The sequence below is a fragment of the Pelobates fuscus genome, chromosome 2 (assembly GCF_036172605.1).
Source record: "Pelobates fuscus isolate aPelFus1 chromosome 2, aPelFus1.pri, whole genome shotgun sequence".
In the NCBI taxonomy this organism is placed as follows: Eukaryota; Metazoa; Chordata; class Amphibia; order Anura; family Pelobatidae; genus Pelobates; species Pelobates fuscus.
Genome location: NC_086318.1, coordinates 413,536,976 through 413,799,794, shown reverse-complemented (window position 1 = coordinate 413,799,794; position 262,819 = coordinate 413,536,976). Strand labels below are relative to the sequence as shown.

At 41.9% G+C, this 262,819-nt stretch overlaps 2 protein-coding genes across 3 annotated transcripts in view; both read right to left on the bottom strand.

The window, feature by feature from the left end:
• Window positions 1–19,640: 19,640 nt before the first annotated feature.
• On the bottom strand, window positions 19,641–160,331 carry SPTBN1 (spectrin beta, non-erythrocytic 1). Of its 2 annotated transcripts, XM_063443971.1 has the most exons (36): window positions 160,151–160,331; window positions 127,728–127,914; window positions 75,991–76,142; window positions 71,624–71,797; window positions 70,760–70,851; window positions 69,703–69,783; window positions 68,355–68,470; window positions 67,033–67,145; window positions 58,461–58,648; window positions 57,110–57,227; window positions 56,095–56,253; window positions 55,094–55,396; window positions 54,059–54,212; window positions 52,489–53,359; window positions 52,260–52,397; window positions 51,299–52,055; window positions 49,743–49,945; window positions 49,419–49,509; window positions 48,075–48,221; window positions 46,274–46,537; window positions 43,325–43,549; window positions 41,947–42,036; window positions 38,899–39,177; window positions 38,598–38,728; window positions 37,824–38,028; window positions 36,232–36,606; window positions 35,462–35,706; window positions 33,855–33,993; window positions 32,582–32,666; window positions 31,286–31,482; window positions 30,663–30,775; window positions 30,507–30,573; window positions 23,730–23,968; window positions 22,671–22,844; window positions 21,433–21,475; window positions 19,641–20,968 (listed from the first exon to the last, which is right to left on the bottom strand). In XM_063443971.1, exons 2-36 carry the CDS (start codon window positions 127,867–127,869, stop codon window positions 20,753–20,755), a joined length of 7,086 nt encoding a protein of 2,361 aa, XP_063300041.1. In that variant the 5' UTR covers window positions 127,870–127,914; window positions 160,151–160,331; the 3' UTR covers window positions 19,641–20,752. The 2 variants fall into 2 exon arrangements, with proteins under 2 accessions (XP_063300041.1, XP_063300042.1); XM_063443972.1 differs by lacking the exons at window positions 127,728–127,914; window positions 160,151–160,331 and adding an exon at window positions 99,420–99,946.
• A 95,911-nt stretch (window positions 160,332–256,242) lies between these two features.
• The window catches only part of C2H2orf73 (chromosome 2 C2orf73 homolog), a 25,746-nt gene continuing 19,169 nt past the window's right edge, over window positions 256,243–262,819 (bottom strand). The window contains exons 4-5 of the mRNA XM_063441484.1: window positions 259,081–259,196; window positions 256,243–257,026 (exon numbers count right to left, since the gene is read on the bottom strand). Of these exons, the coding sequence (XP_063297554.1) occupies window positions 256,658–257,026; window positions 259,081–259,196 (485 nt within the window). The 3' untranslated portion in view covers window positions 256,243–256,657. The remainder of the gene's footprint in view (window positions 257,027–259,080; window positions 259,197–262,819) is intronic.

Genomic DNA, 262,819 nt, shown 5'->3' with positions numbered 1-262,819 from the left:
ACGCACAGCCCCCTAATACACAGCACAGACAGCCCCAATATACAGCACAGACCGCCCCATACTGCACATACCCCCCCATACTGTCCAGTCCCCCCAATACTGTCCAGACCCCCCAATACAGCACAGCCCCCCCCAATACTGTCCAGACCCCCCCAATACAGCACAGCCCCCCCAATACTGTACAGTCCCCCCCAATACAGCAAAGTTCCCCCCAATACTGCACAGTCCCCCCCATACTGTCCAGACCCCCCAATACTGTCCAGTCCCCCCCAATACAGCACAGCCCCCCCAATACAGCAAAGTTCCCCCCAATACTGTCCAGACCCCCCCAATACTGCACAGTCCCCCCCAATACTGTCCAGACCCCCCCAATACTGCACAGTCCCCCCCAATACTGTCCAGACCCCCCCAATACTGCACAGTCCCCCCCATACTGTCCAGACCCCCCCAATACTGTCCAGTCCCCCCCAATACAGCACAGGCCCCCCAATACAGCAAAGTTCCCCCCAATACTGTCCAGACCCCCCCAATACTGCACAGTCCCCCCCCATACTGTCCAGACCCCCCCAATACTGTCCAGACCCCCCCAATACTGCACAGTCCCCCCCAATACTGTCCAGACCCCCCCAATACTGTCCAGTCCCCCCCCAATACAGCACAGCCCCCCCAATACTGTACAGACCCCCCCAATACTGCACAGTCCCCCCCCAATACTGCCCAGACCCCCCCAATACTGTCCAGACCCCCCCAATACTGTCCAGTCCCCCCCAATACAGCACAGCCCCCCCAATACTGTACAGTCCCCCCCAATACAGCAAAGTTCTCCCCAATACTGTCCAGACCCCCCCAATACTGCACAGTCCCCCCATACTGTCCAGACCCCCCCCCAATACTGTCCAGTCCCCCCAATACAGCACAGCCCCCCCCCCCAATACTGTACAGTCCCCCCCAATACAGCAAAGTTCCCCCCAATACTGTCCAGAACCCCCCCCCCCCATACTGCAAGTTACCCCCAATACAGCACAGTCCCCCCTGATGGCTGAGAGTGTTGGGAGCGAGGCTTACCTGAGAGTTGTCAGAATGCAGACACCGCGCATGCGCACTCGGGGGTAGGAGATTTCTTAGCAGAAGATATGGCCATCAGATTTCTATACCCCCTCAGTGCGCATGCGCGGTGTCCGAGGCTGTCCTGGCTGGGTGGCGCGTGCGCAGTGTGGGGCAGGGAGATCGAATGAATATTCGGCAGAATCGATCTCCCTGCCCGCTGGTGCGCACGCGCGCTGTCCCATTAGATGCCCTACCTCCCCCCCTTGTGGCTCCAAGCGCAGGCGCAGTGTGTTCTTCGCGCATGCGCAGTACGCATCCTCATCTCTGTACCGTGATAAAAAAATAATCCTACCTGTTCTTCTGCGCCTGCGCGGCGCTCTGCTCCTCCTTCTCCTGCTCCGAAACGTCAGGTCCGGTGCGGCTCCGTCACATCCGGTGCGGCCGCGTCACTTCCGGTATAGAAATCTGACGAGGTATAGTATTCTGACAGAACACCGGTCCTAAAAGAATTTCGGGCGGCCTGGGGGGCAATTGCCTCCCTGCCCCCCGGCCCAGCCCGCCCCTGACTGGGGTTGTATGCTTGGCCCTTTCACCACCCCCACCATTTGCAAACTAGCATACTAATCCTATTGGCATTGCAACAAGTAAATTCACAAATAAAAAGAGAATGATAATTGACCTTTCTGGTCCACATTCTGTCATTCCCAGCATTAACTCACTCATTCCTTCACATGAATTTTCTCTTCATTATGCCTCGGTAGACAACGCCATTCTAGCCATAATGCGGATGGGCAATGCAGCATGGCTTAGTAAGACGGATATGAAAAATGCTTTTAAATTGCTACCCATCATTCCATCACTGTGGCATTTACATGTCATAAAAGGGAGAGAAAATTTGTATTTTGCTACCAGGTTGACCTTTGGGGCCAAAAGCAGCCCGATGCTCTTTGATGTCTTCGTGGGCACTCTATTTTAGCTCCTCCTCAATGTAGTCAAATGCCCTGTTGTGATTCATTGCCTGGATGACTGAGGATGGGTCCATTGTTCGGCAAAGACTGAACAAAGCACATGCTCTGTTTTCATGCTTAGGGGTCCCTCTCTCACGGGACAAGACTGCTGGAACTACCACTTGCCTGGTCTTTCTAGGTATGCAATTGGACTCCTTTTAGAGGCCAGCCTCCCTGTGGACAAACTCCTGAGAATCAAGGATGACGTACATGAATTTATGAGGATCGGAGCTTGTTTGCGGAAAGACTTACAATCATTATTAGGCACACTTAACTTTGCTGTGCGGATCATCCTGCAGGGCCGGTCATTTATTTTCAGGCTGTTATGCCTTCTGCCTCGTGCCTCAATAGCCACAGCAGGATTACTCTGGATCAAAACGCCAGAGCAGACTTAATTATGTGGCAACAGTTCTTTGATAATTGGATCGGTAGGTTGTACCCCCATTGTCCGATGATTCACCAGTCATTTGTACCGATGTGGCTGCACACACAAGCTTCACTGCCATTAATGGTGATAGGTGGTTTAGGAATGTTTGGCCAATGGAAGCTATTAACCTACCTTCCACTCTCTTTGAAGTCTACCCTATTGACGCAGCCGCATTCACTTGGGGGGCTTTGTGGCAGGGTCAGTCTGTCAAATGCTTTTCAGATAATGTGGCGTCATGTGACATTATCAAGAAAGGCCGCTCCTCTTAACTCATCATCATGAAGCTGATCAGATGTTTGACTTGGTTGGCTGCCACAAAACAGTTCTTCCTGGTGTGTGTGCACATACCGGAATGTCATATCCAGCTCTCAATTGCAGGCTTTCTTCAACCTCCTCCCAACAGCCAGGCCTCTTCCTTGCAATACTCCGGCATACTCAGATCTCATTCTGGACTAGGACGCATTGTGGAGCACAGCAGGTGGCTGGCACAGGCTGTGCTGTCCCTTAACAGTGAAAAAATTCATGACAGAGCCATGACACTGTTTACTCAATTCATAACGTCATATCAGATTCCAATTTCATTCTCCGTCCATACCATGGTGGCCTTTTCTGCCTTTTGCCATCTTTCCCTTAAACTTTCATACAATACCATAAATCTATACCGAGCAGGAATACAACACAAATATCTTATCCTTTACTCCGACTACGAGCCATTCATGTCCACGTATCCCATTGAAAATTTACTTAAAGGTATTCAACGAGTAGACCTCATTCATACACCTAAACGACAACCTATTGATGGTCTTAGGTTTAGAGCACTCTCCGGCATTCTGGACAGCAAGCCATTTGACTCACAGGTTAATTTGTTATCAACGCAGCCATTTACATTTCTTTTTATGGTTTCCTATGCCCCCGTGAGTTTACTATAAGTTCCTCAGCGGAAGCACCGCAATGCTTGAAATTCATAGATCTTATCAAAACAGATGATCATTACAAGATTATCATCAAACGTAACAAAACCAACCAAACAGGTCCAGCAGTTGAAATCCCATCCTACCCCCAGGAAGCAAATGGTGCCCGGTCTCCGCATTAGATAAATTCAGTCAGACGTTTACTTCTTTTTTTAAAATTCTTTATTATTTTCCACTCAATAGCAAGTACAAGTGCGCATCAGCTTATGGGCTTACGCAGAAGCCAACTTTATCGACATTGTGGCATAATACAGCGTGACAATCACAATATTATGAGCCTCAGCTCTCTTATCGAAACCGATGGCGCCTGCCGGCCATTGAGGTATTTTGTAAATTTTAACTTCTCAGTACCCCTTGCTAGTATTTACATCATTTTTCATTCGACTCGACAATTAAACAATCGCTGTTAGGCTAAGAAGGAGGCCAAGTAAATGACAACCCCTCATATTTGGCGCTATATAAATAATAAAATAATAATAATAATAATAATAAGGAGACCTTAGTCCTCGTTAACAGTGTAAACGTGGGTCAGAACCTAGATTTGGCGCTCGCCGTTTGTTGGGGAATATCCAATATCCACGGATCTAATCTCAGAGGTTAGGTCTTCTACCGACTTCCAGAATCCTGCATTAGGTCTTCTACCGACTTCCAGAATCCGTGTATCTTAGCGCATTCCCACCACATGTGTATATACGTACCTTGGGTTCCGCATCCCCTCCAGCAATCGTCGTTCTCCAGTTTGTGCATCCTATGTAATTGGATCAGGGTAGTATACCAACGGAACATAGTTTTCCAAGCCTGCTCCTGTAAAGTGACGCACATTGAGACCTTAGAATTAGCCTCCCATATCTCCCGCCACTCTATCCCCTCTAGTGTCTCCCCGAGGTCACTCTCCCATTGAGCAGTATATGTCAATCCCCCCATTCTCTATTTTCTTCACTGAGATGGGCGTACAATAGCGTGATCAACCCCTTGGGGGCTACTCCGTCAGAACATATCCTCTCGTAGAAGGTGCGTGTCTCCAAGGCAGCCTTTTTAATATGTGGCTTTTGAGCGAAGTCCCTCAATTGGATATACCGGAAGAAATCCGCCGGCGTTAGGTGGTTACCCGACTGAAGATCCGCAAATTGGACGACCTCACCATTATGAAACAACTGATGCAACCGTTGCAATCCAGTTCGTTCGATGTTGCGGAAGTCCCTGGGGGTCATACCAGGCGGGAATTCTTTGTTTCCATAAAGTGGAGACAAGGGGGATGGGGACGATGCCAGCTTATATTTGGTGTTATACAAGTCCCATATCCTAATCGAATTGAGAATCGCTGGGCTTGCACTCCGTATCTCCGGTCTGTGTTCCCTAGGGACCCACATCGTAAACTGGGGGATGACGCCTTCCACCATCAAGGATTCTATGTCCACCCAACGCCTCTCCTCAGGGGCAGAGTGCCACATGGCTATCTGCGACAATTGCGCCGCTAGGTAATAGAAGAAGAGGTTTGGCAAGCCCAGGCCCCCCCTATCTTTACGTCTCTATAAAATCTGTCTGGAAGTTCTGTGCCTCTTGTTCTGCCATACAAAATTCCCTATTGACCTTTGCAAGGGGAGCAATTGCGTCTTCGTGACTCTGATGGGTAACGCCTGGAAAAGGAACAATAGGCGCGGGAGGATATTCATTTTTACCGAGTGTATCCTCCCGATCCAGGAGATGGGAATATCTGTCCATTTGTCCAGATCCCTCATCAGCACTCTAAGCATAGGGGCGTAGTTAGCGTCATATAAGCGCTCTGGGACAGCCGTTATATTAATCCCTAGGTAATTCAGGGAGTCTGTTTCCATGCGAATGTGGTATACCGCGCGCAACCTAGCCGCGTCATCTTGTGACATGCAGATCGGGAGCGCAGTGGACTTTTGAGTGTTCTCTTTATATCCCGATAACCCGCCGTATTCTAAGATGACTTCTTGAAGTGCCGACATCGATGCTAGCGGAGTCGTGATGGTTAAGAGAACGTCATCTGCGTAGGCCGATACCTTAAAGTTTTTGTCTCCCACTCTGACTCCCGCAATAGTCGGATGTTGACGTATCGCGTGAAGCAGGGGTTCCAATGCCAAGACGAACAACAGGGGCGAGAGCGGGCAGCCCTGTCTCGTTCCATTATACAGCTGGAAAGGGTGTAATGGGGCACCCGATATCCGTATCTGCGCACGGACGTTGTTATACATTGCTTTCGTTGTAGTTATGTATTCTTCAGGGAAGCCCATGCACTTGAGAACTGTAAAAAGAAATTGCCACCGAACTCTATTGAAAGCTTTTTCAGCGTCTAAGGATACCACTAACGTTGGCATCTTTGATGTCACCTGTTTCCATATTAGATCCACATTCCTCCTTGTATTTTTAAACAATTGTCTAGTAGGGATAAACCCAACTTGATCTGCATGGATGAGAGAAACCAGCAGTGGGTTGAGTCTGTCGGCCTGTATTTTCGCCAAGATCTTCAGGTCGTGGTTGATCAGCGAGATAGGCCTGTAGTTTTCCGGGTAAAGAGGGTCTTTTCCGGGTTTAGGTAAGAGTACTATAGTCGCCAGTGACATGTCAGGTTCCAGCTGTCCACCCTGCTGTAAGCTGTCAAATAGTCGGACCAGTTGTGGTGTGAGCTCCTCCCAGAATGCTTTGTAATAAGAGCCGTCGAAACCATCCGGTCCCGGTGCCTTGTTGCTGTGTAGATATAGCCCTGTCCACTTCCTCTTCCGAGATGTTGGCCGCCAGGGTACGTGCTGCCTCTCCACTCAGTTTAGCCAACCCTAGCCCATCCAGGTATCGTAGGATATGGTTCTCGTCGTGCACGCCGTGCGGACTTCCCTCCGGAGTGTGATTGTATAGCCTCTCGTAGAACTCTTCAAAGATCTTTGCAATCTCTGCAGGTCCCGTTCTCGTCGTGCCGTCAGTATGTTTTAATGCTGTTATATGGGTCCTTCCTTGCCTCGGCCTAAGCGTCCTCGCTAAGAGGGTGTCCATTTTGTTCGCCTTTTTGAAAAAGGTCCGTTTTGACCAGGTCATGGCTTTAGCCGCATCATCCAGCATTAAAGTGCGGATGTCCCTTCTTACTGCTTCCAATTGTGCAAAGACGCTAGCCGATGGCGCCATTTGATGTTTGTGTTTGAGGGTTCTAAGTTGACCCATCAGAGATTCAAGTGCCAGGTGTTTCATTTTCTTTTTTCTGGTGGCCAATTTAATTAAGGTCCCCCTAATGACCACTTTATGTGCCGCCCAAACTGTACTTGCGCTCACATCTGGGGTGGTGTTCAATGCAAAGTATTCAACGATTCCTTGCCTAGTCTTTTCCAAAATCTCCGGGTCCTGAAGCAGGGACGTGTTTAGTTTCCACGTCCACGGTGAAGCAACGCATAGGTTTACCAGTGTGATGGAAACGTCCGCATGGTCTGACCAGGAGATGTTGCCCACCTGCGATCTGGCTGTTCGGGACATGCCTGCTGCATTAGTCAGGAAAAGGTCTATCCTAGAGTACGTCCCATGGGGAGCCGAGTAAAAAGTGTAGTCCTTAACCCCTGGGTGCTGAGCTCTCCATATGTCCACTAGACCCGTGTCAGCCATGAAGTCCGAAGCAGACAGTCCTGACCGCCCCTACCCTGCGACCTAGGAATACCTGTCCGCGAACTCCTATCTACGGCAGGGCACGGTGCTGCGTTAAAGTCACCATAAATACCATTCCGTGGGGTAGCGCTGATATTTTCTCCTTGATCCCTCTCCAGAACTCTTTATCCGGCTGATTAGGAGCGTAGATGTTTATCCAATGTATGTTATGGGAATGTAGGACGCCAGAGACAATAACGAACCGTCCTTCCATGTCTGCCTCGTAATGCGTTTCGCGGAAGGGGCAACTACTTCTAAGTATCGCCACCCCATTACATTTGCGAAGGGTCCTAGCTTCATAGGAATCGGCAAAGGCGTGGTCTTTCAACCTGAACTTGGCCTGTTTGGGCAAATGAGTTTCCTGTATAAATGCAATGTCCGATTTCGTTCGTCTCAGTTCTTTGAATAGGAGTCTGCGCTTCCTTGGGGCATTCAAGCCCTTAACGTTCAGAGAGAGTATCTAAATCTCCATCATGCCGTCTGGTTAGGGCCATATGAAAACCCCCGATGCCTCTCGTCGTGGCACGTCCCCCGTCAGGGCTCCGTGAGAGACCTTGTGGTAGACCCCCGCCCTCGCCGCCCCCCCCCCCCGGAGAAGAAGAAAAGGAATGGAAAGAGGGGTAAAGAGAAGGTAAAGTATAGGAAGAAGACTGCATCTGGACACAGTCCGATGCACAGAGATTCTGGTCTTATCAAATGCCAGAACGAAATGGGGAACGTCGTCCCATTTCCCTGCCACCATCAACGTTGGGAGGAACAATGGATTCCCGAGCTCCACCACCTAGGCACCGCTTACGTGATATTTGGACCTCTATATCAGCAGGAAATGCAATTGTATTAATCGGTCTGTAAGTATCCCCTTCTCCCCTTCCACCATTTTTAGCTCTGTGCTGGTGCCTCAGCGCCATCCCGCCACCTCCTCTGGGACTAAAAATGGGTCAATAGATGTCTACCCCCACTGCCCTTCGGTATTACATTACCGCCCTCCTAGACATACCCTTCTCCCCTCCGCAACCTCGTGTGGAAAACCTTGAACAATTCACATGTCTCAAACAGGTAATTGCTAAATGGCGGTAGGACATTGCTCCCAAAACATTCGGTACGGAACTCTCAGCAAAAGAAAAGCAACATTTTGTCAAAGATGGTTGCATCTGTATGCTTTAAACAGTACATTTACAAATGCAGACGTTCTACAGCAGCAGTCGAGTCATTTTAAACGTATAACCATTAGAAAACTGAGGTGGGTCATGGGAGGTCCCATTCAGTAGCCCTATCCCCTTATTCGTGCTTTATTGGATTTGGACTTTGTTTTTCTTTTTTGTCCGTTTTTGTTTTTTCTGTTTTTTTTTTTGTATTTTGTTGTTTGTTTTTGTGTTTCTTAATCATGATTTTTGTTATTTCCCTGTATTTTGTATTTTTTTTTTCACATTCCCTTGTTTTTTGACATCGAAATACGTTTATTGCAAATTTCTAAACCCTTAAACGTGCAATGATAAATTACTGGTTTGATTTCAACAATCTTCCACGCCATCTGGGGTATATACAGCCCCGTCCACGTCCCCAATCCACCTCCACATCTACCCTTCAGTTAAATCCTATCCGGATCTCAGGACGGCTCATCATTCCCAGCAGGGGCAGTCTAACTACATGGAGCATGTGGCCTTCTCTGCCCACTACCTGCCATCGTAGGTTTTGTAAGGGGGGGGGGGGGGGGTAGGCTGACATGTTTGCGGGAAGAGATTCGCCAAACCCACCCATATCCTCTATCGTATAACCCGGGAGATAGAAAAGAGACTATGCAAAACACAAATATATATAAATAATCGCGCCACTCACTCTCGGCTGTGCCTCCCAGGTACACCCCAGCCCTCCCTCCGCCGCAAGGGCCGCCCACCCGGGTGGACAGTCACCCCCACCGCCCGGCCCATAGTAGGATATACCCCGGACCGTCCGGCGGGGGTAAGCAACCGCACAGGAAGCGACTCCGCGGACATCGAGTCACCCGGGGTAAGCCCCACCCGCGGCACTCAAATTACACAGGGTCAACAGCGTTCCATTCTAGATGCTATCGCTTAGTGGGTTACATCGGCTCAAAATCTGCAAACGACATGCATCCCTTCTCAAACTAACCACAATGGTGTGGGTTATTCAACAGGAGTAGTTTAGTAGCAGTATCTATCGTGGGTTGTACATGACTTCCTCGCCCATTACCCCTGCGTCCCCAGCCTACCATCCCCCCTATGAAAGCAATAACAAACTGTCCCACCACCCACTCATTACCACGGCACACTACAAGGCTCTTAATTAGAGTTGTTAATTCAACATTTTACAGTTTACGTTGTTTTTATGTTTCGTTTTCGGTTTGTTTAACGTTTTTGTCGTATGTTAGATTAGTTGTTTTTTTTTTTTTGTCAATCTTTCTTTTATTGAGGCACGAGTTAAATGGGGTACAGAATAAAGAAGAGGGGATGCACAGTATTTGTACGGAGTGGGATCGCTTTAACACAGTAGTACATCTCCATCGAATGACAGCCTCATTTTATATTTTATATTAAGCAAGCTTCTCAATATGATAATGGCACGCATAAAGTAACAATTATAAAGGTAGCTTCAACTAAACGATTGTTTCATCAAGAATTAAGCTCACAATTTAAGGCATCACAGGATTTAAAATAGATGCAGGCATAAGACAGGTTACGATAATGACCTCGCTAGATAAGTGTCAGCCTGTCAACGAGATTAATAGGCAAGCTTGAAGTTATTAAGGCAGATCTGAGTCTATGTAACGTGAGGTGCAAGCTATACTATGTGCGAACAGACAAGAAACACATAATGCCCGGGAGGGCTGGGTTAGCACAGTCATAACCTTACAACCATTTGCAAACTAGCTAAATCCCTGCAGTATTTACTCATATGGTAGTTAAACTATTGTACGATAGGTTCAACTCAGCTGGTCTAGCAGTATGATATCTATAAGGTTGAGAACACATGAACATATTTAACATATTTAATGCGCTTGAAACATATCTGCAGTGTTCCGTGGCGGGGGCCTGCTCAAACTGCGCTTAATTTAAAACGTGTGTGTGTTGCGACAAGTAAGGTGTACAAAGGTGTAATACCACTTGGCCCACTGGTGAGGTTCATGAGTGTATGGGAAGAAATGTCCTGGTGTACACTTCATGTAGAGTCGTTTTGCTAGTGAGGAACACTCTATATTGTCCACCAAGATTCCATGACCGGTAGTGGGGTTGTGGGCATGCAGGCCATCTATCAGCCGATACCCCTGCTGGGCAGATCGGATCCATGAGCCGGGCGGGCTAGCGAGAGACCGGTGAGCCGTTGGTGCAAGGAGGGGGCGATCCAGCCCCAGGCCGGAATGAAGGCAAGCACCTGCTGTCCACAGACTCGTGCTCTCATAAACGAGGCCGGGTCTACCCTCTGTTGGGCGCCATGGGGAGCTCGGGTGTTCTGCCGTCGCCTGCGACGGTCGGGCTTCCGGCGGTGTGGTCGGTGCCGTGGAGGTATTCTCCGGGGGGCCTTCAACCCAGGAAGGATTGCAGGGCGGGCTGTGGTTTTAGCCGTGCGTGGTTTGCCCGGTGTGGGTCTGGTCCAGCTCCGCTCCTCGTCCCTCCTTACCGTTCCCACCGGAACAGGTGATTCCCATCTGCAGCATAGCGTCAGTCGCTTCCAGAGCCTCCGAAAGAGCCTGTCCAGTCTTTCAGCGTATTGCTCCTCCGTGTAGTGTCTTTGGCTGCTTTGATGGTCTGGCCCGGGCTGCTGCCACTGAGTCGCGGCCGCCATCTTGAGTGGCCCACTTGCCGCGTTGTTCAGGCTGCGGGGTAAAGCAGAGGCTTGTGATATCATCTGCCCTGATTTGGTGGGGACCGGGATGACCCCCGCCGGTCCAAAGGGGGGGAAACGGGGGCCTAAGTCGAAGTCGTAGCTTAAGATAGCCGCAGGAGAGCGGCCGTCTCCCCTGCGGTCCGTTTGTCCCAGAAATTGGTAGGCCTTGCTGCTCAGCTCCGGTTTCCGCGGTCGGAGCTGCATGCCTCGCATACCGTTAGGTGCCGCTTTAGGTGCTGGTTAACCTCCGCCGTCCGGTATGCTGTTCCAGGCTCAGCGGGTCGCCGTGAGGGCTCCGATTATGCCCCTTGCCACCGGAGCGTTCAGCATGTGCGTCCGGCCATCTTGACGGTCAGGCCCCGCCCGTTAGATTAGTTTTAATTACTTTTTGTGGTATCTCGATTTTGTCAATACATTTACTACAGTACCTTGCATTCCAGTATTGCTAAGTAGTTGTTTATATGTTTGAGTCTTATTTTGGGGGGGGGGGGGGTTGTTATTTTTGGGTGTGTTTTGCTATTTTTATAATGATTCTTTTTATTTTTCTTGTTTTTTTTGTAACAAAGATTAACCCTTAGGGAATGGGCAAACGTGTGACTTGCCCTGTGATCCCCAGATATTAACAAAAAACATGCGGTACAAATACCATAACGAAATGTCAGTGTCCGTGAACAGCGGAGGATGTCCCGGGCCTCCCACGTTCCGCAGGCCGACCCCCAAATCATTCCCCATCTGGAGTAAACCCCAAACGCCAGAGGCCCAGCTCCGGGTGTAGGAGCCTCGACTCCTGTAGGTAGTAGCTGCTAACCATCAGGGCAGTCTGGCTGGGGGAGACGGGGGCCTCCAGGGGGCCTGTTCGTGGGCCACCATCTCGTGGCGAAAGCCAGAAAATAGAGGCAAAGGGAACAATCGAATGTGGGGGCACAGTTCACAAAGGGGAGCTCACAGAGTGACTGATTATAAAAGGAGGCTCAGTGTCAAACCCTGCGATCCCGGACCCCCGCCCAAACAAAACCACTGCTCCTGTAGCCCCTAACAAAAAGGGTCCCACTCCGAATGCTCGAGGGCAGAAGGCCTTCAAAGCGGATGATAAAAAATTAAAGAAAAATCTCTGGTGTAGCATAACCTTTAAAAAAACCCAGGCCCGTGCCCCCCGCCCAACAAACCGCAGGATCTTCTACCAGCCAAGGAGAGGAAAAAAAGGGGGACGGAGAGACAGGAAGGTATACGATACCACAGGAAATCATCGCTGGCTCCTGGTTCCCGCACCATGCCATTCCGCCTGAAGGTGTGGAAGCTCCACCGGTCCCATCGCCAGGTCTGGTAGGTCTGGGGGTGGTGGTATTCCCAGTCCCTGGAACAGGCGCTTCGGGTCACCTCCCGGTGTCAAGATGTGGGTTCTGCCGTCGCGGAAGACCATAAGTTTAAATGGGAAGCCCCAGGCATATTTCAGGCCTGCACCTCGCAGAGCCCCAGTGATGGGCCACCAGTCCCTCCTCCTCTGAAGCGTTGAGGGTGCCAGGTCCTGATATAGAGAAATCAGGGCTCCATCGTGCCGGATAGGCCCATCTCTGCCCTTCTTCATCAAGGCTTCTTTCGTCCTGAAATAGAGGAAGTTTATTATAACATCCCTCAGGGTGTTGGCGTCGGTCCTTTGCGTTTTCATCGCCCTATGAGCCCTCTCGATGTGCCACTGTTCTTCCGGGATATCTGGAAGGAGAGGCTTAAGGATCGAAAGTGGGAGCTCGAGCAGGTTTTCGTCCGGGCCTTCAGGTAAGCCCCTCAGACGGAGGTTGTTCCTCCTAGAGCAGTTGGTGATGTCCTCCAGGGCCAGGTCCATGTCGACCACGTGGGTAGTCAGGCGGTTAACTCGGTCAGTTACCCCATTGAGTGGTCGCCTCCATGCGGTCTTCTAGTTTGGCCGTGCGCTCTCCCAGGGCGCTTATGTCGGCCTGCAATACGGCTGTGGATCTGGCGATTTGCCCCGCGAGGAAGGTTTTCACCTCCGCCAGCTTGGCCAGGACAGTGTGCTGGTCTGCAGATGAGGGTACCCTGTCAGCACCGGGTGAAGAATGCGTGGATCCCCCGTCGCCATCTTGGCAGAACGGAGCCCCCAGATTCCGTAACCCTCTTGGCCTGTTTCTTGGGGGGTCTTCACTCCATAATTCAGTGTTAGGGGAGAGGGAATTAGCTGAAAAAAGGTCGCTTTAGTAGTTTAAGGTGCCGGTGGAGCGGAGCTCTAGTGAAGCACGACCGGTCTCATCGGCTGTCAGGCCACGCCCCCCCCAGAAGTTTACTTCTAATACAATCAATACACCATTATTATCTATACATGGACATCCCCGAACCACAACCAAATTCATGTTGTACGTCAGAACCCTATTCCTGAAACTAGGTTTTGACCCAACAAACTTTACAGGGCATTCTTTTAGGATAGGAGCAACTTCAGCTGCCTCAAGCAAAAATGTTCCAGTTAACATTATTAAAAAAAACTAGGAAGATGGAAATCTTCTGTATGTGTAAGATATATACCACAACCTGAACTAGAATTAAGGCAGAGCCGTCTTCAATTAATTGCACCCCACCCACCGACAAAATTAGCTAATTGATGAGCCCTCTTTATTTATACAGGCTAACCCGAACGTCGGTTTTGGCATGACACAACCGACTAGCTTTATTTATTCTGGCCTTTGTACCCGACTACAATTATATATATATATATAACCAATTATATATTTATTTCTATGTATATTATTTATGTTGACATATTGCCACATTACCATGACATTACCCATACCATCCTCACGTTGCAGCTATGTTGTCACTTTGGACATACACTCACATGCATATATACATGCACAAACACACTGATGTAGAGAAACGCAATGATGCAGACACAAACACATACTTTGACATATTGACAGTCACATGAACAGTGTGTAAGTACCTGATAGTGTGTCAGTGTGTATCCTTGTGTATCTGTGAGTTTATATCTGTGTTTGTATGTGGAGGGAGATGCTTGTAGCATGCTGTGTGGGGGGGGGGGGGCTGCTTGTGGTCTTGCTGTGTGCGTTGTGTTTACAGTGGGTCTGCGTTGTCTGTTTGTGAGGGGTGATTTAATGAGTTTAAGGGTTACTGCCTGTGCCTAAGGGTGGAAGTGTGTTTATGAGGTGACTGTGGCATGGAGATTGTGACAGGATGACTGTGTGTGAAGGATAAGTGTGAGGAGTGACTGTGACATGATGATTGTGTGTGAGGAAGTAGTGTATGGAATGACTATGACATGATGACTTTCTTTTTATGGCAAATGGGGGTAACTATGGACAGGGACACTATAGCATTAGGAATACAGGTGCTGGCTCACAGGAACTTCTGTGATCAGGAGATAAAGACGCTATGCTTTAGTGTATGGAGACTACATTATATATCGACAAAAGGTTAAATGGCGCAAAAGGAGGAAAATATATATGTATAGCGAGCATACACAATATAAATAGAAACAATTAGCTGCAACTCACTGGGAGTCCTGGTGAGATCTCCTAAGTGCTAAATAGGTAATAAGGAATGGTGAGTGCGCTTACAATAAATAAAATACAGTGTTTATCACACTTAAAAAAATCTGAAGGGCATATAACACGTTTGATTAAAATGCAATAATACCAAAGTGCTATAGTGCTTTAAGAGATTTACAAAATATGTGAAGTGCCAAAGTGCATATATGTGCAGACAAGGGATATCCAATATAAATAAAAAAAGGACTGATATACTTGCAGAGCTTCTGGAACAAAAAATACACGGCTCTGTAATACAAATAATACAACACCTAGTGCAATATGTTTGTACAGTGCAGAATTAACAATAAATAAATAAGTATCTCACTCACAATGGTGGAAACTATCAGGCTCCAGGGAGGATCAGCCAGCATCTGAAAATTCTGGATCTGTTACTTGATGAAAGGGTTTCACAGATTCAATTTCTAATCGCCCGGATACCTATACTAATTGATCCAGAAGTGCTCCCCAGTCTCCAGACTGCTTCTGTACCAAAATAATAGAACCCTACAGGTCTAGAAACCTCCCTTATAGGAGCTGTAATAACGATTGCTGTCTGCAGACTGGAAATTAAGACCTTTTACTTCTCATTGATTGAAAGATATATATTGTGAGGCTGAAATTCCATGGGTGTTTATTGTTCATTGACTGTTTACCAGGGCCGGACTGGCCCACCGGCGTTTACCTTTGTGCATTTATTAATAAATTATTTTGAGTAATTTAAAGGGGAACGGTCACTTCTCGAGATGTAATTTTATTTCAATTATTCCAATACCAGCCCAGGCTTGGAATTAAGAAGATTTCAAGTTTCTTTTATGCACTTTGTCTTTTTCATCTTGGACTTTAGTTCCATTTAATTATACTTTGTTAGAAGCTACCCACTGTCTTTATAAATAATCCATGGATTTAGAATTCTACAAAAAGAATTACATAATGAAATGTCTTCTTGGCAAACGAGCCATCAGATGTTTAATAGAAATATGTGATCTAGCACGTTTACATGAATACCCCTGTATTACTAAACATGGTTTACCAACAGCCACACAGGGATACTCTGTGCCAGTGGTTCCCAAACCAATCCTCGTGTCCCACCAACAGTCCACGATTTATGTATTTCTCTGTTTTATTCCAGTGGAGATACTAACAAAACTTGGACTGTTGGTGGGTCTTGAGGACTGGTTTGGGAAATGCTGCTCTGGGCACTAGCAGAACACACGTACTGATTAAAGTAAAACTCTGGGCCCCAAGACAACTTCATCTCAATGCAGTGCCTGGCAGTTCTGGGGGCTGTCTTTTATATTAAACGGTTAAACCGGTTAACCCCAAAGCTGTCCAAACGGCACCCATCAGCTCTGCCTCTCTTTCCCCGCCTCAATACCTAGCTCCAATAAGGTAGCCAATCACTTTCGCCCGGTCTATGGCTAAGAGTGTCAGGTAAACGTTGATAAAACTGCATGAAGAAGGTACGCCCATGACCTCAAAACACCTTCATTGAGAGGTTATGGCGTCAAGAGTGCACCTGTAAGTTCATATTCATGCTATATTCTTTTTCACATTCAAATCTCTGTAGTTTTAAACAAACAATAAATATATATATATATATATATATATATATATATATATATATGTATAAATGCCCTCTTCGCATACATTCTTTTTACAAGATGTCAATGAGTGTGAACCAAGTGGCTGACATGACTCCTCCCACTGTCAATCACAGTCATCAGTGTTCAAAAGCCACCGGTATATCTGTTTACATATAGCATCTAACTAGATTTCCTGCCAGAGAGAGAGAACCATTTTCCTCTGGCACAGGAAAAACCTTCACATCAGTGATTTAAACCCCTTAAGGACACATGACGTGTCTGACATGTCATGATTCCCTTTTATTCCAGAAGTTTGGTCCTTAAGGGGTTAAACCCTCTCCTCCCAGAGCTCTATTAACTAGGAAATTCCTAATCCCTTTCATACCAGAAACAGACCCACTTTATCCCAATTCCCTGCTGGAATCGGACAGATATCTCCACTAATGGTAGAATGAGGCTCATGCTGGAATCAGACAGATATCTCCACTAATGGTAGAATGAGGCTCATGCTGGAATCAGACAGATATCTCCACTAATGGTAGAATGAGGCTCATTAAGTTGTTTTCTGTTCTTCAGCTCCACTTCCTCAAAAGGGGAACGGTCGCTTTCAATGAATAAAACAGTTAAAATAATAATTAAATTTAACCCGTAACTAGTGTTTTCATGCAATGTCCCTTTTTTCCTTTAACTTTATATTAAAGATTTATTAAAATACATCACAATCGAGTTCGTCCTGGCACAGCCAGGGCACACAATGTAAATAGGGAGAATAGAAATATTGTTTAATTTGTCCTCATCTCAGTGCAGACTATCTGCAAAGGGCAGAGTTTATGGCAGTGATTGACCGGAAGCTACGATGGAATGCATTAGAAAGAAGTGTTATTCTATCGAAGGACAGTGCGGATGCAAAGTGAAATAGCCAAAATAGAAATCTGATCTCAAACTACATCCAGCCGTACTTCCTAGTTCTGCTCGCCAGTGGCGGATCCAGAGCCTGATCTCGGGAGGGGCACTTGTAGATTATTTAAAAAAAATAATCCTAGCACAATAACCACTACAGCTCAGTGTAGTAGTTATGGTGCCAGTAGTGCCAGGATCCCACCCCGGAGTAAGTAGTCATACCGTTTAAGAACAGTTTGACAACTTACCTGGGGTCTGCTGGGATATAGGGCATAGGAGAAGTGGTGTGTGTTAGGGGTGAAGTGTGTGTGAAAGGTGCAGTGTGTGTGTGAGCGGTGAAGTGAGTGTGAGTGCGTAAGGGTGGCAGTGTGTGTGTTAGGGGGCAGTGTGTGTATGGGGGCACTGTATGTCTGTGTGGGGCAGTGTGTGTATGGGGGGCACTGTATGTATGTGTGGGGCAGTGTGTGTATGGGGGGCACTGTGTGTATGGGGGGGTCGTGTGTGCGTGTTTGGGGCAATGTGTGTATGGGGGGGCAGCAGGGTGTGTAGGGCACTGTGTGTGTATAGGTGTGCAGTGTGTGCGGGGCAGTATGTGTGTGGGGCAGTGTGTATGGGGACAGTGTTTGTGGGACAGTGTTGTATGGGGACAGTGTTTGTGGGACAGTGTTGTATGGGGACAGTGTTTGTGGGGCAGTGTGTGTATGGAGGCAGTGTTTGTGGGGCAGTGTGTGTATGGGGACAGTGTGTGTATGGGGACAGTGTGTATATGGGGACAGTGTGTATATGGGGACAGTGTGTATATGGGGACAGTGTGTATATGGGGGCAGTGTGTATATGGGGGCAGTGTGTATATGGGGGCAGTGTTTGTGTGTATGGGGGCAGTGTTTGTGTGTATGGGGGCAGTGTTTGTGTGTATGGGGGCAGTGTTTGTGTGTATGGGGGCAGTGTGTGTGTGTGTGGGGTCAGTGTGTGTGTGTGTGGGGTCAGTGTGTGTATGGGGTCAGTGTGTGTATGGGGTCAGTGTGTGTAGTGTGTGTATGGGGTCAGTGTGTGTAGTGTGTGTATGGGGTCAGTGTGTGTAGTGTGTGTATGGGGTCAGTGTGTGTAGTGTGTGTATGGGGTCAGTGTGTGTAGTGTGTGTATGGGGTCAGTGTGTGCATGGGGTCAGTGTGTGCATGGGGTCAGTGTGTGTAGTGTGTGTATGGGGTCAGTGTGTGCATGGGGTCAGTGTGTGTAGTGTGTGTATGGGGTCAGTGTGTGTATGGGGTCAGTGTGTGCATGGGGTCAGTGTGTGCATGGGGTCAGTGTGTATGGGGGGAGGGGAGGAGGGAAGGGAGGCTTTTTAATTAAAAAAATAAAATAAAATAAAAAAAATGTATTTAATAAAATATATTATGTCCCCCCTCCCTTCTTACCTTTATTGAGGAGGAGGGGGGACATTTCTGGATCCCTGGTGGTCCCAGTGGGGAATCCCTGGTGGTCCAGTGAACTCTAGCCCGCGCTCCAGGGCTAGAGTTCACTCTCGCGAGATTTGGAGCGTTGCCGTGGTAACCGCGGCAACGCTCCAAATCTCGCGAGAGGAGGACCCGGAGGAGCTGCTGGTAACAGCTCCCGGGTCCTCTCTCCCTCCCCTTCCGGTCGGCTGTCAGTAATGTGCCTGCGGACTCCCTCCCGGTCCGCAGGCACATTGCAGGGCTGGCGCTTGGGCAATGCCAGCCCTGCACTAGCCGGCAGGGGAGAATCTCGGGGGGGGGCAATTGCCCCGTTGCCCCCCCCCTGGATCCGCCAATGCTGCTCGCACAACTTTTGAGAATTGCCAAAAATAATATAAATCACAACACTCAAGGGTTTGTTTTGTTTCATAACGTAATACTGACAATGAATGTTTGGTGTGAAGTCTGGCTTCTAGGGCAGTCAAACTTGTGTGTACCACGGTTTGATAATCACATTGAATTTCCATATAGGTACACATGGGGGACATCACAGGTTTTAAAGGAGAATGGTCATGATTTTTTTTTTTTTGTATTATAGCCTCTGTGTATTTTAAGGTCTTCTTCAGGCCGAAGCACCTCTTTGACTATGTAGGTAATTAAGTTCAAGTGTATGCCTTTAAATCCTGATAAAACGTGCCAAGAGTTAAGCACCACAAAAAGTGTTCTAAACTTGCCATAGCAGTTTAGATAGTCTGCAGATGGGCAAGCGGTGCTTCAGGTCACAAAGGAATTAATATGGCTGCCCCCACAGACTACGGGTTAGCCAGGAGATGCACTGAAACAATATATTTAAGGTATATATATGCATTATAAAATAATACACAAAGAGGTTATATATTCCATTTAATATTTTATTTTCAATAATAAAAAATTATGACAGTTTCCTTCAAAACCCACTTTCTCCTCCTTAATACATTTGCCTTCAATTCTCCACAACGCATAGATTTTAGTCCTCTACTTACACCCAAATTTGTGATTTTGCCCTTTTAAGTAAAGTTGTGTATATCAAATGTTTACACTATAAGGACCAGCCAGGCCTTTAACATTTGTAAATTGTATGTTTGTTACAATGTTCTCAGGAGAACTGCTATTTGAACACATTTTCACATACTGTTCCATCCTTCGATACATCGATCAATGAAAAAACCCAAAGCCTTCAGGTAGCTGTCATTTTTAAAAGCATTTAATGACGTAGCATATATTTAACAGATAAGGTAAAGGTCTAGAGGTACAGATCCGTTTAACTGAAAGCCAGGGCAGAATTCTGACTACAGGCCCAGTTTTTCGAGAGGATATCATCATTCCTAATAAATGTTGCTTTGATTGTGCAGTAAAATGTAAATTTTCATTACAATAGTTACAGTGACAGAGAAATGCACACTATGTATCAAATAGCAAAGAAATGTAGCAAAAAATTATAACACATAGTGCTGCAGCTGACAAGCAAGTAATCAATTGAGTAACATTACTTTTGTTCCAGTAAATGCTTCATCTCCACTTGTACATTTAACATCAATGAATTTAAAGTTTTGTTTGTTTATACATCTAGTCTTGTTATAGTTTGTACTAGAATTAATTCAGAAACGTACAATATAGTGTATTTCAGCAAAAAAAACAACAAAAAAAAAAACCTTTTAAAATTACAGATTTAAAACTTCTAATCTTTCTCAAACGCCAACATTTTGGAGTCTTCACATGTGATGCCTTTGAAAGCTAGGTGGGTGGGTGTAAATAAGTGCCGGGGACAATTTGTCTATCAGCAATATAATGTGTCTGCACTCTTTTACAGGGTCGGAGATTGGTGTACGACATCATTTTAAGAATGATTTGTAAACTCAAGGCTCAGCATAACCAACTTTTAGTGAATGGTAGTGAAGATGTGTTTGAAACTTTTTACATCTGTCTTTGATGTGAACGGTCATTCTGTCACAGCACCGCTGCCTTGCATGCCTGTGTTTCTAAATGTGGGTTGTTTCCAAGACAGCCTCACAAAATTGAGGAAATGTTTAAATATTCAGGTTTATTCTACAATAATTTTTTTTTTAAGAAAAGAAAAAAAACAAAAAACAACGAAAACCCAACATAGCCTGGTCCTCACACCCATGAAGAAAATGCCCAATGCTCCTCAAACCTTTTGACCCAGCATTCTTCCACTCTATAAATAAAAGGTTTTTTTATTCACGTTGGGAACATTAGGCACAAAGTAATGTATTGGATCTGAGCTTGCATGCTGACAATGTAATAGAAGTGCAGTGTTTTATTTAATTTAAAGATGTCGTTCACTTCTTCTTCCCGAACAGGCTAAATCGCTTTTCTTTGTCTTTTTCCTTGTCCTTCTCGCGCTTGCCAGGGCTGGATTCGGTGGTCACCGTTACACTGGCGGGCAGAGTTTGGGCACGGCTGGATGCCGGAGTGCTTTGAGTGCTCAGAGACACCTCAGTTTTGTCCAAAGAGATTGCATTTGTAATGGCCTGAATCCATGTGTTCATCTCCTCCTGCGAAGAAACAAGCCATCGATTACCTGGTTGGCTTAACTAGAACAGAGCAGTGCTCATTTTGTCGACTAAGAATTTTAGTCGAATAAAATTTTTTGAGATCTAGTCGACTAAATCTAGAGTAAAACAATTCAGATTACTAAAATACGACTAAAACTAAATCTGCTTTTTAGTCAAACGACCATGACTAAAACTAACTCGAAATTTGCCGCCAAAATTAACACTTGGACTGAGGGACCAAAACTCTGTTAACCATTCTCTGACTATTCTCAAAGTATTAAAAGCACAATGTTTTGCTTTCAGGATTTAAAATAAATAAAAATAAATAAAAATAAAGTGTACAATGGAGACATCTATCAATTAATTTAATTCATTACTTTATAGGTAGAAAACGGTGGATTCCCATGGCAGCACAAACAATTAATAGCAATATAGAGTATTTTATAGAAATAAATACAACTTACATCATCTTTGGCTTGGAAGAGGTACTCATTACCATTATTTAACCTATAAGAAAAGTTGAGAAGTTTACAGCATTCATATTACATGGTACGTGTGTTAATACAATGTAGTGTCGATTTCAGCCATAGATTCCATAAGTTATTAAATTCATATTAAATTCAGTGGACACATACATTGATATGACTTTTTTTAATGAAAGATGTAGATGTAGGCTACAGTTAATAACACACCAAGTACAAGAAGATTTACTATGGAATTTGCACTAAAAATGTACATAAATCAGATTACAGCTATACTAACACCAAGGTGACATTATTTGATGTAAATAATTTATCACGTGTATTATCTCTTAGTCTTCCTACTTCTACCACCACTCCTCGTACAACAAAAAGATTGCAGTTGTATTAAAAAGCATATGTATAAAGGTTCCAGCACTGGCAGTGTTGCAGAGAGGTAAGTGGGTTTTATGCTCGAATTGACTGGACCGCTCATCCCATTAAGTCCAAAGAAACTATTGAGCTTTGGGAGCAAGGAACTGTTACCATCAAAATGTAACCGCAGATCTTTAGGACTGGGCACAGACCATGATACATCAATGCACACTGAAGAAATTCAAGGATCTTCAAACTCAAGTTAGGGGCCTGGGTGCAGTTGTCCTCTGATATTAACCCTGCAATGTAAAACATTGACGCTTACTTGCAACTCCAATGTTTACATTGCAGGTTTAAATATACCTCTAATGGCTATCTTCCCAACAGCCAAAAGAGGTACTTCCTCCTTCAGAACGAAGGTGCTTTGATTGGAAGAGAGCAGTGCTTGGCCGCGCATGCATAGTTCCACTCTATGGCTTCTATTTGTAAATCTGCCAGGCATGCACAATGCACTTTTCCAGGGTTCTTAAGGATAGAACACGGATTGGTTAGATCAGTGCTCTCCCTTGAGTGGGCGTGGAAAGCATAAGAAAGAAGAAACCGGTAATAAATATGAAAATAAATAGTATTAACTGCTTTTTATTTCAGTCTGCAGTGTGAGGTAACGGTCTTATTTAAAGCTTTTGTAGGAGACAGTTGTCTCAAAATTATGCATGTCCTTTTAACATGTCAATGCCATAGGGGGGTGGACAGAAGGGAAACCTATAGACCTGAATTAACTATTGTTATTTGCAGAACTATAGGTTCCCTTTACTTTAAATCACAGGTTGTGAAATGATGGATAAGTAGCGTTAAAACGTGTCACTTACTTTAATTTGAACACATGCTTTTTCTTTTTGTAGTCCGTTGCCACTTCACAGACTGCTTCCTTTAACACCACCGGGACCTCGTTGTGATACGTAATGCCGGATTGGGCATTTTTGGAATCTTTGTAAAATCCAATTTCTTGGTTGCTTATCACACAGTACACATTATGCCAGGACCTGGAATATAAGAAGTTTGTTAACCAATGGTCAACCTGTGTTCTAATACTCTATATCAGGGGTAGGCAACCTGCGGCACTCCCGATGTTGTGGATTACATCTCCCCTGTTGCTTTGTATATGTTAACTGTTGTACTCTATGCTCACACATTTGTGCCTCGTCAGTGATTTACAAAGCTCTACCTGTCCTGCCAAATACAGATATACTATGGTATATTATCACTTTTAAAAACGGTTTCCTGGTGGAAATTTATGATGAGCAGGCTTGTTCTTATAGGTTCTCCTTTAGTAATCTCGATTATTGTCAGAACAACAAAGCATATTAAGCCAGTTCAATAGTTAGTATACGACTGACTGACTTTCTGGAATTTAACATCTCAAGAAAAGACTTTAACCAAATCTTAACCTAAACATAACCGAATCATATCATTAAAAATGAATAATAATTTCCTAGCTCTGCATCAAAATATATTTTTTTTTTGTGTACTAAGAGTCCCTGTAAACAAAGACACCAGGGGAAAAAAAACTCCCATCATCCCTAGGCAGAGGCGCCGACTATGGATGGGGACAAACCAAACAACGTGTGCAAGTTGTTTAACAATTGTGAGCTCCTTCCAATAGACCTCGTTTCAGTTCACCTTAACTTGCTCAACGTAGTCTTTTCCTTTTTACTGCTACCTGTACCACACTGTAGAATTTGTGGGCGCTATATAAGTTACAATAATAATGTAACATCCCCTTGCAGAGCAATCTATAGGTTTCTTAGAACAGGATTTTCAGTGCACAGACTATAAATGTTTTTTGTTGTTTTTTTTTTTTTTTTAGTTATTACGAACTTTTCTACCATTTCTAATTACAGATAATTGAGGCGTGTGGGCCGGTTTACCTGCTTGACGCTTTCTTATTGTGTGCTTCCCATTCATGCTTACGATGCAGGAAACCTTCCAACTGGGCAGAAGGAATATCCTGCGTCTTGGCCGGGAGTGTGGCCGCAGTCTGCGGCTGCATGCCAGCTTTTGATTTGCGATCAGCAGTTGGTGAAGGTATCGGGCTTGATTCCTTGGAACTTGACCTCTGCTCCGTGGACCCATTAACCATTTCATTGGTTTCAGCATTTTCCATCATCTATAAATACCAGAGAAGAACATTAAATAAATGACACAATGGGGGAGAAATAATGTAATTCTTTGACCACCAGTAGGACAAGGGGAAAACTCTGTATATCGTTTGTCCTGCCGGAGTTCAAAGTGATAATATGGCTGTGTACAGATGGCTAAAAGAAAGGACCCAGGTACAGCAAGTTTGCGTTAAAACCCCAGTAAGTTAAAAAGGGGGCAATTTGGATGTTAAGATTAGTAAACATTTGTCAAATAGGAAAAATAAAAGCAAGATATTACTGCACCGTGATTTTTTTTTCTTCGATTAAATAGACATTGTACAAAAACACCAAGCCATCATTAAACATGTTTACAGGTAATGGAGTGACTTCTGTCAACTACATCAGAGAACTGCAACATGTCACCATCTGACAGGCGGGATCATAGAAGATCAACAGATTATATCGTTTTTTATTAAGCATTGTCAGAAACTATAAAGTACTGTCACAGCACGTTTCTGAAAATGCCAACATTCCATTTTGGCAAAACAATTAAGACATGCAGAGATTAAAGAAATTACATCATGCATTTGAACTAGCACCATTCCAGTTAGCTTGGATTTTTAAGAAGACAGAAATGAGGGGGAAATAGGGAAATCAGACAAGTTTACCAAAGCCGTTTTAGAATTATCATTACAGTGAATCAGAGAGTCATGGTTAAAGGATCGGAGAGAACCACCACAGTCACTCAACACCACACAGCTATTTACCCCCAAACAGACAGAACCAAAGCCTTGCCCATCACTTGCTTTGAGGATCATGTTGCTTGAGGCACGCTGTGACCTTGACAGTCTAGAGCTCAGTTTCCAGCAGCCCTCTGGTCAACTGGTCAAGCTGGAGACGTCTTCAGGAGCCATTCAAATTTCAAGTACTTTGGAGACCTAATAACTTTTTTTTCTCATTTTGGAAATAGATCTTAGTCCCTGTTAAGTATTTGTAGCATTATTTTGCCATTTTAGTATCATTGTAGCAGCCTGAATTGTGGTATTAGAGTGTTACAGAAGCTCAGTGCTACGTACTAATCTTTAGTGGATTACAAACGTTATGCGCCCAGTTTTATGCCAACAAATACAAAGCAGGAAGAGTAATGGCTTGAATAAACGCTGCTGGAATTACTACTTGCGGGCAGCCAAAAAATAAAAACAAAATAAAAAAGCCCCAAACCAACATAGGCTTTTGTAGGTGCTGCGGTTCAAAAGCTCGTCCCTGACATCTCATTGTCCTCTGGCTCATGTGTTTAGAACACACTGCTTTCTGGAGACGCGTTGGTGTAAATAATTATATGGCAAGGGTTGGTTGACTGCCTTGAAATAGATTGTGTGATCTGGAAACATTGAGCCACGATACAAAAACAGTTGGGATTTAAGACTGTTAATTAGACTCATCAAATGAGATGTTTAGGCAATATTAGGAAGTCTACAACATTCTATCCTTTTAAGATTTTTTTTAATCATAAAAGAAAAATTTGAAAGAAAATTAAAAAAAATGTGCATTTTTTTTTTTTTAAGGTCACTTAATACGAATGTGTGTTGCTAAAGTCTTGTGATATATTGTCAAAATAGGCATGATCATGCACACATCCACATGTCTTGCATAAACAAAAACCTGAAAAATATCACTATGCAATAAAAGTCTGGGTTGGACTTTAATTGCTTGAAGGCTTGGGTTCGAAAATGTGTCTTGTTGGTGCTATACTGGTAGATTAGGAGCCATGATACATATCTGAGTGTAAGAGGGTATGTTCTGGAGGACATTATGATACAGAGTTATGAATATGCGTTATGGATTATTACAAAGTCTGGCGAGCCATCCTGTGAATTCTACAGGCTTGGGAATTACTCCTGGAGCAAGAAATGTCTAAACGGAACTCAGCTTATTTTATTTATAAGCCTACAATTTAAATTCTCTCCCAAACATCCAATCACTAGGAAAGGTATGCAATGATGATTGGTGATGCAAAGATACAAACATCCTTACATCACCATAAATCAATAAACACTACGGTTTACTCATTGTACAGTGAGCTGAAAACACAATTTGGTCAAATAAGATGGTAATACAGCAACATTTGAAGATATTTCCCAGTTTCATTGTTTCGATCTTATTGTTGCGTACACAGCTTTCTATCGTCCACTATTTGGATGAGTAAACCTTGCTATACGTTTATTTAGGAATGGTCTCTCTGTAAAGGGTACGTGAAACAGATTAAATCGATCTACATAAATTGATTTAAAATACAGGACTTGGCAGGGGGATTGTAGAGTGAAACTAATGGCACCATTTATCATTCCATCTGCATTCTTCAATCAAAAAGAGGCAATGGATGTGGATGGGAGGTTAATATGGGCAGAATAAGTGCTAATTAAGGTATGTATATATGAAATGGTATAGAGAGTGAAGTAACTGGTGCCCCCTGTTCTCTGAATAGAAATCAATAGAATCATTTTCTAGAGTAATTACTAAATTGCAATAAAGCCAACTGAATTGTTATGCTGACAATGGGGGTCATAGAAAATATATCATCTTTAAAATCAGGGATTCCAGTTATGTTAATTGATCTTAAAATATATGTATTTTTAAAGTTAATGTATCCTTAACAAAACTGAGGATGACAAATTAACCTTCAGGTAGGTACAGATTTAATCTATACATTGTGCTGGCAGCATTATGGCTTAAAAGGTATACTTACAGAAAATCCACTTCAGGCATCTTCAACGTAGTGTCCAAAAAAGACACATGCTCACAACCTCTCGCCCCCAAAGAAACGTGTGATCATTTACGTCTTGTGTCAGAGATAGGAGTTATGGGAGGTTGCCACGTCAGTTCGGAGGGGGGGACGGGGGGCAATACTTTTGACTGTGCAACTAGGTATTGGTAACTTTTATGTTTTAAGAAAGTATTGCAAAGACCAGTAGAAAAAAAAAATATCTGTTAAATAAGTAAAAACCCTACAAAACAGCCAATAACATGTCACTCATGCATGTGTTTGTAATTCGGCTCTCACAGGGTATAGATGAAGTCCCTGGCACAATATTAAGGAATGGAATACTCTGCAAAGCATTGCTCTCCGTTCTGTCACTATAACGAAGGGATAGGCGCACAGAAAACCTACAGACTTTATTACTAAAACCTAACCTGCAGGTGTCGGATGACAGGAGCAGTTTTCCCTGTGCATTGTCACAAACAAAAAAAGCACAGACATGTAGTACAACTAAAAAATAAAATACACAAATGTGCTAAAACATGTAAAAATGTACAAGCAAAAATAAACTTTAATGGGAACATGCTTTGAGCATGCAAACAAACAATGTAAGACAAACAATAAATCAGAAAATGACTTTGAACAAGGCGGCTGTAACAAACGGATTAACGCATCATTCCTGCTGTATGGGGGTTAGTGGCATATGCTTGATCAGTGACTTGCCATCGCAAATTTATGACATGCAGTTCGTACAAAGGGTAGGCCACCCTCTGGTACTCGTGCTGCTATTCACTACAACTCACATGGGGCTCAGCCATCCACGAGCATTGTAGTCTGACCCAGCTAGAGTACTAGGGGTGGCTTATCCCAGATTTTTCATAGCCTATGACGATTGGTTTACTGTGCACAGATTTATGGTTACATATCACTGATTGGAGACTCTGACCCAATTACTGCTCAAATATTAATTGTAGCATTACGGTAGTCTGCATTATTTTGATAGTAAAAACATTAAATACAGTATTATAGTTTAAATAAATAACTGATATAGCTTCATAATAGTGACAAGCCAATCTTTTATTATATATTATTTATTTTTTTATTTATTATTTGTATAGTCACGCATAAGAAATGCTTATTATATCAATCTAAATATATATATTTTAGATCTAAAAATGGATTAGAAAAGGCAGAGAGCCCCAATCATTGTGCACAGTTTATTATTGGCTAAAGAAAGAAAATAAAAACAAACAAAATATATATATATATATCTGAACAAGAAAAAAAAAATTAAAAAGCTACAGGTTGTTGTCCTAATGAAAGGGGAAAAAAAATGACATGCATTGTGAAAAAAATGATTGGGAAAAGAATACATGATAAAATCGCTTGAAATGGTTACACATATATAGATATGAGCTAGAAAAGAAAAGAAACAACTACTTGCAAAATAAACATAAATCAACAGCAGTAAACAACAATCCATCCGAAAAAAAACTCAAGTTGGATCAAGTTCACCTGTCCAAACATAACAGCCGGGCAAAGCGTCTATTTGTTGGACTACATTTCCCAGAATCCTTCTCTACTATGGCCAGAATTCTGGGTATTGCGGTCCTTCAACCCCTAGAGGGCCTATATTACAAACACCGTGAGGATTCTGGGAATTAAGTATTTTTGTAAAAAAAAAAAAAAAGATAAAACAGGTTTTTATATGCGTGGGACTTATTCACTAAACTATGTGCGGTAACTTGAAGACTTCACCAAAACCAGTCAAGGTGAAGATATTCTTCATTGTCAATTCACCATGTCACTGTTTACTGAATAAACCCAATGTTAATTATTCTTTAGATACATTCAAATAATGTTATTAATTAGATTAAGTATTAGATCATTTTTGTCCCTTTTGGTACTCCGATGCGTTTGAGATACATTAACGCAAAGCTATGAATTAGTTCACACTCCGTACTCTTCACCGTAACAGAAAATAAAGTTTGCTGTCCATGTCATCACAGGAGCAGGAGGGAATGAACCCGATTCATGCACACCCCCTAAAATCTCAACAGTTCACGTCTGAATACCGCCACCAGGCGCTGATAAAGCCCTTTTAATCCCAAAGCAAGATCAATGATGACATTCAAACAATACTTAACTGTTGCAATTCTCCAATTAACACTGTGTTACCTGGGTTGGAATGCAACCCAACAAGGAAAAAAAATAATGAAAGATATCTATCCAAATCTCCTATTTATGATTAATAGGTACAATTTGTTTCTAACTACATAAATAAGTAGAACAATTAAAACGTTAGACTAATGTCTGTTAAACTGACCTAAGAAACTTTACTTCCACATTAAACTGGTTCCCAATCCAACAGCGCACATCCGTTCCGTCAAACACCTGACCCTGTACCACACAACTCCATAACAACGGACCATCTATATTCTTGAAAGCAAAGAGGTGGTTGACTCCCACTGGTGCGGGAGGTATTGTTCTGGAACGGCCTCCTATAGATTGTGGACCACCCCACAATTCTCACACCAGCACTGACCTTTGAGTTTTCAGTCTTTATCGTTCCTGCGGTTTGTCGCAATATTTTGTTTCTCTTTACACATTCCTAGCTTATAGAAGCAGAGCTTATATCGTTTATGCGATCGATCTGTCAATCGGTATAAATCCTATGTCTAACTTGTGGTTCACTTTCTACTGAACAAACAATTCTTAATGTCCTAAGACAAACTATACATCCAAATGCTTAATACACCCATATTACAGGTAGAGAACAAGCTACATAGATGGAGTACAACTCCCATCAGTCTCTCTTCACTAACTGTGTTTTGTTCTATACTCCACGAGCAGCAGGGGGCAGCAAGTTACTAGGCTCCAAGCTACAACCTGGTGGTTAACCCTTGACCCTCTGTGTGCTGTACACTGTTTATTACATTTTTCTCATCCAGTCTTAATTCGCTATAGAAAAAGGGAATCTTTGGGAGCTAGTGATGAAAAGCAGAATTAAAAAAAGTGGAGTGTTCTGCAGGTTACTAGACATGCGTATTCATCTATTCGTTTGACAGTTTAAAAATGTAACAAAGGGGGTTCTTTGATGGAAGAATTAGGTGTCAAACAAATTGACAAATGCACACTCCTGCTGATTACTACACTATCTGAACTTTGTAACTACTACTACAGTGTACAACAGCTCAAGTCCATAGAGGGGCTATCGGTAGACTGAGTGTATGCCCTTGATGTAAACAGAGCCGTTGGCCTCCAATAAACGCAAAGGTTTCAAGAAGACAAATAACCACAGCCCAATTGTAACATGACTAATCTTACAGACCTACTAAAGCACACATACTGTGACAGTCTGTCCCTTTTAATTTAACACTTTAATAGCAGGACACAATAGTTAACTACTTCCTAGACAGAAAACGGTGCAATATATGAAATCTGGCTTGGCTAGAATTGACAGACTTGATTTCCCGACGTATTGACCATTAGGAAGAACACATTTCTAAGGCCCTGCAAGGAACGGTTATGTACACAACATACAAAAATCATCAACACCAAGAACCCAATTAATATCAGTGTAGTTCCTGGAAGCACAAAATCGATCATATAAAGATTGATACAAGCATATCTCGGGGTGCCTGGCTGGGGGAGAGGGTTGGAGAACAGGAGGATGTAACAGCATCAAAGCAAGTCTACTAGCAAAATGGCGTTTGAGGTCACAGTCCAGACCACTGCCGGTCACTGGCTGCTCTTCGGCTAGTAAAGTTTTTGTAGTTTTGGTAGGTTTGTGATCGGTAACTAACCCGTGGCGACTCCTGGTCAGATGGCAATCCGTTTTGAGAAATTTGCTCTCCTTCTTTTGTCCCATCCCTGAAAATAATGCATGAAGACAATGTGTTACGTAGACGGTATTCAAAGAGAACATTCCGCGTTTGACACAATCGGGCCGTTGCTCTTACCATTGTTGTGGAGACTCTCCTTCTTCTGACACCTTCGGGCTTAGCTCAGGGGAAGGAGGCTGCCTTTTCCTTTCTTCCTCTTCTTGCAGTCGACGTACTTCCAACAATTCCAACTGAAGTAAGAAAGTACAAGGGAGAAAAGAAATTAAATAAAACAAAAACTTTTACAGCAACATTTACTTAGAACATCGAGGGTTAAACGCAGCTCGAGCTTATTAACCCTTACATAGTTTACCAAGAATATCATGTATTAAAACCGCTATAGCTTATTAAGCTTATTAACTCTTAAACTATTTACACAGATCATCAAGGATTATCATTGCTTCAGTTTCTTAACCCTTACAAATGGCTGCCTTAATACATCAAGGTTATTAATGCTACCATGAACGCTTACATTGTTAACTTCTAGAACCAAGGGTTACAAGTGCTATAGGGTATTACCTTTTACAGTTATTATTATTATTTTATTTTTTTATATAGCGCCAGATTCCGTAGCGCTGTACAATGGGTACCAAGTACATACATTGTTAACACTGCATTGCTGGTTATTACTGTGGTTTCAATATTTGTACACTGTTCACCGTGCACTATGTAGGAAATTATACTAAATACTAAGTAAATACCGTAGTGAGTCTTTCCAAAGCAGAGAACCTCTCGTCCCAAGTAGCTGCAGATTTCTCAAACGCCTCGTGCCTTTTGATGAGTTTTTCCACTTCGTCTACGCTCTGGCCAATTTCACGACTTGACAGGTATGGCTCCTGTCCAAAAAGCCAGGCTTCGGCAACACTTGCATCTCTGGAAAACTGGTGCACCTCCAAAACTGTAACACACAAACAATGTCAGCAGCCTGACTAATGGACGAATAAAATATTATGGAACTGGGTCGGAGTGACAATACCAAATCCCTCTCAATATGCATCTAAATCATAATGAATCACGTCTGTAAAGCACTGCAAAAACGTAGCAGCTGAACTGAAAGCAAAGGGGACTTCAGAATTATTCTAACTCAACTATTGTAGCCCAAATCCTGAACTACACTTTTAATTTCAGACAATTCACACTTTAGTAATAACCCTTTCTATCTGAATAGTTTATATACTCCAAAAATACAAAATGTGAAAAGAATATATGTTCCTAAACAATTTGTGAGATGTCTGAATTTTTACAGAAAAAGTAGCAAAATGCGTTGGCCAGTCACAGTTTTCAAGTCCAACAGCACAATATGCAAATAAGGAGCATACCATTTGTATACAATGTCTTAGACGTGTGGGCTTAGGCTGTTTAAAAGAAGAACCGATTTTCTTTATTCAGCCTCTCCTTCGGTGTTCTGTTGTCAATAACGACAGTGACATATTTAATGAAGCTGAGAGGACAGAGTTACGACTCCATGCACATACAGAGCACGTCCTTGTGTAATCTTACTGAGAACATGCCCTGCTTACATGCCAATAAAACCATAACCCAGTGCCCTTAGAGGCCTGCAAACGCATCTCTGCCCTTGTCAAGCCAATAGCAGAGATTATAGAAAATACCAGTTTAATACAAATCCTTCCTGAATGATCTTCAACTCATAACTAACCTGCTTACTCAGTAAGGAGAAGGGTCAGAGTAGGACCCGTCTAGGGGGGTCTGCCTTGATGTTGGCAGGCGGGCATTCCCTCCAGTGGCCATTGGAGTAACTAAATGACCTCCATTTGTTTAAATATACATAGGGATTAAGGAGAGAGCGCAGGTAACTTTTTTCTTTGGTTCTTACTATATGTATTAGCTGATGTGTACTGTGGTCATTGCTGCCGCCCAGGAGTGATGGGATTGAGCGCAGGACTTCTCTTTTTGTATTTGCTCAGTTATTCATTTATTTACACTGGCTCCATAATAATGATCTGAAACACCCTACAAGAAGTATGACATTTACTTACTCAGTCTCAGCCATTCCCATCTGTCCTCCCACTTGTCAATCATTTCTTTTCTCTTCTCCGTTAACTGCAGTAATTTCTCTTTTATCTGTGAGTCATGATGAAAAGGATGCACATCAGTTATTAGTCAAACTAGACACACATACAGAAGTGACATTCCCCTGTATGATTCCAATAATATAGTTTGTGTGTGTAAATATATATATATTAACACTTCCATTCTCCTGGTTTAGGGAATGGCAGGATTCCAAACAGACTCCCTCAGTGGTCAATGGTTTTGGGATTTCAAACTTCTCACATATCCCATATCTCCCACTATTCCCATATTCAGCAGTCCTGTCCCCCCAGATTTGTTCCCTGGAGTCTTACACCTGGACACACCATTAAAGTGTCCTCAATCAGCGCAATGCACTTCTACTGCGCAGGGTAACTTCCTTATTGTACCCATCGTTTGCAAACAAGAAGATGGCAAAGTTTGCTCCAGGAATCTAAGCAGGGCTCTACGGTCTCTAAATAATACTATTGGCGTCCCACACAATTGTTAGCTAGTGGGTACATACTAGACATTGCAGGATGCTTGCACAGTCACTCTGCATCCCAGTCTACACGCCCCAAGTATAATTCAATAACCTTTCTGCTGTACGTTGGCAGCCAATAGACCAAAAAGGTTTTATTTTAATGTGACACTCCCACAATGCTGAGCACCATGTCTCGATTTCCATGGTGCACCACTAGGTGTTTTGGGGAGGTTTAAGATAAGATTGTAAAGCATGTTGACCAGAAGACAGAACTACAACTATCATGTTGCTTTATCAGCTGTAACAATGGCAAAGCATCATGGGATTTGTAGTTTCGCAACAGCTGCTGATCTAATCCTGGCCAACGCTGTCTTAGCAAACTGCTAATAAATGTGTGAATGGTACATGTTACTCTAACACAATACAAAGCTGAAATGTTCTACTGTGATGGCGATCCTTTTTGCTTGTGAGCTACATTTGCCATGAAGCTCAGCCAGCCTTTATCCATTAAGGATAGACAAGTTATAGAACAACAAGGCCAAATTCTGCTAATGCTGGTAGAATCTGGGTGACTGGGATATAGTGTTACAACCCAAGCAGGGTGAAAATTTATATGTAGCAGCAACAGGAAGGACATGAAATGCTTAGCAAAGAGGAAACGGGAGCCAGCCCCTCTGTGCTACAGCGCTCTGCCTTTGCAGTAGTGGAATGCATGCGGCTCTGCAATGCAGCGGATCTGCACACTGAACACGTTTTACCTCTTCGGAGGAGTAGTGTTGTCTTGCCAAGAGAGATTTTCCGAGCTCAATACATGCAGTAAAGCTGTCATTACGGGCATCAATCTCTGCTTTAACTCCCTGGTGGTTATTCATTAATAATTCTACAGATGACACATCCCTTAAAAATAAGAAATAAAACACCGAGCGTTAGATACAATATATGTGGATACCATCCAACCTTCATCAACCTTCTAACACATTTACCAAGAACAAATTGCCCAAGTGTGTTTTCAACTAGCAGGCACTGCACGTCCTTAATCCAGTTATGCCAGTAACCCGATTCTGGGGATGTACGATGAATGCACAATGTTAAAATGTTTCCAGATTTTAGGGACCTCTCAAAAATCATTGGGAAACAATAATAACAGAATTGAGGGCAGGTGGTTTAACCCCATTAAGGACCAAACTTCTGGAATAAAAGGGAATCATGACGTGTCACACACGTCATGTGTCCTTAAGGGGTTAAAGGCAGCCATTACTAGATCATTAATGACAACTCTTTTGGCAGGTGGCATAAGCTTTAAGCTTGTAAAACCAATGCAAAGTGTGAGCTTTTGGATGAATGATCAGTTGGTTTTCCAAAATTATACAGCTTATTTTTCTTTATATTAAATAGATCATAAGCTATACGCTCTGCACAGTGAGTTACGGGGAAAAAAAACGACGTCCTTTTAACTGCATGGCCATATAGGACACTTAGAAATTCAGAAACACAAAATGAGCCTATTAAACCGGTGTAACACACACAGGCGTATTCACGAAAATGAGAATTCAAAGTGAATGTCAAAGTCAAGGTAAAAACTGGTGAAATGGGAACTACTAGTGACCTACGCTTCCAGTGTGATTACATTGGCGTTAAATTTAAAATTCACTTGGAACTCTCACTTTGGGGGATAACTCCGAAAGCGTTAAGTCTGTGTGTGGATATTCTAAAGGGATTTTAACATTTTCACCTAAAACAGTTAAATTGGAAAAGTACCCAGAACTCAGCTATGTTTGGTTTGGTTATTTTAAGGCAAAATCTGAAACTTTCTGGTGAATTTCCAACCAACTGGTTTAGTGAATAACTCAAAAACTAAACAGATAAGCTGTGGAGAATAGGCAAAACAATGTAAATTGTAGTCCCAAATAAATAGAAAATAAATATTTTAGAAACACAGAATGTGACGGCAGATAAGAACCATTCGGCCCATCTAGTCTGCCCAATTTCCTAAATACTTTCATTAGTCCCTGGCCTTATCTTATAGTGAGGATAGCCTAATGCCTATCCCACACATGCTTAAACTCCTTTACTGTGTTAACCTGTACCACTTCAGCTGGAAGGCTATTCCATGCATCCACTACCCTCTCAGTAAAGTAATACTTCCTGATATTTTTAAACCTTTGCCAGACCAGTATTTTAAAAAAAAACTGTAAAGAAAGAAAGGCCTAAAATTTGCAAATCTTCAAACGTTCTAGTGAAGATATGATGGGTTTACATCACATTAAGATAAAGCTCAGCTCAGATGAGAATTTTGAGACCTCAAATGCATTGAGCCAAAAAGTTGTAGACAAGGATACTTAGTTACATAAGGGAAATAGCACACCTTGGTTTCTCCTGGGCTTCGATATGTCGGATAACTTCTTCCATCCAAAGCATGAGATCTCGCACCATGCTGAAAAACCGGAATTTGTCACCTGTGTCCACCAGTCTGATCCTTCGGCCCTCACAGGCATCAAGCAATGCTTTCCAGGCCTCCAGAACCTCCCCCTCTCTCTTCTGTATATCATCTGCTTTATCACCAGCGTACGCTGCCTGCAACCGGGCTGCATCTTCCTGAAGCTGCCGAACCTGGACAATCAGACACCAATTATACATACCTAACTGGTAGTAGGTAACTGCAACCAACTGCCTGCCTACGTACATTTCTACATACAAATACCCCTAGCTGATCATAAGGGTCATCAACTGGATCCCCTGTCTGTGTATAATTCTATATAAAATACAGCAGTACCTGGGAGTGAGTTAACTGTCAGTCACCGGTTCTCCTGTCTCTGTACACCTCTATATAAACACAGCAGTACCTGGAAGTGAGTTTACGGTAAGTCCACGGTTCTTCTGTCTGTGTACATATGCATGTAAACACATTATAAGCTGACAGTAAATTAGTATCACCAAATGGTGCCTCTGTCTGATTTGCTATCATTTGGAAGCATACAGGATTCAAGTGGAGAAAATGATATTAAAGTACATGATGTTTTATGAAAATTCTGAAACTACATTTTAAAGAACCATTTCGTAAAATCGAAGTTATTTGGACAGCGGAGTTTCAGTTCAGGGGCTATTTAGTAGTGATAATGCTATGTGACTTCATACCTGGGTACCAAGTGCCTGAATGTCATGCTCAAATGTGGTATGCATTCTTTGTAGTGTTTCAACTGTGTTCTGATCTCTGCCCAATTCTTCCGGAAGCTTCTTGTGTTTATCCTGAATGCGGCCAAAGATCTCCTTTGCATCGTGGTAGAATTTGTGCAGTTCATAAGAAGCTGCTAGAATCTGTGTTCTTGTATCAATCAATTCCAGGAGGTCGGCCCAAGCCTCATTGAGACCATCCTTCCATTCCGCAATGGTAGCTGCGTCAGAATGTCCGGAATTGATGAGGTCATCCGCCATGTGGTTCACTGTATCCACTCGTTCCTGTCCGATGTGGCCAGTGTCGCGTGCAAACTCTCGGAACCTTTCTTGTAACATCTGTGAAAGAGGTTTAGAAAGCCATTAGAGAAAACATTCCAGAATAGATGGATATAGGTAAAAGAAATACAAGTACACAATCAATAAATAAATCATAAGGTTGTGTAACTGGATAGTTCTAGAGAAAATGAGCCCTTAGATGGAAAACTAGTCCACAGATGTAAAGCCTAGATGTAAACTAAGCTCTCTTGACTTCCAAGAGTAATGCAAATGACATCTCCATGACTGTGAAGGACATAAGGTTCCTCCCAGTGCCCTCCAGTATAAAGACTACCTTAACCTATTGATGGCTGTATGTATGCATTAAATTACCTGGAACTAGTCGGGTCTAATGGTATAATGTCAGTTCTGATATAGTATCAAGAAATCCAAATGAGTATGTGGGGGTGGAGAAGAAAGATTAGAGAACTGTTGGGCCATTATTGTACAGAATAATTCCTTTAACTACTCCTGTCATACACTGTATTCCATTGTATGATATTAATACAAATTTTACAGTGTATACATTTTTTATTTTGTGTACTCCTGCAATACCTACAATAATAAATGTATGGATGTAATCAAAAGGTTTTAAAGGGACACTATAGTCACCAGAACAGCTACAGCTTAATGTAGTTGTTCTGGTGAGTATAGCTCCCTTCAGGCATTTTCATGTAAACACTGCCTTTTCCGAGAAAAGGCAGTGTTTACATTGTCCCTAGGGACACCTCCAAGTGGCCACTCATCATATGGCCACTGGAGGGGCTTCCTGGCTCAGGGCAGCACAGTAAGCAGCCCTGTCATTCAGCGTCCCCACGCTCTGCATGGAGACGCTGAATTTTCCTCATAGAGATGCATTGATAGAATGCATCTCTATGAGGAGGTCCTGATTGGCCAGATCCGGCCGACCCATGGGGAGCTGAAAATAAGGTGAGTTTTAACCCATTCTGAGGGGGCAAGCCACCTAAATGGTGGGTTTTCACTATAGGGTCAGGAATACACGTTTGTAGCCTATATTTTATTGCATTTAATTAGTATGCGTCTCCCTTTATTCACAAATACAGCTAACCAAGCTTTGGCTTAATCTGGATGAATGCTTTAAATGGCTGTAGAGTATATTGCTTAGCAGTCTATATCTGGACTGTACAATTACAGCTTGTCTGGACCATGCAGGTTAACACAGAAAGCAGGTCTGCTAGAACAGGCTAGTAAAGTGCATGTTTTTTTGCGGTACATACCGTAACATGTTCATAATCCTGGCCGAGCTCGTGTGAACCTGCAACTACTTCTCTTTCGGCAATCCATTGTTCTAAATCGTCAACCTCGCGGTTCAGCTGGAATAGCCGATGGCGTTCATCCAGTTTTCCCCTGCGCTCTTCAGACAGGTCTTTAAGGCCAGCGTATAATTTGTCAACTTTGGACTGACGCATGCTGATACGCTCACTGAAGAAACAACATTCAGATATAACAATGCAAGGTATGGCATATATGCTATAATATAGTTATCACTCGGTAGAGCATCTACAATGGGCAAGTATCCCCAGGACCAGTTCCCCTAACCCCTGTTCCAATGCATAGAAGTTCAAAATAGCAAAAGTCTATTGGAACGCCTATTACCCAAGAACCTATGTGGGTACTCCGCATTGTTACAATGTATTTGATTGTGTTAATGTTGTGACAAGTTAGGCACACTATGCATGCATATAATCTGTAGACTGTTTCACCTACACCATTATCATACAATATTAAATGTTATAAATGCGAACTTATTTTGTGTAAACAGAATGAGAAATACACACAAATAACCTTTAAAGGTCACTTCCACTGTGTACTAGTGGACAGACTATTTCTCATACAGGAATAATACATTGTTTAGTATAATACACCGTCCTCTCTATTCAATAATATCGTGGAAAATGTTTGAACAATATTCTAATTACAAATAAACTGCTCCAATTCCCACTGTGCGCCCCACACACAGCGTTTTAGTAAATCTGACAGATTACACGTACCTTTCTGGATGCCCTTCTGCCACCAATGCCCTGCTGGTCTTGGAGAGCTGGTGCACTGTCTCTGCGTAGTCCTCCACCGCCTGCTCTAGAATCTGGTGCTTTTTCAACATAGACACTGCGCTCTGTTCATCCTACAAGTATTGCAGATACAGTGTGAAATCAGCATGTGCTCTAAATGGGAACTCAGCGGAAATGTAACAACTTCACTTTGCAGATACATTCTTACAGTTCAAAACGCACACACATTATTACACGACAAAATACAATGTCACCAATCTGATACTGAAAACGTTCAAGTCACCTTTGCCTTCTCCTCTGACATCATGTACAGCTCTTGCTCACTCATCCAGGCTTCCGCCTCGGCAGCGTCAAAGTAATATTGCTGCGCGCGATGAGCCTCCTCTAATCGCTTATGCCTCTTCTCTGTCTCTTCAATTAGAAGGTTCCACAACGCCTGGAGATCTGCCAGTCTCTGATTGATGGCTTCTGCGTTAAGGCTGCCATCTTCCAGAATCTTCTGGCTTCTCTCAAAGATGTCATCATTGCGGTGCTGGTGGCCCTGGATTTCCTTCTGAAGAGTCTGAGGTGGGAAAATATAAATATATATTATGTATATACATACACATACTTTTATTACAGGTTAGCACCATACTAGGTCATGTGTCACAGCATGTCCACTCTGACATGTATAGGACACTGTAGAGAGGATATGACTCCAGGAAGACCTATACAGCAGTTTCTTTGGGGGTACAACATTAAATTGGTATTTACTTGGCATAAAAAAAAGGGGGGGGGGGGGGTGTCTCAGTAAATAAATATATACAATTCACAAACTAAACACTAGTTATTCAGACCTAAGACTTTCAGGAAGGTATGGAGGTATTTGTAATCTACAAGTCATGAATATTTTCCTTCATTATATTCTGTGAAGTTTTTCCATCACCCAAACACTGCATGGCTTATTCATGAAGACCGCTATTATAAAAAAATGGCCAGTCAATTTTCACATTTTAAGCCAAATGAATAAAGGCGACTGGCTATATTTCCCAATCTAATTAAAGCCCAACATTTTAAATTTATAGTCCGTTCCAATATAGTAAATAACCATGTAGTTATTTAGCTTACGGTAATTATTTATTTTTTTATTTTTTTTTAACCTTAAATGGTACAATCGCTCTAGAATTGTGTGGCCTCACCATAACACCCAATGACAATTGTGACTTGGTGGCACGTTTGCACAAAATAAATGTAGCCAAATGCTATTCACAGTATTAACAAATGTGTTGCTGTAATATTTTTACACTGAATTCAGTTGATATCCAACGCTGCAGCATGCCGCTGAATCTGACATGGTTGGATATGCAATTTGGCTTTGCAACACCAAGAAACTCGCAATACCGAAAAAAGCAAAAAAAACAAACAGACCGGGCATTGTAGAACACGGAAATTGAAATGCTATCCACACTTGTAGTAGATGGACTGCACACTAACGGCGCCACCAGGAAAAAAGCATCACGAGAAAGTTAAATGCACTTTAAGGATGCTACAAAAACATTGGAACTGCCAAACAATGGATCACAGAGTATTTGTCTGTTTTACACTGTGTGTGAAGAGGACACAAGGAATTCAGAAAAGAAAAAGGTTTATTGTTTTCATTAAACAAATAAACATTGAAGAAGAAAAAAAAACAAAAAACAAACAAAAAAAACAGTTTGAAAGGATTCTAGATTATCCAGCAAATTACTGAACAAACACAAAAACCCCACAGGATGTCTGCTGGGAGAGGAAACTGGGCTCCTCTTCAGAATGGATAAGAAAAACACAGTCGGATCTAGTGCGATCTTACTACTGTTTACAGCTGGGTGGAACGGTTATTAGTGGTTAGGAAGGAAACTACGCAAATCACATTCCAATGCTGTAATGCAGTCCTAGCCCGGAAAGTGCAGCAATCACAAGACTATCGGGTTAGAGCAGTTCTGTTTGAGTCATGATTAGAATGTTTTACGTTAGATGTGCCATTAAAGCAGTAGAATTATACCAGAATCTAGAATCTATTGTAACATTAATAGAGAAGTGTCACTTCTTCGGAAGTTAAGCCATCTAGAACTTGTGTTTAACTTGTTTCATGTGATGCTTTTTATTTTTCCTTTATACAAAGTGCTAAAAGTGGGCAATCACTATGGAAACCAGCAGACATTTCATTGGTTACTATGCTACGTTTACATTTTTGTTAACAGAACACTGAAAAGGTCCACTCAATGTTTGCACATGTTACTCAGCACACAGAGAACATCGAGAGAGGAGAATCAAAGACAGGACGCCAAGATGGAGGCAACCAGCTTCAGAATACAGGTGAATATAGCAGCTCATATTTGTAGATTTCATTTTATTTCTCAGGCCTCGCAAAAATATATTTCTTAAATATAGCAAATGGGTACAATGCACAATATTAAAAATATTAGGAAAAAAACTGGTCCCTCGAAAACATTAACGAGGGATTGCGGCCTTTGATACGACCCAATATTAAATTAACTTTGAATTGCTGACAATTCACAATTTAGAGAAAAAAATCTGCAATTAACAAAAAAATATATAGTTGTCTTTGAGGTGTTAAGTTAAGAGCAGATGTTTCATGCAACTCTTACTGACTACACACCACCTCAATTCACCCTCTACTGCCGTCTGCAGCTTAAATCAGCCTGCACTGTAATATGATTACACAATACAAACAGGTGCACAACTAAACACAGTCATTCAGAAAACCGCACGGCAGTGCGTCCAGTCTCACACATTCTATTCCCTAAATCTGCCACTTTTATTCCAACAGCAACATATAGTTAAAACAAATATAACATACCAGTGCAGAGAGTTGGGTGTAAAATGTTAAAAAATTCAACACTGGATGATTTTGAGAACCTATGTATTCACCCAGAGACTGACGATAAATACCGGAGACTCGGAATCACAGTAAAATATAAAAAAATAAAATTAAAACTCTACAGGATAAAAACTTCTGTATACAAAATACTTACTTAAAATTTACACTTTGGAATTATTTTCTAAAAAAACAGTGAACCAAATTTCAAACTTTAGGGAACAATATCAATAAGCCGTTTGGCAAATTGTTTCAGTTTTCCTCCATTTACGGTTTAGTAAATAAAATGTCAATTCTAACACCTGCTAATTTCCTCAACAGATATATTTATCCTACCGCAATTCACTGTTTAGTGAATGTTGCACTCTCTGCCTTTTCCCATGATGCAGTTTGCCTTCAGGAAAGAGACAGACTGAGAACAAGCCTTGCTATGTGAGTTAGTCTCGCTGTTACACTGAGAAACAGTCGGCGTACCTGGTTTTTCTTTATCAATAGCTGCACAGTTTGGAGGTTGTGTCCATGATCAGTCGACGTGGCAATAGGCATTCTCTCTTCAACCCAGAGCTGTGAAAGTAGACAGCGACAATTATAAAATAGTGCAGCTTTGGATTTTACAGCAAACATACACAAAGAATAAAAACTGTGCACTGGAGATAATAAACTACACGTAGAGTTATTATTTTATCATGTATATAGCGCCAGCAAATTCCGTAGCATTTTACAATGGGGTGAATCATGCGAGTTATCATGCTACACAGGAATGAAGAGGGTTAAATTGCGCTTCCAGTGACACCTAGCAATTTTATATTATCTCATATCCCGCGCAGAGATTATATCTCCCAGGATGCACCTCACCATCCTCCAATCAATAACTGGATGCTCACTAGTTATTTTAAAGAGGACCGATTTCCATGAATTGTGGAGATAGACAGTTTACTTTCAGGTATATGAGCGATTTAATCTATGCAAAGTACTGCTGAAATTGGGTGCAGATACATTTAAAAAGAAAAAAATGTCACTTGGTGGCCATGGTGCCTCAAAACTGTATGCGCAGCGTTTCCCCAATAAGCGCTAAACATACATATATATATATAAACCAGTTAGCTGCTTCGCCATTAGTAGCGTCAATAGCCATAGTAACAAAGTTCCAGGATGGGTAATCTAAATTCCGTGCAAAATTAGACTGATGCCAGCACGCACAGCTTGAATTGACCCTCTGTGTAGCCAGTCTTCCCTGACCTGACTCTCTGGCAAGAGGAAGTGTCGTCTGCAAGTAGAATTATTATTGGTTTGGAGTTTGTGGTGGATTGAATGCGGACCCCCACAGAAAGGGTTACAATGACCAAAACCAGTGTTTTATGAAAACATTGATTTTAGGTTGAAGTAAGCCTTTAACCAAAAATTGCTTCCTACACACCAAGTATGGCGTCCTTAGAGGGACAGAGTAGGTTCATGTATGGCCATTCTGTTCCTAAAGAATGTGAGCTGTAGTATACAGATGCAGCTTTGGAGTTGGGAGATGCCACCACATTTCTTGGCGGTAATACAAATACTCATACATTTTACACGTGCCTTTAATACAGACATTTACACTTTTGCTTGCTATTTAAGAAAAGAAAAGAAAAAAAAAAACACAGAATATAATATAAAAACCAAAAACACAGAATATAATATAAAAAAAACAAACAAAAAAACTATCCATAGTGTTTACTACAACAGATACAATTATCCAATAATAAATAGAAATAGGGCAGTCTGTAGCAGATTTTAATCCACTGTCTAATAAGCAAGTTTTGTGCATTATATACAGTTATGGAACACATGATAAATTTAATATATTGCGTGATCTTACAATCTCATCCTCCACATCCCGGTTGAATTGATGAATCTCTTTGGAGGCCAACAGGTACTTTTTCCTTTCATTCAGAGGTGCAAGCAATTCCACAAACCTCTTCTCTACCACAATACGCTGGCTGTCCACTTCGTCAGTGCTCTGTCCTTCCTGACTTAGCACCTGAGACTGGCTCTGCAGTTCTTCTACTTCCTTCTTGCGTACATCCATCTGGTTTTCCAGAATCTACAAAGGAAGAAATTGAGGTGTTTACAATTAACGCAAAATCTGGCTTGAATAAAATGACTTCTGTTCCACTCCGAGTGTTTCAGTTGGTTGGACACAATGCTTGTCTTGTTTACACGGAAATTCATCAGATGTCCCTGATCGAGAGCTGGCACCCACTGATCTAAATAGATATTCATGGCAGATGGGTTCATACAACCATGCCATATCTAAGACGGACACATGCTGACCTTAAACTAAGGTTTTACCATAATGCAGTGATATTTTCAGCTCTGCTGTGTCAAATTCGCCCATTAGTCAGGTAAATACAGATCACAGGTATGTAACTGTGTATGCAATAATCTGTTCCTTAGATGGAGTATTCTGGTCTATAGGAATGATTAGGTTTCTACTAAAACTACAGAACAGGATATTCCATTTTAGAACAAGCAGAAGACTGTAGACATTTTGACAACATTCCACACAGCATACTAACCCACCATTCTAGTGACACAGAGATAACACACACGTTGCCAGGCAGGAATGCAAAATGTGCTATATTATAAGGCGATAAGTAGGAAAAATAGCACAGGAAGAGGAACAGCAAGGGAGATATGGGCCCCAGAAACTGAATTTTAGGGGTTAATCTACTCCAAAAGAAAACCCGAAATAAAATACACAGTACTATTCCTATGAAAAACCACAATCAAAAAAATGACTGCAAATCAAACGATATTTTGGAGAGCTATAAATTATTGCCTATCGTGACGATTCCATGTTAATGTGATTATTAATGTGTGATACTGCCGTCTTATAAGAGAGCATCTGTCACTCAAGAAAGCACTGATCGAACAACAAAACCAGAATTTATTAAACGTGGGTAATTACACATGTTTGCATTAAATCCGAACACGCATTCTAGTTTCTCGCTGGTTCTAGCAGAGGAATCAGCTGCTGGCACAGTGCGATGCTTATCTACAATAGTAAAACCCTTCCACCGACTTGCTAGTCAGCTTACAATGTCAAATAGAGCCTTTGTCCCCGTGAGGACATATGACTCCAGAAGCCTTTTCACTGCGGCACAAATCTGGCTCAAGTCTGAGCTAAATTGAACGTTCCGCTCTCAGAGAGAAATGTCTTTCGCAATTGTGTTTTCCAACAGGCTTATTTCCAGATTTCAGAATACAGTAACTGCTCAGTGTCCCTATTTATGCCTTTTATATCTGACATTTCAAAAGATCACATTCCACAAATCTGTCTGGGCTACAACACAATGAATGTGCGAATAGACACTTTCACAGATTAAAGGGAGAGGCCAAGGGATATGGGGGCACAGCGATGTTTACAGGTTTTTTGTCGTGTCTTACTCTTTCAATTTGCTTATTAGTTAATATTAGATTTTGCGTTCCATCCTACACTTTTTTTTATAGGACTTAAAGAAATAGAGGACAATTCACAAACTGGTAGAGCCGTAATATGTGTGAGAGTAGAGGGAACTGAACGGAAAATGAAATATTTATCTACAACGATAGCACACATTCGTTTATATCTAAACTCTTAAGGTAGATAATTTAGGACTAACAGACAATCCATAATTTGAACAATGGTACATGTGTAATGGTACATGTGTAATGGTTTTCTTTAGAAGTCGTTTTTGCATTAACGTTACTTGCCCGTAAAGATCTATTCTCTTGAACCCATACACACAATGGCTCAGCGAAGCACTTCAAGATAAGTAAAGTTAGGGTTACAGTGGAGTTTAGCGTTAGAAGGTGCGATTAAGAACTGGCAGTTAGGAAATGTAGACTTAAGGTTAGGGTTGGACCAATAGGGCTGGAGATTAACTTACAATTGAGGTTAGAATAACAATTCAGTTTAAAGGGTAACTCCAAGCACCATGCAATGATTTTAAATCATCATGGTGCCTGGAGTCTATGTACAGCGTTTCACTATGAAACGCCACCTCAGGCAGAGACATTGGGGCATCATTAGCTAGAGTTCGGGACAGGCCAAGGTAAATTCTGAGCAAATTTTAATGTACATCGGGTCATTTATTGGCCAAGAGCATACAGCTGCCCCCCTCATCCAATGAATGGCAACTGGATTGGCTTCTATAGCTCTGCAGAAACCGGAAGCGTGTCACCAAAAATGCTAGGAACCTCCAAGCTCAGTGACCCAGGAGAGGGGGCAAACTGGTTAGCATTACTGATGAACTGGGCCAGGGTACTCCCCACATCGTAACCACTACATCGGGATGCAATACCTTAAAGGTTTACTTCAAGCATCATCATCACTACAGTGGCTATAATGGTTATGATACCTGGAGTAATACTTCAAGGTATTGAATTTAGGATTAGATAAGATTTGGATATATTCTATATTAATCACCAACTTCTAATTGGTAACCGACTTTGGCATAATTCCAGAAATCGTCTACACCAAAGCGTCTCATATCCCTATAACCAAATCAGAAATCAGAGTTTACATGGGCAAATGAATGAATTACGCCATTACGCAACACAGTGAGATAGGGGAGATCAGCCTTAACAGGTACATTTGGAATTCTTCCACTATTACAATCTAAGATTAAAATGACATACACTTGCTAGTCTTCGGTCTCTGGATAGACCTGCAAATAATACATGGAGGGTTGAGGTTTTAAAGTATTTAGGAAAGAAGTACTAAACTCCATATATCAATGAACAATTAACATTGTACCATGCCTCGCTCTTATTCATATATTACCTGTTGCTTCTTCAGAAGAATGTTTACACTGGTGAGATCCTTTCCATAGTCATCAGACTGAATCTGGCTCTCCAATCCATGGAGCCACTTATCCAAATCTGCACAGCTCTGGGTGAAAAGTTCAGCTTTATTGGCATCAAACAGTCTCTGGGCTTTCGTCTGGGTGGTAGACTCCAGTTCTTCCCACATCTTGTGCAATGCAGTCATCTTCTCCTTCACTATAGCCTCGGTTTCAGGTTTCTCGGCAATGAGCTGGCTTCCTTCCTGCAAAACCGGCAATGAAGAGCCAATCAAAAATCAATACATTCCTTTGTTTTACAACCAGAAAGAACATTGAAGAAAGCACAGATGTAGATGAATGGCCGAATGTCCCTCTAGAAAGAGGTGGGATAAAGGAATAAAGAACATCTGTTATTTTACAAAGGTAGCCTTTTGGAGGGTCCCCTTAAACTTGCAAAGGGAAAAAAATAAAATAAACCCCCAATACAGTAGCTCCTGAGAGCGGGAGGGGTCCTGTAATTCTTTACTTGTCATAGATATAGGCCAAACTCTGATAAATCTGTTAAACGAAGTCTGTTTTCAGGATTCCATGCATCAGGTAGCCTAGATAATTGTAACAGAAGACAAGCCCACTATAAATTTCAGACTTCTGTTTCAGGGAAGACTTCATCCTAAACATTCATCAACTGCTTTACCACTTCCCATGGAAGGCTGTTTCAGGTATACACATCCTATTTGACGGGAAGTATTTCAATACGACTCTGTATAATATCCTCCAGCTTCAACTAAAAACAAGCCCTGCTCTTCCAGTACCAACAATGTCTAGTGTCCTCCTTCAGCTATATAGACATAATATAGCCTTGGAGAATACGCTTGTGGCTATAGTATTTATGAGGTCCCAAGGTACCATGAATATAAAATGTAGCAATTTAAGCACTGCAACACGTAGTTGACCTATTCATTTTACTTATTTATTGTACAATCTCTGGCTGTTTCGTGAAATTGAAGCCAAGCAAAGGTTCTTACAGAAACATTGATCTACTTTCAGGGATTCCAAGTTAAAACAAATCTTATTTACTTTAATAATACTAGACTGGAGTAAAATATTAAGCAAAGATTAAGTGGGGCAGGATGAGCGGAATATGAAGAAATTTGGGTCAACATTGCCTTCGTTCTTAATGAATTACATTATTACATCCAGATTCTTCGGAGTTTGGTTTTTAATGGTACATGGCAGAGGTATGAAAATAATTTATTGTGGAGTGACCAATCTTTCAGTAGAAATGGAAAGCCAAGTGTCATATTATAGCCCTCAATGAACCTTATGAGAGCAGCAGAGGGGGTACAGATAGTGTATGACTTCTGAAAATCCAGCTTCTCCCCGGTGCAAAATTCAGAAAGTGGGAGAAATAAGGCCATGATTTCCAGCCTATCAAGATTACGAATACCACCATGGCCAGACAGGGAGAAGAGAAGCCGTGTCCAACAGTTTAGCACTATACAAGGTGGAATGCATCACCTTAATACACCAACAGTAACTGCTAATAAAATCAAGATCAATAAAAATAAATTGATTACATTCAGGGCTAGGGTTGTATATATGACCAGGTTGAATCTCGTCTGCATCTCAGATATTCCGGCTATTCAGCCTTCATCATTAGAAAGTTGGATAACTCCTGCGTAGACACCATTTTAAACTATATAGACCGATTCTTTTCCTGGGTAATTTTCGCTACAATGGGCCATTTTTCTTTCCTTTGTCTTACAACAAAAGTGGAACCTACATTGATCACGCCAGTACCTTTTCTATTTTGTCAAGCCATTCCTTGTTGGAAGCAAGTTCTGCCATGAAAGCTTGGTGTTTCAGCCATTTACTGTGTAGATTCCTGGCTTCATCGTAGGACATGTCTCGGGCTGTAAGCATCTTCTCATTGATCCACAGGGACAGCTGGGGGAGAGGGAGAGAACCAAAAACACCTTAATATTGAACCACCACCATAGCAAATAGATTCACTGAAACATCTGGAACACATTAATAATTTAACAGCATATGGAAAATATTAGATATGCCTGATCTTGCCACAGATTAATCTAGCAATATATTTTCCATCCAGATAGGCTCATGGACCGCAATAAAAGCATATATATTTTGCAGAGTCAGTGATGGCTACAAAGATACCATTATTTTATAAGAACAGAGCTTAATTTTTTTCCCCCTACGATTAACTTTACTTTCTCTACCTGGAGAATAAGTAAGTAAGCAAGTGAGGATTGCCAGAAAAAAATCAGTCTACTCCTCCACTTTCCGATTCTTCTAGGGGTTTATAGGAATAATAAGCGCCAATCAATCTAACACTAGCCTTGTGCTGCCTATATCAGACTGCGAGACACATGTAGAATGTATACAGAAATGAAAAATACAGATTGGCATAGCTCAAAGCTTGCTGTTGCCGGAGGAAAATGCACCCGCAACTTGTAATGCCAAGCACAGCATCCTGCCATCTGCAATTTGCATTGCAGACAGCAGGCACCATAGCTGTACTTCATAGATGGTTTTGCCAGCATAGAGAGAAAATTAGGTGCTGCAAAACAAAAACAAAAATACACAGAGCAGTAGATCATGGATTACAAGTACGTTTTCGTAGTATTTCTTTACTAGATGTTGTTCATACTTTGCCCATTCTAGTACGCCCAACAATAACTACTTACTTAATAATTACTAACTTACAAAGAAAAAAAAAAATCAAAAAAAAAAATCAACACTTGACATTAAAATTATACTGAAGTCCTTGTTGACTCTATATGAAGCCCCACTTCTAGGTATCATTGTGCAGAGAAGTTCGTCACGTGGATGCCTTCCCCTTCTTAATTACTGTAGGGCAATGAAAGAATTGAGACTGTAATTTTTACTTTGAGTTTATGTAATCACCCAAAAAAATGACCTGGCAATAATCAGAAAGGTCTTCATCAAGTTTAACAAGTTTGACCTTCCAGGTCAAAATGCAGTCAGGTAATTTTATCGTGACTAAAATAAAAATGTCTTGAAATGATTTAATACATCACTTTAAATGGCTGGGTAAAAGGGCTGGTGTCCGGACACACATTGTAAAAACTAACCTACTGATGAACAGGGTCATTATCCTACCTCTTGACAATCCTGAAGAAACTTCTGCATTTCACGGTTGTCCTTTAGACGTGTCAAGAGGTCATTTGCTGCTTCTCGGTTTCTCTTATGTCTGTGAAATAAATAAATAAATGTTGTACAATCTTTTGTAGGCAATATTGGCAACTTTAGAACTGCATATAATATTTACAAGACCGTATTTATTAAAGGAAGTTCACTTCACTTTAGAAGATCAAACCCGTAGAAAAATGCACAATTTCAAAATGGTACTTTGGAGAATATAAATGCAATATAAAACTGCACAAAATAGACAGAATGTACAATGTGCTTAAGAGTAACACTTACCTATCATCAATTGAATCAACTTTTTCTTGAATCTTATCAGAGTTGATGTTTTCATCATTGACCAATCGCCTTCCGGTTTCAATCACCGCATTGATCTTCTCCTCGCTGGCATCCATTGTCGTCATGAAATCTTCCTGCTTCTTGATGGCTGCTTCTGCAGCTTCCAAAGTGTTGGGCATTTCGGTGTGTGCCAAGACATATTCCTGCATGAAGACAATAAATTAGGCAGATCTCTGTGAAGAAACGGATAATACATTGCCAAACTTTACCAAGGCTTCTGAGTTCCTTGTGTATGGCTATCTGAAGAGCATCATGCCTTCCATTTGTAAATTAGAGCAGAACCTACCAATACTGGGGTACTCAATATCGTGTTGCCATAAGGTGTGGCTAAATCCCATCATTTTTACATTTTTAAAATGGGCAATTTTAAGTAGCTCTGTAACATTTCAAAAAGTGCAATTTTCCTCATATGCATGTAATTGTGAAAGCTTTTATAAGATTCTACATGCATGAAGGCACAGCCGACAAGCAAAAAAAAATCCAGATACAAAAAAATGGTCTCTAAAAAATAAAATAAAATAGCCATTCCTTAAATGGACACTGTAGACACTATAAATATTTCATCTCATTGAATTGCTATAGTGCCTGCTTCCCACTAGCACGGTCCCTCCATTCAGTGTTAAACCATTTTCCATAAGGCTTTCTGGCCGCCCACCGTCCAGCACTCAACTGAGATATGGTTAAAACAGGTTACACACCCTCCCTTGTAGCCATACCGATTTATTCCAGCAATGGTCACTGTAACACGCTCAGCCAATCACAATGTATCATTTAGCATTGGAACGTTATAAATGGTTTAACTTGAATGGAAGGAAGGTGCCATGGGTCTCCAGACATTCTAACCACTTCAATCACGAGAAGCGGTTACAGTGCCTACAGTTCCAGTTCCCTTTAATGTCATGATAAAGTTCCTCTAATGGGAATGATCACTTATCTGCAATTAAAAATCACTAAATAAAATGTAAAATCATATAGAACGGATTAACATTTTTTCATATGAAACCATTTTCTTTTAAAATTTATATTAATGATTTAGCAAATTACATCACAATCTAGTTCAAAGGCTCATGTTGAAAATGAGAAGAAAATGGAAAGATTGTATAATTTCTCCTCTTGTCTGTATCATTTCTCTGTGCCAACGATCAGGTTTTAAGGACTGAGCATATAACAAGGTCTGACTAGAAGAGACACACAGTCTCCCTACGTGACAAGATATGGATTTCTGACATTTGATAATCAAACTTCACAAACAGATATCTGTTCAATATAGAGGATAAATGAACATAATATTAAAAATGATGAGAAATTCTCCTTTAAGACAACCAAAAGTTGTCTTGAGCTCTATAGATATATAAAATAAAATTACTTAGATCTGGTTGTAAGATATTAATACTATCCAGATTATAAGGTACTTTCTGTTACCAATTTAAATCATGAAATAAAGATTTAATAAAATTGATATTGACCTCAGAGATTTTCTTTAAAATACACGGTACCTGGTTATTGAGAAAAGCTTCTGCTTGCTTGGTATCTCTAAGGAAGAGCTGATAAGCATGGGACTGTGACAGGAGGTTTTGCCGGTTCTCCCACATTTTGTGAAGCTCGTTCCATCCGGTGTCAAGAGCCTGGAGACGCTGACGCAAGAACATATATTGTGCATCTGTTTGTCCCTGTGTCACCATCTCACCCATGTCCCGCATTTTCTGGTAATCCTCTTCATAGTTGTTAATTTCATTTTTAATGCCTTCGTGTTGAGTAAGCAGCTTTTCGGCCTCAGCTAATGTGTTTGGCATATCTTCTGAGGCAATAACAGTCTGAGTTCTAGATAGCCAGGACTGGAAATCATCCAAGTCTCGAAGGAACTGCTGCAGCTTGCTGGCTTCTCCCAAAGACTCTTCTCGGTTCTTAAGAGTGGTTTTCATCTCTTCCCAAACATCGTTGATTTCAGCAAGTCTATCCATGATGGCCTGAGCCTGGTCAGGGTGTTCTGCTTCCAATTTTTCTGCCTCTTTCTGTAAATCAGTTAATTTAGCCTCTATGGCAGCCAGGTCTCGTTCCATACCAGTTAACTTCCTCTGGAGAGCCATGACTCCTGCAAGGTCATTGCCCAGTTCCTGCGTGGATTCAATCACTTTGGTCTTTTCTCGAATCCAAGACTTTGTCTCATTGCACTCAAGATGATAATTCTGAATACTGAGGGCTGAGCTTAGTGAATCTTTTGTTCTGTCAACCAGTTCTCTAAATTGACTCCACCTGGCAAAACAAATTGTTTACACAAATTAGCAATTTTATTATTATTCTAATTTAGCTGTGCATTTGTGAAGAAAGTCATGCTCAAACTTACAATCTATGAGAATATAGAGACAACTAGAATTATTAACTGAAATGAACTTCACACAAAATCAATTGGGAAAAACAAGTTGGTCTTTGGTTTCTATACAGAGCTTCCAAACTAACCTGGTGTTCAGCTTGTCTTGCTGTGCTTTGATTTCGCGTTCACTTGGATGTCCGCTGTGAATCAGCTGACGAGCAATTTGGTTTACAACAGCCACGCGTGAAGCTTGATTGTTCATTTCTGGCTCCAAACTTTCAAATCTAAAATTAGAAAAGATTGAAATTACAAATAAATTACTTTAAAAACTGCCCCAAGTTAACGTAGGTGAATAGGTCGTTAAAGGATTGTCACCTGTGTTGGATGACCTCCAAGTCTTCCAGTTTCTCTGGGATTTGCATATTGTTTAGCCACTGCTCCTTCTCATCAATCCATAGTTCACATGCATCTGCCTCACTGAACATCTTGTACAACGTGAGGGCATCTTGAAGGGCCTGTTTCCGAAGCCGCGACAGTTCCGCCAACTCTTTGTAACGTTCCTCAATTCCTGACAACCTACCCTGTACTTCCGAAGAATCAATTTGGTCCTCCGGAAGAGCAGCAGCCTGCTCGTGAAGGGCATCGATAGTTGACCTGTAATTTGCAATTTCTTCGGCAACATCCTTGTGCTTTTTTACTAAGGATTGAGTGGAATATTCATCATGGCCAACATCATTGCTGGACACAATTCTCAAAACATCTAACATCCAAGCATCAATGTCATCAGCATCTGCCTGGAACTGATGGAAACTGGATGTTTCTTCCAGACGTTTCTTCCTTATAGAAGACAACTGTGCAAGGTGAGCCCACTGTTGCTGAATATCATCAATTCTTTCACGTATTTTCTCAGAGCCGAAATGATCTTCTGCAATCATCTCCTCTCCTTCCTTTATGGTTTGCAGGAGATGACCACTGCGTCCACTCATTTCATCCTCAAATGCTTTATGCTTGCTTAGCAGGCGGACAACACTTGTCAAATCCTTTCCGTAGTCATCTGAAGACAATATCTGTTCCTTCTCCCTAATCCATCCTTCCTCTTCTGCCATCTCCCAGAAAAACTTCCATAAACGCCTAGACTCTTCCAGACGTGACCTTCTTTCTGAAGCAAGCTGGCATAACTCTTGGTAGCAAAATTCCATATGGGCCACCCGATCCCGAATAACCTGAGGGTCACATGGCGTATAACCTATAATGAGACAAAACAACACATGGCATGTATGTATATCAGAGCATGTATGTATATCAGAGCATTGTCTGCACACTAAACGTAGCAAGATGAATTTTTGTCAAATGCATTCTTTTTAGTCAGGTTGTCCAATAATTAGGGAAACTGGATAAAATATTTTTACTTAACACCTTTGCCTTTTTCAAGCATCAAAGCTTGAATTAGACTTTTTTCTTTTTCTGTACAGTGGAAAACTGAGCTACTCCGCAAAGAGCCCATCCTGATTGGCCATTGAATTTCAAGATGGCCACCTTCACACTGTAAAATGGTCAGGCAATTATACTAAACATAGTATGTCTTAGATAGAGGAACATATTAGTAATACGTTGGGGATTGTTGTTTTAAACTGCTTTAAATAATTTTGTGGGATAAATGGCACAAGTTCATTATATTTCACAAGTCTTAACTTGGTCTGAAAACCACAAAGAGAAATGTTGTAAGTTGTGCTTACTAGTATCGAGGAAGCAACAGAAAAAAGAAAAAAGGCAACGTCCTGTGCTGAAATATTGACGAGAAAAGTTCCCTGTATAGTAGATTTGATGCACTACTGAACACCCACAAATATGACATAAGTATAAAAAAAATAAGTAAATTAATAGGGAGAATACAAATGAAACAAAAGAATGTTGTGGATAAGAGTAACCGGCCACTGTATTTTACCTTCTCCACCTGCTGCGAATCTCTGGGCAGAGGCGTTGACTGCTCTTACTCTCTCCGCTTGAATGGAGATGTCTGCTTCTACCAAGGTGTGTTTCTGCAACAAGTCCTCAACCCCCAACAAATGCTTCCCATAATCTTGAGACAACAAAAGCACCTAGAAGATTATACAAAAATAATAAATACATTTGTCAAGTTGTTCATCCAAGAAATCCGATTGTCATTATGGAGTCATGAAGGAATGGTTTCCCTTGTTGGGGCATAATTGGAAATGGCTACAATTGTTTTTTTTTCTTTTGGATCCACAGCATAAAAGAATGGGTATCAAGGTTGAACTCTATGGACTGTAGTCTTTTTTCCAACCTAGACTACTACGTAATTATGATATTCTAAAACATTGATATAGTGTCTGGGATAAGCTTTAACTAATAAAAAAAACCTCAACTACGAAAATATAGAATAGTACAAGCTGCCACCTTCTGACCGTTTTGGAGTGGTGCTTAACCTATATTGTGTTTTAAAAAAAAAAAAAAAAAAAAAGTGTTGAAATACCCAGGAAATAAATTACGGCATGAATTAGAATTCCAAGTAATATTGCACGCACTATTAATATTGGTGTGAGTGCTCCTGTGCATGCCTTAATGCTATTTGTAGGAAAGCAGAGATCTTCCAAAAACAATATTAGCATTACAGTCATTGCACACATGTGAACTAACTGATGTAATTAGCACATGATATATTGAGAGGTGTGTGTGTGTGTGTCATGAAAACCCATGACTGGGGCTACTGAAGTTACCGTCGGCTGGCTACTTCCTTGTTGCTCTCAAGTGAGCATGTGAAACTTTGCTAGCTAAAATTCATTTAAATGTAAAAATTATTTTTGCATATTTAACACACTGTCACTACATCAAGCTGCAGTGGTTATGGGGGTTTGGAATGTTCCCGAAATAATGTTCACAAACTGGTACTGAACACAATGGCTGTTAATTTTACTAAACGTTTCCTTGGATACGCAAGATTTAAGATTCAACGACCCACCTTCATTTCATCCATCCAGTCCATAATGTACAGCATTTCCTGGAAGACCTTCTGCAATCCAAGGTTCATCTCAAGGCGCTGTCGCCGAGCTCGAAGCAGCTCAAGGAGATACTCCCACAGCCGGATGACATTATCTTTGCGAGCCGTGATGCGCTTGATGTCGTGGTAATTTTCAGCTTCCAGTTCTCTTGCCACAGCTACCACAGCTTGTACACGTTCTTCATATGCCGCAATGTCTGTTTCAATAGCTTCATGCTTCTTCGTTGCTGCCTCAACAGCTGGCAGGTCAAAACCAAAGTTATCCTGCAACAAAAAGTGACATTTAGGGTCTTATTCACAGTTTGAAGTGATTTAAGTCTTCCAGTCACATGGGGTCTATACACATTCCTGCATAAAACAAACTTCATTCCTGGATGTTTTGCAATCTCACTAGCCTTTACGGTTATGCATGCATCAACACACAATGAATCTTGATGCAGAAAGCGGTCCATTTCTAGCGGCCATTTTGAATAGGGAGAAAAAGTTAATTATATCAAACCTCCCCTTGCCGGCACCTAATGCACACGCGCAACAAGCGCCATGAGCAGTAGGCCTTCCCCTATAGAAAATAGGGGATTTGATGACTCTGGACATCCTCAATGTCACATTCAGACAGTCAAACAGCAGGAATTGCCTCCTGAGGGCTGTCTGGTAGACTGCCACTAGAGGCCGTATTAACCCTGCAATATATATATATATATATATTGCAAGGTTAAGGGGACAGACACTGCACCCAGACCACTTGAATGAGATGAAGTGTCCCTTTTAATAATAATAATAATAAAAAAACTAAATGCAATCTTTAAAATACATTATGACAAGTTTCATCAAAATCTAACATTTTGAAAGATTTACATTTCAGAACAGAATTCAATGTATCAACTACATTACACCCAAGTCACGTTACAGGATTCATGACCAATGTCTACCAGTCTCCTAAGAATATATCAATCTTTTCGTACCTGGGAGACCAGTCGTTGGTTTTCACTGAGCCAGGTTTCCCTCATAGCTGCCTTGCGATCAAACCTGCGAGCAAGTTGCTCCAGTTTCTCCTGTCGGATTAGCTCGTTTCGGAGCGCCAGTTCTCTCTCGTGTTCAGCTTTTTCCAGTCTTTCCCAGGCCTAACAATCGTGACGACACACATACATTGCGATTATTTACTTATTTAAATCATTAGCAGTACGAAACTAAAAAAAAAAAAAAATTATAAATAAAATAATGCATAAATGGAAAACACTGGCCCATTCTTGAAACCTTAAAGCTCAAATACTCTAAAAAAATACAATCTGTCACATGTTCCTCTTAATATATTATTTTAAAAAAAAGAAATCACTTTAAATCTGCACAGCAATAGGAGCTTCATATCTGAAGTTGCATGTTAAGGCAGATATTATACATAAAAACAAAAAAGAAAACAGACAAAAAAAACGTAGAGAGAGAATCCTCATTGTGAATGAAAGGAACAAGATTCTTGCAGTTACTACATATTTTAGTAGGTGCCTGTGGCAGCTAGGAATCGGGCCTGTGAGGGTTGGCAAGACTTGGCAGTAGGACAAAATGTAGCAGAGAAACCAAAATCTCCGAAGGGAATGGCTTGTAACATTTCACAATTCCCTGCTAAGAATCTTCTGTGTAGTTTCGTAGAAGGGAGAGCACTTCTTGGCATTTCTACTAATGTGCATTTCTACTAATGTGCACTAAAACGTTTTTTTCTGGGCATGTATCAAACTAATTTTTTTATTTATTTGCATTCCTTTTACTTTCATTTTTATATTGCGAATTCAACTGTGTGATATTTGTAGGAAAAGCGTTCCTTCTGTGTCTATCACGTAAACAAATAATATATTACTCAATTCCCATAAATGTTTTCAGCATCACGCAGCTGTGTAAAAAATTAAAGGGGTTAAATCTCTCATCGTTCCAAGGTTTAAGTGATTTCCTTATCAGCACTGAGACCAGGAATGATTTATTCCTTACCTTGTTAATGTCGGAGATGAGTTTGCCTTCCCTCGGCATGTACACTTTCTGATTATTGGCCCTCATTTTACTCTGAATGGTGAAAAGAAGAACCTCCAAATTCCCTTTCTCTGTAAACCTAAAAAAGAAAAATAGTGGGAAACGCATATTAGCACACCACTGGGGAAGTGTGTATAGATATATAGTCTCTGCATAATATTGCTAATATATCTGTATTAGAACCCATTAGAATTTACTATGGGACCGATCTACTAAGCGCTTATACTTTCGATTCACTATATAATAAATAAGTCAGTGCTCAAAGCACTCATACAGGATTTAGGTGTATACTAATTCAGGTCTGATGGGAAAACTGGCAAAACCTGGACTACGGTTGTGCCTTGAGGACTGGGTTGTGAATTACTGATCTAATATAATTCATGTTATTAAGGCCAGGTAATGTAAATAACTGGCTGCTTAATGGATATTGTTTGTCATGTTGTAGAAATTTATTCCAAATCAGACACATAGAAACATAGAATGTGACGGCAGATAAGAACCATTCGGCCCATCTAGTCTGCCCAATTTTCTAAATACTTTCATTAGTCCCTGGCCTTATCTTATAGTTAGGATAGCCTTATGCCTATCCCACGCATGCTTAAACTCCTTTACTGTGTTAACCTCTACCACTTCAGATGGAAGGCTATTCCATTATCACCAAACATGAAAACAAAACACATACATATAATTGTAAAACCGGTACACAGCACATCTATTTTTAATGAAATTTCATGCAGGAATAACGATACTGTGCAAGTAAATAGACTACTCCCTATTGAGTAGCTTTATTCATTGTCATGAAGGAAATTACTAGTTTTCGAGTTTCCCTTGTTCTATATAGATTTACTTAAAACAGGGTTGCCCAAAGGGCAGATCTAGTGAGGTTTTAAAACAAACTCACATGATGCTTTGTCATTCTAAAGACATTCTCGATGATGCACGCAAAGCATCATTGGAGTTGTACTTGTAGGACATCGGGAAATCGACCTATTGAACACCCCTGACATAAAACAATGAAACAAACTACATGTCCCTCAAGCTCTTCTTACACAGAGGTTTTAATGGGATGTGATGTGGGAACAATGAATACATCAGAAACAAGCCTTAGACACTTACGGCACACATTTCTACAAGTTGGTTAGTTTTTTGTAAATTTATATAACTTCTTTTTACAAGAAATATTTTACTTGAAATACTTTGACAAATATACATATAAAGTTACTCCCATGACAGATTTATCCTTATGTTGTATTCTCCTCTTTTTAACGCATATGGCCCTACCCAAGGACTAGAATTTATTACGGGGTCTTACTTTGGTGGCTTTTCCACTGTTCGGTACGTGTTGAACGCCTGGAGTTGCTGTTGAACACCCACCAACGAGTTGGCAAATTTCCGGTTATTTAAGATGATTATAGTTTGTTCAATCCACTCCAGGAGGTCAGAAGCCAATGATTCATATTTCTCAATCATTTTCTCAGTTTCAATAGCATTGTCCAGTACCTAAAGAACAAAAGCCACAAACCCACATTGTTATGCGTTATAATTTGGTTAGGGAACGTAAAGTCTTTTCAGAAGCTAGATATAAAAACAGTAGGCATAGGACCTCGAAGGAAGATGGACGCTTGATCCCTGAGCTCTCTCTCCCCCCATTACTATAAACCGCTACCATCGGCATCCCTTCCAGCCACAACCCTCCCCAAACAACACTGCACTGCCCCGCACGACCTGCCTGACACCCGGCAACATGGGAGGAGGGAAAAAAAAGAAAGAGCAGACGCCATCGGTCGCATCGCTCTTCCGCACGCCAAACCCCTCGCAGAGGCCTACCTACTCCCAACAAATGGAGGAGGAAGACTCCGACCCTGAAGAAATCGCCCCCTCATCGAACCCGACGGCCCCACTCACCATAGCTGTACTCCGTGGCATGCTCAGAGAGGCTACCGCAGACATCAAATCCCACGTGGCAACGGAGATCTCGAAACAGCTAGAGGGCCTCAAAACCGAAGTGGCCACCCTTGCCTCCAAAACAGATAAAGCTGAGACCCACATCACCAAACTCCAGACTACCACGGCGGAACACGCTCAAGACATCGCCTATTTTCACGGCAAAATTGCGGCCCTGGAAGACGGCTTGGAAGACCTCAATAATAGGTCGCGGAGAAACAACATCCGGATCCGCGGCCTCCCCGAAACGGTAACTTTAGACCAACTACTGCCCACGCTGAGGTCCATATTTAAAGATGTAGCCCCTGATCTCACCCCCAGAGACCTAGAAATGGATAGGGCCCACCGGGCCTTGAAACCTCCTAACCTCAATCAGGCCACTCCCAGGGATGTCATCACTCGCCTCCACTACTTCCCAGCAAAGGAGAAATTAATTCAAATGGCCAGACAGATGCAGCCCAAATACAAAGATGTCCCCCTTACTTTCTTCCAAGACCTCGCCCCGTCTACACTGAAGAAACGGAGGGATCTTAAACCCCTCACTGTGGCCCTCCAACAGCAGGGGCTGAAATATATGTGGGGCCATCCCTTTAAACTAGTTGTCAGGAAAGATGATCAAACCCACATACTCCTTCACCCGGCGGAGATGGTCCCCTTCGCGGAATCCCTAGGGATTCAATTAATCAAACAGGTCCCTTTCCTCCACCGGGACACAGGGAACCGCCCGGATGGCAGGCCCAGATCTCCGCGCCCCACAAAAAAACAAAAGCAGCAAAGGATGGACATGGGGGCTGACCGACCCTCTCAAGACTGGTAACCACTTCACTTACCCGTCCCCTGCAACACCCGCACCGGAACACCACACCCTGCGAAGCCCCACACCGGAGTATGCACTCACTCCTGACCGCACACCAACTACGACTCCATGACCACCTCCAACGGAGATCTAGACATCGTCCGTCCCCCGGACTCTGACAGTACGGACACACTATGGCTAAAGCCTAACTGCCTCCCACAAACCCCCACGAATGCACATATCAGAAGCACCCCACCTTCCACCTGGACCATCACCGCCGCAGACCTGGAGAAGCTCTCAGTCCTTAACAGACCTGGACACCCCGGCTCCCAAAGCTCCCTCGCCAAGCTCGGATCACTGGGCACAGGACATATCCCTCCATACCCTCTGGAGCACAGCAAGTATTGATCAGGACTTCTTGGGGAGGGGACCGGGGGGAATGAGGGCGAGCCACGAGGCTTGGGGTTCTAAATTTAGCTACCCTTGTGAGACACTTGGTCATCCAGCTATTGCCCCTCGACACCTGGACAATATGGACACACACCCGGGGATACACCCCCTCTCTGGCCCCTATCTATGGGAATCCTGCTAGGCCTCCTGGAAATGGGGACAGGGGGGGGGGAAAGAGAGAAAAAGAGTGAGGGGTTGTAAAAACTCTCTCTTATTTTTGTGTTTGTTTTGTTTTGCTTTGCTTTGCTTATTTATATATTTATTTATTTGTTTATTTATTTATTTTTTTATTTATTTTTTTTAATTTTATTTATTTATTTAAATTTTTTTTATTTTTTTTTTATTTTCTTTCTTCATTCCTGTTTTTCCAAGGTAAAACAACAAGAAGGGCTCTTAGATGAGCTGCGTGGACAATACCTGCAGATCACCTGTACTCTTCACCTGATTTTCCTGGTATCGTTGATATTTTTGTTCGCATCTCAATGTTTAATGACTAAACTATTTGCTTTCCTAGAACACACCCCTAATACACCCTACTGCACCGCAAACTTCAAGAGACATTGCACCGCACTGACTAACTATAGCCCCAGGTTCATAGACTATCATCGAGATACCACATGTCTAAACCGATGGACCCCATCCCTACTGCACCAGAAACCCCTCGACCCACCCAGGACACATTGACCTGCCCCTTATACAGCGCCCCACGCGCAACATTGACGTGAAACTCCACTATACCACAGATAGGAGACAGGGGGGACACCCCCCCCAAAAAAAAAAAAAAAAAAAAAAAAAAAAGCACCGACACTCCCCACTCCAGAGATGGGGCCCCAAGAAAGACTCCGGGCGACTCACGAGTCGGTCTCCATCGGACCGGACTTACCCCACTCATACATACAGGGCCCAGAGACTACATATATACACCGGTGCGGGTTGACTCAAGCTATAATTCCTAAGAGTTCACTGTTGTTTACTCATGTTCAACTTTACCTATGTTTCTAGTTATTTACATGTTTGTATTTGCATGGAAAGGCACCTCCTCTCTAGAAGACGACGGACCTGCTCCTATTAACGGACCGTACAACACACGACCGACACTCCTCGTATAACAAGAAATCCTTCACCTCACCTCCCGAACCAGAAATCAGCTGACCCCCACCTCCCACCTGTGGCGACAAGAAGGGACCACTCACGTCTCAGCTAAGTACCGCCACCTCTGAGAACCTGAAACCGTGAGTGAACCATCCCAATACGTGCTGGGGGGAGAGACGAAGGGAGCATGAAAACCTTCCTCCTCTCTCCCCCAGGTACGCGCACACGCCCACATCAGGGCACAATTCACACCTACCCCCCCTCAGGCTCTACTAACACCCCCTAATTTGCCTGGCTGACATTCAGTAAGACCAGGGACCCTACACACACACACACACCCACCTCTCTCCCCGCCCAACCCAACGACCAACCTAGCCTCACCCTCCCCCCACCTCCCCCCCCCCACATTGTTATTTCACGGTACATCTTAGGAACCTCCTCAAACTAATACACTTCCGCCACATTTAAACCACCAGAGATGCCTAGAACAATCTCGTGCATATCCCTTAACTGCAAGGGCCTTAATAATCCAACTAAACGGCACCAACTTTTGAGATGGGCAACCCGCTCGAGGGCAGAACTGATCCTCCTCCAAGAAACACATTATGATGACTCCAGACCCTTCCCTCTACGCAACAAGCACTACACAACTTGCCACCTCGCAAACTCCCCTAATGGGAAAAGAAATGGAGTGGCCATTCTAGTACATAAATCCTGCCCGATACACTTCACGCGCACCGTCCCAGACCCCCAGGGCCGTTACCTCACAATAGAGGGCCACTTAGGGAACCATAAATATGCAATTACCTCCCTATACGCACCTAACACCCTCGACGCATCTTTCTGGTCGACCCTCAAAGCACACCTCAAACTGTTCAACTCCCACCACTTGATTATAGGAGGGGATTTTAATGCAACCATTGCCCCTGAGTTGGACCGCAAACGACCCGCTCCCCACAAACGAGGGTTCACTCCCCGCCCCACGAGACTAGACAGGACCCTCGCAAACTTCACACTCCACACGGGCCTCCATGACGTGTGGCGGCTACACCACCCCAATACCCTAGATTTCACATTCTTTTCTCATCCCCACTCCTCGTACTCCAGAATAGATATGTTTCTGATTTCTCCCTCCCTTCTACCCCAGGCCACGAAATCGACAATAGGTACTATCGCGTGGTCAGACCATGCGGAGATCTCCCTCGACATAGAACTCCCCTTAGCAGCCAGGACCTGGACTTGGAGGCTGAACCCCACTCTGCTGCAAAACCCAGAAATTCGACGTAATACACACACTGCTATAAAACACTACTTCACCGAAAATATACACTCTGTCACCTCACCCAGTTCACTTTGGGCAGCTCACAAAACGGTTATCCGAGGCACCCTGATTGAACAAGCCACGAGACTCAAGAGACAGAAACTCAAAGATCTAGAACACCACATACACTCCCTAAGAGCTATCTCTGCTCGACACAAACAGGACCCCTCCCCGGACAAGCTAGCCCAAATACAGATACACCAACAAGCTATCAAGACCTTTATGTCCAAAGACTCCCAAAAAGCGCTTCTCTGGACTAAACAACTTTTCTATGACAAATCCAATAAAGCAGACTCGCTCTTGGCCCACAAACTGCGCCATAAAACTCGAACCAAAAACATAGACCACATTAACTCCCCCGGAGGTACCACACACACCACCCCTGACCAAATCGCCTCCGTCTTCGCCGCGTACTTCGCAAACCTTTACGACCACCAATCACAATCGGGACATGACCACCCAATTGACCCTCAAGCTATAGAATCTTACCTCGAGCGCATCCCTCTCCCTGCGCTCTCAGACGACACGAGAGAACGACTCGCTATGCCCATCACAGAGGAAGAAATAGCGCTAGTCATTAAATCTCTTAAACCTCACAAATGCCCAGGCCCAGACGGATTCACGGGCCAATATTACAAATCATTCCCGGACGCCCTCCTACCCCACTTAACCACACTGTTTAACTCGCTACTTCAGGGCGACGCACTACCAGAGGATATGCTGAGATCAAACATCACCCTAATCCCGAAACCGAACAAATCACTCTCTGACCCAGGCCACTACAGACCAATATCCCTCCTTAATGTGGATATCAAAATCTTTACCAAACTCCTAGCAAACCGCATCCAATACTCCCTACCCAAACTAATCCATCCCGACCAAGTAGGTTTCATCCCCTCAAGACAGGCCAGTGATAATACCAGGCGCATATTAGACCTCATTTGGGTGGCAACACATAAAAAGACCCCGACCCTCCTTCTCTCCATGGATGCCGAGAAGGCTTTTGATCGCCTCCTTTGGCCCTTCCTCTTTGCCACCCTCAGGAAATTCAGAATCCCCGACCCCATCATAGCGGCCCTTAAATCCCTTTACAATAACCCTACGGCCACCCTTCTCGTACCCAATTCCGGACCTACCTCATTTAAAATTCATAATGGCACTAGGCAGGGCTGCCCTCTCTCTCCGCTCCTCTTCGCCCTTTCCTTAGAACCCCTTCTACAAAAGATACGAGACACCCCGCAAATCACCGGTCTCAAGGTGAGACACACCGAATATAAGATTGCGGCTTATGCCGACGATATCCTCCTCACACTCGCGAACCCAACCCAATCCATCCCTCCCCTACTGTCCCTCTTGAACGAATACGCGGCACTCTCAGGATATAAACTGAACCTAGATAAAACGGAGACACTCCCACTGGGGATCCCTGAACGCGACCTAAGAAGCCTCCGCCACTCACACCCATTTAAATATAACACGACTAGTATCCCGTACCTTGGCATCCTCCTACCGGCCAACCCAGAATCCACATACACACTCAACTACCCCTCCCTGATTCGACAGGCCCATACAGACCTACTCACCTGGACCACCATGCCAATCTCATGGATGGGCAGGATTGCCTCCATTAAAATGAATTTACTTCCCAGATTCTTGTATCTATTCCAAACCTTACCCATCCCGATATCCCGGAGCGACTTCAAGACTCTCCAAACCAAAATAGACAACTTCATTTGGTCTAACAAGCGACCCAGGATAAAAAGAACCACGATGTATAAAACCACGAAAACTGGGGGTCTGGGACTCCCCAATTTCTTAACTTACTTCCAAGCTGCACAAATATCACAAATACAACAACTACACGCACCCCCAGGTCTTAAACTGTGGGTAGACCTCGAGCACGACCTCATGGGAGGTGATCACCCCTCACTCCTCTTTTGGGTACCCAAACACTCCAGACCCGCCACTCCACAAACACCCCCAGCCCTACGCACCTCATTCCAGATATGGGACAAAATTATACAGCACTCCAGCCTTGTCAACTCCCCCTCCCCCTTGACCCCACTCCTAAGAAACAAACAGTTCCCTCCAGGAATGACCCCTCGAGATTTTGCACATTTTGAAGACAATGAACTCTACCGCTTCTTCCACTTCTTCCGATCCAACCAGATGCTCCACTTCCCGGACCTACCCAGAAACACACCGCTAAACACCTCAGACCACTTCAGATTTCTCCAGATCCGTAGCTTCCTACAGAATCCCCAACACTCCGCCACGGCAACCGCTACCCTGACCCTATTCGAACGAGAATGCATACGCACCCCGATACGCAAAGGGCAAATCTCCTCTATTTACACCCAACTTAACTCCTCCTCCTCAGCAGATGCACTAGCTTACACCAAAACATGGGAAAGGGACATTGGCCCCCCCAGCGACCCTTCGGACTGGTCTGATATCTGGGAAGCGACAGCATCCCTTACCATTTGCGTCAACCATAGGGAACAGGCCTACAAAACACTCCTCCGTTGGTACCTGACACCCCTGCGGATGAAGCAAATGAAATGCTCGACTACAGACGAATGTTGGAAGGGATGCGGAGCACAGGGTACCTATATCCATGCTTGGTGGCACTGCCCACGCATAGCGCAGATCTGGGTGGGGGTAGCGGACCTGGCATCAGCCCTCCTACATACAAAGATCCCTCTCGACCCGTGGATCTGGTTATTATCTAAACCCCACGCCCCCCTATTTAGGTCACAGAATAAACTGCTTGCCAAAATAGCTCTGGCCACGAGGCGCACTATAGCCGAACAATGGGGCAACAAAAACATACCCACCCTAGACACTGCACTCAAAAAAATAGAGGAAGCCAGGGAAATGGACAAGCTCTCAGCCTTACTCCATGACACAACCCACCACCACAACAAAGTTTGGGACCCCTGGGTCATATATAGGCTGACTCATCCCTGCCCATAAAGGCCGGCCACTCCAACACCCCACTCCCACTACCTGCTTCGAAGACCACTGCCCGGACCTACCCTAATTCCCAAACCTCTCACCACCCCGCACACACCCACTAGATCACCTCAGACCACTTCCCAGAGGTCTCCACCCACTTTGCCACCCTAACTTGGACTATCCCTCAACCCCGAATCACTCAACTAGGGTGGGCCCATGACACGGAACCTACCCGGGGAATAGATAAAATGACCTTGAATACACCTCAGTCCTCTACCCGCACAATCGCACTTAACCACACTACAACAACGCGACCCCGACAACTTCACCCACCCACCAAGGGGACCCCACAGGGAACCCACACCCCCATACCCCCTCCCCCCGGCTCTAATCATCAGGCCCACATCCTCCAAAATACATCCCTGGACCACTAACCACCAATGGCGCACACTAGCACGTGCGACCCACTCCCCGCTCGACATGGCCTAACTCCTAACAACGACGCACGAGCATAGTTCCTATAAGAACACTAAGATCTCATTTGAATCATAGAGATGTACCTCACCCCCCCCCCCCCCTCCACAAACCTAACCCATCTCAGTACCCCCCTGGAAATACACACCACAAGGCCGCATAGGGCTGTCAAAACTGAAACTCTACTACCTGGAACACCTACCGACCCATATCTGTGGGAACGGGTATGACGACTGACCGCAACAATTAGCATTTAAAGTAACGATAAACCAGCCTATGTGACCTCATTCCTGAGAAATATTGATTGATTCATTGTATTGAAAGACTCATATCTGTACCCCACCCCTCTTTTACATTCTGTATCCCTCACATACGTCTGAAAGACTTAAAACTCTGAAAATAAAGAATTTATAAAAAAAAAAAAAAAAAACAGTAGGCATAAGCTGTGTACGGATTGGTATTGTCAATGAAAGTTTACTTTTTTTTTCTTCATTTAGTTGTAAGTTATTTTCTGGAAGGCAAATGGGTTGTTACGCCTCACTTTAGGCCATATTGCTTTCTTGTAAATAAAATTGTATTAAAACATACAAAAGGTAATCATAATAACAACAAACATGTTCAACAAAAGTGCACTGCAAAGATCTAACGCTTTATCGTCTTTGATAACCCTCGACCAATCATGAATAAACCATACTGATTCTATCTTTGCATTGTTCATCCACTCCTGTGCCCCTGGCTGTTTAGAAGAATTTGTTATGATCAAACGGCGCAGAATATCTAAGACAGCAGCCGGTACACACATATTTATACATGTTCAGTAAAGGATTGACTGTTTGGTTGATTACTTACTTTTCCTATACGTTTGCCCTCAACAGCCAGTGCTTTCATCTTAGAGAAGTAATGGTAGTATGTTACAACGTATGTAATGATGGACTTCTCATCAGGATGGTCCACGCTAATATCTACAACGTAGAACGAGGACAAGCGTTAAAGGATTTACCGGTAAAACTCTGCCGATAAGTATTTCTTTATAAAACAAAGACCTGGATGTATTCAGGTGTCTTGCAAAGTCTACTCTCTAAAGAAAGAAAAAGGTCACATTTGCCCCCTATGCTCTCTGCTTTTCACTATCGTTCTTTTATTTCTTTCCCTGGTTTTATCTTCTATGTCTCCTCTTATGGCAGGGTCCCCTTGCAGTAATGTGCAACAGAATGAACCAGATGGCCAAGGTAGGATGCAACTTCGACATCTATACACCATGCTAGGGTGCAATGAAGTGCTGAAAGCCACCTGACAGCATTGTCAACTTTGCTGCTCTTAACATCGCGAGCTGCATGACAGAGTAACTTACATTTCTCAATCTGCCCATGACATGGAATGGTGACCTGGAAGGGTTTTGGCCCCCTCAAGCTTCCATCTTTTAAAAGGACATAGACGTCAAGGTCCAAACCATTGTGCTGCTTAAAGTTTTATTCCAACCACCATGACTACTTCTGTGATTCAGTGATTTGAAGGGGTCCTGGTCGTGGTAAGGGTCTGGTTGTGCATTGTTTCTGCTTGAAACCCAGCACATCCAGAGATATAATTACTTTTGTGCCTAGAGCTAGTTACACAGCCTGAAACTCTTTTCTTGGATGCCCAATATCAAACTTGTAAAAAATAAAATAAAATAAATGGCTCTCTCCACACTCCAGCCATAACTAGCTTACATTTAATGTATTAAACTTCTCGGTTCAGAGCATGCTTTGAGCCGGTAAAACTGTCAATCAAATGCTTCTTTACGAGAAGAATTTGTCTGAACCGTGATGACCGTGGTGATTTCTGAAGCAGTGTTGAGAGGATCACCGGGAGCTCCACGGCGCTGCATTTCAGGTACGTTTTAAAGTATTATTTCCCGTTTTAACGAGTGGAGGTGAGGGGGGGAGCTAGCTAGGATTGACCAATAGGGCATAATAATTTAAAATATAAATTAATAAAACATTTTATATACATTGCATGAATATTATTCTCATCCATTACTAAAAAAAAAAAATATATATATATATATATATATATATATATATATATATATATATATATATATTTATTTATATATTTATTTTTAAAACCACCCCAAAAAAAGAACCCTATGTATTTTCACCACTTGTGGGTTGTCGGAGCTATGTACTTACCTTCAGGGTCAAGAAGCTTAGTAAGGCCGAGATGCTGCTCTGCAAGGTTGAAGGCATTCTGCAGGTTGTAGTGTGCATTAGATTTCTTTAATTTATCAAAATCAATTAAGTCCGGCCTGTGTGAAAAGACAAAATGACAATGAGATGCGTCCATGTAGAGTGCGTTACACATTGCAGTACCAATTCCAGATCGTCACAAATATGGGAACTCATGGAACCCCTATTAATAAAGGAATCGATTGCACCTCGTGCAATATGGCTGCTGCAACGAATGAGACTAGGGCATGTCGGGGATTATGGGATACAGTGTACATTGCAGGAAAGATACTAAACTCCTATTTCATTTACCTCTAAGCCAATTGTATACAAGAACATTATAATTGGTAGAATCGATTAGTTAGTGAATTTAAATGTATGAAATACTAGCAATCTCTGAATCACAGAATGTGTATTCTGTAAAAAGTGCTACTGTGACGATTTTGCACTAGAGGTGCACGTTAATCAGTCTAGGGCTAGGCGAATAGGCCCATAGATCGAACGTTTCTAAACACTAGTTACATACCAGTTTAAGGCAGGTATATTTATATGCTAAGGATTTCCACAACCTATAGTCACCGTGATTACGAGGATTGAAATCTCTTTGGCAATAATATTGTAAATATTTAAAAATAATAAAATTATTCAGTCTAGTTTTAAAGATTTACAGTCTTATTCCCTAAAAACGCGAACTATGGTGAGTTCAAAGTCTCTTTCATGTTTTCGACTAAAATAGTGAATTGAATTCTCAGCCTGTTTGATTTTCAGCTTGGTTAATCTGGCCTAAACTTTGAAATTCACTCTGAATTCATGGTAATTCACATTTACGGAGTAACCGGGGTAATTTCAACAGTAAGATGTCAATATGACCTGGAACAGCAAACAGGATTCACACACACAGGTTTAAAAAACAAAAAAACAAAAACAAAGGAAGATCCTACTCCTGCAAAACGTATTTTTGGGATTCAAACTTAAATGGTCATATCAAAAATCTAAGGGAAAAAAAACTAAAAAAAAAAAAATGTATAGGCCCATTATCTCATCACGGGATGCACCTCATGAAAATAAATTGCATTTATCATTAATGGACAAATCAACCCAAGCTATACTGTGTTCATCATCAGACTGGTTGTATGCTACTCCTGTTAAAACCTGACTCACCCAGCAGCGGAATCGCCATATCCCTAATTAACTGCGTACTGTAAAATGGCAGCCTAAATCTCAGGCTCCCGTGTTATCCACAGACAATCAGACTTACTCTGCGGTTAATAAAAACTACAGAGATGAAACCAGCAAAATGAGGTCAACATACCTGTGTTTATGGATGAGTGCATTGAACGCCATACCGTCCCTCCAACTTGTGGTAAAGTTGTGGATATTCACATTGGGATAACTAGAGTAATACAAAAGAGAAACGTTAACACATTACAACGAACGTAATGATTGATACATTCAGTGACAAGGCTGACTCAGCGTATTCTTTTCACAGATTTAAACACGGTGAGACAGCTCCGTGTTTAGTGCTCCAGGGACACACATTCTATTCATTCTAATGTTGATAAAAGTAGCATTGAAATACAAATGAATAGTAAAAGCTATGTTTACCCTTCTAATATAAATTGGTCACATTATATATTGGGCATTCTTTTACGTAGAAGAAAAAAAAAAAATATATATATATATATATATATATATGTACCGTATTTACAAATTTTCAAGTATCCCTGAACGTCAATTAATATAAAAAGGTAATGTTTTGTCCTACAGGTATAGGACTCTTTTCCAAATTTTATTTTTAAACTGTAGCTTAATTTTTTTTGAATTTTTTTTTTTATACATATCAGTGCAAACCAGGAAAGTACCTAAAAACCTCCACAATCCATTAATAAAGTTGACATTTACGGAATTTTCCTATTTCTACGAGAGTCGGCGTGCAACATTGGATCAATCAATCTTAGCAGGCACTCAAAGGGTTACCGGAGGTGCAACCGCTTAAGGTATTTTTCACCACAGATGCCATTCCTCAGCCTTCCTGCAAATGCTTATGGTTCTGACTCACATTGTAAAAAGAATGAAGCAATATTTGCAGCGATTTATCCTATAGAGGATTAATGATTAAGACAACGCAAACGCAACATGATTTAGGTTTAAATAAAGGAACAGAATGTTACATGGCAGATTGGCCAAATCTTGTTTTATTCCCAGCATTTCACACGCTCCTAGTTCAATTAGCCAGGAATACCGTCATTTATATGCTGTGCACTAATCCAGTTAAGGAGGGACATGTTTGTAGACAGTACAATTGTTTTAGTGAAAATTGTGAACTCCGTAAGAAGATCTATTGCTTTAATCTTTTAATCCGTACTCACCCAGCTGTCTTCATCTGGCACCATAAAAGGAGGGCATCCTTTGCAGACTTCTTCTCTTTGTTGTCCTCCGTTTCAACACTAATATCTTGGATCTAAGGCAAAGAAATCCCATTCAGTCAAATGTAACCCCGGCGCGTATCCAGTCAAATACATATTTTATTTTTTTTCCCCCCTAAAGCTACTCAACTACTGAATGTAGGAAAGAACAAAATCCCAGGAAATACCGACAACTGGGAAAGTAAATATTCGGTATAGACTTGTGAGATAATCTTGGAAGTCCAGATGTTTGTGAATTAAATTTCCCATGACACTCAGATGGGAATTTCTGACCACGTGAAACACAAAATATACCGTAGCGAGATTAAAGATGGTCATTGCTACCTAGAACATGAAGGAGTATAACATGGAATGTGCATAGTAAGCATTGTGAGAAAGTTATCTCCCCAACATTTGAGGTTACAAAGTTAGCAATGTGGTATAAAGACTGTGTGGTAAGCCATGTATCTATGAGGGGGATGCTACAAGTACACCTGGTATCATAGTCAATAAAAAGCAATTCTATATATCAACATGGCTGTTCGGATTCCATGACTTCAGATTTTATTGATGGCAACAGACATGCTAGAAGTCAACTTTTGAAGAGGATATAATGTTGGAGAGTAAACATTCATAAATGCAAAGGCATCCAAAGGCTGTGGTTGGCCAATAAAGGAAAACCACAGAATGAGTAATGGAAAAAAAAAAAAAAAAAACACACTACAATCAGAAAAACTTGGATTGATTTTTTTTTATATATCTCCATTATTACCCAATGACAACATTCCATTAGAAATTAAATCTTGGTTATTTGACGTGAGACATTACCTGGAAGCGGAGGATGATCGTCCAGATAAGACCCAGGGTCAATCTGTGGTTTCCATCAACAATATCATGAGACCCCATGTTCTCCAGATGAACCCTCTGCTCTTTCAGGAACTGCAGGGCTTTGTCCACATTCTCTAAACAATGTATACGCATTCTTCCCTTGGTGGGTTTGGGCTGAAGTCAGAAGACACAAGGAAATGTTACTTATAGTAGGTGGAAAGAACAATGGACTTGACATCCTATAACAAACATCTTGAAAAATACCAAGCATAATTTATAGTCCACATGTGAAAAATAAAAACCTCAAACAAAAGAAATCATATATAACCCCCCCCCACCCCCCAAAAAAAAATGCATGTTAGGTTTTTGTTTTTTTAAACTTTACGGTTGTACATACATGAAAAAAGTTTACAAGTCACAGAACTAAGGAAGAGTGTTTTGGTCACAACAATTCCCAGAAATCAGGTTTCCCCAATTCTCCCATAATGCCATGAGAGGCATTCTTGGTTAAGTTATATAACAGAAGCCAGAAAGGAAGCATTTTAGAGTTGTAATAAATAAGCCTTAGTCTAGGATGAATGCCAGGCCTATTGCACAGGATACAAAGCCTTCTGTCAAACCAGATGACCCTGGTCTCATGACAAAGTCCCATGAACTGTGTCTCACTTTTCTAAAATATGTTAAAAAAAAAAAAAAAAATTATATAATTAAAAAAAAATAAAAAAGGAAGAAGAACAAGCCAAGACTTTTGATGCATTTCTCAGAAACTGTGTGGGGCACAATGTGGGGTACACCAAAAGGAGGTGAAGGGGGTGATAAAAGCCAGTGCTTTAAAATGCCCTCATTTAAATCTATATTTAGTCTGAGAATATAAACAACAACAAGTTAACTTCTTCATGGACTTAACGGACTGCACGGAATCTGATAATTGTAAGCGAGACAGCCAGGCTGGAAAAATAGCTAAATTTGATATTTTTGTCTCTCCAATTTGGCTATTTTTCAGCCCTAAATGTGAAATTTCTCAGTCAATTCCTGGTTTGTGAATAGCCGTATATGGGGTAATAATAGTGAAATGCTGATTTAAAATGACAAATGACAAATTTCCTTGTAGCAATAAAGTGCTTATTAAACAAATACCACAACTTTTTAACATGCATATCTGGACTTGTTATGAGAAAAAAAAAAAAAAGTTATAAAGAATGCATTGCATCATAGCGCTAAGAGGGAATTAAACCCTTTAGCATTTATTCACGAAGCAGGGAGCTGTGATGAATTCCAAAATTCAGGATCAAACATATCAAGCTTTAGATATATTTTTCCATGTCAGTTATTTTGGCCCACATTCTGAAATTCTCTACATTTGGACATTGAATGAATAAACCCCTTTGTTGTGTAAACACGTGAAATAAACTTGTTTATTACTTTTATAGTGCGTGGAGCTGCCAAAATAGAATGAAAGCAGTTTTTCAATAACTTTTTAGTTCACATATTTGTTGCTCCCAATAAAGATTATTTTTTTATGACAACATTTTCTGCAACTGACAGAGTGGCAGACAAGCCAGCTTTCATTTGTTAATGAAATCAAGAGAATTCCTTCAGATTGCCAAACGCGACTTTTTTCCCTAGTGATATTGATATTTGACTTGGTTTCTGCCAAAAAAAAAAAAAAATATCCAACCCCTTTCTAAAAATCATCTATAGAATCTGATAAAACAACCTATTTAGGCAGAGAATTCCACACTATTGTTCTTACTATGAAGAACCCTTTCCTCTGCTGTAAGGAAAAATGCCTTTTTTCCAATCTCTGTGGGTGACCCCTTGTCTGATGTATATTCCTGCTAATGAACAGGTTAGCACATAGCGGTGTGTACGGGCCCTGTATAGATTTGTATAGTGCTATCATATCCCCTCTGAGGTGCCTTTTTTCCCCTAAAGGAAACAACTCCAGTTTTTCTAGCCTTTCCTCATAACTAATGTTTTCCATCCCCCTTACTAGTTTTGTAGCTCGCCTCTGCACTTTTTCTAATTCTGCAATATCCTCCTTTAAAACTGCTCTAAACTGCACCATGCATTCAAGGTGGGAAAATTATATTACAAGACGTATTATTTTGTCACAGAACAGAAAAGGCGGAGGTGGGGTAGCCATTCTATACATAGGAAAATTGCGCGTTCGCACAAAACAGGCACAGGAAAGCAAATGCGTACATTTTTATGCATTAAACCCAATGTTTCTAAGCAGGTTACTATGGCAACAAAGGATTTGCACTCAAAGCAGTTGACCTGAAGATGTGCAAGCAAAGGCACGCAATACATTTATGCTCTCCAAACTGAAAAGAAGCTTGTGGGTTTGGAACCATTCGGGAGATTGAGGGTTCAGGAAAGCTGGAGTCAGGGAATCACATATTGCTGCATTGGAAGGGACCTGGATAAAAATCAAGAACAAAACAAACACAAAAAACACACACACAGGCCAGAAGGAAAACCCATAAAACTCTGTAAATCTCAAAGGAGTCGTACCCCAACTAGCCAAAAGTCCCCGTTAAGGAATGAAGCTTTTCTGTGGTATCACATAAACCGAGAACAGACACTGGACACCACATTAGATTTGATAACATTCGTGTAATGCTATAGTTGTAGGAGAAGAGAAACATGAGCTACTGCTTTAAAGATATACTGTACCAAAGGAGTAATGGATCCACTCACATTATGCTCCTTATTTCAGGGATAGCAACACACTAATATCAATTAGATTGCACAAGATGGTGGATTTGGTGTGTTTGGAGGTCAGAATTTCTATGCTTCATAAACAATCCTATTTATTTTTTTTAAATCTATTTCACATAAGCCTTTATTGCATTCTGGGATTGTAGGAGAGCATTTTAGAATACATTCTAAAATTATACTGTGTAAGAAACAAAGTTTAGGAAGTGTGAGTGTTGCTGGGGGTGCGGAGAGATGACTTGGTTGGAGCACCCATTAGGGTCTTTAAAAAAATCCAGGTGTGATTTTGACACGCTCACATTGTTAGCCCAGAGCTAGTATTGGCAGATATAACCCTTCCACTTACTTTTTTTTGTAACAGTGCCACATGAATAAACCATATTTGGAGTTAAATATACAGAATAGTTTCTGGGTTTGGGTGCAGGTTTAATGCCGCAAATAAAGGGTTAATTCAGCTTGGTGTGGGGTAAATACCGCAAGTGTAGGGTTTATGAATATAACTTTATATACCGTAATACTCGGAATTCACTAAAAAAAAAATTGCGTTACTCATAGAACATGTTAGGGGGTTGAGCATAGGGCAGGCTTTTGGGAAGGGCTTAGATTATTATAGGTCATTGGGGGAGAGTTATGAAAGTGTTTTGTTAAAAAAAAAAAAGGGGGGGGGACTTTAAGTACTAAATCACCATTGAGTTCTAGATTAGCCATCCCCAACCTTAAAAATACTAAATTAATATAGACCCCTATAGGACATATTGTTTCCACCATACTTGGCCTCATCGTTAAATAACGAACACAGCACTCTTCCAGAGAACAAAAATATCTGCAAAAAACATGCATCGAGCCTCAAAATCCTGCTGGTCCGTGTGTAATTACAGTTTATTTTCCAAATGTGTGTTCTAGTTACAAAGCGCTTAATATCCCCTGTAATCTTTTATATAAGCTGCAATTAATGTAAAGATAATTGCACGTGTACTTTTCTCATCTTTCTGTATAATGATGTTCATGTAGACTCCTGTTTAATTACGATCTTGTAATGAACCTTCAAACAGTTTCTTAGTCAGCAGCACATGTCTGAAGTAGTAATAGATGTAGGTAAGAGGGTGAAAGTGCCTCTATAGGTATGAGGAAATAGACTGATAAGAATCAAGTCTTTCACAATCTCTTTATGGCTTATGGTGATGAACCCATGGCAACCTATAAACAAATAAGTAGCTGTGCAATTCTCAGAAAGAGAAAAAATAAATTAGACCAATAGAATGTATTTTTTCCACTCCATAGACCAAGCTAAACAAAGCGTAAGACCGATACCCTGATTTTGGCTAAACGTTTCAGGGGATATTCTAAGCACCATAACCACTACCACTCAGGGCACTGGTTATGGTGCAAAGAGACTGTGCCTTTCCAACGTTTTGTCAAATTGCTTGGGAGTGCAAAAAGTCTCCCCCTATCACTAAGAGACCTTCTTCAACTTTGCCGCACGGATTCGTAGAATTTACACTGACTTTACCAATAAAAGTTATGTCCAACTTGTAAGGCAGAGATTGGCTAAGAATGTCGATTGTATCATAGTAAAGCCAAGGGTTCCTTCCTATTCATTGCTTTCCAATGACACATACATTTTATTGTATGGTTTTTATACTTACAAGTCTTTCCCCTGAAAGTACTTCCAGTAGTTTGATAAGCATTCGTCCATCTCGAAGGTCCATGTAGAGATCGGTAATTCTGCAGGACACACGGGCCAAATGTGAATTCACCCATTTTGTAAAGGTCTTCTTCTGCACAGCCTCACGCTCGTCTGTGAAGAAACAGATCGAAAAACTGATTAACTGCTTCACAACATCTGGACAACGTGCTTTAACATATTGAACTTTAATCACACAGAATTTGTATGGGGCCATGTTGACATGTATGGAGATGACACAGAAAAATATGATATAACTTCAGAGGTTAAACAATGGATCTCCAAAAACAAACATAGTATGGACAACACTGTCTCAGTGGTTTAGTACACAACAAAAAATTAATCGATTTCCTTTCTATTTCTAACAACTCGAATAGTGTGGTAGGGGGCTAGACCCATATCGCTCATTTGGACTACATATGGTTGCCCAAACGATATCCCAAGACAGGTTCGCTGGCAGAAACAAAGTCTGTTTGCATTGTGTGGTTTAGAAACCAACTGTTCAACAATTGTCTATCACAGCACCTATCATAGCATGTAGCCTCTGAAATATAATCACGTTTCACAACATTTCTGTAACACTTTCACAGTATTGGAGTATGTGCACTCCAGAAAATCCTTGGTTCACTGTTTAGGGTTACAACTAGGAAGAAAATCAAAGACTTACACTAAAAAGATTCACTATTGAACAATATGCCAGAAAGTACAATTTTAATTAAACCAGTTTTAAATCTCTAAAAGGTCTGCCATATAGGAACAATAGCATTCACACAATATATGGACGACTTAGACAACCTTGGATAGATATAGGCATTCTGTAGCACTGATTAACATATCCCACAAACCACACTTTATGAGCACACCGTGGGTTAATGTGAGTTTTAATTCAGTTGTCATGTCCACTGTCTACTTAGAAAGTAAAAGCTTAACTACAAGAAACAACAAAAACAGAATCCACCAATATCACCTACCATGTTAGCTTGCCTTTACCCAGGGACACTCCAGACCCTAAAGCACTTTAGCTTTCTGAAAAGCTGCGAAGTGTGCGAAGAGAGTGTGTCCTCTTTCGTTATATTGCAAAACATGCAAATTTCAACAGTAATTGACACCTTTATAAATTAACCTTATTACACTCACCCAGCTATTTAAGCAGACCACATGTCCTATTACTTCCTGGTTTGGTTCGCTTAGCAGAGCTAAACTCTAGAGACCGCAATTGCCCAGAGCACCTGTCTTGCAAAGACTTCTAATTGAGCTACATTAAAAAGTCTGATTGGACAGCCACAGAAAGCCTGGGCGGGGTTAGAAGGGGAGGGTTTGCAAAGGCCGCAGTCAAGAGCACTGCAGGTATTGCAAGCTGCTTTTAAATAAACCCCAATTGAAAAAGGAAAAAAACAAAAGCAGAATTAAATGCAGACAAGTTCATTTGCGGTATATCTACTAAACAGTGATTTTAGTTTGTATTTGGGCAGTGGAGTGTCCCTTTAACCCCTTAAGGACACATGACGTGTGTGACACGTCATGATTCCCTTTTATTCCAGATGTTTGGTCCTTAAGGGGTTAAGAGGAGCCTGGTATTTCATGCATCTGCAGGTTTGATAAAATTAATGAACTCTTTAGCATTCACGTCCTTTCACCAATGGTCTCATAATTGCAGATATTTGAAAATGAATTTCAAATTACTGACCAAATGTAAAAAGAATAATATTATTAAAGCGTCCACTGCTCACAGCACAGCAAGAGACACTGTTACCAGACCTAACTGCCTTGGAAATTTAACACACAGCTTATTCAGCACTTCTTGGAGGCTTTGAAGGTCCCACGGCAATTTTTGTTTACTTACACTAGAAACGTTCTATTCCTTGTGTTAGCATATGCATAGAACGTAGGATGGGAGCTGCCAATAGCTGGCTCCATTTCCATTCCTTGCCTTAAGCCTAAAAGATTCATTGAAGATATATCTTTGACATCAAGTTTCCGACAGGTAAAAATCAGAAGCGAGGATGGTTTTACGCTTTCTAAAAATATTTTCCCTGGGGGTAAGAATTGTAGACAATGGAGCAAAGCAAGTTTAGCAGGAAGCCGGAAGTAGCCCCACTGGCTACAGTGACAGTATGCACCGACATGCTACCCTGAAACAATTTTAGGAAGAGCGTTTTTCCTTGATGCAAGACAATGCAGTAGGTATGCATTCAGTCTGTAGTACAATTAACACTACAGACTAGACTGACAGCCAGACTTGACCCTTTAAGTACTGGAGGTGTGATACATATATTGCACAACAATGCATGGAACTCGAAGTGTTAAACCAGCTATTGGACGAACATTCATTTAAGGCATATTTGTGACATTCACTGCAACTACTTGTCTACGTAAAGGCTTATCTAATGCCTTAAAAAACATAACCATAAGGACGAATTGCTGCCAAATCTTAGCGCTTCTGCCAAATTCTAAATTTTTGAGCTTTATTATGGATTTTCTTACACTGCTTCTAAAAAAAAAAAAAAAAGACAACTTTCTATGCCAGTAAAACGGATTTCCAGCATAGATTTTATATTGATATGGCCACATATTTTTATATTGATATGGGTACATAATAAACAATAGATCACGCTTTCGCTCAGACTAACGCTGCCAGACTGTGTATATTGGTCATAACGCTGACGTTTACAAAAGAACAAGTTATGTTGTTGAGAACAGAACTGCGTGGGCAGGAGTGCTTCTCTTGGCTCTCAAAGTACAAAGATACGACTTGACATCATTGTCAACAATATAAGTAGAGGAGCTGGCTTATTTGTTGACATTCTCATAAGGAAGAATTAACGAGTTCTTCTGATGACAGATTTGAACACCAAAAAAAAAAAAAATACAAAAATTTTAAAAGCTAACCATTCATCTACAAAACAAGATCACACTAATAGACATGGAGACTTTCTGCCTAGCTCAGCAATATTAGGCCAACATTTTGTAAGTCTGTTGTCAAATCATCACACAAATTACACAAGATGTATTCGTACTAAGGCACACACGGATTGTTTGGGTAAGGTACAGACTGATGCATTATGGGATGTTGGGAAGAAGAGCAAAGATTATTTGAAAGTTACATGAAGACTTCTAAGGCAGCAGTGCTCCATGCTAACAAACATCTCCATCCAACAATATTTACTGCACGCTTTGAAAAATTCCAGCGGAGTCAGGAAAGGTTTGCTCAAGTAGTATTCTGCGACCATGCCCAGTTTCATTTTCATATTGCAGTGTCAGCGTAGGTGATTAACTGCACGGCTGATTTAGAACACAGGTGCACAAATCCGTTACGACTTCCTTTGAGAGACCTCCCCGGCAGAGAAACAGAAATGAAACTAGGAATTCACTTAAAGGGACAGAAACGGGCAAAAATAGTGACGGTGAACCATTGAGATAATTTGTGCCAATTTTGAACACTTCAAATGACATTAATTTACAAAGCGGAGAACCAAGGCTTGTATAAATTAATTGCAACGGTAGCATAGTTCAGATCAGTTAATAGAGCCAAGTTTGCTTGTCCAACCTGATAAATTACTTGCCCCATAAACAACTGCAGGACACAGGCTTATGGGATTGGATCAGAACCTCTAGAGCCAAATTAAAGGCTCCTGAATGGTGAAGGTGGTCATGGCAGCTTCTAGATCTATTCAAGTAGACATGTTTTGCCTACATAATGCGTTACACTATAGGGGGGCATTTTACAGCACTGTTTCCCTTTAACTAAAGCCAACTGTATCCTCCCAGCACTGGAGGATGTCTATCCCATCAGAGATATAAACCAAGTTTAAAATGCAACTATTGTTTTTCAGAGATGTTTGAAGGAAGCAATTACGCTTCGCATTCTTCATTTCCTGCCGACTTACAGGAGTTTCCGTCTCAGGAAGCACGAGTTCAAAAGGAAAATCTCCCCTTTTCCTGAGAAAGCAACATGCTTTCATATAGGATAAACTCGGTAATTTCCTCTAAAAGAAATATCCAGAAGGTAATAGCCGCTGTTAATACGAAGACGCAAGTCAGGATGGTTTGATCAAGTGGAGTGCTTCAAGATATTTCACTCTAAAATTTTAAAGCATTTTAGGGAATCGTTGAGCGTGGTTTCCACGGTGATTGCATCTCTGAAAAGGACACCTCAGCCCGTCCATAGCAATATTAACCATTTGGTCCCTAGGGATTTATTATAGCACAAACATTTTCAACAGCATTTTACAATTATAGAATAAGGATATTTGGCAATAGGCTTGTAACATGTGACATTCTATGTCAGGGCTGCCCAACAGGTGGATCCCCAGATGTAGAACTTCAACTCAAATGATGTTTTGTCATTCTAAATGCAGTCTAAAGGCATGCAAAGCATCATTGGAGCTGTAGTTCTACAACATCTGGAGATCTACATCTTCCACACACTGAATGAACCTCTTCCACACACTGCAAAAATATATCTTTTTTTTGTAAAGTTGACATTGATTAAAGGGTTACTCCAATCATCATAACCCCTTCAGCGATTTAATGTGGTCATGGTGCCTGGAGTCTATACGTGCAGCATTTTTCTTCGACGTGTTGTCAAACTACAAGCAAGCAGTGATTTAAACAACTATTCAGCCAGCACATTTTACTAAACCTTTTCACTACAATTTGTGAAGACTGAAAGAAAACGAAAAAACAAACAAACAGAGGAATATAAAAACAATAGATGATAGATATTCACCAGCTCTCACTAAATATGGCTGAAAGCACTCTATCAATTAACATTTACTTTGCGTGATGCAAGAATACGCCTATCTTAAACGTGACAGATCTGTTTTAACAACCTATAAATGATTGCAATATAAACGGAAGCTATAATAAATTTATCAGATACAACCAATGGCATTAGAACACGGGGTCTTCTTTATCAAAAATCAAGAAGTTATCATAGAATAAATATTTGAATATCATAAAACACGTTGGTTAACTGGCTAAGAAAGTGAACGCTTGGTGACCCCGAGCAGCTGCTGCAAGTCGTTTCCTCTAAAATTTGGCAGATGAGAAAAAACAAAACAAAAAACAAGGTTTATTTATACACTTATACACAAACAAATCACACAGCAGAAATGTATATATATATATTTTTAAAGTGTGCTTGCAAAGAGCAACAAACAAACTTTGTATTTTTTATTTGGTCAAGCAAATATTTGGTCATCTGCTAAAGGCAGCGCTCAGAAAGAGATCAAATGGTAAAATATCACTACTAGAAAGCAATGTCACACGCAGGAATTATAATAAAAATCCACTGCAGTCTTTATGGGTTTTGGTTTTTCTTTCTCCCAAAGATTCTTTCATTTAGGAGATTTAAATTTAAAGGGTTATTCCAAGCACCATGACCACTCCACTTAACTGAAGTGGTCATGGTCAAACGCGGTGTATATAAGGATTTTCACCCCTCTACAACCGGAGTTGTAACTCTACGTCCGTCCGCATCATTACTCAGCACAGAACCATAGTCTCAGGCTGGCTAATGTCACTTTAGTTTATACTCTTGAACAGAGTTGCAGTGTCATGTATCAAGCAATCACTGCCACTTGATAACCCCTTTTAAAAGCCTCTACATTGGGGGTTTATATACTAAACAATGAACTGATACCCAAACTGAAAAATTCAGGTTAAAATACTGAATCAACGGCTTAAGCTAAAACTGAGAATTTTTCTAACTCCGCCATTTTGGCCCAAGTTCCAATTCGCTGCGGTAATCCATAGTGTGATGGTAAACTTGCCTAGTGTGGTTATGGTCACAGAGTTAATTAGTTTGGAGCAGTACTGGCACTGTTCATCTGGACAGCTTCATGGAAACAGGCAAGTCCGATAAAAACTGAATTTATTACTCAAATCACTGTATGAGTCACCCGAAAAAACATGATCGGCCTAATAAGTTGACAGGAGCTAAGCTGCTTACAGACGCTGACTGTAATTTACATCCTCTGTATACGGTATACAAAGTAAACATCACGTCGTGCAATCACTGAAGCAGCTGTATGACTTCTGGAACGACATGGGGGGAGGGGGGAAAGAATTCCAGTACGGTGCCGTCACGGATGTGCGTGGTGTCCAATGAGATATTACATCCAAGGTATTACTAATGCTCTTCAACACCCAACTGGTGGATTTTTTTAATGAAGGATGGGGTAGGATTACACTGTGAAAGCTCGCTCTCTGAAACAGATGTAGAAGCAGGGGATGGAGGAGATGTCAAATGTGTTACAATGTGTTAGTCAATGGGTTAGACAAAAGGTTTGGAAAGGGAATGGATAAGCAGGTGTGATATTTAAAGCACTGTCATGAAGCAATTAGTGTGTGACAAGGTTTATTCAGGTCAACCCCCAAACTTTCCATTCATGTTACAATATATAAATCCCTGTGTTGTACTAGCGAATCATTTTACAGTTCTAGTGAGCTGAAATCAGTTGTAAGCCTATGTGAGCTCCCAAAATGCCAAGGGAAGAGCCTTCAGCGACTGCCACATTTCTCCTTTATACTTCCATGGCCGTGTCGCAGAGGAATCGTGTAAAGTTTTCATGTTTATACATGTGCATTCCTCTGAACTTAATTGTACTGGAGCTCGCTGTTTAACTGCGCATGCACCCAGACACCTTTTCATTTACCACTACATAGTGTACCAATGTATACTAACCAGGAACCCACAACACTGGGCTTCTTTCCTACTTTTTTCTGATCAATTATTTAATTTATTGCCTATAAATTCAAATAGTGTGTTTGTACAAAAATGCAGCCCTCTGTAGTGGTTATGGTGCACTTAGTCGGGTCCCCTCCACGCTTCGATGCTCCCAGAGTAAAGAAGCTTCTGCCATTCATTGGGTGGGGGTTGGCTGACTGCTTGCAGCAGATGCAGGCAATTCTGTGCTATGAAAGTTGTGCATGATTGCAATAAGCCATCCCAGAGTTCTAGATCCGGGCTGAGTGACTACACCCCAATGACTCTGCTAGAGGTGGAGTTACATCTCCGGCAACAGAAGAGATAACCTCCGCACATGCAGCAATTAATAAAGAAAGCACCATGACCGCTTCAAATCACTATAATGGTCATGGAGCTTGGAGTTACCCTTTAAACAAGATATACACGAACGCATGCACCAAACGTGAAACATCTTGTGTAGCCAATGAAAACGACAATGAGCAATGTCGTTCGTGTACACCTGGGTTGGTCTACAGATAGATCTGCACCTATTGCAGAACTAAACAATCCGTAAAGCATCAAAGGAAGTGCAGCTTTAGAACAGCTAGAGAGCTGCTCGTGGTGAATATATAACCTGTAGACAGTAATATGTCTAGAACAGACTCTATATAAGAATAATTAACACGTAGAGCCCAGCCCTTCTAAACACGGCCAAAGGTCACTATGTGAAAGTGAATCCTTTCCTGGCAGTTCTCCGTCACTGTGTGGTTTGTGTGCTGATTCATTCGGTTTTATTAAAAAGATACTTATTTTTGCTACGAACATTTTTTTTTATGCTTCCTCTGGGCTGTTGTATATGAGTATTTTTCTAGTCAAGTGAATTTTATTAATAATTACTTACTTTAAATATTTGTTTTCTAAATGGAGTTAATGTCAAACTTCTAATTTCTCAACTAGAATTTCATTCCCTCTGTGATCTAAAAAAAATGCATTTGTCCCTATGAAGTATAAACAGAACAAATGATAAAACAATGTCCATACAATAACTTAATTTTGCCTCCTTATACAGCAATAAAAAAAAAAAGGTAGTCATGTTAAAGATATAGAAATAAAGGGAAATTCTATTTTGATGAGGTGCTCCGAATAGTTTCTTGGTGCTTTGAGACAAATGGAAAAGACGAGAATTCTAACGATGGCTAGTGAACACAGTAAGTTCACTCAAAAAACAAACAATTATTACAAGGCGATATCTTGGAGTAATCATGAATATGCTTAGTTTAAAGCTTCCAAATCTGGTTACGGTGAATGTAATGACCAGATTTGTTTGTTTTAGGATGTTACGTGTAACATAAAGCATAATGCTTTATCGATGTCCCCAATACAAACCATTACCCTTTCATGTGGATGTATCTCCCGTGTGTAAATGGCAAAAGTCCAACCACATCTTTCTTAACATCTACGTAAAGAGACAGACAGCATAGATTTTTCCAACATTCTAACTGTTGGAAAGTCTGACCCACCCAACATCTGTTACAAGAGGCCAAGTGCAGAAATTTTAATAAAAGATTTGACTCAATAGCATGTGGTCTAGACTAATGATCGTTTGCATAGCATGTTTCGAATGAATGGCAGAGCAAAGTAGATCTATTGCAGACAATGGGTGCCAAACTCATTTGTAATGGAAGGTCGAATTGTACATTGAAGTAGGGATTGATGGCCAAACAATAGGCTGCACAAAACGTGATAAAAGCCATTTATTTATTTTACAATAACAAGAGGAAAAACTCATTATGTGGGAATATGGTGTTGTTGCATGTGTGCAATATCAGTATGAGTGTTAAGTGTTCCTCTGTGTATGCAATGTCAGTATGTGTGTGTGTGTGTGTTGACTTTCCTCCTTATGCACCCCTATTGTCTCTTCACAATTCTCTCCCCTGTAGCCCAGCAGCTCAGCCACACTTCACTGGTTGGTTGCGGCGTTGTTTGAGCGACCCAGCCGGCCAATCAGCATCCATTTAGTCAGAGGCAAAATTTATATGCTAAGCCGGTATGTCTGACCGACCTGGCATAGACGCTCACTGTGGGCTGTAGTTCTGGCCCATCCAACATCCCATAAACTCCAAATCACTAAAAACTTCAATACACTATAGCAGCAAGATTATTGCATGCTTGATAAATGTTTAAACTTCATTTGATCATTTCCAGCCTGTATATTTTCTGCTTTAAGAGCAAGTGCCAAATAAAAGCTGAAGAAATACAGCAGTGGAATTCAAAGTATCCATTCCACTGAGATGGGGAAACGTTCACATATATATATCGATGAGCGCTCCAAAATGTACTTTTGCATAAGAGGCACTGATAAGGCAGCTGTCTGGACTTCGCTCAATACTTAGTGAAGCAATATATACGATGACTGCTAAGGGAGTGAACCATGGATTGAAAACACACTGCAAAAGAATTCATGATGTTTATTTTACCTTTTTTTTTATTTTATTCCCCTGTGCTGGTATAGTAGAGAGTTTTGCTTAGCCCCAATCTGATCAGTTAATGAATAAAAAGTTACCGACTACCTGATGCCAAAAACTCTACCTCTCTTACAAGCCACCTCTCCTGTATTTTCCTTTTCACAATTACATCACTAAATTTAATTGCACAATATAGAGAAAATGTGAGCACACGGACTGGCCTCAATATATTCTATAAAATCTGTTCATAACAGACTGATTTCGAATGCAAAATCTGAACACAAGCCAGCTGCGGCTTTCAGCATTCTGCAACGCCAAGAAATGTAACGCCTCCACGCTAGATTAAGCGTTGCATTGAACAAACTGGATTTGATGAAGCCGTTTCGCACAGTTGTCAAGAACTAATTAAGAACCAGCACTTCTACAGGGAGAGAAAAGTTGATCAACGTTTTAAAAGGTCACAAAATAACTGGCACACTTCTCTCCGTATTTAAACGGCCCCTACTGTACTATGATTTCCTTTATCGTTCTTACTGATATATGTTTAATGGCCAGTTCTTGATTGTGATTATTTCCTTTACTGAATGCGAGTTTTAATAAAAATGTATCCTGCAAACAATATCTATTCTTTGAACACATCACTTGAAGCCCAGTGGAATTAAAACAAACACGTTTTTTATTTAGAATGGGCAATGTTTTAAGAACCAACCAGACTTTAGGGGGAACTCTGACTGTGATTGTATAGAAGATCTACAACATTCAATATTTAAAGCCTTTTGGGTCATAGTTTACCTGGTAAGTTAGGCAAGGGTAGCTTCATGTAAAGGTCAAGAGTGTGTATGTTTAAAAGATTGTTTTAGGAATAAAGCGAAAGTATTTTGTCAGATGCTTTACCAAATGCTAATTGGTGTTAAAAAGCATTTATTGAGAATAATGGCGTTTTTAATATTTGCAGCAGTAATGCAGGCCACTCACCACCCCAACCTTCACTAATACTAATCAATGGCAGCCGGATTTTAACCTTATCCAAACGGAGATGCCACTAACTGACCAATAGCTGTATTTCACCTAAATTGGAACATTGCTGATCGATAAAACAAAGGCAGACAGATACCAGTGGTGTTTAGGAATAAAGCTAGCCTATGTAGCAGGTCTACAGAGATAACTGTATCAAACATGAACATGTATGATGCCAATAGGAATACTGTTATATCTGAAATGTACATGGTAACTCCAAGAAATGTTAACCTGTGAAATATAAATTGTTTCCTGGTGCACGAATTCTTTTTTCTAAGTTATTATGTTAGCATGGGTAGAATGAACGATCGTCTCTGCATCTCCAAATATATCAGTGTTCCCATCGCACTTGATTTAAGCATGTTTTGCAGGCACACCCCTGTAACAATACGTACACTGCCTCTTTGGTGTGCAGTTATGCTGTAATTAGGGTAGTTTTCAAAAAAATGGCTTAAGGGTTTGGCAGCGGAAACCATTAGATGTAGGCAGAAAAAAAGGATTAATTCTACAACAAAGCAGCATTCGTGATGTCAATAGCTAGAGACTAAGTGAATAAAAATACGAAATGATTTACTCCAGAAGCTTCGTGTTTTTGATCTTTTTGTAGATGTTGGAATGTTTGTATCCAACTTAATAAGTACTTTGTTTATTGACAGTAGAAGAGATAAATACCTTGGTTTGCATTGTCACCTGCTCCTATCACAAGAACTGGAAGCAAAATACTGAAGTATGAAATTGCCGTTTCTTGTATTACCGTACATTGTTATTGGACTAACAGAAATTTGTAGTGGCAAGCTTTCAGGAGTTCCTCTTTTATCACATCTAAAGCATTTACTAAAAGGTAGTCCAAAAAGGTGGATCCCCAAATATTGAGGAACTACAACTTCCACGATGCTTTGCTAGTATAAATGAATACTATAGCGTTAGTAATATAAACCTGTATTCCCCACACTATAATTTCCCCGTCCTTAATTATATTAAAGAGAGTGTGTGTCCAGTGTGCATTAAAATAAACGTTTTACACACCCTTTTCCAGTTCCAAGTCACCCTCAGTGCTGCTGACCTCACCACATTCCGTGATATCATAGGCGACATGGTTCAGTCCCATGCATTGTGGACCTGACGTGCATGCGCATCCAGTGCCATAAGCACCTTAATAAACTTTTTCATAGGAAAGCATTGATAGGCCACCCTGTTGGAGCTTCTGCACCATATTTTACTCAGTGTAGCAGAAATGCCACTGGGAATTGTCACACTGGCAGCCACTAGAGGTGGACTTAACCCTGCAGGGGAAAACTTTGCAGTTTCTATAAAAAAACAAAAAACTGCTAAGTTTTACATTGCAGAGTTAAAGGGACAGGGCCACGGCACCCAGACCACTTTAATTAGATAATGTAGTCTGCGTGGCGTGGCACGTCCTTTTAACTCGGCTATGTAGAACTGTGGCAAAACAGCATAGTTTTAAATCATCTGGGTATCAACCTTTATCCATATCTGGTCTATGAGGAACACCACTTAGAGAGCTATTTACAAAAATGTAAAAAGGGTTGGGGTGAACTTTTCCTTATTTTGGTCTGCAGTTCGCCCTCTCACCCACACTTTTATTTGTTGGTCTGATGATCCCAGCTTCACGCTATCTGCTTGTTAACTTTGAATGGACTTCCTTGTTTAACTTCTATTAATGAATGTTATCTGTGCACTAGATCAGAGTTACCTTTTTCTTTTTTATTGTTAAAATACCTCTATAAAAGGACATCGGAAAGTGGAAGAAAAATCAATGGGCAAACTGTACAACCGTTTTTCTTTAAACTCATTTTACTTTCAAATAGAAAAACTCTTGACTGATAATTTTAGAAAGTCTTTGAAAACTGGAATCATCCTGGGAGGAACCTATATTTTTCCTTTATCTGTAATTATTGCCATTACGAGAACAGTACGCCATTCAGAATATCTGTGAGAACCGCTAACACGATGATAGCTGAAGTATTTATTTCATTTATTTATTTCCCAACAAAGGATCCACTCATCTCCAAACAGCACGGACTCCGTCGTTCAAGTACAGCGCTCTGTGTTGTCATGGATTTTAGAGCAAGCATGACTGAACACGTGAGAACGTATTAATGCACATGTCTGCAGAGCAGTCTAATCCATTGTAAAGGAAACATCATTTGACTAACCCATTTGAATTTGTCCAAACAGAACACACTTACTGAATCTGTTTTAGGTCATTCGATAATGAGGGCAGGACTCTGAAGCCTCACTTAGCTTCACCAGAAACACCCAATATCAATATTCCGTTTGTGTAAGAGCAAGCTTGGTAATTTCTGTTACTCTTATCCATAGATCTCCCAATATGGCAACAGAAAGTTTCTACCTAGACCAGGGGTAGGCAACCTTCAGCACTCCAGAAGTTGTGGACTACATCTCCCAGAATGCTCTTAGAGCCATATTGCTATCAAAGCATCATGGGAGATGTAGTCCACAACAAATGGAGTGCCGAAGATTGCCTGCCCCATGACCTAGACCAGGGGTAGGCAACCTTTTAGCAGCACTGTGCCGATATAGGATTCTGATGTCCCGTAGCGTGCCGGTCCTATTTTTTAAAATTTAGGTGTGTATGCTGCCGTATTCTGCTTGTGTTGTTTTTACTGCAGTTGCTTTGCATCATTGTATTTGTGCGTTTATGAGCTATTATATTGTATATGTTCATTAATAGTTTATGGTATTGTGTATGATACATATGAATGTGGGCTGTGTATGAGGGCTGCTTGTGGAATTGTGTGTGGATGGATATGTCACATTGTGTGTTTGGTAGTGTGTGTGGGCTGTTTGGGGCATTGCATGTGAAAGGCTGCATGTGGGGTTTGTGTGCATGTATGTGGATTGTTAGCGGGTTACGTTTGTGCAGATTGTGTGTATGTTTGTGTGTGGGCTGTTCGTATTATTTGTATAAGGGGAGGGTTATTCTTCATTTCTGTGTTATGAATGTAAATTAGTGATAGTAAAAATTTCTATTTACTGTGTATACCTGTATTCAATATCTACTCAAAATGGCTGCTAGAGCACCCGCTCCCACCGACTAACTACCTCGTGTAACAAGATGGCGCCTACATCCGGAGTAAAATCCCGGGATGATGGTGACATCACGCCTCGTAGGATGTGCATTAGATAAGACACTTAACACCTAACCAATTAGAGATGTGTTCTCTCTGTCATCTACATTTTTGCATATGATGTATTTTTGCCTTTATAAGGGGCTTGCCGCCCCCTGAGTAAACATTCCAAAGTTTTTTATTAACCTGATACCTGTGTCTCAGTGTAATTTACTTCAAAACGTGCACGCATTTATTTTAACAATTTGGAAAGGAGCAGATACTCAGATAAACACTTGGTTTGATCCACAATATCTGTGTATATCTAGCAGTATGGTTGGCTTCCCTGGGTTCGAGTGGGGACCAGGCTTGCTTGGTACAGGTCAAAGACAGGAGCTGCAACAGCAGCTGCAGGCTGCTCTACTACGTTGTGGATTCCCATTCACAAGTGCTTGGAGGAAGTGATCTGAGATCATTTCCTCTATGTGCTGCAATGCTTAAATTGAGGATTGTCCTTCACCATCTTTTCGTATTAGCAGATATTTGAAGTTTTACTGGGACTCCTGATAGGCCAGAGCCTGTTTGGCTCTAGCAGCCTTGAGTGCCGTGCAAAGACACCTCGAGTGCCGTGCACGGCACTAGTGCCCTAGGTTGCCTACCTCTGACCTAGACCAATAGTTCTTAAAGGAGCACGGTAGTGCCAGGAAAACAAACTAGTTTTCCTGGCAATATAGGTCCCACCCACCCTCAGTGTCCCCCTTCAGCTGGGCTGAAGTGTTTAAAACCCCTTAAGCCACTTAACTTTCTCCAGCGCCGGGCTCCCTCTGTGCTGTGGATCTCTCCACCCCCTGCCGACATCAGATCCGAATGCGCATGCGCGGCAAGAGCCGTGCACGCATTCAAACCGCCCATAGGAAAGCATTACTCAATGCTTTCCTATGGACGTCAGCGTCTTCTCCTCACTGTGATTTTCACAGTGAGAATCGCGGAAGCGCCTCTAGCAGCTGTCAGTGAGACAGCTACTAGAGGCTGGATTAACCCTCAGTGAAACATAGCAGTTTCTCTGAAACTGCTATGTTTTCAGCTGCAGGGTTAAAACTAGGGGGACCTGGCACCCAGACCACTTCATTGAGCTGAAGTGGTCTGGGTGCCTATAGTGGTCCTTTAAACTCTGGGTTAAGATCCAAAACTGAACCCCCTTTTCTATTTTAGTAGTTCTCCAGTAGTTGAAACAGGTACATCACATTCAGCAAACTCCCGTCCGTAGGAAATTGGTTAGTGGAATGGACACCCATTTACTGCTGGAAGAATGCTGGAAGAAGTTTATTATAATGAAATAATAGTTTACTGAGTCAATATTAAAAATGAAGAATGGATTGCCAATTTAATGACATGAACGTCATTTGGGATCCTGTCCATAAAATATTGAGAACCATTGTACCGGATATCCATCTTGGAGAAGGAAGATGCAGGCTTCAGTTAATAACATTTTTTAAACTATACATTTGGTTGTGATTTCACCAGCAGAATGAATAGGTGATATTTTAAGGGTTTCTAAAATGGACCTGCTCACACATGTTGAAGATGGCAGATTCGGGTTAATACATGGTGATCCATGTTACAAAAACCCAGAAGAACAAACAATTCAGATGATTATCCTAAAATTTAATAAGAAAATTCTCCATTTTATATGTAACGTAGGGCATTGCTAAATAAGTAATAATGGCTTTATCTGCATGTAGGCTCATTGAGCAGGGCCCTCAACCCCTCTGTTCCTGTGTGTCCATTTGTCTGGTTACAACTACATGTCTGTTAGTCCACCCATTGTACAGCGCTATGGAATTTGCTGGCGCTATACAACTAATAATAATCTGTAGGCAGAGGACTAGCTGTGATATGGTTATAATCTTAAACAACTGGAATCTTGTAGAATGCTGAAGAATTGAGGGCCTCCTCCTGTGAACTTTTAACACTGGTGAAAACAGAGGCACACCCACATGTATTCGGTGCGTTAATTTGTCTTCTGAAAACCTATTGACCTTGCACATTTTTGGAGAGTAAGGCAATCTAGTTTCTTTTAACATATTAATGCCGTGTATTACATTTATCTGCAGAGGCCTCCTGAGAAATCATACAGTCTGTGTTTGCAAGGACTGAGGTTTCTCGCAGATCCCAGAAAAACGTAAGAATCCACACTCTGCACAATGTCCAGCCCTTGATAAAACACCCACTTCTTGGATGTATCGTTTGCTTTTATTCTGCATATTATTCGAAAAAGATAGCATGCTGGGCTGCATAACCCAATCCAGATGTAAAAAAATAAAATAAAATACAAAATATAGAATTTTAGATAACATGTCTCTTAATTACACAAAAGAATATTTAAAAGGCATGGTGTCTCATTTCCTAGAATGCAAGATGATCTAATAGTCCGGGTTGAAACCTGATCTAAAATCTTATATCTCTACAGCAGAGGCATCTAGTCCACAGATACATACAAACACCAGCTTACTCAAGCACCACAGCCCATGGCAGTTCTAGAACATCTAGAATTATAGATGTTCTAGATCGAGGCTGTGCGACATTAATGCCCAATATCGCCATTATATAGTCGCTGGCTGTTTGATAATCATCTTGGCCAGAATTCAATAAAAACTGGCCCACACCTAGATGAACGTATTTAAAGGAGAGATAAGGCGATATGAATTGTAGAACCGCTGGACAAATGAGAATTATCCTAGTAAAATATCTATATGGGAAAAACGGGGAGAGAATAGTATTGAAATACATGGTGATATGAATAGTGTACTCAGTGCTGGTTTAGCGGTGTACAATAAAAAAAATATATATATAATTCTTGTTAATTTTACTGCTTGCTAAGTGAGCAATCCTTGGGTGACCATCACCTGCATAAAATACTGTTAAAGATTTTTCCTCTTGTCTATTGCATAAAGAGTATATGCACCTCAAAACCTCATCCTTTCAAAAATATTTATGGTTCCAAAAATACAATAATAATCTGCTACCGCAATTCATGAAAATCCATGCAACAAAGGAAAAATCTAAACAAAACAGTCACCATCACGTTTGTAAAAGTGTCAATAAATGTTATCAGAAATCATATAATAAATGATTGCTGTTAACTTTACAGCACTTTCTTTCTGACAAAACTAAGCTCCCTTAACAGAACGTATCACAATTGCCAGCCTTCTACCTTCCTCTGGTGCCCCAGCTTTCTAGGACACAGCCCATGACCCAGTAAAACATCACCCAAAATTTCAAACAAGTCTGCTTGCTTGTGAAATAAAAAAGAAAAAAAACAAACCTAAATATCATTGGTGAAAATGATATCACACAGTGATTTAGCTCAACATGTACACTGCACACATGTGCCTGGACTGGTGATCCAATATTGCAGCAATCTCATTACCTTGGAGACTCTTGATAAGTGGGTTGACACATATTTACACAGTTTCAATTATTCCACACAACGTTCACCAACAAGGTACATAGTTACAACCATTAGGAGCTAGTTTAATACTTCTGCCCACTTTTCTTCAAAAGACACAACAGTACAGGATTTAAAGGGACACTATAGGCAACAGGCCACGTTTCATTTCATTGGAGTGGTGTGGGTGCAGTGTCCCTGTCTCCTTAACCCTGCAATGTAAAGCATTGCCATTTTTTAGAAACTGCAATGTTTACATTTCAGAGTTAAGGCTGTCTCTATTAGCCGTCTCTCAGGCAGCCATTAGAAGCACAACAGTTTGACTCTGAAATAATGCTGACATCCTCACGCGATATTCAGTGCCATCAAATTCCCCCAAAGGAGAGCATTGATTTAATGCTTTCTTATTTGGAAGGCCTAATGTGGGCACAGCGTTTGCCATGTTTGCGCATTGGGTTTCCAGATCGCTGTGACGCCAGCAGAGAAGGACCCCGATCATGCGAAGAGGACGGAATCATTTACGTGAATAAAAAAATAAAAAAAAGGAAAAAGATTTTTAACACTTTATTTTCCAGTACTGAGGGGTGGGGGAGCCCGGCAGAGGGGCACTTGTGTGTTAGAAATACAGCTTTGTATTCCTTTAAGAATCCAATTAAAGGGACACTGTAGGCACCCAGATAACTTAAGCCCATTGAAGTGATCTGGGTGCCAACTCCCATCACCCTGCAAGTATAATTATTGCAGTTTTTATAAACTGCAATAATTACCTTGTAGGGTTAAATCCTCCGCTAGTGGCCGTCTACCAGACAGCCACTAGAGGAACTTCCGGGTTCTTTGACAACTTTTGGTTGTCTAAACAACGCTGTACGTCCTCCTCACGCTATGCATGAGGACCTCCAGTGTTGCCGATATGCCTATAGGAAAGCATTTCCTATGGGGAGGTCTAAAGCTGCGCATGCAAATTATGTCTCCTCCTCCAGCGGACGTCGGTGGTAAGTGTCTGAAGGGGTTTTAATTTCTCAAGCGATGTGGGATGGGGGTGCGGGAGGGGGGCACTGCAGGATTCTCTAGTGCCAGGAAAACTGGTTTGTTTTCCTGACACTAGAGAATCCCTTTGCTAAAGCTAATGAATACAGTTTGAGATCCACAAAAATAGATGCTGCTTATTACTTTTTCCAACTGATAAACTATACATTACTCTATACAGGGCTTAGTAAATAGTTAGCAGAATGACTGAAATGGAGTACAGAGTTAGGTTTCACTGTTACAAATACACACACACAAAAAATCTAGCTTAAAAATATCATAAGGCGACACTTCATCTACAGAGGTTTCAATTGGAGTATTATTGATCAGTCAGCAAAGAGCCCAAAGGATGCACGGTTCCATGGTTTTTGAATGATCCAAGCACTTCCTATGAAGCTCATAACTTTTACTGTATTTATAGAATTTATTTAATTGCATCCTGTCCCATCGTCCTATTAACTATGATAATTGTTCAAATGCTGCCATCTATATTAAAATGGTGGACTTTACGGATTTACAATATATTGTAGGACTTAAAATGTGTAAAAAATAAAAAATAAAATAGACAACGCCATATTCTCATCTTCAAATTATGCCAATTTGGATTTGATTGACCCCCCCCCCACATCTGGGTATTTGCCTTTTCACCAGGAACTGGTCCTCACAGTCACAGCGAAGGTAGCAAGCAGTCCATGACCGCTTTTAAATCATAAATTTGTATGTAATAGCCAGTGTTGTAACGCATTTCCTTATGACTTGTTCTTGTTGGGTCATTTAAAAGTTTGCCACCTTGCCTAGTGTATACTGCGCTCAACCCAATGTGTATCCTATTAAGGGTTAATAAGCGTATAGAAGTTTAGGAAATACTCCTTTCTGTCTCAGGAGATTGTGTCTTTTTTCTTTTGCTAAAAGAAGCAAGGTAAATTGTTAGTGAAGGACTCACCAAAGAGGTTTTGCCCTCACACTTTAACAGACATTGGAGTGATTCTAAAAACCTTTCATTATTCAAATGTGCATAAGGATTTTAGATAGCGTGCAGGTAACTTTTCTTTTTGTAAAAAAGTCTATTGAAACATGTTTCTCCCCCTCCCCCCCCCAAAAAAATAAAAGGTAGTACTCCATGCTTCCCTCTAGCATGTAAGCTCATTGAGCAGGGCCCTCAACCCCTCTGTTCCTGTGCGTCCATCTTGTCTGGTTACAACTACAAGTCTGTTCGTCCACCCACTGCACGGCGCTGTGGAATTTGTTGGCACTATATAAATAACATAATAAAAACACTGCATTTAAAAATGTATGGATACTTTTAAATTAATACCGGTTCTATAGCGCGGTCTCTGAAACCAACAGCTTCTTCAGCTTCTAATATGGTAAATGACACAGGATGTTCCCATTTGTATAGGCTAACAGTGGTGGTACCATAAATGAGCACGTAGAGGCCAATGAAACCGCTAGGGTTAGAAAGCATTCTGTCTGTAGTTTTTCAAGTATTACGTGATTGAGGTACGATTATGGACCAGAACTGTGATTTGAAGGTTATCAAATATCAAAGCCACAATGCAAGCTGAAGATGAGGCTACTTGATAGTATTATGTAAAAAAAAAATAAAAAAAATATAGACCTGATACTAAAATAGATCTGCTAATAACTTATTAACCAAGAGCCTAGGTTGGTTTTTAATATAGGCGTACGTATATACATACACATACACCCCCCTCCCCTCTTGCAGGCTATACTATGGCTTGCCATTGAGATATATAGGCAAGGATACAAGAGCAACAGTAATATAAAGGGAGTTATGTAATCTCATAGGTATACAATATTTTATCAGGTTCAATCATGCGTAATGGGACAAGAGTCTTTATTATAGAATACAAATTGGTCATATACGTCCTCTTCCCAGTATATGAAAATAAAGTATAGAATATCATAATTCAGTGTTTTTTGTTATTTTCCAAGCCAGTTAATCTCATGATATAACTGATCTACCAGTTTAATTCATAGAGGTCTGATAATTTCAGAAAACAAAATGGTCTTAAAACTCTGCTGAGGAAACCGTGATCAAAAAAAAAAAAAAAAAAAAACTAAATAAAAAAATGCACTAATGTTAATTTCCCCCCCACATGGTGCAGTTAATTTATATACATCATATAATTTTTGCACAAAAAAAAAAAAGTGGTACATGAGGTATAATGTTCAAGTTGATGTGTAATTCGTACACAACCACCAAAATGTTACCGTTTTGGCGCCACTGTACAATGTGTCCGAATATAGAAATACATTATAACGACACAAATGGGCGGGTAGCAGCCACCCCCAGCTTACAGCAAAACCTTGAATACCCTGATATGCTGCAGGGAAACGCATGTGGTTAAAAGATGCTACGCATGGATAAAAATAGAATTTACACTTAGAATATATTAAAAGGGGAAGTAGTTAACATGTCCAAACATTGCTCAGAAATTCTAAGACAATAATTCACTAAACCAGGTGTTGTGGATAAACAACAAGGGCATCGAACATAGAACGGGAGATCTTTTCCCCCTAACTTAGCTATTCTAAATTAAATTTTGCCGTTACTGAACTCTATTGAGAATATTTTTGTATGTGCCCAATAGACTTTAAAGTCTTAAGTGCAGGTGGTCAGGAATGTAAAATCCAGACATACCTATATTTAAGTGTGTATCCAAGGCAATATTAAAATGTTCTGTACTCTTGACAGACAATGAAAAGCATCCTTGAATGGAGCAGGTACCCTGTAATTGACTCATAATTTTGCTCTTCCCGTGACTTTGTGCATGGCAGACGTGATTAAGTGAAATGACTGCTGTTTGCATATACAAGCTAATAATTACGGTAAGTGCTAAATAGTAGTGTGCACTAATCGACCTAAACTAAAATAGTTGCTACAGAATATCTAGGACTAATTCGGAACTTGCATAAACAAACAGTGATCCATCGCCTCACAGCATACAGCGTTTGAGTAGGTTCCTAACCTGGTTAAGTTTTTTTTTTTTTTTTTTTTTTTTTTTTTAGCTTTTTCAAAACACTAATATAAAGTGCAACACAATCAGATATTTTAAAGCAGTCTTAATGCCTAGATCAGGGTGACCTCCACTCCAGGTGTTTTAATTAGGCCAACCCCAATGATGTGTTTCCAGCCTTCATCACCTTAACTCATCATGTTAAGATTTTTTTTTTTTTTTTTTTAAATGATCTTTGAAATTTTATTTCCATTACGTGTGGGGGTGGGGAGTGTTTCCACTTTTATGACCACACCTGAACTAAGTATTCATACCATTTGTGTGGACATTACCAAATATGATTCTCAGTCATAGCAATCTATCTGAAAGGGGCCTCATTATCGCACTAGAATTTATTTTTTAAGTCATGGCAGATCGTAAATGAGTAAATTTCTAATATATGCAGGCGTGTAATGTTCTGAAATCCATCAATGCCTTAAAGTCACAAGGAACACACATGATACAGTTATTTGACATCATAAGATGGACGTTGAACCCTTAATGAAGCAAGGATAGGCCTTCTATATTCCAGAGTGCCAGGTTATTCCAGAATAAAGAAACTAAACGCTTTCCTGCTGATGTCAGACAACAAGAGTCCTTTAGTCTGCCCATGCAATTCAGGACGTTTCCTGTAGTTAAACCCCACCCTTGACAAGATCGCAGCCCCCCCCAAGTGAATTTCCTATGTGGGTAGAATAAGCAGCCTTTTGTTGTACACCCCCTCCCCACGCCCTCTGATAAATTCTCCTGCTTTTCATTAGCCTTTTCTTCTAAGTCAATTGCTGGAATGAGAGCGGAGTGACACATTGCTGATTTATGTTGCTCCACAGTCCAGGAAGGACCACTATGTAGCAGCTTTGCACAATCTGCTTATAAAACAGACAGTTTCACTCCCTAAACAGCAAATAATTATACAACCCCACCTGCTAGGCCTTACACTTCGTCCTGCCGGACTCCAGAACCAATCGTCTTCGAGACAGTAATGACAAACATTCCAATATTTAATCATCAGAATGGCCAGTTTACTGCCAAGAAAATCAGAATGATTGATTAAAGCATCCATTATTCAGGATAGCTTTAGCGTGCTGTTTAGGGTGATGCAGGAACTGATGACATCACTGTGAGGTAATGAAGCCGCGCGCACATGTGAAATGTCATCATTTGACTTCTTTTCAAATGCAGTTTCTTTACTAAGGGGGGAATGGTCAGGAATTCAAAGTCACTTTCACATTTTAGGTCAACATAGTCGAACTGAAAACCAATTAAGTGGGAAATTTTTCCGTACTGCCCTAAAATATGAAATTCACTTTTGATTTTTGGAGAAACGTGACACATCTCGGTTTATTCTTTTAGTCTTTGGTTACCAAAATGTTTCTATGGAGTCACCAGATCAGGGCTGAACAGTCACAAGATATTCACTAAGGCAAGAAAGCATGTCAACAATAGGAAGATTGACGTTTAAAGCATATATTTTTTTCTCCCATATAGTTAAAACAAAACATTTCACAAACTAAACACACACAAAAAGGAGGGGAAAAAACATGTTCTAAGTAAATTACAGTGCCCACTGCAAGTGCAGAATATCACATTATGAAATATTACTTCCATTATGAGATCATTTATGGCTTTCGAAATCTCCCACAGAGGGTGTGTCAGGCGAGATGCTAGATCACTGTACTAAATCAACATATACACAACTTCCTGCGAACGGCCACAAACTTCTATCATTTCTGCAACATGCGTGCACACACTATTACAATACTAGCATGCTTATACATGCATACATACATACACACACACACACACACACACACTATTACAATACTAGCATGCTAATATATACATACACACACTATTACAATACTAGCATGATAATATATACATACACACACTATTGCACGTTCAAATCTATTTAAAAGTTGCGTGCACATGATGACCACAAGGTTTTTTACATTTTATTATGCCCTATTATGCCCTCATGCAGAACACACCTTATCAGGGCAATCTTGTTACTATAATGTGCACCACATTGTTTGTTTATATAGGGTATAATCTCCTATACTTTGTATTTTTATTTCTCAACATTGTCTTTATTTATTTTTGCAACAATATAAATACAAACTGGATATTCTGAGAGCCTGGGAAATGGAACACCAAACATGGCAACTGTCAAATTGTGCTTGCTGTGTAGCTTAAACAACAATGGCTGCTCTGACGGGTCACAGCATATTAATGGTTTTAACTCTCTGAGCACTGGAGGGGTCAGCAGCCAGTCTGTCCAATGGATTGAAGCGCCTCTGGCACACATAGGGTTAAGCAATCAGTAGCACACAGAAAGACCACACCTCCCCAATCCATTGTTCCTAAATGCCTTGTTCCTTCATTCCACAACATGGGGTGTGAGACCACTGCTCTATTAGACTGCACTGTGAACAGACTGCCCCAAAGCACCAGTCTCCGACTTTCAACTCACACTAAAAAGGTTAGAAATAGGGAATTCTTCAAAGCACAATTTGCACAATTTGACACTATTTAATTTCCTCGCTTTCTCGTGCATTATTTACACTACGTTCACCAAACCTCATATCATAGCAACCAGGTTGACAACATCAACCACAGACAGATCACTTACCTTGCAACTGCTTAAACCTCCCCTCTAGCTGGTTGTAATTGTAAGGGACCTGGGCTGTGTAACCAGATGACAAAGACCCTGGAATGCTAGATGTCCTTTGCAATTCCATCTAACCAACACTGGATTAAGGTGCAAAGTAAAAATCATAAAACTGATCAACAAAGTCCCAAATAAATCCACGGCAGATCACACTTATTCCCTTCCAAAGGGGATCTAGGGGGGTGGGTAACACAAGGCTTAGTCTTTAGAAAAAAAAAAACTAATGTTTTAATACAAAATCCACAGGCAGGTTTAAAGCAGGCTGTGAGGGTTTGATTTAACCATGGACCAGGCTGCCTATTGGAGTTATCATCTCGAGAAGCAAGGTTTTTTTTTGTCAAAGCAGCTCTGAGTTAGGGTCCATCCGGGCAAGCATCAAATCGTTACAGCATGCTGGTTAGAATTGTAGCAGCATGAATGTGTACGGTCTGTGCAGAGAAGCCTGCAGGAGCAACAACACACCTCCTGAAACCTTGCTGGTGTGTAATTTAATCATCAGCCACTCTGTGTATTTAGTGGTGATGTCACTCGATTAGCATAAGACGTTGTAAAGGAAGCAGAGGCTGTACCAAGCAGCCGACACAGGGTAGGAGGCAGTGCAAAGGAAAGGAAAATACAAAAATGCACAAAACCAGGCTGCCTTTCGGCAAAGGGGGATCAGCTGCTAAAAGTTAAAACCCCTTTAAAATGCACCTTTTGAAGCATAGGGGGCCTGAGCTGTTAATTCAAGTGTGATTTCTTAGAGAGAATACACATGGTATGCTCCTGAGCAAAGCCTGGAATTACAATCTTTTGTTTAAGAGCCTCATGTAACGGAAAAGTCTCCGATTACCATCAAATGCAGGACCAGATTAACATGGGGGCTACTGGGTCGGCGGCTGCAGGCCCATGCTTTGAAATGGGTCCACAGCAGCCGCAATACAAATGTCACTTTTTCTTTTTCTTTATTCCCTATTAAATAGATTGTGGCCACTGCAGTGACACTCCACTCATTATGTATAGGAATGGTCTTATTAATCACCTCTTAATTGCTGCTAGTACTGTGAGTGGCTAGTTTGTGGTGTGTGGCCTTAGAGACAAATCTGCAACATTGTAAATCACACAGAAGGGGGGATCCAGAGGTCACGTGGTACAGTAATTGTGCAATATGTCACATAACAGTGGTCCATAACAGCCAGTGACTATGGAAATGTCACAGACAATATATCTATTAATATATTGAGCATTCAGACTCCCAAATCCTATATCCAACCCTGATCAATAGGAAAAGTGGGCAGTGTTATCTCCTTATTTCTTTACTTAAAACAAACAGATGCCACAAAGCTGAGCGATGAGAATTAAGATTAACTTTGTTTTTAATCAATACATTGTAACAGTGAAGTCTTTTTTTATACTGTGCATCCCTAAAGCACAGCAACGCCTACATACATGCAATGCCGTTAGGAATTGAGCTCAAATGACTATTATTTGTATATGAATATGTACAATCTGTGCAGCCAGTCAAAACGTAATTATCCACAGGCTTTAAATGCCATTAATGATTTATTACATTTATTTTGTTTCCTCTCGGGAATGGAATTTGTATTTGTTAAACTAGAACTGGCCGCTAAAGGATCAGAACTGGGCACCACCATCATAGCTAGAACAGCCATCGCTGCAATGTTAAATATTAGAATAGTTTCAGTTATTAACTATTGTGAGAAGTGTCAGGAACCTACAGTAAATTCAAAGTGACATTACATTTTAGGATAAAAATGCCAAACTCTGAAATTCTCAAAGTCAATTATGTATTCAAGGGACACAATAGTCGCCCAGACCACTTCAGCTCAATGAAGTAGTCTGGGTGCCAGGTTCCTCAGGTTTTAATTCTTCATATTCAGAGAAACTGCTATGTTTTCATTTGGGGTTAAGCCAGCCTCTAGTGGCTGTCTTTCTGCGAATTTCGCCTCCATCGCGCAGAGCGTCCATAGGAAAGAATTGAGAAATGCTTTCCTATGGACACTTTGAATGCTCGCGTGGCACTTTCCGCACATGCGCATTCTGTTCCAGTGACGTTGGACGGGGAGGAGAGGTCACCACCACCGAGGGAGCCCGGCGCTGGATTAAGGTAAGTTGCAGAAGGGGACCCTCGTGTCAGGAAAACCACTTTGTTTTCCTGACAATATAGTGATCCTTTAATATTGGCAACTTTCCCTAGAATTTAAAAATTCACTTTATATGTTGGACAAGTCACACATTACTGAAACATTAATTTACACTCTTCAAAGTCTTAAATAAATGTGGTCTAATGAAAGGGATACTATAAGTGCATTACTGGCATTTTTTATTTTTTTTTTAACGTCATTCTAAACGTCATTCTAAGTATTTTAATATTAATATATATATAATATTAAAATATACTTAGAATAATGGATTGTGTATGTGCATATAAAAGTACTTATATCATATTTTTTTATTAACTTTATTAAACTTTTTGATAACTTACTTTCTAAACTTTTGTGCAGGCATGAGGGGAACAGCCTGAGAGCTCAGGCCCTCCCTCTGCAGGCACTGCACAAGCTGACTTTTCCAGCCATGTGATCGTGAGGACCCCGCGGGGGGGGGGGGACGGATCAGCCGCAGGGGATCGCCAACGATCAGGTAAGTGCAGATTTGGGATTGTACTTACCAAGTATGTCCGCGGTCGTTAATTACTTTTTTGTCAGACGTACCTAGTGTGTCCGAGTTCGGGACGGGGTTAAATATATCTATTTTTATTTTTTTCTATTCTCTATTCTACTTTTTTCTATGTGTGTCTATGGGGGGCAGCCGGTGCGAGGGAGACAGTGTGTGGTGTGTGTAAGGGTGTAGTGTGTGTAAGGGTGTAGTGTAAGGGTGTAGTGTGTGGTGTGTGTAAGGGTGTAGTGTGTGGTGTGTGTAAGGGTGTAGTGTGTGGTGTGTGTAAGTGTGTAGTGTGTATAAGGGTGTAGTGTGTGGTGTGTGTAAGGGTGCATAGAGTCTATACTGTGTGTAGGTGGGTAAGATGTGAAAATCTATCTTTATGTTTCCCTCTCCCTTCTTCCTACCTTTTACCATCTTAGGGGACATAATGCTGCAAGCCTGGTGGGCCAGTGGTGGCATGTTCACTTTAGCCTCCAGCTCCTCTGGCTGCAGACTGACTCTCCTGTCCTCCTGTGAGCACAGCACTGTATGAGAGTGCTGCCATGGTAAATGGCGGCAACACTCCGATCAGCCTTCTAGTGGGAGGAAAACAGAGCCTCTCAGGCCCTTCCATCCCTCTGCTGGAACTAAGTGCCAGCGGGCCGGTGAAGGAGATCTTTTATCTCCTCACCAGCTCGAGAGGGCTTACAGCAAGGCTGGCAGGGGAGATCAAATGAGATGTAGGTCCATGTCCAAGGTCAACTAGGCATTTTCTGCAGAACCCACCCCCTCCCATGTGAAAGCCCACTGGTGGGCGTTATGGACCAGGTTGACTACCCCTGCTTTAACCTGTTCTACACTAATACACAACTGTGGCAGTGATGAGAGGCTGTGCACACATATTATAATGACATTGCGTGACGAGATGTCACACCCGCCTAAAATGAACTTCAGTTAAATTTATTGTGCATGCAAATTATTTATTAAAGTTGAACATTCTCCTTTTGCCCTATTGAACAGTATTTCAGTACAAGTACCCAGTTTGATATTTATAGTCAGACTCACAAATCCATCAGAATATTTGATAGAAGGGCATAAAATATACATCTACTCACACAAAGGGAAATGTAAATTTTATAATGACATTTGCTTTTATGTTTCTTTAAATGGTTACTTCACGCACCATGACCACTTCAGTGATTTGAAGTGGCCATGCTGCCTGGAGTCTGTATCTGCAGTATTTTGTTTTGAAACATGGCACATACCTAGATTAACCGCTTAGCTGCCGGAGATTTAACTCCACCTCCAGCAGCATATATTACACAGCTTGGAAACGTGTTCTGGGCTGGCTAATGTCAATTCTGTGCAAAATTGGTGTTTGACAAGGGAGTTCCTTGTGCCACTGTTCTCCTCAGTCCATCCTCTCTGACCTCCCCTCTGCCAGACGCAGGCGAGAGTGTGGACAGCAGAGAAGAATCAGGCTGGAGGGAGAACTTGGACTCAGCAATGAAAAATAGACAAGATATTTAATTTCATTTTTATTTTGAGGAGGGGAGCAACTTAAAAAAGTTGGAACGTTGGTTTTCGGTTAGAGTAACCCTTTAAGACAAAGCTCAGCTTGGGTTATCATATAAGCCTTAAATGAGCATACATTAATATTTCGGTCAAACCCTCTTTCTCCAAGACATAGTTTAGAATTATATAGTTCTATTATTATAGAATACATATGTACCAGTATTAACCAGTGTCCAAAACTGCTTGGATAAATGTTAGATTTTTTTTTATGTGTACACTTGCTGCAATATCTTGAACTAACTAACCTACCGTCTCAGGACTCAGACACGATGGGTATACCTAAAGAATTTAAAAAAAAATGACCAAACACTTTGGAAATCTTTGTAACCATCACACACATGCAATTGTGTCGGATGTTTCTAGATTCGCTTTTGAACCCGGTTTTGATTTGAAAAACTTTTTTACTACATAGTAGCATAAACGAACAAGTAGAATGTGCAAGGAAACTGGAATGTATACAATTTGACATGTCTGTTGACCCTCCACTGGTCAAACATCAGCCCACTACAGGACGATCGCCAACTCTCCAATGAGATTGCTCTTAAAGGGACACTCCAGAATCCTAAAGCATTTTAGCTTGCCAAAAAGCGTTGTGTGTAAAGAGTATCCTATTTATTTTATTTTATTTATTTTGCAAAAATTGCTAATTTAAATAGAAATGTACACTTTTATAGATGAACTTTCTTCCACCCCCCCAGGCTTTCAAGCAGACAACCAGTTGTGTTACTTTCTGGTTTGGTTAGCTCAGTTAGCTCAAAGAGGCAGCAATTGCCCAGAGCACCTGGTTTGTAAAGACTTCTCATTGAGATGCATTGGGAAGTCACTGATTGGACAGTCACAGAAAGTCTGGGCGGAGTTAGAAGAGGAGGGTTTGCAAAAGCTGCAGACAAGAGAACTGCAGGTTTTGCAACCACCATTTTTCTTTTTAGATAGGGCCCTAATAGAAAAATGCATGCATAAATAAATGCATGCAAGTTGTTCTTTGGGGTATATCTACTAAACAGTAATGTTTATTTTGTATTTAGGCAGTGGAGTGTCCCTTTAACTTGCAAGAGAACAGGGCCTGTTATCACGTCATATCACAAATTCCAAGTTAAAAGCCACCAATTGGAGGGGAAGCATGAGGCCTTACAGGAAACCAGGGGTATAAATAAATCTTATTGTTGGTCCACTCCGGCATTGTGATTTGGTGGATAGTCCTCAAACACAAAGTTGCACATGTCATCTGTGACCGTCCATATTTACCGTCCAGCATCATTATATGGGAAAAGTACCAGGTATTTCTTGTGGGTCAAAAATTTTACCTTAAATGGATAGTGATATAGACACATTACGTGATCTAATAGGATACACACATTTCCAGAAAAATTTAAATTCAACGGTGTGTGTGTGATATATATATATATATATATAAAAAATTGTTAAGCAAATGTCAATTATTGCACAGATTTTCTTTTTTAAGTCTATAAGAAAATGTATCCACAGCAGTCATATTGGTGACATTAAGTTACAAGAATGTATTACCCCACCTTCTGTAAACATTAGTTACTATAGGAGCCTCACACCCCAAGACCAACTATCGATAAGGAAGACAAAGATGCAGAGAACCAAGTACAGTCTGGTATTCGTACAGTCAGAACCTAGATATTCAGGTTTGTCATTTACTAATGGCTCAAAGAATCAAGGTCGTTTAAGCCATATAATTTATTATTGCACATAGCAGCACCATAGTGGTTGTTGTCACTTGAAATAAAGTGTTAGCACTGCAAGCCGTGGTTCACACAGCTATTTAATGCTACAAGGTAGACGCATGAAGGAAACAAAATCTAAACAGCGTAAAGAAATGTCCTGACTACAGAACGATCACATCCGATTAGAAGCTTCCACAAACAGTAGCCCAAGGGTTGGACTGCTCAGCATATGTAGGTAGGGCAAGCATTATTCGTTAGATTGAAGTCCGTGTTTACAGCAAGAAAATACGGGCAATTTAAAGAGAACCTATCAGCCGCAAAGCGTATGTATGACACGTTTATCTATGCGTCAAATATATACGCTCTCCTGGAGAAACCACCAGCAAATGTAAACGTTATAATAAATATAGCGGACTGTATCCTCCGCCAAGTCTACCCTCATCTACTGAATTCACGCTGTCTGCCATAATGCAGCAAGATGGTGTCACGGTTGTGTGTTCAGTCTCCATATTTGTAGTTTTTACCGCTACGCTAACAAAATTACCAATCTATACCGCTTATAAGTGCGCAGTTTTGACGTTATGTGAAGGGGAATCGTGTGTATCCATTATCACAAAACAGGCTGCTCATACTGTTCTGTCTTTCGTAGTTCCTCTTCGAGGACGAGCAAATACAGTTCATTTTAATTGCACCTTCAAAGTCATGTCTTCACACCCTGTGAACAAGCTCTCATGCGCTCCCTCACACTTACACTTCTGTGTGCTTCACAGAGTAAGTCAGAATTTCAGCGCTGGCTATTTAGCTGCAAAGTGGAACATATTCTATAAGCGTCCACGGATAATACATATAGGATATGTACTAGGCCTCCACATGCTCTCATACTAAACAGACCAACACTGCTAATCCTGCAGGCTGAGAGGTATCCTGCTCTTTAGGGTGGGGGAACTTGAAACAAATTTAAACTCCTTCACAAGTTCCAAAAAGGAAGATATATTGTAGAACTCCAAATCCCATGATGTTTTGCCAGTATAAGGTGTAGAATAAGACAAAGCATTGTGAGTTGTAGTTCTGCAACAACTAACAATCTACCTTTTAACACCTGTTAAAAAGAATATTTCAAGGACACCGTATGTGTTAAATCAGAAACGTGTAGCTGTTTTTACAGACTTCAGCAATAAATTCTGCAAATAACTGCATTTTGATGACATCACTGAATAAAAAAAAGTCAGGTGTGAGACATTGCGATTTGGAAATCAGACAGACTCAAATGTAAACTCACAGAGAACAAAAGTCAACACAGTTTATTGCCAGAGATAGAGTAAGAAGGTTCTGTCCACAGAGAGCGAGAGGCACACAGACGGACTGACACACACCACACGCTAGAAGCCACAGACACTGAAAACAAGTGTATATAATGAGCTGTCTGTCATAAATAAAGAAGGGTGCAGCCTCATTTCTAGGTAGGGACTACCAGTCGATTTACACTTAAGAGGTCAAAGTGAGAGTGGGGTTTATTGGATTGCAAAATGGAAAATCTTGGAGAAAATGGAGGCTGGGTCTGGCGTTACAATTGGCATTGTCAGCAGAACAGGTTGTTGTGTATGGACTGTCCCTTTATAGCACCTTCGACTTTATCAGACTAACCAATTACTGGTAGACAGTACCGCTACATTACAACACTTATTGGGCAAATGCCTGAGGCCCGACTATATGATGTGCTTCTTCCAAATCATAGGAACCCAACTAAAATAGCATATGGATTCACATTTGGGTCCAACCCATGGGTGAGAGGTTGGTTTGGCCACTTAAGGGAAGCTTCTTAAATATGCTCATTAACCAATTCTGTACAATTTCATCTCTATGGCATCAAACCCATATAAATACACAGTTCTGTCTTCTACAAGGCATGCTATTAGAACACACGTACAGTAATTGACACAAAGTAAAATGGATACGGCCACAGTATTTTGTTTAAGAAATGTTCCCACTGCATTAAGCGAGAGGTAACCTATAGGCAGAACGACACGAATACCTTAGAGGCTGCATAGAATTGCTAAAGCGAGGTATGGTGTACATTACACATTATCCGCAAAGACTCAATGACCTTACATACTTGGAGGGGGAGGGGGATAAAAGCAAATAAACTAAGCAGATTAAGGGGACATTAAGCCTTTACAAAAAATACTAAAAAAAAATAAAAAAGCCCTGTGTATGAATAAAGGAATAAAAATAAATCTGAATGGCTATGCTTTACCTTGACGGATATCCAAGATACAACAGCGGCACTCAGGCCAATCAGCAGAACGTGACACAGAAACAACTGCTGTACCGTCACGGATGCCTGCTACTTAGAGTTCCAGTGTAATAATGAGCAGGTAACCAGCACTGAGTAATTGTCATAGACATGTTTGGCGTAGAATCTTCAGCGCAAAACAGCACGTATATGTGTACACACACACGGGAAAATTCATAAAACAAACCTCAGAAAGAAATAAAAGACAATGATGAAATCAGATATGAGAACATTCTACCCACTTTTAGACATTCTCGCTTAAAGTTTTTTTTTTGGTTTTTTTTTTTTAACGATTAGTAGACACTGCAAGAATAAAGGGCATGATCCAATGCTTCCATCAGTCAATTCAGAATTCTAAAATAAAGATCTCTTCGTGATAACCAATGGATTGTTTCAGAATAAATGCAGTGAGAATGATTTCTTGTTTGCTTGACCTGAAACCAAAAGAGTCATCGGCACAACTCAAAAAACCTTCAGATTCAGCTATTTTACCAGCAGCCATGGCTTAAAACAGGGGTCCTCAAACTCCAGCCCCCCAGATGTTGCTGAACTACAACGCACATGATTCTCTGGCTATGTAATTCAGAGAATCATGGGAGTTGTAGTTCAGCAACATCTGGAGGGCCACAATTTGAGGACCCCTGGCTTAAAAGAATAGGTACTCCATTCACCAGTATTGGAGTCTCTGGGATGGTTGGATTACAACGCTCACCCTATCATTGCTGTCAAGTTTGGACGGGAAGACACATGATAATGCTCTAGTATAGATCCCAGGTTATCAAGGCAAGTGTCATGGGGTGGTCGATTGGTGCCAGTGGAGCCCTAACTGCTGTTATGCTGCAAAAAAAAAAAAAAAATACTTGACAAAAATGGTGCTGCATGGGTCCTTTAAGCCCTTAAGGACCAAACTTCTGGAATAAAAGGGAATCATGACATGTCACACATGGGTTAAAGGGGGACTGTCACTTCCCAAGATTTTTTTTTTAATTATATTTGCTTATCCATAAATTTACCAAATATGTATGTCAGGCATGAAAAATAAAAAAAAGTGTAGAAATCCACACCTTTATCCTGACACTGGGTGCCTCCATCTTGGCTACCTGTCAATCATTGTTCTATGTTCTGCCCTTCGCAGCTGTCAATCAGCATAGAGAAAGCATTCAGAGAAGAGTCAAGAAATGAAAACTATTTTTGTTTTCTTCCTCATTTACAATGCTTGGTCCCTGGCTTTGTCTGATCTGAACTGGATTATCATGTACTTCTCTAAATCATTCATATCAATTTACAAGAAAAGAACGCATCACATGAACAAAAAGGTTAAAGGGAAACTTTAAAGTGGTTTTCCTGGCACCATACCTCATTACAGCACCGATGTCCCTCAGCACTGGTTCAGGGTCCGACTCAGCTCCCCCCCGCAGATGTCAGCCTAACTGCCGCGCCCGCATTACGACTTCCCCCATTGGAAATCATTTTATAATGCTTTACTTTAGGGATTTTAGGCGACGCTGGATGTCATCATGCAAAGCGTGAGGACGTCAAGAGTCAGGCAACCAGAAGTCGTCCAAGGATCCGGAAGTCCCTCTAGTGACTGTCTGGTAGACAGTCACTGGAGGTGGAGTTAACCCTCAAAATGTAATTATTGCTGTTTCTCAATAACTGCCATAATTACCATTGCAGGGTTAAGGGACCTGGGACTATGCACACAGACCTCTTCAATGAGCTGTAGTGGTCTGGGTGCCTACAGTGTCCCTTTAACACAAGTTCTAGGTGACGGTCAATGTTTTATCCAATAGTGGAAATTCCTTAGAAGTAACAGTTTCTCTGTTAGCCTCGCTTTACACTGTCCCTAGAACTTTCTTTTCTAATTACTGGGGGCACATTAAGGTAATATTTTTCAGTGTCTTTGCTTTTTTTTGTATTTTATATGTAAAATCGACAAACTAAAACAGATCAAACGTAGCACCTGGTACTTTAGTAAGATAACCATTCTGTGGTCAGTGACTAAATCAAGCGGTTATGGTTGTGTCACAGAAAGCAAGCCATTTCAAAAGGGATTGCAGCTATGTGTTCTTGAATCATACCCCATTACATAGCAATGCTTCCTCTTACAAGTGAACAAACTTTAGCAATCCCTTAAAGGACAAGTGCACAGCTCTGGTAAACGAAATCATGACATTGTACATGGAGAGGACCTAAAGGACAGTATACACTACGGAGACACTCTGATGCTGTCACAATGAGGATTCAATATATCCATTTCTTGTTCACACACCACTGGTTGTTGACACAAACCAGATAGAGATAGATATATATATATAGATATATATATATAGATATATATATATAGAGATAGATATATATAGAGATAGATATATATAGAGATAGATATATATATATATAGATATATATATATATAGATATATATATATATATAGAGATATATATATAGAGATATATATATATATATATATATATATATATATATATATATATATATATATATATATATATTTATGATTTCATTGTTTTTTTTTTTGTTGGCTGGCATACATTCTGCTGGACACAGATAAGGATTATTTGCACTGATAGAGGTTAAGATTATTTAATTTATATGATGAGGTAAAAGGGACGCCGAGTGCACCATAACCACCATAGCTCTTTGGATAGGGTTCTTTCTCAAACATCTACTAGTGAATGCAGGCCTCCCAAGGGTCTTGATTTTTTTGGCAGGACTGTCGTGTCGTCTGGGGTTTGTTCCCAGGTGTCCCCAAAAGTGGAATTGTCCCAAGCTATTAGACATTCTCTTGCTACACGAATTGCATTAGAACCATGCAAAAAGCACTTAAACAGCATTTCTTGCATATACTGGCCTGTGTGACTGGCAGACCGCCTGGCACACATTCACGCCAGACTGACCATCCGATAATTCAGGCGCATTTCCCACTTGATTTTGTTGCCAAGCTTGGCCATATTTTGTATGTGAATAAAAGTTGTTCAGCAATAACCTTCCTACCTCTGTCCTGGACCCCAAGCCACAGCTGAATGAATGACCGAGAAGCTGCTCAGGCAAATATTTTGTGAATAGGTGAGCAGCCGCAGAATTCTGTAGTTACACTCATCACATTGGATATGAAAACGACCATTGGCGGGACGCTCTCCCCCACTCTGTGCCGTCCAAGTCCTCCCCTCATTCCTTCCTCAATGAGTGACATCAATGTAGGAGAATCAGGCTGTGGTGACAAGTCGGCCTTGGAGTGAGAGTGCAGGTTTTCCCTTTCCCCCCCCCTTTAAACAATGTATAGGTTTAAAGGCAGCACGTATTCCAGGGCTTGGATTTTAAACGACAATTCCCATCATGCATTGCTTGTTTAATACATTTTATCCAGATACATGATATTTTGTTTTCTAAAAAGAAAGTATCATGGTGAAAACCAATTACAGAAGTCTGCTGTATAACCACTGATCAAGAGTAACCGTTCACAAACTACCAAACGTACCCAGTCAGCATTTACAGAGCTTTCAACTGGAAGTCTTATTTAACTGTAATGACATTTTTGGAACCACAAATACCACTTCTTCACTTAATTTACCACTGGTTTCCAGGATAAATAAATAGTTTATTTCTTTCTGTACAAAGTACAATCTACAGTTAGCAGAAAACACATTGGGGGAGATTTTTCAAAGTGTTGTGTTCAGAAAAAAAAAAAAATGAAATAAAGGTTGAGTAATCACCAATGGAATGTACCTGCTGATTCCACTGGTTGCCACAGTGATTGCCCTATTTTAAGAATTTTTCACCAATCTTCAAAGCTGGACACTGATAAATCAAATTTTCTATAATTACAAATATTTACTGTAGTTAGAATTAAAGGAAACCATTTATTTGGGCATCTGGTGACTTACAAACAGACTATGTAGCAAGCAACAGAATTTAGAGGAGAGACAACTCGGGGAAGAGACAGTTTTAGATAAAGTGTAACTTTTGCCACAAGGGATTTCAAGGCTCCACACATTACTGTGGTCTGATCAGAGTGGTAAGCAGGCAGATAATTAGTGTGTCTCACAGAGCAGATACATATTCCATGTCTTACATACCCAGCACAACAAATAGTTCCTCGGAAGCATGAAATTACGATGGATAAAAATCAGAGAATATTCAGAAGGAACAAACAACGTGCTATATGAGAGAATATTTCACTCAGAGCAGACCCAATAGGTTTACGGATACCATCCAGGAATAAAAATCACGATACAGCAATGGCTAATGGGTGTAGTATACTACATTTCCCATTATGCCCAAGGTATAGCTGCAGTACCACTGTTCGCTGATATTATCTTAGTGCACGTTTGACTATAGCCACTAACAACACAGTCCTGTTCAGACTAAAGAGCAAATATAGTGCCTACATGCCGTGGTGACGAGAGGTGTCTAGTTTGCCCCTATTATCAGAGTCACTTGCCTACATTACAGTGATTTCGGCCAGAGACTTTAAAATACATTACTTCATTTAATGCCCTCTCTTTAAGGCTCTGAATGTGTTTTTTGCTGATTAATTTTAGTGATAGACTGGAGAATTAAATGGGATAATTGCAATGCTTGTTCTACCAATCTTATTGCATGTAAAAGACTATAGGAATACATTTGTGATACTGTTTATTGGTGAATAACTTCCATAATCCACTCATCCGCCCTCATAACCCTAGTTCTGAAGATGTCGCCCAATAGGGAGCACGCTGGAAAGATAGATTTTAACATACCTTCCCAAATCACATCAAGATGGTTTCACACAATAATGGCACAGCTGTGTTTGAAATCTTTCGAAGATTATCTCCAATGTACACCCATGTAACTCTTGGGGTATTGGTGGTCTAATAAGGATTTCAAGAAAATGAACGGTATACAAGTATATATAAAACATGCTTTTTTTTTCCCCTGGGCCTGTGAAATGGATTCCCGGCCTAACAATAAGAAACAAATCGAGATTCCACGGGGGGATACGTGAAGCGGACAAAGGCTTTCATAATAAAAAGGAATAGCTCCCTGCTTTGCCTGGCTCTCAGAGAGAAGACTATGCCGTTATCATGCTTGTAAGACAATTTCGTAAGCTAAATCAAAAGCAATTTTTATTTCTCAAAGCAAAATTTACCCTTCAGTTATTTTGCCGACACTGTTTACAAGTGAATCACAAGGGTTTCATGTGCATGAAGCCCCTAAAGCGACTTTGTTCTTAGTTTTTTTCGGTTTCAGAGAACTGAATTAATATGTTTGTTGAACTAAATCTTTGACTAATTGGAAATTTATGATCTGTGGAATGTAAAGTCTCCAAACATTATTTCCCAAAGGCATATTTTACTGGTACAACAAACACCCCCTACCATAAAAACAAAAAAATAAAATACACATTATATAACATCTGTAACCATAGACCAAGATTTATTAAATGGACCTGCAATCGATATATCATGTGAATGACATGGCCACCTTTAGGTAGGTACATTGCCATCAGCAGAAAATCTGGGTATGTCCCATATATGGAGAGGGCCAGATTTACAGCTCAGATGCCTGTAGAAGCAGAGATCCCTGGGACCCCTACCCTTATCTTTCAAATTGTTTTTTTTTTTTTTTTTTGCTTGATACTTTATTTAAAAGAGCAATTCGATTGCCATTACCACTACAGCATGATGTAGTGGTTATGAGGCCTGTACTAACTTGGGGCGACAGGGGCCAGTCAGTTCCTCCATTAGAGTCAGTTGTTTTGCACATTGAGCTAGCCCAGCAGTGCAGCTCTTAGCTCATTGGCTAGCATTCTGCATTTATTGGGAGAACAAGGGGACTTTTTTAATGTAATATTATGATATTCTGTTAATATATGTTTAACATGACAGGTACAGTGCACGAGTGAACAGAACTCAATCTTAGATCATTGTCTCTGGGTTTCGGCTTAGTTACATGAGTCCGCCAGATTGAGCAGGATTTGTGTGGTCGACTGTGCCGGTGTCGGCTCCAAGGTTGGTCAGCAGGTAGCTCTCCTGCGGCTCTCGCCGCTGTGCGTTCGCTTGGTAGGTGCCGCTTGTGCCCTGGAGCTGCAGTTTAGTCGTCCTGCGCTGTGCGTTGGCGTATGGCGGTGGTTATGGTGTCGTAGGTCCAGTCTGGTAGGGTGGGCCCTTTCTAACTGGATGCAGGGTGGGTGGTTTGTTGTTCGGTCCCTCTGGTCTGTTTTGTCGGGGTTGGCAGCTGTAGGGTCTGGTGACCCCTGAGGGTCTGCTGTATAAGGGCAGTTCAGTAGGGTCCCGTTTTGTGTATGCCTCTTTTCCCCTTATTGTTTGCCCACAGCCTGTACCTTGATCTTGCCATCATAGCCTGCCAGTATTAGCCTGGGATAGGCTGTCATGGTGGTCTGATGATGCTTGGTGATTTCCCCTTCAGTCAGCTTGTTCATTCCAGCTGTTTGCGCACATGGCTGGCGCACGGCGGCCATTTTGTGGATTATCGCCCGCTGGAGATTCCTTGCCAGGGCGGGTGTTGAGGCCCAGGCAGACACTCTGCTTGATGCCCTTATAGACCGGGATGACCCCCCCCCCCTGTTCTAGGGGGGGGGGGAGAAGGGAGCGAGACCCCGGCCGGAGACCCGGGAGAGCGGCCGTCTCAAGCTCCATGCAGCTCCGGACCCCGGGCGGGTTACTGTCGGCGCCAGACAAGGTTCAGGCGGTATTTCGGCTCACCCCTGTTGCTGGGGGTCTGTGTGGTCCCGGTGTGGGTTGTTTGTCACGGGTGGCCTCCAATTTGCGCCGCCCGTCGGGCCCTGGAGCGGGAGCTCAGACACAACACGACTGATCCAGTCGGTGGTCAGGCCCCGCCCTCAGAAATCTTTTATAACGTCAACCAGTGATTTAAAAAAAAAAAAAAAAAGCCATTGAACTTTAGGTAATTGGGAGATTTTGAGGATATGGGGAAGCAAACGAGAAAAGATTGTGGTATTTGTCGAAAAATAACACTCTACTAGGTGGAATATTTTGACTGGTTAAAACACAATCAGCTCAGCTTCCTTACATCTGTTTCCTACATTAAATTAACAAGGAAACTCAATTTCCAATGCAATATTTTCATTTTCAATAAGTTTATACTTGTGGTTGAAAAAATAATAAAAATAAAATATTAAGTATACGGTCAATAGAAAAGTTAAACAAAACACAAAACCTACTTTAACAATTGAATCTTTTTTTTCCCCCAGGATGTTATTGGTTTGAGAACTTCACGTTCAGTCAAGTGTCAGTCTAAGCACCATAATCTCTTTAGATTACTGCATGGTGCCAGACACTGGCAGTAAAACAGCACTGCACCAATCAACGTCTCATGGAGATGCATTGATACAATTCATCTGTATAGGGAATGTTCAGCGCCTGCATGCAGAGTGCGGAAACACTGAACGCCAGTGCTGCACAGTGTGCAACACTGAACCAGGAAGCACCTCTAGTGGACGTAGTGTGACTTCCACTGGATGAGTTACTTGACAACAATGTAAACACTGCCTTTTCTCTGAAAAGCCTGCAGTGAAAAGGCTACACACGAGAACCTTTTTTTTTTATTTAATATATTGTTCCTTTAAAGATTTAGCTCTAATGGATCATAAAAAATAAAGGGTTGCTCCTACAAAAAAAAAAAAAAGTGTTTGCACAGAAATGACATAAGCCCGGGAACTTTGTTCTGGACTGGCTAATGACGCTGCCAGATGTGTAGTTACACCTCCGGCAGCGATGGGGTTAAACTCAGTATGTGCAGCTTTTCAAAGCGAATCACAGCGCATACAGACTCCAGGCACCATGACCACTTCAATTCACTGTTCATGAATTGACCCATTCATGTAATACCTTTTTCACAGCATAAATTGAGTGACCTACCGGGGTGTCTGTAAATCTACGTAAGTTGTACATTTTAGCCCCAACTTAATCTTTTTACTAATAAATATAAATTCACGCAAATTGTTTTCGCTGGAACAACCGGTGCTTGATGTAGCATTTCTACAGAGTCCTTTTCGATCTCATGATGGAATGGGGGTGTAAAATTATCCATTACGCTACAAAGGCAAATTGCGGTTTTTATTTTTGTTTTAATTCACTATGATTATGGTTTATTGCTATTAGTTTTCCATTAAATCATTTTGTATGCAGGAAAATATATTTGTGATAATTATGTGAAAGTGAATCAAGCTTATTTAGGCTCTAAAAAAAAAAAAAAAAAAAAAATGTTTTTATTTGAATAGAAAAATGATTTTGTGAAGAGATTTGCAATGTGATGAGGCTACACTTAAACCCAAAATTGTAAAAATCTTAACACCTATTTTCAATATTTGAGATAATTGCTACAGATATGTTTGACCCAAGCAGCAAAGTAATCATCTTCAGATACATGTTAAATGCAAGCACTGAGCTCCAGATGTAACTGCCCTGAGGATGCTAAACTGAATAAATGTACAGTGAGACAGACATCTGCTAGTACAGTTATATGGGTTTTAAGTTTCTCTCTTGTATCAAGTGAAGCCTCTGGATGTCCTTCTCTTCTGACCTCGTTCGCTCATGCACTTACTGACTCTGCATGCTATTTCATTATTCAAAAGCAACCCTCTTCAGCTCGTATACATGGCTAAGATGATTTCCTCCAAATCAATGTATTCTTTGCACATCAAATTAAAAAACAGCTCAGCCAGGATTTCAAAAAACAAAAACTAAACAAAGCCAGAACACATACATGGACAGGTGAGGGATCCACATTAGGCCACACCATCTCTACTTTAAAACTGCTTAATAACCATGTTGAAGTAAGACATTTAACATTTGGGCAGATTATTGGTGATATTGGATTTTTGGTCTCACGAAAAGGTTTGGAATCTTGCCCTTTCGAATATTCTTAGGATTTTCTGATGAAGGGTAACTTTGAAAGGAGATTCTTGAAAACCTTGCCCAGAGGCATTCAAACAGTACCCCGCTGATCTGTGGGGCTGCAATGCATCTCCTGCAGATGGGACTCGTCTCGCATTGTGTGCCTGCATTGCCCTTTTTTGTTTCATGTTTTACAAAACATTTGCCACCGATATTTTACTGAATGGGTCTTATTCACCAAGCACTGTATTATAAAGAAAAACACGATGACTATAATTTAGTTTGCTTACTTTCCAAATCAGCACCGTTTGCCCAAGTTTGGCAGTTCTTTTTTTCAATTTAGTATAATTCAATGCTTACTGAATGAAGGCCAATTTATATTTAGTCAGAACATCACATTTTTTTTTTTTAATTATATATATTTTTTTCCCTCTCAAAACCATATTTCTTAATGCCAGTTTTTGTTGACCTTTTCAGGCTGTTAATGATTAGCGATTGCGAAAATGCTATATCTGAAATAAAATATTTCCCGGCTCTATCCAAAGTCACAACAGATATTTCACAAATTCCGATAACCCTTACCCCCACGGATACAAGGGTAGGAGAATTTGTTAAGAGAACCACACATTTAATGACAAAACTGTCAAACTACAAAAGAGCCACTTTGGACTTTTACCACCAATTTGGCTATTTTTGCCCAAACATTTCCATTAAATACTGAACTGGCAGGCATATCTAGATTTACTGTATAAAAAATCCAATGCTTCTTACAACACATACATCTGTTTAAAAGATCTAAGATTCTGTAACGGGACAAGGAGAACTGCCTGAACTTGGTGACAATCCATTAATTTGACATTTGGATTTTTTTTCTGCAAGGCTGCTTTCCTCTGGCAAAGGAAGAACAAAAAAGTTTAAAACCTGACTGTCCCCTGTTCCAAAGACATATTTAGATTATAAATTCCCTTTAATTTAGTGAACATGTTGAAATAAAACCCATTAAATCGTGTTCCAGAATGCAGACTGAGAAGTCTCGATCACTAATGTATTGCCTTGACTACCAAATTGATCTGCACTAATGACTTCCTGATTACAAGCAATAAAAAGTGCCCATTAATTGATGGCCAACTTAGTAGCACACAATAAATCGGTTTTCTGTCTAAGCAAGGAATTTCATGTTCTTTGTATGAGAAGTCAAAACAGACAAAAATAGCTTCAAGCCTGCCAGAGATGGTAGACTTCCTGAAGGAAAGAGTGGAAATAAAATTCAGAAGACTGATGTACATATAGAGACAATAGAGAATTGTGGTGAAGAGTTTACCTTGGGAGCGGCCATTAAGATATCCTGTTTATCTCTGGGGGATGCAGTCAGCCTTGGAAATGACGACTGGAGGAAGCAGTTCAATATAATGATGGCCATAGTTAGGACAGGGTTTTCTGAAGTGACATGTGGAGGAGGAATACAATGTACACCCCAACATTTCCTTCTACGGAAGGGAATAGTAAAAAACGGATTCGGCCTGAAGAGTTCTATGGTTTGAGATAAGGAAGAGTTTCCCAGTTCCATGGCAAAATAAATAAATAAAGGCCAAGCTTGCTACGGTCTTTGATGGGATAACTGGAACACCACCAAGAGAAGAAGATTTCTAGGGTGCCTAAAAATATATACAGCTACAGTGTAACACTAAAGGGTTACTCAAAGCACTTCACTGATTTGAAGTGGTCATGCTGCCTGGAGTCTGTATGTGTATGGTTTCGCTAATAAACACTGCACAAACAGTTTAACTCGCCTTCTCTGACCGTTTCTTTGGGGCATCATTAGCCAACCTGGTACACGAGTTCTGGGCTAATGTCAATTCTGTGCATATTTGGCCTTTGACACTAGCACTCACAGCAGAGAGGTCTATGGAGGATCCCGAGCTAATTTCCCTGCAGTAGTCACTGGTGATGGCTGGGGGATTGACACTTCTTGACATCGGTAGCCTCGCCCAGTGTCGAAGTGTCAGGCATAGACAAAGTAGTCCCAAAATGGATTTTTTAAATGTGCTCTCCTTTTTTCCCCAGTGCGGAGTTGCCCTCGGCTTTACCGTGACCACCATTGATGTGCCAATCCAAGGCTCCTCATAAAGGAGCATTGGGGAACGCATGCGCTTGCATGTCATCCGACATTCTACTCAATGATTTCTATGGTGACCGTGACATCATAGGTTACGTATGAGAGTCAGGAAGTAAGATTCCTGTTTTTTTTTATTCCCCGAGGGCTTGGAGGCAAGGCTTGAAGGCACACTTCCAGGACTTCTAATAAGTGCAATAAAGGGTTTAAAAGGGCAGGACAGGATAGAGCAGGACTGCAAGTACTATAACAACTTCAATAAAATGAAGTTACTAAAGTGCCAACAGTGTTCCCTTACAACAGCAAAATATGAAATAAAAAGGTCTTAATAATTTGCTTGTTTTCTGCGAAAGATTGCCATAAAAAAAAAAAAAAAGTATATTTACGTTTGTGGTTAGTTTTTTTTACCACAGTGAAAATTACATCTGCAAAACCTTGCACAAATCTACACTGTAATCATATTGTACAGTCAGATAATAAAAAATAAAAGTATAGGAACCCTTTTAAAAACTAATTTTCCACTTGGTCTAGACTCTAGAAAACTGCTTCTGCTAAAAAAAAAATTTAAAAAATTGTATATATAAATTTAGTTATGAGTGTGTAACACCTCACAGAGTACTCTGGGCAGTACAAGTGCCAAGTACTTCAGGTTGGTGTCTGTGTAAAAAGCAGGTGGTGTTACATCAGTGTAGCTAGTCCTTAAATAGATACCATAACCACTTAAACTTACTAAAGTAGTGTTAATGCCTGGAGTCCCCGAGTGCTCTCCATCCATTCAGTGTTAAACGGTTTTCAAAAAGTATAACACTGAATAAGGTCCCTTGCTGCCAACAGCCTGGCTTGACTGAAGGACTGGCTATGACACAGCTTACTCATTTCCGTAGTCATTCAAATTAATGACCGCAATGGGAAGCTGTGATAGGCTGCTGGATATTCATGTTTGGCTTAACACTGAATGGAGGGAGAGCACGAGGGGACTGCAGGCACTATAACCACTTCAGCTAAATGAACTGGATACTATACCTAGAGGGACCCTTTAAGATTATTGCACGTGTTGTCTTTTCAATGTAACAGAATTATATTATTGCTTGTCAGAGTATGCTGTGAATAAGTGTTAAAAATGTGCAATTCTATAAGAATAACATGCATGTCCTTAAAATAAATATTTGTATAAAATAAATAAATAAAATCAACAAAAAACAAAACCTACATTCCCAAGCACCATAACCACTACAGCTCGAGAGAAGCTACAGAGTCAAACCAGCTACGAACTGTTCAACTTCTTCTAAATAAACTGGTTAAAATCCAAGGACTGGAGTAGGTTACCGCACTCAAACTGTGGGACTAACCCACCAAACAGAGTCCAATGCCCCACTCTAAAAGGAACAAACTACCGGTATATGTTCCTAGGTATTCATAAGCACCTCTTTCCATATACATTTATTATCTTTCTAATTTGTATGGAAGGTTTAACAGGTTACTCTGCACTTTCTAATAACATTTCTGGCTTGACTTTACCTGCGGTCAGCAAGCGCCTGTCCCGGCCTCCACTGTCATCGCCAGAGCACCAAAAGGTTCTAGGCAGCGTCAACTGATATCTCAGCCAATGAGCTAATCCCTCTGCTGCTTAGGAACTTCCAGGCTCTCCAGCAATGTTAGCAGAGGTTGGAAGCTGTTCTGTGGACTCCTGGTAACCGAACCACTACAATGAGCTGTAGTAGTTATGGTGTTGGTAGTGTTTCTTTAAGGCTTTATTCATTAGTTGGAATTTGGCCCGAAAGATTCAAGATACAATGTATCCCTGAAAATACCCCATGTGTTGGATCAATTAGGGGGCCAATAACTGGGTTTTCTACAAACAATCCGCTTTTCAAGGGCCAGCAAGACTAATTTGAAAATATGCTGACGTTCTCTCAATGTAGTGACGATCAACGGTGCTCCTTAATAGTCTATATAAATGAACCCTTGCATTCACCAGTGGATAACCTTATCGGTGCTATTTTCACGGATCCGTTATGGTACGCACAGAACCTGTGAAAGCAGCAGATGATGCGAATGCGAGATGGTTTTAGGAGTGCAGTATGTGTCAGAGCAACGAGACATTCACTCCAAGGTCAGAAATGTGAACAGCTACCATGGGATCAGGCAAATCATTTACAGATTGCAGTCAATTCACATGCTGCGCTCAGCCACAAGACCAAAATGATCTCATCTTAACATATGATTTATGGGCTGTTTAACGTCCCCTTCAACACTCTTAACTGAAGGACTGCACTATATAAAATAGAATCTAGAGTGTTTAATAATAAAAACACACACTTACTTTTAAATTCACCACATTTCACCATTTACAGGGTTTATTCACTAAACTGAGAATCCAAAGTGAATTAAAGATGTAGGCCCAAGTAGCCAAACTTCAAGCTTAACTGAACTGCCAAACTGGAAACCTTCTCTAACTGAAATTCACGCTGAATTCTCACTTTAGTTAATAACCCTGTTCATAAATAATGTACGGCTCAGCTGTAAATTCCCTGCAGTTAGTGTACAGGGTGCGGTGTTATATTAGAGGTAGAGTTTATGGTGTAAGTGGAGGTGTGGTCAGGGGCCGGGCTCTTCTGAAAAATGTTATGTGATAATTTATGCAACTAAAATGTGATTTAGAATAAGAACAATGTATCTTATTTACAGACGTATTTCCCAACACATTTATTGAAGTTTAACCCCTTAAAACCGCAGGGCGTTCTATGCCGTCCTTATTTGGATGGCTCTAAACGCCTCAGGGCGGTCATAGAACACGTTCTATGACCAAGTGGCTACTAAAAAAGACTGGACATACCCCATTTGCAATACCTTGGGTTGTCTACTATTGCAAATGGTATGCCATCATGGGGGTAATTCTTATTCCTGGGCTCACAGGCAACGTAACCAATCTGGTGAATTTCAATGTGAAAAAAAAAAAAAAAAAAGTAACGTGCTATATTTGACCCTGTAACTTTCCAAAACACCATAAAACCTGTACATAGGGGGTACTGTTTATACGCGAGACATTGCTGAATACAAATATGTGTATTGTATTGCAGCAAAAGCAAACAGTATTATGACATTTACAGTTAAAATGTCACGTAGAACTAAGAAAATTTAAAAAAAAAAAAAATCTAATTTTCTCCCATTGTTTTATATTTTATTCATATTAAATTATGTTCCATACCTAAATATTTGATGTTAAATGAAAGCCCCGTTTCCCCTGAATAAAATGATATATAATAAGTTTGGGTGCATTTAATATGAAAGAGGTGAATTACGGTTGGACAGACAAAGCGCAAATGCCAGGTTTTTGTTTACGTTTTGTTTTGATCACAACTTGTACATTTGGCTGCGGTTTTAAGGGGTTAAAGACACATTACTTTGAGCATTATTGCTTTGGAGCTCTGTTATACACACCAGCAATATGGAGCTCCTAGAAAAAAGGGACATTAGAATTTAAATTAGGGACAGTTGGCACTATTTGGGATTTGGCACCAAAATAGGGACAGTCTCTCCTAAATAGGGACACTTGGAAAGTATGCACTGTTTTGGGATATCTTTATACCAAAGGGTAGTACAAGCTTTATGGTTACATAAAACAATCTGGGCTCCATTAGGGCAACCCTGACTGCTAGGTAACAACTTCCTTCTAATGTAGAGCTAATGTAAATCATTTCCTTAGAGAAAAATTGCCTTTCAGCTCCCACTGTAAGATTACAGTTTAGTATTCCAAAGGTCGAGGACTTCATAGCAATGGGAGGCGTTCGGTGGATGCTGGAATGCGCTGTAAGAGGTGGGTCTTGTATAACACTATTGTATCAGCTGCAATGCTTTCTACTGGGCTTGGATTAGGTTAAACACTGATAACCATGATAACCTTGACAAATTACTGTTTTAACCATGCACATCAATCATGTGAACTTGTGGCTCGAGTTATTTGTCTGCAAACGAACACTGCTTCTATGACAGGCACACAAACACTAGAAGTTTAACAGTATCGGGGATTATGAAACACCAGTCAAAACTGGCTAGAAAGCACAGTTACAGGATATAGATCTTCCATTTATTACTTCCAGTGCCATTTAACTCATTACAGGCTGGTCAGCAGTGGTCCATTAGAACACACAAGACTGGATTCAAAATTGCCCTTCGCAAGTGGGACCACAGCCCATGTAAGTGGCTGCCCAGGTGAGATTATACAATGATACAATGTGCAATATACAGTCTGCAATATTCCCAGATAAGCAGACAGAGTTATAGGGGAGAGAGGTCACGATAAAGTTCCTATCTCTTCCTCATACAGGTAGACGTGTAGCAACACTCTTAAAAAGGTAATCATTAAACATCACAGCAGCATTAATAAATGTAGTGGTCTATTTTGGTAGATTTTGTATATAGACGGAGTATGTTATAGTTAAGGGAGCCCATTCAAAGCATATTTGTTCAAAGAAGATCAGAGGACGCTGGACAGATTTTGGCTGAACTTTGGCACTTTAGCGGTTCCCATGATGCTCTGTGAGACATAGGGGGAATTGGGAAATTTTATGGCAATTGGTTTCTTAACTAGTGATATCCTTGCCAATATTCCTACTTTAACAAAAGTGGCTCTATGTAGCTTGGAACCAAAAACCCTAAACGCATAAGGTCTGCCGACACAAATTGTATGAGTGTTTTCCATTGTTGAATAGGGCCTGCTGACAGCCCTACTCTGTACATTCAGTTCATTGCACCAACTCAAACATAACATAACTTGAAGGTAATGGTAATTTCTCTGAAATGTCCATCATTAAAGAAAACATTGAAAGTCATCCATAACGGGCCTTTTTTTATTTCCATGAGATGATCCATTTTTGTTTAAATTTATATGAAAGAGTGAGATAATTACATCAAAATCTAGTTTAGATGAGACAAACCCATAACAATGATTAAAAGGGAGTCGGGGGGCATGGCCTGCGACTGCATGGAGTAGTCGCACAGACAGAGAGCGCCGCAAACCACCGAGCCTACAGCCATAAAGAACGAGCCGACAACGCACAAAAAGCAACTAAACTGGGTGCTAACTCACCCCCAGACGCAATGGCACCATCTAAACAACTAAAAATAACGGATCCGATCCGGACCGCCAAAAAAGACCGTCCGCGGCAAAAACAAGATGGCGACGCAGCTGGCTTAGATTCAATGGATACCGGTAGTCTGGCAGCCGAGGAAATAGCACTTACCCCACAGGGGGATTCCCTGGTCACTAACCACAGTCTCCACAACATGCTGCAAGACCTGAAAGAATCTCTCAGGTCAGACTTTAAGCAAATAACTAAAGAAATACGCAGGGATATCCAGGACTTGGGAGAACGCATGTGCCGCCTGGAAACCAGAACGGAGGAAATCTGCCATAACGAGGTAGTGGATCAGATACAAAAGTTAGAAGAGGAACAAGCAGCCCTAAAAATGAAAGTGGCTGACATGGAGGACAGATCCCGAAGAAACAACCTCTGTTTTAGGGGGATAGCTGACACTATCTCCACAGAAGCTCTCCCACAGTACCTACGAGCCCTCTGCTCCACCTTAGCACCTCAGCTTGAGGATGTGGCCTGGACACTGGACAGAGTACACAGGTTACCCAAGCCGGCAAGATTAACGGCGGCCGCGCCGAAAGATATCATTGCACGCTTCCACTATTATAAATCAAAGGTTATGGCCAACAGACTGAAAACCAATCAATTACAAACAAAAATTCCTTACATTGAATCTCCCTCGAAGGGTAGACCACACAACCCCCTAGATATTGTCAATGAACTAGCACAGTATTATGATAAGCTATATAATCTGAAGAACGACCCCACAACACCACAACCCAACACTAAAGACATAGAGGCCTTTCTGAAGGACATTCCCTGACCTAAAATCTCACCACAAACATGCGAACAATTAGACGCACCATTCACAGCAGATGAAATTCATAAAGCCATTCTGTCTCTGCCTAAACATAAGGTGCCGGGCCTAGACAGGCTATCCAATTACTACTACCACAAATTAGAACCAGTCTTGACACCACACCTCACCAAACTATTCAACGCCATAAAACAATCGGGAATACTTCCAACGGAGATGCTGGAAGCACACGTTGTCACCTTACCCAAGCCGGGCAAACCACCCACACAATGCGAAAATCTTCGACCCATATCCTTACTGAATGCGGACATAAAACTATATGCAAAATTGTGGGCTTCGAGACTGAAAATCCACCTTACTGGATTGGTGTCTGGTGAACAAGCGGGATTTGTCCCCGGCAGACAAGCAGGGGACAACAATAGACACTTTATTAATTTAATTAATTGGGCCACAACCAGCAATCAAACAGGTGTAGTTCTTGCACTAGATGCCGAGAAGGTGTTTGATCGCTTAAGCTGGACATATATGGAAGCTACATTGCTCAAAATGGGATTCACACGCCACACCTTAAGGGGAATTCAGGCTCTATACCAGTCTCCCTCAGCAAGGGTCTTCAACTCTGGCTTCCTATCGGACAAATTCCACATCAGTAATGGCACACGCCAGGGATGCCCACTGTCCCCATTACTATCCATTCTCTGCTTAGAACCACTTATTCACCACATCAAACAAAACCCCAGACGGGATCCACAAAATAACTATTTGCAGATGATGTGCTCGTATTTGTCTCAAACCCAATAAAATCCATCCCAAACCTGATGAATCTACTCCTGCTCTATGGGCGAGTCTCTTATTACAAGAACAACCTTAAAAAAACGCAAGCATTGCCTATCAACATATCTACTCACACACTGCAGACACTCAAAATACATCACCCCTTTGATTGGAGGAAAATCTCCCTGAAGTACTTGGGAATAAATTTGACCAAGTCGACCCCTCAATTGACTCGAGAAAACCACATCCCGATGTCCCACAAATTAGAAGCACAATTGGACAAATGGCAAGATCTGGAAATATCATGGCTGGGTAGAGTGAACACCATTAAAATGATGGCACTACCCCATGTTTTATATTTATTCCGTACCATACCAAAATACTACACAAATTCCAAAACATATTCAATGCATACATTTGGAAAAAGAAACCACTAAGAATTGCTAGGCGCCTTACGTGGCTGTCCCCACTTAAGGGCGGTCTAGGCATCCCAAACATCAGAGCATATTACAGGGCAGCAATCTTAGCTCAGGGGCTGGAGATTCTATCCCGCACCACCCAACCAATTTGGGCATCTCTAGAAAATGCTTGCATCCACCCGCACACCTTAAAATCTACCATACAATCATTTATGATATGAGACACAAACAAAATCTGTCCACTACAGAGCACAAAATTCTTAATACAAAGTTGAAGGAAATGGGCTGGCTCACTCATAGGCGCAAACAACATATTATACTTTGCCCCCATACAAACAATCTTGGATCTTTCTGACAATATCAATATGACACCATGGTGACAAAAATGCATACTAACAATATCACAGCTGGACTAAAGCCATTCCCAACCCTACAGCAGGAGTTTGCACTCCCCCCCCCCCCAAAGACGTGTTCACTTACCTTAGAGTTAGAGTTAAACATATCCTCCATACCCTACAAACCCATCAATGTGAGGAATCACAATTGACAAGTTTTGGATTACACTGCATAGGGAAAAGACCACAAACAAAATCCTTATCCCTGTGCTATTTAGCTATAAATGATAAAGACCCGCTTCTTAAACATAAATACATGGCAATGTGGGAATCAGAACTTAACATTAACATCCCTATCCCGATATGTTTACAAGCGATGCAAACGACCAAAAAAGTATTCCATAACCTGTCACACTGGGAGGCATATTGCAAAATGCGGTGGTATTTGGTGCCGACCAGACTGGCAATTATGTACACGTCAGTTTCACATACCTGCTGGAGATGTGATCTCCACAGGGGCGACATGAGGCATATCTTCTGGGACTGCACTCCTACTAAGAGGGTTTTGGCTAACCATAAGGAAAGCAATTGAGCTGATAGCGAACCAGACAATCCCACACACGCCAGAATGCTACCTGCTACATTTGTCCCCGGAACTGTTGTCGGACAAGAGTAACCATGTCCTCATACACATCTTAACGGCAGCTAAAACTAGTATAGCTAGCCATTGGAAACAGAAACACACTCCAACACCACTTGAGGTTTGGAATATGATTGAAACCATAGCTGATTATGAACGTATGGCATACAAGCTAAAAAGCCACACAGATGCATATTCTAAACACTGGGCGAGTTGGCATACGGCACGTCCAATGGTGAAAAACCTCACAGGCACGACCTAGTAGAGGTTGCTTCATTCCACACGTCACGAACAGTGCCTAAGAAGACAAACTCATCAAGGAACCCACAGGTCCACCTAACTACATTCATACAATTCACGCACATAACCGTCTACGCTACCCTGAAAGGAGTACATCCTAAACAAAAAATTATAACACCCCTATGTTCCCCCCCCCCTCTCCCCTACTTAAACTCTATAACCCCCATTACCCTCCCTATCGCTGTTAAAATGTCTGAATCATGATGTACAATATATTCTATGTAATTCACAACTTATATAAACGGACAAAAGCCGAATGTATATGACAATGTGATATGAATATATGACTATATGTAACTATTCCCCCCGCCCCTGTTTCCCACTGATTTATTTTTTCACGCTCAGTAAACAATAAAAACTATACATTGAAAAAAAAGAAAAAAAAAGGGGGGTAGTCCTATTTGGGATGCCCCATTGCAGGATGAATAGGTGTTAATTTCTATAATTGTCCTTTTTTTTTTTTACACCTCACAAATACATATTTGTTAAATATAGGAATAATTAATATTAAAAATAGCGGGAAGGGACAGTTTCCTTTTAAAACAATTGATTTTCCTATCACACAATATGGAAAGTGTGTCAATGAATTCCAATGGTTTCCACGGAGCTTGTCAACTTCTCGAGCTTTGCACCACTTCACATTTTGATCAATTTCCCCCAACCCGTCGAACATTTTAGGTTTTCCTAAAATAAACGTACCTGCTAAAGCCTTGATGCGTGATCGTTCGAACAGCCGGGCAGAGCTGTTCTCATTGTCCCATTCATCATCCCAGCGATTGTTAACATCGCTGTATTGCTGTTGGATCTCAATGTTGTCGAAGTCTGTCGCGACAGCGGTCATTCTGCGCTTACTTAACCTCTCATCAGCCTCAGCTCACACACAGATCTGTGGAAACAAAGCAGTTTGTGGTCACTGTAGCAGTCTTTATTCAAGACAGTGAGCTGTTCAACATTTACTGGACATTAAAAACCCATTGGACGATCTAATAAGACAGGACATTTGTTACATTGAATAGTTCTGGGGAAAAAAAAAAAAAAAAAAGGGAAAGCAGGGGATACATTTATTTTTATTAAAGTAATCTAAAATTGTAGACCATAATTTCACACGCAAACTAGACAATATTCCTTTTTATAAAAAGAACTTGCCATAACCCCATAGCCAATTAGATCAAAAGTCCTAAAATTATAAATTTCAGCACAGAACTGAACTACCAGCAGCTAGGTCATATCTGAAATAAAAGATAAAATGAACCAGTACGGCCTACCGAGCTAGGGGCACGGTTTTTGGAACGGAATTTGTTATTCATCATTCATTGCAGAATTAGAATGCAGAAAAGAAAGACTGTTGATCACTTAGCGAAGTGTTCCGGTTACCCTACTAAATAAGTTACCCCTTTCCACACACAATACCCAAAGGGGTTATTCAGCAAATATTACGAAGGATGTTCAGATAAACTGTTTATAGTCCCAAGATCCTCATTTTGGAGACGGCATAACCCAACAATATAAAATATATCTCTGGAACCTACTACTACACTCAGAAATATGCAGTGTCCCTGCTCTAGTTAGTTATTGGATTGACAGCCACACAGTACTTGCAAACAGCATTAAATGACCAAGTTTAAAGTGCCAATAAAAAAGCCTAAATATATACTTATTGAAGACTAAAATGATAGGCATCAGAGAGGCCAGCAAGAAGTGAAACTTTTTGCGCAAAAAAAATAAATGTTAAAAAATGCACTTCGTCTCTGGCAAATAGTCAGAGGCTATTGTGGTTGTTTTGCATAGTAGTATAAAAGCATTAAAACCAATTATACAAAGACTTACAAAAACACAAACAACACGAGGAATAGCTAATAATTCTCAAGATGTGGAATTACACATAGTAAAATAACATCTGGCGATTGTTGCCATGATACAGCTTACAACAAGAGGAGGCAACATCCAGATGTTGTGCACTACATCTACTCTGATAATTTGCCAGCTTTATGGCTGGAAGAGCATTATAGGAGATGTAGTCTACAACATCGGAAGTGCCAAAAGGTTTCCTGCCATTGGCCTAGAATGTTTAAGAGATAATTTAGATTGTCAGCTTGTTAAGTCAGGACCTCTTTATCTACTGTTCCTGTGTGTCATACACCTTGTGTGAGAATTATTTTTGTCTTGTTTACCTATTGTACAGCACCACGGAATAGGTCGGTGCTCTATAAATAACTGTAATTGAAATATATACTTAATTATCAGGGCAAGGTTATATATTGCACGTTGGTGTAAACCAGAGCTTGATAAAAAGGTTTATGAAATTTAGGAGCCAGGCAAAATTGATTGGGTGCCAAGGAAGACGCTGGTTGGGATTTGCATGGCAAGTAAGAGCACCTCAACTGGGGTCTCTCCTCGAACCCATAAGATAACGTGACAGAGAAGGCAGGACGCTAGCAGGATCTGGACATGATCACTGTTTAATTTTTTTTTCAAAATGCAAATATATGATAGGATGTGAAAGAAAATAGGGCTTGTCATGCAATATGATGCCTACAGTATGCACTCTGCGTATCAATGTAATTTAAGATTCAGTCCCAGAAGAAAATAGCCACATGCTGCAAAGCACAGCCTAATGAAACACGTAAATACATGGGATTTCTCAGAAACCCCGTACAGCTAATGGACTTCAGCAAAAAGCATCATCTTGGCCGGTTTCAGAGTAGACCGACATATGCAGAATACAAATCGATAGTGGTGGGTAACAGGACTGAATGGCAGCCAGATGATGTCTGGAAAATCTAATCCAGATATAGAAAATCATTACACATTAAAACGACCATACAGGAGAGTGCTAATCCTACAGAAAGCCAGATTAAAGAGTCACTCCAGGCTGGCGTGCCCCCCTACTATTCTATTATGGACAATGTATTAAATAAAAACAAAACTAAAATATTAAATTATATACACCATTGACAACTATACAGCATCATACTTTTTGATTCTAGGGACAGAACAGAGTTATATCGTTGCAGAGTCTATCAGTATCTGGACAGTTACTAAAAGGTACGGGTGTATATAAACAGCCTAAAATCAAGGGTTTACCTCAAAACAAGGACTATGTACACATCGCAGAACATGGTCATAGCTCTATTTCGCAGGTTCAAAAGTAATCAGACACACAGTGGTGGTCGATTATTTTCATTCAATAACTGCCTAAAAACTGCTATGCGTGGCGCCGGGCACTTGGTATGTCTGCTGGTAATGTTCGACTAGCTGTCACTGTAGACATCTACATTTTTCGTTTATTTTAGGAGCATTTCTTCATTCAGCCTAGCTTTTAGAATCACAAAGAACATGCGCTCTGCGTTGGTCAGGAAAAGGCATTTTTTGGAACTGGAAGCACTTGTTGAGTGGCATTCTTGCTTGTAACGTGATGTGCTTCCCAAATGAGTTTTGTTTTGGCATTTCCTTAGGCATTATGTGTCTCACAATTTATCCCTCAGAAGCTACGAGCCATCACATTCTTAAAAGCAGCTTGGCCACTTTTAATGTCTGTCAGAAACCAAAACCATATATTTACCTCCTCTGTGGTTCACATTTTAGACAGACTTCTTTAAATTTCCTTTCGCTCGCCACTAGTCACCACTGCTCCAGGTATTCTTTAATGTACATTTTGGCAAACTGTTACCGGTCTGTTCTTTTACCAATGGTTTACCAACTACTGATATTCATTGATACAGACTTTCTACTCTGACACAAACACTTGATATAAAGGAATTGTATTCATAAAATGTTAGAATTCTTTGGCCAATCACTATAACGGTCCTTACTGCATAAACCAACAAAAATTACAGCCTGGCTAAACAGCTGAGCATCAAATATGATTACTTTTGGTTCCTTATGTCTATATATAAAATATTTCTGTGATTATATAGAATATATGCTTTTATATTAGAGAAAACTGTGCTTTCCATTCTTAGCTATATTTTATTAAACAATGTGCTGCAATTATGGTCATCAGACCCAATATGACATTGTGTAGGGCACTTTTATGTGACGGCCATCATTATATGGCAGCTCTAGCTGGAGTACAGAGCAGGAACAAAAATACGGTAAGTACTTGGGTCACTGACCAAATACATTTTGACTGTACTGTGCTACCTCTTCTGCATGGTCTCCGGTGGTATCCAAAAAAATGTATTATCTATTTAAGATGGATTAACCTTCATTGCCGTAAACAATCAAGAATCCAGAATCTAAAACAGTTCCTGTCACTCTATGTTCCATCACACTCTTTAGGTCACTGAAGTCTGGGTTCCGTTCACTTATCCATCATGGTTTCATACTTTGAATGCTCTGTCCCACTCTGACATTGGAAAAATACAATTAAGGACCAACACCCTGTACTCTCAGTCAGTTGGTTCACATCTTTATTTTATGTTTTTACAATGTATTTTACCATCTTTAGGCTTGCAAAGTACTTTCACCCCGAGTCCCGCAGGTTGAAAATATTTTTTTTTTTTTTTTTTTTTAAATGACTCACCTATCTCTAATCTTTCACTGAAGGCCTGTGTATATATTTTTACAATTTAACAGCAGATAGAATAATCCAGGATATCACGATATGTAACTTAAGATATTTACTCCTTTCCATATAAGCTGTATACTGTAAAAAGGGGGAGTGCAATCAATATAAAGCACGCAAGCAGGAGACAAACGTCAAACCAGAACACGGGATATCATCAAGGATTAACAGATGGTCTACACATATTCTCTGCCTTTAAAAAAAAAAAAAAGGGAGTTCAATATCTGACTTGGTACAATCACACACATACATCTCTACAATAGACCGTATTCTATCCCCACTACTTACAAAACAATAAACGCTTCACAGTGCGTCTCCTGATGCAAAATGCCATTTACATAACACTAGCATAATTCTACATGCCAACATGGCTACTAGTCAATACGTTTGTATAAAATATTCGTTTTGGTTGGTTTTCTGCTATTAACTAGTGACACCAGCGTGTACAAGCACGCAGTGGAGTTTCTGGTGGGTGGACTATTAAAAATTAATTAGAGCACTTCTAGAGCAAGTATACATGCAACAATAACACTCAATAACAATTAGTGCTGATTAAACATTAAAGGAGCACAGAAAAAAAAAACAAAAAACATGAACTAAAACAAACAAGTCAAGTAACGTCTCACTGCTAAAATACGTTCAAGACGAACAAGAAAAATAAAAGGCTTACAGGTAAGAACTGAATAGGTCTGAAGATTAGAAAAATAAAAAATGTATTGGATTACTCAGTCTACAAAAGGTACACAATTCTGAGAAGGCATTCAACGTCAGACTTTTATTTTTTTTACAGAAACATAAAAAATAAGTGATGATGCTTTTCAGTTCTCCTGTATATACCACGAATGTATTCCCCCAGTCCTGAGTATTCTGTGTTATGTACGCACCCCATTCTTATGTACACTATCGCTGGGTGTAATATTTGTGATCCAAGATGCACCGCTGTCCTGATTGCTGTGGATTTATCACAATCCTGGCTCCTGGATATTTGGTGCCATAAATGAACAAAGGATGCACCTTTTACAAATTGATTTTTTTCTATGAATGGAGCGGTCAGTAAGCCAATAGCAGCCATGGCGCAGCTGCCATCAATTCAATGAATCCATGTGACGGATGGAATTGCTGGCAAGTAATACTACATACCCCATAAATGTATGAGGGACATTTCATTTACCTTCGATACTGAAATGTTTCCATTGTATGAAATGTCGGAGCCAGTTACATTTCTAGAATGGGTGTTCTAGATCTATCTAGATACAAAGTGCATCATTTATTTTTGGATGATTAGGTCTAGCAGCGTTAGACACAGGGCTTACACTAGGCACCGCAGCATTAATATATCCACCTCATTGAGGAATGTGAAAAGCAGAGAAAGAGCAAAGGCTGGAGTTTTGCAGGTAAATCATAATTACTGAAGAATTCTGTAAATACAATCACATGTCATGAACGAAACAAAACACAATAAAGACAGAAGAGAAATTAGATTTAATTTATTCCATTGAACATCCCACATGGGATTGATTTTTTATTGATTATCAGTTTCTTCTATGGAGCTAAGAAATGCCGAGTTGTGTAAATGGTAGACAGACTCACTGCAGTACGGATAACAATCTACAGCCACTACCTGTTCTACAGTGGCCGTCTATTGCCACCTGCTGGCAAAACTACTTTTTGTAAGCGCTTATATACGGTGCTGTGTAGTCCTGCATCGCCCAAACTATTCTTTTTATATTGAAATTTAACAATAACAAATATATAGGTTGTAGAAATAGTTATCCAGAGCAGTCACTGAAATTAAACAGTTCTTTATGTGCTATAATGGGCAGAGCAGATGTCCTGGTTATGTTACCCCAGTACCAGTGATAAAAAAAAAAAAAAAAAAAGTGACATAGGTCTACAATATTCTAAAAACAATATAGTACATACATACGTAACCTCTCGAACACCGAGTGTCAGGCTCCCCCTAAGGCAGTTGTTATTGGCTACATTTGTCATGATACAGTCAGTTGATGGGTATCATGGGAAACAAAGTCCATAAAAGCAGCAGTGCCGTAGACTCGCTTCTCACTGATCTATGGCATCGAGAGTATTTAATCAAGAACATCCTTTAGCCCTCCGAGTACCACAAGGCACGATAATTACTGTATGACTAGCTACAAGTATCACATTACAAATCACAGATGCACATGGCAGCCGTGGTCAGATATTAGGACGTCAGGTTATCATGTGAAAGCACTCCGATAAAGTTCTGTTTAGTTGGATTAGGTAACAGTGTCCCCTATTAAAGGGACACTATAGTCATCTGAACAACTTTAACTTAATGAATCAGTTTTGGTGTATAGAACATGCCCCTGCAGCCTCACTGCTCAATCCTCTGCCATTTAGGAGTTAAATCCTTTTGTTTATGAACCCTAGTCACACCTCCCTGCATGTGACTTGCACAGCCTTCCATAAACACTTCCTGTAAAGAGAGCCCTATTTAGGCTCTCTTTATTGAAAGTTCTGTTTAATTAATATTTTCTTATCCCCTGCTATATTAATAGCTTGCTAGACCCTGCAAGAGCCTCCTGTGTGTGATTAAAGTTCACTTTAGAGATTGAGATACAATTATTTAAGGTAAATTACATCTGTTTGAAAGTGAAACCAGTCTTTTTTGTTTTCATGCAGGCTCTGCCAATCATAGCCAGGGGAGGTGTGGCTAGGGCTGCATAAACAGAAACAAAGTGATTTAACTCCTAAATGACAGTGAATTGAGCAGTGAAATTGCAGGGGAATGATCTATACACTAAAACTGCTTTATTTAGCTAAAGTAATCTAGGTGACTATAGTGTTCCTTTAAAGCTTTACAGTGGCTAGAACCCCCTCCTAGCTCAGGAAGGCAGATCTAATAGAGAATACAGTTTCTAGAATTACCGAAAGTTCCAATTCTTTTAAATTTAGAGATTCATTTTGAGATAAATAGATGTCTCAGTAAGCAGTATAAGTTCAAAGCCTTGGTTTTGTAGGTTTCTGCTGTGTTCTCCCTAAACGTTCCCATTGTGAATTGGACGCTGCAATGTTTAAAAGACCTTTAATTCGGAAAGTTGTATCAACATATCCCAAGCCCGGTCTGTTTAGTGAACCCCAGCTCCAGTGAGGTTTTCTGCAAAGCCAAGGGGGTCCCAATAACAGCTGCAGTGCTCACACAGAGACTCTCCATTATTTAGCACAGTGGATTTTAATCATATATCGTATATATTTTTATATCTATATATCATATTAGAAGAATGTGTCACTCCAGTGGAGGAATGTATCATCAATGTCATGCACATGATTTGGGTCCATGATATAATAGAAGCAGAGAGAATGACATACGCCAGGTGCCAAAGGGGTGTGGACCTAAAAAGGTTCCATCTGGCTGATTGATAACCGGGTATTACAGATTTTTAAAAAATCTCACAAACACTTCTCAGGCCCAGATTTAGCGACTAACGGTCACTTGGTTTGGTATGGTCATTGTCAACCTTATATAATCACTAAATTTCACAAGACAATCTTATTTAAAAACGCCAGACTGTCAAACCAATATTGTCCTATTTCACATAATCGTATATTTATAAATTCCATCGGATTCCGTTATATCATCAGGTACCTAGGTACAACTACTGTATGCAAGAATGTGAAATAGGTAACATCTGTAAGGAAGGATGCCATCAAGCAGGAAAGAGGACACAGCACATGCTTCTTGGTATTATATTTGTAAAATTTTCAGTTCAAATTTTCCCATAAAAAGTCTACATTTGGGTACAGGAAAATGTTGTGAAATACATGCCCAATATAAACATGATCTCCTCCTTTGAAATGCTGACTGAGCTACAAGCAATTCCCAGTAACAGTCCAGCTGACAAACCCAGCAGCATCAGATCAAACGGAGGAACTTCGCCGTTATGGGCAATATTAGAACGCAGGACAAATGGACATCGGTGACGGACTCCATTTTGTCCACTTTACCAAACTGTGTGCACTGTTGGGTTCTCAGCTTGGTCGGAGGCCTATATTTGCGATTACGAGGTTTACATTTGAGGGAAAACCTAAAGCACATTGTGAGCATTAGGGAAAAATAAATAAATAGAAAACACACCCAAATTCCATGTTTGCTATGAAAGAATGATCACTGTACAAGCAGGAATACAATAAGTTGTGTGAATGGTTTTACCTACAGGAACATTCAATTTAAAGCAAACATTTTATTTATCTCTAAGTCCTTCTGTTGGGCTATAGACAAGTATAGCTAAACTAATTGTGAACATAACACGAATGCAAACACATCAACATGCCATTACAAAACAGAGGGTTTCCAAAGTGGAATGGTCCTTGTATGGATATTAGAAGTCTTTTTTTATACAACTTTTGTATCGAGATGTTGCTTAAAAATCAGAATTGAGTACACATTGCACTCCAAACATCTTTTCCTAAACAAAAAAAAAAAAATATATATATATATATATATATATATATATATTTATTTAATACAATGTTAAACAAAAATCTGCACACCAGTTAAGCCATAAGACTTGCTTTTCCCACAGAAATCCCAAATCTGCAGTGATGTTACAACCGCAAAGGATTCTGGGTGGGCATATGCAAATTTTTGCCTCATTCCATTTTAAACATGGATTCCTTTTAATCTGAGTTTGCAGTATACACACACACACACACGTTAGATAAAGAAAAATCTGGGTTTCATAACTAGAAGCTGTGCACAGGTTGTCTTAACACATTCGTACCACAATACTATTACAGCTATCCTATAGACTTGTAAGCTCGTTTGAGCAGGGTCCTCTTCAACCTATCGTTCCTGTAAGTTTTCTTGTAATTGTCCTATTTATAGTTAAATCCCCCCTCTCATACTATTGTAAAGTGCTGCAGAATCTGTTGGCGCTATATAAATGGCAGCAATAATAATAATAATAATAATAATAATAATAATAATTAGGGCTGGAACAGTAATTTTTGTGCTAAATTTAACAGAACTTCCTAGGTATGCCTCTAGATGGTGCTGTGGAATTCTGCTAAAGTGACACTACATAGTAGATTTACCAAACCCATTTGATGCATAACTGTACATTGTTTACACATATCCCAGGGATCGGCCACTCCCTGATTTTCCATTCATTCCTGTACGATAACTATTTATCATGCATATAAATAAAGCATTCACGTGAATTCATGTTAAATAATATTTTAGACGATCCTATTAATACCCAGCATTTTGCATTTAGCTATGTATGATATTGGTGCCTGAAATCACCTCGAAGAGTTTTATAAACCCTATGTTTCTTCAAGAGAGTGAGAAACATAATATTATGTTAAAGGATTGGCAATAAAGTGGGCTGCAGTGGTTATGGTGCTTACATTATTCCTTCAAAACTATTGAAAAAAAAATTTAAAGAACCACTTACACTGTATGGGGAAAGGGCTGCAACTTCAGGTTAGTATGTATTTTAGAAATAGTTTGCACAGTTTATTAAATGCAAAAAAATTATTTGAATAAAGCTTTTTCTTTTTTAATTAGGGAACTGCTTTTGCTAGTAGCGAATACTCTAACTCTGATTGAAGTTTCCATCTTGACCATTTTATCAGGTTTTTTTTGTATAAACAAAAATTTCTAATTTTAAACATCATGGATTTGAAGTTATATATAAAAAAAATAAAAAAAATCCAAAAAACAAAACCAAAAAAAACCTCACTTTAAAATTGCTCAATGTCTGATGAGATTAACAGCATTCCATAAAGGTCAACATTTACAATATATATAGCGGATATCAAGGACAGACTAAAAGTGTTGACAGAATGATTCTACCCCGACATCCTACATTAGCTAAAGTAATGGTCAATACCTTTAATGGGCCAGTTATTTCCTGCCTGATGACTTAAGCACTTGAGTTCAGTGATAAAAGGCGTATTTTAGCCCAGTAAGCCGGCAATATTCATGGCTCTCTGTTTGTGGGTGCTGGCCTTTTTAAACATTCGGTAATCTTGCAAAAGTAAACTTGCTGTTCAAGCATCACATTAGATCAAAGCAGAGTTTATGGCATAAAATAATGATACATATTAATATCTGTAAATAAAATATTCTGATATAGCAAAATAGGATTACTACACTAACCACATGTCCTAAATTATCAGCACTGTCTTAATGACGGTCTCAGTTAGAAAATAATTGCCAATATATTTCTTGCTTCATTCAATCTCCAAATAACAGCTGTGTTTACAAATCAGATATATTTGTTTAATTCTTTATTTACCAAGACATCAAAGTTAATAAAAGGACAAAGTAGAAGCGAGTACAATGCAGAAGACAGTTTTGGAACTAAATAAGGTCAAAGTAGTTACACAAGACAAAGAAAAGCATAAAAATAAGGGGAATTTAAGGAAAGAAGATTGAGAAGACTAGGTGGTCATGATAAGCCTCCCCTCCCCGCCCCCCCCCCCCCCCCCAACAGGACAAATTAAATGCCTTTAAAGCAGGACATGTGGCACTAAATCACTGGCTAACACGCAACGCAAACATACACAACATTATCAGCTATATGGAAAAATGTGGATGAAGCAGCAGGAGCCGAAGATCGGGGCATACACAGTCGACGGTGTAGGTATATATTGCTTAACTGGAACACAGTTAGACAATGGGTCACCATGTTAACCATCTGGAATCCAATATGAATATGTCAGGAAACAATAGTAAAAAGAACAGTCTAAGCGGCAAAAATCACCGCACCTTAATGAAATTATTTTGATGAACAGATGCAGTCCATGCAGCCTTGCAAACTAAAATCAGTCCCATTTCTGAGAAACAGCATGGTTTACATTTTATAATGCCCACGTCTACTACTGGCTGTCAGACAGCTACAAGTGGCTCAGAGTAAAACGTGTGTGTGTGTGTGCGTGTGCGTGTGCGCGTGCGTTGCTGCTGCTGCTGCTCACTGAGAAACATTGGATTGGAAGAACATGACAACTGCTGAGCAAGCACTGGGAGTCCTAAACAATACTTCATGAGAGGCATCGGATCTGGAAAAAAGTCATCAGTATTGACGACTTGACTGTAGGATAACCGGGCTACAATTAAAAAAAAAAAAAAAAAGAAAGAGGACTTTAATGATAATAGAAAATACACCTTGCTGCATTTTGGAGTCTCCAGAAGACTACCACCACTCATGACCAAGCACTGTAATATTGGAGAAATAATGAATGGTTATGCAACTAAAAGTGTTTTCTTGTGCTAAAAGTGAATGGATTTCATTAAAGCAGCAACAAAAATAAATACATTTATAAACTAGAATAAAAAAAAAAATCACAAAGATCACTTGTCAAGGAAAGAAAAGATCTCCCATTTACCAATCCAGTGCCATTAATCCACCAGTAACCTGACCGTGTTCATATTAGACATGATGATAACTATTGCACCACATTAAAGAGCCTCGGGGAGAGTGTCATGCTCAGTAATCTTTCTCAGATGTGCAAACAGGATTGTTGAATCTTGTTCCTGTCCCTTTTAAGGAACACTACAGTGTTCGGAATACAAAACTGTATTCTTAACATTATAGTGTCCCTGTGCCCCCAACACTCCTTTCAGTCACTTTGATTCCAACGTCGAGGTCCCTCAGCGCTGGCTCTGTCTCCTCCTTGGACGTCAGCGCATGCACGACGAGAGCCACGTGCATTAGGCTTGTCTCATAGGAATGCATTGCCTCGACACTTTCCTATGGGGTTTTGCAAAATGCTGGATGTCTTCATAAGGATGCCCAGCATCGTTTCACGGAGCTAAACTCTGTGAAACTGCAGGAAGCGCCTCTAGTGGCTGTCTTAACCCTGCAATATAAACATTGCCGTTTCTCTGACACTGCAGGCCTAACAGGAGAGTCCAATGAGATGATGTGTTCTGGGTGCCTATAGTGTCCCTTTAACTCTCACATTGCAGTAAGCAATGACAGCTAGTAATCACCTGAACCCAGTAAACAGCACTTGTTACAGTCACCTTATTTGGTTTCCTTCTTACTAGAAATCTTTCAGGACGTACTGCCTTCTCAGGTTCAGCTCGTGTTTCCATGGCAACAGCTAGAACTACTGAATAAGAACTAAAACGCATGCCCCTATCCAGGCACACACACACACACACCAAGCGTAACCCGTTCATATTCACACACACAATGCACACAATAAAAGAGCAGGAGACAAGCAACTTTTTACCTTCAACCCCACCCCGAAAATGCTGCACATTTTTTGTTTTATATTCAGGTTTGTTCTTTGGGACATTTCCCATCTAGTGTCAAGCCTGCAGTTTTAATATAGGACGAAAGAAAACAAATGGTGCAATTAGAGAGAAGGAAAAGGGCTGTAGTGCACGTACACTGATCGATGTTTTAATTTCTCCTCCCACCCTCCCTCCTATTCTTCATAATTCTTTGTACGGAATGGAATGTCAGGCTCCTGCCTTTGTTCAATGGCCGCCATTTCCCTTTAACACTTTGTGGATTACAGCAGGGAGCACAGGAAAGCAATTTGCTACCCATCTTCTTCACGCTCTACGCCTTGACGATGGTTACAGGCAGATTCTGCCAGGATCGTTGCACTCTGAATGAAATTGAATTTTAAGGCAAAATAATCAAACTGACAGCTAATTTTATCAAAATCAGCTATTTTATGCCAAAATCTGAAATTCACTTTGATTTCATGAAAATTCACACATTAAATCAAATTCACTGAGCTCTGAACTGTAGTGAATTAAAATCTGAATGGCAAAATGGAGGCTGAAATAGCCAAGTTTTGATTACAGATTGAGAATCTATTTTTGCACAAATATGAATTTTAAATTTGATACAATTCAGAATTTAATGAATAATAACCAGCTATGCGTGTACTTTACTATATTTAGGGAGGCAAGATGGAGCCTGGGGGGCAAGATGGTGGTTTTAACACCGTAAAATCAGGATACAGGTTTGTGTCCCTGAGCCTATAGTGTTCCTTTAAACTGAAAATGGCTAATTTATTGACCAAAGATTAGTTATAAGATGAGGTTAAAAGAATAAAATATAGTAAATATCTACATTTGAATAAAACATTACTAGACCCTTACAACTTTTGTTAACCTTATGTCATGGGATGTTCCATTTTGTTACACTATATTTGAAGGTTTAGCAATTTACATAATTCCGTTCTGGCATAAATCAGGGCACATTTCTATGAAGGAGACATGAAACATTGCTTCTTCACCTCATTTCAATGACAAGTGCAAAGGGTGGAGCTCTTAGCAATGGTCAACAGGAAGCCAAGATGGGTGGGGAAAAAAAATGTAAAACATGGATTTCTATATTTAATTTTATTTATCAACAGTCACAGCCCATTTTTTTTTACATTATAGATAATTAATTAGAATAAAGAGGTGACATTGCTTTTCCTCTAAACCTGTTCACAATTAATGACAAATCAGGAGTGCCAGAAAACAAGATATTTGCACAATACTTATATAAGTTATCAGTATACATAGAATGGACACTCCAAGAACACTCACCATATATGCTCTTTGCATATGTGTCTCCCTACATATTGCTGTTATAATGAAGAAAGGTTAACCTAATACCACTATGAAATCACAGACGAAAATCTCCGGTTCAAGATATTGTATGGAACGCGCATGTTGTACATATCCTAAACTAACAGAAAATACCCACTGGTGATGAAATCTAGCAACGAAGGGGAGTTTTTCAAAAGGGTACAAAAAGCTTGAGAGCATCAATGGCCTGAGATTCTTTCCCTTTAGCATGACTGTAAGATAATCGCTATGAGTTCCCAGTAATGGATCCCAACAGTTTTCCTTAATACAGGCAAGAAATGTTCTCTTGGAAACGGACAAGGATCCATAAAATAAAATTAAAACCAATAAATCAAATTACCAAGGACATCCCAAGTTTAACTGAGCATATACACCATTCTGAGACAGAACAAGAAAATTACATTATAGACAGGATTAGCTCATGCTTGCTTGCAAAAAATAAAAAATAAAAATTATGGGGACGGTGGGGACCTCATAAGCACTCCTAGTAGGTACCAAGAGCGAGCATGTAAATAGTCTACTTTACTTGCAATGTAAAGGCATTAAGGGCCTTTTATCTCTTAGATAAGATGAGGCGAAAGACTAATTGATGTAGAAAAATATTTGGGCTATTTTTTTCTATACGCATTTTTCACTAAGTGATTTTATTTCTAAAGTGTGCTTTTAATCTGAAAGCACTGTAAGGAACAGTCAGAAGATAATTATCTCTGAGAAGAATGGTGATGCAGCATTAAGTCCGTCCGAAGCAGGTAGCAACTACACATGGATTGGATGGAAAAACATGAGTCTATTGATTGTTACTGAAACACAGACCCTGGCATTACTGTATATCTCACGGTAAGGATTTTTTAAGCTTCAGCCAAGGACTTTTGTATCTCACTAGTTACCTTTTCCCAGGGGGCAAAATACCATTCTATGAGAAGAGAACGTGTAATATGACCAATGTAAGACACTGAGACCATCTATTTACAAGGCAGTTTCCAAATCTCTACGGTCAATAGGATAGGTGTCATTAAGAGCCATAGGGTTTGAAATTATATAGCCTGCCCGGCTGGTCCTTTGTCTGTCCACGTTGCATGCTTTTACTATTTGGGCCTCCTAAGCTATTACCTTACCTACATTCATTACACTGCACTATAGGCTTGAAGCAGATAGTGAGCACAATCTTCTCTGTGATACACTTATAATACTTCTCCCCCCAACTTTAGTTGCAGCGATTAAATCAAATCTAATCCAGTCAGAGGAGGAAACACTTCTCAGAGGGTGTTTGGCACATAGTTATTCGTTAATTTATTAATTATCCAATATGTTATTCCCCGGTCATTTCATTTTAACACACTAAATCTCAGTGACTTAATAGAACATAAGTAGGTGTAGTTGGAATGAATCACCATACAAGCTCTCTTAAATTTTTCTCTCTCCCAGTTACTAAAATGCATATTGGCCATCTTCTGCAAAATAATTTCTCTATATTCCCTGCATTTTGTACCAAAGCATTTTCATATGTTGGGGACACCCAGTTCTGAAAACCATCAGATACAAATGATAAACCTTCAGTCTATTGTGTATCACAGAGTTTTAATCATGCAGCAATATATGCAAGATCTGTATAAAATGAATTTTTGTATCCACTGCACCTCTGTAAAATCTGGCATTGAACACCTAACAAAATAGAAATTAAAGCACCAAATTGCATCTGGAACACTGAAAATGCAATCTTTATCGTTTGTGTAAAAAATTTTTTTTACAAAATTAAACAAAAAAAATAAAATAAAAAGTTTTTCCGGGATTGTTTTTTTTAGTAGGATTATAAAAAAATATACTGCAAAATGAAAGACTCCAAGTACCATATTTGCAACAGCTTATTGTAGCAGTTATGGCAGTAGGATCCCTTTACACATTTTAAAACCTCACGGTTTGAAAACTTGATTTATCTACAGCAGGGGGTTGGAAACCTTCAGCACCAGAGAAGTTGTGGACTACATCTCCCAGCATTATGACGGTCAGCACTATTGGCGATATCGTCCACACCGTCTGCAGAGCCAAAGGTTGTCTACCTTGGATCCCACTTGGATGGCACGCACAGCACAGTTTACGGTTCGGCTCCGTACAGAACATAGCGCACATTGCCGTAAATAAAAGGAGTTGAATGGCGTGAGCCAATACGACACCAGGGACAAGTAAAACAATTCATGAAGGAAGCTTGAATACTTAAAAACGGAGATCATTTTAAAGAATTCATTGACAGCTTCCATGCACCATAACCACAACACAAATCTAGAAGCTCTCACTCTAAAATATTAAAGACCAGTGAATTATTGTTTATCATTAGCAAGTGAGTTATGTTTGCAAGCACACAGGGCTCTCTGTGTTTTTGCTTACTGTACCCACTGACAAAAATCTAGAGAGACCAATACATGACCTCATTGGGAAGATGTTTGGCACAAATAGATTGAGAGGTCCATGGAAAGATTTGCTCATTAGGGATGTGACAGTTTAATAGTTCGCAACATTTAAGCAGTTTGAAAAATGTGTCAGAGTACTGGCATCATCAGAAAAGGGTACAAATTACATTTATAACCATTTACCAAGCGGGCTAAAACTCAGTTTTAATTGCCAAGAAATCCACATACAAGTGCAACAGATGGGACACAATATCCTGATTTTTTTCTAAATACCATATCCACAGTGAGCAGCACTGACGTTCAGCTTCTCCACGGCGTCGCTGAACGTTCCTCATAGAGAGGCTTTGGATCAATGCAAATTTATGAGGACAGGCACAACAAAACGACTCACTGTGCCAGTCAGCATGCGCGATAGCCTCCTAATGCTTTCCTTACGGGAAAGCATTTGATTGGCTAAGAGTCAATTTGGATGATCTCAGCCAAGAAGGAGCAGGGCGGACCAGCATGGCACTGGGATAAGGGTAAGTTTATTACCTTTTTAAAGAGGGCAAGGGTCTAAACTGTAAATTTAACACTACAGACGTTTATTCCTGGGTTAGTGCATATTTTTTTCTGTTCGACCCCCATGATTAGATTTTATATTTTTACTTTCCTCTACTTTCTGGACCATTATGGACCCTGATGGCTCCTTCTACTTAGGTTTTTCTTACCTGCACTACATGGGATTGAGGTTTGATTTTGGTCTCCTTGGTTACCAACCATTCATCGATTTGAAGTTGAGACATTACATCATTCTCCTTTTCAGTTCACGTTTGAGCACATATTTAAACTCTGCAATATGCGTTTGGCACAGTCTTAATAGAATTCCCAGTGAAGACTGAAACGTTGATTTATTTGTGTGCTACTATGCGGACTCCTTAAATAAAGCAGCATCACTGTTGATCATTAGTCTCGTGAGTGCTCTGTTACACATTTGGCTGCAATTATTTTATATGTAAAAAATAACTATTTTTCAAACAAAAAACATATTCTTAGAATGTAAGAAACCCGATTATCAGGCATCCAAACCTTGAGAAAAAAAGTCATCTACTACAAAGACATTCTCAAATTAGACTTTTGAAAGCGCATTCCTATAGGGGTGGACAATATATGAAAAGAAATGGGAAAAAAAATGGGGCTGCAGGACGGAAAACATCGCTTCACTTATTGCAAAATTTGCCACAGAGGTTAAACTCATTTTTCTAGAACATATTTAGGGTGGATCTGATTTTGGTAAGGGCCAAAGGCACACTCAAATAAAAAAAAAAAACAAACAGAAACAAAAACACATCAACTTGGGCTTCAGCCAATAGTAATATTTTAGGAAATCCCATTCTCAGACTTCTGAAGAACATCAAGCAAGCACTTCCTAGACATTAAGATACAGGTGCCTGTCTAGGCATTTATATTCATAAACTTACATGGTTATATTTTCTGTCAGTCTAAACAGTATTTGCACAGAGTACATTAAAGGGATAGTCTAAGCAGAAGAAACAACCGATTATGGTGTTAGTAGTCTGGATGTGCAGAGTTACGGCTTGAAACATTGCACATCCAGAGATATACATTACTATTGTGCTAGAGGCTAGTTACATCCACAGCACACATGACTTATGGAGCCTAGAGCTCTGTTCCGGCCAGCTAATGTCTATTCTGCACAAAAATTAGGTCTGTTGTCAGGACGCACAGAGACGTAATGATCTTCTCCCTTGTATGTAGCACACCTGCAAAGGTAAGCTCACTCTTTACTCCCTTCCACAGCTATAATAGTTTTACCCAATTTTATTTATTTATTTTTTAAGACCCCTCCCTCATGTTGATAGCTCAGAGTGCTCACATGCACTGAGTTGGCAAAGCAGTTTAATCAAATGCTTCTTCATGAGAAGCATCTAAATGGATGGCACGAGGCCCTTGGTGACGTTAGAAGAGGCGTGGAGAGCAGCGACGGAAGCTTCATCCGGCGCTGGATTTAAGGCAAGTCCTTTTCCTAGTTTTAAAAGGAGGACACGAAGCTTGGAATTTAAATAAATATATGTCCAAAAGGGTCAGAGTAATCATTTGAGAAATAAAACCTAGATTATTGCGGAAGGCTTATTGTTTGAATCACGATATGCGAATGGACGTCATCCATTTGTAGAACAGACACTCAATTTGCAAAATGTGACCATTAAAGGACCACTATAGTGTCATGAATACAATCAAGTGTTCCTGACAATATAGTGATAAATTTACTATTTAGGTTCCTGGAACTCCTCAGATCACTTTGAAAAGGTGTTTAAGAAAGTTACCCTTTCTCCCACACTGCGCCGGTCTCGCCTGGCTGGTCCCTCCTCCATGGCGGATATAAATTATATAAAAGCATTGGTAGGCTAAAGAACCTACAAGTTTTAATACACCCACTGGAACCTAAACCTCTAGGCTGTCTGAGCATTATGGGAAATGTCATTCACAAATATATGGGGTGCCATACTTCGCTGCGACTGTTCGAGAGCCAATGTGACACGGGGAGTTCTTAGTCCAATAAAGAGAAAGTTCTAAACTCTTGTTTGGGCAACTTAGAGAGAGAAAAGGCAGTATTGTTAGATCGAGCATAAAAAAAAAAAAAAAAAACTAAATAAAAAACAAAAACTATGCAATAATAGTAACAAATTCACATTTATTATTAAAATGTTCATTCTCTGTTTTTAAAAGAAAGTGACTCCCTCCGATTACTTCTGCAAACCTTTTTCTTTATCAAATGCCAGATTGAAGAGACAACTTTCAAATATAAAATCTTAAGTATGGCAGCTGCAATAGGTGCACAAACAGTGTATTTTTATAGCCTGGTTGCGGAGCCGTGACTAGCCACTGTGTATTGAAAGAGCCTATAATACTCATGGTTTAAATATTGGCCCAGACATACGGCTTTCCACGGCAAATGGCCTAAAAAAGACTTCTCCACTGCAGCTTACCTTATACCAATGACTGCTTGTGACCTTATCAGTTGCCAAAAATGGGCCTGTTTTAGGAAAGGTTCGCTAATTTTAGGCACTAGGTTATCAGTTCTTCCACTCTTCACACACCAAGAGTGACACGTTTATCTCATCTGATAAGGTGTTTAATCCATCCCAAAACTGAAATTAAGTAGCCTTTTCTTTCCTGGCATAGATACGGAGCGTTCTGTGTCTGACCACAAAGATCTGAAATATTCTGGTCCTATATATGGGTGGCTTCTCTTAATCACTTGTGTCTGTGATCCTAATTGTTAAAACAGACAACAACAGCTAGAAATACATACAGATGTATCCTAAAAGCCAACCCCAACCAATAAGTTGTTGTAAGAAAACACTTTTTGGTCAGAGTAAACCCTATATTCCAGCACTGAGGTCAAAATCTCCCTTTGCTAATGTCACTCTGCCTCACTGAGGCGAGAGGGATGTCATGGAAGACTGGCTGCGGGAGGACAGGGGCAGCACCGAAGCATTGACCATAACATTTCAGACACCAATTTTGAACAGAATTTCCATTATCCACGGCTTTTTCCAGGCTGGCTAGTGACACACCAATGATGGTGCCAGAGATGGAGATACACCTCTAGTAGCACAAGGGATAAATGCCATATGTGGAGCATGTCACCGCTAAACACTGTACATACAGACTCTGGGCACCATAACCACTTTAAATCAGCAAAGTGGTCATGGTGCATTGAATAACCCTTTAATCTGAACTTGAAATCCCCACATTTTAGAGGACAGGTTTACTTTAAAATGTATGAGATCAGATTTAAACAAATCTAACTTTTCAATTAGTATTCAAAATTCATGGCAAAATTTATAATAAATACTATGTTACATACCTTTAGTTAGCATTCCTCGTTAGACAGAACTTTATATTCCACACTTACTAATAATGATCACCCTTATTCACAGCTCACGCGGTCTTTGGTCTTGATAGGCAATTTAATAATCAAAGGCCAAAGGATATGACATTTTCGGCACTAAATATAATACTCGATGAAAGAAATCCGGTTGGAATTTGTTTTTTTAAATACAGTTTCGAAATTTCCAACTCCAGCAATTAGGGAATGTACTGGTCCTAAACACATACACTCTTCTAAAATTAGATTTATTTTTTTTTTATTTTTTTTTAAAGTAGACATTGAAAAGTTCCCAATATACACTCCACTTGAAGTTTGACAGTAAAAGATTAAACTCCTTTCTGTAGCATTGTCCTTAAACATTCCATGCTTCGCTCGTTACACTTTGGCGTCTGCACTGGGAAATTAGAAATTTAAATGACTTGTTTAATGGCTGCACTATTTCACCTTGTGCTAAGTACATTCCTATCATGGACGTGAGTGCTACTTTACAGAAAAGAAAAAAAAGCCTTAAAAAAAAGGTCACTAGAAGGTTAACGTCCGCATTCTGAAAGATCTGGAGATGCGAGGACCGAATGTTCAAGTTAAATTGGTTTTAGTGCTCACAGCAGCTGTAGAAATATCCCTGTGTGTCTGGAATTCCCCCCACTCACTTGGAATACCCTTACCACACTGTATATATTCAATGATACTTATTCAATAGTAATCAGAATAAAAAAATAAAAAATAAAAAAAATTTAACAAAATAATATAGTGAATTCCTTTATTTAATATTAAGAAATCATAACATTTAGTTAAAAACTCTTTAAAAAGTTATTTAGGGACCAAAATAAATAAATAATATGGTTCAAGGTGATTTGACACCAATCTGGGAGAAAGCACGAACAATAAGCAATAGTGATTATGGGGTCTCTTTAATAATGCACTTTTTATATCAACTTGATCTTACATTCTGGTCAAGATTTTGTTTAAATACAAACAAAACACTGGCAAAAGTCTCAAAGCAAAATGCTACTGTTCTGGATACAAATATATGTTAAAGGCATGTCGTGCCCCAAACATCCTATGCTCATTAGATTGTGCAGAAGATTCTATGTATACATTGTGTTAGCAGTTTTGCTAGTAAATGTATAGATTAGGAGAGGGGGGGGGGAAAAAAAAAACGAATTTAAAAATAGTTTTTCCCCCCTAGCGCTTAGTCAATGCCTCAACATGCCTTCGTATTGACAGACAAGGGAGAGCAGAAAAGACCTTCCCACAGGAGGTCCCTCTGCTCTCCACCCATAGCAACCACAGTGCACGCGCTGCGGTTGCTAGAGAAACTCCCTAGCCGATGCTTCCATATGTTCATACTCTACATCCTTTTTTCCCTTATTAACTCAGATTTAGGGTACTCTACAGCTGCACAACAAGATAAAATGAGTGGCCACAGACCTGCTCCCTTAAATAGAAGCCTTAAAGCACCACATCCACTACAGCGGCAGGGAGCAGCACCAGGAGGACCCCAGGTAAGAATTCAAACCATTCTCAAACAGTTTGACTACTTACAACAGGGGGCCGCTAGGGCACTACCGGCACCATAACCACTACACAATACTGAAGTGGTTATGGAGAAACATAATATAATGTAGAAATACCCACCTATTTCTCCTGCAACTGAGCACCTGCATTTTAGCTGTTAGTTTGAGAGCATACAGATAAAAGGAGCAATGGAACAAGAGTGTTGATTTATGAAATTATTCTCTTCCAAAAAGTGATGATAATCACCACAGCAGTGAGCAGGTGCATTCAATTGGTGACCCCTCCACTTTAAAGTTTTAAACAGAACACTTTAATAAATATCCCACAATGGTTCTATTTCTCCTCCTCATTAGCGTTGTGTGCCAGGCTGTGCCTTGATAGAACTGGATTGTGATGTCATTTGTGAGTTTTTAATATATATTTCTGAACGAAAAATAGAGCATCGTAAAAAAGGTAAAGTTGCAGGTGATTTGCAATGTTTTATACGATTATGCATTTTTCAGATAAGTCATGGTTTCCCTTTAACAGGACCCCAAACATGGTATTATGCAACAGATTAAACTAGTTTTCTATTTTTGGTGTATTTTGCCAAGGGATGATAATTTGTTTTCATGTGGATTCCAGATTATGTCATTCTTCTTCACGGCTCCGGAAAGGTTTCTCACATGATGTAATTAGTAAGAGCCAATTCATATGGGACTGAACCACACCTCAGTGCAACAGCCCTTAGCCGATAACATTCTCTCGCTCTCACTCCAATAAAAACACTACAGGGTGAGGAGTACAGTGCAGTCAAGCCTGCTGCATTTTTTTTAATGCAGGTGCAGCCATTGTCCAAGGATGCCCTTGACATTTAAAAGGCAAAGATAATGCATCCTTGGGCAACAAATCATTCTTTAGCAAGATTTACATGATACTGCCATGCAGACTGACTGCTTGGAACACTGGACAAAATTCAGCATTTTTCCATAAATAATTTTTTTTTATATCTTAAAAAGGATTATACAGGGACATCTTCCTGAAAGCTCTGGGGAAATCGTTCAGATTGTTCACTGTAGAACACTCCATGTGTTTTGGACTACATCTCCCATAATGCCAGCAAAGTATCAAGGGAGATGCAGTTCACAACATTCGGAGTGCCATGGTTGCCAACCCCAGCTGTAGAGCATCCAGCGTTCCAAACAATTGTTATTCTCCAAAGTTTGAATTGCAGAAATAAATTGAGAAAATCACAGGGTTGGATGAAGACATGTACAATCAACCCAGACAAACGCAGATTTAATCACTAAACATTAAATTTATTTTGGGTCTAAGTTTGCCATTAGGAATTCAATTCAGTATAAAATGGTGTGTGAAAATTCCCAAAGTATCCTATAATCAAAGTTTGGCGGCTTTGGCCTACATTTTGCAATTCATGTTTCAGTTTGCTACAAATTGGGTCCAGCAAATATAATTGTCTTTATTATTAACTAAGCTGTAATTGTTGAAAATTCTGGTCAAATAGTCGTATAGTGTCTGCAGTTCACCTATATTATAAAAAAAAAAAATGTAAAATTCCATGGTCAGTCCCAACAATTCCAAGTTTAATAAATTACCAAATAGTCTGAACAAGCTTAGTCTTCCCAGGGATCCCAAAAACCCCACACTGGGAGGTTTATCAAAATGACAGTAATAGAAAACTGTAAAAATCATATTAAATCGCCAATGGGGTGCTACCTGCTAATTCTATCAGTATTCATGGTGATTGTCCCACTTTTCAGAAAATAACTCTCCCTCACCCAAATTATACATCGGATTGGCTGAAAGAGACACGCACCACGGCTTTCCCACCTATGAGCCACGATGCTTCACATACAAATAAAATATGTCTCTTTAGGAAATGCTTTGGATATTAGAAAACATTGTGAACCGGCTCTCCATTTGTTCGGAATTTCCACGCACATATCCCCAAATGAACAGTCACGACATTATTTGGTGTATTTGCCAGACAAGTTGTAAAAAAATAAAAAAAATACATACAGCAGGGATTTACAAGATAAGTAGTTTATCCCCCAAAACAGTGCCACTCACTTAGGAGAAGGAAAACTGCTAAACAAACACACACGTTAAGTTCCTAGTTGCCTGGGAGGAGACAGGTCACCCAAAGATTTGTGTGCGTCTCGATAAACCACACAAGATTTGTCTATAAAAACCAGAGAAAGGCTAGCAGAGTATTCTGGAAAATGTAATCTAATACAGCTAGGTGGTAAAAGTTGGACAGCAATGTTTAGCATATTAAGCACAGTGACTACACCTTCAGAATGATGGAAACTTCATATCTACACAAAAACTGTATCCAAACTCACTTGCAAACTTAAAATCCAGATGTACCATTATAGTATTGTGTAGCTTTATAACTGGCACTATCGCTCCCTCTGCCTCCTCCTCCGCGGTGGTAAAGTGTTAAAAAACGTTTTGATAACCTGATCGCGGTTCCCCCTCCCCCGACGAGCGGGCGCCAATACGTATGCTCGGCGAGTGCCGCGTGCATTAGACCTCTTCATAGGAAAGCACTGTCTCAATGCTTTCCTATGGGGAAACAGAGCGTGAGGACGTCCAGCGTCCCTTACCGGACAAAAATCTGTTTGAATCCATGAAGCGTCTCCAGTGGATGTCTGGTAGACCGCCACTGGATGCAGACAGTGCTGCAACGTAAACATTTCAACTTCTCTGGAACTGGAATGTTTAAAATTGCAGCACTAAGTGCAATAGGGGCACGGCACCCAGACCACTTCAATGAGGCTAAACTGCGTTGTGTCAAACTGCTGAGAACGGACGAAAGAAATTGTATAGCTTTTAAAAATGGCAAATATGCCATCAGTCCCATACCATTCTAGCCTCCCCCAACCGTCCAGCCTTTAATCTAATCCCCAATACGGAGGGGAAAAAACAGACTGCTATCATGTAAAAACATGGCTGTTTTAACAGCTGCACCTGTTCTTTATGTAGAATCACTGAAAACACAGCTGATAAAGTACAGAATAATAAATAAATATGCAGCAGTTTGCTGTGGACGATCTGGCTGCTGGTGCGATAAACCATAAGGAAACCACATTAAAACCAAAAATGGGCAAGCAGTAACCCATACATCAGGCGCAATGTACAAACTGAGTTTTACTTACCTCACCTACAGCCACCTACCAGAACCTTGCAGCACCCTCAACCAGCCCACTTAAATCATAGCTTTCCCGTAGTTTAGTACAAATTTAAATTCAAGAACAGCCATAACAAATTTAATGTAATTATGCACCTGCATTGTGGACAGATATTTTTTTTAATAAGGTTGAAGTCGTTAACTTATTAATGGGTGCTTAAAGCGTACATCCCCGGCTATTGCAGAAGTAGAAACTCCATGCGACTTTATCACCTGTAAGGTAGGCAAAGCTTTGTGGGAGTTGTAGTTCAGAAAGTCTACTTCCTAGGTAACTCTGCCTAACCCAATACAAATGTAGCAACATATTTTCAATAATAGGAAACCCAACCCATAATAAGCTACGCTTAACATTGCAGTTTTTTTTTTTTTTTCCCAAGAGACTCTCTAAGGGTCTGGCAAAATAATTTAAAAATTATACTGATCGAGAAAACAACAACATTGTACTAGCCAAGATTAGTCCACATTCCAAAACACACACACAAAAAAATATATATATATACACACACATACATATACATATACACACACACACCCTGATCCGGGACAAGCCCTCCGATCACAAAAAGTAACCAGACTTGACTAGCTCGGCCACTTGGGAAATACCCCTTCAATAGATGGGCATCTGATCAGTCTCCCACCAGTGAGTATACTACCACATGCCAATCAGGCTCGCATGAGAGACACAGGACCGTAGAAATGAACTAAACGCGGGCATCCGGGAGGGGAGGGGGGACAGGCTAGCCATAGCAGTATGGGGGGAGGGGGGGCCCTTCTCCACCCAGCCTGTTGCGGTGAAGAAAACGTTAGTTTTGAATGGTTAACCCCTGCTTACAACCAATTAATACCTGTGTCTATATACATTATTTCTAACCATTCACCTGATACCGCCCTACTTGTTAACCTCATATTTTTGCATGTTTGACTTCTATACTTGTCTACGAAAAAGCCAAAATGTTTTATGTTCTTTTTCAATCCACACCGTGTGCATCGTTCCTGCCAGTTTACTATAACATGTGCTGAAATATCACTACTCTTATTCTGATATGACATGACCATTCATCTCAATGTATCTAATGTATACCGTTCGTGATTTACCCAATAAAAATAAAGATTGTCAGAAAAAAATTAAAAAAAATCATACATATCTACTTGTACCATCATTACTCCTTCTGCAATGTTCCGAAACGCACATATTATTCACAATATACCACATTTATACAGAGATATTAAGAGTAAAATATGCATCAGCCAAAAGCCATTTTCACACAATTTTGCCTACACATTTCCTCTCACTAACTCACTAAAAGTATTCCATATGGCTGATACGGCAAAATTAACAACAACAAAAAAAAAGTGTGCGGACACGAAATAAGAGCTGGTTAGTAAATATCCCACAGACCAAGCATGTTTGTTTATGGGCTAAATAACTGAGTGGGAAGATGCATTCATGCTATTAACAAATGAAAGACTTTTCAACAGCTGAACCAATAGCACCTGCTCTGTGCTCTAACTTTCAGCGTTGCTGTATTCATGCATTTCATGAATTAATGTACTTGCAGTCACACATGCACACAGCAGATGTATAGGCTCTCATAGAAAGTTATGAAAGAGCTTTTAGAGCCACTTGTGCAACACGCTTGCAGTGCATCAATATGCTGTCCATATTAATGGATTTTTTTTGGGCAAATCACTGAAAGTCTGGTAAATATGATGAAGGTAGGTGATAATGTAGAAACATAATCTGTCCCATTAAAAGGTAATGGGGTAGCTCAGATATTCTACCAGCTGTCATCCTTCGGAGGACAATGGCAGCATTTATTCATTTCTAACTATAATTATGATAAAGGCTATGCTGAAGTCTTTTAGAGAAGATTTACTATTAAAAACCATGCCTAGAGATCAAGGAATACATAAAATAATAATAAATAAAAAAAAAAAACTGTGTTAGTCACTAAAGTGAGAATTCTAAGTAAATTTCAGACCAAAGTAGATGAACTTGCGGGAAACATAGTTGACTCTTGGCCTAAAATTCGAAATTCACTTTAAAATTATCACTTTAACAAATTTCCCTGACAAAAATTTCTAGCAAATCCTATTCTGTGATTTTAGAGATTCACATATAGAAATTCTTATGCACCATTCTTCAATTTCCTTTCGTAAATTTTTTTTTTTTTTTTTAAAACAGAACCTCTATGCTTTATAAAATTCGCACAAGTCAAAAACATAAATAGCGCCATTTAACACCAGCAGGAAGTAGGACTGTTTTGCACTTCCTTTTTTGACAATAACCAGTTATGTCATGAATTTGGTTCCTCGCTGTAGACAGATGCCAACAATGTAAAAGGGAGAGACATTCTTTGTGTTATTTAAATGCTGGCTATTGGAAGTATTTCAGACCGCTATGATAGGCATTTAGGATGTAAGTATTATCGAGCATCTGTCAGTGAAAGCATACAGAGCATTTTCAGAGCACATTATCTGGGAAACGGATTACCAAAACCACTTAGAGAAAGCAGGAAGAAAAAAAAAAAAGTGTACACTATTTTAGAAAGGGATGCCTGGCTCGCCTTAAAATTCTAATTCATTTGGAATGCATGACAATTCTAACTTTTGGAAATAAATCCTGTTTTTCAATTTGGCAAATGTAGACTAAAATTTGAAAAATTACTTTGAATTCTGAAGAAATGTCTTATTGGTGAGCTGAAATACAAAAAAAACATTTTATAGTGGCCATTATATAAACTTAAATCCATCTATATAAAACGTTATTATAAAAAAAAAAAAAAAAAAAAAATTGGAGGTCAAAACTCCTTAAATGTTATTCTAAAGTTAACAAAAATAACTAAAAACAAAAACTAAATTGGCATCCACTAAAAAAAAAAAAAAACATTGCACTAAAGAGGATTATTTATATGGAGGTAAAATAGCTGGATACCCAAAGTAATTTCAAATTTAAATCCGAACTAGTTGGGCTGTAATAACTCACGTCTTACATTTGAAATTCACTCTGACTTTTCAACTATTACTTTAGTAAATAGCCCTGCTATTAGTTTGGCTCAAAATCACAAGCGTAATGAAAAACACATTTTTAGTTTTTTACTTCGTATCTAGTGCCTCTAACATTGGTAAGAAAGCAAGCGTTATTATGAATTAAGTCAATCTGTTTAGCCAACAGAAGTGGCGAGTACTGCCCCCAGAGAACCAAAATACATATTAAAAAAAATGTAATAGAAAAACTAGGTTAAATATCCTTTCAGTGTAAAAGGGATGCGCCACTCCAATAAATAAACATCTATGTTTTATACCAGGGAGACATATCTAGTATTCCTCAATTATTTACAACGGTCACTCTAATCCTTAGAAATAGCTGCAGAACAAAATTATAAAAAATAAATCTGTTAGCAGTTAGTAACTTGGAGAGATTGGCAACTCTCCCTTAATCTGCAGTTTAATACCTCCAGAAGGTTTACCTGCAGATAACAGACTGCACATTTTGTCCATGGAAGCAAATTTCTCCTTAAGAACAATCATTTCTGGCCTTCTGGCTTTTTACAACCATATGTCATTCCAGACTAAAAACAAATTTTCCCAAACGGTTTCAAAATAATAACCCCTTTTAACCACATAACGGCACTTGGCATTACAGAGGTTTTAATCAGTAAAAACATTAAATGAGACGGAAAACTCTGGCAGTCATGGAACAATATAGTACCACGTGTGAGTACAATTTAAGGTTTTTTCCAATATAAAATATTGCGTTGTTATAGCTACCCTATATAAATAAATAAAAAATACTATTATAAATTGTTAAATTAAAATTCACCCTGAAAAACAACCAAATCATTAAACAAAATTATGACATTTCACAGTTCTCATATATTTTAGAGTTAAAAAAATAAAAAATAAAAAAAAAGTACTGCCTCGGTCAGAGCATCTCCACAACCCAACATGCTTACGTCACACCTTGTGACAATGCATGATAATAGCCTTGTGCAAAGAATGCCTATGGACAGGTGCTCGCATACTGCATTATGGGAGATGTCAGAAGGAGCATGCGCACACAGAGTTCCGTACAAAACATTCCACAGGGTATTGGTATGAACCCTGATCCCTGTGGTTGTCAAGCTATGTATTGTAAATGTAATTTCACCAAGGTGAGTGGGAGCATTTCATTCTAAGAGAATGGTGGCCATATTATTCAAGTAAACTGAAGAAATGTAATGTGGGAGGAAAGGTGTACCGAAGGGCTGGACACACCATACCAAACAATCCACCAGCCTTTGGGGGTGGGGGGGAAAGGGAGGAGTAGGGGAGAATATAGAATTAAACTATTCTTCATACTTTTAAAAAAGTTCTTACGCTCCATGGGTATGCTAAAAGACAAGACTGATGTTTGGTCTGATCTTGTCAATACCTCCAATATGTGCTTCCACCCTTGACTTCCTCACAAACTCTATATTCACCGTTCGTTGTCTAACCCTAACCTAGCTCATCGAACCCTTTATCTGAATTCTTAACTTCCAGTGCCTCATACAATAAGGTTATAGCAGTCTGCTCCATGACAGATGAAAACACCTGCAATCAATTTTATGCAGATAGTCTTCTTAGGCGTGCCATTCGTAAAAATGAGGCGTGTCTAACAAACATTATGAAACAGAGCCCCATGCGCAGCTAATTATTGAAAACAGGTAGTATTAATTAAAAGGACTACTACTATTTGTTGTTACCTTTCGCAGGATGTCTTAGAAAAATGTGCCAAGAAGGAAAAATTAACTCAATTACCATATTTTTTTTTTAAAGTGAATAAAAGTGTACAGATTTTTTTTTTATTAAAGAAATCATGAAACACGCAAACCGTATACAACTTCCTAACCTTTCAGGTCTGAAAAATACGTTACAGAAGATTCTTTATCACCTATTTAGTTTTCAATTCAAAACCTGAATCCATTATTTAACATAATCTTCTACAGCCATAGTATGACATTCCATTTCATTCAGCTTTTAATTAGACAGCCCTTGTCCAACAGAACATTTTTCTGAGATTATGATCGTACTGGAGTTTTTAATAACAAAGTTGAACCGATTCCATTGGTGATTGACTAAGCCCTCCAACAATAAACTGTCCTTTGACAGTAAAACTTTGTTAATATTTGATGTTTTCAGAGAGCATCTGTTGGGGATGTCACTGAAATGCACCCGTTTTGTCCTGAAGAGAGGGTCAATAACGCTTATCCTTTTAGGATGTCCAGACGTCAACAGAAATTATCAGACTACTTATAGTGCTACGTAACACAGAAAAGAAAAATACTGAAAAATAAAAAAAAGTAAAAAAAAAAAACTAGAATGAGTTCATTACTCAATCATTCTGCAACTGATATGTTCCAAAGAATTTGATTTAAATTACACAGATATACACCCTTTTGAAAATGTGATTGGAATTCCATGAACTTTCTTATGGCTGGAAAGAATTCCATGCATCCACTACTCCTCCCATGAGTTTCCGCACATCACCACCTTACCGCGCAGACAGGTGCAGGGTTCACATTTCTAAAATACAATATTCCAAAATGTTTGAAATTACAAAGCACTTCTGAGACACAAAATGTATTTACAGGACCTTCTGCACAGTGAATCCCAAGAAAAAACTAACCCAACTATGATCAGTTCTCACGGACAATAACAAAAAGGAATTGTCCTCTATATATAAAAAAACAAAAACAAAACACACAACTGGACCACAGGGCTTCTTGCAAATTGTGATCTTAATGAAGATGGCAGTCAGACCGGAGAACAGTAAATCAGATACAGGACTAGAGAGGTCCCTGTTGCAAAGAAAGACTAAAACTGCCAAATTCAACCACCACTGCAATGCACCTCTCTCATTGGAGGGCAATTAGAGGCAACTATACGTTTCTTAAGCCTAGTGCCACGAAGGACACAAACATTATAAAACTCAATGTGCAAAGAATAATTAAAACAAGATGCACAGCTGCTTCCTGCTGATTAGACTGTTGGCTTTTACATTCCGATATGTAATAATTTTCAGAGTAATTAAAATATATTACTCTTAACTCATACAGGTTCTTCCAAAGCGGTAGGGATGAATACAGCAGTCGGCTCAGCTGTTCGCATCTCTGACTGCATTAAATCTGCAGAACGGTAATTAAACCGCCCCCACTGCCTTCATTACATGGCAACATGACAAGTAGTATACTGCACATTTGCCGCTGGAACAAGTGCTTGCAGTTTCAGTGTGAGAGCAGTAAATTGGGGAAGGGGGGCTTCACTTGTCAGCACAGACTGACTGCAGGAGCCGGTGGAAATCCTGTAATGCATTGCTAGGGTGGGGTTCTCATGGGCACAGCATCCTATGCCCATGCAAGCAGAGGGAACACGGAGGGTTTGCCAAATTGCTGCATCGTGCTGCATCATCCTCAGCAGTGCATGCAGCGCATTTTTTTTTATTTTTTTTTACTGCACTGTATTTCAGACACCCAGGTGGTTCCTTCCCAGACAAATACTTTGGAGGGTGCTTGAAAGCCCAGTAACACCCGCTGTGCCATGGCGAATTGACGGATGTGGGTATGCTTCAGGCAGGGCACCTTGCAGAATGAAATGTCTCAATGCACTTCTGTCGATTTCCCATAGGAGAAAAAAAACAACAACAAAAAAAAACAACAACACACCACACACAATAGATATAATTATATATATATATATATATATATATATATATATATATATATATATATATATATATATATATATATAAATAAAACACAAAGAAAATAACCTGTTGAAGGATTTGAAGTAATAGGGAGGGTAGGATGGAAATCCATGGCAATGAGCCAACTCTGTGACGCCAATGCACAGAAAAATGACAGAAACTGGAGATGCAGAGGGATAATATATACAATAATATACAAACCGACAGAAAGCCCAGCCTTTGAATAAAAGGTTTGATGGTCAATTGGATTATACACAAAACATGAAACAAACAGAAGTGTGCAGGGAGGGGTACATCTAGGCAAAGGACCCCGCCTGTTTCTAGCCCTTGCACCGTTAGATCCACACTGCAAGCCCCTGACACTTGCATCCACCCCCTCTAAATCAGAGTATTCTCAGGGGCTATGGCAACGATCGGTCACCTAAAAGCCCCTCCCTGACATCTTACTAGCTCCCACCACAGTATAAACACTGTTACAATGTTACAGCTGGGGGAAGATACTGCAATGTAGTGATGCAGACTGCAAACATGACATCCAGCCCCTGTAACATGTAGTAGTGCTCTGGGCTGCAGATAGAATGTAGCACTGATCTAGGTTTTATCCAATTAATAAAAGATCCAACTGCTGGGAGAGAAGAGAGGGCAAAAAATGCTGGCATTATCGTTTAACTAACACAAAGCACAGTGCTAGCAGGCACAGACAGAATGCATTATCTAATATGTAGCACACATCAGACTGCATTTAATGCCCATGTCAGACTGCTGGGGAGAGAAACTGCCCCTACAAGCCAGTAATTAGCTAAAAATCACACTAATGGGGGCAATCACACACATTATTACCAATTAAAACAGCACAGGTCAAGGATTTAGGGACAACACTAGCATTTATTGCCCCAATCATACTGGTACTAGTTAGAAAATGCATGTACTGTCATATGGGGGGGGGAATCAATGCTATTTGGGATCAATTAAACAGCACAGGGAGAAGGGCAAGCATTGTACAGAGCACATCTCCCTGATGGGTGGGAGGCTAGCACAGCAGCCCCTCTCCCTCTGCAGTGCTCCCTCTGCCATGATGGAGACTCAGTATCCCTCTCCTGCTGATGGCATCCCTTACTGTTAACCCCCCCTTAAAACCTACCGTGCATCAAATAAGATGGAACAAAAAAATAAAATTGGTAAAACAAATCTAAGGAAATAATGAGGCTGTGCTGGTTGTGGTTACCTGGAATGCCCTGGGGTGGTGATGGGGGTGCCTGCAGGAGGGCAGTCGGTGGAGCACACAGTCCAGGGGTAAGATGAAGGGAGTGACTGGAGGAATCCGCAGCCTCGCACACAGCAGCAGCTGCACTGATTCTTACCGGAGAGGGGCGGAGAGAGCCAGCGCCCGCGACCGCTATAGCGGCCTCTATGGCTGATTGGCGTCACTGCAGACAGACCTGCAGAGCATGCCAGGCTCGGAGAATGAGGACGGCGAGAAACGCCGCCCCTCACTGTCAGCCCATCGCATCCAGTCCCCGTTAGCCACGCCTCCCATCCTTGCTGCAGTGATGGCTAACCCTCTGGCACTCCATCTGTGCTGGGAATGGGACTGGTTTGCAATAACCCTGGCTGAGCAGAGTGGGAAGCATGGTGCTTCACTGCTGGCATGAAGTAGATATCACTGGCCTGGTGGAGTGATGGCACAATGGACATTTCTTCCACTGTTGTAAATGTAGAACTACAGATATCAAAACCTCTACAAGATGGCAGAGCATCATAGGAGTTGAAGTCCTAGAGCAGCTACAGGGCCACCTCTGTTTTACTGTCTGCCTCCCTTAACCATGGCAGGAACAGTGACACCCTCAGTTATTACATAATTCTTTACAACAAGCAGACTAAAAAAATATATTTTTCATGATAGGTGACTTAAAAGGTCTTAATGATATAAAGGGATTTGCATAAACTCTTTAAAAAACCAAACACAGGTCTTCGCTGATTGTTACTTTATTCCTGTAACTTGTTTTTTGGTTGTCCATTACTGATCATACTTTGTCATGTGTTGTGGAAATGACATAATGCTCTATGCCATGGGTGTCCAAACTTTGACTTCCCCGGGCCGCATTGAGCGCAGAGGAATTGTCCTGGGCCACACATAAAATCTATAATATAATTAATTTATCAAATAAAACGTAAAAACCCCTTTTATTAATTTTGTTTAGTAGAAAACTCCCTTATTTGTTATCCTTATGTGGAATTGCCACATTTAAAGGACCACTCTAGTGCCAGGAAAACATACTCGGAAAGGGGAAAAGGGGTAAAACTTACCTTTTTCCAGCGCTGGGCGGGGAGCTCTCCTCCTCCGATCCTCCACCTCTCCGCCCCGTCGGCTGAATGCGCACGCGCGGCAAGAGCTGCTCGCGCATTCAGCCGGTCGCATAGGAAAGCATTTACAATGCTTTCCTATGGACGCTTGCGTGCTCTCACTGTGATTTTCACAGTGAGAATCACGCAAGCGCCTCTAGCGGCTGTCAGTGAGACAGCCACTAGAGGATTAGGGGGAAGGCTTAACCAATTTATAAACATAGCAGTTTCTCTGAAACTGCTATGTTTATAAAAAAAATAGGTTAACCATAGCTGGACCTGGCACCCAGACCACTTCATTAAGCTGAAGTGGTCTGGGTGCCTAGAGTGGTCCTTTAACCCCTTAAGGACCAAACCTCTGGAATAAAAGGGAATCATGACATGTCACACATGTTATGTGTCCTTAAGGATACCAAATTAGGGAGCTATCTACTAAATACATACACATGTATATGCACACAATCACAGACACACACATATACATACAATCACATACATACGCACACAATCACAGACCCACTGTGAGGAACTGACTCTGCTGGGTTTCAAACCCTGGTTTACATGCTGTTAAACCTCTTCCTTACCAGTACACCAGCCTGCCTTTTGCAAATGTACCTGAGATCTGGTATCCTTGACTCTACTGCATTGGTATCAGTGACAAGTCTCTTCAGCTGTGTCTGGTCATGTGTCTGGTTCTTGTCCTATAAAAGCCACTTCCTGTCTCTGTACCGTTGCCAGATTATTGTGGTTCCTGTACTCTCTAATCAAGCTTGGTCCTGTTTCTCCTACCTGTTGCTGATTTTGGACCGTTTTGACTTTGCTGCTTCTCCTTCCCACTGACCTCGGCTTGCCTCACTACGATTATCATCTCTCTGTTCCAGTCTCCCATCTCTGCTTAAGACCAGAAGGCCACTCAAGGCTCAGGGGCTCAACCACCTGGGTAACGAGTGGCTACCTCTGCCAGAAAACATTGCTGATCTGGCTACTGGACTCCAAAACTTTGTAACATCAATATCATTACACCCACACCCACACACACATACAATCACAGACCTATACACACAATTACAGATACACCCACACACAATCAGACCCACAAACACACATACAATCACATACCTATACACACAATTACAGATATACCCACACACAATCAGACCCACAAACACACATACAATCACATACCTATTCACACACATAATCACAGATATACACAAACACACACTATCACAGACGCATACACATAGTCACAGACCTATACACACAATTACAAATATACACACACACACACACAATCACGGGCCTATACACACAGTCACATACATACACACAATCACATATTTACATAGACACACAGATACACACACAATCACAGACCCCCCCACACACACACATGCAATCAAATACATACACAAACAATCAGAGCCCCACACACATACAATCACAGACCCATACACACAATTACAGATATACCCACACACAATCACAGACCAACACAGACAATCACAGACCTATACGCACAACCACAAACATGCACACACAATCAGACCCACAAACACACATACAATCACATACATTCACACACATAATCACAGATATACACACACACACAAAATCACAGACGCATACACATAGTCACAGACCTATACGCACAATCATGTAAATACATAATCAAAGACGCACACACACAATCACAGACCCACACACACATAATAACTGACTTACACAAACACAATCACAGACATACACACAGACCCCCCCCACTACACACACACACACAATCACTGAAAAATCATACACACAAATTATATTCATCACTGTACCATGTAGTGTGTGTGTGTGTGTGTGTATATATATGTATACACACACAAGCTCACTGACACATACATGCACACTACATACAAGCTCAAAACATACCAGCTCACTGACACACACACATGCTCACTACATACAAGCTCACTGACATACACACATGCTCACTGACACACAAACATACAAGCTCACTCACTAGCAAGCACATGCACACAAAGTCTCTGGCCAATTACCTGCAGCTTACCTGGCACTGAAGACTGCTTGAGTGTCGGGGTGGAGCTTGCATCTGGGGATGGGCTTATGTGCAGGAGGCAGAGCTTGCATGCGGGGGTGGAGCATGGACACAGAATTGCCGAGAATGGTGAAGGGAGCCTCACAGTGCACCTTCCGGCTGCCAGCACCCTAAATGCGGCTTCAGCAGCCCCCAGGACCCCATTCAATAATCCCCATTGGACTGACACAGGCTGTCACAGTCCGAGGGGGAAATTATTTAAATGGCATTTGTGGCGAAACCGACCTCGCCACGTGTCCTTGGAGGGGGCTGATTGCCCGCCTCTTGCCTTTGGACTATGGACCAGACTTTATGGGAATGTGATACCCCAGATAGCCATACCATGGAGCCTATTCATATAATGAAAGACTATGGGAAAGACTTTAGCTCCATGGCAATTGTACTGTGGGAGTAGGATCTGCGCGCTATTCGGTGGTTTTGTGCGTGCAGATCCCAGCTATCTGGGGATAGGTGAAATGTCTGTGTGTTATGTGTAAATGTGACTTTATGTATTTTAAAGTGTTTTATGTCGTTTTGCAACCATGTGGTTAATGGAGTCTGCCTTTAGTCCTGGATAATTGGATTACTTCTCCAATTAACTCCAGGGCAGAAGGGAGGAAACCAGGGTGCATTGTGGGGATGTTTTTCTGCCAGCCAGAAAGGAACAAAATATACTTTTAGTAACTTTTGAACCCCTGGTCGGATTCATGCCATTTTTTAATATGTTGTTCCCCTGAATGGATTGATTGTGGATATGTATTTTTATGTGAATGTGATGTATGGTTTTAAAGTTATGTTTTAAACTGTATAATAAGTGGATTATCTCTCAGGCTAAGGGGAGGGGATGTGTGGGTTGTACCATATCTCGGATTGGTTATTTTATGCCTCCCCCTGGGTGTGGCCTGTATGTGTGAGATGGAAATAAAAGCCAGGCTGGATGAGCCAGTCCAGAGTTCCTGTTTTACCCTCAAAGTGATGTGTCGTCTCATTATTGGGGGAAGGATTTATTGCATGCTGTTCCAGTTGACTGCTAGGAGTACAAGCCTATTCGGATGGTTCCTATTCAATGGTCTACAGCATTCATATGCTTGGGAGAATTTAAAGGTTTCTCGGATTCGGTGATTGTGGTGTCTGCCAGAGTGCGTGGAGTCCTCAGGAAGCACTAGGAGCATCCATTAACGAAGGTACCAAGTCGGGGTGCCAGGCGATCCGTTACATTGGTGGCAAGCGGTGGGATGGCGTCCTAGTGCGAGGTAAAGCAGCTCGGAGACACAGTACGTTTGGATTTACAAATTGAGGGCGACGCTAGTGTGCCTACAGCATCCCTGTCTACACAAAGATTTGGGAAAATGGGGTTCGTAGACCCCTGGGCAACACACACACCTGAGGAAGAGAGTGAAATAGAATGGAGAGATAATGCCCGGAAAGAATTATGGTACGATGCCCTTAAGGAAGTCCAGTATCAACGGCAGCAGCGCCTTCCTGGTGTCGCATACCAGTTGGAGGAACAAATGGCCTGGCGGATGCCACTTCTGGGAGACCAACCTGGAGGGCAGCGGGTAAGACAACTCGAGTACCTCGTGGAAAGGGAACTGAGCCTGGACGCCTCATACCGGGCACTGTGGTGGTGCACTGTCCAGCCAGAGACGTGGAGGGCAGAGGGCATCCAGCCAGAGGGGGAGAACTACACAAGCCCTGGCCTGTTGTGGAAAGCCTTAGTGGAGGATGTCGACTTCGGCAGTCCAGCAGAGTCACGGTACTGGGCTATCTTTCATTACCGAGGTGAGATGATACAGGGCCCGAGATCTATTGGACTGGGAGAAGACCTCCGCCGTTTCGCTGCCATGGAACGAGAGCTGGAGATGGACTATGTAGAACTATTAAATTCCTGCCAGCCGCAGAGCAGGGACGCAGACCGGGAAAACTGGGTGGCAGACCCAGACCTGCTAGCCTATAGCTGGGAAAACGCGGCAGAGGTACCCCCTGCTTCACTACCAGTTGCAGAAGTAGGGGACCTCATAGACTGGTCCTGGAGAGACCCACAGATGGCAGGTGGAGATGGGATCGAGGTCTCTCTACCGGCCCTACAGGGATGCTGGGCAGTCGGCCCAGATCCCCAGCGGCAGGTTACAGTTCAGAGAGAGGAGCTTGTTACACCCTCTCTCCAGCGGCAGCCTAACCCACCAAGGGGAGACCGTAAGACCCACACCAGCGCAGATGGGACCGTGGTCTCTGCGCCCAAGTTACAGGGAGCTGAAGGAGCCGTCCTCCCTCCCCAGCGGCAGTGTGATTTGTTGGGAATTGGGAGCCCGGTCTCCATTCCCCAGCGGCAGAGTATCCAGCAGGGAATAGAGAGCCCAGCCCCCTTTCCCCCATAGCAGGACTCTGTGCTGGGAGGAGAGACAGTCGGTCTCCCTCCGCAGAGACGGGAAGTATGCATGGGAGAGGAGATTGTTACCACCTCTCCCCAGCGGCGGATCATTAATGTACAGGGAATAGAGAGCCCAGTCTCCATTCCCCAGCGGCAGAGTGTTCTAATGGGAGAGGAGCTGGTTACCACCTCTCCCCAGCGGCAGCTTAATGTACCCGGGGGAGACTGTAAGCCCCACACCTGTGCAGATGGGACTGTGGTCTCTGCACTTCCAGCACAGGGGGTAGGGACGGTCGGTCCTGCCCCCCCACAACAGGGCTGTTTAGCCAAAGGGGAGACAGTCTGTCTCCAGCAGCAGAGCTGTGTAACTAAAGGGGAGACAGTCGGTCTCCAGCAGCAGAGTTGTGTAACTCAAGGGGAGACAGTCGGTCTCCAGCAGCAGAGTTGTGTAACTCAAGGGGAGACAGTCGGTCTCCAGCAGCAGAGCGGTGTAACTCAAGGGGAGACAGTCGGTCTCCAGCAGCAGAGCGGTGTATTTAAAGGGGAGACAGTCGGTCTCCAGCAACCAGGCTCCAACCAGACTACTCCCGTGGTAGTGCTGGCAACAGGACAGAGTACCACTGGTCTCTGCCCCCTCAGCAACCTACCAAGGCAGCCTACCAGTCCCCCACACAGCCGTGGTGAGGCACCTGAACCTGGACAAGATTCTCCCTCACCCAGGTGTAGTAACTGTTTATTGTGGGTGGGCTGCTCTGCTGTTTCTGTCTTGTGGGTGGGCTGCTGGACTAACAAGGGCACTAACCGGCAGGAGGTCAAGTACCCTGTTAGTCTGGGGGGTAAAGGGGAGAAGTGTGGCGAAACCGACCTCGCCACGTGTCCTTGGAGGGGGCTGATTGCCCGCCTCTTGCCTTTGGACTATGGACCAGACTTTATGGGAATGTGATACCCCAGATAGCCATACCATGGAGCCTATTCATATAATGAAAGACTATGGGAAAGACTTTAGCTCCATGGCAATTGTACTGTGGGAGTAGGATCTGCGCGCTATTCGGTGGTTTTGTGCGTGCAGATCCCAGCTATCTGGGGATAGGTGAAATGTCTGTGTGTTATGTGTAAATGTGACTTTATGTATTTTAAAGTGTTTTATGTCGTTTTGCAACCATGTGGTTAATGGAGTCTGCCTTTAGTCCTGGGTAATTGGATTACTTCTCCAATTAACTCCAGGGCAGAAGGGAGGAAACCAGGGTGCATTGTGGGGATGTTTTTCTGCCAGCCAGAAAGGAACAAAAGATACTTTTAGTAACTTTTGAACCCCTGGTCGGATTCATGCCATTTTTTAATATGTTGTTCCCCTGAATGGATTGATTGTGGATATGTATTTTTATGTGAATGTGATGTATGGTTTTAAAGTTATGTTTTAAACTGTATAATAAGTGGATTATCTCTCAGGCTAAGGGGAGGGGATGTGTGGGTTGTACCATATCTCGGATTGGTTATTTTATGCCTCCCCCTGGGTGTGGCCTGTATGTGTGAGATGGAAATAAAAGCCAGGCTGGATGAGCCAGTCCAGAGTTCCTGTTTTACCCTCAAAGTGATGTGTCGTCTCATTATTGGGGGAAGGATTTATTGCATGCTGTTCCAGTTGACTGCTAGGAGTACAAGCCTATTCGGATGGTTCCTATTCAATGGTCTACAGCATTCATATGCTTGGGAGAATTTAAAGGTTTCTCGGATTCGGTGATTGTGGTGTCTGCCAGAGTGCGTGGAGTCCTCAGGAAGCACTAGGAGCATCCATTAACGGAGGTACCAAGTCGGGGTGCCAGGCGATCCGTTACAGCATTTTTTTATTTTTAGAGCTGTCTGCCCGTTGGGCCAGTCCAGTCCCTCTCTAACCAAAAGTTAAAGGGATCCTATAGTTAAAGGGATCCTAAAAGTTAAAGGGATCCTAAAAGTTAAAGGGATCCTATAGTGCCAAGAAAACAAACTAGTTTTCCTGGCACTATAGGTTTAATAGGTCCCCCCCCTCATACAAGGCTGAAGGGGTTAAAATCCCTTCAGCCACTTACCTGAATCCAGCGCCGATGTCCCTCGGTGCAGGATCAGGCTCCGCCCACGCTCCTCCCTCACGTCAGCAAGATGGGCCACTAATGGTCTCAATGTTTGATAAAACAAAAAAGAATCAGTAAAATAACTTTTTATCTCAGTGTTTGCGAGCCATTTCGCCAACTGAAATCTGATTTTGTTAATGTGACAGCAAAGTCATTTTGGATTGTCCAGTGCATTGTCATTAGAGAGGCATCTGCAGCCTACCAGGCACCTGTCAATTTGTTTTGTTCACAAAAAAATGTGGATGAGCCACCTATAACACAAGCATTGGCTTTATTTATAAACAAAAATATATATGATCCCCTGTTGCGCCTGATCAGAGAATATTGAGATATTGATAGTATCACTGATTCTGAAAATACAGCTAAAATCTTGGTGTTTGCCTATTACACTTTTCTAATGCTTACAAATCTCCTAGACATAGACTATCTTCCTCTTATGATAATCCTCTGACTTCCTTTACCCAGGTTTCAGTATTATTATTATTATTAATAATATTTCTATAGCACCAACAAAATGCTACGAAACTATTCTTGATAAGTCATACACAATACCTGTCAATCTCTTGGAGAACATGCTCACACAGTTACGGATTGCCAGAATCAATTATGCCTCGTTTCCACTGAGCGGATCGGTTCGGGTTGGTACAGTTTGGAAGGTTTAGAATGGACCAGCCCATTCTGGTGAGCGTTTCCACTGCAAGTCAGACCTTCAGGGGCATGCAGGGTTTAGAAAAAATGCTCTTCCTGTCCACCAATCATTGGATTGTATAGTAGCTCCCCCCTAACCGAACCGTTCCATTTTCTATGGCCCAACATCTGAAGCAGGACCCTGAATGGATCGGTACGGTTTGCTTGTATGGACCACTTTCATAATGGAAACACCCAAAATAGCGAACCGTACCGAACTGAACCGAACCGATCCGCTCAGTGGAAACGAGGCATTAGATTCATAGTAATAAGACAATATACCTAACCCACCGAAACTCTATGTTTGCAACTACACCCTTTAGTTACAGATCCCCCAAAAAGTGTCTGATTTTTTCTTATCATTGTGATGCATTATTCCCCAATATTTGGATTGTTCACTAGCAGTAAATGTGAGCTGGTAGATCATGACACTAATAAGTTAACCTACTGGTTATTTGTTGCTAAAAGAGTACAAGAGAAACTACCAGAGTGTTGAGACATTTGGTGTATGGACTTGGCTGAGGAGACAATGAGGCGAAGCTACCATCTGTGGGAATATGACCGAATGCCTCTAAGTCAGAATCCCCAAAACACAAGAGCCCGGAGGGCAAACCATGTTAACAACATTCCACCACTGATTTAAGATTCTGGGTTTCCTTCCTAAACTGATGCAAATACTGAAACTAATATCCAAACTGGTTCCTCTCCCAGTTTTACAAACTCCGATTCCAGATTTAAATCTATCCCACTGGTTTAATAAATGGGTGCTTATTGAAAAAACGGTCGCACTGCCACCTAATATGGCTTGGGGAGTCGGGGTGTCGTAGAAGGTCTGAAGAAGGAATTTGGCTTTAACGTTCAAGAATCATTTAACTGTTTGGGTGTAGAGATTATGGGAGATCTTTCCAAAATAATGGAACTACATTTTTTGTCTTTATTCAAAGAAACTGGTGGAAAGCTAAACAAATGGATGAACATTAAAATATTATGGTGGGGGAGAATAAACACAGTGAAATCCTATATACTTCCCGAGTGGATCTACTTGTTTCCTATATACTTCCCGAGTGGATCTACTTGTTTCGCATGGTGCCCATAGCATGCCCAGATAACTGGTTATTACTTGCGCAGACCATTATCAATACGTTTATCTGGCAGGGGAAAAGACCACGAATTAGCGCTAAACGTTTGGCACTTAAAGTTAGAATGGGAGGATTGGGTCTAACCCTTCTAAATGCTTATAAACCAGCTTGTAACTTATCAAATGCCCTTATTACTCAATCAGAAGATGCCAAACAGCAAATATAAAATTGAACAAGTATTAACCTAGAATATACAGAATAAAAATGATTTGAGCATGTTATTTTGGCAGGTTAGGAACAATCATAGAAACCCTCCAAAGGCTAAACTTGACAGCATGATTGTAACGGATCGCCTGGCACCCCGACTGGGTACCTCCGTTGAAAGATGCTCCTAGCGCTTCCAGAGGACTCCAAGCACTCCACCAGACACCATAAGCACCGCAGGCTGCAGCTATCTCCCTTCAGAACGAAGCAGGAACAAGCTCTTACAAGAGCTCAGTGATTATAGCAAGGGAATATGCCTAGCATAGCAATCCCTTGTAGCAGATTCCCCCAATAAGACACAGGACTCAAGTTGAGGGTAAAACAGGAACTCTGGACTGGCTCATCCAGCCTGGCTTTTATTTCCAACTCACACATACAGGCCACACCCAGGGGGAGGCATAAAAGAACCAATGACATAGATGTTACCTCCCACACATCCCCTCCCCTTAGTGTGACACATAATCCCATTATGCATACAGTGTAAAATATACTTTTACACAACTTTCATAACTTTAAAACCATACATCACATTCACATAAAAATACATATCCACAATCAATCCATTCAGGGGAACAACATATTAAAAAATGGCATGAATCCGACCAGGGGTTCAAAAGATACTAAAAGTATCTTTTGTTCCTTTCTGGCTGGCAGAAAAACATCCCCACAATGCACCCTGGTTTCCTCCCTTCTGCCCTGGAGTTAATTGGAGAAGTAATCCAATTACCCAGGACTAAAGCCAGACTCCATTAACCACATGGTTGCAAAACAACATAAAACACTTTAAAATACATAAAGTCACATTTACACATAGCACACAGACATTTCACTTATCCCCAGATAGCTGGGATCTGCACGCACAAAACTACAGAATAGCGCGCAGATCCTACTCACACAGTACAATTGCCATGGAGCTAAAGTCTTTCCCATAGTCTTTCATTATATGAATAGGCTCCATGGTATGGCTATCTGGGGTATCACATTCCCATAAAGTCTGGTCCATAGTCCAAAGGCAAGAGGCGGGCAATCAGCCCCCTCCAAGGACACGTGGCGAGGTCGGTTTCGCCACACTTCTCCCCTTTACCCCCCAGACTAACAGGGTACTTGACCTCCTGCCGGTCAGTGCCCTTGTTAGTCCAGCAGCCCACCCACAAGACAGAAACAGCAGAGCAGCCCACCCACAATAAACCGTTACTACACCTGGGTGAGGGAGAATCTTGTCCAGGTTCAGGTGCCTCACCACGGCTGTGTGGGGGACTGGTAGGCTGCCTTGGTAGGTTGCTGAGGGGGCAGAGACCAGCGGTACTCTGTCCTGTTGCCAGCACTACCACGGGAGTAGTCTGGTTGGAGCCTGGTTGCTGGAGACCGACTGTCTCCCCTTTAAATACACCGCTCTGCTGCTGGAGGCCGACTGTCTCCCCTTGAGTTATACCGCTCTGCCGCTGGAGACCGACTGTCTCCCCTTGAGTTACACAGCTCTGCTGCTGGAGACCGACTGTCTCCCCTTTAGTTACACAGCTCTGCTGCTGGAGACCGACTGTCTCCCCTTGAGTTACACAACTCTGCTGCTGGAGACCGACTGTCTCCCCTTTAGTTACACAGCTCTGCTGCTGGAGACAGACTGTCTCCCCTTTGGCTAAACAGCCCTGTTGTGGGGGGGCAGGACCGACCGTCCCTACCCCCTGTGCTGGAAGTGCAGAGACCACGGTCCCATCTGCACAGGTGTGGGGCTTACAGTCTCCCCCTGGTACATTAAGCTGCCGCTGGGGAGAGGTGGTAACCAGCTCCTCTCCCATTAGAACACTCTGCCGCTGGGGAATGGAGACTGGGCTCTCTATTACCTGTACATTAATGATCCGCCGCTGGGGAGAGGTGGTAACAATCTCCTCTCCCATACATACTTTCCGCCTTTGTGGAGGGAGACCGACTGTCTCTCCTCCCAATACAGTGCCCTGCTGCTGGGGAAAGGAGACTGGGCTCCCTATTCCCTGCACATCAATGATCCGCTGCTGGGGAGAGGTGGTAGCAAGCTCCTCTCCCATACATACTTTCCGCCTTTGTGGAGGGAGACTGACTGTCTCTCCTCCCAATACATTGTCCTGCTGCTGGGGGGGGAGGTCGATGCTCTCCACTTTCTGTAACTCCAGCTCTAGTTTGGGATCTGGGCCGGTTGCCCAGCATCCCTGTAGGGCCGGTGGAGAGATCTCGGTCCCATCTCCACCTGCCTGCAGGGGGTCCTCCCAGGACCAGTCTATGAGGTCCTCTACCTCGGGTACCTCTGGTTGCTGTTGGGGAGGGAGACCGGTTGTCTCTTCCTCCAATAACCCATTCTGCCGCTGAGGAGTGAGACCGACTGTCTCCCCTCCCTGTAAAACATACTGCCGCTGGGGATCTGGGCCGGGTGCCCAGCATCCCTGTAGGGCCGGTAGAGAGACCTCGGTCCCATCTCCACCGGCCACTTCGGTTTCTTCCTCGTCCCACTCTACCTGTGGCTGGAGTTTCTCCCAACGTGCCCACTGGCCTTCCCTCAACGCCCTGTGTTGTAGGTTCCGGGTCACCATGTCCCACACGAACCGCACGTATTTCTCCTCTGGATTGGGTCCGTAAAACTTCAGGCGCAACCCTACCATCGTGCCAAACTCTAGTACGGAGTAGCTATACGCCATGCTTGCTGTAGCCACTGCTGGTTCCATTATGTTGCTGAAGATAGGGACGCTGCACAACTCCACACGTTACCGGTGTCTCTGAGCTGCTTCTCCTCGCACTAGGACGCCATCCCACCGCTTGCCACCAATGTAACGGATCGCCTGGCACCCCGACTGGGTACCTCCGTTGAAAGATGCTCCTAGCGCTTCCAGAGGACTCCAAGCACTCCACCAGACACCATAAGCACCGCAGGCTGCAGCTATCTCCCTTCAGAACGAAGCAGGAACAAGCTCTTACAAGAGCTCAGTGATTATAGCAAGGGAATATGCCTAGCATAGCAATCCCTTGTAGCAGATTCCCCCAATAAGACACAGGACTCAAGTTGAGGGTAAAACAGGAACTCTGGACTGGCTCATCCAGCCTGGCTTTTATTTCCAACTCACACATACAGGCCACACCCAGGGGGAGGCATAAAAGAACCAATGACATAGATGTTACCTCCCACACATCCCCTCCCCTTAGTGTGACACATAATCCCATTATGCATACAGTGTAAAATATACTTTTACACAACTTTCATAACTTTAAAACCATACATCACATTCACATAAAAATACATATCCACAATCAATCCATTCAGGGGAACAACATATTAAAAAATGGCATGAATCCGACCAGGGGTTCAAAAGATACTAAAAGTATCTTTTGTTCCTTTCTGGCTGGCAGAAAAACATCCCCACAATGCACCCTGGTTTCCTCCCTTCTGCCCTGGAGTTAATTGGAGAAGTAATCCAATTACCCAGGACTAAAGCCAGACTCCATTAACCACATGGTTGCAAAACAACATAAAACACTTTAAAATACATAAAGTCACATTTACACATAGCACACAGACATTTCACTTATCCCCAGATAGCTGGGATCTGCACGCACAAAACTACAGAATAGCGCGCAGATCCTACTCACACAGTACAATTGCCATGGAGCTAAAGTCTTTCCCATAGTCTTTCATTATATGAATAGGCTCCATGGTATGGCTATCTGGGGTATCACATTCCCATAAAGTCTGGTCCATAGTCCAAAGGCAAGAGGCGGGCAATCAGCCCCCTCCAAGGACACGTGGCGAGGTCGGTTTCGCCACAATGATCCTTGAAAATATAATAAAACAATGGGAGAAATGTCAAAAAAATATATATTTTCATTCAAAATAAATTAATTGCATGCCTTTCTTTAGAACACAACTCTTATAATATGGAGGATTTACACTTACAAAAATGGATGGAGGGAGGCATTTTCAAAATAAGTAACTTAATGAGTAATAATAAATTAAAAGACTTTCACATATTGAGTATTGAATATAATTTTGAAAGCAAAGACGTTTTCACTTATTTGAGAATAAAGGGGTTTTTAAACAAACGTCTGGCTAATAAAACAAATAAATTGGAGGAATTAGAGAAATTATTGAAAAGAAAAACCTTAACGAAGTTGGTAGCTGGCTGTATAGATCTGGGTACAAGTGATCCTGACATATATATTAAACCCATTTTCAAGAAACGGGCTTTAGATTTAAATACCCCAATTAGTTGTAAAGACTGGAGGAAGTCTTGGGGGGGAGGCCTATAAAAACATTCACTGTCCTAACTTAGTAGATTGTCAATCTAAACTTTCAAATCAATGGTATCTGGCTCCATCCAGATTGTCTCAAATCTATCCAGATAGAGATCATAGATGTTGGAGATGCGGGGATCAAAAAGGGGAATATCTCCACATGTGGTGGGGGTGTCCCCTTATAGGACTGTTTTGGAATACGATCAGGAGCAAGATTCAAGTGTTATCCAAAAAAAACTGTAATTATAACCCTGGTCTGTTTTTACTACAGTTGAATATCAAACAAATTTTTGGATGTGATGCCTCTTTAGTTACACATTTATTGCTAGCTGCTGAATAACGATAGCTATAAATTGGAAATCATTTAATACTCTAATCGGGTCTATAGGAAAGGAACAGCTCAAATATCAATTAAAAATGGAAAGAGGTATAATCAGGGTTCAATACGACAAATTTAATTTATGGGTAAATCAAATACAACAACTATGAGATAATTACAACTTTTTACTCAATTTTTAAGACAGCATTGGGAGTATGCTAATGACTTGAAAAATTCTAACATGCAGGATTAGATTCTCTCTCCCAGACCTCTTAAGGGAAACCCCTCAGTTTTTTTTTTTTTTTATGTAAAGGGTAACTTAAAAATTATGCGCGGCCACTTGTGGTGTTGTACGTTTTATGTTTGTATTGATGGTTTGTTTTTATGAACATGCACACGGGGCACTTTGATGGGCACTGTTAGTTTTTCTGATACGGGGATAACGGTTTTGAATGTTTCTGAATATGGAACATATATGGAATAATTTTTCTATCAAATATTGTATATTGTGTTTCTGTATGCATATGAAAACAAAAATGGGTGCTTATTATAGACAATGTATTTGTTAAAAAAAAGTACAGCCTGGGACTACCCCACCTACACTTCTACTACATAGTAGCCTAAATAACACAAATAGCCCTATGGCATACTCCCCCAGACACTAGAAGATGGGTAGACTTAGAATCATTACTTGCGAAATCAGACCTCCCGCAATTTTATATCTGGACCCCAAAAGAGTACAGAGCACTCCCAAGAACGACATGCCCAGCTATCACAAACTCAATACAACTGTGGGATAAGTATGCCCTTAAGTTCGACTTGACATCCACTGCATCCCCCCTCACACCCATATACCGCAATAGAGCTTTCCCACCAGGCATGAGACCCAGGGACTTCGGGGGCCTAGAGCGAGCCGGTCTACAGAGGGTTTACCAGCTGTACACCGACAACACAATAATCCCCTTCCCAGAGCTACAAACCAGAGCCACCTTAACGCCAGCTGACTTTTTTTAGATATCTCCAACTCAGGAACTATGCAGCCCAAGTGACAGTGGAAACCGCCGCTAGAACCAAGCCGACCTTTTTCGAACGCATCTGCCTGGCAGAACAATACCAACGGGGCATGATCACCCTACTGCACTCCCACCTCTGCTCAACCACTCAGGAATGGGGCAACTTGCACTATACTGATAAGTGGGAAGCTGACTAAGGGGACACGCTAGAGGGAATTGACTGGCAGGACATTTGGGAGGCCAACACCAAAACTTCCATATGTGTCACGATGCAAGAACAGACCTATAAAACAATGTTCCGGTGGTATATCACACCGATCCAATTGTATCACATGAAAAAAACGCCTACAGACCTCTGCTGGCGTAACTGCGGAGAAAAAGGGACATACACCAACATGTGGTGGCACTGCCCTGCAATTAAGCTTTTTTGGACAGACATTCAAACACTCATAGCCCAAATTCTCCAGCTGAGGAAGCCAATTTGGTGAAACGCGTCCTGGATGAACAGTGAGCAGACAGAATTGTCTTTTGGACTATAGCCACAAGTGTTATTTTATTTATATACTATTTTTATATTGATGTTATATTATACTTTTTACATACAATAAATTACATATATACATTTTTTTACACTTACGGCTTTTATTCTTACCTGCTATTATAAAGAAGGAATGTGGTCCTTAACCACATACATCCTATGAAGCGAGCCGAGATACTGGCTCTGGGTTTGTGAGTATATTGGTATTATTCCATAATATACATCCTATATACACAGACTGTACTACGCTATATGTTCCCTCCTGTACCTATCATCTAGGATACTGCACCTGGAGAAAATTTGGACCAAAAGGAGGGTGAGGGTCGCCTCTACGGACCCTAAGGCGCATATACCTGAGCTAGTGTATTAGCTCAGTAAAGTGTGAGTTAGTTATTGATGCACTTTATTTCTATTTATTCTTTGTATACAGGTTACACTATGTTTTGTACATTTGTGTTTTTTATTTAAGGTAAACCTGAAAACATTGGGACTACTCATAAATATATGACCCATTAAGGTATAGCAAGGTTTTTCCTTCACTACTCCTATATATCCACTGCCATTAGAGCGCTACACCGGATATTTCTTTCTTTCTCCACAGACCTGTTGACCTCGACCCTTGGGCATTCCTGTTAGCCAAACCCATTGACAACTGGTCCAGGCCGGAACAGCAATTGTTAAACAAGATAGCACTAGCAGCCAGAAGGGCCGTGGCCCAAACTTGGCTACAACCCACAACCCCCCCAATGGCCACGGTACTAAACAAAAGAGTGTCACCTCATGGACAAATTGACGGCACAAATCAGAGGCACCACAAAAACATTCACCAGGACATGGGAACCCTGGGAAACTTATATAGACAAACCATGACTCAGAGTACTGACTGACGGACTTTTCCTCTACAGTAAGGGGTTGAGGATATCCATTACATTCAGTGTTTGCTGCCTATTCCTTTGCTCATATTCTCTAGTGCTTATCCCATTTTGATGTATTTGTTCAATGGTTACTTGACTGTTGTGTAAAATATACTTCAATGTAGTGTACTGAAGTTCACTTACATCTAGAGTTCACCCTATAAACAGCCTTATTAGGTCTGTATCCGTCAGATTTACCAAAAGTAAAGATTACATTGATTATATAATTTTTATTACCATAAAGTTATTGACTCTATTGACATGAATCTGGAAAAAAAAACTGACAATACTAGATTTTGTGAAGGTCTTCGAGCGATGAACAGTGAATTGTTAAATGGAAATTGCAGGTACTGTTTTTACAGATTCCATTGTATCTGTATGATACCTTATAATACAAGGGGCAAATCCACAATATTAAAGTAACACTATAGGATCAGAAACACAGACATGTATTCGTGACCATAGGGTTAAAAACACTATCTAGCCCTCCCTTTGCCCTCCCTAAATATAGTAAAATATTACCTTTAGTCCAGTCTGCTGGTGCTGGCTCTCCCCCGGTCCGCCTCCTTGGCTGACATCATCAGAAATGTTAATGTCAGCCAATCACAGAGCTTTCCCATAGGAAATGCCAAACGCCGCCCTGCCCAAGCAACATCTCCTCATAGAGATGTATTGAATCAATGAATCTCTATGAGGAAAGTTCACTGTCTCTATGCAGAGGGTGGAGACACTGAATGGCAGTCACGAAAATGTACAATCCAATCATAATCTTACATACTATTATACATTTTAGTTCTTTATTTCTATATGTTCCATGATCATCTATGCATGCACTTTATGGAAAAGTTACCTAAGACAAAAACAACTCTTGTATCTTTAGCATGCCAAAATCTTCCGAAAAACATTGTTGAAAAAAAAAAATAGAATAACAAGGTTATTCAACAAATTTAATTAATAGGGATGATCCACATTTTTCTAATGAATATTTTACCTAGGATATTATTCATGTTCTAGACCTTACCAGTTGCAGTTAAAAAAAAAAAAAAGACTTGGATGGTCTGCAAACAGATTTACCGGTAGATACTTTTTTTTTTTTAATTCTTTATTTTTCATCATGCAGGGGTTAACAAACTTTTGACAGTGCCACAACAGCATATTCAAGCAGATATTAAACACATTATTGGTACATTTATGGCATGGAAATAACTGCACATTTTATAGATTATTTAACAAGCTTTGACATGCGCTTTTATCTGTAGCGCTCTGTAGCATAAAATTGTGTAGATCACACAATGCAGTTTGGTGTATTCATCTTTGGTGCACAGTGATAAGGCAAGTATGAAAAGGGATGTCATAGGTTATATATATATAGATTTTTCAGTGCATTTATGTGGTCTGGCTGTGTGAGTGGTCTTAATGGGAGAGAACAGGTAGTCAGACTGTGGTTATATATACGTGAGAATGGCAGGGAAGTTGAGAGGTGGTAACAGGCTAATCCTATTAGGAAACGCTAGTCTCTCCAGAGCCTGCAATGCTAATGTCTGGCTTATATCTTGTGCCATCGCTTGGCAGTTAGTGCTGCCTGTATATGGGAGCCCATCATTCTTCATGCTTCATGCTTGGCACGGCTTCGCTTCTCACCCGGCGTGTTGCTGATAGCTATGCATATGCTTCTGTGCAAGCCTTCGTTGGCAGCGCCGCCATCTTGGGTGCTCCTTGAGTGCCAGTGTCTCGGCGTTGTGTTCAGGACGTGGAGCCTGTATGTGGCAGGGTTCTTCCTCCTCCCCCTCCTGACCTGCTGTTGTGAGGTGCTCTGCTGGGGTCGTTTGTGCAGGGTCGGTTGGTGAAGTGCTCTCGTCGGCGCCATTTGACATGGTAGGCCTTGTGTGTTCCGGGTGTCTTAAGCTCTTCCCGGCTCGAACTCTCCCCCGTGGGGACCGGGATGACCCCCCCGGCCCAGAGGGGGGGAAGCGGGACCGGCAGGCGACTCTTCCAGTCGGCTCATGGCAGTTGGAGAGGGATGCATGGTGGCGGCCGTCCACCCCGCTCCTCCTCAGAGTAGGCCGCAGCCCCAAAGTCTCGTACTGCCTCCAGGGGGTCTGAAACTCCCGATCTCGGGTTCTGCCGCCTCTGCCGCGACCGTGTGGGTATCTTGTGGGTTAAGTTTGAGACGTTGGCTTCTGAGAGTAGCCTAAGAGGCCAGATTGCTCCGGAGCCTCTCCAGCATGCGACCGGTCAGCATGGCGGTCCGGCCCCGCCCCCCCGGTAGATACTTTTATCTGGAATAACGAGCCATTTAGCAGTGTCTCATATTAATCTAAGACTGCTGGTGGTCTGGGTCTTTCTAATTTGATCCTGTACTGCTACGCTGCTCTGCTTACTCACATTGTGATCTGGTATTGCTGCAGGAAAGAGGGTGGATGGAGTTTGGATCATGGACTTAGAATTACAATTAATCATAGAATTAAAATTATTTATATAGCGAGAATATATTCCGTAGGGATGTACGATAGACAAGTCAGGACAAACAATCAGTTCTGACAACTCACATTTGACATTTATATGTGGCTTACAAAATCTCAACAGACTATGGTTGCCTAACTGGTCCAGCATGTAACCAGCAGCTTGGCTGCTTTGAAGGGACCCAGGTACCACAATCAATATAACCTGATGTTGTGGTTTTGGTGCCTACATATTGTTCCTGCCCTTTGACAATTGTAAGCATTGTCAAGGAACCAGATGTGGGAGCCATAGTGGGACAGGACCCTGAAATCAGGACTGATGGGAGGCATGTATCAGCCTATTGCAATTCACCGTTTAGTAAATAGATTCTCAGATTTAGGTGGCGAATAGAGCTGCATTAGCTATAGAGTTGAAATCAAAGAATGAAAGACACTTAAAGGGGACATTTATAAAAGTGTTTATTGAGGAAATTTAGTTTTAAAATGGAGCTATTGCCTTGGAAAGAAATGAAATGTTCCAGTTAATTCCTTTGGTGATAATGATAATTCGTCCATATATAAGGATTTGCAAAGGACCCTACGGTGACATTGCCACCGGAGGTCCAGTGGCCCATATGGGGTAAGATACGGTTAGATTTACTTACCTGAACTTCTCCCTCACGGGTACCGCCATCTTCTATCTTGTCCTCTTCAGCTACTGGCACTACAGCCGCCAAGAGCCAACGTCGGCGCTGTGCTCTCGCGGTATCCTTCATAGTAAGAGTTTTTTTTACCTACAGCCATTACTGGTGAAAATTTATCACCACCTCTTTGTCAGGTTTCTCAAGTGGAGGAAAAACACTGAGACAAAGTATCACCTTCTTACTGTCTCAGTGTGTCTTTTGACTTGGATGGAATTTGAGGGAAATTCCAACACATTCAATCCGACTATTTCATAACGATTCAATCCTTATGAAATACTAATTTTTGATAGCAAACTTTCACTCGCCTTCCTATTAGGACAGCCTGTTAAAAATCTCCTCCTTTCTTGCAGATATGTAGGTGATATCCAGCATCACTATTTACATAAATGTTACTTTATTTAGTACGTGCAAATCCTTACATTGTGTTCAATTATGTTGTATTTGTCTCTCATCGTGTTCTGAGTTAGTCATTGATAAGTTAGACATTGGTATTTGAAACATGGTACCAGGCACCTGACAAGGTGATTTAAAAAAGTAGTTACAGCCTAACAGGTACACAGGTAATTTGAAAAGGGTAAATTATTTGCAGAAATCTAATTTAACTTATAAAGAAATTAAAGTGAAAGTTCCCAGCTTGATCAAATTTTCTTGAAACTCTAATTGTTGCCCTTATGGTAGAGTCAGTCGCTGTAAATAAGATCAATTGTTATTAATAAGTCACCTAACATTTCTCAAAACAGCACCACTCCTGGCCACACCCCACCCACACCTCTAAAATGAAAGTGTCCTTGTTTATTCATTTGAACTGTTGGGGGGCATGTTGTTTGTGTACATATATATAGCAGGGGAAATGACATGACGATTTTTTTGGCTAATAGAAAGGAAATACCAGAAAAAAGGTTAACACATTGAAGGAATTTGAGAGTGTTCAGGATGTGAATAAGGACATCCTAAAGGTCAGATAAATAGAATCTTTGATAACCTAATGGGCTGACTAAATGGACTGATTTATAACTTTCATAGTAACCTACATTATTGTAATATAAAAAATATTAGTCCTCAAAATATCATACGTACAAACAAGTCTAACTTTCTGCTAGTTATTTTTATTAGTGACTAGCGATAATAATCTGTAATCTGTGTATGTAGGAAGTGCCTGTAATAGTGAAGTTATTATATATGTTTATGTTCATGGCAGGATTTTAAATATCATGTTTACATATTCCCGTCTTTGATAATATATATGTTTTGTGAGGTATGGAAACTAACATTAAGTATTGAAATCCACAGTACTCTATATTTCTATCTAGGAATTAAGCGCCAGTGTCTTCACTCAAAGTGAATTTAAAATTTAAACTCAGAATAGCTGAACTGGAAAATTTCTGGAAAAAAAAATGGAAAACTGGAAAAAGTCAGCTATGCTTTCAGATAAGCTACTCTGGTCTTAAAGGAACACTATAGGGTCAGGAACACAAACATGTATGACTGACCCTATAATGTTAAAACAACCATCTAGCTCCCCGTTGCCCCCTAAATATAGTAAAATCTTACTTGTATTCAAGTCTGCAGTTGCTGCCTCTGCTCCTGATCTGCCTACTTGGCTGACATCATTTGAAGTAATTATCTGAGCCTAACACACTGCTTTCCTATAGGATTGGCTGAGACTGTCAAGGAGGCAGATCAGTAGCAGAGCCAGCACAAGCCAAACACAGCCCTGGCCAATCAGCTTCTCCTCATAGAGATGCATTGAATCAATGTATCTATATGAGGAAAGTTCAGTGTCTGCATGCAGAGGGTGGAGACACTGAATGCCAGTCACACTGTGCTGCACTGCCCCAGGAAGCACCTCTAGTAGCCATATGAGGAGTGGCCAGCGGAAGTATCCCTAGGCTGTAATGTAAACACTGCATTTTTTCTGAAAAGACAGCGTTTACAGCAAAAAGCCTGAAGGAAATGATTCTACTCACCAGAACAAATATAATAAGCTGTAGTTGTTCTGGTGACTATAGTGTCCCTTTAAATTTTAAACTCACTCTAAATTCGCTTTGAATTCTCACTTTAGTAGATAACTCTGGCAGTAACAATGTTTCTGTTATTTCTCCTACATTGTAGTGCAAGCCCTGGCTGTTTCTGGACTGAAAGGAATTGCCAATTACTAACTCTTCCGTGTCCTTCACTTTATCCCATTGTACAGCGCTACAGAATCTGATGGCGCTATATAAGTAATAAAAGAATAATAATTGTGTGAGGGGCAAATAAGGCCGTATAGGAAGGAAAGGGGGAAATAAGTCGGTTGAGGTGTGCCGGAACCGACGTCGTGGTAGGCCTGTAATAAAGAGGGCCCACCCATGAGGTGTAATGAAAAGTGTAGATAGAGGGAGTGGAGAGTGGGGACATGCGAATCGCTAACCCACGTACGGGACGGAGGAAGGTGAGTAGGGGGTTTATGTAGGGAAACATGCCCCTCCCACAACTGCAGGCAAGCCTTAACATTAATAAAAATGTAGCAAGGTAAGATACTGTCGTAGCAAAAAGGACTTTTGCTTTTGCTGATGATCAACTAATAAAGGGCTTTGGATAAGCAATTCCTATGGAAGCAGCAAGGGTGTACGTAGTTTTGCACACATGGCTTCTCCATTTTGGCATTATTTTTGTTAAATAAATAATGACACAGTGTAATATGTCATGTGTTGTTCATCTGAGGTTGTATTTACATAATTTAATTTTTCCTGCTAAGGAACAGGTAACTGTTAAATAGTATGTCCTGGTATGTAAAGCAATATAATTCAAAGAGGGTTTATTTATCCAATGACTGTATGTGCAGTGTGACTGAGTTACCTCATTGTACCATAATGACATGATGATCCCAGGACAACGGGGTGATCGGGATTGTAGATTATCACAAAGCATTTGACAATGGACAGTTTTTAAACAGGATAATTAATGAATCTGGAACAGGATAATTAAATAATCTGCAGGATAATAAATTGAGATCACAATGTTCAAAATACATTTTAAATGCAAATAAACATCCTGCAATTCATGAAAGTTACCAAAAAAAAAAGAATAGTCAAGGCTGTGTTGATACTTTAATTTATTTTGGAAAGGACATTTAGCCTTATTACACTTAATAATAAACATATATTTCTTTATTTATAATTTTTTTTTTTACTTTTGTTTCCATGTTAACATACTGACTGATGTTTTGTACATATTATGTTATGTTTTGTACGCTGTTCCTCCCTCCCCTTTCCTTTCTGTACCTCCTTCATTCTGTCAATTAAAATAAAATTACATTTTCTAAAAAATTAACAAAACAAACAACACCTTTGAAATCAGCAGCCAGAGTATATTAAATGCACAATTAATAATACATAGAGTAAGCATAGCAGTATTTCAGCTAGAGAGAAATGTTATTTATCTATTATTTTAATTTCATAATAAATGATACAAAGGGGGGGATTTACCAAGTGTCCCTCACACTGCTACGTCTAATTTTCAGGGAATATTATAAGCAATTTATTAAATCTGTCGGGGTTTTTTTCAGCTGTTATTTCTATTCCCCTTGCCATTTTTTTTGGCAAGGCATCGGAATTATCAATCTCTCAGCCATCTTTTCAGATATATTGTTCTATTTTTTTCCACCATTCTAAATTTGTCAGTCTTCTGCAATGGAAATGTGTGCGAAAACTGGCAGAATTTACTATGAAGAAAAGCTTCACATTCTAGATCCCCTTTATAATAAACACAATCAAAATAATGTCAGAATTCAACCATCACTTTTCAGGACACTTTGATAAATAGCCCTCATTCGAGAAGACTTAACAAGGCAAAAACAGGTGCTATTCTGGGCAATGAGCTAAATATGGAGCAATCACCATGGAAATGAGTATGTCTCTCGACATTTACAATTTGCCAAACTTTCCAATATTTCAAATGGACAAAGAGGGACTTTTAATTTATAGGTGAGAGTTGGGGGGGTGGCCAGGGGAGGAGTTTAGAAGATTTAAATGATTTACTAATAACAATTTATGCAAATAAAATTTAATTTATAACAAGAACAACGTATCTAATTTACAGATACTGATTTCTAAACACATTTATTGTAGTTTAAAGTTCAATTAGTTTGAGTATTATTACTGTGGAGCTCTGTTATACACTGAGACACATCAACACTATGGAGCTCCTAAAAAAGAGAGACTTTAGGATAGTAAAGAGGTATGGAGGGTTTGGGGACTGTCCTTCTTCCATATCCCAAATAGGGACTGTCCCTCTTACATAGGGACACTTGGGAGGTATGATCTTATTTGCACAGATTGTAGTTTAAAGACACATTACTGGGAGTGTTTTTGCTGTCGAGCTCTGTTAGACACTTAAACACACTAACAATATGATGTCCTAGAAAAGAGGGACATCAGGATAGAAAGGATTTGCCGTGGGTTTTGGGACCAAAGTAAGGACTGTCCCTCTTTAATAGGGACACTTGGTCAGGTATAATCAAGGCAATGTACCCGAATCTGCTTTTCACATGGTAAGCCTTAGCTGCAGCCAGGGTCGACAGAAAGAGGAACAGAGCGATTTGAACTCAAAATATGCTTTGCACCCTAAATAGTACACGTTTAGCCTTGTCAAATATCCCCCTAATGTCACCTATTTTGCAAGTTGTCATACAATTATATCTTAAAGTAGCATTAATTCCCTACAAAATATAGTGCACACATCAATATATTCAGAGTTGCCTTCAAGACGATTTCAATTTTCCAATTTCAGAAATCTATCAGTTGTATATATAAAAGGAGTACGTGTCGTCAATAAACCTGGTGCTGTGTGTAACTTGTAATGTCCTTGTCTCCCATCTCAGAATAGCTGAGCACCATCAGAGCGAGCTATTTTCAATCTCCCATCCCACACTAAGTAAACAGGACTGCAAACCAAATGGTTTTTATAAATGTGTCAGCTTAGAGAAGGGAAGGAAGAAAGCAGACATGTGTTTCTCCGTCCTCCTGCAGGCCCAGACACAATGCATACAGCTTGCGTTCCTGACAGAGAGAAGAGATGGAGCTGTAGGGCGTCTGTCAGTCCCAGTGACAGTGTCTGTGAGTGTAGGAGCTCCCGCTTGAGTATCACTTATGCCAGCACTTAACGTACTGTTTGTTTTTCCACATCTATTTCATACTTAAAATAACAACACGATTACAACCTCTGAACACGAACAGCACAATAGCACCATTCAACTCAAATTGGATTTTGTTAGGTTTGCACACTGGAAACACTGAATAAATCCCAAAACACCAATCATTCTTCTCAGAGGAAAGAAGGTCTGAAAGTGATTATCGCAGTTTGTTTTAGGTGCAGGAGTAGGCAACTTTTGGCATGCCACATGTTTATGGACTGTCTCGACAAATGCTTTACCAGCATTATGGTTGAAAGAGAATTATGGGACATGTAGTCCACAACATCTGGAGAGCCAGAGGTTGCCTACTCCTGTTCTAGGGGTTGCAATCTAGGAATGCAGGGGGACACCTGAACGAAGCAGTAGGATAGGGGTTGGCAAACTTCGGCACTCCAGGTGTTATGGACTACATCTCCCTTGATGCTTTGCCAGCATAGCCGTAAGAGCATCATGGGAAATCTTGAGTGCCAAAGGTTGCCAACCCCCGCAGGAACTGATTTAGTATAAAATACATGGAGGCAGTGAATTAAATACTTTAAAGACTTTTGTCAACAAGGCATACATTTCATTCAGTGTAAAATTGCACTTTTTGGGATTTGCACTTTTTTTTTTTAATTGAATTGATTTTGGTTTTTAAGTAAAGACTTATTCTCTTTATTTTTTTTGTCTTTATAAAGCGCCAACATATTTAGCAACGCTGTACAATAGGAACACGAAACACAAACATATTTAGGTATTGCAATAGAAAGCGTGATAAAGACACAAGAAGGCTGAAACATCGACACCACTGTTGATATTGGTAAAATAAATGTTCACTGGAAATCCTACAGTGTATTGGAACATGTTTTTCTATTAAAATAGTTTGTACAGGACAGAGATTGAGTTCTAGATCCCCTGGGGTAAAACTAGAACTCATGATATATAGTGCAGCTCAATGTATATTGTGGGAATGATTAAGAATTGACGATCACCTTGCTCTAACAAGCTTAGAGTCCAAAACAATTACAGTGGTTAAAATGTAGCCTTCCTCATGGGCATTGACAGGGCTATTCACTACAGTCCGAAAGGCCACGTAACGAATGGGGCAAAACCATCTGGCTGCAAAGTCCTGATATTGTTTACATTATTTAAGTGTCTGGATTTTGCAGTTGAAGCTTCGATTGAACTTGAATCAGGATTTCTGCCAGTGACTCAAATTCGGATCCAAATGCTTTAAGCCCCCTGGCTTTTAAAACTCTGTACTGTTTGATAAGTGCATTAGCATTTTCATTTTGCTTAGTGAATATCTCTGTAAATAATCTATGTTGTCCATTCACCAAGTGTCTGTGAAGTCGGAACCCTCGGCTGATCATATTCTGCTTTTAGAAGTGGCCATGGTGGGAATATGGTGTCTGGATGTGCACTGTCTCCTTTCCCTCTCTCCATGACTATAGCTCTCTCTGCCTCACTGTCCCATTTGGTATTTCTTTCCACCTACCCTTCCTTCTCTTTCTCTCCTTCCCTCTCTCTTCCCCATCTCTTTTGGCTGAGAGCACGCTCATGCGCTTTGAACCGGTTAAATGGTTCAATCAAAGTCTCTGATTGAAACTCTGCGTGGCTCCTGTGACATCATACAGAGACGTGCTGAACAGCTTCGCCAGGTTTGCCCAGTGCTGGTGTAAGGTAAGTGAAACTTATTTTAAAATGACGGGGTGGCAATAGGGCATTGGTCACTAATTTTGCTTGGTGTTTGACTAATTCTCTATTCTGGTATCCAAGACCTCAGTTTGACTGTGTTTTGCAGTTTACCTGTTGCCGAAGATTTTCCAAACCACTCTGGAGATGTTTCTAGCTCAGACCAACCACTCTAAAATGTAATGATACCTCTAGCTACCACTTTGCCTCTTTTCTACAAAAGAGTCCCCCCTGTCAGAGAGAACTAGATCGTTGTAGTGCCTCTTATTTTCTACATATTGTATCTCTACTTGTCATCTCTTGGAACTGTGTTCAAATGTTTATCTCCGGGAATCCTGCCTCTAAATATATTGTAGCCAAATTCTCGAGTATTGAGCTAACGGAGTGTTAATCTTGGCAGTTTATGGGTGAAGCATAATGTTTCCATTTTAATGAATACTTATGGAGATTATTGTAGGGTTATCATATATATGTAAGGGGACAGCACCGGGGTTATGTAACAGGACAGCAGGCTCTCTGGCATCTCAGCCATTGCTGGCTTATTCTGCTACTGCTATCTAGATTAATGTGGTCAATCTCTAATGATTTCCTTCCTCGCTGAATGCTTACATTGGGAGTGACTGACTAACTTTGTTGGACATTGGCAAAAATATAGACCCTTGGGGCGGAGGAATGCCTACTGCTGTAATCAGGGTCTTGGAAATCAAAGAGAGCTGAGAACACTGTCCAATGGAAAAAGTAATTTTTAACTTGTTTATTGAGGTTTAGTTAACCTCCTGTCTACCAATAGTTTGGAAAAAAAAAATCTTGAATGACCTTTTGCTGCTGATACTGTAATGATCCTTACCAGCAGATAAAACAATTCCCCTGCTGTTGTCTGTCAGTCCCGCCAGGGGATTCTTCTACATAACACAACTTATTAGAAAACCACAATGATACCCTGCATGTGCTTAGAAATATAGATGCATATATTAGATCAGGGAACTCTATTGACTTCATGTGGAATTATGCAGTCATACAGACATACTTTTTACATTCTGGTGACGTTTTGGGAATTGGCACTCTCAAACACTCCAGCAAATGTCTTGCAAATACCCACAAATAGTAGAGACATGCTTTGGAAAGTGCACAAACCACCTTGCACCCAAACACAATATTACTTCAACAATATTCTGTACATTATTATTATTTTACAATACTCTAGTCATGAATGAAGGCTGGATACAGTATTATGGTAAGTGGCAAGCGGTCAAGATGACACCATATTTTCTGTTACCTGGCTCTCCTTGGTGGTTATGCCTTAATAGTGCAACCTATAATACAATGTTTGAACCTATAAAACAATGTTTGTTCTATTTGGTCATATTTTTAACTGTATGCGTCTATTAAATGTATACACATTTCTAAATGGGGCATAAGTAAGACTTTTCAAATTTGGTAATTTTCAATCTCCCATTTTTTTACTTTTCACACAAATAACACTAGTCACAGGATGTAGGAATATTGTAGTTATTATTATGTTATTATTTATATTATGTTATTATTTATATGGCGCCAACAAATTCCGCAGCGCTTTACAATGGGTGGACGAACAAACATGTAGTTGTAACCAGACAATAACCAAAAGAGTGAGCGCTAGAGTCCCATACAGACAATATGGCAGCGTTTCAAAATACAATGCACAACAAAATGTGTGAAAAGCACAATAATAGTTACCAAAAAAACGCGCTAAATCGATCTGTAAACATAAAAAACACACATAATAGTGCAGACCATCTAGTAATAATAATATGAGAAATAGGAGTGATAGGAGAAAAACTCACATGTCCCAGAGCCCTATCACCCCAGGCTCTGGGTTTGTAAGGCTCTTTGAAAGAGGGGATATCCCCACACTGCAGGATCTTCCTGCAGTGTGGGGATATCCCCTCTTTCAAAGAGCCTTACAAACCCAGAGCCAGGGGTGATAGGGCTCTGGGACATGTGAGTTTTTCTCCTATCACTCCTATTTCTCATATTATTATTACTAGATGGTCTGCACTATTATGTGTGTTTTTTATGTTTACAGATCGATTTAGCGCGTTTTTTTGGTAACTATTATTGTGCTTTTCACACATTTTGTTGTGCATTGTATTTTGAAACGCTGCCATATTGTCTGTATGGGACTCTAGCGCTCACTCTTTTGGTTATTGTACTTTTAGTCCACTATATTAGCCTGGTGCTGTATTGTGTTCTGTTTTTTGTGAGCCTGCTGGGAAACCCACTATGTCTATATTTGAGGCAAGGAGTAAATACTGTTCCAATTTGGATAACATTTTCGGGGAGGAGATAATTTGTGATACTCCTAATATCCCTAGAACAATACCTGAACTATGTAAGGATTTACAAAAATTACTCACTAAGGAACTAAAAATTAAGTGGGGAATTGCCACACTGGAACAGTATATTAAAGAGGAAATGGTACCAAGGGGGCTACGATTTAATAAAACACCCACCTTTGATAGAGACAGTGAGGAATTTATGGAGGAATGGGATCAATATCTGAATGTAATATCTATAGGCCTCATTAAAATTATCATCAAGAGGAGACAGCTGAATCTCAGGGAAATAGACGTAAAGATAAGAGCTATTAAAGAACTTTTACAGCCTTTTTTGGAGTCTAGAGAGATGGCTAAACATTCAGAGGAGATTGTGGAAGATATGAATAAAATAGAAAAAGAGGTCATTTTGATTAAAAAGAAGAAGTACCAGAGAGACAAATCAGACTATATGGGGAATAGAGTGCATGCTTTCCATAGAGGTAACTGGGAAAATATAAGGGAGAGGTTTGAACCCCAGAACTATGTGCCCAAAGATAAATACCCAGTAAGAAAATATGAGGAGAATAGACAAAAATACAAACAGGGGTATGGACAATACAATAGAAATAAGTACCAACACAGAAGGAGGAGAAGATCTTTTAGTGGTGACAGACAGAATCAAAAGAAATATAACTATAGTCAACAATGGAGGACAAATGGTCAAGGAGGGGAGACCCCAATTAGGAAGCATGAAAGACAGCTTCCGAATAGACCCACCAGAGATCTAAGTAGTGATGGAGCAGTTGAGAGAAACCAAAAAACAGGGGCAGAATCCAATGTTTGGAAATCAGTTTCCCATGGATTAAATCGTAAACCAGTGGACCCTATGGAGTCAAATGGACATAAGACCAGGGATATGGCCCAGGGACGAGAAGGACATCCAAAAGATTTTTTAGATTGGGAACACAAAAGAAAAGAGAGAATAAAACTAAACCTCCCAAGTTCCCCATTAAAAAGAAGAATAGAAAGAGAGGAACAAGAGGGGGAAATAAGATACAGAGAAGGAAAAAGGGGAAGGATATAGAAATTAAAGGAATATACAACCTCTCGAAACTTACACTAAATACCATGCAAAGTAGAGTATTAGCCAGGGGGATAAAATTCTGCCCAACAGCTAATGTGGACCATTTTTCGGTCTATATAGACCTTAAGAAATTCGTTAGAAAATTGTGTTTAAAACGTTTTTTTCGGGAGAAGGTGGACACTACTGATGAATTGAGAGGAGATGTACAATTTAAAGGGCATAATCTCACCTCACTTAAAAAGAAATCCACCTTCTTTCCGAAAAGTTGTAAGACGAAATCGATGGATGCTTTTGAGGAGTTGGTAATGCGGGAGGTGGAACGCATAAAAAGAATTAATAAGAACAGAATGAATCTAAGTAAGGAAGAACAACAGGCTCTGGCTGACTTGAGAGAAAATAAAGAGGTGATCATTAAACCGGCCGACAAGGGGGGTGGCATTGTCCTTATGGATAGGGAATATTATATAGAGGAATCATTGAGGCAATTGAACGATGGCGTCACATACGAGAAACTAAAAGGTGACCCTACTAATGAGAAGAAGGATCTGTTTTTAAGCTTCTTGAATAAGGGTTTATCATCAGAGGTCATCTCTCAAACAGAGTATGAATATTTGGTTGTCACCTATCCCAAGATACCTGTATACTATTTTCTACCAAAGATTCATAAACACGAAACTAGACCACCAGGGAGGCCCATCATCTCTGGGATTGGTTCAGTGTCAGCACCCCTGTCGGAATACATAGACTTATGTCTGCAACCCTTAGTTAAGGAAACAAAGGCCTATCTGAGAGATACTAGTCAAGTTCTCCAAATATTGGAAGGGGTCGAGTGGATGGATGGGGACATCCTCGTAACGGCGGATGTGTCATCACTCTACTCGATCATTCCGCATTCTAGGGGCATGGAGGCTGTTAAATTCTTCTTGTCCACCTCTAGTTTATCTGTGGACCAACAAGCATTCATTCTAGAAGGCATCCATCTTATACTGACTAACAATTATTTCCACTTTCTAGACTCTTTTTATTTACAGATCCTTGGGACGGCGATGGGGACTAGGTTCGCACCCAGCTATGCGAACCTCTTTATGTCGTTTTGGGAGGAGTCCTATATTTATAGTGACCATGGCTGGGTGCAGAACCTGGTCACCTATCGCCGTTACATCGACGATCTGTTTTGGATATGGAGAGGCTCTGTGGAGGAATTAACTGCATTCTTGGTACATCTAAACTCCAATTCATGGGGAATCCAGCTTACTATGGATCATAGTGATAGCCAGGTCAATTTTTTGGACTTACATATTTTTGTTTCCAATCATCAAATACAGACAGAAACCTTCTTCAAGAAGGTGGACGTGAACAGCTTCATATTTTATGACAGCTGTCACTATGGTCCGTGGTTGGATAACATTCCCAAAGGACAGATGTTAAGGCTAAAAAGGAATTGCACCAATGAGGAAACCTGTGAGATCCAAATCAATAAGCTGGTAGAACAATTTGCAGTTAAACAGTACCCCGGGACTTTATTGGATAAGGCCCATAAGGAGGTGGGAAAAATAGAGAGGAAAAAGCTACTGGATAAGTCAAGTAAGAGGATCAAAAATAAAAAGAATATCAAGAGTGACGAAGTCCCTTTGATCTTCGACTATTCAGGGAAGAATAGGGATTTGAACAACATAATCCAAAAATACTGGTTTATTTTAAAGGAAGACCCCCTGTTGGAAAATATAGTCCCAAAAATACCAAGGATCATCTATAGGGGGGTGCCCAGTATTAAGAGCCACCTAGTGAAGAGCAGCTTTAAACAAGAAAACCAAAATAAGAATTTTTTAAATCAAGAGGTTGGTTTTTTCCAATGTGGATACTGCCTGGCGTGCAGGACCACGGGAGCCCCTAAATGTGTCAAAAGAGAATTGGTAGGAGGAAACACACAACAAACGTACAGTGTAAAACAACTGATCACTTGCCACACCACTAACTGTATCTACGTCCTCACTTGCCCGTGCAATATGCACTATGTCGGTAAAACTACCCGACAAGTGCATATTCGCATTGAGGAGCATGTGCGCAATATAAGAAGAGGTTTCAAGGAACATCCCCTGTCCTCCCACTTCATTCACAAACATCAGGGAGATGTCACTAAATTACAATTTATTGGGATAGAAAGAGTTAGTAGAAATTGGAGGGGTGAGAATCTAGACAATAAATTGTCAAAACAAGAAATGAGGTGGGTGTTTAAATTAAAATCGCTGTTCCCTAGAGGTCTAAACGGAGAATTTGAAGTTTGTCATTTTTTGTAAATAATTTGTCATTTTTGCAAATAATTCTCTATGTTTTCTTGTCCTTCACTTGACAGGCATCTCTATCCTTTTTTTTTTTTTTTTTTTATTTCATTTTATTATGTACATAATTATATTTTTTAATTTTGGATTCAATATATGAATAGAGTGTCTTTAAATATGAACATTGATTCTGTCTGGTAGAGACGATATTGTATAAGTTCATGTCCTCTCCCTTCATTAATCTTTATGGATAATATTGTAAAAGTCTATGTCTTCTCTCTTCATTAATTTTAATCTTTAGGAATTGGTACCAACTTTTCACTGTATATACCTTTAAGTATAGAATATAATACAATCAGAAGATGTCTCTTGGAAAAAACTTCTTTAGAACTATTAATCTGAATAATCTGGATATGTCCCATGTTTGCATTTGAAATATCACTGCTCAGAGTAGGAATTGTGAAATATAGCAGTTTGGGGATTTTTTATTTTCGTTTTTAATGTGTGTTAGGATGCAGCCATTTGGCTGTTGTAAGGGGTTAAGTTTAACTTAATAGAATGAATTCCATATGTGTGTAATCGAATATGGAGTGAACAGTGATAGCAACAGATCGTGTGAAACCACGCCCCCCAGCCAATAGGAGCAAGAGAAGGGCGGCACTGTGAACTCAAAAGGAAGACTGGAACCCCCTGACGTCGTCGGAAGAAGCCTGTGGAGGCGGGCGAAACGCGTCACACGGACGTCATTGGAGGGCGGACCCGGAAGCGATCACGTGACCGGACTGCAACCAGGAAGCGTTTTTCGGATATTTGTCTTATGCTTTTATGTGGGTGACTCTGCGAGTTTATACCCACCACATCCCAAGTAAGGGTTTTTAACTTCTTTTGTACAAATAAACTGAATTGTGATATTATTCAATTGGAGGTCCTGCCCTTCTTTTTCCTACACACAGCAAAACGAAATTACCCTTGTAACCAGACAAGTTGGACACACAGGAACAGAGGGGTTGAGGGCCCTGCTCAATGAGCTTACATGCTAGAGGGAGTGGGGTAAAGTGACACAAAAGGTAAGGATAGTATTAGACTAATGACAGTTGCGAGAGAGGAATCAGTCGGGAGCTATTAACAGTTTAATTGATACGCTTTTATGAAGAAGTGGGTTTTTAATGATTTTTTGAAGGAGTGGAGACTGAGTGAGCATCTAACGGAGGAGGGAAGTGAGTTACACAGGAACGGTGCAGCCCTCGAGAAGTCTTGAAGGCGAGCATCAGAGGTGGGAGTACGGACAGAAGATAGATGTAAGTCTTCAGCAGAGCGTAAGGGCCTAGACGGGACATACTTGTGTATTAGGGAGGATAGATAGGTGGGAGAAGCATTATGTAGAGATTTGAAAGCAAGAACCAGAATTTTAAATTGACCCCTATATCTTACAGGAAGCCAATGTAGGGACTGACAGAATGGTGAGGCGTGGGAGGTGCGGGCGGACAGGAAGATGAGCCTCGCCGCCGCATTCATTATAGACTGTAACAGCGCAAGTTGGGAGCACATAAGACCACTGAGAATCGAATTACAGTAGTCAAGGCGAGAAAAGACAGTGGAATGGACCAGCACCTTAGTCGCATCTGGCGTTAAGTAGGGGCGGATGCGCGCAATGTTTTTGAAATGAAAATGACAGGATTTAGCGATAGACTGAACATGAGGCTTGAAGGAGAGGTGGGAGTCAAAGAGAACACCTAGGCAGCGAGCCTGCGTGGTGGAGCTGATGGTAGCACCGTTGACTTGGAGGGAGGGAGACACAGGAGTAACAACACTTGAGGGCGGAAAGACTAGAACTTCAGTTTTGGTCAAGTTTAGTTTAAGGAAGTGGGCAGCCATCCAGTTAGAAATAGCAGAGAGGCAGTCAGAGACACTAGTCAAGAGTGATGGGGAGAGATCAGGAGAGGACAGATTGATTTGCGTGTCATCCACATAGAAATGAAATTGGAAGCCAAAGGAGAAAATGAGTTTACCAAGGGAGGCAGTATAGATGGAGTAACAGATGGCTCTCCTGAAATTCGGCACTTTGGAACCTTGGGGGACACCAGCAGAGAGGAGTTGGGGAGAAGAAGCAGAGCCAGAGAAAGAAACACTAAAAGATTAAGTTCAATAAATTAATCTAAAAAAGCATTTATTTTTATATTTAATCTGCTCTAAAATAACAAAATCATAATTAGGTCACTTTTCTATATTGCCACAAGCGGCACAAAGGGATGGATTACTGGTAGGAATCTTTATAAATAATACACAAAGAGGACTTACGTATGAAAGTGTGCGAAAAGTGGTGCAATTGCAACACAAATAGTGTCTATTCTTATGTATACAAAGATTCCGGTCAGAGATACATACTTGCACACCAGCTGGGGCAAGACAGAAAACTGGTCTAATAAGCAATCATATCTATACATGATAAGGTGTTGTGGTGCTTTGCAATGCAAAATAAAATACATTACAATAAACCCCATTTACCTTCACCACAGCTGTGAAATGTATTTCCTAGCCCAAATCAGGCAATAAATGTCATAATCTCCTCCTCAGCAGACAGCATAATAATTATATTATATTATTCTAATAAGGTAATATTTTCAGAGATTAAAGTAATTTGGAGAATTTCTGAATTCGGCTACTTTGGCCTAAGATTTTAAAAATATTTTTAATTCAGAACAATTTACACTGGCATGATTAACACAGTTATTATAGTTGAGCATTTTTTTTTTATACTTAGCACTAGAGCGCGGCTGTCCAACCTGCGGCCCCCCAGATGTTGCTAAACTACAACTCCCATGATTCTTTCAATGAAACAGATAGCCAGGGAATCATGGGAGTTGTAGTTCAGCAACATCTGGGGGTCGCAGGTTGGACAGCCCTGCACTAGAGTGTTGTACTAACTATCTGAATTATTGCACCCACCCATCACTTATAAAAAAAAAATGTACTTACCTTATTTCTAGGGATGTGCATGGGCAAAAAATTGGTTCGGTTCGGCACTTCCTAAATTTGGGACTTCGGTAATTCCTTTCCAATTCTAGTAGGGTTAGGGGTAGGGTTAGAGGTAGGGTTAGATTCCTGTCATCATTCCCTTAATTTTCCCTCCCTCTCCTGTTTTGCTACTTTTCAGAAATCCGAAGCACTTCGTGACTTTGGCAAATTGGGACTTTGGCAATTCAGGACTTCGGCAATTCTGTTCAGCACTTTGGAAATTCGGAAGCATCCGAATGCCCAAATTACCGAATTTCGTCCGAATTTAAATTCGGACCGAAACTAATTGCACATGTCTACTTATTTCTTCTGGCGTGCTGATCTCACCACTGTCGCCACGCCTCTGCTGGCTGAGATTGTCAGTCTTGATGATCCAATCAGTATCTCCTTATAGAGATGCATTAAGTCAATGAATCTCTGTGGGGAGCGTTCTGCGTCACCATGCAGAATATGGAGATGATGAACGGCAGTAATAAGGTGCAAAACTACTACTTTAATATTATATTAGTAGGAGTAAAGTAAACTGCTCTTCTAATAGGGTAGAGCCGAACAAATCTGATGGCATTGTACGAATGAGTGCTGACGGAATACACTAAGGATATTAAATTAGATTAATACTGCAAGTCTATAGCCATATCCTTTAAAAAAATAAATATATATAAATATATATATATATATACATATATATATATATAATATATATGTATTTTTTAGAAAAGGTAACTTATTTATATGATTATGTGGACTATATTGCATAATAACGATAGGAACGCATCCATTAAACAGTGATTTGCGGTGAGCTGATAGTGAGGTTGCAATATTCAGGTCAAACTAGAGCCGTTGGAATAAATCTGTCTGATTGACTGGATTCGATTTTGTTTTCCAACTTTGCAAATATGCAAGTTGGTTGTTAGTTCTTCACCTCTCATTGTTTAGTCCATAACCCCCCAAATCTGTTGAAAATTTAGATTTGTGAAATAATTAAACCTTCTAATTGTAGCACTGAATAATTGGGCCAAAGCACATCCCATGAACGTAAACATGTTAAAAAAAAGGGAAATTGAAATGGGCTGATGTAAACTTCCTGGCATTACTGCAGTAAACTAAGGCAACATGTGCAGTCAAACAAAGTCATTTCAGTTAATAATCACTGTGTCCCCAGGCTTCTCACTCTTTGTGAGTATGTGACATTGCCTGGGACAAAGGACACCGGGGTCTATTCACTAAATAGAGTGAAGCCCATGGAACAGTGAAACAGGGGAGTGGGCCTTGACAAGGCCAGGAAGTAGGCAGGTGGAAAGTTATGGGATGTTTAGGGCGGGGCTAAGTAGGGGAGGAGTCAGGTAGTGTAAATAGGCGGCCATCTTAAGTGAGGAGCCAGTTAATCTGAATTGCACTGACCTGTCACTTGTGGCTGGTCGGCGGAGTTCTTTTTCTTTTTCTCCCTCTGCAGGTAATGGCGTCCCTAGAGGAGATTCTGGACGGAGTTCGGGCGGCGGTTCGTGATAGAGGGCTGGCGTGGCTACATGAACAGATCGGGGCGGCTGCCACCCACGCGGAGGGACCGGAGAGGAGGTCGGCGCGGAGGACCAGGCCGCCACAGAGGTTGAGCCCGGGGGAGGCCCCTGCGGCCCGGCGGCGGAGGAGCCCTTCAGCGGGCGGCGGGTCGGAGGCCGGACCGAGTACAGCAGCGGAGGAGGGAATGCGGCAGGCGCCTTCGGGCGGACCCGCCGGGCAGGCGACTGCGGGCACAAAACGGAGGCCACGAGGTCAGAAGGCGCCCCGCGTAATGGCGGCCGGCGGGACAGCAGGAAGCGGGAATGCTGCAGCACCAGCGGACCATGCGGCTGCGGATGGCTTCACCCACGCGGCCAGTGGGCAACGGACTGAGCGTCCCGGTGAGTCAACCTCCAGCGGTATCACTGAGGGGCAAAGGGGGAATGCTAGTCGGGTTACCACAGCACCAGCGGTTCGCCAGGCATTGCGGGGAGACCAGGCCAGCAAGGGATCCGAAGGGGCGGCCGGAGGGAGGGCCAGGACTGAGCTCAGTGGAATAGGAGGAGAGGACAGTGGAGCGGGTCGGGCGGCTCAGAGGGTTTCTGGAGCTAGGAAGGCGACAGGCGGCTTATCCTTAGGGGTTATGGCGGAGTCAGACGGGGCGGCCGGTGGGGGGCCAGGCGCAGCGGCTGTGGGAGAGCCTGTGGTTTCAGCACGATACCGGGGAGCAAGGGGTGGCAGTATAGAGCGGGGGGGCCCATCCGGCTGCCCTCAGGTACGGCCTAGTGACAGGGATGCGGCAGTGAAGGGCCAGGGCGGCCAGCGGCGCAGCAGCAGCGCCAGGTACAGCAGTGACAGGAGCTGGTCAGGAGGACGGGAGAGCAGGGACAGGAGCCATTCACGGCTAGGCCGCAGCGAGTCCAGGTTCAGCGTCAGGGAGAGGAGAAGGAGGTCCAGGTCAGAAGAAGGGAGGCGGAGCAGAAGGCACAGTGCATCGAGATCTTCAGAGAGGAGCTTCAGGGAGCAGCGGCGGGGAGCGCCCAGCAAGGGAGGTCGGAAGGAGCAGTGGAGAGGATCCAGGGCAGTCGGAGATGAGCGTAGGGAGGAAGGGCGGGTAGGGAGCTACTCGGGCAGGCTACCCAGGATGTCTTCTCCTTACAGGTCGCGGAGTAACTCACCAGCGGTTCCGAGGCGGGACCAGGCGGGCAGGAGTCGGCGTCTATTGGGAGCTCCAGTGTCAGAAATGGCGGATGGAGGGACAGCAACCCCGCGGCCTGCGGCGGCCAGGGGCATCAGCGGTGAGTCTTCCTCTACACCACACCCGGGGACATTCATACACTGTTTGAAGTCATTCATAGATTCATGGTCAGAGGATAGGGAGCCGCTTAGGTTCGATAGGGTTTGGTCAGCAGGTGAAGGCAGAGGGTCGGGGTTGGTGGGGGTATCCTCAGGAGTGACAGGTGGTAATAGGGAGGAAACGCGGCCCACTGATAAGCCTGACGGATCATCGGTGGGGGACGGGGTACTCGACGTGACGGGTGGGGACATTGCGGAAGCAGCGCGTCAGAATGTACATGTGTCCTTTGCGGGGCCGTTAGGTTGCCATTTGAAAGGGGAGGTGAAGGAGAAGATTGCGAAAGGGGAATTCGTGGAAATATTTTCCCTTCTTCCCCTGGAGGAGTTCTTAGATTTAAAAGAGGAGGACAAAAAGGACGCCAAGAAGGAAGAGGAGGAGAAAAGGCGGAGGTATCGCAAGATACCGAAGACCTTCGGCAACTGGCTGCGAGCTTTTTGCATTTTGGCCAGTGTTATTGGGGAGAAGCGGCCGGAGTGCTGCTCTCAGTTGTTTTGTTACTTGGACGGAATCGGGGACGCATACCGCACCTATGGGGGGTTGGCATGGTGGAGGTATGATGAGCAGTTCCGTCAGCGACTGGCGGCCAACCCTTCCATGCGCTGGGACCAAATGGACCTGCCGCTTTGGATGCGGTTAATGATGGCGCAAAAGAATGCGCCCTTTCCAGGGACTGCCGGCACCGCTCCCGGGGGGGCGGTGGCGGCAGGTCAAAAGAAAGGTACCTGCTGGGCCTTCAATGAAGGACAGTGTAAGTGGGGATCCGCTTGTAGATTCCGGCATGAATGCTCAGGGTGCGGCGGGAACCACGGGGTCAACCGGTGCTTCAAGAAAGGTAAGTCGGCCGCAGGGGGCGGAGCAACGGGAGCGGCCGCTCCCACAGCTCCCGCTGGGGGTGTCACCAGTGAAGGTAGGCGCGATGTTGCCTTGGCTAAGGCAATACGCTGATCAAGCCGTGGCAGAATTCCTTCGGGCGGGCTTTGCCGGGGGTTTCAAAATTCCCTTCAAAGCCACGGGGCCGGGGGCACCTTGTGAGAACCTCAGGTCAGTCAGGGAACACCCGGGGGTGGTGCGGGAGAAATTGGCCAAGGAGGTCCAAGCAGGGAGGATGGCGGGGCCATTTCCGGCCCCGCCTTTGGCGAATCTGAGGTTGTCACCATTGGGGGTGGTCCCCAAGAAGGAAGAGGGAAAGTTCCGTCTGATTCATCATTTATCGCACCCGAAAGGGTCTTCGGTGAATGATGACATCGACGCCGACCTATGCTCGGTCTCCTACACGTCATTCGACAAAGCCGTCGAGCTGGTTAGGAGAGCGGGGCGTGGGGCGCTGATGGCCAAGGTGGACGTGGAGGCGGCTTTTCGGCTGCTGCCCATACACCCGGACTGTCACCACCTGTTGGGGTGCCACTTTGAGGGTGAAATCTTCGTGGACTTGTGTCTGCCTATGGGTTGTTCCATCTCTTGTGCTTACTTCGAGAGGTTTAGTACCTTCTTGGAATGGGTGGTGCGCACGGAATCGGCGGGGGGTGCTGTAGTGCACTACTTGGATGATTTTCTGTGTGTCGGCCCGCGGGACTCTGAGCGGTGTGCTCAGGTACTGAGGGTTTTTCAGCGGGTGGCGCATACCTTTGGGGTGCCGTTGGCTGGGGACAAGACGGTGGGCCCCACCACGTGCCTTAGCTTCTTGGGTCTCGAAATTGATTCGGAGCTCGGGGAATGCAGGCTGCCTAGGGATAAACTGCGGCATCTGCGACAGCTAGTGGACGTGGTCAAGGGGGCGAGGAAGGTGACCTTGCGGGGGCTCAAGTTCCTCGTAGGGAGCCTTAATTTTGCGTGCAGGGTGATCCCCATGGGGAGGATATTTTGTCGGAGGTTGGCGCAAGCAACAAGTGGGGTGCGGCGGCCGTCGCACTACATTCGGGTGTCGGCCGAGATGAAGGACGATTTGGGGGTTTGGGAACAGTTTTTGGGCAACTTTAACGGGACAGTGTTCTTTCGGGAACCGACGGTGTCGTCGGCCGCGATGAAGTTGTTTACAGACGCTTCCGGCAGTATTGGTTTCGGGGCCTACTTGGCAGGTAAGTGGTGCGCGGAGGCGTGGCCGGAACCATGGAAGGTGAGTCCTCTGATTAAGAACTTGGCGTTCTTGGAGTTGTTTCCCATCGTTGTAGCAGTGGTACTCTGGGGTACGGAGCTGGCTGACAAAAAGGTGGTATTCTACTCCGATAACATGGCGGTAGTGCAAGCGATCAATAGCTTGACCGCCTCGTCGCCCCCGGTAGTACGCCTGCTTCGACAATTAGTGCTTAGTTGTATGTCATTCAACATAGTGTTCAGGGCTAGGCACATCCCGGGTCTCCAGAATGTGGTGGCTGACTCACTGTCTCGTTTTCAGTGGGAACGCTTTCGGGAGGCTGCGCCGGACGCGCTGGCCCAGGGACAGGAGTGCCCGGGTGTGATGTGGCAACTCGGGACGGCCTGCTTGGAGACTGTGTGAGGAGGTCACTGGCGCCGAGCACGTGGGCGTCTTACGTAAAGGTTTGGAAACTGTGGGACGAGACGGTGGCTCAGGTGAGTAGCGCCCCTACGGAGGGGCAACGCTTGGATGCACTTTTGTGGTTGCTCTGTCGATTGTTCGCGGCTCAGGCGTCGCCTGCCATGGTGGATAGGCATCTCTCTGCCTTGGCTTTCCTGTTTAAGTTCAATGGCTGGGTTGATGATACCAAACACTTCCTGGTCCGTCAGGCAGTGAGGGGATTCAAGAGGGGGAAGAAAACGGTAGACACGCGTAGACCAGTGTCCTTTGAATTGTTGCGGGAGCTGGTGGGGGTTCTACCGGGCATTTGCAGCTCCACATTCGAGGTGTCGTTGTTCACGGTGGCATTTGTGTGGGCCTTTTTCGGGGCTTTTCGGATCGGGGAGTTGGTAAGCGCAAACAAGATGGGCCTTGGGGGTCTTCAGCTCACAGATGTGGAGGTTCGCGAGGACAGGGTGCAAATTCGGTTACGCCGTTCGAAGACGGACATTTTTGGTAAAGGTTGCACAATTGTGCTGTTCGGGTTGCCTGGGTCAGGGGTGTGCCCAGTTGAAAAGGGGTCGGAGTACAGGGCATTGCGCCCGGGGGGTGATGGTTGCTTCTTGGTGCACCAAGACGGCTCGGCCCTGTCGCGCTTCCAGTTCGCGAGGGTGTTTCGGATGGGGGTAAGTAAGCTGGGCCTGGAGCCGGGGCAATTTGGGACTCACTCCTTTAGAATTGGGGCGGCAACCGAGGCCGCACGGCTGGGACTGGGGGACGAGAGGATTAAACGCATAGGGAGGTGGGAATCCTTGCGTTTTAAATCATACGTTAGACCAGATAGGCTGGTGTGAGAGGGGCAGTGTTATGCTGTGATGGAGGCGGAATCCATCTGTTTGGTATTAACGTGTTTTTCTTTGCAGGATGGAGAGTGTGGATCTGGGGCCACTCGTATGTCTATTGGGCTCAGAAGAGGGCTGCTGTTCGGAGAAGTGGAGCACAGCTGGGTTTTCCTCAAGGAGAAGTGTTGATTTCTTGGTTCGGCTTTAGGGGGTTTAGCTGGCAAAGCCTCAGTAGTACGTTGTTTAGCAGGTTGGCCGGAGGGTCTGCACCAGACATAGTTTTATTACACGGGGGTGGGAATGATTTGGGTCTGATTCCGCAAAGGGAGTTGGCTAGACGGATGAAGAGAGACGTTGATCGGCTGTTGGACCTGGTCCCTGGCGTGGTGGTGGTGTGGTCGGAAATGGTCCCCCGTTTCATGTGGCGGCACGCCAGGGATCCAGCTGCAGTGGCTCGATGCAGGGGCAAGGTTAACAGGGCAATGGTGAGCTTTGTGCGGCGAGTGGGGGGCATTGTAGTTCGGCATAGGGAACTGGAGGACATGCTGCCGGGCTATTTTAGGAGAGACGGGGTACACTTGTCAGACGTGGGTTGTGACTTGCTCAATCTAGGCTTTCAGGAAGGGATTAGCTTGGCCCTGTTTCAGGGTGGTGGGGGGCGCACATGTCCTTAAGGGATCAAGTCATGTGCTATGGCGGAACAGGGCGTGTTAAAGCCAGGAGTTAGCTGGAATTGGGAATGGACAGGCCAAGGCCTAGGCTGGAGTAGGCCAGATGGATTAGAGTGTTGGTAGGTTCAAGCTCTTCGGTGGCTACGAACCTAGGGGGTAGGGGTGTCTGGGTACACCCCTACAGTTAACAGATGGTTTTGGGGCCTCTCTGGTAGGCCGTGTGTTACTGGTTATATGTTAAGTGAATGTTAATTATTGTTCAAAAGATAGGGTCATTGTCAGGGGTATTGTGCGGGGGGATAGTAATATAATGTTAGCTGGACAATGACCCTAAATTGTTAATTTATTTATTTATATATTTAATAATTAATAAAGCTGTGGACGTTATAATCCAACAGATAAATTTGGTGTCAGTGTTTTATTTAAGGTAAACTAAAATAGCACCTGCCGAATAACGACGGTGCATATGTCATGTTGTGGTCAATTCACAACTGATTGAGAAATGTCTGCCAAAACTCCCAGGGTAGAAAAAAGTTTCAATATTGTTAAATTTGGAATTTTTTTTTTATACTCTGATATTTTGGTTTACATTTTTCACGTCACTTGTCAATGAACCACATCTCACTGTTTAACGAAAATAAGCCATAGCCCTTCGTGTTGCTACTTTGAATTCTTCCATCCCCCATTGAGTTTCCTGAGACACCACACAGTTCCCAACAAATGTTCCTTGGTTGGACAATTTCCTTCTTGAAGTTAAAAATATACACATACTTTAGTAAATTCTTTTCTTTCTCTTGGGATCCAATGGAAGTAATCTTATCCTTTTGCTCTCACTCCCCCCCCCCCTCCCCCCCCCTTTTAGAGCAGACAAACCCTCTATCAAGGCCCCCTTCCTGGTGATTTTCTGCCTGGGAAGAATTGCTATGTTGAACTGATAATATTCACTGTCACATTAATGTATAGTTACAATTCGTACATCTCCCAAGAAACGCATCTGTAGTCACGTAATTTGTCGAAAAGTAGGGATCGGAAGCTGGTTTCAATATGAGTCATATCTGACATTTTATGGCTTCAAGTCATTTTATACATAAAGTTTTTTTTTAGCAATTAATTATTAGCAATTAAAAATTAAAGAATGCAGCGTGATCTTATTTTATATTATGCTAGAGTTTTAATCACTAAACCAAAAGTAGCAAATTGGGAAATTGGGACAAAATGTCCCAAAATTAGCTTTTTTCATAAAAATCATCAGTCTTAAAAATAAACTTTGTCTTTGAGCCTCCACTCTCGTATATTTGCAATCTGTTTACAGAAACAAAGAAATATTTTGTAACATTAATGTTTTTTTATTAAAACCCCCCCCAATATTTGTGTGATATTTAATGGAGTTAACACTGGCCGAGCAGAGCTCAGTACTGTAATCTGATTTTACATGCTCATGTCCCTTATGACATCCTGATTGTCATTCATAAAATATTAGTCTTTAGCTGCTCCCCATCTTTGGCATTCATACGCATTAGCTGGCCCAATCCTTTTATTCTTTAAATTCTTCTTACTCCCAAAAATATCTACACAGCAGAAACTCATTCGCACCCAGTTTAGGAATGAAGCATTCAGCTGCTCGAGACTCTGCTATACACACGCTGTTTTTTTACTTGAGGCCCCATATTGTCGAGAATTCAAAGTGCATATTAAATTTAAGGCCAAAATAGTCCAAACTGAAAAAAATCTCCAAGTCATCAATGCTTCCAGTTCGGCTACTTTGGTCTATTATTTGAAATTCACTTTTCAATTCATTTTTATTTCCAAATAATTCTCACTTTAGTGAATTATCCTGCGAGTCTTGTGGGTTTTTTCAGAAGTGAATCCATCACTTTTGATAATTGCAGAAATATATTTCCTCAGAACCAGGAATCAAAATATTCTCTCACTATTCACTTTATAATTAATGTTTTTTGTATGCAATCTTTATTAATATTCTGTTTTAACATGTAGGCACATTATCACGTGTATATGTTAAATGACCGAGTCTGATACAGTTATGTATACGGTTATTGAAATCATTTCTTTCACATCTGTGCTAGATCTACCAGGAAATTACAATTATAATTTACTAGTATGTGTGATAATCTATCATTCTTTCTATCAGGGTCTGTGAATACATGTGGTGAGTAAAGTAATTAATTAAGAATATTTTGTAAGCAATACAGTAGAGACTCTTTGTAACATGCTGTGTGTATAGAGCAGTGCTCCTCAACCCTCTCCTAAAGGCACACCTAACAGTGCAGGATTTGGGGATTACAGTGCAGGATTTGGGGATTTCGAGTCTGCGTGTGGGGGAATAGAGGCTGTAGAGGAAGGGATGTGTAGGACAGTATGGTGGGACAAGGGCAGTATAATGGAGACAGGGACTGTAGTAGGGGGACAGGGGCAGTATAATGGAGGCAGGAGCTGTAGAGGGGGAGGCAGGGGCAGTATATTGGAGTCAGGGGCTGTAGAGGGGGCAGGGGCTGTACAGGGGAGGACAGGGGCTGTAGAGAGGGGGACATGGGCAGCAGGGGGGGCATGGGAAGCATAATGGAGACAGGGGCTGTAGAGGGGAGGACAGGGGCAGTATAATGGAGGCAGGGGTTGTAGATGGGAGGAAAGGGGCAGTATAATGTAGGCATGGGCTGTAGAGGGGAGGACAGGGGCAGTATAATGGAGGCAGGATCTGTAGAGGGGGGGCCGGGGCTGCAGAGGGGGGGGCAGGGGCTGTATTATGGAGGCAGGGGCTGTGTATAGGGGGGGCGGACGCAGTTTAATGGAGGCAGGGGCTGTAGAGGGTGGTACAGGGGCTGTAGAGGGGGAGACATGGGCAGCATTATGGAGGCAGGGGCTGTAGAGGGGAGGACAGGGGCAGTATAATGGTGGCAGGGTCTGTAGAGGGGGGACAGGGGCTGTAGGGGGGCAGGGGCAGTATTATGGAGGCAGGGGCTGTAGAGGGGGGCAGGGGCAGTATTATGGAGGCAGGGGCTGTAGAGGGGGCTGTAGAGGGGGGCAGGGGCTGTAGGGGGGCAGGGGCAGTATTATGGAGGCAGGGGCTGTAGAGGGGGGCAGGGGCAGTATTATGGAGGCAGGGGCTGTAGAGGGGGGCTGTAGAGGGGGGCTGTAGAGGGGGGCAGGGGCTGTAGAGGGGGCAGGGGCTGTAGAGGGGGGCAGGGCAGTAATATGGAGGCAGGGGCAGCATTATAGAGGCAGGGGATGTAGAGGGGGTAGGGAGGGACAGAGGCAGTATTATTGAAGCAGGGGCTGTAGAGGGAGATGGGGGGCAGGGGCTGCATAGGGGGGGACATGGGCAGCATGGTGGTGACAGACGCTGTAGGGGGGACAGGGGCAGTATAATGGAGGCAGGAGCTGCTTTAAAAAAAAATAAAAAAACAGAAAAAAAGTTTTGATTATATATATATATATATATAACCTATCTTAAAGGTATCTTACCCCTGTTGGTCAGGTGGGATGGGCCAGACAGGAGCTCGAGGCAGGGGATCCCCTGAAGACTGCTGGGGAGTCTGGGCCGGGGACAGTGAAAGTCACGCCCCCTCCTCTGACAACATCAGAGTAGGCCAGCTGATTTCACTGCCCAGCTCCTGCTCCGTGCTGGCTGCAGGGAGAGCGAGGTGAGTTGAGAAATCCGAGTCCCCAGCCAGAGGATTCGGATTCTGGCGCTCTAAGGCGGACGCCTGTGCCGCCTTATGGATGCGCGGCCCTGGTAGTGAGTATAGAAATAAGGGGACATGCTATACAGTTAGAGAGACCAGAACAGAAAAAGCATTTGCACAATAAGCAAAGTTAGCTTTACCAAAAATAATGTATAGTCAGTGAGCCCATACAAGTTTTGTTCCCCTCCATTCCTCCTAAGTTCCCGTACTTAAATCCTTCTGCACAAAGCAAGAGCATGTGCAGAGTAGTAGTAATTTTTAAATCAATGGGCTATTCCATGGCATGGGTGTGGAGCTACAACTCTATGAGCCCCTATGTTAATCCGGTCTACAGTGTACCCATCACAGACCCAGCTTCCACAGGGCTGACCAAGACACCCCAGGGGCCTTGATAGATTCCAGAAACACATGAGACTTGAATTGATCCTAAAGGAAAACTCAATCATCCCTTAGATAGAGGTGGCGATATCTCAGGACGTTGCCACCTTTCTTTGTAATGTCTACAGCCTGCTGGTGATGTTTAAACCCCACTACATTATTTTACTAGTTCATAGGTACGCCCCTTCTCTGCTCTGCTGGTGACCTTCTCCTGTCCACTTGCTCGCACCCTTACTGCTAACTTAGGCTTGCAGGACTTCTTGCCGTCAGCTTTATTCCTGTGGAACAGCTTGCCTAAAAATATCAGACTATCCCTAGTCTTCAATTATTTAAGAAGTACCTCAAACCCCATCTCTTCAGAATAGCCTCCCAGCAGGGCCGCCACCAGAAATTTTGGGGCCCCTAACTCAGCTCAGGGTCTGGGGCCCCAGGGGCCCGCCTCCAAATACCGCCCACTGGGTCCGCCTCCAAATACCGCCCACAGGAATACACACACTGATACAAAAGGACACAGATACATACTAACAGACACACATACTGAAACAGACATACACGCATACAGGCATACATACTGACACACACATACTGAGACATACACACAGGCATACATAGTAAAAGACAGACACATACTAACATACATACAGACACACATGCATGAGGACATAAATGCACATACATACATACAGACACCGACATACATACACACACACACACATACATACACACATTCATACATACAGACACTGACATCCATACACACATACATTCATAATGGCATACAGACATACATTCATACATACAGACTGACATGCATGCATATATGCAAACCTACTGACAGACATACATGCATACAGACATCCATACACACATACACACAGACATACGTTCATAATGATATGCAGACATACATTCATACTGACATACAGACATACATATATAATGACATACATATATACATCCATAGACATACATACATGCATACAGACATGCATGCATGCAGACATACATACACACACACACACAGACATACATACATACAGACATACATACAGACATACACATACATAGACATACATACATGCATACAGACAGACATAAATACATAGACATACATACATAGACATACATACATACACAGACATACATACACAGACATACATACATACAGACAAACATACAGACATACATACACAGACAGGCATATACATAGACATACAGACACACAGTGCTCATTTTCCAGCCACCCTCCTGTCTCTTACCTTTTCTTTGCAGGAGGGTGGCTGGGGATGATGGGAGTCGGCGGGGCTCCCTCTTCACTTGCGCACGCGCTCCTCGCGCGCGGAGTGAGCTGGGAGGAAGTAACCACTTCCTCCCAGCAGCACTTGCGGCTGCTTTTTTTTTTTTTAAAAGGGGCCCGGTCGCGCTATACGACGGCCACAGCGCTGACCGGACCCCTGAAGGAGGGGGCCCATCGGGTGGCCCTAAGTGTGTGGGCCACCCGATTGGCACCACCATTTGGGGCCCGGGTGGCCGGGCCCCCCAGGGCCGCCGGGCCCGTGACAACCGTTATGGTTTTCACCCCCTGATAACGGCCCTGCCTCCCAGGGTAATTGTCATTTCACAAGCCTGTCTCTCATTCTCTCTTAGAACATTTACACTCCAGTCTCACCTTCCATTTTTTGCTACTTTTCAACTTTATTTGTCTGCTAACCCCTACGTTGCCATTCCTCTTGTGTTTTTATACCCCACCTTCTCTAGAACGCAAGCTCGTTTGAGCAAGTTCCTCCTCAACCAATTTTGTTCCTGTAACGTTTTGTAATTGTCTCATTTATTGTTAAATTTGCCCCTTTAATTTTTTAATATTGTAAAGCACTTCACTAAGTTGGAGCTATATAAATTACAAAAAAATTATATATTACACATATAACTCCCACATCATAGACAGCACCAATGTATGGAACCCATATTACACACAATGTCACTTTACGCTGTACAAAGCTAACATCTCAACTATAACTCTCAGAAAGGTATGAGAAAAATGAAAAACACTACAAACCGGAAAGGAGGGGAGAAAGGGTATAAAAGACAAAATATATAAAAAAAACTAACAAAGATTGGTTATAAAATTACTATTTTTGTGTGTTATTGGATATGCATATACATATATTATATATTATATATGTTTTTACGTTTTGTTTAAAAACAAAGTTCAAGTTCAATTAATATATTTTCTGTGTATTTTAGGCTGTAATCTAGCACTATTTATTTCACACGTGTAGTGTGAGTTGATTGCGCTCGACCCTGCACTGCAGGTCTTAGCACAGGAAAGCTAACGAAAGTTCCTGCGTCAGAACTTTCAGATCTCTGGCATAATTAGTGAAGACGGGGAGTGGTGCCAAAAAGAGAAACAAAAGTTTCTTAATCCATAAATGGCAGATAATTCAGCAGTGATACTGCATGGACATGATCGATACACCCAAACCACTTCTTTAAGCTAACGTTCTTCTAGTGCTTAGAATATCCTTTTAATAGCAAATATAGCATATATTGTTGAAACCAATAAACCAACAATATATCATGAATAAGGCTCAGTTTCTATAGATATAGGGAAGACATAGACACACAGAATGTGACAGCAGATAAGAACCATTCGGTCCATCTAGTCTGCCCAATTTGATAAATACTTTCATTAGTCTCGGGCCTTATCTTATAGTTAGGATAGCCTTATGCCTATCCCACGCATGCTTAAACTCCTTTACTGTGTTAACCTCTACCACTTCAGCTGGAAGGCTATTCCATGCATCCACTACCCTCTCAATAAAGTAATACTTCCTGATATTATTATTAAACCTTTGTCCCTCTAATTTAAGACTATGTCTTCTTGTTGTGGTAGTTTTTCTTCTTTTAAATATAGTCTCCTCTTTTACTGTGTTGATTCGCTTTATATATTTAAATGTTTCTACCATATCCCCCCGTCTCGTCTTTCCTTCAACATATAACAGAAAGGCACAGAAAGACATAATGAAGGTTATTCACTAAACTAAGAATTGTTGGGAATTTACCAGAAATGTATTCAAATTTCAGTCAAAATGGCTAAACTAGAGAACGTGATCTGGCTAGTCTATATTTCGAATTTGACTCTCTTAGTCCAAAATGTCAAATTCCCAATGCATTAGGGCATACGGTGTATAGAGTACAGAGACTTGTGAGAGAACGTAACTGAGTAGTGGATATTTCCATCTGGCTTACAGATAGCTGCTCTTTACAAAGCTGAGCGGAAGGAAGGCCATTTATTTCCTCTAATTGTAGAATTGCATTGTGTAGCGCAATTGCCATTTTTCCACAGATGTTTACAAACCTATTAATGGGATGTGTGGGATGCACGCAGCATTAAGTAATACATTACACAAATAGTATTATTCCTGAAATACTTAAAGCCCGTGGAGCTGATACAGTCATGATGTAAAAAAAAAAAAAAAATCAGTTGTATGAAAAGATTGTCGACGATGTACCATGAGATTCCATCCTTCCTTACCCTGGCTGAGATCTTCAAACACTCACACTTGTGCATGTTAGAAGTGGTTAAGCTACCAAATGTTACATCAAAAACGTTCTACATAACAGTAACCTCAAGAAATGTCTACATAACCAAGTAGAAAAAAAAAGCTTTAAAAAATATCCCCCACTGTTACTGTGACTTTTATACGAAAAAAAACCTTAGAAATCTTGGCAATTCGCTACAAAGTGTGGGGAGATGTTGCTAAGCAACGTACGCTGATATTAGGTTCTCAAATGAAAAGTGGTGTCACCTCAGGGATAAAGAGCCAGAAAGCTATAAGTGAGCATTATTTGTCGTCTATTGTGAGCCTAGGAAGTCGTTTATTAAAGACGAGGTACGTCAATCAAACAATTAGTTGTGGGTGGGATGATTTAACCATTTACAGGCCTAAGGCAAATGTCTGAAGCATAATATCTTGGTGCTTAAAGGGACAGAAATGTTGAAAGTGCTTCTGGTGGGATTAAACGTCTCTGCATTACAGTAATTCTTAAAAAGTTATGCTGAAATTTTCTAAATTGGTCCAGCATTTTTATTAAAACTGAATAGAGAATGAATAACTATGCAATAACTATGCATTGTGGAAAAGGTGATATTTCATTATGAGACATTTCCTTTTCCCAACACTGTTAAACACGGGGATTTAAACAGCCCATTTATTTCCATTTCAGGTTTTATTGACTACGTCACATACTCTCATCAGACATTTCTATAAGCAACAGATGTGACCGAGATTTTGAAAAATATGGTATGCACTTCTTAGATGATTACTACCGTGCAGAAAAAATGGACAGATCTGGCAGAGGCAACTACTAGAATTGTGGATGGTGAGAAATTCGGATTGGCCGAACCATTTTCAGTGAAAATGAAAAGGTTTTCGGAATCCCCAAATTTCGGCCACATGGCGGCTCGTCCGAATATCAATACCCTAAACCCAATTCAGAAACAAATCAGAGGAACCAAAAGAGCACAAAAATGAGCCAACCAGTATCCTGCAAAATATATACACAATGTACATATACATTATGTATATATTTTACAATACATTGATAGGTGCATTTTCCTGCCATTTGGTTCTGTTGCGGTCACCGCCTGCCGACCGGCCACCGGCCACCGGCACGACCGCGCCGACAACACGAGTTTACCTGCTCGTCGGCGAGCCGGGAACCGCTCCTCCAGGTCTTCCGGGCATCACGCCCAAATCCAACATGGCGCCGACCGCGTGGTCGCGTCTATGCCTAGCCCCGCCCCCGAGAGTTATACCAACGTGTGCGTGACGTCACGACGTCAACGCACACGCACGTTTTGGGGTCAGAGGTCACCCTCTGACCAATCACAGCATAGAGAGGGATATTTAAACCCCTAACTCACCCCAGTACTTTGCCCTGTCGTGGTTTCCGTTTCCTGGTTTCCTGAGAGTGCTATTTTTGTGTTTCTGATTTCCTGGTATCCTGATCTTGGCTTCTTCCCTGGTTATTCTGATTTCTGGTTTCCCTGACTTGGCTTGTTTAAACTGTATTGAGTATTTTCTGGCTTCCTTGACCTCGGCTTTCCCTTTGACCATTCTCTGTCTCTAGCGTATTAGTCCGGCCATTCTAAGGTCCGGTTTACGCTCTGTCCTTTCATTTCCTTTTCCTTATATATGTATATGGTTACATAGTTTCTGCGTGCTGGACCACACTAGTAGTCGTGACATTACGACAGGGCCATGGATCCTGCAGAACTATGCAAACATATGATTGCTTGTGAGAGTAGGGTGGAGGATATAGACCACAGGTTAGACCAATTTGCCCAGGCATTTCAGACCTTGCTCCAGAGGACTGCCTATTTAGAGGTCCCTCCTGTACCACCTGTGGTTCCGCCACCTGTAGTGGTTCCCGTACCACATAAACCCCCGTCCATAACCCTTTAACCTCCCCCTCGTTATGGAGGTGATTCCAAAGAATTTAGAGGTTTTTTAAACCAAATTAAATACCACTTTGAGGCTTCCCCAGGTTCATTCCCTACAGATAGATCAAAAATAGGCTATCTGATGAACCAATTAACTGGACAAGCCTTAACCTGGGCTAACCCCTTATGGGAGAGTGGAGACGCAGTAGCCCGTGATTACAGTGTCTTTCTCACAGCTTTTAAGGCTACTTTTGAACCTAAAGGCAGGGAGAAGAACGCTGCCAAAGCCCTTATGAGAATAAAACAAGGCAGTCGCTCTGTAGCCGATTACGCCATAGAGTTCAGAACTTTGGCATCCGAAGTTGACTGGACCAATAGTGGTCTGGTGGCTGCCTTCTCTGAAGGTCTAGCTGAGAGTATACAAGACGAGACCGCAGCTAGAGACCTTCCGGTTAATCTTAATGAGTTTATTGCCTACATGATAGACATAGATAACCGGCTCAGAGAAAGAGAGAAAAACAAACAACGTAATAGACGTCCTAATTTGTCCATAGCACCTCGTTTCTCTAACCCAGTGGTGAGTAGCCAAGCTCCTCCTCCAGAACCTGAACCCATGCAATTGGGTAGCGCTAAACTCACTGAGGCAGAGAGACAACACAGACGTAACGAAGGGCTACGTATGTATTGTGGCAAGAAGGGGCATCAAAGATTGTCATGCCCGGTTCAGCCGGAAAACTTGCACACCTAAGGCACGTACGGGGACCGACCTTAGGTGTGATGTATATGTCCCCTAAATTGACTAAGAACCATTTCCTTGTTAAAGTTACCTTGTCTTTTAAGAAAACCACTGTTCAGTGTGAGGCTATGATTGACTCTGGGGCAGCGGAGAATTTCCTAGACAAAGAGTTCTCTGCAAAATATCTCCTGCCCTTAAGACAGAAAGAGAGACCTATAGCAGTCGAGGCCATTGATGGAAGGCCTCTTACCCAGCCTTTCATCACACACGAAACTCTGCCAATCACTGTCTCAGTGGGTATTCTTCACTCTGAAGAGATGACCTTTCAAATCATATCTTCACCTACATGTCCGATAATACTCGGTTTCCCTTGGCTCCTGAAACACAATCCACGTTTGGATTGGGTTGAAGGAGAGATTGTGAGTTGGGGTGAGAGATGCAAAGGTGTTTGCTTTAAGCAGATACCACAACCAATTGGTACCATTAATGTTCCTATTGCACCTCCCTTGACCACACAGATACAGCCGCAGTATATGGATTTAAAGGAGGTATTTAACAAGGCCCAGTCAGAGGGGTTACCTCCACATAGGCCCTATGACTGTACCATAAATCTATTACCAGGTACTATGCCTCCCAAGGGAGGAGTATATGCTTTGTCCCCCCAAGAAAATCTTTGTTTAGAAGAGTATATAAGGATGCTCTCAGAAAGGGTCATATCCGTAGATCCTCCTCACCTGCCGGGGCTGGGTTCTTCTTTGTCTCTAAAAATGAAGGAGACCTACGCCCCTGTATCGACTATAGGGGTTTGAATAGGATTACTATAAAAAATGCCTACCCTATTCCCCTTATATCAGAGCTGTTTGACAGATTGAAAGGAGCTCGAGTCTTCACTAAGCTCGATCTCAGAAGTGCGTACAACCTAGTCAGGATTAAGGACGGTCACGAATGGATGACCGCATTTAACACAAGAATGGGACATTACGAATACCTGGTTATGCCGTTTGGATTATGTAACGCCACAGCGGTATTCCAGGATTTTATTAACGATGTCCTAAGAGAGTACCTTCACATGTTTGTTCTAGTGTACCTGGACGACATTCTCATCTATTCCCCAGACCTAGAGACACATCACGAACATGTGAGAGTAGTACTTAAAACTCTGTTACAGAACGGTCTTTACTGTAAACTGGAGAAATGCCAGTTTGACCAAACGGAGATACAATTCCTTGGATACGTTATATCTCCGTTTGGTTTCCAGATGGATCCCCGCAAGCTGGAGGCAGTCTTACGTTGGCCGTTGCCCAAGGGCCTTAAAGCTACACAACGCTTTATAGGTTTTGTGAATTACTACCGCAAATTCATTAAGGGGTTTTCTTCCGTGATTTCTCCTATAACCAATTTAACCAAAAAAGGAGCAAATTGTATATCTTGGCCCAAAGAAGCAGGAGAGGCATTTGAACAGTTAAAATCTTTATTTTCCTCAGCATCTGTCCTGACCCATCCTGATCCAACCAAACCATTTATCCTAGAAGTGGATGCGTCAGAAACAGGAGTTGGAGCCATTCTGTCTCAGAGAGAGAGTCCTGATACACCTTTACATCCCTGTGGATTTTACTCTCGCAAACTCACACCTGCAGAGAGGAATTATGACATAGGGAATAGGGAACTTTTGGCCATTGTACTTGCCCTTAAGGAATGGAGGCATCTCTTGGAAGGTTCCAAAGAGCCACTTTTGATCTCAGAGAGAGATCTCAGAGAGAGAGTCCTGATACGCCTTTACATCCCTGTGGATTTTACTCTCGCAAACTCACACCTGCAGAGAGGAATTATGACATAGGGAATAGGGAACTTTTGGCCATTGTACTTGCCCTTAAGGAATGGAGGCATCTCTTGGAAGGTTCCAAAGAGCCACTTTTGATCTTTACTGATCATAAGAATTTGGCTTATATTGGGGACGCTAAGAGACTGTCCTCTCGTCAGGCTAGATGGTCATTGTTCCTCTCCCGATTCAATTTCGTAATTACTTATAGGTTGGAACTAAAAACACCAAGGCAGATGCACTTTCTAGGCAGTTTGAGACAGAGGAAGTTCCTGAACAAGAAATATATCCTATTATACCTCCAGAATGCCTCATTGCCACCACAGTTTCCGAAGTGTCTTCTCCACTCTTCTGTGCCATAATAGCAGATCAAACTCAGGCACCGTGGGAAAACCTCTGGACAAACTGTATGTGTCACCTCCGTTAAGAAAAAAGGTACTAGATTTATTCCATGATAACCTCACAGCGGGCCATCCTGGAGTCCATAAAACCCTCTCTGCTATCTCCAGGAGATTTTGGTGGCCTACTCTTAGGAACGATATCAAAGATTATGTGGGGGCATGTCAAATATGTGCCGTTTCTAAAGTTCCTCCTAGATCACCCCCTAGACTGTTACAACCACTGCCCATACCTAATTCTCCATGGACCCATTTAGCCATGGATTTCATTGTGGATCCACCCAGTTCAAATGGGTTTAATACAGTCCTTATGGTTATCGATAGATTCTCGAAGATGGCACATTTTATCCCACTTAAAAAATTACCATCTGCTCAAGATCTAGTTCAGATATTCTTGAGAGAGGTCTTTCGGTTGCACAGTGTACCCAAAAGCATAGTATCTGACAGAGGTACCCAGTTTATTTCTAGGTTTTGGCGTTCCTTTTGTAAACAATTGGGCATCGAACTCTCCTTTTCGTCAGCCTATCACCCTCAAACAAATGGAGCAGCAGAGAGGGCTAATCAGTCTTTAGAAGCCTATTTACGTTGCTTTATCAATGCCAATCAATCTAACTGGTATGAGCTCTTAACCATGGCTGAGTTCACCCGGAACAACGCAACTCATGAATCTTCTAATCATAGTCCATTCTTTGTAAATCAGGGTTATCACCCCACTGTTTTCCCTTCTGAATTCACATCCCTGCTTTGAACACCCGTTTAGAATCAATTCATGATACTTGGAATTCCGTCCATTCCGCTCTGCAAAAGGCTTCGTTGCGTGCAAAGGTCCAAGCTGACAAGAAACGGGGTGCTAATCCTGTCTATCTTCCAGGTGACAAGGTGTGGCTCTCCACACGACATATCAAACTTAGGGTTCCGTCCATGAAATTTGCCCCTCGGTACATAGGTCCTTTTCGAGTCATCCGACGTATCAATACAGTGACCTATTCCTTGGCACTTCCTGCTCATATGAGGATTGCAAATACATTTCATGTGTCTCTACTCAAGCCCCTTACTTGCAATCGATACACCAGGATATCCACACCTCCTCCACCCTTGGTAGTGAGTGACCAAGAGGAATACGAAGTTCGTTCTATCATGGATTCCAAAATGTCCAGAGGTGTCTTGTCCTATCTTGTTGACTGGAAGGGTTATGGTCCCGAGGAACGTTGTTGGGTTCCTGCTGACCGGGTTCACGCGCCCCGTCTTGTCCGGTCGTTTCACAACCGCTTTCCTCTTAAACCGGGTCCTTCCAGCCCGATGCGCGGTCTTCGTGGGGTACTGTTGCTGTCACCGGCCCGCCGAGTCTCACGGCCGTGCCCGACTGCGCCGACAACACGAGTTTACCTGCTCGTCGGCGAGCCGGGAACCGCTCCTCCAGGTCTTCCGGGCATCACGCCCAAATCCAACATGGCGCCGACCGCGTGGTCGCGTCTATGCCTAGCCCCGCCCCCGAGAGTTATACCAACGTGTGCGTGACGTCACAACGTCAACGCACACGCACGTTTTGGGGTCAGAGGTCATCCTCTGACCAATCACAGCATAGAGAGGGATATTTAAACCCCTAACTCACCCCAGTACTTTGCCCTGTCGTGATTTCCGTTTCCTGGTTTCCTGAGAGTGCTATTTTCGTGTTTCTGATTTCCTGGTATCCTGATCTTGGCTTCTTCCCTGGTTATTCTGATTTCTGGTTTCCCTGACTTGGCTTGTCTTATCGGTATTGAGTATTTTCTGGCTTCCTTGACCTCGGCTTTCCCTTTGACCATTCTCTGTCTCTAGCGTATTAGTCCGGCCATTCTAAGGTCCGGTTTACGCTCTGTCCTTTCATTTCCCTTTCCTTATATATGTATATGGTTACATAGTTTCTGCGTGCTGGACCACACTAGTAGTCGTGTTCACAGATCACGTGAGAAAAAGATGAGGCTATTTGTATATAATACATGTATTAAATACATAATATATAAATCTATAAATATAGATTTGTTTTACTGTTCCCCTCTATAGCTCACGTGTCACTTGACCTGTGAATAAAAAAATCGACATTTAGTGAATGTTTTTTTTCAGCAATTATCTTTTTTTTTTTTGGTGGGCAGAATTTCTAAATAGCAAATGAAAAAAAATATATATTTTTGACTCAGAGTTTGGGAAACACCCGGCCAACGCAACTTGCCTTGCTACAGAAAGCTTAGATTTAATAGGACACTGGTAACTTCCACTAGTTCAGTCTTATTTGTTAACCTTTTGGCCACTGACCACTTTCTGATAACATTGCCATGGAACCAATCAAAATACAGTTTTGAGTTCAAATTTAAATTTGTTTTCTCATTGAAGCTGCATAGAAAGAATCTTTGAGTGGAAGTACACATTCTTACCTGCCTTGTATCAAGCAAGATACCCTTCACGATTTATTTTGCCAGGCTAGTGCACAGCTATAGAATAGGATGTGGTCAGTTTGTCCTCGTGTCTACTGCATATAAAGTTAGTGCGATGTTCCACTTTATTAATTTCATTTTTATTGGATTTTCAAGAAGTATATTATGCATTTATAGCAAAACTACAAATGTTCCTGCACCAGTATTCTTAGATGAATGGACAAAGAAGAAACAATGATATAATTCTGAACTTTCCAAACAATATTTAAAACAAGCTCTAGCACTATTATCATGATTATTTTATAGTAGGTAGCAGTAAAATGAATGTCTTCTAGCATGGAATCCAATGTCAAGGCAGGTCTTCATTGATTCAGGCCAGTTGTTACAAAGCCAGGTTCTGCTTTGTATCATATTTGAGGGCAAGAGCTTAAGTATAGTATTTAGACACTTCAGGGCCCCGGTGGAAGAATCTGTTAAGCCCCCCACCCCTCACTGCTATATAGAGGTAGACAATAGGTAGATCCTCAGCTGCTGTACAAATCCCATGATGCTTTGACAGCTGTGGATCTACTATGTACCCATCCTTGCTGGGCTCTATTAGTATACAGTATCTGTGAATGTAGGCGTGTTTTTGTATGGAGTATATTTGTGTGAATGTTTGTTTATTAGTATATAAAGCTTATGTGTGAATGCATGGGATCTGTTTCTGCGTGGTGTTGGTATTTAAATCAGGGGTGTGTAGTGTTGGTGTTTGAATGCAAGTATTTTTATGTAGTGTTAGTGTATAATTACAGCTGTGTGCTTGCCTGTAATGTCACGTGAATGTGACATCCACATGTACCGATACATACAGTGACACACACAAACACTGACACACATGCACACATACATAAACTGACACATACACACATTGACACACATGTAGAGACATACACTGACACACATGCAGAAACATGGCCCAGTGTGTCTCAGTGTAACTGTATGGATGCCCCTGACATATGGCTGTCTGTCACACACTGCTCTGGGCACAGCTCTGGATACACTCACACACGAGTAACGGTCTGCTATCACCAGGCACCCTGGGGACAGACAGGGGATGACACCCACCAGGGCAGGGAGCTCTATGGCCCTGCTCACAGCCTGCTAGCAGGCACCTGGAGCCCAGCACACAGGAGGAGGACCTGGATCTCTCACACATGAGGTGAATCTGCAGGGGTCGATAGGGCGGCGGGGCCCCCTCAAGTACCGGACCCGGTTGGACCTGTGACCCCTGCGAACACTGTAGTTCCGCCACTGCTTACCAGATTACATTGCCTTGACTATACCTCCCAAGTGTCCCTTTTTAGGAAGAACAGGCCCAAATTCCTCTGTCCCTCTTTTCTTGGAGCTTTATATTGTTGGTGTGTGAGTCTATAACTGAGCTCCACAATAATACAGTAATGTGTCTTTAAACTACAATACATATGTTTAGAAATCAATATGTACAAGTAAGATTTTTAGCTTCATATATTGTTGCTAGTAAGTAAAATAACATTTCTCAGAACAGCTTGCCCTGGCCACACGCCTAAAATTAAAATTAAATAAATATTCTTTTATATATATTTATTTTCCCTCCTACCCCCCACAGAGACACAATAACCCCATCCCCCATATACACGCACGACCCCCCCATACACACACACTGCTCCCCCATATACACGCACGACCCCCCATACACACACACTGCTCCCCCATATACACACACTACCCCCCCATATACACACACTGCTTCCCCATACACACACACTACCCACCCATATACACACACTGCCCCCCATACACACACATTACCCACCCATACACACACATTACCCACCTATACACACACACTGCCCCTCCGTATACACACACTGCCCCTCTGTACACACAAACTGTACCCTTCACACACACTGCACTCCCCCCACACACCGCCCCCCCCCACACACTGTACCCCTTACAGACACCCTGCCCCACACACAAACACTGTACCCCTCACACAACCTGCCCCCACACACACTGTACCCCTCATACAACCTGCACCCCTAAACACACACACTGTACCCCTCACGCACAAACTGCCCCACATACACGCACACTGCACCCCTTCACAAACACAATGCACCCCTGTACACTCACTGCACGCCTAACACGCACACACTGCACCCCTCACACACACACACACACACACATTGCACCCCTCCGACACACTAGTACCCCTATCCCCTCCTTCAGATCCCAGGTAAGTTGTCAAACTGTTCTTAAACAGTTTGACTACTTACTCTGGGAGCGCACTGCTGGCACCATAACCACTACAAAGTGCTGTAGTGATTATTGTGCCTGTATTGTTTCTTAAAATAATCTACCAGTGCCCCTCCCAAGATTAGGTTCTGGATCTGCGCTTAAACAACAAGCATTTCTGCCGAACAGGGGCCCAGTATATGCCGCTGCACTGTACATATATACATCTAGAACATTTTTTGACTTGGGGCACCTTGGAAAAATATTGAAATATTAAGGTCGCCTTGAACCTAAAAAGTTTGGGAACCACTGTTCTAAAGCATTGGAAAGTTCAGTCCTCCCATGTATTTTGAATTTAATTAGGCTAGTTTGCATGGCTGGGTCCTTCAAAACAGTTGGAGGTTGAGGGTACATCGGTCAGGCATGTATTTTACTTTGATATAGTCTGTAATCTATGTCACAGTCAAACTATATCCGTCCCTGACCAGTTCTGTGTTAGTTACACAACGGGTGATTTGGTTTAAAAAGCAATGTGGAAAAACAACGTGAGGAGTGACGTGAAGCCCTTCTTGCAGAACTGTGCAAAGTTTGTCTACAGTACAGATCGAGCTGCCCGCAGTTGTGGCATAGAACACACTGAGTAAAGTGCGAGAGATTTAAATATTTAATTTTGTTTCTTGTTAAACCTTAACTTTCTTCCCAAGAATGGAAAAGTAAATGAAACGAAAAAAGCCAAATGCAATGTTTGAGTGTGCGAACATACAGTGTTGCTGGAGGTGCACAGCCTGCCCTGTTTAAGGGCCGGATCCATCCATAGAGTGAGAGGTGGGAAATCACCAGAGAGTTGATTGCATAGAAGACACACTGCATTCAGCTTCTAGTAAAAAAAAAAAGAATCAATATATTTTTTTTAATTTAGAGTTGACAGCTACAGAGAGGTGACTTTAACATATTCATTAATGCACCAGGCCTGCGCACTGTATAGTTGTACAACCATGTTTAAAGCAGCCATCTGTCACTTTGATTTTTGATTTTTTTTGCTAGGGTTCCCCCTGGTGACATGTCTGCTTGCCTGGTGGCCCCTGGAGATGGAGGTTCAGCTGCAGTGGATACCCTGTATAAACACAATTGTGGGATGTACTAATTAAACTCTGAATGTAGTGAAAACGGAATTGCAAAATTTAGAGTAAAATTACATTGCTCAGACTATAGTTTTTTTTTTGTAAATCTTTCTTTTATTGAGGCATAGATTAAGGTGGAACAGAATAAAGAGAGGGAGACTTGCAGGGGTTATACAGGTTATAGACATCATTGTACATTGCATTATCTCCTCGGATTAACAGCCTCGTTTTTATATTTTATAGACAAGCTTAACTTAGAGGGTTCAGAATACTGTGTGTAAGATACATATGGTTCGACAGCATATATCAATAACAGGCGATTAATTGTTATACTGTAACATGAGTTTAAACACGCTGAGAGTTTGCGCCAGGCTTAGCAACAAGCATGGCTCAAGGATCAATAGTGAGATAGGTACCTGCCCAAGCCCAAGACTGTGACATATTATGTAACTGCAGTGACATGCATAGAAATGACGTTAATGTTAATGTTAGCATCATACGCACTGATTATGGAGCAGCAGGTTTAGTTAGTCTAGCTAGTATAAGACATAATGCTGAGTTGGTATTTAAGATTAGAGAGGCTAGACCAGCATGTCCACCCCAGCGTCTGCTAAGTGAGGGTAATTAGGCTATTAGGGTTAAGTTGGGGTACATCAGTCCACAGAGAGGGGCAAATACCGCCATCGGTCTGTTACTTAGGATAGTCCTTAAGCTGTCCAGCGACAGGGGGCCAAATCTGGATCCGGAGTCCCACTTGCATCTGATGTCTTTAGGCCGCTGACCGGGATCTTCGATGTGACTGTGCTGCTTCTGAGGGCCGCTCATCTTCTGCCTGAGGCCTTGATGGGCACTCGCGCCCTTGTGCCATTGGACCCATCATCAGGTCCGTGGGCCCAGGGTTCCGCCGGGCCCTTAGCTTCTCCCTGGGTGTATGGCAGGCTGTGGAGGGGATTCCTCCCGGTGAGCACCCAGCTCAGATGAAGCGTGTGCGGGCCTCTCGGCCATGCAATATCCGTGGGCGGTGTGCGTCGAGCTCCCTGTGGCAGGAGTATCTCCGGGTGTCCGGATCCGTGCTTGGTAGTGCCCTGTGTGCCAGGTCGGATGGTGGTTGCAGGTCATCCTGCGTCTGAGAGTGCAGGTCTTGTACATGTGGTCACCGCCATCTTGTGTGCGGGTCTCGGGCGGCATGGCGATGCTCGTGCAGAGAGCTGGTAGCTGGTAAGCATGGCTGGGGTTGGGATTGGACCGGGATCACCCCCCCGGCCCACAGGGGGGGGAACAGGGCCGGGTCCGCATATTTCTCCACGCTTGTCGGGCTCCGTCAGGCAGGATAGTGCCGCGGCGGCCGTCCACTGCACTCACCGCCAGTATGGGTCCCGTCTCTTGTGGCGAGCCCCATCCTCCGAGGGACTAGAACTGTCTCCAGCAAGCCTCTCCTCAGTTCAGGCAGCCCGTCGTCACTGGGGGTCGCAGATTTCGCCGGTAAATTCTCCCAAAATCACGATTAACAGGCTGTTTATGCCTCCATTTGCAGGAGCCGAGCTGGCCTGCGACCGCTCAGCTCGGCGGCCCGGCCCCGCCCCCTGCTCAGACTATAGTTGAGTTGGAGCCAGCTTGGCCTAAATATTAAAACATTTTCCCCGATACACCATAACATGGATGGTGCAAGGATTTCTAGTTAAACAGGCCAACCCTCAGAATGCATGTTTGCCAGTGTAGGCCTTTGTGCCTTTTACACTCCTTTTTGCCCCTTTTATCCATCATAGACTGTGGTAGAGGATAATCTTTATCCTCTACCTCATGGGTAGGCAACCTTCGGCACTCCAGATGTTGTGGAGTACATCTTCTATAATGCTCTTACAGTCGTAATGCTCTTCAAAGCATCAAGGGAGATGTACCTTACAACATCCGGTGTTGAAAGTTGCCTACCCCTGCTCTACCTGGGCTGAAAGGATGCTGCTCGCTGCACAGTCCCGCCCCCTACAGGCACAGCGTGCAACTCCCTATCAGACTGGGTAGATTATAAAAAAGATCCTCTACTGTGGTCTGCAGGGCATGCAATACTGAGTGACAGACTGGAGCTCTGTTTTCACCCTCACTTGTCACCGGTACTTTTCAGCCCCCTAGTCGGTGTGCCATAAGGTGGCCGTGTGCGCCCCCTTATTGTAGCGCCTGCCGTGACCAAAAACACATCTGCAAGATTCTGTTATTGAATTATGTTCCTTCCTCATGCCCACTCTTACAAATGAACCTACATCTCCCTCTGTTTTCTTTGAAAAGCAAATTACTGAAAGAAAGTCCTGTTTTGGAGATTTGTCAGTATACTTGAATTGTTGCGTGCTCCTGTTATCAGTTGGTGTAACCTTGCATAAACAAAAAGTGCTCAAATGGTGATCTACCCACACATTCTTTAAACCTGTTACTTTATAAGCTGTGTTTAGGACGGCGCCCAACAAATTCTTGTAACAAGCAAAAACCGAGTACAAGATGTTTAAAATTACATGAATACTTTATAATTGTAGACGTTCATCTGTTCTTTCATTTGAACGGTATCATAAATAGTAATTGTGTTTCTGAAGCAATTACATTAATGACAAATAATTGTATATTACTTCATTGTGACTCATAGCCAGAGCTTTTATTTTAATTAATTAAATTTTAAACTATTTAATAGAAACATCTCTTTCTTTAGATTGTTGACCAAATGACTGCCATCCATATGATCATGATTGTTTGGAAAATATGGTCCTACACAGTGGCGTACACACAATCCATGGGGCCCCGGTGCAAAACTGATTCATGGTCGCAGGGGCCTGCAAGGCGGCCGGGCCCCCTGGAGTGACGGGCCCGGTCGCAGCTGTGACCCCTGCGACCGCGGTATGTACCCCGCTGGTCCTACAGAGTGTGACCAAATTCCCCAAATTAGAAACACTCCAAGCACCATAACCATTAGATCTATTCCATTAATGTATATTTTAAGAAATGCATTTCATGGGTGTGTATTCCTCAAATTCCTATTTTTCTTCATTGCTTTATTCAGGGCCGGCACGTTCTATAGGCGACTTAGGTGCACCAGGGTGCGCCTAGGGTGCACCAGCCCGGGGTGTGCTAGATTTGAGTTAGGGCACAGCGCTCCCTCCTACCTGTCACTCAGTGTAGCGTGGCTGGGCAGCGCGGACCGCGGTTCATTTTCCTCTACCCCGCCAGACTGAAAGGAAGTGCTCTCTCAGTGAAACTGAAGCTCCTGTTCCGCTGTCCGCGCCACCCGGCCACGCTACAAAGAGGTAGAGCCCACTTGTGGGGAAAAGAGACACACCAAGGAGCTGGGAAGTGTAAGACACAAAGGGGCTTGGGGGAGTAAGACATGCAAAGGGGTTTGGAGGATGTAAGGGACATACAAAGGGGGGAGGATAAGATACACACAAGGTGCTTGTAAGAGATACACTAAAGGGGGGTGTAAGACACAAAACGTAAGGAAAAAACATACAAACAAATTATATTAACAAAATAAATATAATACAAATAAAGAGCTGCTCACCTATAAGCCCCTATCCTACCCCACAAACCCTCTCTTTCACACTACACACATACACAATGCATCCGTTACACACACACACACGCAGGGCCGCCATCAGGGGGTGACAACCATGACGGTTGTCACGGGCCCGGCGGCCCTGGGGGGCCCGGACTGCTCTGGCAGTCCCGGGCCCCACTTTCCCTCCCTGCACACATAGATAGCGGATATCGCTATCTATGTGTGCAGCCGCGGGCCCCCGCCCCGGCTTCCCTGTTACCGAAGAGGGGGCCCAGGCAGCACACAGCCTCTTCTCTTCTCCTCTCTGCGAATAAATCTCGCGAGACCCGGTTGCCATGGCAACGCTCCGCGGGTCTCGCGAGATTTGTTGGAGGAGAGAAGAGAAGAAGCTGTGTGCTGCCTGGGCCCCCTCTGCGGTAACAGGGAACCCAGGGGGCCCCACCATGCCACCGGACCACCAGGGATGGAATCTCCCCCCTCCCTGGACAAAGGTAAGCAGGGAGGGGGGAGAAACTATTTAATTAAATGTAATTTATTTTTTTTAAATATGTTAAAATGCCCCTTCCTCCCTCTCCCCCTCCCCCCAGATTGCACATTTACACACACACACACTACATACACTTACACAACACACACACACTACATTCACTGACACAACACACACACACTACATTCACTGACACAACACACACACTGCATACACTGACACAACACACACTACATACACTGACACAACACACACACTGCATACACTGACACAACACACACACACTACATACACTGACACAACACACACACACTACATACACTGACACAACACACACACTGCATACACTGACACAACACACACACACTACATACACTGACACAACACACACACACTACATACACTAACACAACACACACACTACATACACTAACACAACACACACACTACATACACTGACACAACACACACACTGCATACACTGACACAACACACACACTACATACACTGACACAACACACACACTGCATACACTGACACAACACACACACTGCATACACTGACACAACACACACACACTACATACACTGACACAACACACACACTACATACACTGACACAACACACACACTACATACACTGACACAACACACACACTACATACACTGACACAACACACACACTACATACACTGACACAACACACACACTGCATACACTGCCACAACACACACACACACACACACTAACACAACACACACACTGCATACACTGACACAACACACACACACACACACACACACTGTATACACTAACACAACACACACACTACATACACTGACACAACACACACACTGCATACACCAACACAACACACTCTGCATACACTGACACAACACACAGACACTGCATATATTAACACAACACACACTGCATACACTAACACACTCTGCATACACCAACACAACACACACTGCATACACTGACACAACACACACTGCATACACTAATACAACACACACACTGCATACACTAACACACACACTGCATACATTAACACAACACACACACTGCATACACTATACTGACACACACTCTGCATTCGCTACACATTAACACACTCTGCATTCACTACACTAACACACACTCTGCATCCGCTACACACTAACACACTCTCTGCATTCACTACACATTAACACTCTGCATTCACTACACTAACACACACTCTGCATCCACTACACACTAACACACACTCTGCATTCACTACACATTAACACTCTGCATTCACTACACTAACACACACTCTGCATCCACTACACACTAACACACTCTCTGCATTCACTACACATTAACACACTCTCTGCATTCACTACACTAACACACTCTCTGCATTCACTACACATTAACATACACTCTGCATTCACTACAAATTTACACACACTACATTCATTACACTGACACACTCTGCATTCACTACACCCTAACACACACTCTGCATTTATTACACACTAACACACACTCTGCATTTATTACACACTAACACACACTCTGCATTCACTAAACTATGCACACACTCTGGATTCACTATACTGACACACACTCTGCATTCACTACACTAACATACACTCTGCATCAACTGTACACACAGCATCCGCTACACAAACATCCTGTATTCACAGTACACACACTACATCCACCACAAATTGAAACACTCTGCATTCACTATACACAGACACTGTGTCTAATACACACACTACATCCACTACAGACACTGCATCCACTAAACACATTTCATCTAGTACATACAAACACTACATCCACTACACAAACACACACTACATCACTGTACACACACTACATCCACTACTCAAACACTCTCTGCATTCACTACACATTAACACTCTGCATTCACTACACTAACACACACTCTGCATCCGCTACACACTAACACACCCTCTGCATTCACTACACATTAACACACTGCATTCACTACACTAACACACACTCTGCATCCGCTACACACTAACACACTCTCTGCATTCACTACACATTTACACACACTCTGCATTCACTACACATTTACACACACTCTGCATTCACTACACATTTACACACACTCTGCATTCACTACACATTTACACACACTCTGCATTCACTACACATTTACACACACTCTGCATTCACTGCACTAACACACACTACATTCATTACACTGACACACTCTGCGTTCACTACACACTAACACACACTCTGCATTCATTACACACTAACACACACTCTGCATTCACTAAACTATGCACACACTCTGGATTCACTATACTGACACAAACTCTGCATTAACTGTACACACAGCATCCACTACACAAACATCCTGTATTCACAGTACACACACTACATCCACCACAAATTGAAACACTCTGCATTCACTATACACAGACACTGCGTCTAATACACACACTACATCCACTACAGACACTGCATCCACTAAACACATTTCATCTAGTACATACAAACACTACATCCACTACACAAACACACACTACATCACTGTACACACACTACATCCACTACTCAAACATACTCTGTGTTCACTATACACACTGCATCCGCTACACAAACACACTCTGCATTCACTGCACAAACAGTATCTAATACACACAAACACTACATCCATTACACACATTCTAATTCACTTCCACTATACACACCACATTCAGTCCCGCATCATTGTCAGCGGACTAGGTAGGGCGTGGGCGGGCCCGGGAGGGAGGGGGCGGGGGGGGGGCCCAGACCTTGTGCTTTGTCAGGGGCCCCAAAATTTCTGATGGCAGCCCTGCACACACGCACACACACACACACAAACACTGCTTCTCTTAATGCATCTCTTACACATTCTCAATGCACCCATTACAGACACACACACTGCATTACATTACATAGACAGAAACACACCTTGTATCCCTTACACATACAAACACAGATTCACACAATGCATCCCTTACACACACACACGCGCACACACGCACACACTGCATCCCCTATACACACACTATATCCCTTACACAAACTGGTATCCCTATACACTACATTCCATAAGAATACACACATTACATCCTCTACAATAACACATAACACATCCCCTACACACATACACTCCTGTGAGCAAACTCATGGGTGGACCTTGTAGGCTTAAGGCTTATGGGCGGGCCTTGTAGGCGTACTCACGGACAGACCCTGGGGGCCCAGACCATGATCTGTGTAAGGGGCCCCAAAAAATGGAGCTGCTTCCTGTTCGTTGATTTTTGCGAGCACTGCCTCCAGAGAGCCTGTTTTAACACCAGACCAGTGGAGCCAGACTGCAGCCTGAGCCCTTCATCATCCTCCTGTTCTCATCTGGTGGTAAGTAGGCAATCCAGTATAATATTAGTGACACTAATCTCTAATTTACCTCACATTAAAGGGACACTATAGTCACCAGAACCACTACAGCTTAATGTCTTGATTCTGGTGTCTATAGCCTGTCCCTGCCGGCTTTTCAATGTAAACACACTGCCTTTTCAGAGAAAAGACATTGTGTGCAGCACTGACGTTGGCTCATATGGCAGATCATATGGGTGGGGCATTGTGATGTCACATGGTGGGCAGAGGATATGGGGCGACAAGGGCGCCTAGGGCGACAAATATCTGTGCACCGGCCCTGGCTAATTTCCTCTAGCAAAGTGTGACATGGGCTTAGAAAAGGAGTAAACACAGCAACTACAGCACATGTACTGCAGTTGCTGTGACAACGAGCAGGATAATTGCCTGTAAAAGCGATCTCTTGACCGTCATCCAGTTTGCGCATAGATACCGTGCCAAAGACAAACCAATTCAGCTTGCCCAATTTCATAGATGATTTTTGACCCTCTTTCAATAAACTAGACTTGTGGGTTCCATAACAGACACACTTTAAATTGGTCTTAAAGTGAAACTGTTATGCTATTTTTAACTTATGCTTTTTTTTTTTAAGAGCTTGCACATTTAATCTGTGAATTGTGATAACAGTTTTGCTCGCAAATGTATAGCTTTGGAGAAAAACCTAATAAAAAATAGGTTTTCACACATCTGTCTCTCAATTCCTCAGCAGACACTCAATGTCGCTGAATTAAGAGACAGTGAGAGCCGAAGAGACCTCTCACTGCATCCCCTGGCTAGGGAGTACAGGAATGAAGTGACATGTCGTCATTCTGTTCAGACACTGATAACTTGAAAACAAAGCCAGTGTGCCGGTATCATGGGGGACAATTCCCCTGCTCGTGAAAATATCTCAAGCTGGGCAAATCAGCGGATTGCTGAGGCTGAGCGCAGTCCCAAGTTGGGTGTAACAGAAGTGTAACACTCACATCTGTAAGGAGATCGCTGTGGGGTGCGGAAGTCCAGGTAAGTGGTGACAGCCGGAAGTCCAGGTAATTGGTCCAGCCGGATGACCCTGACGAAGTCTACGGACGAAACGCGTAGGGCGGCAGGAATACTTTACATAACGGACTTTTAATTTTGTATTTTAAAGTTTTATTTTGTTCGTGCTTCTTCCATCTGGGTTCCTGTATTTCCACCTTGGGATCCATCGAGAAGTTGGCAACGATATTTGATGGGCTTTTAACTTTCTGGCATTTTGTAAGTGCATACAATAAAGTGTTTCCTATATCCTTAAAGTGGTACACTATGTTCTTTTATTTTTCCCTTTAAGTGAATCCTTGGGAAAAAGAAAATTCTATTGATCCTCCTGTCTACGTTCAATGAGATTATACTGGGAGATTTTTTATTATACATTTGTGTTTCTTCTGAAGATGTTGAGGAATCTTCATACTCCCTTATAATATTTGGGTAATTTCTTTTATTGTGTACATACCCACTTGTGTTTATCCACTGGTTCATTGTGTATAAGGTGTATACTTTTTTTGCTTTTAAGTGGTGACACTTTCCCTTTAAATGAAACCTGAAGCCTATTCACTAAATCTCGAGCAGACATCACTTGTTTTAATTCATTTTGCTTTTAGTATATAATGTAGACACTTTTTATCCAAACTGGAAAAGCGTTCATTTGGAATAGATATTGATTAAAGTCCTTTGTTGTTGTTACTCTGATAAATACAGTAAAAAAAAAAAAAAGAATGAAACCATATGGTTTAAAGGGAGTTTAAAAAAATACATTGGGGTTTTAGTAGAGAACTTGAGCTTATCTTAACGATTTGGTTGCTAGGACACCATCCTCCTCTCCTGCTTTAAAAATATATCACTAGCAAGATAAAAACATGCAGATTTGTAAGGGTTTAAGAAAGTGTAAAAGAGAAAAATACTATCTAAACACAGAAGTGGTTGTTTGAATAAAATATTGCTCTGCGAGGCTGAATTAAACAAAAACATAGTATTAAATACATCTTATTGGAATAACTCAGTAAAAATAGATAAATCTATTTTTCTTGTGAATGGGCACCTCTTCTCTTTGTGCGTACTTTGTATGAATTTATCACTATCACATGTCTCAAAAAGGTGGACTGCTTGGAGTTCAGATCTACCTGTCAAAGTTCAATGATGTTTAGATCTGGGGTCATGGGATCCATTTGATCAGGTTCTGGTATCAGAGAACCACTTTTGAATGATTTTAGAGAGGTTCATTAACATCCTTTAATAAGGGAACATTATAAGTTCCCAAAGTACAATGTTCGAGATTGGGTCACAGATGTGCTGATTCAGTTGTTTTAAAGGAGTACTTTAATTACAAAAAAATAAATAAGAAAATCACTATTTAGTGCATGCATTTAATTATGCATTTTTTGCACAAAAATAATTTTGTAATGACAAGATTTCGGGAGAACCTCCCTTTCTCATTAAAAAAAGGTATTACAAGATACTACAATCTTAAAATGCCGCCCGAAAATGCCCTGTGTTCCCTCTGTCATGGGGGGGGCAAATCTCCCCCCCCCCGCGGGCAAATCTCTCCCTGTCACACGCAGCGAGGGAGCTGTGTCCTCTCTGCTCCCTCTCGCCGTGCGCCGTTTTCTGATGCAGGGAGCCGGAATATGACGTCATATTCCGGCTCCCTGCATCAGCAGACAACCCACGCGGCGAAAGGGAGCAGAGAGGACACAGCTCCCTCGCTGCGTGTGACAGGGAGAGAGCCGCCCGCCTCACTGCAGATCCACTGGACCCCATCCATGCCAGCTTTCCTAAAAGGTAGGGAGACTGGGTGGGTGGGCAATGTTAATTTTAATAATATTAATCATTTGTATATATGTATGTCTGTGTGTGTATGTCTGTTAGTGTATGTGTTTATGTATGTTAGTGTATATGTGTGTGTATGTCTGTTAGTGTATGTGTGTGTCTGTTAGTGTATGTGTGTGTCTGTTAGTGTGTATGTGTGTATGTCTGTTAATGTATCTGTATGTATGTCTGTTAGTGTATGTCTGTGAGTGTGTGTGCGTGTGTGTCTGTTAGTGTATGTGTGTGTGTATGTCTGTTAGTCTATGTATGTGTGTGTATGTCTGTTAGTTTATGTCTGTTAGTGTATGTGTGTGTTTGTGTCAGTGTGTGTGTGTGTGTGTATGAGTGTATTTACGTCTGTTAGCGTATGTACGTGTGTGTGTATGAGTGTATGTGCTTCTGTTAGTGTATGCATGTATGAGTGTATGTGCTTCTGTTAGTGTATGCATGTGTATGTTTGCGTGTATGTGCTTCTGTTACTGTATGCACGTGTGTGTGCGTATGAGTGTATGTGCTTCTGTTAGTGTATGCACGTGTGTGTGTATGTGCTTCTGTTAGTGTATGTTTGTAAGTGTCTGGCAAATCAGTAAGAGTCTGTTTGTCATTTAGTGTGTGTGTGACTATTAGTGTGTGTCTGTCAGTGTGTTTGTGTGTGTCTCTCTGTCAATGAATGAGTGTGTGTCAGTGAATGTGTGTGTGTCAAATCAGTGACGTCTGTGTGTTTGTCACTGAGTGTGTGTGTTACTGTCAGTGTGTATCTGCCAGTGTGGGTGACTGTCAGAGAGTGTGCTTAAAGGGACACTATAGGCACCCAGACGACTTCAGCTCATTGAAGTGGTCTGGGTGCAGTGTCCCAGTCCCCTTAAACCTGAAAGTGTAATTATTGCGGTTTCTCAGAAACTGCAATAATTACCTTGAGGGGTAACTCCACCTCTAGTGGCTGTCTACCAGACAGCCACTAGAGGGACTTTCAGGTGGTTAGGTGACCAAAAGTCACCTAACTGATGCTGGACGTCCTCACCCTGTGCATGAGGACATCCAGCATCTGCGAAATACCCATAGGATTTTAACCCCCATCAGTGTCGAGTGGGGGAGGACATGAGGGAGGGAGGCACTATAGGGAATTCTGAGGAATAGCAGGAGAGACAGAAAAAGGAGGACGGCTATGACTGAGCTGGATACCGTATACGTCAGCTGTTTTGTGTTCACCATCGTAATGCCGGTGTGGGCTGTCACTTTGCTTCCTTTTGACAGGCTTTTGCAGTTTTTGCCGGAAGTCCACGCAGATTGTGTCCAACTTGGTGGAAAAGTCAGCTGGCTTGCTGCTGCAGGCAGCATGACTCACGGTGCTCATCCAAGGACGTGAAGGCTACGGTGTGGTGGCCATCTTAGGTTTGCCTTGCGTTTGCCGGAGATTCCGCTGGGATACCCCCACCGGATTAAGTGGGGGATGTGGGGCTGCAGAGGAGTAACTGGATAGAACATGCCCCTTGTCGGGAGATCGGCCACCTCTGCTGGACACCAGGCAATCTTGGCTGGATAGAACATGCACCTTGTCGGGAGATCGGCCACCTCCGCTGGACACCAGACCATCTTGGCTGGATAGAACATGCCCCTTGTCGGAAGATCGACCACCTCCGCTGGACACCAGACCATCTTGGTGTCATGGAGTAACACTTCCGGGTTCGGCACTCAGCGGTGAGGAGCCGGACCCCGCACCCCTCTGACACAGCTCTGACGGTATTTAGGGAGACTGGGCCAGAGAGAGGGTGCTTGGTGATTGATTGTTTGAGCTAACGTGTGAGCTGCCTCTGTGGGCTCCACAGGCTCAGCTACTGGAAACTGCTTCCACCAGACAGACTTACCTCTCCACAAGCTCAGACAAGCCGTTCCAGCCTTTGACCAAATGCAAGGATTGCTGCATGCCATAAAGGATTACTGGAGAACGGATACTTTGCTACTTTACAAGTGGACCATATCTCTGGACTATTGGAGGACTACCCATATTAACCTTAAGTATATCTTTCAGCTATTTGTCTGCAATATCATTCATTAATGAACTAATGCTTGCTTACTCAAATCTTCATTGCTACAAGTTACTAATCTCATGAAGGACAACTCCCATCATGCTTATTCACTATGAACTGTTTCTTGCTTTGCAAATACATTCAGTGCTTCAATCTACTAATCTCATGAAGGACAACTCCCATCATGCTTATTCACTATGAACTGTTCTTGCTTTGCAAATATTCTTAGCTACTTGATTATTGTTCCTATTGAAGATTATTCTCATGAACTAATGTTACTTAATGCATCTCTGAAGAAATACTTAATAATGAACTTTTTGTTTTCGATTACGTGCACTTCTACTTATTGGATTATTGCCTAAATGCAATTAATTTAAGTTTAATACTTATTAAAACTTCGGTTGAATCAAGTTACCAGTGATTCTCTCTTTTCTTAAAGCTACAGTATTGATACTTAAGGATTCTCCATTTCTTCACTATTGTAATTAGGGAGATTACAAGCTGCAGTTGAGTTCCAACCCAAATCACCCCTAGTAGCGTAACACTTGGCTGGATAGAACATGCCCCTTGTCTGGAGATCGGCCACCTACGCTGGACACCAGGCCCTCTTGGCTGTCAGTTCCCTGGAGAATTTTTTCACTTTGACTGTTTTGACCCAAAATTTGAAATTCACTATGAATTTCAGACAATTCTTACTGTAGTCAATAATTCTGATAGTGGTATAATGTTCCACTTTTGAAGCTGCCCCATAGGTCCCACAAAAGGTCAGTTGCAAATGTATCAATGCTCATTGCAATAAGATTGGTTTAACGTCCAACTTGCAGAGCAAGACTGAATAATGGAATTTGGGAGAGCTGCATTGCACTTTTTCTAATTTATTAATTTTTTTGGAGGTCTAGTTTGTAACGAACTGCTCAGAAAAATAATCCCCATCACACAATGTGCAGGTGTTGTAACTAAGCCACCCTACCCAGCCCATAGCTATTTCACAGGTGAGTGTTGAATAGAGAGGATAATAGCGAATCGAGCTTCACTGCCTGCTACCCTGTCCGACACTGTTGTGCCAAATATTTTGCCAGATATGCAATCAGCGTCTCGCACTACAGATTACAACGATGTCAAGAGAACAATATTTTGGCATTTCAGATTTGGTTTCCCATTAAAGAGATCACTAAGATTACCCATGCCACTTCATCCCCTTATATCCCCCCAAGACGGGTATGTGTTTTCAGGTGTAAATGGTACATAAACTCACGTGTCAACGAAATGTGTAGGAGGTAGATGGACTTATTTATTTATAAAATATTTTACCAGGAAAGATACATTGAGATTTCTCTCGTTTTCAAGTATGTCCATTTACCTTGTACATCTATACTGTTTGCAGCGTATACATGTTGCTATCACATACAGGTAAGGCGATCTGCCTTCTGAACAAGCATTTTGATTCGAACATATCTTCCTTCCGTATGTGCTGTTTGCATGTGAGTATACCCACCACCTTCTGCACCTGCTACCTACATTTCATGATATGTACCTGCTACAAATTCTGCGTACACATTAGTATATCTACTACAACACTTTACATGTAATTTATAGGTTAACCAAGCTATATCAGTGACTATACATGGTGCTTACTGAGTAGTGTACCTACCTCCTCTGCTTTTAGCTCACATGAGAATATAGCTAATATTTGTACATGCTGTATACAGGTACGTATATCTATGTCCTGTATATGTACTTTACATTTGAACACATCTACCTCCTGTACATTTTATTTATATCCAATTTGCCAACATGTGAGTAGGTTTACCTCCTCCACATGCAGTTCACAGGTGAGCATATAACTGCCTGCACATGTGGTGTACAGGTGAGTATATTTCCTATCTGTACATGCTGTTAATAGGTGAGTTTACCTACCACCTGCAAATACATTTTAGAGGTGAGTGTATTTAGCTCCTGCCTTCATTTATATCTGTTACATTGTGTTACACTGCAGAACATTCCTCCTTCGCAGTCCAGGTCCTCTATGTGCCCTATCTGCTCCCAGAATATCAGTGATGTCATTCAAAGTATGAGTCATGTTCCAAAAATGGGTATACGAGAACAGAAATGGCTGAGCACCAGGGCTGAGTGGGAATAAATTAAAATATGAAGATGAGGATGAGAGATGGTATTGGTTCCTATGGCAGCCGTGCATAATGCTACCATTGTAAGACTGCTTTAACGACGCTCAGAGCTGCCGAGGACGTTGAAAATAAAGCTCGCTCACTAAATCCTTCACTGCCAGTCTTCAAGAAATATCATGTGCATTGGAATATAGTAATATTCTCTATATTCTACAAGGCTGCCTTAAATAATGCCATCTAATTATAAATGTAAAAATAGATGAACGTAAATTATTACAGACTATATTTACCTGGAGTCGTTTAGTATTATAGATTTTTTTTTTTAATCTTACTGACCACGCTCACACATGTGCAGCGTCCTTTCTGTTTGTCCTGAATTAATGACGCAACATGAGAAATTGTATCTCGCTTGTGTCCAAATATAGACACAGGTTTTATTACTGCTCCCTGCATGTGGTTAAATGCATCACAAGACACCATGATACAGAATTAAAAGTGGCGCCAAGTACCGGAGACAAGGATGGACCCAGAGCACTCATGTTTAATTTGATTAATAATGACATTGAGGTAGAGGCAGAAAACTATATCTCAAATTTTGCAGATGAAGACAATAGCTTGTTTTTGACGAGATGATGCTAAAATATGATAAAATCTGTATTTTATATGTATCCATCAATGATAGACGGGTGCAGTTATATTTTTGTTGTTAAGATATTATATTGGGAAGACCTCTGCTTTAGCTGAAATCAGCACCCAAGTCTGTCTAATTGGCGGGCGGCTGCGAGGGAAGGCTGCAGTCCGCTCGCGGCACTCACCCTCCAGCCGTCCGCGGTCCCCTTCCTGCCATGCGCTCGGCGGGCGGCATCCTCCCAGCCACGGATGCCGCCCGCGCCTTCCTCCACGTCCCCCAGCGGCAGCATGCATGACGCTGCACGCTGGGAGACCGCCCAATTTATTACACGCCGGGGTCAGCCACCTGACCCGGCGTTAAAGGCACAGTGCCTCAATCATAGTGGGAGGTCTAGATTGTTAATTCTGATTGGAAATTATCCAATCAGAATTAACCTTGTGGTTTAAATACTTACCTTTCCTGTTCCTCCCTGCCCTGTTGTGGTCTTTGCTTGCTAGTATTGCTACTGAACTTGTGTTTCTGGTTACGTACTCTCTGGCTTGTTTATCTGACTTTGTGACTTTCTCCTACCCTACGGCTTGTTTCTCGTTATTCTGACTTCTGGTTCCCCTTACTCGGCTTGTCTCCTGACTATTCTTTGTGTGCTTAGCCCGGCCACTCTAAGGTCCGGTACTGCACCTTTTCTGTGTGTGTGTGTTAGCGTGTTTGGTTCCCCGAATCGTGACATTACAACAGGGCCATAATGGAACCTGCTGACATACCACAGCTCCTAGTTAATCAGGAGGCTAGAATGGATGGTTTAGACCACCGTATGGATCAGTTTGCTCAAGCTTTGCAAACCATACTGGCTCGTACTGCACACTTGCAACCTGCCGTTCAGGAGGCTGCTGCTGCTGTGCCCGAACCCATTCCCACTCCAGTACCCGTTCCTGCTCATGTAGTTCATATGACGCCGCCGCAGCGCTACAGCGGTGACCCAGCATTGTGTCGTGCTTTCCTCAACCAAATTGACATCCATTTGGTGATGAATCCACGTTCCTATCCCACTGACAGATCTAAAATCGCCTTTTTGATAAACCACTTGTACGGGAGAGCTTTAGCATGGGCCAACCCCATGTGGGAAAATACGTCTCCTATGTCCTTTGCAGATTTTCTGACAGCTTTCAAACGCACGTTTGATCAACCCGGTAGGGTTGCTTCTGCTGGCAAAGCTCTGCTTAGGGTCCGACAGGGTAACAGATCTGTAGCGGATTACACTATCGAATTCCGCACTCTAGCAGCCGAAGTGGTTTGGAATAATGACGCCCTCGTAACAGCCTTTCAGGAGGGTTTGGCCGCTTACATACTGGATGAAATAGCATCCAGGGAATTGCCTGTTCTTCTAGATGATGTTATAGACTATATGATTCTTATTGATAACCGTATTAGAGAGAGGCGTAGTCAAAGACGGCTGGATACACGGGTGTTACCTGCTCTACCCAGTACTGCATTACTAGCACTACCCGCTCCTAGGCAACCATCCCCTGAACCCATGCAATTGGGTGCTACGGGGTTAACTGAGGCTGAAAGAGCGTACCGTAGAAGGGAGGGGTTATGCCTTTATTGTGGAAAGAGGCGGCACCACTGTAATGCCTGCCCTAAAGTACAGGGAAACTACAGCACCTAAGGCCTAGAGAGGGGTCTGCCTCGGGTGTTATGACTTTGTCCCCTCATGTGTCCATCTCCAGACCGTTTATTAAGTTTTTTTCTTTTGGTCAATAAACCCACTATAACAACCAAAGCCTTGATCGATTCAGGTGCAGCAGACAACCTTATGGATGAGAACTTTGCCAAAACCGCAACCTTGACTTTGATCCAAAAGGCCACACCCTTGGCTGTTGAGGCCATAGATGGTAGACCGCTTGAGAAACCTCTGGTAACCCATGAAACCCAAGAAATAGTTATGTCTGTGGGTGCTTTGCACAAGGAAAGGTTAACCTTCCAAATAATTGACTCCACTACTGCCTCCATCGTTCTGGGTTTTCCCTGGTTAGTAAAACACAACCCTGTACTTGATTGGGGTTGTTTAGATATACTCTCCTGGGAGGAATCTTGTCAACGAGACTGTATGGCTCATGTACGTCCTGTTTGTTCACTCAATGTGCCCACGGCTAAACCACTTTCTGTTTCTGTCCCTTCTGTGTATGCAGACCTTGCATTGGTTTTTGAAAAAAGGGAGGCAGATAAGCTACCTCCACATCATGAGTATGACTGTGCCATAAACCTGTTACCGGGTACTATGCCTCCTAGGGGTAAGGTCTACCCTCTTTCTGAGAAAGAAAACCAGATCATGGAGGAGTACATACGGGAATCCTTGAGTAAAGGTTTTATTAGAAGGTCCTCCTCTCCTGCTGGTGCTGGATTCTTTTTTGTGGCAAAGAAGGAGGGCGACTTGAGGCCATGTTTAGACTACAGGGGTCTGAACAATATAACGATTAAAAACGCCTACCCTATCCCCCTCATCACTGAGTTGTTTGATCGTGTTAAAGGTTCTAAGTACTTCACTAAATTAGACCTCAGGGGGGCTTATAACCTTGTCCGTATAAAGGAGAATGACGAGTGGAAAACAGTGTTCAATACGCGTAGTGGGCATTACAAATATCTGGTCATGCCGTTTGGACTGTGTAATGCTCCTGCTGTGTTTCAGGACCTCATAAATGATGTCTTTAGGGATCTATTGCATGTCTGTGCTGTGGTGTACCTTGACGACATTCTTGTATATTCTCCTGATCTGAAGTCACACCATAATCATGTTAGGATGGTGCTTAAAAAATTATTACAGAACGGACTTTATTGTAAGTTAGAAAAATGTTTGTTCGATCAGACCTCTGTGCAATTCCTGGGATATATAATTACTGAACAGGGTTTCAGTATGGACCCTGCTAAATTGGAAGCCATACTGTCCTGGCCACTTCCCCAAGGACTTAAGGCTATCCAATGTTTTATAGGATTTGCCAACTATTATAGGAAATTTATAAAAAACTTTTCTCCGCTTATCTCTCCTATAACGAAGCTGACAAAAAAAGGTCTACACCCTAGGGTTTGGACTCCTGAAGCTCTTAAGGCCTTCGAAACTCTCAAGAAAGCATTTGCCTCTGCTCCAGTGCTACACCACCCTGATCCTTCTCTTCCCTTTGTTATGGAAGTAGATGCTTCTGAATCGGGTGTGGGAGCAGTACTGTCACAGAGGTTGTCGTATGACAAACCCCTCCATCCCTGTTGTTTCTTTTCAAAAAGTTTTGTGTGTCTGGGGGTGCTGTGTGTGTGTCTGGGTGCTGTGTGTGTGTCTGGGTGCTATGTGTGTGTCTGGGGGTGCTGTGTGTGTCTGGGGGTGATGTGTGTGTGTCTGGGGGTGATGTGTGTGTGGCTGGGGGTGATGTGTGTGTGAGGGGGCTGTTAGTGTGATTTTTTTATTTAATAAAAAAAATACTTGCATTTAAATAAAAAAATAACACTAACAGCCCCCTCACACACACATCACCCCCAGCCACACACACATCACCCCCAGACACACACAGCACCCCCAGACACACACACAGCACCCCCAGACACACACAAACAGCACTCAAACACACACACAGCACCCAAACACACACACCGCACCCAGACACACACACACCGCACCCAGACACACAGAGCGCACCCAGACACACACAGCACCCTCACTCACACACAGCACCCTCAGACAGACATCACCCTCAGACAGACATCACCCTCGCTCACACACACACACATATATATATATATATATATATATATATATATATATTATATAAAATAACCCTCAGTGAGTTAAAAGACAAAGAAAATTAGAAACCTAGAATGTGATGGCAGATAAAAACACCCTCACACACAGCACCCCTCTTACATACACACACACTGCGCCCCTCACACATACAATACGTCCAAATATATATATATATATATATATATACATATATACACACACACACTACAGCACCCCTCACACTGCACCACTACACACATTACGCTCCAGATACACGCTAGATCCCTTACCCTATATGCACTCTTAATCCTCTATATACACACACACACACAAACAGAATCTCCTATACACACTCTTGGTCATTTACACACTAGATCTCCTACACACACACACACTGCACCACCTACACACACACTACATTCCTTGTCAGCAAACACATACAACATTCTCTAAACACACCCTCTCTACAACCCCTACACACACTACGTCTCCTATACACACACACTACAACCCGTATGCACACACTCTCTACATCCCCTATAACACTATGCCCCCTATACACACACTCTCTACAGCCCCATGCCACACATATTACACCACAAACACAAATTAAATTGACCTATTTACACAATACCACATCACACTCTACACACATGCAATCCCACATGCACCATACACTTTCCTGGCCCTTTTGTCCTCTGGTATCTCACCTGTGGAGACACCAGAGACAATTTAAAAGCAAACACAGCGCAAGCATGTTATTAAATTTGCTTGCGCTGCGCAGAACAAATACAGGGCCTTTTTCTAATGCCAGAGCTCTTCAGCGGGGCTCTGTGTATTGAACCAACATGCTCACTTTGAGAGGGGGCGTGATTGTCATTAGTGATGACAAAACACACCCTCTCTGGCTCTTCTTAGGGGGCCGCTCTGATTGAAAAATGCCCGGGCCTAATTTTTTTCCCAGTCCGGCCCTGGCCGTAGGGGTGCGGCCCCTTCTTATGTTCCAGGTGATAGGGTATGGTTGTCCTCCAGGAACCTCCGTCTCAAGGTTCCCTCGATTAAATTCGCTCCCAGGTTCCTTGGTGTTGCGTAGGATTAACCCCATTTCCTACTCCCTGGACTTGCCTCCTTCCATGCGTATTCCAAACACGTTTCACGTCTTGCTTTTGAAGCCCTTGCTGTGTAACCGGTTTTCTCGTCCCCTCGGGCGGCCCGTTTCCCCCCCACTGTCCCTAGTGACGTGTACGAAGTGGCTGCCCTTCTCGACTCTCGTGTTTCTAGAAGTCGGCTGCAATATCTGGTGGATTGGAAGGGTTATGGCCCTGAGGAGCGATCTTGGGTTTCGAGCTCTGATTTGCACGCTCACTCTTTGGTCCGCTCCTTTCATGCCCGGTTTCCTTTGAAGCCTTCTGCTTCCCGCCTTCCGGGCGGTCTTCGAGGGGGGGGTAATGTCAGGATCCCGCGGGTGGCTGCGAGGGGAGGCTGCAGTCCGCTCACGGCACTCACCCTCCAGCCGTCTGCGGTCCCCTTCCTGCCATGCGCTCGGCGGGCGGCATCCTCCCAGCCACGGATGCCGCCCGCGCCTTCCTCCACGTCCCCCAGCGGCAGCATGCATGACGCTGCACGCTGGGAGACCGCCCAATTTATTACACGACGGGGTCAGCCACCTGACCCGGCGTTAAAGCCACAGTGCCTCAATCACAGTGGGAGGTCTAGATACCTCCCATGTGTGATTGTTAATTCTGATTGGAAATTATCCAATCAGAATTAACCTTATGGTTTAAATACTTACCTTTCCTGTTCCTCCCTGCCCTGTTGTGGTCTTTGCTTGCTAGTATTGCTACTGAACTTGTGTTTCTGGTTACGTACTCTCTGGCGTGTTTATCTGACTTTGTGACTTTCTGCTACCCTTTGACCTCGGCTTGTTTCTCGTTATTCTGACTTCTGGTTCCCCTTACTCGGCTTGTCTCCTGACTATTCTTTGTGTGCTTAGCCCGGCCACTCTAAGGTCCGGTACTGCACCTTTTCTGTGTGTGTGTGTGTGTATTAGCGTGTTTGGTTCCCCGAATCGTGACAATTACTGTGTCTGTTGGTTGCCACGTTACGTAACAAAAGTGTGCTCCGTCAGTGTTTCCATGCACTGTTATTGTATTCCGCATGATGATCGCTCTGTTCCTGACTTTCTTCTTGCACCAGTTACCTCTTCTATGGGCTTCACTACATCAGCTTCAGACATTATTTGAGGAATCTATTTATTGTGGACTTGACTACCGGAAAACAGCTTTGGACTTTCCTTATCTTCATCCCTTTGGAATCGCTGGATCCTATCTTCTTAACCTCTGCTTGTATTATTATTATTTATTATTATTGTATTATTTATATAGCGGCATCAAATTCCGTAGCGCTTTATTACAGACTATTCTTTATCTTCTCCCTTTATATCACTGACTGATTCCTGATTAATGACACAGATTGGTATATTGGATTGCTCTATTTATTTTAACCCTTTTTCTGGACTGACTTAAAGAAATTTGACCTCGACTCATCACTAAAAGCACTTGCTCTATACCTACAAAGTTTATGGTATAGGCTCCAGCACTTGGCACCCGGTAGCACTGAGTGGGAATACCCGGAGAAAGGAGGTCAGTCTGGTTGACTGCAGGCTTGCCCCCCCATTGCCACCCCCTCTTGACCAACCCAGTTCTAGATCCCATGGTTCCTACATTAAGAGATATACAATATGGAACCCAGATGTCATAAAGAATAAATGGCAGTTTCTGCTATGGTGCTGAGAGATACTACACACACAATTTTGTAGCTACCTCATTTGCTTTAACTTGCAGACTATGGTCATGGTTCATTCTGGTTTGGGAGACAGTAACATTAAAGGATCACTATAGGGTCAGGAATACAGACATGTATTCCTGACCCTATGGTTTTAAAAGCAACATCTAGCCGCCCTGGGCCCCTCATGCCTCCATAAATATAGCAAAATCTTACTGTATTCAAGCCAGAAGCTGTGGATCTGCATGCTGTTTGCCCCCCTCCCCCCCCCAAAAAAAAGCAGTCTACTGACATCATCAGAAGTGGTGGCCTGGTCCAATGACAATGCTTCCCCATAGGATTGGCTGAGACTGACAAGGAGGCAGATCAGGGCAGAGCCAGCACAATTCAAACACAGCCCTGGCCAATCAGCATCTCCTCATAGAGATTAATTTACTCAATGAATCTCTATGAGGAAAGTTCAGTGTCTCAGTGTCTGCATGCAGAGGGTGGAGATACTGAATGTTTGGAGCATTTTAGGCAGCCATGACCCAGGAAGGATCTCTAACAGCCATCTGAGGAATGGCCAGTGAAGTTATCACTAGGCTGTAATGTAAACATTGCATTTTCTCTGAAAAGACAGTGTTTACAGCAAAAGTCCTGAAGTGTCAGGATCGGGACAGGGATCCAACACGCAGAGTACAAACAGGACAGGATACGTATACCGGACCTTAGAATGGCCGGACTAACGTACAGAGAATATAGAGAATGGTCAGAGACAAGCCGAGGTCGAGGGAACGAGAGGACAGGTAAGCGAGGAACAAGCCGGGTCAAGGATAACAGAGGTAAACAGAGTAAGTCAAACAAGCCGGGTCGGAACCAAAGGGATAACAGAAAATACCAGAGCACTGTGTGACTAGGCAGGCTAGAACCACGACAGGGCAATGAGCAAATGAGAGAAGCACTGTTAAATACCCTGGCTCAGAGGGGTAGACACGTCTCCGACGAGTCCTGATTAATCTCCAAACAATTGAGTGACAGGTCGTTCCGGGTTGGCGTCATGACGTCGACTTCCGGACGTCATGCTACAAAAGGAAGTGACTCCCTCGCGGCCGGCGTTTATGTGACCGGGTGGACCGCGAGGAACATGGGAAACAGACCGTCCGGATGGATAGACGTCTAAGTCTCTACCTCTCCCAGAGGTAGAGACCTCAGGTTCCCTGACAGTACCCCCCCTCTCAGATACGCCCACCGGGCGGAATGAACCGGGACGAGATGGGAAGCGGAAGTGAAACGCCCTGCGGAGACGAGGAGCATGAACATCCTCTTGAGGCACCCAACTCCTCTCCTCAGGACCATATCCCTTCCAATCGACCAGATATTGTACTCTCCCCCGAGAGATTCGAGAATCGATGATAGCGTTAACCTCATACTCCTCCTGACCCTCCACCTGAACAGGGCGAGGGGAGGAGACCGTGGAGGAAAATCTGTTACAGACTAGTGGTTTCAGCAATGAAACATGAAATGAGTTAGGGATGCGTAAGGCAGATGGAAGAGCTAGACGATACGCAACTGGGTTAATTCGAGTCAGCACCCTGTAAGGTCCAATATAGCGAGGAGCGAACTTCATGGAAGGCACTTTTAAACGAATGTTTCTTGTACTCAACCATACTCTATCACCTGGAACAAACACCGGAGCCGCCTACGTTTATCAGCGTGTTTCTTAACCAGCATAGAATTGTGCAGAAGAATTTGTCGAGTCTGATCCCACAACTTCCTCAAATTGGCAACATGAACATCAACCGACGGTAACCCTTGGGAAGGAGAAGCCGAGGGAAGAATAGATGGATGAAAGCCATAATTCATGAAGAAGGGGCTTGAATGAGTAGAATCACAAACGAGATTGTTGTGTGCAAACTCCGCCCAAGGAATCAAACCAACCCAATCGTCCTGGTGTTCAGAAACAAAACAACGTAGATATTGTTCAATCTTTTGGTTGGTGCGTTCAGCAGCTCCGTTAGACTGAGGATGATAGGCAGACGAGAAATTCAATTTGATACCCAGTTGAGAGCAGAAGGACCTCCAAAAACGGGAAACAAATTGGGAACCTCTGTCAGACACAATTTGGGAGGGTATCCCATGTAAACGAAAAATCTCCCTTGCGAATATCTCTGCCAATTCGGGGGAAGATGGGAGTTTAGGCAGAGGAACGAAGTGAGCCATCTTGGTGAATCTGTCAACCACGGTGAGGATAACAGTCTGTTTTTTAGAGATAGGTAAATCGACAATGAAGTCCATAGCTAAACAGGACCATGGCTTCTCTGGAACCTCTAAGGGATGCAGAAATGCACATGGGAGTGTATGAGGTTGCTTAGTCTTAGTACAGACCTCACACGTACCGATGAAATCCTTAACATCCTTACGTAAAGCAGGCCACCAGAAATCTTTGGAGATTAAAGCATACGTCTTGCGAATGCCAGGATGCCCAGCTACCTTGCTGTTGTGGAAACACCTTAACACCTCCAGTTGGAGAGCAGGAGGAACGAAGTGTCTATCCCCAGGAGTCTGTTTAGGAGCTAGATGTTGTAACTTCATGATCTCAGCAAGCAACGGAGAATGAATCCTGAGATTCGTGTTAGCGATGATATTACATTTAGGAACTATCGAGGAAAGAACTGGCTCAGCTATAGTGGACGGTTCATATTGGCGAGATAAAGCATCGGCTTTAGAGTTCTTAGAACCAGGTCTATAAGTAAGCACATAATTGAAGTGAGTCAGGAATAAGGACCAACGAGCTTGCCTGGCGGATAGGCGCTTAGCCTCCCCAATATAGGACAAGTTCTTGTGGTCCGTTAGAATCGTAACAGGATGTAAGGTCCCTTCTAATAAATGTCTCCACTCCTTTAGGGCCATAATGACCGCTAACAGTTCCCTGTCACCGATGTCATATTTGCTTTCAGGACCAGATAGTTTCTTAGAGAAAAAAACACAAGGATGTAACGGTTTGTCCACCCCTAACCTTTGTGACAGAACAGCACCTACTCCCGTCTCAGAGGCATCGACCTCGAGTAGGAATGGCAGAGTCGTATCAGGATGGACTAAAATTGGGGCAGAAGCAAAAAATTCCTTGAGAGTCTTGAAAGCAACAAGGGCCTCAGTAGACCAGGTCTTAGTATCAGCCCCTTGTTTGGTCATATTGGTAATAGGCGCAATAATAGAAGAGTAACCCTTAATAAAGCGCCTATAATAATTAGAGAAACCAATAAACCTCTGAATCGCCTTGAGTCCCTTAGGCAATGGCCAATCTAAAATAGATTGGAGTTTCCCCAGAAATCACGTAACCAAGAAAGTCTATCTGAGACTAGTCAAAACTGCATTTCTCCAATTTACAGTATAAGCCATGTTGCAGAAGTTTGTGCAATACCTTTCTGACTTGTCTGTGGTGGGTCTCAATGTCCCTAGAGTGTATAAGTATGTCATCCAGGTATACAATAACACAATCATGTTGAAACTCCCTAAGAACTTCATTAATCAAATCCTGAAATACTGCCGGAGCATTACAAAGACCAAATGGCATAACCGTGTATTCATAGTGACCATAACGGGTATTGAACGCTGTCATCCACTCGTGTCCATGCTGGATTCTCACCAAGTTATACGCCCCTCTGAGATCTAACTTGGTGAAAATTTTAGAGCCCTTTAAACGATCAAACAGCTCGGTAATCAAAGGAAACGGATAGGCATTTCTGATGGTTATCTTATTCAAACCTCGGCAATCAATACAAGGTCTCAGAGTGCCATCCTTCTTTTTAACGAAAAAAAAACCAGCCCCGGCGGGAGAAGAGGATCTCCTAATGAATCCTTTTTCTAGATTCTCACAAATATATTCCTCTAGAACTGAGTTCTCTTGAGTGGATAGAGGATATACATTGCCCCTCGGAGGCATAGTACCAGGTAGAAGCTTAATTTTACAATCAAATGACCTGTGTGGAGGTAAGGTCTTCTTGTCGAATACTGCTTTTAAGTCCTGGTAGAGAGACGGTATCTGTCTCTCTGTAGACTGAGTGGAAGTACCTGGTGTGTTTATTACAGCCAATGGAGAAACCCTGCGTAAACACCTCTCCTGGCAGCCCTGGCCCCATGAGAGTATCTCCCCTAACTCCCAATCGATAATAGGGTTATGTCTTTTTAACCAAGGGTACCCCAGGACTATGGGGACAGAAGGGGACGAAATGAGCATAAGTGATAACTCCTCCTCGTGTAAGATACCAACAGTTAAGTTAACGGGTATGGTCTCACGGGAGATAACAGGCTCAAGTAAAGGTCTACCATCTATGGCCTCAACGGCCAAGGGTGTATCCCTTAACTGGGATGGGATAGTGTGTTTAGTAGCAAAGGCTTGGTCGATAAAATTCTCAGCAGCTCCGGAATCTATCAAAGCCATAGTCTTTAGTACTCCCTTCTCCCAAGTTAAAGAAACTGGTAGCAGAAGCCTGTGATCTTTATAATTATGAGTAGAGGACAAAATAGAAACACCCAAGGCCTGTCCTCTAGAGAAACTTAGGTGCGAGCGTTTCCCGAGCGATTAGGACAATTCAGGCGTAAGTGACCTCTGACTCCACAATACATGCATAATCCCTCTCTTCTCCTGTACTGTCTCTCTTCTTCTGAGAGGCGAGTATTGCCTATCTGCATAGGTTCAGGAAACAGTGAGGTAGTGGAATCAGGACTTTGAAATGCGGGAGCTAATTTAAAGGAAGGTCTAAGGTTCCTCTCTCGAGTGTTTTGTCTCTCTCTTAAACGCTCATCAATACGAGAAATGAACGAAATTAAATCCTCCAAATTTTCAGGGAGTTCTCTAGTAGCAACCTCATCAAGGATTACGTCTGATAGCCCATTCAAAAATACATCTATATAAGCCTGCTAATTCCACTTAACTTCTGACGCCAGAGACCTGAACTCTAGTGCATAATCCACAAGTGTTCGGTTCTCCTGTCTCAGGCGCAACAGTAATCTGGCTGCATTGACCTTTCTACCAGGGGGGTCAAAAGTTCTTCTAAAGGCAGCTACAAAGGCATTATAATTATATACTAACGGGTTATCGTTCTCCCATAGTGGGTTGACCCATCTCAGAGCTTTCTCAATGAGTAAGGTGATAATAAATCCAACCTTTGCCCTATCTGTAGGATAGGAACGAGGTTGCAATTCAAAGTGGATACTAATCTGGTTTAAAAAACCACGACACTTCTCAGGTGAACCACCATAACGTACTGGTGGGGTAATGCGGGAGGAGGCACCTACAGTGGCTACCTCTAGGCCAGAACTTACAGGGGAGATAGAAGTAGTACGTGTCTCCTCTGGTGGATTATTGGCACGAGATAATAACGCCTGTAGCGCTAGGGCCATTTGATCCATTCTGTGTTCCATGGCTTCGAACCTAGGATCAGAGAGGCCAAGCTGACTGTTTGTACTTGCAGGATCCATTGGCCCTGTCGTAATGTCAGGATCGGGACAGGGATCCAACACGCAGAGTACAAACAGGACAGGATACGTATACCGGACCTTAGAATGGCCGGACTAACGTACAGAGAATATAGAGAATGGTCAGAGACAAGCCGAGGTCGAGGGAACGAGAGGACAGGTAAGCGAGGAACAAGCCGGGTCAAGGATAACAGAGGTAAACAGAGTAAGTCAAACAAGCCGGGTCGGAACCAAAGGGATAACAGAAAATACCAGAGCACTGTGTGACTAGGCAGGCTAGAACCACGACAGGGCAATGAGCAAATGAGAGAAGCACTGTTAAATACCCTGGCTCAGAGGGGTAGACACGCCTCCGACGAGTCCTGATTAGTCTCCAAACAATTGAGTGACAGGTCGTTCCGGGTTGGCGTCATGACGTCGACTTCCGGACGTCATGCTACAAAAGGAAGTGACTCCCTCGCGGCCGGCGTTTATGTGACCGGGTGGACCGCGAGGAACATGGGAAACAGACCGTCCGGATGGATAGACATCTAAGTCTCTACCTCTCCCAGAGGTAGAGACCTCAGGTACCCTGACATGAAGTGAATGATTCTACTCACCAGAACAAATTCAATAAGCTGTAGTTCTGGTGACTATAGCGTCCCTTTAAAAAGCTGCATTGGCGCAGCTTCCCTTACATTTTGCGCTTGAACGCTGGGAGGATATAGATGCCCCAAGCAGCTAGGAAGTCATGTCCCTGTACCCAATCGGTCAGACAAACAGGAGGTTGGTTCTAACTATAGATTTACACAGGAGCAAAAAGTGTGAGCATGTAAATGTGTATTTGTGTGACTGTGTGTTTGGGAGTGTGTATCTGTAGGTCAATTCCTGCCTAATGCGTTCCTTTAAATTCTCTGGCAATTACACTATTGAATAAAACAATGAAAACAACCTATAAATTATATTAATGGTTTTTACATAATATAAAAATAGAGAATATGAGAACTCTGACAAAACCTTAGAGAAACTCAGTAGCTTGCCCTTCGGTAAATCACAGCTCAGGTCTCAAAATTGTTTTTGCTCTTTTGTGCCATTACAGAGAGAACATTTTCTGAAGCATATCAGACTGATCCCACCCGTGAGGGCAGTCCAGAACCGAAACGCCAGCAAGTTCCCTCTGAACAAGAGATACAGCAACCCCAGATGATTGTTTCAACCTTCTTTGGGCCTTGCCAGTGAGATGTAGCTGATACCCCTCTAGCACAGGGTCAACATCTGGATTACCCTTTTAACTCGGGGAGAGCCAAGTTAATGCATTGCAACAAAACAAAGAATATGAGAACTCTGAAAACCTGAAGTAAAAAGGGTAATCCAGATGTGGACCCTGTGCTCACTGTGCCTACAGGGGTATCAGCGACATATTTGTTATATATTGGGAATAAGTAAACATAACATGAAAAATCCTGTTTCACTTTAACATTCTATGTTGGTTCTCTGTACAGACACAAAACAAGTGACATTCATTTTTACAGAAGCAGCCTTTATCCCTAGGGGGTCTCATCACTAGCTGCCCATACTAAGCGCAGGACACATTTCAAGTTCCAATTCGGTAGAAAACCAAGACATCAAAACAAACCTCCTGTAAAGACAAGCTAAATTACAAGGATGTATAAATGGCATATTAACCCTATAAAGGCAAGCTTAATGCACAAAACAACTCTTGGGAAAGCAGCATTTCTGGCTAAAGCATTTAACACTCATGGATTATCCACATACAGACTTATTCACCAAACTTCAAAATGTAGTGAACTATAACTCAAGTGGGTAAAATTAAGCTAAACTAGCTGGTAGGTAAGCTTGGCTAAAATTTAAGGAATAACAGTGTAAAATGGGAATTGTGGGGAATTACAAACTTTAGACGATTGTCAGAATTCAGCTGTTTTAATAGCTGGGACCATTTCTAAAGGAAGTGCCTTGTAGGCATGAAACGTGTGGCTATTGTCGCTAAGTTGTACTGACCATTTTATTATCAGATGGAATACAACATGAACTTCTACTTACCTGCTCAATTCTGGATGTCCATTCCCTCAGGGGATCTGTTGTTGCTGCATTTAACGGTACTAGCGGGTGGAGAACCCACCTGTGCGCACTTGGAGGGCAAGATCATGATCATTTCTACACAATTTTTATTTTACTAAATAACCTCATAGCAAGTGCTTCAGAAAATATGGTAGGGGCACAATAACAGGGCATACCTTGTCAGAGTTCTATATCTCTGTTTACATATATCATAAATCTGTTTATACTGTTTATAGACTATAGAAGCCCGAGGTACAACACTTATCGCAAAACATCTATCACAAGATGCACAAGCCACTGTGGACAACATCTATCACAAGATGCACAAGCCAGTCTTTGGACACCTGCTTCTTCATTTTACACATTTCTCCTCTCCAAGGTCACATGAGATCAGACAGAACGTTTGGATATATGTAGCAGATTCTTTCTTCTATTGTCCAGGTTGCACTCTTAAAAGGGGCTGTGACAAAAAGGCAAATGGCCCACCTCATTCACCAATATCAATAACTTTGGTCTTAAAGTTCCTTATTTTTTATTTAATTTTTGACAATCTTTATTTTCAAGATTCAAGATTTAAATCAGACATAGTAAGAAACAAAAAACATGTCAAGTCATGCTTCATGTAGAACCATTCCAATACCAGTTGGAAAGTAGTACAATCAACAATAGAGTGGAAAGTCTACATAAAGAAATTTGTACCAAAAAGCTATGTTAACCCCTACTATGTTATTTCAGGCCTTCTGCTTGACAACCATATGTGGGGGGGGGGGGGGGTGCAAGGCACCATGTTGTGTCAGCAATAGGCAACAAAAGAAAGGAATCGAGAGAAAAAAGTAGAGGTAGAAAGATATAAAGAGAGAGAAAAAACAGAGGGGTGAACCTGTGTCTTAAAACCAAATAGTGTCAAGGATGCGGACCTCACTTGGTGCCAGCTCATTTATTTACCTATTAGTGTTCAGATAGAACTTCCAGGTTCTCCAGACCCCCTCGTCAAAATGGCCTTTTAATGCAGCTGTACATTCCTCCATCTGGCAGATCTCTTTCACCTGGTCCTGCCAATTCTGTTGTGAAGGCAGTCCTCTTTGCAACCAGAGATCAGGGATTAGCAATTTAGTAGCAGTTAGGAAATGTTTGGATAGGGTTTTTCTGTTTTTTATCTTTGGAGATGGGTAACTTAGTACTGCTCAGTAGCGCATCTGCAGAATGAAAGTCCACAGCCTCATCTGCCACTGTGGTCAGACTCATAACATTTTAAACCCTCCTCAAGTGGGGTACTAGGACTGGGCTGTCCCAGAAGATATACGATAGTGATCTGACTGCCCTCTAGCATCGGTCCATAGTCTCCAGGAAGAATTTGTGGAGTTTTTTGTAGAGTGTTGTATCAGTTTGTTACTATTTTATAGATTATTTCTTGATATTTGAAGCATATGTAACATTTACAGGGCATCTTGCCAGTATGACTTATTAAATGGGGCAGGTTGGGCTCTGGCAAGGATTAACTGCTACAGGGTGGAGTCTACCCTGTCAAAAGCTTTCTCCACTTCTGTGGAATAAAGAATTAATGGACATGTCGATTCCTGAGTTAGATGCATTATGTTGAAAAGTCTTATGGTATTTTCTTTGGCCTCTCTACCAGGCAGAAAGTCGCTTTGATCAGGGCATACCAGGGAAAGTAATTTAAGGCAAAATGCCAGTATATTGGCCAATATTTTAAGATCACAGTTCACCAAAGATATCGGCCAATAGCTTGAGAAATATTCTTTTTATTTCCCTTCTTTGGGTAATATGGTGATTTGTGCTGCCAAGGAGTACCTCCCCAATTTCCCCCCCCCTGACGTAAAGAGTTTAAAGATGACAGTAGATGATGTTGTAAGGTATGCCAAAACACGTTATAGTATCTGAGTGAGAACCGTCTGGTCTCATTTTGGAAGTCTTGATCGCCTCCTATATTTCTTTGATAGTTATGTCTGCTTCCAGTAACAATGCCACCTCTGCATCTAGTGTGTTCATCACATGGGTAGAGATGTATTCCTCAATTTGTAGTCTGTGTAATATTGTACAGTGCCGTGTAATAACTATGGAAAGTAGTTATCACTATCTCTCCTCCTTCAGAGTATACCTTGGATGGCATTTTAACAATATGGACCATTAAGAAAAGGGAAATATTGTGCCAAATCTGAACCACTACAAGAGTAGTGCCCAGCGTGTCTACTATGGGGAGCCACGCTAGCCATACTTATAGCCAATGGTTATGTAGCAACTTCTATAATAGAAATATATATTGTGAAGATATGAGGTAGGTCAGCACCTTTATCTGTGTTTTGGTATCCACGTTATTAATAAATGACCCGTGTATGGATTACCAGAGGGAAATAAAGAAATGAAGAGTCTCACAATCCATGTTTAGCCAACATCTTGACACACAGTGCTAGTGCCTCGTCTGGCATCAGGCTCTCCTAGTTGGGGCCCAGCGGCCATCTCACCAGCCTCCTCTTTTTTCCCACCACTAGCCAAATCAACACTTGCCACATTAGGTGTGAAGGAGTTGGTGGTCTGATGGTGTGAACCACAGGTTATTTCCACAATAGTTCCATTTGTTATTTTTACTGTTTTGGCGACTTGTACTTTTTCTGTATTTATTTAAAGGGGCACTTCAGACACCTAAAGCACTTCACCTTGCTGAATCGCTTTATGTGTGAAGAGTGTGTCCTATTTTTCACTTTTTTACTAAATGTGCAGATTTCAATAGAAATTGGAACTTTTATCAATTAACTTTGTTACATTCCCCTGGCTGTCAATCAGACATCATGTCCCGTTGCTTCCTGGTTTGGTTAGCTCAGTGGAACTAAACTCAAGAGTCAGGCAATTGCCCAGAGCACCTGCCTTGCAAAGACTTCTCATCGAGCTGCATTGGGAAGTCTGTGATTAGACAGCTACAGAAAGTCTGGGTTGTGGAAGAAATGGCTAAAACCAAAACAAAACCGCAAAATGGGCTGGGCTTTAGGTGTCATGAGTGCATTGGTTTTAAATATAGCATTTCAAATGCAATGAGAAAAGGCAATTATTCAGGAATATAAATACTTTAGGCACAATATTTATTATTTCAAAAATATATAAAGTTTTCATTCTGCTGTCAAAATGAATTCCCTCAACACGTAATTATGGTATTTAATGCAAATTATTATATTTTCATGAGCCAGTTATTTCTGGATAAGGTCCTATAATAAACTCCTTCAAAGTTGGGCCTCCTCTGGAAATCAGTGTGGGCTTATTCCTAGATTTTGATTTCAAACGAACGAGTTTTGGGCGATAATCGGTTATTCTGAATTCTGTGACTCTGAAACGTTTTATGGATGAATCACGAAATATACAAAACGGACAACTGACAAACGGTTTTGTTTGTTTGTTTGGTGATTCGGAGTTCTGTCCGTGGTGCCAATAAATTAGATGATTTTTGGGAAACAAGATGATTGATGGTTAGGGGGCAGCTAATAAATGTTGATATTATTCACAGATTAAGTAAGAATTGACCAATAGAGGGAAAAGGAGAAGGAGTAAAACAAATATCTATATTTATATATTAATATATTTAATAAATACATGATATATATAGATTTTATTTTACGGTTCTTCCTTTTTTCTCTATAAAGCTCTAATGGTTACTTCTTCCCACTTAATTTGTGAACCAAATGGTGGGAAAAAGACCCTATCAGTGTATTGCAAAATATATACATAATATTTATATTTACTAATACCAAAAAAATACCGGCACTCTGGAGTTTCCAAATATTTTTTTTGTATTCAAATAAATCCAGGTCAATGTTTCAGCACCTCACCGGAGCTTTCATCAGGACATATAAAGCATACTACACAGTAAGCTTTATATAGAACAAATATCACACTGGAACTCACCAAATCTGCTGTTCTCCATTCTCTTATCTGATCAGCGTGCATCGAAAGCCACGGCGCATGTGCGATATCCCAAGGTTCACCCTCACGTCAAAGGTTTGGGCATGGGCCAATCGTAACGCTCCGGCTAAGTCATGTTACGAAGGAGACCAATGACGCATCACGGCCATTGGCTATTCCTGCGCGTACAGCTGCCGTTGGGAGATTACCTCCTCTTAGCCAAGGTTGATTCGCCCACGTACTAACGTGGGTTTCGGTGCGTTCCTATGGCAACCAGGACACGCTGATCAGTGGAAGGAGAGTTAGAAAAAAATTGTAATATGCTTTATATGTCCTGATGAAAGCACTGGTGAGGACCTGAAACGTTGACCTGGATTTACTTGAATAAAGTATTTGGAAACCCCAGAGGGCCGGTACTTTTTTTGGTATTTATACAATGCCTTGAAAAAGTATTCACCCCCCCCCCCCCCCTTGACTTTTTACCTATTTTGTTACATTACAGCCTTAAGTTCAATGTTTTATTAATCTGAATTTTATGTGATGGATCAGAACACAATAGTCTAAGTTGGTGAAGTGAAATGAGAAAAATATATACATAAAAATATGTTTTAGAAATAGAAAATAGAAAATTTCCATGTGCGTTTGTATTCACCCTCTTTGTTATGAAGCCCATAAAAAGCTCTGGTGCAACCAATTACCTTCAGAAGTCACATAATTAGTAAAATGATGTCCACCTGTGTGCAATCTAAGTGTCACATGATCTATCATTACATATACACACCTTTTTCGAAAGGCCCCAGAGGCTGCAACACCTAAGCAAGAGGCACCACTAACCAAACACTGCCATGAAGGCCAAGGAACTCTCCAAACAAGTAAGGGACAATGTTGTAGAGAAGTACAAGTTAGGGTTAGGTTATAAAAAAATATCCAAATCTTTGATGATCCCCTGGAGCACCATCAAATCAATCATAACCAAATGAAAAGAACATGGCACAACAGCAAACTTGCCAAGAGAGAGCCGCCCACCAAAACACACTGACCGGGCAAGGAGGGCATAATCTGAGAGGCAGTACAGAGACCTAAAGTAACCCTGGAGGAGCTGCAGAGTTCCACAGCAGAGACTGGAGTATCTGTACATAGGATGACAATAAGCCGTACGCTCCATAGAGTTGGGCTTTATGGCAGAGTGGCCAGAAGAAAGCCATTACTTTCAGCAAAAAAACTAAATGGCACGTTTTGAGTTTGCAAAAAGGTATGTGGGAGACTCCCAAAATGTATGGAGGAAGGTGCTCTGGTCTGATGAGACTAAAATTTAACTTTTCTGCCATCAAAGAAAACGCTATGTCTGGTGTAAACCCAACACATCACATCACCCAAAGAACACCATCCCCACAGTGAAACATGGTGGTGGCAGCCGGGACTGGGAAACTGGTCAGAGTTGAGGGAAAGATGGATTGTGCTAAATACAGGGATATTCTTGAGCAAAACCAGTACCACTCTGTGTGTGATTTGAGGCTAGGACGGAGGTTCACCTTCCAGCAGGACAATGACCCCAAACACACTGCTAAAGCAACACTCGAGTGGTTTAAGGAGAAACATGTAAATGTGTTGGAATGGCCTAGTCAAAGCCCAGACCTCAATCCAATAGAAAATCTGTGGTCGGACTTAAAGATTGCTGTTCACAAGCGCAAACCATCCAACTTGAAGGAGCTGGAGCAGTTTTGCAAGGAGGAATGGGCAAAAATCCCAGTGGTAAGATGTGGCAAGCGCATAGAGACTTATCTAAAGCGACTTGGAGCTGTGATTGCCGCAAAAGGTGGCTCTACAAAGTATTGACTTTAGAGGGGTGAATAGTTATGCACATTGACTTTTTCTGTTATTTTGTCCTATTTGTTGTTTGCTACACACACAAAAAAAAAAAACATCTTCAAAGTTGTGGGCATTTTCTGTAAATTAAATGATGCAAATCCTCAAACAATCCATGTTAATTCCAGGTTGTGAGGCAACAAAACACGAAAAATGCCAAGGGGGGTGAATACTTTTGCAAGGCACTGTAATTTATGTGACTTGGCACCGGGTAGTGATTTTTAAGCCAGAGTGCAAGTGCCTGGACTTGTTTATAATATTTATATTAGGTATGCAGTACATTAGCCCATATTCTCAGCTTTTGGTCCGTTTAAATTTTTTCCCGAAATGACTGCATAGATGAAGTTTGTTTGAACCGAAATGTCACATGGATGAATCCTGAATTGACCTAAAAAAAAAAATCTGTGGGCGAATTGATTAGGTTGAACCACATATTTTGCTGTGTACAAGTCTACAAGTCCCTGAACTAAAATGACTTTCATCATTTTTTTTATATATATAAACATTTAATGGTTCAAAATAACAGTGCATGGTACCTGGTTTTAACAGCTGTGATAAACTGATGTGAAATGCATTTCTGCTTTTTATTTGAAAACAGCAAACAACATTGCAAGACATATAAATAAATATTTTTTTTACTATTATTGAATCAAAATTATAAACACGAAAATTCTATAGATCTCATCATAGCAAATTATAATAGGATACAGGATAACGTTCGCACCCAAACTTTCCTAAACTCTCTTTCCCAATGAAAAATGTGGTTTTGAAACATCTTGGAGTGTAAAGGTTAGTCACCACTGTCTTATATTGATAATAAAAAACACACACTCCAAGACAAGTGCTTTTTGCAATGCATTTGACTTATTTAACTGATACGACTAGCTTTTAAAAAAAAAGGAGCGGGTTAGGATAACAGGGGAAGGTCATTTGCCCGGTCTCAGCTGATGCTTGCAACTATTGATGTAATTATAAGCCGATGTGTGCTCAGTGCTGGTTACAGCGAAAAAGCCCAATACATGTCGTAGTCTGGCTGGGCGGAAATATTAAAACATTGTGCTAGTGGGCTAATTGCATGGGCTTCACACATGGCTGGCTTGATAGTATTCCACCAGTGGGAATACAAGTCCCACTCCTGGTAGGCTGTATACTGTCTGAGAGTGAATGTGTGGATGGAATTCTGGGAAACACTGTAGCTGTCTCTCGGAAGTCTGTTTTTGATAAGTCGGTTTTAGAGTTAAACATCTGCTGGGAACCTTGCTTGCGGAGACTGGGTGAGGTCATGCTGCTTTCCACTGCACTTCCGTTCTGTATTTGTGCCTCGTGAAGTGAGTGTGACCCTGTAACATTTGGGAACGGTTTGGTTCCCTGAGGAACACGGGGCTTGGTCTCTTTTTTTATCTCCGTCCACACAAAGGCTCCATGAAGCTGGAAAAGGAAACACAGTTGACATTTAGCAGAGAGCAGCTGCAGACTGCATTCATCTATCCACTTAATAGCTATCTAGCAAAAAAATAAAGTAAAAAAATCTACTCAGTAATCTACCTCTTCATTGGTAACGGGACGGACAGATGAAGAGCTGAGAATCTCTAAATAATGACATGAAATGTCTGTAACTTTACTTTGTGATAAATAGTATTAATAAATAAGTGTAATATTTATTCAGAAAGCAGTAATACATTCTATAGTGTAGTAAAAATAAATGCAGCAACGACAGAACAAAATCAGATACCATACCTCTCTGCAATACGTTTCTTTTTGCTGAATTTCACCACAATTGCTGCTTTTGTTGATAAACCTTTTTTTGTCTCACTACTTTCTTTCATAGACATCCTTGTACATCCTTGGCTCTTCACATACCATTCAACTACATTTCCCAGAATTCTTTGCAAGTCATTGTGGTATAATAAAAAGGATCTGGGCAGGGCAAGCTGTTTTGTTATGTAAGCTTTATGTGCAGGGCTCTCATTGCTTCCCACCCATTTCCCCTTACGAACTTTGTATAATATTGCTCAAGGCTGGGTTGTATTTATTAGTAGTGGGGGTTAAGAGGTGGTGGTGGGGGCTAGAGGTAGTAGTGGGGGTTAGAGGCTGTAGTGGGGGGTTAGGAGCTTTAGTGGGGGGTTAAGTAGCTCTAGTGGGGATAGAAGCTCTAGTGGGGATTCAGAAGGTGTTGTGGTGGTAGAGTCAGTAGTGGGGGCTAGGGGTAGTGGAGGTTAGAAGTAGTTTGGAGTAAGAGGCTGAAGTGGGGGTTTGGAGCTGTAGTGGGCGGGTTAGGAGAAGAAGTGTGGGTTTTAGAAACTGCAGGAGGGGGGTTAGAGGCAGTAATGGGGGTTAGAGCCAGTAGTGAGGGTTAGGGGATCTAGTAAGTTGATAAGGACTGAGGGGCAAGTAAACAAAATATATTTTTAATTAAAGCACAAAATAAAGTTTCTTCCCCACTCCCAGAGGCTTATCTTTTGCCGGGCCCAGAAGGTTGAATCCTGATGCCTGGTGGTCCCTTGGGAAATGCAACTTGCCTGCACACCCTGCAGGGCCAGCCAGCTTCTTACATCTGGTGCCGGGACATGTATGAGAATGTTGCCACAGTAACGCTTTGATACAGTAGAAGGACCAGAGAACTTGGCATGGAAATACAGACCAAGTTCTCACTCCTCCTCTTCGATATCAGTGGCGGTCTGGGAAGCATGCCATTGCTTGGCTTCTTGGGAAGGCACTTGCCATTTTGCCCTTCCCTAGATCCTCCTTTGGCACACACACAGATCCATACTTCCACACACGTCTGTACTCCCAGACACAGACACACTCCTATACACACAGACAACCACAGCACTAACCCAGCGCCTGCAACATTGTCCCCATACCTGAAGCGTTAATCCAGCATTAGTCCAATACATAAAAAAAAAAACAGCTGTTCTCATATCATTAACCTTGCACCTGGTGCATTAACTTTACTTATACAGATACGTGCATACAGGCATACACACAGATACACACGTTCAAGGACACATATGCAGTATACAGGCAAATACACACATACAGGCACATAAACGCCTACATTAACACACACTCACAGATACATATACAAGCACACATTCATGGATACACACATGCAGGTAATCACTCACACTTATAAAATACAGAATCCAGAGCACTAACTCACTAAACACCAGCCTCAAAGCTCACAAAATGTAATCTTTGTTTAATTCTTTAAAGACACCAAAATGAATGGGGATGTAATTAGTATGAGTGAATATGTGTGTCTGTATGTATGTTTCGTGTTTCTTTGTGTACTGTTTGTCTGGTGTTGCATTTCACTGTATCTGGAATACCAGAGAACAAGCTTTGCGGTATTTTTGGGAAAATAATTACATTTTGGAGTTCTGGAGACATTCAATGCCATGCTTTATGATATACGCAGGACACCTTGAAGGTACCAGAAGCCCAGACACCTCTACACGTATGTGATCTTATTTTCTTACCTTTCCACGAATTGGTTCATTTGGTGTTGTTCTTGAGTTATACTGATGTTTAAATGACGTCTGCTCCAGCAATACATGTGGAAACTTTCCTTTGCTCTCCGGAGAAGCAAGTGGAACTATTAAACAGAAATAGTATGTGCAGGCATGTTAACAATATACCCCAAAATTACATTTCAAAATATATATTTGTATAAAATCTATTAATCAAATGACACGGTAATTTCACGATATTTGGTAGACTTGGGCATTCGTTTTCGGATAAACAAGTTTTGGTCCAAATTTCGGCTATTCGTCCATTCTTTCGAAAGACATATTACAATGAATGAAACGAAAAGCAAATTGCTTGTTTGATGTTTCGTCCATGCAATTCGTTCTTTCATTTTATATTAGAAGGAGGAACACTATAGTGTTAGGAACACAAACATGTCTTTCAGTCACTATAGTGGCAAAATCATTATTAAGGTGTCCCGCCCTCCTTGCCTCCCTTTGAAAAGGTATTTTACTTACTTTTTTATGTAAGTTAGTTTTATATAACACAATCACCATTTCTACTTAGTTTTGAGTATTTTGTTAAATGTTTGTACACAGTTCTGATGTTATCACATCCCAGCATGTTCTTGTTTTTCAATTTAAAATGTTAGCCTAAAATAGTCACAGTGGAAACATTTTCCCCCATTAGCTGTGTGGCTATTTTGTAAATTTTTTTTAGATTAAAGTACCACTCTGGGCACCATAATAACTTCATCTCAAAGAACTTGTTATAGAGCTAAGAAGTCTCGGGCACTGTCTTACCTTAACGAATTAAACCCAAAACTTGCATGGGCGGTGCCTATTCTGTCCGAGGAAAAAAAGGTTTCACTCAGATTTAAGAATTGGGAGCTGGTGACTGGCTGAGAGCATCAGCTGACGCTCTCTGCACATCAATGGTTCCCAGTCCGAGAAGTGTTGGACAATTCACAGAAGGAGCTGGGCAGAGGACCATCTTCACAAATTGGGGTTTCAATTGTTCACAAACAGTTTAGCCAATTAAGGAAAGATGGTGCCTGGGACCTCCTGGCACCACAACAACTTAATTGAGATTAACTTGTTATAGTTCCTGGAACGTCACTTTAATATTTAATTTACTTTAAATTCCAGGAAATTCCACACTTTAGTGAATATCCCTATTTGTGTATGTCAGCCAACCCCCTCCCAAAATCAATGGCACCGGTATCAAAACATCTGCAGCATGAAAACTATATTATTATTATTTTTTTTACCAAAGTAAAAAAAGACCTAAAGAGATCTAAACACAAACAACTGCTAGGGAAATAAAAGGTTTATCATTTTTCACATCTATAGTATACTTAAATAAAATCTTTCTAACTGTAATGTAGATTGTGCTTACTGTCAAGTACTTGATTATGCAACTTTTGTTACAAATGTAAATGTTTGTTTCCGTATGATTTTATAATAATTATCAATAAAAATGTATATATTAAAAAAAAAGGAACTGTAGTGGTAGCGCCCCTTTATATAATAACACACATGTACAACATATGTAAACACTTGGTCTGAAATATCGTTTGTGCATTTTAGGAGGTAATCCTCCTGCAGATTCCAAATGATGACAGATTCACGATGACACCGTCCACATGTTTTAAAACGCCCAAGACATTTCTAAATAGGTCATAAAAATAGAATAATAAACATTTTGCCCTTAAACTCCACCTGAAATATATCTACATTGATATACTCAATGTTTATACGAAGAACTGACCCATGAAACTACTAAGGTACAATGGTTATATATATCTAGGGTTGCTATATCCACCATATATTCCTGGACACTTAACTTCATCATATTGTTTTGCAGCACATAAACATACTGTCCTGTGTTATGGATAATATATATATCGTAAAGGATTCCTGATTGATTTATCACCGGATTTACTACCTGAAGCATTTGACGTCTACATACTGCAAGGGCAGCACTTTCTGTATGTTGCCCGTCAATGTGTATAATTAATAAGTCTCCCAAAAAACATGGCGGATGACAATTCTCCAGGGCCCACCCATGGTATTCATAGCCCTGCTGTGTGTGGTTCAAAGAACTCCCCATTTAGAATTGCCACGCTGCTCTTTCTGCCACAAACCTATCCTCAGCCAAGCCTCAAGGTTTATGCTGGAGGCTGTGTGCAGAATGGGGGGTAGGCACATGATGCACGTAATATCCCTGCTGTCTGAGTTCCACATGGCGCGACTATGAACCTCTTGAGCCTGGGTAGAGACTCTGTCATTAACGAGTTTTAGCCTTTCAGCATATATCTCACAGTATGCATCTGTGTGTGTGTGTTTGCATGGATTATGTGCTTGTATGCCTGTGTGCCTATGCCTAGCTGTCTGTGTATATTACTCTGCGCAGGTGTGACATGTACCTGTAGGACTGTGTGCCTGTATGTATATGTCTGTTTGACTGTGTCAGACTTTGTCTGTATGTTTGTGTCAGTATGACTTAGTGGGTGTATCTGTATGTGTGTTTCTGTATAACAGTGTGCCTGTGCATAGATGTCTATGTCTGTATGACTGTGTGCATGTATCTGTATGTGTGTTTCTCTATAACAGTGTGCCTGTGCTTAGATGTCTATGTCTGTATGACTGTGTGCATGTATCTGTATGTGTGTTTCTGTATGACTGTGTGTATGTATCTGTACGTGTGTTTCTGTATGACTGTGTGTATGTATCTGTACGTGTGTTTCTGTATGACTGTGTGTATGTATCTGTACGTGTGTTTCTGTATGACTGTGTGTATGTATCTGTACGTGTGTTTCTGTATGACTGTGTGTATGTATCTGTACGTGTGTTTCTGTATGACTGTGTGCCTGTGCCTGGATGTCTATTTCTGTATGATTGTGTGATCAGCAAGAAACAACTAAGGTGTGACAACATCTACTGATCAGCCACTTCATTAAAACCACCTGTCTAATATTGTGGAGGTCCCCCTCATGCTGCCAAAACAGCTCTGATGCGTAGAGGTATGGACTCCACAAGACCTCTGAACGTGTACTGTGCTATCTGGCACCAATAATTTAGCAGCTAGCTCTGCAAGTTGCAAGGTGGGGCATCCATGGATCAGATTTGTTGTTCCAGCACATCCCACAGATGCTCAATTGGATTGAGAACTAGGGAATTTGGAGGCCACGGCAACACCTTGAACTCTTTGTCATGTTCCTCAAACCATTCCTAAACAATTTTTGCAGTGTGGCAGGGTGCATGATCCTGCAGAAAGAGGCTTCGGCCATCAGGGAACACCATTTCCAAGGGATGTACATGATCTGCAACAATCTCTAGGTAGGTGTCAAACTAACATCCACATGAATGCCAGAGCCCAAGGTTTTCCAGCAGAACATTTCCCAGAGCATAACATTGCCTCCGCCGGCCTGCCTTCTTCCCATATTGTAGCCTGCTGCCAACTCTTCCCCAGGTAAACGATGCACACTCACCCGTCTATCCACCTGATCAAAAAGAAAACATGATTCATCAGACCAGGCAAATGTCTTCCCTTGCTCCATGGTCCAGTTCTGACACTCAAGTCCTCATTGGACAGGGGTTATTACGGGTACTCTGACTAGTCTGCAGCTACACAGCCCCACAGGCATCAACTTTTAATTCACTATGTGATTTGACACCCTTTTCAGTTTATTAGCAATTTTAGTTACAGTAGCTCTTCTGTGTGATTGGACCAAACAGGCTAGCCTTT

Excerpts from the sequence above, each read along its gene's own strand:
- SPTBN1 (XM_063443971.1), bottom strand. The coding sequence starts at position 127,869 with ATGACCGCTGTCGCGACAGACTTCGACAACATTGAGATCCAACAGCAA. Across the intron at positions 53,360-54,058 it reads ATTCGCAGCAGGTGGAGAAG|GTTATACGCCATGTGACCCT; the intron begins GTAAAATACAGT and ends GTCTCATTATAG. Across the intron at positions 36,607-37,823 it reads AGGATTATGAACATGTTACG|ATGTTACAAGAAAGGTTCCG; the intron begins GTATGTACCGCA and ends CCTCTTTCACAG.